Raw genomic sequence first — 288,358 nt, 5'->3', positions numbered from 1 at the left:
TGAGCCTGACTCAACCAGTCAGGATGAAGTCTAGAATTTCTCCACAATCTCTACCCATCTTCACTCCATTACTATGTTAGGGGCCTGCCCCTGGTCCCCTCCTGCTCTGAAGTTCTGTGAAGATGAGAGAAAATTCATACTTGAGTGTGCCCTTCATTTATTTTCCATCTCTACTCTTCAGTTACTTCGATTGTAAGGGAAGAATAAGAGGCTTTATATTTTTCTTTCAATGTAACAATGAATTTTTACTGAGAATCAACTGCCCACAGTTGAGGTAGTATTTCAGCACTCAGATTAGTTCAGTGTTGGGTGAAGCATGTCATGAAATTCTTGGAGGGCCCACAAACTCACCCTTTTTTATGAAGATGCTGTAAAATGGCCTATCAAACATCACCTACAGTACTCCAAGTTCAAAACAGTCTTTGAAGAAGCTTAGGATCTGAGCTCTAGTTTTAAAAACTGGAAGAAACAATTCTGTGGAACTTATGCAGCAGATATCTGAGCCATAAATCCTGTGTATTATGTTTGGTTCCTTCCTTAGTAATAGTACACTCCCTCCTCCAACCTAAGTATCAGTAATAGAAGCTCTATAATATTTAAAAGAGAAATGAAAAATCAATATCAACTGGAAAAGTCATGTAGTAGTAAAATAGCAGGTTTTCAAATAAGACATTGTTCAGCCATTTTGCAGCCTCTGAATCATCCAATATCCTTTTATTCACTCGGCCTATGCAGCCAAAGGGTGTTGACAACACATTAAGCCCTTTGGAGAGGGGTCTTAGACCTGTGGTCACTTGGAAGGGATGAAGCTAACAATGCAGGTGTATGGAACCTGCAAAGTTCTGTTTTGTCCTTGGCAGCTTCTACCTTTCAAGAAGGAAGATTGTTCATATTAACTTTCCCTGTAAAAAGGTGTAGAAGAAATTGGGCACCCTTCCAATCCTCAATTGAATTACTGGCGAACTCTGATTAATTATTCTTAGGAATCCTGGTTAAAAATCCAACATAAAAATGCTGCTTCAGCAAGTGTAATTGGCAAAAATAATCAATTTAATGTATCTGTCACAGGTTTGTTAAGGATGTTCCGGTGCACTATAAACACCAGATAGATTTCTCCTTTCAAACCTGTAAATTATCTCTGCTCCTCCACAATTACTGGAAGACATTCTCCCCTTTGGCCCAGGTATATTCAGGGTTGCCTATCACCAATCTTGCATTTCCAAGTAGATCTGAAAACCATCAAAGCACACTGTGTTTATCCTTAAATATGCTTCCTTCCCCTGGATTATCACTTTTCTGTTTTGATGAGCTAGAAAGGACCACATCAAAAAATGTTAGTCTCTAAATGGTCCATGTACTAACATTTCTCACCTTTATGCCAATAGCATTTTTAAAAATCACTATTTTTTGAAAATTTGAAACATATCACATATACAGAGTAGCATATATAACAATTCATATATGCACAAGCTCTACACAAGTTAAAAATTAAAACATCAATGTACTTCAGAAACTCCTCTCTGATCAGGTGCCACATTTTACTGTTCCAGAGAAAACCATGGTACTGATTTTTCTGATTGTTTTCTTCCTTCTTTTTGTGCATATGTATCTATACTAGAGTCTGAAGATGTGTCCCTCCAAAACTCGTGCTGAAGCCAAACCCCCACAGCCTGTATTAAGAGATGAGCCCTATAGGAGGTGATTGGGTCACCAGGGCTCTGCTCTCATGAATGAGATCTGTTCCCTCATAAAAGGGGTGTCAGAGAACTCCCCAGCCCTTCTGCCATGTGGGAATACAGGTAGAAACCACCAGGTAAGAGGCAGAGAATGAGCCCTTATCTGAAGGGCTCAGAGAGTGAGATGCTAAATCTGTTGTTACCTTGATAGAGGATTCTGTAGATGCCAAAATTTCTAATAATAAACCCTCTTACTTATATTACATATTACACAGTATAAGGTATTTTGTTACAGCAGCAAGAATGGAATAAGTCTCTAAACAACTTAGCTTTGCGTTAACTGTTTTCATTATTTACACAAATGAAAATATGTATATTTTCTTTTTTTTGTTTTTTTTTGTTTTGTTTTATTTTATTTTTTTTTACATTTTTTTAACTTTTATTTAATGAATATAAATTTCCAAGTACTGCTTATGGATTACAATGGCTTCCCCTCCATATCGTCTCTCCCACCCGCATCCCTCCCCTTTCCCACTCCCTCTCCCCTTCCATTCACATCAAGATTCATTTTCGATTCTCTTTATATACAGAAGATCAGTTTAGCATACATTAAGTAAAGATTTCAACAGTTTGCTCCCACACAAACATAAAGTGAAAAATAATAGATGATTTTTTCAATGATGATGAAATCAGATCAGACCTAAAGTCATGTTTAATCCCAGTGAGAGTCAAGTTGGGAATTGATAATTTCTTCTTCTTTTTTTTTTTTTTTTTACAGAAGATCAGTTTAGTATACATTAAGTAAAGATTTCAACAGTTTGCACCCCCATAGAAACACAAAGCAAAATATACTGTTTGAGTACTCATTATAGCATTAAGTCTCAATGCACAGCACATTAAGGATAGAGATCCTACATGAGGAGTAAGTGCACAGTGACTCCTGTTGTTGACTTTACAGATTGACACTCCTGTTTATGGCCTCAGTAATCTCCCTATGCACCAGTCATGAGTTTCCAAGGCTATGGAAGCCTTTTGAGTTCACCGACTCTTATCTTGTTTAGACAAGGTCATATTCAAAGTGGAGGTTCTCTCCTCCCTTCAGAGAAAGGTACCTCTTTGATGACCTGTTCTTTCCACTGGGATCTCACTCACAGAGATCTTTCATTTAGGGTGTTTTTTTTTTTTTTTTTTTTTTTTTTTGCCAGAGTGTCTTGGCTTTCCATGCCTGAAATACTCTCATGGGCTTTTCAGCCAGATCCGAATGCCTTTAGGGCTGATTCTGAGGCCAGAGTGCTGTTTAGGACATCTGCCATTCTATGAGTCTGCTGAGTATCTCGCTTCCCATGTTGGATCACTCTTCCCTTTATTTATTCTATCAGTTAGTATTAGCAGGTACTAGACTTGTTTATGTGCTTCCTTTGACTCTTAGTCCTTTCATTATGATCAATTGTGAACTGAAATTGATCACTTGGAATAGTGAGATGGCATTGGTACATGCCACCTTGATGGGATTAAATTGGAGTCCCCTGGTATGTTTCTAACTCTACCATTTGGGGCAAGTCAGCTTGAGCATGTCCCAATATGTATATTTTCTATTAGGATGTTCAATATTATGTCTCAAAATCTTTCAGTTGATGCATGAAGCTAGAATTCATTTATGGTCATTCATTGTGCACTATCCCATCATATAAGTTAACCATAAAGTATGTATTAATTGATGGGTATTTAGGTTGCCTCTAACTTGGGCTATGACTAGTAGTCCTGTTATGAATATTTTTGTTTAGAATTCTTATTCCTGGGACCAGCACTGTGACATGGAATGTTAAGCCTTTGCCTGTGGTGTCAGCATAACATATGGGCACCAGTTAGAGTCCTGGATGCTCCACTTCTGATCCAGCTCCCTGCTAATGTGCCTGGGAAAGCAGCAGAAGATGCCTAAGTGCTTGCACCCTCTGCACCCAGGTGGGAGACCTAGAAGAAGCTCCTGGCTCCTGCCAGCCATTGCAGCCATTTGGGGAGTGAACCAGAAGAAAGGTCTCTCTCTCTCTCTCTCTCTCTCTCTCTCTCTCTCTTCCCCGCCCCCTCCTGTTTCTCTGCCTTTCAAATAAATGAATAAATCGTTAAAAAAAAATCTTTGCCCCCCATTGCAAGTTTTTCTAGGGTATACCATTAATAGTAGACTTGCCAAACCAGAATATATATATGTTTGCTTTATTAGATAACGCCAAACTATTTTCCAAAGCGCTTACATAAGTTGTATTCCCACCAGCAGTGTGGGAGAATTTGACTGCCTTCCATCTTGCCAACACTTTGCAGAAAAGTCCAGGCCTCATAATTCTTGCCAACAATCCCCCTCAAAAATGGCCCTGAGGGCATTACTGCTAATTTCTCAAAGCCAGCATGTGAGGTAAGATTTATTTATCCTCCTCAATACGGAAGCCAACCTTTATTTCCTTTCCATAAAGATTTGAGTATGGAGGAAGCCTGTAGGAAGCCAGCTCCCAACCTCATCTTGAATCTCCATCTTGGCCTCTCAGCTTCCAAGTCCAAGGCACTCACCGAGAGACCTTCCCAGTCTCCAAATACACATCCCAAGGCTTCACAGTGCAAAGATTATGAGACAGCTTATTTTTTTAAAAAGCAAAGTTTTTCAAACTATCCTTTCTATCTTCCAACCAAAATATTTGCTTACCTTGTTTTTTTTTCTAAAAATCTTCATCTCTGCCCAACTTTAAACCTTATCAGTAGGACAATAGTGGAAATAATGAGCATATGGAGATAAAGAGAAAAAAAAACTACATAAAAATTCAACAATTATATTTGCCACATGAAAGCATCTATAATTTTTCAGCTTTATGTTAAGTTTATGTTTAAGGTTATGTTTATGTTTAAGGTATTGAGGATCTTCCTGCTCTGTAAGTTTACCAAAGGGGCTTTAGGGAGCAAATAATACATGAAAGAATTGTACTGGAACAGTGAATGGAAGATTCATTCATTCATTCATTCTCTCTCTCTCTCTTCCTTTCAAATAAATAGGAATCTTACTAAAAGATTAATAAATGAATTATCTATATTCAGCCCACTGAGTGATTGTTTGAGCTGGTCATGTTCTTTCTCTAGTTCAGCGTATGTCTCAGCTAAGTCCCCTAGCCACAGTCACTCACTAATAAATGCGAATGTGCACTCACTAATAAATGCAATTGCTGGTGCCTGGTCATGCTTTCACCCTCTTTGACTGTTACTTTCATATCCCTGTCCTGAATGCTGAAGATGTGATTGACAACCTAATCTAACATGGGCTTTCTATAATTAGTCCTGAAAGCATTTGCTATAGCTCAGTTATGCAGTTGCCAGCATAACCACAGAAACAGGTAGCTTAAGAAAGCATGATTATTGTTGATTTCTTTACCTGACCACTGGTCCCTGCATAGCAACTTTGAGATGGGAAAGGGTTGTAGCAGGTACTCTACACTGGCTCCCAGCAGCCATTGTGTCTTCTTCCTCTTGACAGATCTTCATATTAAAGGGGTTCTTAAATGCATGTAGGAGAATCAGTAATTTCTTTTACCTTCATGACAACTCAGAGTGGCCTGATGACGCCATTCTGGCCAATAAAGCATGAAATGACTGCTGGCCATCTCTGGAGATGGTTTTTCTCTCTGAAGAAAGATGTAAATGTAAGAGATGACTCTTCCTTGCCTCCTCTTCCTTCTTGCTTTTAGACTTTACCCTGTGAGGCTACCATGCTTATAGCAACTGTAGCCAAATATGAAGGTGTGGGGAGCAACTCGGACTAGACTAAGTTACTGGAATTAAGACTTATTCTATGCATCTGCTCTCCCACAATATGGCGCTGAGAAGGGAGAAACAGCTTCTACACAGCTGCCTCCAGTTCAACCAATAAACTGTAGGACCTACTCCTGATTGGAGGAGAGCAGCGTACTCGGCGTGTGGGTAGCAGAGTTGGGATTGGTGGAAGAGGACTATAAAGGAGGAGAGAGACAACATGCACCAGGAACATCTAAGGGGAACATCTATCTGAAGGAACACCTGTGCAGCCCCCGAGAGAGCCGGCCGGCGGTGTGCCGCTCCCCCGCGGAAGTGGGGAAAGTGGCTAGGGGGAACCGCCCTTCCACGGAGGTGGAAGGGTCGGTAGCCAACCCGGGAAGAACCAGCAGTAAACCCGGGGAGGGCCGAGCAGACAAAAGAACAGCGCAGGGTCCTGTGTCGTTCCTCCACGAAGAGGGGGAGCGACATGAAGGTACTTGAAAGTGTTCCTGGAAAAGCAGAATTAAGGGATAAGCTTATTTTGATGGAAAATTTTTGAACTCTGGATCCTGTGTTGTAGTGTGGTGTGTGAAACCACTGCCTGCATCTCATGCCAGCATCTCAAGCCAGCATCTCATGTAAGCACCAGTTTGAATCCCAGCTGGTTAACTTCCAGTCCAGCTCTGTGCTAATGTGCCTGGGAAGCCTCAGATTCTCTGTGTGCTTGGGCCCCTGCGACCCACTTGGGAGACCCTGACCATTGCAGCCATTTGGGGTAAGAATCATCAGATGAAAGATCTCTCTCTCTCCCTGTCTCTGTAACCATGCCTTTCAAAGCAAATAAATCTTAAAAGAAAAAGAAAAACATTTTGAAATCCAAGTGCTGAGTTATTTCTTTTAATCTACATTTCCCATAAAATTTTTGAAGAGCTTTTGTTTGCATGGATTTCAATTATTTGCACCAAAACTAAACTTTTTAGTTCTATTTTCCACAATCTTACTAAAGTTATGTCGTGACACAGAAGGAAAGTTTTCATTGAAATCTTAAAGATAATACTATGGATGAGAGGAAGGGAATCCAATGATGTTACCGAGTAGTTGAGTGAAACCACTGACTCCCAGATATTTTTACTTACATATTTTTTCTTTTGTAAAAAAATATCATGTATTTATTTTTTTTAAAGACACAGAAAAAGAGAGAGAGAAATAAACAGTTTCCATGTGCTGGTTCATTCCCCAGATGCCTACAACAGCTGGGGCTGAGCCAGGCCAAAGCAGAGTTGGGAACCCAACCTGGTTCTCCCAGATGGATGGCAGGGACAGTACTTGAGCTATCCCCTACTGCTTCCAGTAGTCTGGATTTAGGATACAGATCTTGGACTTGAACCCAAGTACTCTAACATGGGATGCAGGCACCCAAGCAGTATCTTAACTGCTATCCCAAATGCCTGTCCCCTCAAGATATTTTATGCAAGATTAATAATTCATATTTTGTGCTTAATATAATTATATATAATTAAAACATCTTACATCAAGATTATAAAACTAGCTATGTTATTTATACAGCCTAAATCATACTTTCTCATGTAACGGTCCAAGATGACACTCTATCACACTGCTCGGAGGATGTGGAGCATTCCAGACCTAGCTTCATGGGTAATGAAAGGAAAACTTCTCTGAGACCTGGATGATTAAGTCTTCTGCCTCCTCCTGGCATGGATCTTAGGGAAACTGCTGAAGTATACGAATCCTCATCCGTATCTCTAACACTCCTCAGTGCCTTCTCCCTAGCTGAGTTACCCAGCAAAAGATCAGGCACATCTTGAACACACACCCCCCCCCCCAGAATATAAAGACATAAGAAAGAAGTTTAGCTTTGATGAATTTATCTAGAATTTTAAAGTCAAAACACGTAAAAATAAGTTATTTTAATATTATATATACACAAGTGCTGTGATTTATGTTAAAATATTGCTTTGAATTTGAGTAAGGGTAGCAGAGAGTTCTAGGGCATATTCTCATCTGGCTCTGCTCTCCTTCCTGTATCTATTAGCAAACTGTACTTCACAGGCTATCACGGTAGTCAAGGTGGTTGACCAAGCTCAGTCAATGAAATATGAGTGAAAATATGCAGAATTTCAGAATTGGATGTGGACTAGCAACTATTAGAATTTCCTGAGCTCTTTTCTGTTCGAAATAAGAGCAACTGTAGATTCCTATCCCTACTGCACTAATGTGTTTTCTTCAGTTCATGCCATGTCTAGACATGATGGAGAAGACTATCCAGGTCACCTATAAGCCTTGAACTATGCAAAGTAAAGTTCCTCAGTTGCATTTTGAAATGATTTCTTAAGGAAGTGATTGGAGAAAGATCCCTACTTATTAGGCATAAGACCTGCTGATTGCCCAGAGACAATTCCTTAGGCACTCCATAAGACTCACTCCCCCTGGCAAATCTGACCAAACCCATGAGCTCTACTTTCCTTACTGATCATCAATATCTTCTTCCTATCAGCAACTCTGTGGTCTTAGAGTTTCTGTGTTGAAGAACTCACATTAAGCATTAACATAGCAATAGCAGACTCAGAAGTTTTTAAGGATGACAGTGCATTTTACGTTTTTTGCTTACTTGAGCCCCTGGTCTCAGAATCAGTATGCAATTACATCTGGATTTCAAACATTTTTGCACCAAGATAAACTTATTTTTGATCCTGTTTTCAAGAACATCTTGACGTCCTTTTGTATAAATCAGTGCCTGCAGGAATGATATTGCTGAGGCTCTTATATGACAATGGATTTATTGAGAATAACTCATGCTCTGTAATGAAATCTATTTAGAGGTTAAAAGGATCTGTGTCTCAAAAAATTTATAAAGAAAATACAGGTGTATCTGATCTTTGTCTCTCCTTTTTATCTCAAGTGGATCAGTGATCACCTCTATCCAGAACTAAGCACGTGCTGCAGATGCTTGACCCTTATTCTGCACCACATGTGTGTCCCTTGGTGTGGCACCACATGCAGTTTTCTGATCTGCACCTAATCTTACCTCCAGCTCCATGTTATTTACACATATACACTTTTCCCAATTATTTACTATTATATATTCACATGAGAGAAAACTCCATTTCAAATGCCATTAAAAATTAAGGGCACTTATTATCTTCATAAGCACAAAGAGGATCCCAGGGATGTTTTGCCCAGTGGTTTGACAAATTCTCCAGGAACCCAGATTATTGTTCTTGACTTCGCTTTCCCACCTTCTGCATTTACTCCTTCACATACTTGGTCCTTTCGTGGTCACCAGACAGCTCTGGCCCTCCCAGAAGTCACTTTCAAATGGGACAATGCCAAGCCAAGGCAGGAAGAGGAAGCTCATTGCTGCTATTTCTCAGAAGCCCAAAGGCTTCCCCCCTTCAGGTCTCTTTAGCTAGAATCATCATGCATCTGCTCAAAAGCTGAAATTGGCAATGAAAAGAACTTAGAATGGCAGTTCTCAACCTGTGGTGGATAGGTGACTGCAGGATCCCTAGGCCCTTTCACCGTATCCATGACATCAAGCCCAAATTTTCTTAATAATGCTGAAGTGTTATTTGCCCTTTTCAGCACGCTGTCATTCCTACAGGTGGCATGAAAACAATGGAGGATGATTGCAGCACTATAACCCCAATCAAAGCGGAGGCAGATGCACCACACTGTGGCAGGAGTCATTACATTCTCCACTGCCAAGCATTTGTCCTGAAAATACCATTTCACAAGAATGTTTTTGACAAAGCCATAAAAGTTAGTAATTCAAGGCCAGCATCGTGCACAGTGAGTTAAGCCTCTGCCTACTATGAGCACCAGTTAGAGTCCCTACTACTCCACTTCTGATCCAACTTCCTGCTAAAGCATGTGGGAAAGCAGTGGAAGATGGCCATATTACTTGGGTCCCTGCTACCCATGGGGGAGATTGGAATGGAGTTCCAGGATCATGGTTTGGGCCTGGGTGAGGCCCAGCCCCAGCCATTATGCCCATTTTTTGGAGTAAACCAGTAGATGGAAGGTCTACCTTTCTCACTTTCTTGCTCTCTCTTTCTCCCTCCCTCCTTCTTGCTCTTGCTCTCTTTCTCCCTTTCTCCAACTCTGCTTTTCGAACAAATAAGTCTTAAAGTGAAAAATTTATTTATTTGAAAGGCAGAGGGAGAGAGAGAGGCAAATTGAAGAAATCTTCCTTCTGGGTCTCCCATGTGGGTGGAAGGTGCTCGAGCATTTGAGCCATCTTCTGCTGCTTTCCCAGGCTCAATAGCAGGGCATCGGATCAGAAGTTGATCAGCTGGGACACAATTCAGCACCCATATGGGATGACAGCATAGCAGGTGGTGCCACAAAGCTGGTCTCAAAATAAGGAAATCATTTTTAAAAGTTAATAATTTAAGCCGGCGCCACGGCTCACTAGGCTAATCCTCCGCCTAGCGGCGCCGACACACCAGGTTCTAGTCCCGGTCGGGGCGCCGGATTCCGTCCCGGTTGCCCCTCTTCCAGGCCAGCTCTCTGCTGTGGCCAGGGAGTGCAGAGGAGGATGGCCCAAGTACTTGGACCCTGCACCCCATGGGAGACCAGGAGAAGCACCTGGCTCCTGCCTTCAGATCAGCGCGGTGTGCCGGCCATGGTGGCCATTGGAGGGTGAACCAACGGCAAAAGGAAGACCTTTCTCTCTGTCCCTCTCTCTCTCACTGTCCACTCTGTCAAAAAAAAAAAAAGTTAATAATTTAATCTTGATCCTTGATTCATGATATTTTTAATATTATGAGTAGTGGAATTAGGAACACGAAGCATTTGTGGTGCATAAAAAATACTACGGTGGTGTCTGAAAGACATGATGTGGGCAATTGAAATGCAAATTGAACTACCCTTTTCCATGAATTTTTTCCCCTTGAACAACAAAAGATTCATGAACAAAATATGGTTATTCAGACATGGGTATTTAGTAAACATTTTCTGAGGAAAGAGAGAAAAAGAAACATGGAGAAAAATGGGAAAGGGAAGCAACCAAAGCTACTATATTTGTTGTCAACAGAAAATTTTGAGCTTTCAGAGGAAAATTAGGATTCAGATTTATCTCTATCACCATGAGAGTGACATGTTCCAAATATATAAATAGTTTTTTTGAGATTATTGGTGATATTAATGAAAGCGATTTTTTAATATTAACATTTGAGGAAGAATTACATAACTCTGTGAACTAACATTCCTCTAACAACTGATGCATGATGTTTTAAAGTTGTATATGGTTACGAGACCCATTTAACGTGTAAGGGAGGCCAGTGGATTTTAATGTGACCTATAAGAAGTCTATTAATATTTTAGCTTAATCAACTAACCTTTGGAGAAACTACTACTTGTCAAGTTTTAGTGTAATGTCAGAGAAATATCTACAATTATTTCAGATTGCAAAATCAGCTGCTAGGTGGTCCTAAGTAAATAATGATATTTAGAAAGTAACATAGGAGAGGTATAGACAATTGCTGTTTCTTTTGGAACTTGAACTAAAGAGAAACTGTAGCATACATCCAGGGAGAAGGAATGCTCTTTTTTTTGGAAGCTTAGCTAAAAGGAAATTTCTGGCTGCTTCCAAGATACAGCCCATTTAATAGAGTGCCGGCATATACTGTAGTGCTGATCACAGAATCAATAACATTCTCAAGACTGCATGCTTGCCTGAGAAAGACTGAGGAACAGAATCTGGGGTAAGGGAAAGACATTATGCTGCTTGAATTTGCCCATGAGTTGTCAATATCAATGTAAAGTCTCTCCCACCTGTTATTTGATACACTTATTATGTGATTCCATTAATTAATTTGTCTACCATAATATCGTTCTGATAGCTCTTTTATGTTTCAAATAGTCCCAAGAGTTTCCTTGGAAGTCACTGGAGAGTGGTACATCAGCCAGCAATATTCTGTGAAATTGATTATCTGAGGAAACTCATTACAAATCTCATGGATGAATAAACTAAAATTTAGTAACATAACAACAATTAGACCTTGATATTTGTGTATGATTTAACTCGTTGTAATCCTCATACCATCTAACATAACACCTGGCATTACCTTGTGTTATCATAAAAATAAACCTATGAACTACTGATTTATCTTTCAATATATGGGGAAATTTAAACTCTTGCAGTTTCAGACAGCATGCCCCAAATCCATGAAGAAGTAGGAGCAGAAACATCATTTACGCTCAGATATTTCAGTATTTTTTTTTAAGTTTTACTCAGTTATTTTCATTTTATTTAAAAGGAAGAGGGAAAAGGAGGGGGGATTGATTTTCTATCTGCTGGTTCACTACCCAAATGTTCACAATGTCCACAGTTTGGCCAAGCCAAAGCCAGGAGCCCAGAATTCACTAAGGGCCTCCCACATGTGTGTCAGGGACCCAAGTGCTTGAGCCATCACCTGTTGCCTCCAAAGATTTGTATTACTAGGAAACTGGAATCAGAAGCAGAGACTCAAACCCAGGCACTCAATATGGGATGAGGATGTCCCAAGTGGCATCTTAACCACCGTGCCAAATAACCACCCCTAAATTCTACTTTTACACTCTTTTCATGACTTTGAAGCTGCCTGCTATTTGCAGACTTGCTTTGTTGTATCTGAAAATAAGAATATAGCTTCCAAAAATGTCTGGACACTTCATGACACTCATTTTGTAACACTGAGATGCTCCCTCTACATGCACACACACTCCCTGTGTCCATGATGCCTGTCTGCTAGCACTTCCTCTGCCTTGTAGTGCTGGTGTTGGGTAACACGCTCTATCTGCAGGTAAACTCCCTGAGATAGAATGGCATTAGCCTCAATCATCTTCATTTTCTCCATAGAACCCAGCTCAATCCCAGTGCATGAGAGGGACTTAATAAATACTTAATAAATACTCTGGTTGATTGAATGCTCATACTGATCTCCGAGTGCTAAACTTTCAGCCACAAGAAATCATTTATTCTATGGAATTTCCTGTTTCAGTTGAACCCAGGATTTGATCCTAAAAAAGAAGCCTGAATTCAGTCAAATTAGCATTGAGTTAGCATTACTGGTCCATGGAACCATTGAGGCCATCTGTACAATCGGCAATGAGATGCACATCCTAAGGATCCCCCTTCAGCAAAGGACTTGATGCTCCATGTCAAGTGCTCTCAAGTCATCCTTAGCTTCACTTCTTCCAGGGACACACACTGTGACTGATCTATACGAGGGTGGGGGTTATGAAGTCCTGGCCATCTCACTTCAACTCAGGACAATCCTGAGGTGCCAGTCTGCCTCCAGAGTTCCCTACGAGATGGCCTAGGATGTCACTGGACCAGCATGACAGCTCAGCCTCTCACTCCACCCATTCCTGTTTTCTCTTCTCCCTTCCGCAGGTGTGGATCCTCCTAACTACCCACCTCAGTTGTACCCTGTACGTGAGTTCCATCTCAGAGGATGCTTCCTGAGTTACTCAATCTGTGATCCCATCAGTCCTTCTCGGATTTGAAACAAATTTTCCTGACGTTCTAGGGGTGGGTGTTTATTGCAGTGGTTAAGAAAATTCATAGGATTCCCCTATCCTTTTTGAAGGGCCTGAGTTCAAGTCCTCAAATGGCTTCTGCCAATGCACACCTGGGAGACAGCAGGTCATGATGTACATGGATGGGTACTTGGCACCCACATATGAGATATGGATTGAGCTCCTGGCTCCTGCTCGGGCCTGGCCTGGCCTCCTCAGCTGTTGTAATTTGGGGAGTAAACCAGTGGATGGAAGATTTCAATATTTCTCTTTCTCCTAGTTTCTCTCATTCTCATTCTCCTTCTCTCTCCCTCTCTGCCAAAGAAATAAAATATAAAAATAAAAATTTAAAGACTATTCCTTATTTCTGTATTCACTCTGGCTTCCTTCTTTTTGTACAATGAAAACAGCTTTTCTCCAATTATGTATATGATACACACTCAATGCAAAATATTTTAACAAAACAAAAATAAACAGAAGTCATCTGAGTTTTATCGTATGTATATCTTTATGTTACGCCTTTATCTTATACATCTCTTTCCATATAACATATTTTCATAAAAATTTGGAATATAAATGTAGGGGTTTTTGGGGAGAAGCTTTGAAAAAGTACATGAAAATGTATGTTATGAAAACTTATACGTGATTTAAAATATTTTGAAAAAAAATTATTGGGACTGGTATTGTGGCACAGTGGGTTAAGTGCCTGCCTGTGATGCCAGCATCTCATATGAGTTCCATTTCAAGTCCTAGCTGCTTCCCTTCCAATCCAGCTCCCTGCTAATGCACCTAGAAAGCAGTGAAAGATGATCCAAGGGCTCAAGCATCTGCTACTCACATAGGACACCCAGATGGAGTTTCAGGCTCCTGGCTTTGGCCTGGCCCAGCTCTGGTCATTGCAGACATGTGGGGAGAAAACCAGCAAGTGGAAGATCTTTCTGTCTCTCTAACTTTGCATTTCAAATAAAAAAGTAAATAAACCTTTAAAAATAAAATAATCTTTCAGTTAAATTTTCCACAAACTTTTTAAAGTACTCTCAATTTTATTCACACTTTTGGTTTTGTCAAATTTTCTCTTCCCATTTTTTCTCTTTTTCTACAACCTCTAGACACATCATAGGTAAATAACTATGCAGTTGGCCTTCTTTTAGCAACTTATCCATAACCATATAAAGATTGAGTACCCCTTATCAGAAATGCTTGGAATATGAAGTGGTCAGATGTTGAAATTTTTGGATTCTGGACTATTTGCATATGCATAAGGTATCTTGGGGATAGAACCCAAGTCTAAAAATGCAATTTATTTATGTTTCATTCATATCTTAAACATAGAGTTGAAGGTATTAAGGTAATTTTATCCAATGAATGCACCTAGGTTTTGATTGTAACCTGTCACCTGAGGTCAAGTATGGAACTTTCCACTTGTATTAGTGCTCATAAAGTTTTGGCTTTTGGACCATTTCTGATTTGACTTTTAGACTAGGTTCAACTTATACTTATTCACATATACAAATGTGCATGAGTACTAGAACTATTTTGGATGCCCTTTGTTCTCTAAAAGTGGAATCATTTTTTTCCTGTATCTGGTTGCTTTTACTTTGCATATTACAGAAAATTCTCCAAGTAGACTGGTATGGATTCAACTTGTTAGTGTATACTTCACCAAATACATGTACTATAAATTGTCGAAATATTTGGAACCTCTATTTTTTTATCAATATTTGCATTGTTTCTAGACTTTCACCATGCCAGTGCTGGGAAACAGTGCTCTTTCACTTCCATTTCTAAGAGACAGATTCCCAAGAATGGCACATGGAACTGCTGTGGTAAAATGTCTGTGTGTGTGAGTGTGTATAATGCATTCTCACACACACCAAAAGAGACAATATTTCTTCCAAAAAAGGATGTTAACCATCCATATACACTTAACTAATACATAAGTATACCCCTTTTCTTGCAAACCCATGAGTAGGTATTATCATTTTCTGTAGAATTTGTCGATTTGATAATCATAACATGACATCTTAATGTATATTTCCAGAGCTACTAAAGAAATAGAGAAAATTCTCATGTATTTACTGGCTGTTGGATTTTTGGATTTTGATCCTTTCCACATTTTCTGGATTTGACCAGGATCCCTACTTAGAAATTATTCATTACTAGCCTTCTTGTTATTTTAAAATCCAAGTTGGAGGACATTCACAAACTACACGTGACTAGTGTGGAGATCAGGGAGGTGGGAGTTGAGGATGGTGTTCTAAGAGCAGAAATTAGAGGGCAAATTAGAGGCAACAAGTAGAGATAGAAATGATTCCTCTGTGAGCTCCTCCTTTGCTCTAGGTGTTTCACCTACATGCACTTACCATTTTGTAATCTCACCTCTGAGAAGTTGCTACGATTATTCCTATTTTTAAATGAAAAGAAACTGAGGCTCAGAGTTCCTCGGAAGCCTCTCAAGGTCATTCAGCTCCTGATTTACAACTGGACCTTTGTGTGCCAGCTTCCATGTTCTGCCACCACTGCACTTGGCTTTCCAGCACACTTGCCATGTTATAGGCATGTGTTAGCACACACCCCACATAATCTCCGGGAGCTCGTTATGTTCCCTAAACAGGGCTTAGGAGAATGGCTCCCAGGTACATGAGAGTGCTAACCGCCAAGGCAAAAGGGATAGTCTGGTGTGTCAATAGATTGGAGGGATATAGCAAATGATTTATCTGCCTATTGCATTAGGGTGCCAGGACTTCAGGTACCTCATTATTGAATGGTCTTTTCTCAGGAAACTATTATATCACCAAAGCTCTTCTTTAAAGAGCAAAAGCATAGGTGTTGGTGTTTTAAAAATTTATTTTTTAGGCTCACTCTATTTTAGTCTTGGATATATCATCCTTCAATTTTGTGCTACCTTGTGATCACTTATTCAAATCTCACAATAGCCATACTGACTGTAATAATAATAATAGCAATAATTACTATAATAGCAGAGTTAACTTTAATTCTATTCATACCAGATTTTACTAGTAGCAATTGTTATTATAGCAGTGCGTCTGTGTGCAAAGGCAATTTTCCATAAGCTTTTACAAGCACCATTTCATTGAAATGTTAGCATAGAGGCTCATGCATTAATCATACCAAATACAAGATAAAGGCAGAGATGTGAAGTATTTAAATTATCCTGTATACTGTCTACCTGAGACTTACACCCCCTACTCCAAGCTTTATGTCCCCCACTGTGCGTCACTGATTGCTGATCTCACGAATGGCTGGTGAGACTTGCCAAGTAGAAAGTAGAAGGAGGTGATGACACTTGAGAAGCCTTGCTACAAGTAGTTTGTTTGCATATCTTATCTCAGAAAACTTCATGTTCTGTTCCTCAATGTCTGTACCATGGGAAAGCTGAGAACTGAAACGTGCTTGGCTCCAACTCCAAGCACTTGCATTAGGAAATGATTGTCTGGCTACTCCAAGTCCATCTTCCACTGGGCATTGCTTCTATTGAGGACCCAGATGCATTGTACAGGAGTTGATTAGGTTTCCACATGGGAAACAGGCTACAGGGAAAAATGACTTTTTGGAGCTCTGATTTTTTTCTCTAGCTGAACTGTGGCACACTGAAAAGAGGATGCACATTTTAGAAAGAACTATTTTTTTAAAGCTCATATATTTCTCCACTGCAATGCAGTTGTAGGTCTTTACATTCTGCTCCCAGGCATTAAGATAGAAAATCAGTGTTGTTAGCAGAAAACTTAGTTTTGTAATTCTTTCATTAGTGTGCTTTTCTAAACTGGGGAGGGCATGGGACAGCATTCTGGGGCTTCTTTTTTAGCCTGACCAGACTGTGTCTATGCACCATTTTGCCCACAGATGGACCGCTCGCCTTGGGAGACAGTGGGAACTAGGAGAGGATTCTTGGGAACTAGGAGAGGATTCTTGGCTGGGGATTATTCTGGCTCCTCTAGTGATTTGCTTTCCAGTTTTCACAAATTGGCTTAATTTTTCTTGAAGCAGAAAGTCATGAATACATTGTAAAATGCTGATAATTTTCAGAAACACCTGCTTAGCTCCTCCATTGATGTAGCAGCTCCACCTTACTTCTTCTATATTTTGTGCCCGGACCCTGGTTACTGATGATGTCCCTTCCAAATCCCTCTCATACAGTAACACTCCTCTCTGCCTCAGCTGGGAGTTCACTCTGCATCTCATGTCTACTAGAGTGTCAGCCTTCAGGGTCTGGCCCTCAGCACATGATAGGAGCAAGTCTGACCCAAACCCTTGCCCTCACTTGCCACTAGCTACCTAGAAATCCCCTTAGGCTCATGGATATCTTGGATGCTTCAGCACTCCTTAAAATACAGACATGAAAAATAGCAGGTGACATCATCAATATGCAGACACAGTTGGTATCTTACTGCAGAGTGGAAGTCTGTCCAGGAACGTTGTTACTAGAAAAACAGTGCCGAGTAGATCTCCCCACCTTGGCACTGTCTGAGCACTGCCACAGTGCTCACTACAACTGCCTGTTTTCCTATTCATAAAGGGGAACACCCGCATCTGACCAGTTGCAGAACTTCCGAGCAATGATGTTCTTGGGTGCCAGGTACTATACAGGCTGAGTCCCAACATATTTCCTAAATCCTGTTTCTCTTTTGAAACCTGTTTCTACCCTGTGTCTTCAAGGATGGGACCCAGATTTCAAAAAGGAAGATTCTGCCTGGGATACAAGATTCCCCATTTTCAGGGAAATTCAAGACACACAAGAGGCTGGGAGTGCAGCTCCGCTGACTCACAGGTGATGCCCACTGCTCTAAGCCACCCACACTATCAAGCAGCTCTATTACTTGGGCCAAACCACGTTTGCCTCTTCAAGAACAGGGACAAACAACCTGCTCTGCCAGATTGTGTTGAGGATGAACTGTGATACTGCTAGGCACTGAGGATGGCCAAAGTGACCTATAAAGGCTTTATAAACAGTAAAACTGTGGTATTGCCATTGTCCTTGTTCTTAGTAATAATTATTTAGTATATTCCTAAATGTACATTTTGATGAGTTGCCCAACGTAATTAATTTCAGAACTATTTGTGAGTGATTATTTGCACTTGTAGAAAGAAATATCTGAAGCATAAAACGGGAATTCTCAGCCAAGTTATATTGAGGGGTTTACTTAACAGAAATTACTGTGTGTGTGTGTGTGTGTGTGTATAACATTGAGTAGATAGCATATAGACATTAGGTTCCTGTTCAGTCTCAGTCTAAAATACCCATTCCCCTCATACCAAATCCTTCTCCTTTCCTTAAATACCTGTTTTGATTTTGTAAAGGGAGCCTTTGCTTCCATCTTTAGCTAAGGATTTTCTACAAAGCTATTAACCACACTGAATTTTAGAAGCAGATGGAAATTAATTCTCTTTCAGCTGGGCCTCTTTCAACATGTTACTTCTCCTGCTGAGCCCACTTCTCCTGCACTCCGGCACCTGCGCCACCATCCATGGTGCAGCCACTTTACTGCCTCCTCCTGTGAGAGTGCTGGCTGCTAGTGCTCATCCACTCCACCTGCCTCGCAAGGCCTGCACATTTTCCAGAGAAAGGGAAATTAGTCCCTTTTTGGATCTTTGCACTTATTTTCCATTTTTTTTTTGCATTACATATTCTGCTTCAATAAAGAATCACTTTCTGTCTCTCGCTGGTCTGAAGTAGCCCTCATGATCCACTGAATCTCCACCCGCTTTAATGTAATTATGTTGCAGAAAAAAACAGTGGGAAGCTTACAGAGTAGGACCTAGAGCTGGAAAAATTTCATGCTGCTTCCTAAAGTTCATGGGTTAATCCCCAAAAGTTCTGTCTGAAGAATCTGACTCATGAGCTATGTGATCCACATAAGCAGAAACATTTCCTAAGAGAAATGATCATACCACAGTTTTATTTTTCCCTGAGACACAAAGCATGAGAAATAATGTAATTTAATACAATGTAATGCAAAGAATAGACCATTACTCACACGAAACAGCACATTGCTTAGCAGCTGACAAGAATTACTAGGGAACTTCCTGCAAAAGCAATCTACATGAGCAATAACTAAAGAACATAGCTCTCTCTCCTTCTCTTACCAGATGGCCAATATACACCATTTCAGCTACATAGGAAAAGTCAGAATCATGGGAGATCATTTAAAACAACCCTTCACCAGTGCTTCTCAGACTTCAGCCTGCATAAAAATTGCTTGTTACAAATTCAGTTTCCTTGTCTCAGAGCTCCTGGGCAAATGGAAGTTCAGAAAGATGTGCACTCCTGGACTGCTGGTGCCACTGCTCCTTAGTCCACACTTTAAGCAACATAACTTCAACATTGCAGATGAAAAAATGGAAATGCAAAAATATAAATCAGGGAGTTTAAGGTCAACACTTATCAGGAGACCCAGGATAAGGATAACAACAACAACATGTTAGACAAATCACCTCCCTTCCATGAGAAAAAGATTTGCACCATTTACCTCTTAGTTTCTTGTTACCTGTCTTCATCATGCAGACATCCACAGAAGATTTGTTGAGCACCTACTGTGGATAGCACAGAAAGAGAGGAATACTTAAAGGGAGAGATCTGGTTTCTTCCCTTATGGACTTTACAGTACAGCAGAGAAACTCTTTACGAGAATATGGAAAAAGGTAGGGGGAAAAAAGGATGAAAGAAATAATTTGGTTCAAGCAAAATGGATCCTTATGGATCCATTTAATAGTCTAAGAGTTAATTTTAAAGAATGAGAGGCTGTGATTCAAATGATCATTTTTCCAACTCTATGCTTTTATTTCACAAATAGTCTGAGTTTTCATTATAGGTCAAGCATTATGCTGGACATTGTGAATACAGTAGAAAATACAAAAAAAAAAAAAAAAACAAGGTCTCTGTCTTCTTGGATGGTACTTTCTAGTGGGATGACAAGCACAATTACCAATTAAATCACATACCTAAGCAGTAAAATTACATACCAAAAAAGTACTCCAAGGGTAATAAATACAACAATGCACTAGAGTAAGAGGAGGAAGTGGTAGAGTGTGGTTTCAACATGATGCACAGAGAAATACACTTTGGGGAGATGACATTATAGCAGCCACCTAAATACTACCTGGGAACCATGTACAAAGACAGTCAAAGAGATCCCTGGAAAAGAGAACAGAGCGTACAAAGGCCCAGAAACAGGTGTGAGCTTGTCCTGTTAAAGGAACAGAAGGAAGATCAATTTGACATTTGGTAGAAGCATACATTACACATTTATAAAATGTATACTATGCTCTAGGACATTGCAAATATATAAAAATAAATAAATATAAAAGTTATGAACTAATAGTGATAAAGAGAAGGCAACAATAGGCCAGAAATGGCACAAGTCTGGAAGATGGAAATCCCTCAGCTAGTAGTGTAGAGAGAGTAGGAGTTGAAAATAGAGTGAAACGATGTGAAGGCTCAGATATAGTCAGGAGCCAGAGACTATGGAATCTTGTAGACTATAATAAAGAATCTGAATTCCATATCATGTACCATGGTAGGGAGAATAAAAATTTATTTTTATTTTATTTGAAAGGCAGAGAGAGAGAGAGAGGTGCAGACACATAGAGAGATCTCCCATTCTCTGATTCACTCCTCAAATGTGCTCAACAGCCAGGGCTGAGCCAGGCCAACACTGGGAGCCCAAGACTCAATCTGTGTCTCCCTTGTGTGTGCCAGGGACACAGTACTTGAACCATCAACTGCATCATTGCCCCCTCCCCAAGGTGAACATTATCAGGAAGCTAGAATTGGGAACAGAATTGAGACTTAAATTCTGACACTCCAATATGGGACACAGTTGTCTGAAGCAGCATCAAATACCTGTCTCCTAATTTGCTTTTTTTAAATTCATTTGATAATGTGTGAAGAATAAATTGAAGGAGAGAATCGAAATGAGGAAAACAACATAAGAGACTACAAGTGTGGTCAAGAATACCAGTATTTATGGGGGCCAGCGCTGTGGCATAGCAGGTAAAGCCGCCGCCGGCAGTGCCAGCATCCCATATGGGTGCCGGTTCGAGTCTTGGCTGCTCCATTTCCCATCCAGCTCCCTGCTATGGTCTGGGAAAGCCATGGAAGACGGCCCAAGTCCTTGGGTCCCTGAACCCAAGTGGGAGACCTGGAAGAAGCTCCTGGCTCCTGACTCTGGATCAGCAGAACTCTGGCCATTGCATCAAACTGGGGAGTAAACCAGTTGATGGAAGACCTCTCTCTCTCTCTCTCTCTCTCTCTCTGCCTCTCCTCCCTCTGTGTAACTCTGACTTTCAAATAAATAAATAAATCTTTTTAAAAATTAAAGAATACCAGTATGTAGAGTTCCACCTGGAAGAAAGGCTGTTAAATATAAACAAGAGAGATTTGGGTGTCCATTAGGGACATCTACTGTCATTGTAAGTCGGTCTGATTCCACGTGCACGCCTTCCTGGCTACAGAAGCTAGCACAGAATGCTTGGCTCAGCCTTGCCAGCCAGGCAGGCCAGGGCCCTGTCCACTTCAAGGCCCAACGGGCCTGCCTTGTCCAACTGTCCTTTCCATATCCTGCAACATACTTATGCTCCTTTTAGTCCCTTCTCAGTTCTCACCCCGATTCTCTCTAGCTACATTTGAGACCTTTTGCAGATGTTCTTCCTTCATTAAATGATTTCTCTCAGTCAGCCACAACCATTCCCTCCTTGGAGACACATTTCAATTCACATAGTTGCGCCCAGTGTGACTGCCGTTTGTTCTTACAGTTTTCCTTACCCGTTAGGCTGGGAGCTGCTTCAAGAGGGGATGAAGTCTCACTTTTCATTACCCCTAATGCTTTGCACAGGAACTCAGAATGAAGCCGGAGAAATTTTAGAATCTGACCAGACACACTCCAGAGCCCCCCGCCCACACTCAGCCACCTCCAGTACACACACCCTATTGCTTTACAGTTCTATAGGAAAGGTTGTGCAGGGTTCTGGGCCACGGCTTCATCCTTGCTCCACTCTATTTCTGTATGCTCTTTAGCTTCTTGTTTGCCCAGCAAGTAACTCTTCATATTTCAAGTCTTATCCCAGACTTGACCACTTTATCAAGTATTTCATATATTCTTCCCTTTGCCTCTCTTCAGGGACAACTAAGAGATTCCTGTTAGAGATGAACTTCCACACTGTATAAACTCAAATATAACATTCTACACACATTTATAAAATGTACCATATACTGTAGGACATTGCAAATACATGACAGTAAATAAACATAAAAGTTATGAACTGACAATGATAAAGAGAAGATAGCAATAGGCCAGAAATGACACCTGTCTGGAAGATGGAAGTCTCTGAGTTAGTCATGTAGAGAGAGCAGGGTCCCCAGATGACTGGATTTCAGACTGTAATGCCATACTGATGCTGACCAGTTTAAATGGTCTGCATCCACACAGCCATAAACATCACCCCCACCTTTGTATAGGTGCTTCACTCTTAAATACACACATATACACAGACCTGATACTTGTGAAAAGCCTCAGAAAGAAAGGAAATTCAGAAACCATAGCGACAGACAGCAGGGGAAATAACTCCAAAACTATAATTATTTTCTCCAGAGAAAAAAGGAAAATGCTATAAAAAGTAACAATCATACAGTTTCAAAAAGAGCCCTTCAAATATAAAAACACGTGACCATAGGAAAACACACACACACACACACACACACACACACACTGGAAGATGGAACTGAGGATCTCAAAGATCTCGCTCAAAAATAGAAAAAATGGCAAAGAGATGAGAAATAATGTTTTTGTAAAGATAAGAAAGGACAATTGCATAAGTTCAAATTCTGAAGTCTTGGAAAAAATGTAGAGACTAATACCGAGGAAATAAAAAAAATTCTCAGAATATATGATATAAATTGAAGACTTACTTTAGTGATTGAAAAACCTTTACAAAAAGAATTTAGGGTTTAAGGGAAGATGTGTAAAGGTCCCAAATTGGAGACAGATTCAGATCACTTAAAAATAATCAAAAATAAGCACACTTCCAGATGCCTCGCCAGGATTATGTGAAGCGCAAGGAGCATGGAGTCCCACCTGCAGACTGCCAGGAAAATTATGTTTAGCCTGGAATCCCACATCCACTAAAGCCATCATTGAGGCTTAAAAGTAGAATAAGAGGGTTACTTGTGATTATAAAGAAAACTGAAAGTATATCACTGTATGAATTAAAAGAGAAATAAGAAGGAAGAAGGCAGGTTGGAGTGAAGGAGGAAGGGAGTGGTGAAAGCATCATTCTGCTCTTAAACTGTATACATGAAATACAAAAGGGGCCAGCGCTGTGGCACAGTGAGCAGGTTAATCCTCTGCCTGCAGCACCGGCATCCCATATGGGTGCCCGTTCTAGTCGCGGCTGCTCCTCTTCCAATCCAGCTCTCTGCTATGGCCTGGGAAAGCAGTAGAAGATGGCCCAGGCACTTGCAGAAGAAGCTCCTGGCTCCTGGCTTCAGATTGGCCCAGCTTAGGCGATTGCAGCCATTTGGCAGAGTGAACCAGCGGATGGAAGATCTGTCTCTCCCTCTTTCTGTCTGTAACTCTATTTTCAAATAAATAAACAAAATCTTAAAAAATACAAAAAAAGTTATTGCAACAATGAAAGGAAAGGAAGGAAAGAAGAAGGGGGTTAGAGGGAGTAAGGGAGGCAAATATGGTTATCTTAGAATTGTATCTATGAAATACATAAAATCTGTTATCTTTACATTAATAATTTTAAATGAATTGCCAAAGAACCATCCTTGGTTAATCTTATGAGTATAAAGTTAACTGAAAATAGATTTTTGTAAAAAGTAAGACTGGGAATAGGAGAGGGAGGAGGAAAAAGGGTAGGAATGCAGTGGGAAGGAGGGAAGAATCACTGTGTCCCTAAATTTGTATATATGAAATACATGACATTTGTATACTTTAAATAAATTTTTTTTAACTTTTATTTAATGAATATAAATTTCCAAAGTACGGCTTATGGATTACAATGGCTTGCCCCCCATAACGTCCCTCCCACCCGCAACCCTCCCCTTTCCCACTCCTTCTCCCCTTCCATTCACATCAAGATTCATTTTCGATTCTCTTTATATACAGAAGATCAGTTTAGCATACATTAAGTAAAGATTTCAACAGTTTGCTCCCACACAGAAACATAAAGTGAAAAATAATAGATGATTTTTTAAATGATGATGAAATCAGATCAGACCTATTGTCATGTTTAATCCCAGTGAGAGTCAAGTTGGGAATTGCTAATTTCTTCTTTTTTTTTTTTAACAGAAGATCAGTTTAGTATACATTAAGTAAAGATTTCAATAGTTTGCACCCACATAGAAACACAAAGTGAAATATACTGTCTGAGTACTCGTTATAGCATTAAATCTCAATGCACAGCACATTAAGGACAGAGATCCTACACGAGGAGTAAGTGCACAGTGACTCCTGTTGTTGACTTTACAGATTGACACTCCTGTCTATGGCATCAGTAATGTCCCTATGCTCCAGTCATGAGTTTCCAAGGCTATGGAAGCCCCTTGAGTTCTCCGACTCTTATCTTGTTTAGACAAGGTCATAGTCAAAGTGGAGGTTCTCTCCTCCCTTCAGAGAAAGGTAAAATGCAGAAGAAGGGTGTGTCCAGGCATGACAGTTTGCAAAACCACCAGAGACTTGTTCTTCTGGAGCAAGGGTATTGCATCAGGAAGGGACACAACCCAGGTGAGAAAGAAAGAAAGGAGAGAGGTGGTCGTCGGCACTGTGACATAGCTGGTAAATCCACTGCTTGTAGTGCTGGCATCCCATATGGGCACCCATTTGAATTCCAGCTGTTCCACTTCTGATCCAGCTCTCTGCTAATGTACCTGGGAAAGCACCGGAGGATGGCCTAAGTGCCTGGGCCCCTGCCCCCACCTGGGAGACCCAGCAAAAGCTCCTGGGTTTGGATCAGCCAAGCTCCAGCCACTGCAGCCATTTGGGGAATGAATTAATCGATTCTCTCTCTCTTCCATTCTCTAACTGGGCCTTTCAAATAAATAAACCTATTTAAAGAACAGGGGTGGGGGTAAGAGCGGTGAAATATTTGCCTAGAAAGATTATAGAGAAGCCCATGGATGAAAACTGTGCAGCTGACCTTGAAATCTAATATTTCAGATTGTATAGAAAAATAGATCGCTGTCAAAATGGAAAAAAATGTACAAAGGAAATGGAGTGTTTGACCACAGTGAGACATTTCCAGATTATCTCATCCACTCTTGATGAATTCATCCTTTATGTTATATTAAAGAAATTTGCATTTCTCCTGAGTTTAGAACTAGCTAATAGAACCAACAAGTGGTGGCTTAACTCACTGTGCCACAACACCAGGCCAGCATTTTGGTTTTGAACCTAACAAGAGGACACAAAAAAGTTGATTCCTGATTCTACTCAGGCAGATTTGGACTGAATGAAGTCATTTTGGGGTCATGATTTTTTTTCCCATGAAAACAGAAAGTTGTTCTTTCAGTTCAGCTGCTTTCTTAGAACTGCAGTGTGTTTCTGTGTATTTCTAATTCTAACTAGGCCCTTTCTGACCTGGCTGAATGTGCAACTCAACTGTATTACCCAAGAATCACAACCACTGCTCAGCTGGCTCCAGCCAGAGCAAACCCAGGCCTCAACCTTGTGAGTGATAAGAATGTATAGATTTCTTTGAGATCCTCATTCAGAAATAGTATATTCTGTAATAAGAAAAATGTAGACTGTATCATCTGTGTGCAGAGTGGAAGGGATAACATTGGAAATGCAATGGATTGGAGCCACTGAAATGCAAAGGATCAATGATGTAGATATACCTGCTGCATCACTCATGGAGTGAGTGGAATTTGAGAAGATATCTGGATATTTTGATCATATTTAGTTCTACTAACTTACATGAAGCAAATGCTTCAAGACAAAACTGAAAGCTGAGTCCCCTTGCCAGCAGCAGACTCTTGCGAAAAGACAGGTGACAAAGTAGTGACAAAGGGGGATAGTAGTGACGTGGTAGAAGGGCAAGAACTCTGGTGAGTCAAACCAGCCAGCACTTGAGATTCCTCTATGAAACAATTGGGGGAAATCTCAGCAAAATAACTAAATATGGTTTTACCTTTTTTTGTAACTAAAAAAAAAACTGAGTTTTGAAACTATTAGAGGAAGTATTTTTACCTCTCTTATAGTACAAAAAGGAAAACATTAGTTTCCTGAGGGAAAAATCAATGCATTTGAACCAAGCCAGAAATCCAGATTCAGACTCAAGTTGCCTCATTTTTTTCTTTTTTTTTCTCTTTTTTTTAACTTTTATTTAATGAATACAAATTTCCAAAGTACAGCTTATGGATTACAATGGCTTGCCCCCCATAACGGCCCTCCCACCCGCAACTCTCCCCTTTCCCACTCCCTCTCCCCTTCCATTCACATCAAGATTCATTTTTGATTCTCTTTATATACAGAAGATCAGTTTAGCATACATTAAGTAAAGATTTCAACAGTTTATTCCCACACAGAAACATAAAGTGAAAAATACTGTTTGAGTACTAGTTATAGCATTAAATCTCAATGTACATACAGCACACTAAGGACAGAGATCCTACATGAGGAGTAAGTGCACAGTGACTTCTGTTGTTGACTTAACAAATTGACACTCTTGTTTATGGCATCAGTAATCAACCTAGGCTCTTGTCATGAGCTGCCAAGGCTATGGAAGCCTTTTGAGTTTACCGACTCTGGTCATATTTAGACAAGGCCATGGTCAAAGTGGAAGTTCTCTCCTCCCTTCAGAGAAGGGTACCTCCTTCTTTGACGACCCATTCTTTCCACTGGGATCTCACTCGCGGAGATCTTTCATTTAGGTCATTTTTTTTTTTTTTTGCCAGAGTGTCTTCTTGGCTTTCCACGCCTGAAATACTCTCATGGGCATTTCAGCCAGATCCGCATGCCTTAAGGGCTGATTCTGAGGCCAGAGTGCTGTTTAGGACATCTGCCATGCTATGGGTCTGCTGTGTATCTCACTTCCCATGTTGGATCATTCTCTCCCTTTTTGATTCTATCAGCTAGTATTTGCAGACACCATTCTTGTTTATGTGATCCCTTTGGTTCTTAGTCCTTTCATTATGATCAATTGTGAACTGAAATTGATCACTGGGACTAGTGAGATGGCATTGGTACATGCCACCTTGATGGGATTGAATTGGAATCCCCTGGTATGTTTCTAACTCTACCATTTGAGGTAAGTCAGCTTGAGCATGTCCCGAATTGCACATCTCTTCCCTCTCTTATTCCCACTCTTATATTTAACAGTGGTCACTTTTCAGTTAAGTTTCAGCACTTAAGAAGAATTGTGTATTGATTGCAGTATTCAACCAAAAGTATTAAGTAGAACAAACAAACAAAAAAATACTAAGAGGGATAACATATTAAGCTGCTCATCAACAGTCAGGGTGAGGGCTGATCAAGTCACCGTTTCTCATAGTGTTCATTTCACTTTAACAGGTTTCCTTTTTGGTGCTCTGTTAGTTGTCACCTATCAAGGAGAACAAGTGGTAACAATGTAATACTTTATCCATTTTAGTATTTTTTTTTGTTCTAGTACCATTGGTTGAACTCTGTAATTAATACACAATTATTCTTAGGTATTTAAATTTTAACTGAAAAGTTATCCCTGTTAGGAATTTGGAAAACATTATGCTGAGTGAAATAAGCCAATCCCAAAGATGCCTCATTTTTTTCTACTACAAGCAGTAAATGATCATTTATCCACTGCATTCTTTTCACTTTCTCTAATGAACTTGCCTGGACCAAAATAAAGAAATTCTTAGTATTTCCCTTCTCAGTTTCACGTGAATAAGTTCTCCCTCTCCCTGGCTCTCTCTCTCCCTCCGTGTGTGTGTGTGTGTGTGTGTGTGTCTCCATCCAAAAGAGCTTGTGTGACAAACAGCCTTCCAGCAACTTCCAAAGGGATCATCAAAGAATGAATAGAAAAAATATCTCCCTAGGTGAGGTTAAATAAATAAGAGCAGTTTAACAAGGAGAAATGAAGGAATGCTCTGGTCATTGGAAGAAATTTCATGTCAGTCTTTTCCAGTAGTCAGCCTTACACTTGGCGTGGGTAAGATTCATCTTTTCACAAGATAAAAAGGCAGAACACAAACATCATTGAAACAACGAACTTCATACACAGGTTAGCATTGTCCTAATTTCTTTAAATTTGAGAATGTGCAAGCTCTTATCACATTCGGTTTTTGGGGATTCATTAATACCTGAATGAACTGCAAATATAATCTACTTGGTTTGGGTTCACACACACACACACACGCACACACTTCTTTCTTTCTACATACTGTTCAATATAGTCTTCATATTAGACATTAAAAATAGGCTAGGCACACTTTAGCTACATAAACATTTTCTTAGCATTTCCCATGTTTTATCTATATAAATATATATTCAGCAGTCCTCAGGCATATCTCAAAGAAAACTCATTTTTAATTCCTGAGTAACGATATATCATTTTCTTCCAAACTTTCAGAAATATAGCTCCTTTTTCAAAGAAGCAAACCTGAATATTGAGTCATCTATGAAATGGGTCTTACAAGTAAGGAAATGCCTTTCTGCCTAAATTTTTTTGCTAACTTTCTCATTTCTCTGTATTACAGACCGATGTTCATTACAGATTTGATGAAATTCTATCTGGGATAAGGGAATATGTTCTCATTTCCACACTGCTTCTGGACCAATGTTGAGAAACACTGGTTTTGTAGTATACCTGGGTAAGTAAAATTTATCTATAATTCTGCTCATAATCATTTTAAATTTGGCTTTTCCTTCATAATTATGAGTTTGTGTTCTATATTTCTTATTTCACATTTGGTTGTAAAAACTGTAGCATTTGCCCAAAGGAAAAAAAAACTGTAAATGTTACTTGGTGAAGCACAAGTTAAGATGGTATATTTGCTTGCAGGCATATGGACACAGTCTTGACGATAATAGTTGTAAAATCCATTTGGACATAGCATAGTGTTTGACTACAGGGACTTTTTTTATTCCTTATAAAGTCTCTGCAACTGCCACAATAATATTTAACGATAAACAAATCCCCAAGAGAAAGCATTGTATATTTTCTCTGCTTCACTGTATTGGATAGCTAAGATGGCAGTTGTGAGCCTATTAAAATGGAAATGACACAACAAATCAACCATTTTTTTTCTTTTCAGTTCAGCTTCCTATTACTTTCGTTTAGAATCTCAGCTAATTACAATGCAGATACACATACATAATGTGTGGATGCTTGGGCCTGAACCCAATTACCTAGCTCTGCTACCTATCTACCTAAAACATCCACCTGATCTTGACTCCACATTTCCAAGAACAGAGTGGAGATAAAATGTTTGTATATAGCCAGCTCCGGTTTATATGTCCACTTAAAATTTCATCATCTTGCCCCCACATTAAATTAGAGAAACTTACCTTAAAAGTGAAACTCTGATGGATATTGAAAAAGGAGCCACAGTGTCACTGACACAAGATATAACCAAACTGATTGTGGTATCAGGTGGTCATACATGTGTTATCGGTCAAGACATACTTGAATAGCTAATCAGAGAAAAAAAGTAGAGTGGAAAGCCCACATTAATTACCAAGCACCAACAGAGGTGGTATCTGCTATAATAACCTGTAATTGCTCTCCATTGACCTTGGTGTCAAGGTGTTAGCTGGCATAATGGGGTATAGTTGAGCTGCAGACAATGGTGGGTTCTGTACAACTAATGAAGCCTGCTGCAGAGGCAGGTGAATCCCAAGTGTCTCCCAGACAGGAGACACATGTTGACTCTCTTCATGCATTGCTGATTGACCCTCTATAGAGCTTTGCTAGGAAGCAGCTCATTCCAGGGCTGCTGAGCATAAGCCTTTCAAAGACCATATTCATAACTGTGCTATCCTATCTGATAGGGTAGAGAAGCCAACTAAATTGGCCCCAACCACTTCCTAGTCTTGCTGCATCTCTAAAAGTACACATATGAATAAACAGGATTTTCCTACCAGAAAGTTTCAAAAACTGCATACCAAAAATGAAGCAACCAACATTTAATTTGAGATGCATGATGGGATTAAAAGGAAAACAATTGTAGGGAAGAGCCAGAGTCCATATTTTAATTTCACTTACATTCTTAATCAAAAGCTTATTAAGCTTTTGATTTTGTATGAATTTGAAGGCAAAAAAAGGCATCTTTGTTATTTCTCATAATGAATGTGATTCAGAGCATGCAAGCCATTTTTATCAAACCTAAATGAGCATTGGCTTTTACTGTACCTCTTATACAGAGTACACTTTTACTACTTCTTTCCTAAGGCTTTTTTTTTTTTTTTTTGACAGGCAGAGTTAGACAGTGAGAGAGAGAGAGACAGAGAGAGAAAGGTCTTCCTTTTTCCATTGGTTAACCCTCCAAGTGGGCACTACAGTCGGCGGGTTACAGTTGGTGCGTTGCGGCCGGCGCGCTGCACTGATCCAAAGCCAGGAGCCAGGTGCCTCCTCCTGGTCTCCCATGGGGTGCAGGGCCCAAGGACCTGGGCCATCCTCCACTGCACTGCTGGGCCACAGCAGAGAGCTGGACTGGAAGAGGAGCAACCGGGACAGAATCCGGCGCCCCAATCGGGACTAGAACCCAGTGTGCCGGCGCCGCAGGCAGATGATTAGCCTAGTGAGCCGTGGCACCAGCCCTAAGGCTTTTAATCATTATGAAGCACACCTTTTCCCTGTTCTTCCTCCCACTCTCCTTTGCCTGCTCTCTCCCTCTGATTGTTTTTAATAGAGGGAGAAAGTTGCAACTCTGATGGAGATAATAAAGTCATGAAATCTATGTAATTCCTAAGTCACAAGTTGTAAAAGCTTAAATTATATCTAATTAAAAATTTTCCAGTCAATTAAGGTATGACAACTGTGTATGCTCCATGAACATGAAAAATAATTATTTTGAGACATCTGTATAAAAATAAGCAGTCATGTGAAATGCTGAGGTGAGAGGGCACACATCTTGGGCCTTTCAAGAACACATATATTGTTACAATCCTCTAGCACAATTTACTCGAATGAAACATGGCCCTAAATGGCCTTTTCATAGAATGTTACCTATACCATGGTACTGACTGAACTGGGTCTCATGACTGGACCCTCCAACTGGCCAAAGCAAATACTTGGCTTTGTCAAGGTTAATAATAGAGAATTTATTGTGGTCAATTTTTAAATGTTCCCAAACTAGAGAAACTTGCTCATGGAGGGGAGAAAGAGGGCTGTGTACGGAGGACTTTATTGACAATGCATGACAAGGTAGGGCTCCCTAAACCCCTCCCTTTCCTCAGAGTTTCTGGCATGGAAACTGTGGGAGTAGGAAAGATTCTCAGTGTATTGGGGACTGCATGGCAGCAGGGGATCCCCAGAAGCTGGGGGTATATCTTTTTTTTTTTCAGGCAGAGTTAGATAGTGAGAGAGAGAGACAGAGAGAAAGGTCTTCCTTCCATTGGTTCACCCCCTAGATGGCTGCTACGGTGGGCGCACTGTGCCGATCTGAAGGCAGGAGCCAGGTGCTTCTCCTGGTCTCCCATGCGGGTGCAGGGCTCAAGCACTTGGGCCATCTTCCACTGCCCTCTCAGGCCACAGCAGAGAGCTGGACAGGAAGAGGAGCCCCTGGGACAGAACCAGTGCCCCAACCAGAACTAGAACCTGGGGTGCCAGCGCCACAGGTGGAGGATTAGCCTAGTGAGCCGCAGCACTGGCCAAGGGGGGATATATGTCTTGCTGGTCAGCAATACCTCCTGCATCATTATTGCTTAGCTTCCCTATCCAAGGTCATTCATGACAAATTTGGCATCTTAGACAGACTCAAGACCAGAGTCCAAAACATTATTTCTACCCAAAAGACTGTGTATTTCCCCAATACCCTCTGTCGTGTGAAATGGTGACGTGACAGGTATGGGGTTACCCAGAATAACATCTCTGCATCTACTGGTACTGCCGAGGCCATGGTAAGGTTGTCCCTGAGCTGCATGTGAAGCACATTGGTGCAACCTATGAATCTACACACAATGTGTTGGTAATGAATCTGGCTATCAGAGAGAGCTGATAACCTAAAAGGCATCCTGGGCTACAGTTAGGACCAGTTTGTCTCCTACAACTTGAAATGTTTCCTCTACTCTTCTGCTTATGATTCTAGGGCTAGCATTGCCCTCAACAACCACTTTGCCAGATTCACGGGTGTAACAATTGACCTGGTTACAGCAACAGAGTAGTGGGCCTTGTGGTCCACGTGGCCCCCAAAGGACTAAAAACCTTCCTGGACCAGCAGCCCCAGCAAGATAAACTCAGAATTCACACCAACCACTTAACATAATATCTGCTATCTCCAAGTAATGATGAATTTCTCACCTAAAATACTAATAGATGAATTGTATAGTTCTGTTATACAGGAAAAGGAAGAGATAGGGAAAGGCAGGTCATTAAAATGTTGTGACTATCTTCTGTGTGTCAAATATTGCAGAAAGATTTTCAAATATGTGATCTCATGTATTCCTTACAATTCCACCACAAGGCAGGAGCCATAATCCCAGTTGTACAGATGAGAGAACTGAGACTTCGGGAGACAAATCATTCATCCCAAATAATACTTTGTTCAAAAATATACAATTAATGAGTTAGGCCTGAAATTTTAATTCTATGTGTTTTGTTCCAAAGCCTTTGTCTCTCCTCCTGCTTCTAACTTCTTCTGTGTCACTTACTCTTGCTGTTGATTAATTTGTAAACTGCAGCTTGTCAGTACACAGCCAAGAGGAACAGATTTGACTATGTTCCTACGAAGAATAATGAGATACAGGCAAAAGCTTGGTAGAAATCCCTCAAGTCACAGCATATTAACAAAAAATTGTACATGAAATGATCATCACAATGACAAATTTTCCTTTTGGACCACCTATTACACTGCATATATCTCAGACTATAAATCAAAGAAATGAGTCATTCAAAGTAGATTGAAAACATGTCCTTGCAAAAATTAAAAAAAAAAAAGAAAGGAAAGAGCAGGATTGAAGGAGGGAGCTGAGGAGGAAGGGAAGTATAGTTATCTTCTTGGAACAACATCTCTGAAATACATGAAATATGTTTATATATTAATAAAAATAAGCAACAAGTGAAATAACTTTCACATAGTGTTGACACTATGAAGGGGTCTGTGTTGGCTACATATAAGATGTCTGTTCTCATTGGTGAAATGGCTAATAGATCATCTAAGTAAGGATTTGACAAAGCAAAAAAAAATCAGATCAGAATATATCTACATAGCTTTTAATTCTAGGTAAGCAATAGACTGCACATCATTCAGGGTGGCTTACACAGGGCATTGTAAAAATTTTCCTATAAAGGACCAGACAGCAAATATTATAGGTTCTGTGGGTCATAGGGTCCCTATTGCAACTTATCAGAGCTCTATCACTGTAGGGTGAGAGCAGACACATATGGTACATGAATAAATGAGATGGCTGAATTCCAAAATAATTTTCCTTGCAAAACATAGGCAGTAGGCCAGAATAGATTCCTGGCTTTTGTCCTAGGTTATTTTTTTGCCTAGAGTGGAAGAGGAGGTTTGCTTGAATTAACGGAATATTTTTGGACAACAGATTATTGATGAAGAGGGAAGTAGACACAGGGGGTAGGAAGGAGACCAGAGTCCTGTTGTGATACTCAAGTCAACAGGAAGGTACCTCTCTTTAGAGAAGCAAAAGGGAACAATATAAATCTCGAAACAAATAAATCTGATTCAAGAAGGTGACTCCTTTAAGGTCAGGAATTCTTTCTGTCCATTAACAGCAGTGTAGGTTGAAAATTATGGTAGAGGAATATAAAGGCTTGATCTAATTCTGACATTCTATGACCCTGTGTTTTAGGTCATCTTGGTTCTTGTTCTTAAGGTATAGCTAATACAACACTACCAGCAGTATGAGTTTGAAATGACATTATCTTTGAGGGTGTTTTCAAGAAATCACTAGATTTCCCAAAGAGAAACCCAGTTGGTTTTGATTTAACATGGTGTTACTATTTCTCTCTGTACAACAAACTGATTGCCCATATTTGTTCAATTTGTCTTAATTTTCAAAGTCACAAAATCCAATAAACTTATTCTCATGTGTCCGGTTGAACTTGTTACATCTCATATTTGGCCCATTCTGGATTTTATCTTTGTCTGTTTGGATGCTATAACAAAATATCATAGACTGAGGGTCTTCACAAGAAGTTTGCTTCGTCAGTTTTGGAGACTAGAAATCCAAGATGAAGTTCCAGCTTGGTTGGGTTCTGGTGAGGGCTCTCTTTGTGGCTTATAGAAGGTCATCTTCTCTCTATGTCCTCACATGGCAGGAGAGAGAGGAACTGTAAATTCTCTCTGGTGTCTTTCCTAGGATGGCAGTAATTCCATCATGAGCTCATTGAAACCTAATTACCTCCCCAAGTGGCGCATCTCCACATTCCATCACATTAGGGGTTAGGGTTTCAATATATGAAGTTTCAGGGCACAAAATTCAGATAGCAGATCATAAAGCAGTTACAAGGAAAAGGATTGAGGGTGAAAAAAAAGATGATTTCCTACAAATGGTATTGCTATTTGCTTTACTGCCAAAATATTTTAGAAACCAGCAAACAAAAATTATATTTTACATGTCTCTACTTAGTTTGCCACACTGTAAATAAATTTTGTCATCTTTGTTACTTTTATCAGACACTTTTTTATGGTGAACTGATTTTTTTAAACATTTTATTTATTTAGAGAGGTAGAGTTATAGACAGAGAGATGTAGAGACAGACAGAAAGGTCTTCCATCCAGTGATTCACTCCCTAAATGGCCACAATGTCCAGAGCTGAGCCAATTTGAAACCAGGAGTTTTTCCAGGTCTCCCACGTGGGTGCAGGAGCCCAACCATTTGGGCCACCTTCTACTGGCTTCCCAGGCCATAGCGGAGAGCTGGATTGGAAGAGGAGCAGCCGGGATATGAACCAGCGCCCATGTGGGATGCCAGCACTGCAGGTTGAGTGAGGCCTAGTCTACTACACCACTGTGCCAGCCCCAAACTGATATTTTTGAAGACTTATTTATTTGAAAGGCAGAGTTACAGAGAAATACAAACAAACGGTTAGGTCTTCCATCTGCTGGTTCACTCCCCAAATGTCCACAAAAGCTGGGGCTGGGCCAGGAGCCAGGAGCTTCTTCTAGGTCTCCCAGTTGGGTGCAGAGACCCAAGAACTTAAGCCATCTTCTGGTGCTTTTCGAGGTACATTATCAGGGAGATCATCAGAAGTGGAGTAGCCGGGACTTGAACTGGCACCTATATGAGATGCTGGTGCTGCAAGAGGTGGCTTAAATTGCTATGCCACAATGCTGGACCCAGGCAAAATGACTTTAGATACCATTGTTTGGAAGATGAAAATACAAATTAGATGTTGGAAATTCGTCTGTGCTTGAAATAAATACAATGGGAAGCATTATCTTTAATTTAAAATTTTATTATTGACAAATCATAATTTTCTATTTACTGAGTATGTGATGTTTTTTATATATGCAAAATGGAATAATTATTATGGATATGTTAATTAGCCTGACATAATATTCAATTTTATATGGTTCATTAAATATAAGATTTAATAAAGCAATATTTCCTCCAAGTATTCAGAGTCAAGTACTGGTTGTAATGGATTGCGTCAAGCAACAAGTATCTTGATTATAAAGGGGCTCACAGAAGTTGCCCTTAAATATTACTGGAAATCGAGTTACCTCTGTAAGACTGGTAGAAGGACTGACTGCAGGTTTTTATATGAGGGATACACTGCCCGGGTAGTAACTGAGTTTGGGTTTTCATCAGAAGTGGAAATTGTCCTGCTGATAAGTTTTTATCCTGAGCAAATGCCTTGTTCCAGTTTCTAGCACAACACTGAGTACCAAAAAGGCTTTCAGTATAGGCTTTCAATTGGTTTATTGAGAGGAAGCCTTCTCTGATCTGAGACTCCGGACCACTTGGGAAGATAATACACAGAAACACTGGAGGGGGTTGTTAGAGCAATTACCTTTTGTGAGTAGAGTAAGCTTGTTCCTTCAAGGATAGTTCTAGCTTTTCATAGTGAGATGGGCCATTTTTAACTACATTTTGTTATAGGCAGCTGTGGTATTTTTCACAACAGCTCCCTTTATTTTTCAGTCCTTTTATATAAACAACAAGGAAAGTTTTCTTCTTCTGCATTTATAACTCTCATACATTATGTGTTGTCACTGCAATTATTTCAAGAGGGTGCATGGTCTTGCATTTACCCCATTTTATCACCCACCTGAGGACACCTTGTTTTTTATTAGTGGCGGCAAACTTGATGCCATTATGTGTAATTTCTTCCAGATGAGCTGTAACACTTAACTTTCTGCTTCAAAGTACTGAATTATGCTTAAAGCAAGCCTGCATTGTATAGGGAGATTTCCCAGAAGAGAGAATGCAACTCTAATTAAACACATCACTTCCCCATCAGTGTTTTCTCTATGCCCCAATCATTCTTTAAAAGGTTAGGCAGGTGTCTGATCAGGCCTGGAAATAATTTTTATTTTTTGTGTATACATTAACAAAGACAGTAGCTTACTGAGACATAATAGCCATGAGTGAACTAATAATAATTTATAGAATAACTATTATTTTATTTTATTTTTTAAAGAAACAATTTTTAATTTGTTTTTATATTTTCAATTAACATGTAATACTTGCACATTTTTAAGAGGGACAATGCAACTTTTCAATACATATACAAAGTTTAACCAACCAGATTAGATAACCAGCCTTTCCACTGTCTTATCTCTTCTTTGTGTTTGAAATCTACCAGTTAAACTGAGTGAACAGTGATTATTTTAAAGTTGCAATTTGAGGCTTTTTGCTTCTCTGTACTTCACTGAACACCATGATCCTGAGTTTCTCTCACATGTTAAATGAAGAAATATGAATTTAAGAGGTTATTTAAGTTAAATGCCTACTGGTGTCAAGGTATTAGACAAGATACTTTATTTTCAGTCTTCAGTCCTTTTCAAGTCCAAGAAGGAAAGCATTACAGATATGCAATCTCTTATCCAAACCTTTGGAGAAAGATGTGTTGCAGAATTCAGAACTGCCTGGATTTTAAAAGATAGCAAGATGTATATGCTGCATTTCTGTAACCAAATGGGATCTTAGAATATTTTGGAGGCAAATAAAGTAATGTTTGCAGTGAAATGTGAGTCATCACATGAAGTAGGATTTTAAAAATAAGTAAAGCAAACAAGAAGGGTTTCATACCAGGTTTGGTCATCAGATGAAATTGCCATATATTTCAGAAAAAAAAAAAACTCACAGAAGTTCAGAGGCTTTTACATTTTGTGCATATAAATTGGAAATTTGGTGCTTGTGAACTGGAAATTTAAGAGCTTTAGGCAACTTAGTTACAGAGAGATTAAATAAGTTGTTCAAAGGTATATAGTTAAAATATACCAAGATTAGGTTCAAACCTAGGACTACCTCCCTCCAAAATCTATGTTTTAATAGATGAAAAGGATAAGACATGTCAAAAGGTAGCCTCAGAGAAGTTAAAGCAGAAAAAAAGAGGGTCGATGGGAGGAAGACGATAGTAAAATGACTGTTGGGTGGAGAAAGAGAGCTGTAGCGTGGCTTTCCCAAAGACCGGCAGAAGCAGTGAAAACAGTCATCAGAGAGAGTGAACAGGCCGGGTGCCAACGATCCATGTGATCACATGGAAGTGACTGGACTGTGAGTGTTCTGTACAAGCAACAGCATGAGGCTCTGGGGCTGAGATAAACCTGCTCATGGTTCCCGAATTATCTCCAAACGACATACTCTGGGCTATTTATTAAAATATATTTAAGCACTGCTTACCATATTCCAAGAACTTGAGATGAAATTATTAAAAAATATGAGCGTATCTCTGTACTTTTGGCCCCATGCTTACCAGCTACAGACCTCGCCAAAATTATTCAACTGCTCTCTACAGCAATCAATTCATTTGTAAAATAAGAATGACATCTACTTCATGGACATGATATGGAGAGAATTAAATTATATTGTACTAGAATATGCAAAGAAGTTAATGCCTAGCACAAAATAAGTGATACAATATTAGTCAATATTATTACAGCTACTTTATTTTCCTGAGACCATCAGCTTCTCTCAAGTAAAATTATCCACAATCTGGGAGTATTTGAAGATAGCAAATTAGATTACAAGGTACCAAGTTCTGGTCAAATATAATTGCTATTCAATCAGCAATCCCAGTGAATTGGCTTTATTTATGGTTACAATCCTAACTTGCTGTGCTACCTTGCATAACTCATTTGAAAGCATCTGCTTCCCCTCTGTAAATTGACTTCTGCTCTTTAACTCAAAGGTATTAGAGGAGGCTTTGGGGATAAATGAAGGAGAAATCATTGCTCCAGTTAATGGTCTGCTCCTGAACATGCGTTTAGGGGTTTCTAGACAATTCTCTTAAACTTGTTGATCTGAAGATAGAAAAGGCACACACTGAAAGAAAGCAAGTTTCTCTTACATACTTACACTTGAATGAGTCACATCTGTATGGGTGGGCCAGGTAAGCCAAGGGAGATTCTGAACAAACATTGCTTTTAATAACACTGCTATAATACTCATTCAAAAGTGTGTGCTCATTTGAATACAACTACTATTTTCTCTCAAGTCAGAAAGTGAAGAGCCAATAAGAGAATGGATCTATTTTAGTTGATTTTACACCACAGATTGATAATCCAAAGGATAATCATTTGTTTCGGGCAACTGACAACAGCTTGGGAATCATCAATAATGTATTATTGGCAATCGCTTCCACTGCAAACCAACTGTTGTGCTTTGCCCAATTATGGGACAATGTCATTCAGGGGAAAGAGTCCAGGCCCAGGATAATCCAATGCCTTGGGTACACAATTAGAAAAGAAGCTAATAGGAGATAATTAACTGCAAGTATGGTGTTTACTTATGTATTTTCTCTAAAGGAGATGTGGAGAATCCCTATCTAAACCATAAGCAGAAAGCTGTTCACATGGATTCAAGAAAGAAATATATTTTAAAAGTTTGTATGATTAGATTATGGTACTCTACTATCTATGTGATGTAGTTTCTAAAGTGTTATAGCAGTAATCAAGGGGCACAAATCATTCTCTTTTCTTTGCAAGAGAAAACGAAAATCATGAGATAGTAGCTTAGTGAGTAGACCTAATGATGTAGGCAGGCAGGTAGATTTGTGAGCTGGAAGACCATGCCCTCACCACAGTCCCTGTGTGATCTCATGCCCCTACCTGACCCCACCTGCATGCCTACCTGCCAATCAGGCTATGTAACCACTCCTCTTGGAAGTGGATAAAAGGCGGATCCTCCCTTTTTTCCCCATTATTGCCCTTTCTGTCCATACCTTGGGGCGCTTGGCATTTGGACTGCCCACTCCCTGCTTTCCTGTTTTCCTGTCTGCATGCTTGCTGCATGTGGCTGGCTCCTGGCCTGTTCTCTGCATGGTATGGACCATAACTTAGATTCCAGACTTTTCTTTCTCTTTCGATAAAGCCCTCACTCTTCTATGCATTTCTCTCACTGAATAAAACTTAAAACTGACCATGTTGTCTGGTCTATTTGAGCCAGTATTTAGAATTCTTCTCTGAATACATGACAAGAACCCATGCATCTGATTAGTTTTGGGAAATATTAATAAGAAGACTGGTTTCCCCTCTACACAGAAAAAGTCTCTGTATTTGATAATCTCTTCCACTTGAAGCAAATTGAAGACAGAGACTTTGCCACATTCACAATTTAATTCTCAGAGAGTAGAACAGGGCTGGCCACATGCTAGAGATTTTCTACAGAGTGGTGACCAGATGAATAAATCAAGCTATTTGGATTAAATAAACCAAAGGATTGTAGATTTTTTAGTTGATTGTAACAATGCCCATGCCAATGCAACAAAAACATAGTATATATAGCTTAGGAATTAATTTCAGGTTATCTCCCTCTGAGCAATAGCAATTTCTTCTTAAAAGCAGACATTTTGCATAAATATAATAACCAGGAGCCCATTTTCTTTTATTTTCAATATGAAATGTTTTGTGTTGCATGTCAACTCAAACTACTAAGGGGTCAGGCTTGTGGCACAGAAGGTCAACCTGCTGCTTAGAATGCTTGCATCCTTAATGGAGTGCTGGCTCAAATTCTAACTATTGTACTTCTGATCAAGCTACTTACTAATGCATCTGGGAAGCAGCAGAGGATGGTGCCATGGATGAAAAAGCAGGGGAGAAAATTTTGCTCTGGTTCTTTTCTCACATGAAGGAGGAATTTCCATGAGGACAAGGCAGAGAGAAAGCACTTAAAAGTATTTAAAGGCAGGATTTGTTTAAATCAGAAAGCTCCTGGCCCAGTAGCCAGGAGGGGGCTCCAAGACAGACAGAGCCAAAAAAATCTGGTGGTAGTGGTTTTTTAAGCACAATTTTGGAGAAAAAAAAAAAAAACACCTTGACAATCAGATTGACATTTAGTTACAAAGCGGAACAGAACCCATCAAAGGACCTGATTTGCAATGGTTTTGCCCTTTTTGCTCAGGATGGGACAGGAGAGCCTTCAGAAGGGTAGGATACCTAATTTGTTTTACAGCAAACTGGGAGCTCAGTGGGATGGAGACCCTACTCCCTTGCTATTCTCATGATAAGATGGAAGATGCGAAAGGAAATTGGGCAGGCACTTTTGATCTTGCTAAAGATAGCTTTTAAGGGAAGAAAGCATTTTGCACCCTTAATTTCCACTGGGACCACCCTGACTGCCTCTTAACCAGTCCTCTGACTCCTCACAATGGCACAAGTGCTTGATTTCCTACCACCCAGGTGGGAGACCAAGATGGAGTTCCTGGTTCCTGTCTCAGCCCTGGCTGTTGCAGCCATCTAGGGGAGTGAACCAACAGGTGGATGATTTTGTCTCTCCCTTTTCTCTCCTCTCTCTCACCATTTCAAATAAGTAAATCTTTTTTAAAAAACTAAAAAAAAAATGTTCAGAGCAGTTGTAGCCATCTAAAGAGCTGGCAGCTCTAGGTCACCATGTTCTAATCAATACAGAGTTTAAGGAAAGCTATGGATACAACCTCAGTGACAGTAAAAATGCTTTGGCAGCTCAGTGGTGGGTTTGTTGGTGAGAATGAACAGAATAAGAAATGGAAATCTCATTAAGCTTGAAATTATTTTTAGCCAGAGAACATTGTCATTAGACTGTCAGAAAACCAAATGGAAGGAAATTGTGATGAACAGTAAATATGTTAGAAAAAATGGTCAAATGGGATCATAGTTCAAAGAATTGCCTACTATTTCCACCAAATCATAGCATGGTTGCCCAGCAACCACTCCATATGGGAGTCACACAACATGATGGCACATTAGATCCTGATCTCAGAAGTGGATGGACAATCCAAAACCATTAAGTCTCACAGTGCAACTTGTATTAGTTCTATCAACTTATTAAACCGTGAATAAGCTTCGTCCTCTGCTTATAGAAAGGGTGAGTTCTGTCAAAAGGACAAAGGATCGCCATGGATGCCCTGAGATGACTTGGATATCTTTCAGGTTGCAGGATTCAGGATGTATACGGATTCAATTACCTGTGCTGTCTCAGATCCTCCCCATTGCATTAGTTGGTTTATCAGTTGTGGGAGGTAATAACGCCTAGGCTGGCCCAGCAGAAACATAAAGAAGAGGTCTATCTTCTGTGCCATTCTTCTGACCTTCTACCTTTAGTACCCACTCCAAAATAAAAAGGAAACTAACTGTAAAGCTAGCATATTCAATAACAGGAGAAATAAACACCCTAATAAAAATGGACAAAAAATACATCAACTAACCCATATGCAAAGGAACAAACAAATGAACAAATGAATTAATAAAATCAAACTAGCATTTTTTAAGGAGTACTGTATGCCAAACAATCTTACACAGACTTGGGTTAATATCCTGATTGCTCCCATGATTTAATTTATGACATAGGTATATTACTATTATCTTTGTTTTTTAAGGAAGAAAATTAAACAAGGAGGTTTAATTAATTTGCCACAGGCCATGTATCTGGTAAATGCTAAAATCTAGGTTCAAACCTGGTTGCCTGACTCCAAAGACCAGTTGTAGCTGCTGAGCTACACAGTCTTCTAAGAAGAAACCAAAGAATCAATATGTATTCGGGGCCTGTGCTGTGGAATAGCAGGTAAAGCTACCGCCTGCAGTGCTGGCATCCCATATGGGAGCCAGTTTGAGACCAGGCTGCTCCACTTCCGATCCAGCTCTCTGCTATGGCCTGGTAAAGCAGTAGAAGATGGCCCAAGTCCTTGAGCTCCTGCACCCACGTGGGAGACCTGGAAAAAGCTCCTGGCTCCTGGCTTCACATCGGCACAGCACTGGCCATTGCGGCCAATTGGGGAGTGAACCAGTGAATTGAAGACCTCTCTCTCTGCCTCTCCTTCTCTCTCTGTGTAACTCTTTCAAATAAATAAATATTTAAAAAAAAATAAGTATACCAAAAACTGCTCTTATTGCTAGTGATAAAAAAATTACAAATCAACTCAAACATATGTCAATCTTTTACCAATGCAGCTAGGATTTCAAACATTGATAAAATTAAGTGTAGACAGTGTAGTACAGCATTTAATAGAAGGAGAAGCTGTTTTATCCCCATGTTTTGTTTAGTTGTTAACACGGTGGAATGATAAAAATTAGGATTTTCTATTTTCAGCTAATATGCAGTTTTGTAACGTTTTATATTTTATTTAGTGACTGAATTTTGTCTACTTAAACTATAAAAACTTGAGCTCATAAAAAATTCAGATACTATAAAGTGAAACTGACACTCAAAAACTATTGTTGGAAATATGAATTTTATAAGATTTTTTAGAATTAAACAGGTATTATTCATTAGAAGCCTTTGAAAACCATGAACTCTTGACCTACTCTAAAAAAATCCCAACCTTAAAGAATCAGAGACAATCATAATCATTAAATATTCACTAAAACATCATTTAGATTTTAAGATATTAAAAATTAATCCAAAATTAGCGGACTATTATGTAGATATTAAAGACTATCTAAAATTGATAGTGGCACATAAAAATCTAGGCGAACACAAAGTGGAATTCCATAGTATAAGGCTGTAGGTAGTGAATGACCCCAATTTTATATATCCACAAAGGGAGAGAAAAGGAGGTGGGGGAACAGAGAGAGAAAGAAAAGGAGAGGAAGAAAAAGAAGACTTCAATAAATTTGCTAAGCATTAGTAGCACTTCGTTTAGATAATGCTTATATCTTTTTATTCTACACTGTTTATTTCTCAAATTTTTATGAGCATTTATTCTTGTGAAAGTATTAAAAAATAACTATAATCCAATGTTATCCAGTGGCTCAGTATGTCTACTGTACCCATTTAATGTTTTCATTTAAATATATGTCTTAGAGCAAAGGAAAAAAGTATTGTGCATATTTCAATTTAAAAAATTCTCAGATTAACACTTTACACAGTTCTTTCATGGGAAATCCAAGACTGATTTGGTTCCGAGACAACCTTTGAGAAAAGCCTAAAATGAAATGTGAAGGAGTGGACTTCACTGTTCAGGGCATGAGGACAGGCTTACTTTCTCTATACCCAGCGCTGAACTAGCCAGATGAGACATTTACCAGGCCAGGATCACATGGTGATTACTAATAGAGGCAAGGCCCAGCCCTAGGACCAAGATCCTTAAATTCTAAATCTGGCAGCGTTTCCATTAGAGTATCAGAATACTCATGTAGTCATTCTGTGAGGGACACAGCAGGAAGATGAAGAATTTCCATTTTGCTGAGCTCCCGCTGGAGGAAGCTGTAGAAAAGGCTTTCAAGTAGATAGACCTGGGATAGTAATATGCTTATTATGTGACCTTTGCAAGGCACCTAAATTGTCTAAGTCTTAGTCTTCTCATCTATGAAACAAGAATAGTAATTCTCACATCTGTAAAGCCATGATCAAATACGAGATCCCTAATATGAGCTGTGCCTGGCACATATTGCTGGGTCTCCAAACTGCATTTTCCCTGCACTGGTACATGAGCCCCTGGCTTGGTTTAAGCCTACCAGTACTCCTTATGTATTCAGGAGAGTACAGAGTTAAGCACCATCATGCAAAGAGGCAAAATAGAACACAATAGGTATAAATCTTAAAAATGCCCACTTTCCCCACACGCCATCTAATAACTCTATACATTTGCTGGGAAGAGTATTCAGGCTAATACAGCCCATCAAATCTCTTTTGATGCTAAAAATAAGAAGCTGCTTGGATAATGTAGCATTCAGGCATACGCTGAGCTTAGAGACATGTTGACTAAGTACAATGCAATTGTGTCTGCACGTGACCAAGGCCTTCTTAAATATTCCATTCTTATGATTTTCTTTTTAAGCATGGAAAAATCTGGCTTGAAGATATGCAACAGGAAAATGCACATGCATTTTATCTTGTCGCTCAGAGGGTTTTATCCTAAGTTTAAAAGCTTTTGGCTAAAGTGCAAAAACACTAGAGACCCATTTTGAATAGCAAGAGAAATTGAAAGTATTTCAACTCATCTGTAGTTCCAGAGATTGGCAGGAGATTTCTTTTTTAATTGATTTTTCAAATGCATATAACTCATCAAGCTTACAGATTTTAACATTTCCAATAAAGTATGAGCAAACCTTTTCAAAGTGAGACTTTTGAAAAACCTTAGTCATTTAGATTCTTAACCTGGAAGATGGGGCTCTGGAGGCACTGACTGCACTCTTAACGGAAAGAAGGTCCCCAGGTGAATGTTAGACATGGGGCCAGTTTTCAACCACTTATATGAATGGAGAGAAAGGGCCTCATTTGAACAAACCCTTGACACAAAACAATTGCCCCGAGTTCTAAAATTGGGCACTTTAGGTTTCCTCCTTTCTCCCCACAACTTCTAGCCTTGTAGCGAAAATGATTGAGTTTCTGATGTCCAATAGCTACAGGGCAGGACCCAGACTGATCTATATGTCAAAAGGATGAATCCTTTAATAGCTAGACTGCCACATATCAGAGAACCTGTGGTCAGAATGGTTGGGTAAAGCCCACTGTTGCCCCACCATGGTTCATTCAAACTAAAAAAGTTCCTATACTATAAATTAAGTGTAAAGAAATCCAACAAAACTCTTATTTTATATTCCTCTATTACTTTTTTCCTTTCATGAAAGCTATATAATATTCAATAAGGAATAAATATTTTCTATTTATTTTGGGGTGGCTCTTGCTTTACTGTGCCCTGAGCATAAATTTAATCTACATTTTAGATCATAAAGCATTTGATAACAGCGACAATTTTAAAAAACGCTGGTAGTTATTTAGAACACTAAGCTGTTTATACACTAAGGTAATGAATTCTTATAATTTGTGGACAACTGGTTGTTATTTTTCTTGTTATTATTCTTTGTCTACATCTCAGTTATAGCACTGGGTAACTTTTCTGTGAAATATTAACTATTATATAGAAAACAGAAAACATTGTCTTAACTTTCCATTATAACAAAATATCTAAACTGGGTGATTTATAACAAACAGGAATTTATTGGCTCACATTGTGGAGTCTGGGAAGTCCATTATCAAAGTGCTAGAATCTGGCAGGAGCATTCTTGTGTTGTCATCTCCTGGCAGAGTGGTCAAGAGAGAATAAAAGCAAGCTGAACTTCCCCTTTTATCATGCCAGTCTCAGCTACGAGGTTGGATCCCTCATAGCCTAATCACCCCCCAAGTGTCCTCCCTAATCATACCATTGCAATATCAATTAAACTTCAACATGTATTTTGGAGGGAACATTCAAACCACAGCAAATATTTCACAAATTATGGGTCTTGAAGCATATTCCTTGTCTGTATTCCCTGAAGCCCAACATGCAGTTTCTTCCTTGCAGGTTTTCTGCCTACAATAATGCCTGATATATATAATGGACATTCAATGTCTCATAAATGACCTTACAAGTTCAGGGCCATGCTGGCGCCATGGCTCAATAGGCTAATCCTCTGCCTGGCGGCGCCAGCATACCAGGTTCTAGTCCCGGTTGGGGCACCGGATTCTGTCCTGATTGCCCCTCTTCCAGGCCAGCTCTCTGTTGTGGCCCGGGAGTGCAGTGGAGGATGGCCCAAGTGCTTGGGCCCTGCACTCCATGGGAGACCAGGAGAAGCACCTGGCTCCTGCCTTCGGATCAGCACAGTGCACCAGCCGCAGCGCGCCAGCAGTGGCGGCCATTGGAGGGTGAACCAATGGCAAAGGAAGACCTTTCTCTCTGTCTCTCTCTCTCACTGTCCACTCTGCCTGTCAAAAATAAATAAATAAATAAAAACAAAAAATAAATAAATAAATAAATAAATAAAAGCAAGTTCAGGGCCAGTGCTGTGGCGCAGCGGGTTAACGCCCTGGCCTGAAACGCCAACATCCCATATGGCACCAGTTCAAGACCTGGCTGCTAAACTTCCAATTCAGCTCTCTGCTATGGCCTAGGAAAGCAGTAGAAGATGGCCCAAGTCCTTGGGCCCTGCACCTGCGTGGAAGACCTGGAGGAAGCGCCTGGCTTCAAATTGGTACAGCTCTGGCCATTGCAGATTGGGGAGTGAACCATTGGATGGATGGAAGACCTCTCTCTCTCTCTCTCTGTAACTCTTTCAAATGCTCCCATAGCCTAGGTAGCTCATGTCAAGAGCCTCAGGTGATCACTAACATCATACATACAAGTATTAATTGTAAAATTAACACCAGAAGTCACTGTGCACTAACTTCCCATGTGGGACCTCTGTCCTCAAAGAGTTGTATTATGAGAGTTAATACTAAAATTTGTTCTCAAAGATTTATTTCATTTTATTGTATTCGGTGGAGGATATTCTTATAAGTTTCAGACAAGCCTAAGTCCCAACTCCATTGCCTGTTTTCCTAGATGCTGTTGTACCTGAGCAAGTGCAAACAGAGGAGCACCACACATTCATAAAACTTGACAGTCCTTTATTGCCAGCAGTGGAGAGCAGGCTCATGCCCTAAAGAACTCTTAACCCTGAAGCCCAAATCAACAGGATTTATAAAGGCAAAAACTACAAAAAAAGGGAGGGGGAATACATGGTTTCTAGGAGCAGGAGGAATATACATTACTAGGGTCAAGCTGACCTAAAGCCTGTGAAAAATTAATATCAATTATAATCTTAACAATGCCAGTTATAATTTTGACATTAATGCAGGTATTGGCCTATATCATATGTGAGACACAGAAAATTATAATTTTATTATTAACCTGGGTGTAGTCTATCTGTTTTTAAGCTTGAGCAATCATGCTAAGGGATTTCTATGCTTTGCCAGGTGTGATGCAGGTTGCTAAGTGTGATGTAGTGGACTGCTATTGTCTGAGTGTTTTAGCTGATAGTTTTAGACCAGAGTCTCAGAGTCTCAGGTGTGGCAGAGATTCTTTCTCAAGATGGAGTCTCAGGTGCTCCAAAATGGAGTCCCTACTGTCAAAGTGTTAGTTCAATGCTTCTTCGATTAATGATAAAACTTATTCTCAAAGACACAAAAGTATATTATCACAAAAAATAAAGAAAAATAAGAAAGGAAGCAGGAAGAAGGATGAGAGTGAGGGAGGGAGGGAGGGATGATGGGGTGGGAAGTGTCATTATGTACTTAAAACTATGTATGTTAAATGAAACTTGTTCCATTTAGATGAATAAAAAATTTAAATAAAAAAGAAAGCTCTGATAAGGCATAGGCATTTGGTGAAGTGGTTAAGACACCAGTTAGGATACCCATATTTCATATCTGAGTATCTGAGGTGGGGTCTTGGCACTACTCCCGATTCCAGCTTCCTGATAATGCATACCGTAAGCAGCAGATGATGGCTCAAATGCTTGGGTCCAGCCTTCCATGTTAGAAAACCTGACTGAGTTCAAAGCTCCTGGCTTTGGCCTGGCCCTGGTCTGACCCAACTCTCACTGTTGGCTGTTGTGGGAATTTGGGTGGTAAATCAGTGGAAGGTCTCTTTCTTTCTCTCTGTCTCTCCTCTCCCTCCTTTTCTCCTTCCTTCCCTACAGTAAATGAAATGAACTTGTTAGAAAAGTTTAATAAATAATTCTTGAGCTTTAACAGCTAACAGCAACATTGCAACCTAATGTACGCTGAATTATGTGTTTAAGGAGTTGGTGGTAAGATGAGTTGGAAATTTGGATAATAACTGATTTTGAGGCCAAGATCTAATACTTCCTTGTTCATTCAGGATCTTTTAGGAGTAATGCCCGTAAGTCTCAGTTTTCCTTCAGTAATTTAGAAAGTATAATTTAAATCACGGGATTTAAAGAGATTACATAGTTCTAAAGTATTATGTCCAATGAATGTATAATATTGCAAAATAATGAATGAATAGCTCTGATTAATGTCCTTCAAGACACTTTTTACATGTGATATTCTGTCTGGCCTGTCTCCATGTTACACCAATTCTATTCCCCAATCCTGCCTTCAGGAAAGTATCTGGATTAAAACCAGGCGGGTTCAAGATATTTGCATCACAACAGTGGTCATACATTTCAAGACAATTCTAGATGACATCACTGACCCCTAGTTCTGGGATATAACTGACCATTTCTCTGGGTGATAGACTTTCAGACTAAAGATTTTTAGTTGAGTAATATTGATAGAATATTTCTAAACTTCCAATTGGTTTTTGAATATAAAGTCATCAAAAGTCACAGAAAAAAAAGGTGGTAACAGCACAATCTTAAATTCTCAGACGGAAAATTTGGTCTCAAATTATTTTAAGGGCTTATGTCCTGTCATGTATGTACCCCCCCTTTTTTTCCAGAAACCTTTTATTTCATAAATACAACTTTAGGCACGTGGTGATTCTTCCAACCCTACCTGCCCTCCCAACCTTCCTCCTCCCTCTCCTATTCCCATTCTTATTTTTTGCCAAGATCTATTTTCAATTAACTTTGTACTTTGGATTTACAAAGGCTCTGAAGTCAAATAGAGAGGGTCTGATTTCTTTTGAAATTTTTCTCAATAGTAGTTGTGATGTTAGATTCATTATTAATCTTTAAGAGATAGTGGAGAAAAGGGACATTTCCAGGTGGATAGTGATTTTAAAAGAAAACTAATTTTAAAGGTAAAAAAGGGAGAAGGTGGAGCATATTATAGATTTTGTGAGCTTATAGTTGAACCATAGTAGAATCCTGGCGTTGCTTATGTATTCAGTGGTTTAGAGGCTTAAGAAAGTAATCCTATGTTACTAAAAGTAAGCCCCATTGTGAACATGGAAACGTTTTCAGACTTATTTTTATATGTCTGCTAGAATGAGCAATAATGCTTTCTGTGTATTTAACATTTGATGATTTTAAAGATATTTTCATGTTATTTCCTGAATTCTCACAACAGCTCCATGAACCAGGGATAGGTCTTTGCTCCAGTTTCACACAGGAGGAAACAGACAAAATGTGGTCAAGGTGTGCAAAGGAGCAAATCTAGTGAATGGAAGAACCACAAAGTTACCCAGGATTTGTGATTGTTGATCTAGGATCCTGGCCACAACATGTGCATTTCCTTTTGGGTGGTCAAATTTACAGACATGAAGATATTATAAGGAACATTTATTTTGCAATTGTTTACACCGTTTAACAATGTAATAATTCATTCGACTAGTAAAATATTTCCCTTCAGCAGAAGGGCCAAACTAAGAAGGTTGAGGTATGGGATGGTAATTCTTATACTGGCAACCACTGGGGTCCCTATACCTTTAAATCTTAAATTAGAAATTTCTTTAATTCTTCAATTAACAAAAAGCTTGGATTTATCTGGACAATTGCTACATATTGTAAATTGCTTAATTTTAAGCTATTGTTAAGTGAATTAGCACTGGAATGACTTTAAATAATCATTGATAATTTATATATAAATAATAAGTCTGTTTTCTGCATTTTTTTTCTTTTCTGGTTTTTATTGTGTTAGACTTCATGATTTTAAAGACTGACCTTTACATTCTGGCACATTTTTATGCATCTAATCATGATGCCATAATAGACTATGATCCACTCAAATCACCTATGCCTCTTTGGTGATTATATCACTGCATACTTCAAGAAACCCTTGATGCAAAGCTATCATTTTCTTGATTGCCAGAACTCTTTTTTCTCAAAGCAGTTAACCAATAAGCATGGGAAAAAATCTCTAATTTTTAGAATCTGAAAATTCAGTTACATAGAATTCCTTTTCTGTTATCTTCTACCCAGTCTCAGGCATCCACTACCATGACTCTTCCTCCTTGACACACACATTTACATGTGGATGTACAGGCTCCCGTGTGAGCACACATACACATGCACATACATAGAGCATACCACAACATTTTGGGAAGAAGATTTCTCTAATAACACAGCTAAATTCATAGACGATTTGGTCCTGGAAATTTAAATTAGGCTGAACCCCAGACCAAAAGCCAGTGAAAAACTGGTATTATTTCTGGCTGTTCCACTCCAGTGAGTTTTCTTGGATTTTCCTTTTTTTCTCCCTCCTCACAATATCCCACTATAACACAGGCTCTGAATGCTTCTAGCTTGTTCCCTTATGATAAGAAGTCCGCTTGCTTATTTCAGGATTCCAGTACTCCCTAGGACATGGCTGTTGTTCATCCTCCAACCTTTTCATGTCTAACTACACTGATACCATCAACACTGCCTTTCCAACACCACCACCTCAGAACCTGTGCCTGGCTCACCTCTTTGAAAAGATAAAAGAAGATCAAATGAAGAAGGTGTAGTGATACTCAGAACTGTATTATTTTAAACTCTTTATCTCCAAGGCATACCACAATTCCCACCCCCAGAGGGGTAATACTCCTGTCAGTCTTTAATGATCTGTCATGAGTTCTTGGTTATCATTGTAGAAATTCATCTGGGACAAAGTTTGACACAGGCATTATATTTTTATCATTTTTCAGGTTCTAATTTCCCCTGAGAATGCAAATAAGAAAAGTAGTTACTGTTCAGCTAATACGTCGATTTAATAGGCAGTAAAACACAGTAGTGTCATTTGTATGAGTCAAAAATACTCATTAAAATCGTTATAAGCAATGTTAGTTATAATAATTGGCTAACAAAAAATGAGAATGTTTGAAAAATGATGTTAGAGTGCTATGAAGGAAAAGCTCCCATTTTGGGGACATGTAGAAAGAATATAGGCTTAATTATGAAAAAAGAAGAATATGTTCATATGACACAGCTATTTCACCCACAAGTATAGCTAAAATAGAAGATTATTTAAGTTATCAAAAGAAGATAGCCTGGACCACAAGACCCACATTGACAGATCTGCCATGGGACCACAATTCAAGCACTAAGGCTAATAGATGTGACTTTAGCAAGCTTAACTATTTAAATTAGGTTAGGCCTGAGTTTTGGTAATTAATATTTTAAATTGAGTTAATTTATGAGGTATTGTCTTAAACACAGAGCAACTTCATCGGACTGAAATCTATTGTCTACCCTTAGGAAGATTGAGAATAAAAAGAGGTGAGATACACTGTACTTGAGCACCATCCTTGATAAATCCCTGAAGAAGGCTTAGAGAAAAAAAAATAAGAAATAAGGATTAAGAGCTGTGCTTCCTGAAAGATGGAGTAGCCATATTTTGATGCTTATTGAAATAAGCCAGTCCCCAAAGGACAAGTATCCTGATACGTGGTAGTTAATATAAAATACAAAACAAAGCATAAGAATGAAACTGACCTCCTATGATTTGATTATTGTTTACAGCCCTTGTCTATATCCCTGTGGAATGGTGGTCTTTCTACTTTTTACTTGTTGAGCATTATGGTTAGTGCTGATTATAAAGTAAATTGAAATTATGCTATTATAAAAATTAAAGAAAAAAAAGGAAGGAAGGGGGGACTGAAGGAGGGAAGGACAGGGAAAGTATGGTTATCTTAGAATTGTATTTGTGAAATACGTGAAACCTGTTCTCTTTATATGAATAAAAATTATAAAAGATATTCTTCAAATTAAGTATACATGGTTCTTAATTTATGATTATTCAACTTACAATTTTCAACTTTACGAAGAGATGTGAAAGTCATACACATTAAATAGAAACTGGATTCCAAATCTTGAATGTCAATCTTTTGCTGAGCTAGTTGTAGGCAATGCAATACTTTCTTGCAACGCTGGGCAGCGGCAGAAAGCTGTAGCTTCCCAGCCAGTCATGTGATCAGAAGGATAACAATAGTAACTCTACACTGTACTGTGTTGCTTAGTTATTATGTTCCGTAGGTCAGATGTATGCAAAGCATTTTCAGGTTACAATATTTTAACCTCATTGTCAATCAACATGTAACAACTGTACAGCTTAACATTTACTGACCTCCTTCCTAACACAAACATTAAGAAGCCTCTAAAAGATAGAGTGAAGGTATATTGGCAAGAAATCTAAGAAATGAGTTTCGGTTTCATGGGTACTATGTTTCTTTGATTTTTAGTGTTCCTTTGAGGTCTTACATCACTTTAAATTTTAAGAAGCAGTCACCCCCTCCAATCTCTACTGACTGGAGTCAAAAGAGGCTTTCTCAGACATTTGCTATAGACATGCCTGTCCCTCAACTCCTGTTCCTTCTTTGGGGACGGAAAGTTGGGGGTAGGGGAAGCATTCTGAATATTATAAACCTCCTCTCAATTGTGCAAAGCCATGTTGAGTACTAAAGTCTCCTATTTGTTTTCTATAAGGTGATGCCCCAAAATGTTTGAGTTTGTATTCCTTCTCCCTCTGCTTTCCATGGAATCCAGTTGACTGTCAGTGAGATGCTAGCACTGGCCATCTGCAGGATCATGTTCACGGGGTCAGGAGGAGCAATGAGATGAGGCTGATGGGGAATTTCATGTGCCTAAGGGCCAGTTGAGAAAGGGCATTCATAGAAAGACATCTCAAATGGCTTGTTGGTGGGCTTACTTATATAATCCATGAAGTAGTTACTAAGGACCAAGACTTCATTTCCCTGTCCCTGCCTTTTCCAACCACCTCAGTATTCTGGGTGGGGTCAGAAAGAGTGGACCATTGTAGCAACGTCTTACGTGGCCTGGATACCTGGAGCTCATGCCCCATGCTCTCACTTTCCTCATGGGAGAAATCATCAACCAAGGGATCTTTCTTGGCACTAAGGTTTATGACCTTAGAGAATGAGTACTATGGGTAAAGTGAAACTCTCCTTTTCCTTTTCAGTGCATCTGTTCTCAGATTTTTTTGGGGGGGTGGGAGGCTTCAATGTTGTGCTGTAACTTCTATGCTAGACTTCTGAACTCCTACAATGCTACTCTCTTCCATGAGTGATGGTAAAAATCAAGACTTTTGCAGAGGAAGAGGGGATGGTACAAAGGTCCTATTCCATCATCTTACTGATGTTACTGCCTGCTAATTGCTGTATTTGAAAATGCTTGACTTTATTATGATTAATGATATTTAGAGCTGTCATTTATTTTCTCTGTCATCTCTATTCTATAGTTCTCTGTTTATCTGCTTTCTTGCGGTTTGATCAATTTTAGGTATTCATTAGATTCAAGTTTTTTTTAATCTACTTATTTGTGTAGCTGTTTTGTGGTTGTATTAAGTTGCATATACATTACATACAACAGTCTATTGTGTCAACATTTTTATCAGTTTGAGTGAAATATATTATTTCCACCATTTACAATCTTTTAAAAGATTTATTTATTTATTTATTTGAAAGGCAGAGTTACAGAGAGGAAGAGGCAGAGGCAGAGAGAGACACACACACACTCAGAGAGACAAACAGGAATCTTCCATCTCTGGTTCACTCTCGAAATGGCTGCAATGGCCAGGGCTGAGCCAAGAGCTTCATCCAGGTCTCTCACATGGGTGCAGATAACTAAGTACTTGAGCCACCTTCTGCTGCTTTCCCAGGCACATTAGCAGAGAGTTGGATCAAAGGGGAGCTGCCAGGACTTGAACTGGCACCCATATGGGATACAGTGCTTCAGGCAACATCTATACCTGCTATGCCACAATGCAAGCCCCTCCCCGATTTGCAACTTTTTATCCTTAAGAGTTATACAATAACTAACTTAAATATTTTTTTCTACATACATTGAGAACAACAGCAGGAGAGAATGGGATGATATATTCGAAGTGCTGAAAGGGAAAAAAGACTCTCAAACAGGAACACACTACCAAGCAAAGTTGTCTTTCATAAATGAAGGCAAAATGAAGACTTCTTGGATAAGAAGAAAATGGGAGTTCAATACCACTAGACTTGACTTACAAGAATTTTAAAGGGAGCTCTTTAAGCTGAAATGAAAAGATGTTAATTGCTGCACAAAAGAATAAAACTCACTGGTAAAGTTAAGAATATATCCAAATTCACAACACTCCAAATACTGTAAAAGAATTGTTTGAATCATGTCTAACTATGTTTAAAGTTCAAAAGGGGCCAGATTCATGACACAGAGTTTTCAGCTACCTCCTGGGATGTGTGCATCCCACATTGCAGTGCCAATTAGTCATGGCTACTCTGCTTTCAATCCAACTGCCTGCTATTGTGTTTGGAAATGAAGTACTTGGGCCCCTACCACCCAAATGGAAGATCTGGATGTAGTTTTCATCCATCATACTCCCTATCTACCTCTCTCTCTCTCCCCATCCCACCTGCTTGTCTCCCTCCCTTTCCCTTTGTTCCTCTGCCTCTCAAAAAGTAAGCATCATGTCACTTTCCTAATAGAAGCTAAAGAATCATTTCATATTGTTAATGGCTATGTTTGATTCCTAATAAATACTATCACTGATAAGTTTTAAATGATATTATTCAACATAATTCATATGAACAGATTAAAGAAAAATAATCACATGGTCACAATAATTTATGTATCACGGCTGTAGTCATGCACCACATAACAATGCTTTGGTCAATGACAGGTTACATACCCAAGATAGTCCTCTGAGATTATATTGCCTGCTGACTTCAACATTGCAGCCACACTGATTTGCCTAAGAATGTATTGCCTAATGACATCAGACTCTTCTCGTTTTGTCTAAGTGCACTATATGATTGCACAACAACCAAAAAAATCACCAAATGATGCATTTCTCAGACTATATCCCTGTCCTTAAGTGATGTTATCATATTTGACAAAATTCATGGCATATGCATGATAAAACCATAAAAATTCTCAGAAACTTAAGAATAAAAGGGAATATTATCAATTCAATAAATAGTATCTACAAGGAACCTTCAGCTAACATCAACACTGATGGTAGCAGAATTCTTTCCCTTAAGACAGAATAAATAAGGCAAGGATGTCTACTCTCACCAATGCTTGTGAACCTATTAGTATAAGTTCCAGCAAGGCAAACAGGAAAATCAGGCCCCTAAAAGCGAAAATAAAAGCATGCAGTTCAGAAAGGAGGAAACAAAATGGTCCTTTGTTTATAGATGGTATAATTGTTAATGTAGAAAATTCCAAAGACTATACAAAAAGGAAAAAGTGCCAGAGCTAATAAATGGGTTCAACAAAATCACAAGATATAATGTCAACATACAAAAATCAGTTATATTTCTGTATAAGAGCAATGATCGTATGAAAATGAGACACATTCAATACCACTTATAATCACACCAAATTTAAGCAATTCAGTTTAAAGCTAACAAAACACATACTAGGGCTGGCACTGTTGCTTAGTAGGTTAAGCTTCTGCCTACAGTGCCAGCATTCCACATGGGCGCCAGCTTGTATGCCAGCTGCTCCTCTTCCAATCTAGCTCTCTTCCATGGCCTGGGAAAGCAGCAAAGGACGGCCCAAGTGCTTGGGTCCATGCACCCACATGGGAGACCCCAAAGAAGCTCCTGGCTCCTGGCTTTGGATCCACTCAGTTCTGGCCATTGCAGCCATTCGGGAAGTGAACCAGCAGATGGAAGATCACTCTCCCTATCTCTGTACCTCGACCATTCAAATAAATAAAACACACACACACACACACACACATACTAGATTTTTTTCCTGAGAACTACAAATGCTTCTGAAGGAAATCAATGATCTAAATAAGGGACCAGCATTGTGGCATGGAAGGGTAAAACCAGTGCCTGCAATTCTGGCATCCCATATGGGTGCCAGTTCATTTCCTGGCTGCTCCATTTCCAATCCAGCTCCGTGCTAATGGCCTGGAAAAAGCAGCAGAAGATGGTGCAAGTGATTGAGTCACTGCCACCCATATAGGAGACCTTGATGAAGCTCCTGGCTTTGGCCTGGACAGCCCTGGCCATTGTGGCCATCTGAGGAGTAAACCAGTAGATGGGAGGTATCTCTTTCTCTGACTCTCCCTTTCTCTGTAACTTTGACTTTCAAATAAATCTTTAGAAATTATCTAAATATATACACAATGTTTATGCATGAGAAGACTGAATTTATTAAACATGTTGGTTCTCCCCTAATTGATACTCAGGTTTAACACAATCCATAGCAAAATCCCAGTAAGGTTTTTCTTGATGCAGACATAAACAATTCTAAACTTATATGGGAAGTAAAACAGACAACTTCAAACAATTTGGAAAAGAAGGATGCAACTTGAGGGATCAATTTACCCTAATTCAAGACTTATTATATGGCTTCAGCTTTCGAGATTGTGTGGTCTTGGTGAAAGGACTGACATATAGGCCAATTGAAATGAACAGAGACTCCAGAAATAGCACCACATATGTACTACTTACTGCTCAGAGCACAAAAGTAATTCAATGGAAGAAACAAGCTAAGCTTTCTGTTTGGTAGGCCAGATAGGTTCTTCTGCAGGAACTTAGCGCTGCCATTATACTGCAGCTACCACCATCAGTAATGTATAAAAAGATGAGCATGGCTGGGTTGCAACCAAGCTACTTACAGAACAGATGCAGATGGGCTCTGGCCATAGCCTGTGGTTTGGTGACAGCTGCTATGAAAAGCTCCAAATAAAGCATTATTTTTTGTGTTAGAACCTTCGGCTCACAGATAGCAGAGCAGCAGAAGAAACTGGACTTAGGAGACCTGGCTTCTGGTTATGTCAATGATACCAATGACTGTGTTGTTTTAGAAAAATCTCCTTACTCCCATAGACTTCCTGATTGTGAAAAGAAAGGATAAACATCAAGATATCTTCCAAGATCTGAAGTGATTAAGTATTTTTTTCTCACATTGTGAAACCTGAAAACAATTTTATAATCACAAACCATTAAGGTTTCCATTCAGCATATAGATCATTGGCATGGATCACTGGCCAACAAAAATGAGTGTTACGTCTTTATTAGAAAGCAAAAATATATGCTGAAATAAAGAACTGATAGGACTTTGATGCACAAATTTATTTTTGGCATTTCATATTTTATCAAGCTTGCCTATCAGTTTCCCAAAAAGTACCCAAGTTCTTTAACATGCAATTCTTTAGTTCTAATTTTCTTGACATTTCATTTAAATATATATTTAATACATATATACATATAAATATGTATACACATACACACATATATAATTACTGTGGCATGATGTTTTAAAGTTATCTTACCTAATATAAAATATTATTTTGGAAAAGGAGTTCAAATATATCACTGAAAGTGAACACAGAAATTGTTAAGAAGTAAAATGAGCTACCATCAACTATACATTGTAATAGAGATATTATTAGTGGTCGTTACAATGCTTAAGGAGAGAGGAGCTAATAAAACACATGAATATAAATGTTTGAGGTTTTAATACATATTTAATCATCTTCTTAAAGACAAACAAAAGAAAAATGTTAAATAATGAGCATTCTATCGCTGGAAAAATTTGATAAATATCTGATGAATGCCAAACATGTTATTAAGAAAATGTACACATTACATGAGTTTGAATTTATAAACCCCAAAGATAATTTTCAGTTTCATAAGTTTATAAAGTCAATAAAACTGTGAATTCTACTTTTTTAAAGTGCTAACTGAAGCATTTTTAAATGTTCTTTGCAGGCCAATTACAGTAGGAAAGACTCAACAGATGCTAAGGCATTAATGAGAAAAATAAAAAGATACAGGCCTTGTAAAAGACTGAGAAAACATTTTTACAGATTTTCTCAGTGAGGAAACAAGAAGGTCCAGAGTCCTGACTCACTTCCATCACACAGCTGGCTATGGGCAGAACTTGAACTAAAGCATATACTTGTCAGTTTTTAACTTACTCACTCTGCCACTTTGAGTTTACATCGAGAGGAATAACATAAGCACAATAAAAAAGCAGATAGACAAGGTCTAAAGGTTGTACCATAAGCTGAAAGTCAGGGCTTTCTTCAAGCCATGTACACAACTAGTCAAAGCATGTTGCCTGCGAGAGGTAAAAAGAAGGGAGGTAATGAAAGAAAATGCAAACATTATTTTTTTTCTTTTTTTTTTTACCTTTTATTTAATGAATATAAATTTCCAAAGTACGGCTTATGGATTACAATGGCTTCCCCCCGATAACGTCCCTCCCACCCGCAACCCTCCCCTTTCCCACTCCCTCTCCCCTTCCATTCACATCAAGATTCATTTTCGATTATCTTAATATACAGAAGATCAGCTTAGTATACATTAAGTAAGGATTTCAACAGTTTGCTCCCACACAGAAACATAAAGTGAAAAATAATAGATGATTTTTTTTAAATGATGATGAAATCAGATCAGACCTATTGTCATGTTTAATCCCAGTGAGAGTCAAGTTGGGAATTGATAATTTCAGAAAATGCAAACATTATTAAGCAACAGGAATATGAAGGTACATCAATGAGTTTGTGGAAAAATGGAATTAAAGTATATGTTCATTTCGCCAGGAAAAAAAAATCAATGCATAGTGAGTCTTCAAAAGATTCATTGACAATGTGTATCATGAAAAAGACTATGCAGGGATTTCAAAAATTTTTTCATCAAAATAAACTTATCTTTTCATTTAATTTTTTTTATTTTTATTTTTTATTTTTTGACAGGCAGAGTGGACAGTGAGAGAGAGAGACAGAGAGAAAGGTTTTCCTTTGCCGTTGGTTCACCCTCCAATGGCCGCCACGGCCGCCACGGCCGGTGCGCTGCGGCCGGCGCACCGCGCTGATCCGATGGCAGGAGCCAGGATCCAGGAGCCAGGTGCTTTTCCTGGTCTCCCATGGGGTGCAGGGCCCAAGTACCTGGGCCATCCTCCACTGCATTCCCTGGCCACAGCAGAGAGCTGGCCTGGAAGAGGGGCAACCGGGACAGAATCCGACGCCCCAACCGGGACTAGAACCTGGTGTGCCGGCGCCGCTAGGCAGAGGATTAGCCTAGTGAGCCGCGGCGCCGGCCTCATTTAATTTTCTATGAACTTTTTGAGGTACCCATGCATCTGACATTAAGCCTTTTAAACAACAACAAAAACTAACAGTGCAGAAGGAAAGGACCATTCTATCTAGTCTCTTGACTTGGAGGAAAAGAATAGTGTTAAGAAGGGTCCTGTATTTCATTTTTTATTTAGCAGACATTAGCTGGAGTTTGCTGATGAACCTTGGGAACACAGAGGTAAGCATGAAAACATGGCTGCAGTCCTTTAGGGTAGTTCACAAAGGAGATCAACTTTTCATGTAGTTCGATTTTAGAGAAAGCAGAGGTCTTCAAGAAAAACACACATCATTGAAGAATAGCAAATAAATAAATAAATAACCTTGCAGAAGACAACTGTGTTCATCTGAGGCAAAGGGATGAGATAGAATAAGCCATGCAAAGCGGGAGGAAAGAGTTTTCTAGCTAAGGATACCCTGCTCTGATACTGTCTCTTCTAACTTCTCTGAAGACTGGTGCATCTTCAATCTTCTCAATTTTCATCATCATATTTGGTGATTTTATCTTAATCACTGGCCCATATCCAGGCCCTGTCTCACCACTGAGCTGGAAGCCATTGTGTTTGATCACGTGTTTCCAGTCTCTACTTGTAGCTTAGGAGTCATTTCAAAAACGATGGTTTGGTGAACCAGCCCTCCAATCTTCTGTTGCCTCCGTTGAGTATACAAGCTGTCTTGGCACCCACTAGTGTTAGCAAGTGAAGCCAAAGTGGTAAGGAGAGAAGGGGGAGCCATTTAAGCTAAGACACAAAGGCTTAGTATTTAGCTGTGTGTTAAAGAAGAAAAACAGTATTCAAAACAAATGAAGCTCTTCCCTATTTAGTGTTTTGGGCTCTTAACAATTATCACTGAGAAACAGGTGATTTTTACTCCATTCTTTATACTTTCTTAACCCAATTCTTAAAAAAATAACTATATACACACTTGGTATTAGGGTAATCATTAAAAAGAAGTATTTGCCAACCTGGATCACTGGAAGAATGGGAGTGATATTAGGGAAGGCTATGGTGTAGACATTAGTTTTCCGAGGCTAGAGTTGGTTTCACATCACTCTTCCACTTTGTCTCACTGGATACATGTAGCCAATGAAATCTTGCAATAATTTGAATGAGTCATTATGGAAGCAAAGGACAAGAAACTAATTTGCTCCCTTTTTTGAAATCTTAAGAAAATGATTTTGCCCTTCAGGCAAAATAACCCATTTTTTAACCTAACCACATCCTTCACTGGCAGCTTTTTGTTGCAAATCCAAAATGCAGTAATAAAAACAGTGAATAGTTCAACTCTCAGACTAATTTACAATGACGGTTTTTCTGATACAAGGGAAATGAAGAAGCAAGTAGAATCTTTGAACAGCAAATTCCCAATTATGTTGTTTACTTGTATTAATTAAACAGGTGCCAGGTAGTTCTCATAGTAGCACCTCTGAGGCCACTGTTGTGCATAATTACTTACAGTTGTGAAGTGTTAGCTGTTCTCAGTGAAAGCACCAATACAAGCCCTGATTGAGAATCTAGTAGGCACACAGTACAATTCTACTTGGACTCCCTGAGGAGTTACTAGTTTTGAGGCACCTATTCTATTTCGCGAAGTTTTGCTTGTTAAGAAAAAGTCTATTCTGGAAGACATCAAACATTCTACTGGCAAAATTATTTTCTTTTGAAAGTCTTAGTCCATTGTTCCACTACCATTCTGTATCATTCCCTTCAAAATAATACTGACGTCATGTGTATAAAAGAAATGGCCCAAGCTCATGGCGTAAACTATTCTAAGTTTGTGATTCAAAATCTGCAGCTTTTTTTTAACTTTTATTTAATGAATATAAATTTCCAAAGTACGGCTTATGGATTACAATGGCTTCCCCCCCCATAACGTCCCTCCCACCCGCAACCCTCCCCTTTCCCACTCCCTCTCCCCTTCCATTCACATCAAGATTCATTTTCGATTCTCTTTATATACAGAAGATCAGTTTAGCATACATTAAGTAAAGATTTCAACAGTTTGCTCCCACACAGAAACATAAAGTGAAAAATAATAGATGCTTTTTTTAACTTTTATTTAATGAATATAAATTTCCAAAGTACCGCTTATGGATTACAGTGGCTTCCCCCGCATACCGTCCCTCCCACCCACAACCCTCCCCTTTCCCACTCCCTCTCCCCTTCCATTCACATCAAGATTCATTTTCGATTATCTTAATATACAGAGAAAGGTACCTCCTTCTTTAAAGACCTGTTCTTTCCACTGGGATCTCACTCACAGAGATCTTTCATTTAGGTGTTTGTTTTTTTTGTTTTTTTGTTTTTTTGTTTTTTTGTTTTTTCCAGATTGTCTTGGCTTTCCATGCCTGAAATACTCTCATGGGCTTTTCAGCCAGATCGGAATGCCTTTAAGGCTGATTCTGAGGCCAGAGTGCTGTTTAGGGCATCTGCCATTCTATGAGTCTGCTGAGTATCTCGCTTCCCATGTTGGATCACTCTCCCCTTTATTTATTCTATCTGTTAGTATTAGCAGGTACTAGACTTGTTTATGTGCTCCCTTTGACTCTTAGTCCTTTCATTATGATCAATTGTGAACTGAAATTGATCACTTGGAATAGTGAGATGGCATTGGTACATGCCACCTTGATGGGATTGAATTGGAGTCCCCTGGTTTGTTTCTAACTCTACCATTTGGGGCAAGTCAGCTTGAGCATGTCCCAAATTGTACATCTCTTCCCTCTCTTATTCCCACTCTTATGTTTAACAGGGATCACATTTCAGTTAAATTTCAACACTTAAGAATAACTGTGTATTAATTACATAATTAAACCAGTCATATTAAGTAGAACAGACTAAAAAACTACTAAGAGGGATAATGTATTAAGTTGTATTTGACAATATTTCATTTCTGAGCCCCAGAATCTAATCAAGTTCTTGTCTTGGGTATCATGTGGATACCTCAAAATCAACATATGTAACAGAGAATTTATTATCTTCAATATAACCATTCTTCACTTTGATTCTCTTATTTGAATAAGTCTTTTCCTTATATTTCATATTCAGTTTTACTATCTATCTATATCTAGAACCCTTCCTGCCACCCATTGCCAATTCAATTGCCCCAGTCCAGTCTCTCATCATATCTCATCTGAATAATTTATAATAGTTTCATTAATAGTTGCTTTTTTTTAACTCAAGACCCTTTCTCCATCAGATATCACAGGATTTATGTTTGTAACTCATAGATCTAAGCACATTACTAGCATTCTCATAGTTCTTTAATGGCTCCTCATTCTTGCAGACAAGGTCTAAACTCCTTTGCTGGCTTACACAACCCTTTCTAATCTGGCTTCCCGATTCTTTTCTTACCAGCTAAAATCTCTAATACTTCCATGAAGACTTATTTTCAAATGCCTCCACTCGTTCACATCTCTATGTCCATGCACATTTGGGTTGACATTTATATAACATCATAATCCCTGCCTGTCCATACATAAAATATGGATAAATGAATATATGAAAATATATATGAGGTTTACTTGAAACATTAAGGGGTTATTTTTTACTTCAAAAGCTTTCCAACATCACCACCCATTCATTATTACAGTAGACCAAGTTGCTTTGGAAATTTGATGTTTGACTAATGCTTCCATGTGGGGTTCCTTAAAGGCAGTTTTATGAGATTTTCTATAGAAAGACACAAGGGTAAATGAAGAATATATACAGATAAGCAAAGATAGGCTTAATTTATTTATTTTTTAATTCAATTTATTTGTTTTAATTCATTTATTTATTTGACTTCCTAAACTTTACAATTTCTAAGATGTCACATGTAGATTTTGACACTGTTCATGTTGGAAGAGGCTTCAGATAAACAGTCTGGTGCTTCTAGATGTGGCATGTGAGAGCAACATCCAGGTTTCTTCCAATGCTTCAACTCAAGCAGCAATCTTTTATTTGCTTCATTTATTTGATAATGGAGCTGCATGCAAAATTGCATTTGGTAAAAATATTTTTAAGTCTAAAATAGTAGGATCTACTCTAATTCCTTTGATTTATAGATGAAGAATATCAGGCTCTGAAAGATTAAATAATTCTTTGTAGTTAGCTATCTAGAACCTTCCTAGATCTTCCAGTGCCCATTGAAAGTTAAAGGGGTATACCTAGGTGTGGGTTTTAGAGCTCAATTACCTGAATTCAAACTCTATGACTGACACTTGATTTGGGAAATATAGATCCCTTTTGGCCATCAGTCCCCTTCTCAAAAATGGTTTTTGTATTGGTACATGCCTATTTATTGTGAGAAGAAAATGGATTACATAGGAAATGTCCAGCACATAGTAAACCCTAAAAAATATTACCTACTGTTAGTGTTTCCATAAAACCCTTTTCTAGTTTATTAAACTCAAAAACTTCAGGATTAAGCAGTATGTTAGCTTCCTATCTCTGCCATAACAAATTACTACAAACTCAGTGGTTTAAAACTGGACAAATTCATCATCTTAAAGTTCTCACTGGATTATAAATTCAAGGTGCTTGAAGGCATGCTTTCCTTCGTGAAGAGCCAGGGGAGCCCAGACGTAATTTTTTCCTTAACGTTCCCAGGACTTGCATTCCTTAGCTTGAGGCCCCTTCCTCCATCTTCACAGCCAGCAGGGCAGCACTATTCAACCTTTCTCTCACGGACTCGCCTACTATTCTTTTTTTCCATTCTTATAAATAAGTTTTATCAAAGCATAACTTACAATTACAAATTTATATGTAAAATTTGGTGAGTTTTGACAAATGTGTATCATCACATAACCACCATTCCTGTAATCATGATATAGTGCATTTTCATCAGTTAAAGTTCCCTTTTTTGCTATTTTCAAATTCTCTGTTCTTTATTTTTTATTTCCACTATATATTGACAAATCATACTTGTATATATTTATGGGGAATGGTTAAATCAGGCTAAGTAGCACTACCATCTCTTCAAATATTAAACATTTCTGTATTGAGACTTTGAAATTTACTCAGTGATACTAAAATGCACCATACTCAGTTATTAGCTATATTTTTACACTGTAAAATTGATCTAAAAATCAAATAATTCACCTATCTAACTGAAGTTTTGTACCCTTTAACTAACTTCTCTTCATTCCCCTCACCTCAGCCCCTGGTAACCACCTTCTATGCTTCTATGAGTTCAATTGTTTCGCTACACACATAAGTGAGAACATGAGGTATTTATTTTTTTGTGCCTCAGCTTATTTTTCCAGTTCCACCCATGTCACAGTGACAGCATTTCTTCTTTTTAGAAGATTTACTAGAAAGGCAGAGTAACAAAGAGGAAGAAGGAGGTGGGAAACAGAGAGAGAGAACTTCTATCCACTGATTCATTCCCTAAATGGCTGCAATGGCTGGCCTGGGCCAAGCTGAAAGCAGGATTCAGGATCTCCATCTGGGTCTCCCAACATGGATGGAGGGGCCCTAAGTCTTGGGTCATTTACTGTTGCTTTCCCAGGAGCATTAGCAGGAAGCTAGATCAGAAATGGAGCAGCCAAAACTTGAACTGCACTTATTTGATATGCTGGCATTGCAGGTGGCAGCTTAACCTGTTACACCACAACACCAGTCACCCAGAATTTCTTCCTTTTTAAAGCTGAGTCCATTGGGTATATAAACCACATTTTCTTTAGACACCCATCCTTTAGTGCGCACTGAAGTTGATTGCATTTCTTGGTGATTGTGAAAAGTCCAACAATGAACAAGGGAGCAGAGATTTGTCTTTGACATACTGATTTCAATTAAATACCCATAAGTGGGATAACTGGATCACAAGGCAAGTCTGTTATTCATTTTTTTGAGAAACCTTCATACTGCTGCCCACAATGGCTGTAATAATTTACATTCACACCAACAGTGTGTAAGAGTTCCCATTTCTCCACATCTTCACCAATATTTGTTATATTTTTGTCTTTTTCATTGTAGTCATTCTCATAGGCATTAGGTAATATCTCAGTGTAGTTTCAATATTTAGTGTTGTTAGTCCTTTCTCATGTACCTTAGCCATTCATATTTCTTCTTTTGAGACAGATCTATTTAGGTCCCTTGTACATTTCTTAATTGGATTGTTTGTTTTCTTTCCATAGAGTTGAGTTCCTTACATATTCTGGATATTAACTCCTTGCTAGGGACTGAAAATATTTTCTCCGAATCTGAAGGCAGATCTCTTTTCTACTCTGTTAGTTGTTTTCTGTGTTGTGTTCCACTTTTTTTTTTTTTTTACCTCTTTTACTTGTATGGACTCTTCTGTTTACATTGGGCTCAGAAAATTCAAGATAATCTCCCTATGCCTAGATCCTTGATTTAAGCACATATGCAAGACTTTTTGCATCCAAGGTAATATACTCACATGGACATATCTGGGGAACCTCTGTTCTAGTATTTTGAATATAAGAGTTTCTGTAAAAGGAGGAAATATTTTATACTACATATACCTTACTGAAAGACAATCATAGTTTTAAAAATTACTAGGTTAACCAAACCAAGGCACTCAGACCTGACTTAACTGAAACATCTGGTTAGGAATCTGCCCCTTGGCAATCCATTGTTTGATCAGATCAGGGCTATATGAGAGAAAACAAAGAAGAAAGAGGGTGATTTTCTGATTGTGTGGCATGTAAGCACCCTAGATAATTCAAGATCTTTTTCTAACAGTGAAACAAAATGACAAATGTTCATCCAAATCCATGCAGTCTGCTTCCTACACACTTGTCACGGGCATGGGAAATGCCCCAGTTTTTCTCTCCCTCTGTTGACTGTTTTAAATTAAACTCATTAGCAGCCAACAACAACAGGAGTTGCGCCAACAGGTGCTTCATCCTACACTCCTATTTCACGTCTCTTTTTTAGTCATTACACCTGGTTGCTCTGGAGATCCTCCAGAGAAGGCATCTGTTATCACCATCTCCCTTGAAATGCAGGCCCATGGTTGTTGATCTGCAATTATGGAAGAAAATTCAAACTTCCCTGTCTCTGTTGTCTCATGGCTTTACCACCATATGCCAAATCAAATTACATCTCACAATTGGCAGTTGAAAGAAATGAAGAAATAGTCAGCAGGGAAGTGAAATAGCAAACTTGCCTACTTATCTCCTTGACGTAGTCTGATTTTGACTGTTGCCAACATGGAAAGCAGGTATTTTTAAAGGCTCTTGGAGGCCTCTTCTGAGCTCATGCCTTAGGCACCAAAATGTAGATCCATGTACCTAAGCCAGAGTGAGAAGCATGCAACAGAGCGCCCTTGAGGTTCTGAGAATGAACTAAGCTTGGGAAGAAATAACAAGTAGAGGAGAAAGAGGTGAAAATGGAAAGTAAAGTTATCATCTGTCCATAGGTATGATAAGATGGGTGTGCAGGAAAATAACTAGTGGTGTTTGTTAAGTCTTAGACCTAAGAAGGAAAAGATGAATGTTAGCCCATTTCCAGCTAGTAACTAGATGAAACAGTGCTAATGGTACAAGAGTCTGGCTTGTAGAAGCCATTTCTTCACTAAACTTTAGTTTCTGAGTTCTAATTATCCAATAACTGGAAGGAAACAATGATTTCCATATGCCACACTTTTTAAAAAAAAAAAAAAGATACACAGGTAACGATCGAAGTCTCCCTCCACTGACTCAGATCTTGTATCACTCCAGCATCATCAGTGTGATCCTAAGATCCAACGGGATATGTTCTGGCACAAATGAGGGCTAGGCAGGTTTTGTTTGTTTTTTACCTTCAACACACACATTTTCTATGGCTGTTGTAACAAATTACCACAAACGTAGTACTTACAGCAAGACAAACTCATGATCTCACAGTTCTGGAGGTCGGAAATCTGTCCTGAGTTTTATGGGGATAAAACCACAGTGGCGAGATGCCTTCAGTCCTCCTGGAGGCTCGAGAAGAGAATCTTTCCTTATCTTACCATCTTCTACAGGCCATCACACCTTACATCCTGGTTAGCTCCATCTTTAACGTGTGGGGGAGGCTGAATCCAGAGAGGCCTAGAGGAACTTCCTAAGCCTGCCTCAGTTTGAAAACCTGTCTTTAAGTTTCAAATCCCTGGCAGTAAACAACCCAGCCCCAGGCGCTCTTTGCCTAAAGATCACTGAGGTGGTATAATAGGATTGGCTAAAACCCTTTTTCGTCACATCACCCCACCCCTTGCCCACATCCGCTCTGTACCGCAGCTTGATAAACACCTCCCTTTTACAATAAAGTGAGATCCTGCTTCAACTCCCCACCGCATCTGATTGTCCCCCGAGGTTCAAGGAGGCTGAGTGGCGGGTGGTGCACTTCCCTTTCTCAGCCAAGGCAAGCTGAGGGCAGCCTGCCTAATTCCCTGGCAGTGAGGAGGAAGAGTCACCGCACAAAGCACATCAGTCCAACCCCTGCTTCTGTTATTCTATCTCCTTTTTCTGATATACACCCTCTCGCATCCTCTTTCCTAAGGACCTTTTAATCACATTAGTGCCCACTTGGGTAATCTAGGCTAGCCTTCCCATCTCAACACCCTTGATGAAACCATCTCTACAAAGTCCCCATGCTGGATAACACAACGAGTTCCCTGGTTCTGGGAATTAAGACAGGAACTTTCTCAGCTGACCATTATTCTGTCCAGTACAGATACAATTTTCAATCAAGACTTTATGCTAGAATTTACAAATTCAAAGACCTACCAAAAAGCAGGCAGCTAATATAAATGAGTGTAACAGACCCAGGAATTGTGGACATAGATGTGAGTAGCATCCTGAAGCATTCAAAAACTTAAAACCATATGTAATTACTGCGTGGGTGAAACAAAAGATGTCTGTCTGCTTGCCTATTGGAAAGCTTCGTTCTATACCTAACTTTTGCTGTGTGTGAGCCTCTGCTGTCACGATAAAGGAAGAGACTGTTAAATGGCTACATGCACGCTGCAGTCAATTACACATTGACTTGAATGCATGCAAGGCTAACATACAAGAATACACTAAAAAGAAGGGTGGGATTCAGAGGCTGTGTTACCTGAGACAACCATCGAGGACTATCTGGAAGAAATGGGGCAGGAAGGAAACTAACCATCTTAGGAAATACAGGATAAATTAATAAAACATGGTGAGCCTGTTCTTAGCAGGCCCAGAGTTATCTGAACTAAAGACAGTCATTGACCACTAATGTTTGAAAGTAGTGACAGCAGCTTCCTATCAAGAGTTCCAAGGACTTAGGCAAAAAGAGTAACAATGTCACATTTCTGTTGGACTTCATGTTAAAGGGTTTCTTCCAGCCACTGAGGTTTGGGATGTGTTGTAAGAGAAAGGAATTTGACCCAACTTGTAAACACATGTATTTGGCTTTGGTAAGAACAAATTCATCATTATTTAAGGTGTCCTAGGTTAGTAGACATATTCTGAAGCCTGCTTCGGGAATCAGAAAATCCATCTAAGTTTTATAAAGATTTAGAATGAGGGCCTTGAAGAAATGATTTTAGGAAACCCAGTGTCCATGTCGACATACACAGTATGATAAACATGTGGCAGACAGAAACAAAAGAATTATGAATATTGTTAGTGGGGAAGTCAACTGTGGCATGCATACAGGGAGCATCAGAGTTCAAGGAACATTCTAAAGAGGAGAGGGATGTGCGCTTTCAAAACCAAAGTCAACAAACAAGTCCATGGGATGGATGGGGTAAGGAAAGGGAGAGCTCCATGCTGAGTAGGAGGCAGAAGTTGAGAGGAAGGAAATTTATTTACAACAAATCTAACAGGACCCCGCGTGTGTGTGTGTGTGTGTGCGCGCGCACACACATGCACATTTTATGGAGAGAATAAAGAGACAGGAACTGCTTTATTGAATGTACTCAAAAGGGATGAAAATATAAATTAGCTTTGTTTTGTTATTCTGTGCCAATGCCCTCCAGCAACGTTGTCAATCATATTCTTGCTTCTGGATGAGATCCCAAAGGCATGAATTAGCTTTACCCAGCACCCTCACATGAACAGTCTCTTTTGGTACTGCATGCCCAATTCAGTCCAGACACTTTGATAGCAAAGCCTTATTCTCTTGTATAAGTTAAACCTTATTCTCTGCCACCCAAGGTCTGGCTTTGTTTTGGAGATCTGCAGTAGGGATGATCAGCCTTTGAACTTCACTCTTGCTATCTCCCTATTCTTCTCCCTAAGCTGCATCTGGTTTTGCCAGAACTTAAGAGGATGGTAGAGAAGAGAGATGAGGCAGTCAAGTGTGGACTGATTTGGTTGCCCCTGACGTTGGTGGCCATTGAGAGAGCCCTCTCTTCCACTTCTCTCTCCCCTCTCCATAGAGTATGTGTGCTGAGGTCTTCAGAAACACCTGCTAATGTTGATCTCTCACCTTCTGCCCCCTTTTCAGAGAAGATTCTGCCCCCTGATCCTCTCTCATCACTGTGGACACTCCCCTCAATCTCAAAATCCAGGGACCCACCCCTCACAACTTCCTCAGGGAATGTGCATGCCATCTCAGAAGATCCCTTGGAACAGAATCTTTCAAGATGGCCCAAGTTCAGCTCCTTCATCAGTTTACATTTGGTACATGTCTGGAAGAGCAGGCAATTTTGAATATGACCTTGTGTCTTGGATCTCCTACCACAACTGCTCCCACTTTCCTTTAGCGTGTTTAGGTATAGATGAGGTTCCTAAGTATCAGTGAGCAGGTGCCAAGCTTTACAAGTGCTTTCCGAAAGCATTTCACAGTACTCATGACGTCAGAATTAAACATTTTCTACTCTGCTCTTCCACACTCTCCTGTAGTCATCCATAATCTTAGCACTCTCAGCTCAGACGATATGACAGCTACTACTGCTATCAATGTTGGATACTCTCCTAGAACTCTCTGATGATGAGAAAAGCCATATTTAATGCCCTGCTACAGAAATAGACACAGAAAGATGAACACATAGATACAGATAATAGAAACAGATAAATAGATTCTCTAGATAGATAGATAGATAGATAGATAGATAGATAGATATACAGGTACATAGATACATATTTTTCCATTCTGGTGTGGCAAGGTGGAAATAAGAAACTAGAGCCCTAGAATTCAAGGAAGAGAGGGGGAAAGTAGAACTCTCTGAGAGCTGATTAATAAGAGGAGAGGCAAGAAACTTCTATAACTGGATAACTGATACTTTAAAATATTAGTTGTTTCTGGATATGGGCAGAAATTCCATTATTCTAAAATCTTCATGACAATCCATCACCATGTTAGTACTGAGTTATTATAGCATTGCTTTGGATAAGGAATACGAGTTTTCATTTCCATGGTGGAAAGACGGGATGAGACAAAGTAGAAACAGGTGAGCTGTAGATGTTTAAATTGATTTCTGGTGTTTCTATTCTGTACTATTGGTCTATCCACCTGTTTTTGTACCAGTACCAGGCTGTTTTGATTATAACTGCCCTGTAGTATGTCCTGAAATCTGGTATTGTGATGCCTCCAGCTCTGTTTTTGTTGTACAAGATTGCTTTAGCTATTTGAGGTTTCCTGTGCTTCCATATGAATTTCAGCATCATTTTTTCCAGATCTAAGAATAATGTCTTTGGTATTTTGTTTGGTATCACATTGAATCTGTAAATTGCTTCTGGAAGAATGGACATTTTGATGATATTGATTCTTCCAATCCATGAACATGGCAGATTTTTCCATGTTTTTGTATCTTCTATTTCTTTCTTCAAAATTTTGTAATTCTCATTGTAGAGATCTTTGACATCTTTGGTTAAGGTATTTGATTGCTATTGTATCTATTGTGAGTGGGATTGCTCTTAGAAGTTCTTTCCCAGCCGTGGCATTGCCTGTGTATACAAAGGCTGTTGATTTTTGTGCACTGATTTTATGTCTTGCTACTTTACAAACTTCCATGAGTTCCAATAATCTTAGTGGAGTTCTTTGGATCTCCTCAATAAAGAATCATATCATCTGCAAATAGGGATAGTTTGACTTCTTCCTTCTCAATTTATATCTCTTTGATTTCTTTTGCTGAATTATCTCATGATTTTCAAACAAGACAGACAAATATATAAATTTGTGGAAGAGTTGTCAAGCTTCTAAATATTTCACAATTATTAAAAAGTGGAAGTATGACAACACAGAAATATTTAAAGACTTAAATACACGGAATAATCCAAGCATAAACTACCTACTAGTGTAATTTGCCTATTTAATTAATAGTGGCAGAAGCCTGAGGAATAGATTGGGCAATTTTCCCTCCTAAATCTTTTGAATCTTTGGGATTTTATTGCTTCATTCATTCCCTGACCCAACTTCCATTGCTCCAAGTTGCCTCACTTAGAGCCCATGGTTTCAATTTCACTTTTTATAATCAGACAGAAGTAGATATAAATAAAATGACTTACTTTCCCAATAACATGAAAGACTCTTTCAGAGATCTTTCTTCAAGGTGAAGGACATTGTGCAGAGCCACATTAGGTAGGTCCTTGTCATGATTTCCTGCATTACCATGTTTGGGCAGGCTTTGCAAGATTTGATCCTTGTGGGCCAAGATCTCATTTTTTTTTTTTAAATTTCAGAACTTTGCCAATTGACTCACAAGTGTGTTGTTCAGGTTTACCAAACACTGATTTGTAAACTAGAAAATCAGTTTGTTGATTGACAGTGATTCAGATTCAGCTACCATTTGCTTTGAGCATACTATGTATCAAACATTGAACTTGAGTCTTTCTCACCAACAATCTCATTTAATCCTTCTGTCAGTAGCCAGTGGATGTCCCCAAAGGAAAGCCTTTTCAAGAAAATGACTGTAGTTTAAACAATTTCCTAGAAACAGAAAGAGAAAGAAAATTGGGTGATCTGTGGAGATAAACGTATAATACAATCCTCAGTCCAGACCTACACCTGCTGATGAAACCAGTCCTAATGAGAAAATTCAGCCTCTTCATCATGGGTGTGCTAGACCCTCATTGGCCAAAGGCTTCTCCTACTCTCTTCATTTTTGCATGCTGACACTTTCTGCCCCTCCCTAACATCTTATTCCTTCACTTAAAGCCAGACTGCCTCTGGAGAAAGGATCCAAATGCAGCATGCTTTCCTTAACAAAGCAGAACATTCTCCATCTCTGAAAGAAACACAAAGTCTTTCTGGAATCTGATTAATATCACTTTCTACAGTAGCAGACTTGACAGTTTGCTTCCAAAGGAGATCTCTGGAGCCTTTCCTCTCCGATGCTGAGAGTGAAGTAGAAGACAACACATGTCCTCTTTGCAGCTCCAGGTGAGGCACTTATGCAAGGGCATGTACTAGGTGGGTATATAAAGATTAATAAGGTACATCACCCTCCAAGAACTTGTTGCCCACTGGGGAATACAAACATGTAAGGAAACAATTTCAGTCACTTAGCTAAAGGTTAATTGAAGTTTAAATATGGTACCATGAGAGAATTGAGGTTTGGGAAATTGTGTCTTTATGGCAATAGAAAGTATCCCAACTATAGTGATATTTAAGCAGTTTCAAATTGAGAGCAGATGTTACTACACAAGAACAAAGGGGGCAGCAGAAGGGGAAGCTATTGAAGAATGTTTAAGGAGGGCAGAATGATCAAAAGCATAAAAATGTGCAGGAATTTTAAGAAGGTTTGAGATTCTTGGTATGCCTAAAGCAGTAAGTAGAAATGAGGCTGCAAATCAGGCAGGTTCAAATCAAAACTGACTCCCATTGGTAAGGTTAGAAGTTTCAATTATATTCAGCAGTCAATAGGTATGTAATTTAAGCAATGTAATATCATTAATATATTAGAGTTTTTAAAAGATGGGGTATTAGCTTTTGCTATTACAAGAGAATACCTAGACAAGCTACTTTTAAAAGACAGATTAATTTTGGCTTATGGTTTTGGAGTTTCATAGTCCAAAATCAAGTAGGTCCCAATGAGGGCAATGATTGGCAATCAGAGTTCTTGTGGAGTAAGGATCACGTGGCAAGCCAGATAGCAGAGGGAGAGGCTAGGCCCCTCTCAGGCTTTTATAACCAACTTTCTTGTAAGATCACTTTCCAAGGCAGACCTCCAGTGACCTAAGGGTCTTTCATTAGCTCCATCTCCTAAACACCATAATTGGATTAAACTTCCACCCTCCGATTCCACTAACCTAGGACTTGAGAGTTTAAAGTCTTGCATGAGCTCAAGAGTTAAATCATTTTCTGCTATAACAGATGGATCTGATAGTACTATGACTTATTTGTTGGAGTTATTTTGTTCTGTAACTGCTAAATAAAATTAATATGTAGATGAAACTATTATTTTAGGAAAGTATATTCTATATAAATGTTTTAAAACTATTATTTTGAAAATATTATAATTTTAATTTTATACATTTTTTTTACTTGACAGGTAGAGTTATAGACAGTGAGAGACAGAGAAAGGTCTTCCTTCAGTTGGTTCACTCCCCTAATGGCTGCTACGGGTGGCTCTGCTCCGATCCAAAGCCAGGAGCTGGTTACTTCCTCCTGGTGTCCCATGCGGGTGCAGGGACCCAAGCACCTAGGCCATCCTCCGCTGCCCTCCTTGGCCACAGCAGAGAGCTGGACTGGAAGAGGAGCAACTGGGACTAGTACCCGGCACCCCAAATAAGACTAGAACCCGGGGTGCCGGTGCTGCAGGTGGAGGATTAGCCAAGTGAGCCAAGATGCCCTGGCCATCTTCTTCTCTTATACATAGTCTTTTCTGATATACCAATAGCTTGCTAAATAGTATGTACCTTGGTTATAATGGAAAGAGGGCTGAACCTTAAAACAGAAATTGGCAATGAGTCCCTATTCTTTTTGTTAGCTGTGTATCCTTGGGCAAGCCACTTTTCTTCTGTAAGTCTCAAATGTCTTATCAGCAAAAGGGAGATACTGATACCTTCTGATTTGTTAAAAAACAAGCCGCCTTGGACCTAAAAGGACTTCATAAAAGTATAGAAATGTGTGTATATGGGGCCAGTGCTCTGTGGCGTAGTGGGTAAAGCCACCACCTGCAGGGCCAGCATCCCATGTGGGTGCTGGTTCGAGACCACTTCTGATTCAGCTCTCTGTTATGGCCTGGGAAAGCAGTGGAAGATGGGCCTAAGTCCTTTGGTTCCTGCACCCACATGGGAGACCCTGAGGAAGCTCCTGAATCTTGGTTTCAGATCGGTACAACTCCGGCTATTGTGCCCAATTGGGGAGTGAACCAGGGGATGGAAGACCTCTCTCTCTCTCTGCCTCTCCTTCTCTCTGTGTGGCTCTTTCAAATAAATAAATGAATCTTTTTAAAAAAGCATGTCGGTGTAATATTTTATATATATTATATACACATATACTAAATATATATATATGTACCCATATTAAATGTACATACAAACATTTTTTTCCTTCTTCCTTCAGGATTGACAACCAGGGTTTCCAGCTCATTATATCTAGTGGGATGTGTTCACAATCCCTCAGTCAACTTAGATGACTGCCTTTCTTTTCTAGATGAAAACCACTGATGTTCAGAGAGTGATAATTAGTGGTGGAACTAGAACTGAAGTCTAGATTCCTGGGACTGTGTACTTTTCTAATTCGCAAAGAGTTTCCTAGGATGGCTTCATAACAAGCTGAACCTACATTCAAAACGAAGACTTATATGACAATGTGTATGTATGGAAAGCAATTCTGATCAGGTTCTTTGGTACAAAGGGGATTGGTTTGTTGTTTAAAAAAAAGAGAAAATGTGATGGTTAGGAGAGAGTAAAACATATTCCCACTTCTCCCTCAAAGAAATTAGATCTCGTCCTTATCACAAACTATACTCTAAACTGTAAGATTATTCCTGGTGCCATTTACAGGTTAAATATTGATTGTTTGAAATGGAAGAAGCCATTTAATTGAATGATAATTCAGTTAAACAGAAATATGTGGATTCTGGTGCTGTCTCATATGAACTTGGTGATGGAACTGTCAGTGGCAAGACTAGCTAAATTTGACAAATATAAGACATAAAAACAACTTCTCAAAGAAGTAAACAGAGTCCCATTTATTAAGAATAGATTTTTGCATTTTCTCATTAACATTTCAAGACTAAAGTGAATAGAATAAATGTATTTAAATAGATCATTCAGGTGGAAAGGGGAAATTTATCTGTTAAAAGTATAATTAAAATTCAGACTAAGAAGTATCATTTCAGAAAAAGTGGGGTACAGGTCATCAAACTGATCTCTTGCTTAAAATACCAGAGGTACTGAAAACTACTGAGCTGTAATTTTAAAAATCTCCTCAAGAGAACAGAAGAATCAAACCCAGTGTGATATTAGTAGTTCCAACTCTAAGGAAAAACGTGAAATCTTAAAAGAAAGCATAGCACTGAAACTGCTTTTGCTCCTATGGCATGTTCCAAACCAGGCAAAATTTAAACTCCAAATTTGACAGATTTTTGTAGTAAAAAGAAAGATGCCAAAGCCTAAAACTCTCCCATGATTAAAAAGACCAGAGGGGGAACCTCCTCAAGTGAGGATGGGACCACAGAAGACAAAAATGAACTGGAATTAACCATATGTCCCCACCATAGTTAAGCCCACTCTGAAGAAGGCAGGCATACAGGTTAAAATTGATTGGATTTGTGAACTGGAAGACCACGCCTTCGCCACGCCCCTGTGTGACCTCCTGCCCCTATCAGATGCCTTTGCCTCACCCCTGTGTGGTCTCGTTCACCCACCTGGCCACCTACCAGCCAATCAGGTTAATTAACCACTCCCCTTTGGAAGTGGGTTAAAAGCCAGACAAGGTGGGGCCTGGCCTGGCTCTTCTTCCCTGGCCTCTTGTCAGGAAAGGGCTTATTGTAGCCCCACACCTCCAGGGTGCATGGCCTTTGGGCCATGTGCTCTAGGCTTCCTGGCCCAGATACAGGCCTAGTTGCTCTTCCACGTGGCCCATTCCTGGTGCTTGGTATGAACCCCTATTTACCTCTCTCTCTCTCTTAAATAAAGCTCTCACTCTCCTATGCATCTTTCTCACTAAAAAAATGCTTAAAACGTACCATGCTACCTTGTTTATCTGTGCTGGTATTTAGAATTCTTTTCTAAATATTAGGCAAGAACCCTCTTGGGCTTATTAATATCGGGGATTTAGTAATAAGCCCGTGGTGAAATCGTAAGGCACCCCAAATTCCAGTAGCACATGTGGCACCCTTGATAGCATTCCTAGGCAACTTTAAGGGGCCACATTGCAGTGTAAATTTCAGGGAGTCTTCTCCGATTTCAGCAACCCAAAGGGGATTTCAGGGGAACTTTCACTGCATACAGGAATAAAAACAGATGAAAAAAATGCTGAAAAATAAATAGGCATAAGTCACTTGGTAGGTATATTTTCATATGTAAATCATAAAAAGTTGGACATCAAGTGCAAAAAAAAAACCTCACATTAAAGAGACCCCAGAATAGGATTTGTCCTAAAGATCTGACAGAATGAAAACAAAGCCTTTCTGGAGAAATGAGTCTTCATATCAAGCCTCTGTGTTTCATGACAAATATTGTCAAAGACAAAAAGTAAACTAAAACTGACCACCCATGAAAATGTGCACATGAAGCAAGCATCAACAGAAACAAGAGACAACAGGAACAGATCCACAATGACGCGTGGCGCTGGAATTAAAATACTTGGTTATAAATCAACTATGCTTAAAATGATGCAGAAGTACACACTTGATGATATGTACACAATTATAATCTATAAAAAGTGATGTAGTAGACTTGAGAAAGAGCCAACCAGAGTGTCTAGGCTTTATAAATAAAATAACTAAAATTGAAAACTCGAGGTAGGATTTGACAGCAGATCAGACAGAATTTAAGAGAGGACCAAGGAAGAGGAATTGAGAATAAATAAAAATAATGGAAGTCAGAGACACATGAAATTGGAAAAAAATGACAGCAAGTTTAAGACTCTTTGAAAACTGACTTGGAAGGTGTAATGTAGGTTTAATCAGAGTTCCAAAATGTAAGCAAAGAGTAAACAGGACAAAAGCAATCTTTGAAGAAACAAATGTTGAGAATTCTCCAGCACTGATGAGGAATCCAAACTACAGAATCAAGAAGCCCAAAAAATCCAGAGCAAGACATATTTAAAACCCACCACATTACGCTAGACCCTTTATGATGAAACTGCAGAGACCTAATAAGAAACCAAAAACGTGAAAAAACCAGACTAGATCACTTTGAAAGAGGTATTAGTTAGTTCACAGTCTAACTTCCCAACAGCAACAACAGAAATCAGAAGACAGTTGAGTAATAGTTAAATTGGCTGGAAGTAAATAGGCAACAACCTAAAATTCTAAGCCCATGAACAAATATCTTTTAGGATTGACAAGAAAACAAAGACATTTCTTCAGATGAACAAAATAACTGTTCAGTCCCTCACCAAAAGTAAACATAAAATATGCAAATCAAGTGGAACGGAAGTGATCCCAGATGCAAGGTTTGAGATGCAAGAAGACTTGAAGAGCAAATACAACATCAAATGGTAATTATGCAAACTTGTCATTCCCCTTCTCTATCTTCCATTGTTGCTGTTAAGAAATCTCTACTCCTTTGAAGTCAACCATCTTTGTTCTCTGGATAATTTCAAGACTTCCTTTTGGCTCTGTTGTTCTCCAGTTTCATTATGATGCTAGTGAATGTGGATTCCTATTTTTTCTATTTGCTGCACATCTGGCTTCTTGAATTTGCAGATTAGTGTGTTTCAGCAGTTTTGGAGGAGTTTCAGCTATTATCTTCTTGAAATTTTCCTCTGAATGTATTCATAACACATTAGTGCATGTTGCATAAGAAAATGTACACATATCCAGAATATAAGAAGAACTATAAAAACTATTTAAGAAACCAACCCAATTAAAAATAAGCAAGTGATTGGAGCAGACACTTCAGTGACTAAGATGTGCAAATATCCAATATTTATGTGAAAAATCTCTAGCCATCAGGGAAATTAAAACTCAATTGAATACCACTACTCATGTATCAAAATGACTAAAACTAAAAGACCAAACAGACCATAAAGTTGGTGAGGAGACAGAGGAACTAAAACCCATATAGTCAGTTGGAAGGGATATAAAATATTTTTAAAATTTTTATTTATCTATTTCATTTTATTTGAAAGACAGAGATCTTCTACATGCTAATTTACTCCCCAAATGCCAGCAACAGCTAGGCTGAAGCCGGGGCCAGAAACTTCATGAGGGTCTCTCCTGTGGGTAGCAGAGACCCTGTACTTGAGCCAAATACCTTTTGCCTCCCAGGGTACTCATTAGCAGGAAGCTGGATCAGAAGCATAGTAAATAGAACTCAAACCAGTACCCTGATATGCAGGTGTCCCAAGTGATAACTTACCCGCTGTGCCAAATGTTCACAAAGGAATATAAAATATTAATGTTTTGGAAAACAATGTGACAGTTTCTTTGAAATTAATATAAAACTGCCATATAATACACTCTTTCACAATTATCCAAAAGAAATTAAGGCATATGTCTATATGTCGCTCCCCCTCTTCGCAGAGGAACGACACAGGACCCTGCGCTGTTCTTTTGTCTGCTCGGCCCTCCCCGAGTTTGCTGCTGGTTCTTCCCGGGTTGGCTGCCGTCCCTCCACCTCCGTGGAGGGGCGGGCCCCCCTGCCACTTTCCCCACTTCCGCGGGGGAGCGGCACACCACCGGCCGGCTCTCTCGGGGGCTGCACAGGTGTTCCTTCAGAAAGATGTTCCTTGGTGCATGTTGTCTCTCTCCTCCTTTATAGTCCTCTTCCACCAATCCCAACTCTGCTACCCACACGCCGAGTATGCTGCTCTCCTCCAATCAGGAGCGGGATCAGCTCCTGCAACTTGTTGGTTGAACTGGAGGCAGCTGTGTAGAAGCTGTTTACTCCTCTCCCAGCGCCATATTGTGGGAGAGCAGGTGCATAGAATAAGTCTTAATTCCAGTAACTTAGTCTAGTCTGAGTTGCTCCCTACATCTATACAAATATGTTTGTGATTATTCATATCAGCTTTATTTATAAAAGTGAAAAACTTGGAACAGTTCAAATATCTACACATAGGTAAATAAATAAACAAATTACAGTATGTCAATACAATATTACTTTGTAATAAAATAATAAAGTACTTATACATGTAACAATATAGATGCATTTTAAAATTATGGGGAATAAATCAGATGAGGAGTCCATAGTGTGTGACTCCATTTTTATAGTTTTATAATATGCAAATTAATCAATATTAACTGAAATGAGACAAATAGTCACCTAGAAAAAGAGTGGAGGGAGAAATAGATGGCAAAGTACACTAGGAAACTTTTTGGGGAGATGGCAATGTTTAGATATTTTGATTGTGGTGATAGTTTCATGTGTGAAAATTAATTAATGATACACTTCAACATATGGGATTTTTGTATATCAATTAATTAGGAATTTTAAAAATAACAAAAAGAAAAAGGAGATTTAGAAGTTGAATGGGGTTGGAGGAAAGACAAGATATGGAATTATCTGGTCATACCAGGTTATCCAACAATAGAATGTGAAAGAACAAAGAGAACGAGAGCCTTTCAGTTGGTTAGGAGTTATTTTCAAAAGACTGAACTGAATGACATCTCAATTCTTTCTGGCTCTGATTTAGAACCTATGATCACTATCACTGCAGAGGCTGACACATTCCCAACATTCTGCATACCAGAAGAGATTTCCCATGAGTAGTCATTTTTCAAAACACCAGCTGCCTTAACAGTCTATTACTTGTATTCAATCACACTGACATAAAATTAGTATTCCTTCTGTTCTACTTAATTTCACATGAATTCTTCACTCTTTGAAGCAAAAACAATGATTTAATTGTCCTAGTCATCTACAATTATTTTAGTAAATTTAGATTCTTTTTAATGCTTACTGATGTTATTCAAAAAAAAAAGGAAATGAGATATTTGGTCATGCAAGTGGATCAGTAAATTGGAAAGGCCACTTGTACATTAAAGTGCAATTAATATGTCATTTATTTTCCCTTTTTAATAGGAAGAATAAAAGCACAATGAAAAGTAGTTGTAGTGCTTCCTTTGAGTTTTACATTTTGGTAAAGTTAATAATTAGAATTCTTTTTTTTAAAGTTTTTAAAATTTATTTGAAAGGCAGATTTACAGAGAGGCAGAGGCAAAGAGAGAGAAAGGTCTTCCATCCACTTTTTCACTCCACAGATGGCTGCAACAGCTGGAGCTGTGCTGATCTGAAGCCAGGATCTTCCTCTGGGTCTCCCTCATGGGTGCAGGAGCTCAAGCACTTGGGCCATCATCTACTGCTTTCCCAGGCCATAGCAGAGAGCTGGATTGGAAGTAGAGCAGCCAGGACTCAAACTGGCGCCCATATGAGATACCAACATTGCAGAAGGCAGCTTTATCTGCTATGCCACAGTGCCAGCCCCAATAATTATAATTCAATATTTAAGCTTTAAATTCAATAGACATTAATTTTTTTCATGAAATCTATACTAAAATCATTTAGCCTTTGTTTAAATCTTGGTATTATAATGTAGTGGTACTATATTACTCTGTATATTTTTAAAAGAATATCAGAGCCGGCTTATAGCATAGCAGGTAAAGCTGCCACCTGTGATGCCAACATCTCATACAGGAACCAGTTTGTGTTTCTGGCTGCTCCGCTTCCAATCTGTCTCTCTGCTAATGGTCTGGGGAAAGCAGCAGAAGACGGCCAAGCTCTTGGGCCCTGCCACCAGCATGGAAGACCAGGAAGAAGCTCCTGTTTCCAGGTCCAGCCTTGGCCATTGCAGCCATCTGGGGAGTGAACCAGCAGATGGAAGATTTCTCTCTCTCTCACTCGCGCCCCCCCGCCTTGTCTCTATCCCTCTCTAACTCCAACTTTCAAATAAATATTTAAAAAAAAAATTACAATGTTGTATATGAGCTTACTCCACAAAGTCTACGGAAAATAAGTATTATTTGCAACAAAATTATGGATAGAGTTGGAGATCATTATGCTAAGTGAAATAAACCAGATACAGAAAGACAAATACCACATTTTCTATAATTTTATCTAAATAGTAAAAAAGTAGAGATGCCATATTATTTATTATAAAGATTTTTATAAATATTGTCTTGACTGAACTATAACACTTGCATAATGCTATTTCCTTCTTTCCTCATTATCTTTCATGAATTCTATCATTTAATATTATATCTACCTTTGCTTTCAAAATTAGTATGTGTACATATATATAAGAATATTCACATATGAAATGAACACACAAAATATTAAAACTTACTAAATTTATTGTTCTCATTTAACTCTTACTTTTCTGTATTTGAAATATTTTAAAATAAAATATAAAATGTATATTATAAAAAATTGAACAGATTTCAAAAACCTTTGCACCAAAATAAACATATTTTAATTCCATTTTTCCCATGGACTTTTTGAAGTACTCTTCTACAGATTACATAATCATGTATCTTTTCAATAGTGGGGAAAAAACTGTAAATACATGCACTACTAATTTGAATGCAAACAAAAAATTCCAATGCTTTATTCTCTTATTATATTTTGTTCCTTTAATTAAATTTTAGATCATCTTATTTTGTTCTGTTCCTCTTAACCTTTTTCCCTTAGATTCATTCTTTTCTGTGTGTTGTATTTCTGGTAGTTCCTTCTCACCTATCTTCCACTCTACCAATCTTTTTTAGATTGTATCTAATTTACTGCTGAACCTACACATTGAATTCTCATGCTGGCTAATACAATTTTCATTTGTGAAAGTTCGAGTTGGTTGTTTGAAATTGATTTGATTTTTATTGTTTCCTTTTCCCTGTAGGTGTTTTTCAGAACTTTAATTTAAGCACTGGAACATCAGTGTGTTTAATAGGTGTCTAGTAATTTGAATATCTGAATATTTATAGATTTGTACATTTTTGTTTTTTCTGCTTGTACCTTCTTTTCTGCTTGACTATCTTTGATCAGTGCCACTCAGTGTTCTTGAAACAAATCTTTGTTCTACATCAGTAATTTGAAGCCTAGAGTGGACTTGCATTACATCACAGAAGATTTGCAGATGTGCCCGACTGTAGAAACACTATCAGTGTGTAATCACAATAAACTAAAGTTATAGCTTGAGGATTTACAAACTAATCAGGCAGCGTGGATCTGGCTTGAAAAATCTATGGCAAAGCAGCTCTGTAGCCACAGGGTTTTAAGAATTGTCCGCCTTTCTCTTCCTAATTGCAAGGGACACCTTAGGACTCGGAGTTCAGCAGAAGCCAGGCATACTTCCAACTCAATCATTCTGTGTGTAGCTACTTGACAGCTCCCGTTTAATGGGTAGTCTTTTATTAGACTACACATCTGGGTTCTGGAGTTTGATTCCTGTTCCCTTTCTCTTTTGAGGCTATCTTCATAAAAATTTTCGCTTGCAAATTTCCTCTAGACAAAAGTAACTTTGATGGGCAGATTGCCTTTCTGGGTTTTTACTATTCCTACATTTTAACCAGGGAGATTTTTTGCTTTTTATCACCATTTTGGCGATATTTTAATAATGTTAATTTTTTCCAGCAATTATTCTTTGTGATGTGTGTGACTTGCGCATAATGGCTGGGAATGGGGAGAGCTAACTAGCCTGAAAACCTACCCCATTACTACAGGAAATCAAGGTCTGCAATTTGAACAAATTTCATACTGTGAAATATACACACCCACACCCCACCCACACAGTTAGTTGGTGTATTAATAAAATCACCTGTGTGATACGTTACCTGACCCATCTTGAAGTCTGCTATAAATATTAACAAAACCATGTTCAATCTGCTATTTTTTCTCAAGCATACACATACTGAGAATGAGACCATGTGAAAGTAACATCCAAATACATTCTCTTTTTAAGGTCATCAGCAAATCCTGTCCCCATAGCAACACAGGTACTTCTCTAGACTCCTTCCTCCATGCTTCCTCTTTTGTCTGGCCATGAATTTTGGAAAGCAATGCCTTAGGCATTAATTTTGCAAATAAATCAATTGCTTCATTGTTACCCCAACTTTCACTGTCTTTTCTAAAAATGTCTAAAACAAACCGATAAATAGGAAAATAAAACATTGTTGCAGAACTAGTTATTTGCAAGAAAATAAAATTGGCTGCTTCTAACATGTCAACAATATAATGTACAAATAACCATGTTTCTAAATTTAATTGTTAGCTTTTATAAAATGATGGAAACTTTTTACTGGTAGTAACAACAGTATGATCTGTTATTTATTCTTCCTGAGTCAAATTAAAGGCTGAACACAAATCAGTCTCTTCTGGCTAATAGTCACATTGTATAACAAAGATTAACAATGCCTAGAATTCAGTATTACAAACATGCTCATCCCCAATCACAACATGTTTCTTGTTTTCCCTTCTTGCTAGTCTCTTAAATCCTCCCTCTTTAACCTATGGCTATGAAAAATATTAAAAGCGGGTAACAAATTTTCAAATCATTCTATTTTGTTCCATTGCAGTCATGTATTTTAATACACCCTACACTTCTCCAAATAGACCTGATGAAACTCAAAATGAATAGTCTGCAGGAAAAAAATATATCTAGAACTCAGTAGTGTACACATGCAAAAGCAGGAGAGATTGGGGTTCAAATTCCAATTAACCATAGGAGTTTGGGCAAGTTGCTGGAAATTGTAAGCACTTGGTCAGGAAAACAGCAATTGTATTAAGTAATTCAAAATTAATGAATGTTAATACAGAGATTGGAGAGTTATGAAACAATTAGGATAATTGATAAAGCGGGGTTCAGAGAAGCCACTGCTAGTGGTCACAAAGTCAGGAAGAATAGGAACCACGGGAAATTGTCACTTAAGAGCACAGGTTACCACGAGGAATCTCTCCTCAAAGCTCTCATCTGTCACCCCTAGCAGCTCGTGTGCCCCCGCCACTGAATCAGGAGCAATAGTGGTTTCTTTATTCTTGCAAATGCCCTTGTTGACCGAATATAACACTGTACCTCATGGGTAGGAATTCTGGAGAACATAATACCCAGACTTGCCATCCCTAAAATATGGTGAAGGTGGGTGGAGGTGGGTGTTAATGTTAAAATGCCGTTAGAAATTGTGGTATAATCTATTTGCCTCAGTGTTCTCAAATCTAAGAAAAATACCACCAAGGGTAAATCAAATTTGCAGACTGAGCACTTGCTCCAATGTCAACTTCTGCATTAAGCCATCAAATCCCTTAAAGTGAGAGAGATGGTACATATATGTAAATAGGCACCCACATCTACTCAGATATAAATGATTTAAATAAAGCATAACAGGACAGGAACACAGACACTGTAAAGAATCCATAAAGATTAAAGCACGTGGGAACAAACTGTTGACAGATGTGACAAACACAGCTCAAAAACATTCAGGACAGTATCACTATAAAATCTGGAAAAGTCTTCAATTGGATTGAAGTAAAAGCAAAAAGATAATCAAAAACTCATCATGCTTTCTCTTTTGTCTGGCCATGAATTTTTGAAAGCAATGCCTTAGGCATTAATTTTGCAATTAAATCAATTGCTTCATTGTTATCCCAATTTTCAAGTTTTTTCTAAAAATGTCTAAAACACACTGATAAACAGAAAAATAAAACATTGTTGCAGAACTAGTGGCACAGTTGGTTAAGCAGCCACCACCTGCCCCTCTGGCATCACCGGCTGCTCCATTTTGGATCCAGTTCCCTGCCAATATGCCCCCAACAACTTGAGCCCCTTCCACCTCTGTGGGAGACCCAAGTTGAGCTCCTGGCTCCTGGCTTCAGCCTGGCCCAGCCCTGGCTGCAGAGGCCATCTGGGGAGTGAATGAGCAGATAGACGCACTTGCTCTCTGTCTGCTCCTCCCTCTCTCCCTCTACCTCTCTATCTCTGTTGCTCAGCCTTCCAAATATATAACTAAATAATTTTTAAAAGAAAATGATTAGGGTAATTAAAGAACTGAATTCAGAAATATAATCCCAGAGTTCTTCACCCTTGTAATGTGTGAGAGACTGAAAGCTTTTCATGTATTTTTATTGGAGATATGGTGTTGGTATTTTATTATCACTTTTAAAATAGTCTGTGTAGTTTAATTAATTTTACTTTATTTTTGGCATTGCTATCTAAATTTTTCAAGTAAGCATCTGGTAATAGAATGCTTAAAATTATGAATTTAAAATACACCGTATTGCCTTTTAGAGTGATTATACAATTAAAATCTTCTTTTATCAATCATAAAACTATTTAAAAGCTAAAGAATGGAGGAAGATCCAAGATGGCTGAATAGGGTGTAGTCACACTAACTTCATCTGCTCTGGGATACAGAGAGAACAAAGGAAGGACCAATGCGAATTTTCAGTGAAGAAGTGAGAATAGAAACTGTGCAGATGTCCTGGGACAAGAGGAGAGAAGGCAGACACCACCGTAGCCAGCCACATGGGGCAGCCATCAGACCACCACCAGGTGGAGGAAACAGGCACAGCCCTCTGCTCGTGGTTTTAGCTGAGGGAACTCCACAGTTACCCATCAACTTCTACCTCATCCTGGGGGGCTGACTGGGGTCTGAGCTCCTGCTGGGCTTGGGGTAGGGAAGCCACCTTGCTTCCTTCCTTCCCCCACTCGCGCAGAGCACCATACTCAGCAGGGAAAGTCAGGCAGTGCGCCCCCATTCCACTCCTACAGCATCAGCATCGGCATCAGCATCGGCGTCAGGGGGAGACGCCATCTTCTTAAAAAAAAAAACGAGAGGAGGCTGTGGCAGCCAGTGTCACTGGTGACATCGCTCGAGGGAGAACCTTGCAGACCACAGGGACTTTGAGTTCGGCCTGGAGCGCTCGTGGGTACCAGGGTGCTCACCTAACCCTGTGAAGGGAGAACACACTGCTGGCTTCCCCTCCCCCTGACCACAAGGACTACCTTTATGTAGAAGGAAGGAAGCGCCAATGTGGCAAGTCAGTACAGGCTTCTGTGGCCAGCACATTTGTGGCTAGGGCATTTCATCTGAGGGATAAATCCCATAGCCCCCCATGATTTTGAGTCTTGCCTGGAGGGATGGCAGAGGACAGGGCACCCACTTGGGCCTGTGAGGCACTCCCCTCCCCTCACTGTATTACAGGCACCCAAACTCAAACTGCAAAGGCAGAACACCGACAGGCATCCAGCTCTGAGAACATCGCGCTCTCTCTGTGGACAGAGCAGCCTCACCAAACTGAGAGTGGACCCCCTCCTCCCTGAAACTGTGGGAACCCTGTGTACTATGACTGTGGGAATTCTGTGACCTCATGCTAGGGCCTGGAATGTGGCTGGGTCTCTGGACAATTGCTGTGTCTGGCTTCAGAGGTCTAGAGTTCCCTGAGTGCCTGGGGTGGGTCATTGCACAGGGTTCTGTGCTCATACTGAGGATCACAAAGATCCTTTGTGTGGTTTATGTGCTTGCACGGTGAGGTGTATAGCCCTGTGGGCTAACCCTGGGTATTGATCACCTTCTCAGAGAGGAGGTAAGGCAATGATCACACCAGCCAACATGATCATACCTTCCACCTGCTGACAACAGAGATCAACTAGGCCCAACATGGGTGTGACTCTGGACTTTTGCCCCAGCTGCAGCACTGGCCAGAGTTCCTTGGCCCCACCCAGCACACATCTCTGGATATCCACCGAAGGAGCAGTCACTCCACGAAGCCACAGAGGCTTTTTTTTTTTTTTTTTTTCAGGCAGAGTGGATAGTGAGAGAGACAGAGAGAAAGGTCTTCCTTTTGCTGTTGGTTCACCCTCCAATGGCCGCCACTGCTGGCGCGCTGCAGCCGGTGCACCACGCTGATCCGAAGGCAGGAGCCAGGTGCTTCTCCTGGTCTCCCATGGGGTGCAGAGCCCAAGCACTTGGGCCATCCTCCACTGCCTTCCCGGGCCACAGCAGAGAGCTGGCCTGGAAGAGGGGCAACCGGGACAGAATCTGGTGCCCCAACTGGGACTAGAACCCGGTGTGCCGGCGCCACTAGGTGGAGGATTAGCCTATTGAGCAGCGGCACCGGCCCACAGAGGCATATTTCAAAGCCATCAGAGGAGAAAAGCAACAAGTGTTTCCAGGAAATGCCAAAAATAAATGTAGAAATACAAGAAACATCAACAAGGAAGACAATGACAACCCCAAAGGACATTTGAAAATGAAAAGATGAAAAAACATATTTATGCTAATAGAAAGCAAAAGAGACCAGGAGTAGTCATCCTAATTTCAGAAAAAATAGACTTTAACACAAAAACTGTTATAAGAGACAAAGAAAGTCATTATGTAATGATTAAAAGATTAATTACACAGGAAGATGTGACTATAGTAAAGGTATATACACCCAATGTCAGTGTTCCTGGCTATTTAAAACAAATATTTATAGATCTATAGGGAGACATAGACTCCAATATAATCAAAATGGGAGACTTCAACACCTCACCTTCATCAATGGGAAAATCAATTAGATAAAAACATCAACAAAGAAAAAAACAGATAATCTACACTATGGACCAAACGGATCTAATTGATATCTATAGAACATTACATCCTATGGCTGCAGAATACACATTCTTTTCTCTAGGACAGACCATATGCTAGGCTATAAAGCAAGTCTCAACAAATTAAAAAAAATAATTGAGGCACCGGGTTCTTGTCCTGGTTGCTCCTCTTCCAGAAATTGAAATTACCTTTGAGGGGCCGGCACTGTGGTACAGCTGGTTAATGCCCTGGCCTGGGGCGCTGGCATCCCATATGGGCACCAACTCGAGACCCGGCTATTCCACTTCCAATCCAGCTCTCTGCTGTGGCTTGGGAGGGCAGTGGAGGATGGCCCAAGTGCTTGGGCCCCTGCACCCGCATGGGAGACCAGTTTAGAAGTACCTGGCCATAGCAGCCATTTGGGAAGTGAACCAACGGAAGGAAGACCTTTCTCTCTGTCTCTCTCACTGACTACAACTCTACCTGACCACAATAGAATGAAGCTGTAAATTAACAACTTTAAAAAAAACTCTAGAAAATAAGCAAAATCATGGAGATTGAACATGCTCCAAAATGAACAGTGGATTGTAAAAGAAATCAAAAGGGAAAAGAAAAAATTCCTGGAAATGAATGAAGATGACAATACAGCATATCAACACTCATGGGATACAGCATAAGCAGTGTTGAGAGGGATGTTTATAGCAATTAGAGCCATCAGGCAAGAAAAAGAAATTAAAAGAATACACATTGGAAAGGAGAAAGTCAAATTATCCCTGTTTGCAGATATTATGATTCTATGTACAGGGAAACCAAGTGACTCCACTAAAAGACTGCCAGAACTAATGAGAGAGTTTGCTAAAGTTGTAGGATATAAAATCAACACACACACACAAAATAAATAGCCTTTACACACACAGTCAATAACATCACAGAAAGAATTGTTAAGATCAGGACCATTCACAATAGCTACAAATAAATTTAGATACCTTAAAATAAATTTAACTAAGAATGTGAAAGATCTCTACAATGAAAATGACAAAATATTAAACAAAGAAATATAAGAAGACACAAAAATTGGAAAAAATATTCTATGTTCATGGATTGAAATAATTAATACCCTCAAATATCCATACTACCCAAAACAATTTACAGTTTCAATATAATCCCAATCAAAATATCCAGTACATTCTTCTCATATCTAGAAAAATAAGATGCTAAAATTCATAAGGAAATAGAGGAAACTCAGAGTAGCTAAAGCAATCTTAAACCACAAGAACAAAGATTGAGGTACCACAATAAAAGACTTCAATACATACTACAGGGCAATTATAATCAAAACAGCCTGGTACTAGCACAGAAATAGACATGTAGACCAATGAAACAGAATAGAAACTCCAGAAATTAATCCATACATCTACAATGAACCAATCTTTGACAAATGAGCTAAAATCAATCCCTAGAGAAAGGACAGTCTCTTCAACAAATAGTGCTGGGAAATTTGGATCTATGCATAGAAATGGCCCCTACCGGGTCCGGCAAGATGGCGGAATAGGAAGGGAGCACACTGATAGTCTGGGGAGAGATAGTTTAATAAAAGTGGAGATACTGCAGGTTCAAGGAAGAGTAGGGGAGGAAACAGCAGAAGAAACTCTTCCGGAACGCGTGACTCACAGCGGACCTGCGTGGAGAGCGTGGGAGCCCACAGTTCGGGACATCAGCGGCAGACTCAACACACCAGCGCTGGAACGCGAGGTGAGCAGAACCTCAATAGCCCGAGACACCGGCAGGCAAGCGGAGAGAGGAGACTAGAGGGAACGACCCCCGGGGGGGGAAGTTCACAAGGCTAACTGGAAGAGAGAGAGAGAGAGAAAAAAGGGTGACTAGTACGGACACGGGTTTCTCTCTCTCCGCTCACCTCTCAAGGGCGAGCAAGACAAAGAGCAGGCGCCATCTTGGACATACGTCATAAGCAGAGCGACCTCAGGTCTGCACTGGCCCTGAGCCTAGCAGAAAAACCTGACTCTGGGCGGGGCGAATTAACAGGAGATTAGGAGCTAGTAAATTTGTGGTGCTACTGAACTGAGACTGTGAAAAAAGAGACAGTGGGGGAGAGAACTCACGGAATTCACGTGAGCACTCTCCAGAGACGCTACAATTCCGTAACTTTGGCAACCCAGTGGGAGGCTGAAGGAGAATTTGAGCCCACTCTGAGGGCCGAACAGATTCCCTGTGGGGATCTTGGGAAAGAGCTTCCGATCTCTGGCTCCTGTGGGTATATCATTTGCCTGCTAACTACCTCCAACTTCGTTCAGCTGCGTGGAATTACTTCCCTTTTGAATCAAAAAAAAAAAGAGAGAGAGAGAGAGAGATCTACCATGCCTAACCTGGGAGTGTCACCTTTGGCACACCAAACAGAGCTCTCAGGCCACACCCATCTCAAGCCCTAAGGCTCCATCAAAAACAGATAGTCCACTTAATCTAGAGTCATAGTATAACAAGAAAAAGCACCACAGTGAAGAAACCAAATATCTCCAATATGCCAAATAACAAACGCAAAAACCGAGGTAATAAAAACAAGGAAGTCACCATGACGCCCTCAAATGAAAAAGACACCCCAATTCAAGATTATGAAGATGATGACATAGAAGAAATGCAAGAAGCAGATCTCAAAAAATTGATAAGAACATTAAGAAGTTCTCAAAAACAAATTCTGGAACTACACAAATCCTTACTGGACAAGATAGAAAATCTCTCTCGTGAAAATGAAATATTAAGGAGGAATCAAAATGAAACGAAACAACTAGTACAACAGGAAACTGGGATAGTGACTGAAGTGAAGAATTCAATAGATCAAATGAAAAACACAATAGAGAGCCTTACAAACAGAATGGGTGAAGCAGAAGAGAGAATATCGGACTTAGAAGACAGAGAACAGGAAAGGATACAGTCAGACCAAAGAAAAGAAGAGGAAATTAGAAATCTGAAACATATTGTCGGGAATCTTCAGGATACTATTAAAAAACCCAACATTCGGGTTCTAGGAGTTCCTGAAGGCATGGAGAGGGAGAAAGGATTAGAAGGCCTTTTTAGTGAGATATTAGCAGAAAATTTCCCAGGTTTGGAGAAGGACAGAGAAATCCTAGTACAGGAAGCCCACAGAACCCCTAATAAACACGACCAAAAGAGATCCTCACCACGACACGTTGTAATTAAACTCTCCACAGTGAAACATAAAGAAAAGATCCTAAAATGTGCAAGAGAGAAACGTCAGATTACTCTCAGAGGATCTCCAATCAGACTCACAGCTGACTTCTCATCAGAAACTCTAAAAGCTAGGAGGGAATGGCGAGATATAGCCCAGGTACTAAGAGAGAACAACTGCCAGCCCAGAATATTATATCCCGCAAAGCTATCATTTGTGAATGAAGGTGAAATAAAGACTTTTCATTGCAAACAGAAATTGAAAGAATTTGTTGCCACTCGTCCAGCCCTGCAAAAGATGCTTAAAGATGTGTTACACACAGAAACACAGAAACACGGTCATCAATATGAAAGAAGGTAAAGGAAGGAAACCAAGGAAGGAAACCTCACAGCAAAAGATCACAGGGAATTCAAAGCATATATTAGAACTTATCTTTGGCAAATGGCAGGGCAAAGTTACCACTTATCATTAGTCACTTTGAACGTGAATGGCCTGAACTGTCCAGTTAAAAGACACCGATTGGCTGATTGGGTTAAGGAACAAAACCCATCTATTTGCTGCTTACAAGAAACACATCTTTCCAACAAAGATCCATACAGACTGAAAGTGAAAGGCTGGAAAAAGATATACCATGCCAACAGAAATGAAAAAAGAGCGGGTGTAGCCATCTTAATATCGGACAACATAAACTTTACCACAAAAACTGTTAAGAGAGACAAAGAGGGACACTATATCATGATTAAGGGATCAATTCAACAGGAAGATATAACAATTATCAATGTATATGCACCTAACTACAGGGCACCAGTTTATCTAAAAGATTTATTAACGGACTTAAAGGGAGACTTAGACCCCAATACAGTAGTACTGGGGGACTTCAATACTCCACTCTCAGAAATAGACAGATCATCCGGTCAGAAGATCAACAAGGATACAGTAGATTTAAACGACACTATAGCCCAAATGGATCTAACAGATATATACAGAACTTTCAATCCTACAGCTAAAGATTTTACATTCTTCTCAGCAGTACATGGAAGCTTCTCTAGGATTGACCACATACTAGGCCATAAAGCAAGCCTCAGCAAATTCAAAAGAATTAGAATCATACCATGCAGCTTCTCAGACCATAAAGGAATGAAGTTGGAAATTACCAACTCAGGAATCCCTAGAGCATACGCAAACACATGGAGATTGAACAACATGCTCCTGAATGAACAATGGGTCATAGAAGAAATCAAAAGAGAAATCAAAAACTTTCTGGAAGTAAATGAGGATAACAGCACAACATACCAAAACTTATGGGACACAGCAAAAGCAGTGTTAAGAGGAAAGTTTATATCAATAGGTGCCTACATCAAGAAATTGGAAAGGCACCAAATAGATGAGCTTTCAATTCACCTCAAGGATCTAGAAAACATACAGCAAATCAGACCCAAATCTAGCAGGAGAAGAGAAATAATTAAAATCAGAGAAGAAATTAACAGGATTGAATCAATAAAAACATTACAAAAAATCAGCCAAACGAAGAGCTGGTTTTTTGAAAAAATAAACAAAATTGACACCCCATTGGCCCAACTAACTAAAAAAAGAAGAGAAAAGACCCAAATCAATAAAATCAGAGATGAAAAAGGAAATGTAACAACAGACACCACAGAAATAAAAAGAATCATCAGAAATTACTACAAGGACTTGTATGCCAGCAAACAGGGAAACCTATCAGAAATGGATAGATTCCTGGACACATGCAACCTGCCTAAATTGAACCAGGAAGACATCGAAAACCTAAACAGACCCATAACTGAGACAGAAATTGAAACAGTAATAAAGGCCCTCCCAACAAAGAAAAGCCCAGGACCAGATGGATTCACTGCTGAATTCTACCAGACGTTTAAAGAAGAACTAACTCCAATTCTTCTCAAACTATTCAGAACAATCGAAGAAGAGGGAGTCCTCCCAAATTCTTTCTATGAAGCCAGCATCACTTTAATTCCTAAGCCGGAAAAAGATGCAGAACTGAAAGAGAATTACAGACCAATATCCCTGATGAACATAGATGCAAAAATCCTCAATAAAATTCTCGCCAATAGAATGCAACAACACATCAGAAAGATCATCCACCCAGACCAAGTGGGATTTATCCCTGGTATGCAGGGATGGTTTAATGTGCGCAAGACAATCAATGTGATACACCACATTAACAGACTGCAGAAGAAAAACCATATGATTATCTCAATAGATGCCGAGAAAGCATTTGATAAAATACAACACCCGTTCATGATGAAAACTCTAAGCAAACTGGGTTTGGAAGGAACATTCCTCAATACAATCAAAGCAATCTATGAAAAACCCACAGCCAACATCCTATTGAATGGGGAAAAGTTGGAAGCATTTCCACTGAGATCTGGAACCAGACAGGGATGCCCACTCTCACCACTGCTATTCAATATAGTTCTGGAGGTTCTAGCCAGAGCTATTAGGCAAGAAAAAGAAATTAAAGGGATACAAATTGGGAAGGAAGAACTCAAACTATCCCTCTTTGCAGATGACATGATTCTGTATTTAGGGGACCCAAAGAACTCTACTAAGAGACTATTGGAACTCATAGAAGAGTTTGGCAAAGTAGCAGGGTATAAAATCAATGCACAAAAATCAACAGCCTTTGTATACACAGACAATGCCATGGCTGAGGAAGAACTTCTAAGATCAATCCCATTCACAATAGCTACAAAAACAATCAAATACCTTGGAATAAACTTAACCAAAGACGTTAAAGATCTCTACGATGAAAATTACAAAACCTTAAAGAAAGAAATAGAAGAGGATACCAAGAAATGGAAAAATCTTCCATGCTCATGGATTGGAAGAATCAATATCATCAAAATGTCCATTCTCCCAAAAGCAATTTACAGATTCAATGCAATACCAATCAAGATACCGAAGACCTTCTTCTCAGATCTGGAAAAATTGGTGCTGAAATTTATATGGAGGCACAAGAGACCTCGAATAGCTAAAGCAATCTTGTACAACAAAAACAAAGCCGGAGGCATCACAATACCAGATTTCAGGACATACTACAGGGCAGTTGTAATTAAAACAACATGGTACTGGTACAGAGGCCGGCGCCGCGGCTCACTAGGCTAATCCTCCGCCTAGCGGCGCCGGCACACCGGGTTCTAGTCCCGGTTGGGGCGCCGGATTCTGTCCCGGTTGCCCCTCTTCCAGGCCAGCCCTCTGCTGTGGCCAGGGAGTGCAGTGGAGGATGGCCCAGGTGCTTGGGCCCTGCACCCCATGGGAGACCAGGAAAAGCACCTGGCTCCTGGCTCCTGCCATCGGATCAGCGCGCTGCACCGGCCGCAGCGCGCCGGCCGCGGCGGCCATTGGAGGGTGAACCAACGGCAAAGGAAGACCTTTCTCTCTGTCTCTCTCTCTCACTGTCCACTCTGCCTGTCAAAATAAAATAAAATAAAAAAAAAAAAGAAAAAAAAAAAACAACATGGTACTGGTACAGAAACAGATGGATAGACCAATGGAACAGAATTGAAACACCAGAAATCAACCCAAACATCTACAGCCAACTTATATTTGATCAAGGATCTAAAACTAATTCCTGGAGCAAGGACAGTCTATTCAATAAATGGTGCTGGGAAAATTGGATTTCCACGTGCAGAATCATGAAGCAAGACCCCTACCTTACACCTTACACAAAAATCCACTCCACATGGATTAAAGACCTAAATCTACGACCTGACACCATCAAGTTACTAGAGAACATTGGAGAAACCCTTCAAGATATTGGCACAGGCAAAGAATTTCTGGAAAAGACCCGGGAGGCACAGGCAGTCAAAGCCAAAATCAACTATTGGGATTGCATCAAATTGAGAAGTTTCTGTACTGCAAAAGAAACAGTCAGGAGAGTGAAAAGACAACCGACAGAATGGGAAAAAATATTTGCAAACTATGCAACAGATAAAGGGTTAATAACCAGAATCTACAAAGAGATCAAGAAACTCCACAAAAACAAAACCAACAACCCACTTAAGAGATGGGCCAAGGACCTCAATAGACATTTTTCAAAAGAGGAAATCCAAATGGCCAACAGGCACATGAAAAAATGTTCAAGGTCATTGGCAATCAGGGAAATGCAAATCAAAACCACAATGAGGTTTCACCTCACCCCGGTTAGAATGGCTCACATGCAGAAATCTACCAACAACAGATGCTGGCGAGGATGTGGGGAAAAAGGGACACTAACCCACTGTTGGTGGGAATGCAAACTGGTCAAGCCACTATGGAAGTCAGTCTGGAGATTCCTCAGAAACCTGAAGATAACCCTACCGTTCGACCCAGCCATCCCACTCCTTGGAATTTACCCAAAGGAATTTAAATTGGCAAATAAAAAAGAGGTCTGCACCCTAATGTTTATTGCAGCTCAATTCACAATTGCTAAGACCTGGAACCAACCTAAATGCCCATCAACGATAGACTGGATAAAGAAATTATGGGATATGTACTCTTTAGAATACTATACCGCAGTAAGAAACAACGAAATCCAGTCATTTGCAACAAAATGGAGGAATCTGGAACACATCATGCTGAGTGAAGTAAGCCAGTCCCAAAGGGACAAATACCATATGTTCTCCCTGATCGGTGACGACTGACTGAACACCAAGAGGGAAACCTGTTGGAGTGAGGTGGACACTATGGGAAACGGTGGCTTGATCAGCATAGCCCTGACTGTTAATGAACAACTAAATACATTATCCCTCTTAGTAGTTTTTTTATCTGTTCTACTTAATATGACTGGTTTAGATCTGTAATTGATGCACAGTTATTCTGAAGTGGTGAAAATTAACTGAAATGTGATCCCTGTTGAACATGGTGGTGGGAATGGGAGAGGGAAGAGATGTATAATTTGGGACATGCTCAGGCTGACTTGCCCCAAGTGGTGGAGTTGGAAGCATACCAGGGGATTCCAATTCAATCCCATCGAGGTGGCATGTACCAATGCCATCACACTGTTCCAGGTGATCAGTTTCAGTTCACAGTTGGTCATGGTGAAGGGACTGGGAGTCAAAGGGAGCACATAGACAAGTCTAGTACCTGCTAACGCTAACTGATGGAGTAAATAAAGGGGAGAGTGATCCAACATGGGAAGTGAGATACTCAGCAGACTCATAGAATGGCAGATGTCCTAAATAGCACTCTGGCCTCAGAATCAGCCCTAAAGGCATTCGGAGCTGCTGAAAAGCTCATGAGAGTATTTCAGGCATGGAAAGCCAAGACACTCTGGCAAAAGATCTCTGCGAGTGAGATCCCAGTGGAAAGAACAGGCCATCGAAGAAGGAGGTACCTTTCTCTGAAGGGAGGAGAGAACCTCCACTTTGACTATGACCTTGTCTAAACAAGATAAGAGTCGGAGAACTCAGAGGGCTTCCATAGCCTTGGAAACTCATGACTGGAGCATAGGGAGATTACTGATGCCATAGACAGGAGTGTCAATTGGTAAAGTCAACAACAGGAGTCACTGTGCACTTACTCCTCATGTAGGATCTCTATCCTTAATGTGCTGTACATTGAGATTTAATGCTATAACGAGTACTCAAACAATATATTTCACTTTGTGTTTCTATGGGGGTGCAAACTGTTGAAATCCTTACTTAATGCATACTAAACTGATCCTCTGTAAAAAAAAAAAAAAAAAAAAAAAAAAAGAAATTATCAATTCCCAACTTGACTCTCACTGGGATTAAACATGACAATAGGTCTGATCTGATTTCATCATCATTTAAAAAAATCATCTATTATTTCTCACTTTATGTTTCTGTGTGGGAGCAAACTGTTGAAATCCATACTTAATGTATACTAAGCTGATCTTCTGTATATTAAGATAATCGAAAATGAATCTTGATGTGAATGGAAGGGGAGAGGGAGTGGGAAAGGGGAGGGTTGTGGGTGGGAGGGACGGTATGGGGGGAAAGCCATTGTAATCCATAAGTCGTACTTTGGAAATTTATATGCATTAAATAAAAGTTTAAAAAAAAAAAAAAAAAGAAATGGCCCCTACCTTACACCTTATACCAGAAGTTAACTCAAAATGAATCAAGGATCTAAATTTATGACCTGATATCATCAAATTACTAGAGGAAAACATCAGGGAAACTCTTCAAGATGTTGGTATAGGCAAAGACTTTTGGAAAAGACCCCAGAAGCACAGTCAATAAAACCAGAAATTGACAAATGGATTACATCAAGTTAAAAGGCTTCTGCACTGCAAAGGGAACACTGAACAATTGAGGAGGTAACTGAAAAATGGGAGAAAATATTTGCAAACTATGCAACTGATAAGGATTAATATCTAGTAACTATAAAGAGCTCAAGAAAACTCAACAACAGTAAAACAATCTAGTTAAGATATGGGCAAAGGACATGAGTAGACATTTTTCAAATGGGAAGTATCATGATGATCTTAAATCTGTCTATATGAAATACATGAAATTTGTTTAGCTTTTAAAATGTTTTATTTATATAAGGTAATCAAGAGCCGGCGCCATGGCTCACTTGGCTAATCCACTGCCTGCGGTGCAGGCACCCCGGGTTCTAGTCTCAGTTGGGGTGCCGGGTTCTGTCCCAGTTGCTCCTCTTCCAGTCCAGCTCTCTGCTGTGGCCTGGGAAGGCAGTGGAGGATGGCCCAAGTGCTTGGGCCCTGTACCCGCATGGGAGACCAGGAGAAGCACCTGGCTCCTGGCTTCAGATCAGCACAGTGTGCCGGCTATAGCGGCCATTTGGGGGGTGAACCAACGGAAAAGGAAGACCTTTCTCTCTGTTTTTCTCTCTCTCTCTCTCTCACTCTCTCTCTCTCTGTCTAACTCTGCCTGTCAAAAAAAAGCTAATCAAGGTAAAGTTTAATGTTTAAATGAAAGGACAGTATCATTTATATATTTGAGGGGACCCCAAAAAGCTTATAAATAAATGGAATTAATTTAAAAGGTTTTTGGCGCAAAAGATTTTTCAATTTATGCATAGCTTTTTCATAGTATGTTTTTTTTTTAAAGATTTATTTACTTATTTGAAAGGGCAGAGTTACAGAGAGGCAGATACACACACACACACACACACACACACACACACAGGGGGTGGGTCTTCCATCCGCTGATTCCCAGGTGGCTGCAACGGCCGGAGCTGCGCCAACCTGAAACCAAGAGCCAGGGACTTCTTCCCAGTCTCCCATGTGGGTGCAGAGACCAAGGACTTGGGCCATCTTCCACTGCTTTCGCAGGTCATAGCAGAGAGCTGAACTGGAAGAGCAGCTGGCACATGAACCGGCACCCACATGGGATGCTGGCACTGCAGGCTGCAGCTTTACCTGCTACACTACAGTGCCAGCCCCATAATATGCAAATATGCATTTTCCTGAATTCTTCCATGATTTCACATGAGCATGTGTATTTCTGATACAAATTTGTGATTTTAAAAAAAATTCAAGTTATTGCCCATGTATAATATTAAAATCAATAAGTTTAATGACAAGTTTAGATCATATAAGATACATATATACTTTAGAATTTGACTTGTTCTTAGCCTTATTTCAAAATTATCTACTATGATAGTTATACACTGTTTTCTTGAATTTAGACAGAGAGGGGAAAATAAAAGAGAAGGCCTCAGGGCATGGTCAAAAAGACAAAAGTTCTGCTTCCTGGAATTGTGGTGGTTAAGCCAAGTCCTTGTAGATAGAAGCACGTGCCAACAAGGATTAAAATATGAAAGTATTTTCACCAGGGGAAAGCCTATCAGAGAAAATGGGAAGGGATCAGAAGAGGCTAGCAAAAGCAACAAACCACAGAGCAAGTCTGGCACCACGTGAACAGGTGGAAATACCGTCAAGTGCCATGCATCTAAGAGAGCTGACAAGGCCACAGGAGACCAACAAGCCTAAAAGCCAGCCCGTGTCCCTTGGGAAAGTGGATGCTTTGGTATCACTGCCCACCTCATTGGTTGTCTGGGAGCCACTCATGAGAAGCAAAGGGCAAATACTGCAATAGAATCCAATGTAGCAGCAGCTGCTCCTTGGTCAGCAAAAGCTCCCAGTAGCCTGAGGTTCACCTCATGTATTCTTAAGCCACCCCACAGCCAAATTCCCTTCTGAAGAGACTTCTTTTTATGGAATTCTGTGGAACCTTTCTTCACATAGTGACCTACTCTGCAGGACAGGAGGTGATTCTGAAGCACTTGGATTTTACATCAAAGAATGAACTCTCCCCATCATTATAGTTCAAGCTTCTGGTTTACATAAGCATTTCTCCCAAGGTTCAAAGAAATTGTCTAAAGAAAGTCTTATGTGGAATAAAAAAGAAACCTGTACCTCTTTCCATCAAAAGTAGATACGTGAGTGAAATAATAAGTTAAACTGTGCTCCCCTAAAATTACTGGAATCCTAACTGCCAGTAGCTCCGAATTTGACAGCACTTGCAAATAGGATTTTACATAGGGAATCTGATTAAGATGAAGTCATCATGGTCAGAATTAATCTAATGTCGCTGAAGTCCTAATAAAAAGGAGAAATTGGGACACAGGGATACGCATGCAATGATGATGTGAAGAGACACAGGGAGAAGCAAGAGGGTTGCAGTGATGCAGCCACAAGCCAAGCATCATTAGCAGACCACCAGAAGCCAGGAGAGAGGCACGGGCCAGATCCCACTTCACACGCCCCAGATAGAACCAACTCTTCTGACAGCTTCATTGCACACCTGTAGCCCCTCAACTTGTGAGACAATAGAGTTTTCTTGCCCTAAAGTCAAGTTAAGGCACTTTGTTACAGCAGCTCTAGCAAACTAATAAAGGGAAACTTCTCCAGGTAAATACAAAACAGAAGAGTAAAATGCCATAAGCAAACTCACAGTGGAAGCACAGAAAGCAGCCTCTGAATAACGCTTCCAAAAACGTAGTTCACACTCCCATTAACACACTGAAAGAACCACCGCATTGCCAGTGAACCACCTGGAAATTCAAGTCCTTGCTCAAGAAAGATGAGCAACATATTCACTTACTTAACACATTAAGCTTACTAAACCATGGTTGATAAATTAGATACTTATAAAATAAAATTAGAGCATGTGAGGATATACTAAGTTCTATATTGGACAGTTTCCTACATTATTGATAAGTTTGTATAGGCAGATTTTTACATTCTTGGAATTTATAGGGAGAAGTATGTTGTTAGCTCATCATGTATCATCCTGTATTAAGTTGGATATGGTTTTCAATTGTTTCTTTTCTTGCACTGATGATTAAATTTGGAGTTAACTCTTCTAATTTTTGAAATTACTGGTCACTGTTTTTTTTTAATATTAGCTTTCCTCCAAATCTTATATTCACTAGCTTCTTTTTCTGCTGGTCTTTGTCAATAGGCTTAAGGGCCTGGGTCTCATCTAAATGTGCCATTGTTTTTTAAATCTGATAACCAATCCCATAGCCCTACCTCTGTCCTTCTCTAGTTCTTTTCTTTTGGTTAATGAGGAAAAATTTTATTACTGTGTGTCTATTTTTGACATGTGAGTGGGTAGTTGACCTCATCTTATAAAAAATATTTGTCTTGTGTTTAATAAATATTTGTTGAGCACTTTTGGGTCAAGAGACTGTGTTGATATTTTGTAATTCAAAAATCTTGGTTAACCCAACAACCAATGGTGAGGATACTACTATTATCTTACTTAACTATCTTACTACTATTATCTTACTGAAATTCAGAAACTTTCAAGAAGTTATCTGATGTCACATTGTTAGAAATGATGATGACATGATCATTGATAAGCTTTCAAAGTTCATTAGCTGTCTCAGTGTTTCTCAAACTGGGCATCCACATATCTCTGGGCCAATTGTCTTTTCTCAAGGACATGCAAGTCTGGGCATTTTTTTATAAAGGAACATTCTGAAGAATGGCAAGATGAGCACCTTCCATCTGACTACTGACAGGTGATGCCAGTGTTCATATTTGCATTAGTATTTACAATCAAGCATGCACCCAGTAAAGGCCAAATGAGGTTGAGCCTTATAGGTGGAAGAGAGTTTATAGCAGTTTGACCAGAAAAAAAAAAACTGGGAGGGCTGAATCACCCCAGGACATGTGTTGGCAGAGCCATGTCAGCTATAAAGAACTTGCATAGTAGCTGTATCTCATGAAAGTTATCTTTAGCTTCTAAAAATCTGTAATTCTAATGGATTGCCATGCCATTCAGTGTTCAAACAGGAAATATACAGCACAATCAAGAAGAGCATGAGAAAAAAATAAAAAGAAGAGCATGAGAGAATTTAACAAAAGTGGGGGTAAAGTTAAGGAAACTCAAGGGGAGTTGGATAGTACCCCCAAGAAATGGAGTAGTGAGAAGTTTGAAGGGGTTGAGGAGGGAGCTATTATTGCAACTTGGAGAGAGTAAGTCAAAAATGCATATCTGGGGGGCTGGTGCTGTGGCTCAGCGGGTTAACGTCCTGGCCTGAAGCGCTGGCATTCTATATGGGCGCCAGTTCAAGTCCAGGCTGCTCCTCTTCCAATCTAGCTCTCTGCTATGTCCTGGGAAAGCAGTGGAAGATGGCCCTATTCCTTGGGCCCCTGCACCCACATGGGAGACCTGGAAGAAGCTTCTGGCTCCTGGCTTCAGATCGACACAGCTCCAGCCATTGCAGCACTCTGGGGAGTGAACCATCGGATGGAAGACTTCTTTCTCTCTCTCTCTGCCTCTCCTCTCTCTGTGTAACTCTTACTTTCAAATAAATAAATAAATAAATATTTTTAAAAAATGAATATCTGCAAAGAGAGTGAGTAAACGATAAATATCTTGTCCTTACATCATCCCTATGGACCATCAATCTCTTGTTAGTGATCCCCAGCCCTTGAACCTAACCAGAAGTCTAAGGATGAACTTCCCTTCATGTGAGTCATACAGGTACACAGATAGCCTTCGTGGAACACACAGATAGGGGAAGGAATATTGAAAAGTGGATCTCATAGGGTGAATGAAGACATCCAGCCTACTTGTAAAACCCATTGATATATTTCCTTGTGCTAATAGTACCATGTATAACGCTTTATTTTCTGCAAAGTATAAATACCTATTAATCATTATTTAGTGAAAACAGGATCTTAGGCAGCTATTTCTTCCCAAAATTTGCAAAGGGGTAAGATAAAACAACTCTACATTGTTTCCTATTGAAACAAAGAATTTGATACTTTGTGTCTCACATTTGCAAGTAACATTCTCATTTTCCTGAATTTCCATTTTTAAATTTTTTTTATTTTCATTCTAGTGGAAAGGCGAAGAGACACACAAAGATAGAGACAAAGAGATAGATACAGTCCAACAACTGGTTCACTCTCCAAATGCCCACTGGCTGGGCCAGTCCAAAGGCAGGATTCTAGAACTCCAGGTCTGAGGCTGGCTTGGAAGTAGAAGTGATTGAAACCAGGCATTCCAATGTCTGATGCAGTCCTTCCAAGAAGTATCTTAACTACTGAATGAAACTCTCATCACTTCAATTTATTTTTATTGGGAAATTAAGAAATTGAGTCAAAGTTAGAAAGGAAGCATTTATACGTACAAGTGTATTTTTCTGGTTGATATTTCAAGGAAGTTAGTAACTTTGTAGAGTTTTACACATATTACATCATGCTAGGAATGTTGAATCCTGTTTAGAAGAATACTGGCAAAAGAGTGACCAGGTGATAAAGGATCTCAAAACTAAGCTATAAAAACAATACAGAGTATTGTTGCATCCCTAGTGATTTAACATCTGCAAAATATTTAGAGAAGATTGATTTTGGAAAAGTCTTTGTTACAAGAAAAATCTGAAGTTTTATGGGTATGACATTATACTAGTCCCAAGTAGCTCCAGGTGGCAATATTAGGATAAACAGGTACAAATGATTGGAAAAAGATCTGACTCAACACAGAGAAACTCAAGATGTCCGTGGTAGAAAGCCCTGTTCCTGAAAGAGGAGGCAGAATAGGAGGGGGAATCTCAAGGAAGTGGAAATGTCCCCTCAATGAAGACACAGTGAGATTGAACAATCTCTAAGTTTCTGTGGTGTATGACTGGATGACCCAAGAGCATACTGAAACTTAGGATAAATCAGAATGGTTCACACTAAGTAAGGAAGAAATTAAGGGGTTTAAGATTTTAAAAGAAACAGAATTGGGAGAGCACCAACCACGAGTGTCTGTGGTGCAGAAAAAAGAAAGGGGTAGAAATGTCCAGAGAGAGAGTGAAGTCAAAAATGTATCCTGAGAAACAGGGAAAATGTAGAGAGAAAATATATACACTTTGTTGGAGCTTCTTTTTCTGAAGATGGACCCACAATATTTATTTATAGCTTTCACTTACTTTGTCAATCACCTTTTATAGTTTTTGATATCAGATAAACCTCAGAGAAAATACAATAGTTTTCCTCTATGTTTCATGCAAAAACACTTGAAACAGCATTCACAAGGGGAAAGAAAACAGGAATAATGCTTTTATCAGTTTCTCATGAATACATGAAAAATTTCCAAGACCTAACCAATGAAGTTAGCATGATTTTCAGTAGAACATGTGATTTATTCAGCATCTCACTCCCTGTCCAACTGTGAAACAGCTGTTACAATAGAACATCTTCAAAACAACCGAAACCTCTCTGTGCTTCAGTAAATTTTTGTGGTATTTTGAATTATGACGACTTTGGACGTTGTTGGCCAGCAGTGAATAATTTTGTTATACATATTGGGACAATATTTAGAATCAAATGAATCAAAAATCTTGAAACATTAAATAACATAGAATTTGAGTAAATTTACATTCTGTAGAAAAAATACTTATCTATTTATTTTTTATCTGGAAAAGCAAAACAGAGACAGGGCTCTTCCCTCCTTTGGTTTTCTCACCAAAAGACTGCAACAGCTTGGGCTGGGAGAAGCTAAAGCCAGGAGCTGGAAGTCAATTCCGGTCTCACATGTGGTAGCAGGGACCCAGGTACTTGAGCCATCTCCTACTGCATGTCAGGGTGTACATTGGCATGAAGTTAGAGGCTGGAGTGAAGCCAGGACTCAAACCCAGGCACTCTGGGATGTGGGCATCTCAAGTGGCATCTTCACTCTGCAGTAATGCTTGGCCCTAATATTAGAAATTATAAAATGTATTTTTAAATAAAGAGCATTAAAGTTGGTTCCTTGTTGTACTCTCATCTTTAAGAATTTGGCCTGAGGTGGTGGCATTTCTTCTCTGGCCCATGAGAAGAAAGTGTCCTCAACAAAAAACTAAAGGACAGGGCTGGCGCTGTGGTGCAGTGGGCTGAGCCTCTGCCTGAGATGTCAGCATCCAATATGGGCACCCGTTTGTGTCCTGCCTGCTCCTTTTCCCATCCAGCTCTCTCCTAATGGCCTGGGAAAGCAGTAGAAGATGGTCCAAGTGCTTGGGTCCCTGTACCTGCATGGGAGACCTGGAAGAAGCTCCTGGCTTCTGGCTTCAGATTGGTTCATCTCTGGCCATTGCAGCCATTTGGGAAGTGAACTAGCAGATGGAAGACCTTTCTCTCTTTTCTCTCTCTCTCTCTCTAACTCTGCCTCTCAAATACAAACTTTTCTAAAGGGGGGGGGGGGCACCATTGTGGTGTAGCAGGTCAAGCAGATGCCTGCAGTCCCAGCATCTCATATGGCTGCCTGTTCAAGTCCCAGCTGATCCACATCTAATCTAGCTACCTGCTAATGCATCTGGGAAAGCATTGAAAGGTGGTCCAAGAGCCACTGCATCCACATGGGAGACCCGGAAGATGCTCCTGGCTGTTGGTTTTGGATCAGCTCAGTTCTAGACATTGTGGCCACTTGGGGAGTGAACCAGTGGATGGAAGATTCTCCCTCTCTCTTCCTCTCTCTCTCTCTTTATCTCTCTCTCCCCCCTCTAATAAATAAATCAAATCTTTTTTTAAAAAAAAGAGTCTTTATCAGTCCTTGGAATGCACTAAAGAAAATAGTAGGACAAAGAAGATGAAGGCAAGCACAAAACAGTTCTGTAACTTTTCAGCAACAAAGACCAGTAGAAAAGTTAATTGAAAAATACAATAGCTGCTTCCTCCTAAATGGGGAGAATCCAGCATACCCAGCCTGTTTTACTTCACAAGTAAGACCAGCAAGGTCAAACAACTTGAATAAATACAGAAATTAATGCAAATTCCTGTAGGAGGAACTATATATAAAGATGAAGTGGACATGATCCTACTTCTCAAGGGATGGGGGGTCTCAGGGCAGAAAAGTGACACTTCTCACACAAGGATGCTATGAGAGGCAGACACAGTACATATGAAACTCAGTGAAATGAGTGGAGTTCATTACAGGAGAATCAAGAAATGAAGTAGCATTCACCCTGAGCCTTGAGTGAAGGGCAGAATTACAGCTGATAGAAACACTGGAAAGAGACAAAGAGAGATGAAAAGATGCAGATACAAGATCTGGTAATGCCTAGTAGACCAGCTAGACCAGCTCAGCACCCCTGGGAATCTCCTACCACCACCATACATACTCCAATTCTATTATTCCTCTACAGATATTCCAATAACATTGTCTGGATTTAAATTAATTTGCCTCCGAAGAAGACACCAGTAAGTTCCTTAGGCCAGCTGACTCAGTAGAAACTTACTCTACCACTGAGTGTGTAAGATCACCAGGAGTTAATTAAGTACTAGGGTCTGACTTGCCAAGATGTTATTTACATGTGTTTCAGGGATCAGGGCACAGAAGGAAGGGCCACAATCTTGCTGGGAATGAAAGCTGAGCAAATAATTAAATAAACTAAAATGACTCTGAGTGGGAAAATTTAGAGTGGCAGAACAAAGAGGTTCACTGAAACAAAAGCAACTATGTCATTGACACAATGGGGGAAAAAGACAAATACATCATCTGTCTCCTTCCATACAAACTTTTCAGGCTCTTGCCAATGCACCTGAATGCACTCATTTAATCAAGCAGGATATGCCAAGTGGTAGCAATCAGTCAAAGAGTTTGGCTATGACAAGTCTCTGGCCTTCAAGGCCAGACTTCAACTTGGACTGTTTTGTTCCCTCAAACAAAATAAGCTCTCTGAACCACCTGCCTGTTGGAGGGGATTGGCAGCACAGATTTCAACAACTTAGACCTTGGCTCTAGCCCCATAGCTAATACAGATGTGCTTGTAATGCATTCTTCATTAGTCTACAGATAGACCAATTCATCTAGAAAAAGAAATCTGCTGATCCAGTCCTAAGAGGACAAGAAATTTAAGGTGGTTTTCCCAAGAATTAGTCAATACTGAACAGAGCAAGTCACATAATCAGAACCCTTCTGTAGGTTTCACCAGGCTGAAGGGACATGGCTACCTGCTGGTATGTGAGTGACCTACAGGCACGGTTAATTATTGAATTCCCACAGTGCTCCAGGAACCATTCTTCATTTATATCATATATCATTCAACCCTCCTAAAATCCTTATGTGGTTCTGTTGATATTCAATAGATGACAAAATTGAGTCAAGGGGGTTTTGCAACCTAGGAAGTAATACATCTGCTAAATTGGAGCTTACAAACTAGTATGAGAAAACAGATAACCAATACACAATGATAGATGTTAAAGAGATAATAAAACATAGAACAGGTAGTAATAAGTGCTAAGAAGAAAATGAAGAAAGAGGTTTTAGAACAGGTGTGTTTGTTTTTTCATGGTATTAACTATTAAGATAACACATGAGTAGTAGACACGGGAATGAGCCTTGCAGATTTCTTGGGAAATATCATTATAGACCAAAGCAATGGCCAATACAGAAGCTTTGAGAAGAGAAGATGGTTGGTGTGCTGAGCAAATAAACTAATATAGCTAGATCCCAGTGAGCAAGGGAGAGGAGCCAAGGGAAATCTAGAGTTAAAACAGGGTTCAGTTAGTTCAGAACCTTGGAAATCACAAGCAAAACTTTGTACTCTACGTTGCATAATTAGAGAGCCCAATGGATGCTTTTCAGTAGCAGATTCTGGTTGATTCTGGATGTTATGTTAGGGACAGATAACAGTGAAAAAACAAGAGCAGGGGGGAAGCTGTTGTACTCTAGGGAGAAATGATGGCAGCTGCTATGGTATCAAGGCCTGCATCCCTCTAGAATTCACAGGCTGAAATTCTCATCTCCAAAGCAAAGCCTTTGGGAGGAGGTTAGGTCATGAGGATGGAACCCTCATGAATGGGATTAAAGCCCTTGTAAAAGAGGCCAAACACAGTTTGTTTTCTCCTTCTACCACACCAAGACTCAAAGAAGGTGCCATGTATCAAGAAAAGATACACACACATTTTCATTAAGAACTGATATGCAACATTGTTCTTTCTCTGAATTTGGACAAGGTGAGGGCCATGAGGAAGAATTGGTGGAGGAGACCGAAAGGGAGCAATTGATAAGTTCAGAGAACTAAGAGTGTGTCTTAAAAGCCAATGGGGACAGGTTTTTAGAAAGGAGAGAGTGGGGGCCAGCAATGTGGCACAGTGGGTTAAAGCCCCAGCCTGCAACACCGGCATCCCATATGGGCACTGGTTCGAGTCCTGGCTGCTCCTCTTCTAATCCAGCTCTCTGCTATGGCCTGGGAAAGCAGTGGAAGATGGCCCAACTCCTTGGGCCCTGCACCCACGTGGGAGACCTGGAAGAGCTCCTGGCTCATGGCTTCAGATCAGCCCAGCTCTGGCTGTTGTGGTCACTTGGGGAGTGAACCAGTGGATGGAAGACCTCTCTCTCTCTCTCTCTCTCTCTCTCTCTCTCTTCTCTCTCTCTGGCTCTACTTTACTCTGTAGTGCCTCTGTCTTTCAAATTAATAAGTCTTTAAATGATTGTGGCATATTATACTCCCACTAAATGATTGTGCCATATAATACTCCCACCAGCAGTCTTTCAGTGATTTCTCATAACTCTTTGCAAAAAAATAAATAAAATATCCTCCCTTTCAGGCATCCATGCATATGGACCCTGAAAAATGGCCACACATGTCCTTCACCTAAAACACAAGCTTTGGCTTCAAGTAAGGTCTTATTCTCCTCCTGTTCTTCAGCTATTAGTTACCTGCACCCAATTACTTCCTAGTGGCAATGAAATCTAAGCCAGGTATCTTACCGGAGTAGGCCTTTTTCTGCCTGCTGATTAATTTTATGTTTCACAATAAACTGCTTCATTATGAGATTATCCATATTAAAAAGTTACTGCTGCATCTTTCCGTCTTGCTTGGTTAGATGTGGTTATATCAGCACAATCATAAACATTTATTTCAAATGAGACTATATTTAATTTTTAGTTTTTCATGGCAAGCAATAATTCTTGATAGTCCTAGCAAGTCACATTCTCAAGGCCAATTGGAATCCCTTACTGCATGTTAGTCTGTTAGATGCCTGATTCTTTTCATAGCAGTCATCCTTCCATAACAGCAAGTAGAATGTGTTGATTTTTTAAAATGTTTTGCTTTCCCATTTCTCTCAAAACTTTATGCCTGGTGGGGTTATTTTCTCCTGCTCACCCAGTGGAGAATGAATAACTAAGATTAGATTACAATCGCTTAGCCCCAACTTCTTCTGCAAAAGAAGAAACTGGGACCCAAATTTTGTAGACTTAAGAGCTTAACTCCGGCCAGCGCCATGGCTCACTAGGCTAATCCTCCACCTTGCAGCGCCGGCACACCGGGTTCTAGTCCCGGTCGGGGCGCCGGATTCTGTCCCGGTTGCCCCTCTTCCAGGCCAGCTCTCTGCTGTGGCCTGGGAGTGCAGTGGAGGATGGCCCAAGTGCTTGGGCCCTGCACCCCATGGGAGACTAGGATAAGTACCTGGCTCCTGCCATCAGATCAGCGTGGTGTGCCCGTTGCGGCTGCCATTGGAGGGTGAACCAATGGGAAAAGGAAGACCTTTCTCTCTCTCTCTCTCTCTCTGTCCACTCTGCCTGAAAAAAAAAAAAAAAGAGCTTAACTCGACACTCAAACTGCCTGAATTAGAAATCTGCCTCCCTCTTCTTTGAGTGACCTGAATCAATTTACCCAGTCATCAATTGGACACAGAAATGCTGCTGAGCTTGCAGAGTTGCAAAATAATAAAATGACAAATGAAAGCCCTCTGTATGGTGCTTGGAACATAATAAGTCCTAAATGAACATGATCTACTTTTTTTATAGATTTATTTTTTTTATTTCAAAGAGTTACAGAGATAGGTCGAGACACAGAGAGAGGTCTTCTATTTGCTGGTTCACTCCTCAGATGGCCTCAATGGCCAGAGCTCTGCCAATCCAAAGCCAGGAGCTTCTTCCAGGTCTCCCACATGGGTGCAGGGGCCCAAGGACTTGGGCCATCTTTTACTGCTTTCCCAGGACATAGCAGAGAGCTGGATTGGAACTGGAGCAGCTGAGACCAGAACCGGCACCCATATGGGATGCCGGCACTTCAGGCCAGGGCTTTAGCCCGCTGTGCCACAGCGCCGGCCCCATATGATCTACTCTTAAGTAGCCTACGTAAAAGCAGACACAGTTTAAAAGACTTTCCTTTGCTGCTCTTTTCTCTGGACAGGGACATCTTTTCCATCTGACACAATAGCAGTTTGTGCCATATTGGTTAAATCACGTAAGAAGGTGAAAGTGGGGGCCAGCGCCGCAGCTCAATAGGCTAATCCTCCACTTGTGGTGCCGGCACACCTGGTTCCAGTCCCAGTTGCCCCTCTTCCAGTCCAGCTCTCTGCTGTGGCCCAGGAGTGCAGTAGAGGATGGCCCAAGTCCTTGGGCCCTGCACCCGCATGGGAGACCAGGATAAGTACCTGGCTTCTGGCTTCAGATCAACGCGATGCGCCGGCCGCAGCGCACTGGCCCCAGCAGCCATTGTAGGGTGAACCAACAGAAAAGGAAGACCTTTCTCTCTGTTTCTCTCTGTGTCCACTCAGCCTGTCAAAAAAAAAAAAAAAATAGAAGGTGAAAGTGGGAATGAGAATGTGTGCACACCCGCTCCATCCGGTGGGGCATTTCTTGCACTCCCAGGTCTTCGACTCCTATAGCAGCTGTGGTAGAACTTTAACAGGGCAAGGAGTGCAGCTGCTTGGAAGGCAGTAGCTGATCCTGCTTGCAGTATTCTTCCTGGATGTAGGGGACATTGGCAACACAGCAGCCATGTCACTGGGAAAAGGGCAGGGTGAAGAATGAGAGCTTACAACCTCATAATTTTTCTTTATCCCTTTGTATATATTTGAAAGGCTGAACAACACATAGACAGACATGCCTTTCATCTGCTAATTCACTCTCAAATGCCTACAAATGCCAGGGCTGAACCAAACTGAAGCCAAGAGTCCAGACCTCAATCCAGGTCTCCCACATGATGGCAGGGATGCAAGTACTTGAGCCACCATCTTCTGCCTCCCAGGATGCATTAGCAAGAAGCTGGATCAGAAGCGGAGGCTGGACTTGGTCTGAGGCTCTCCGATATGGGGTGTGAACCACACATCTGTCCTGACTCAACTTTTCTAATGGGGTCAGCAGCCTCACGTGCTGGCCACTTTGTAACACATCTTCCTTTGGGAATTCTTCCCCACAGAGATCCTCAGACTCACTTTCGCAGAGCTGTGTACTGTTCTTAACTATTTTAAACCCATGCAAAGTACATCCTTTGGGTATGCCAGCCAGATTTGCAAAACTTTACTGTAAATGCTCGTTTCAGCCTCGTGTTATGTAATTTATTTTTGGTTACTTGGTTTTTCACTTTTTATTTGGAAAACAGAAAGACCAGAACAAGGGAAATGGTTTAGAAGAGAGTTTTCCACATAAATATAGAAGGCAAAATACATTTTATGTCTCCCATTATCACTGCATGGGTCAGGCCTCCTTGGAAACAGATGTTCCAGATTTAACTTTGACGGACTCCTATTTGGAGGTAGAAAAAGCAAAGTTGTGCAGTTCCAAAGCTTGCTTCCCTCCGAAGGTCTGCAGAGCCCTGCCTTAGCATAGAGACACTTCTGAGAATTCCTGCAGGAAAAATGCACTTCAACATTTTTTCTTCTCTTTAGAATCTTTAGTAGGCTTGAAAAAATCAATTTGGGATTTACATAACAATTGAGATGATAACATACAGAGTTCCAATTACCGCATATCCAGTTTCCCCCTTTTGGCCATCTGTTGGTAAGGACAAAGGCTGCCCCTTGACCAAGCTTCAGTAGTCAGACTCTGTCAGTCCTCTTCTCAATTAACCTTTGACCTCAGTGTCTATTCTCGTCTGGTCTTCATCTGCCAGTCTCAGCCAAGAGCTCTGTTAAGTCATTTGAAAGAGAGTTCTCTACCCTTGTTATATGATTCACTTCAGTGTTTGTATCCCATACCTCCACCCCTGGGCATCTGATCACCTTGGCCTTTATCAAGTACCATACCAGGTCAGGTCAGCAAGAAACTCCCAGTGTAGGCATTTCACAAAGTGGCTAAGATGCTGGTTGGGGCATTCACATTCCACACTTCCAAGTTCTAGTCCCAGCACAGCTTCCAATTCCAGCTTCTTTATTTTTATTATTTTTTTTTTTATTTTTTGACAGGCAGAGTGGACAGTGAGAGAGAGAGAGAGGGAGAGAGAGAGAGATAAAGGTCTTCCTTTTGCCGTTGCTTCACCCTCCAATGGCCGCTGCAGCTGGTGCACTGAGGCCAGCGCATCACGCTGATCCGAAGCCAGAAGCCAGGTGCTTATCCTGTTCATGAACACTGTGGGAGGCAGAAAGTGGTAACTCATGTACTGGGTCCTTACCATACCACCTGTGTAGGAGACTCAAATTGAGTTCTGGGTTCCTGGCATTTGCCTAGCCCAGCCCTGGCTGTTGTGAGCATTTAGGGAGGGAACCACAACATCTTGTGTGTTTCAAATACATTTAAAATGTTTTTAAAGGAATAACCCCTTGCCTCTGATGTTTTGTCTGAGTAAATTTCTTTCCACTAACTCCATTCTGATCCCTGGCTATAAATCTCCTCAGAATTGAGCCAGTGCTATATTTGAGGTCTCTCTTCCCCTATTGTGATGGTTACTGCTTTACTGCTCAGTTCTGGTTTGTCTTCATAGGAGGCACATGCTTTACAACTAATGAATCACTGTTAGTACCTTGTTATTAACTATAGTCCGTACTTGATTCCGATACCCTTTATTTCTACCTAACATCCTTTTTTGTGCTTCAGGCTTCAGGTTTCCATGAAGTTTACTAGATTCCATTGTCACGTCTCAATAGGCTGTTTTAATATGGTGGTTTCTCACATTTTGTTTCATTGGGCTTTTCCCAACGTGAGAGTTTCTCACATGTGGCTTTTGATTGCATGACAATTCTGAGAAATACATCAGGAATTTTGTAGGGAGCCCTCCTTTTGCTGAATTTTCCTGATCTTGTTCTCCTGATTACATTGGGACTATGTATTTGGGGAAGGAGGGTACCCAAGTCAAATGTTTTTCATCACAGCCCATCAGTGGCTCACACACTCTACATCACTCACCAGCACTGATGGTAACTCTCATTGCTTGGACTGAGCTAATGTTTGTCCGGTTTCTCCATTGTAAATTCATTCCTTTTTTCCCTTTTCCAGATTCTATGGAAGGAATTCACTATGCAAAAGAGTACAAATTATGCACCACCTCCTTAAGGGAAGAAGATCTACATGAATCACTCCTAATTCTTCAAGGGGGATTTGTCTATTCTCTATTTATTCTATAATTTACTCATTTTAATATAGACTCACTCACAGTATTTATTGCCTATGTTAGGTTATAATCATTTTTTCTTGCTTAAAATTTTATAGTGTTAGCCATTGGAAGCTCTTTCACCTGTCACCTGTATCTTCTTCACATTCCTCCACCCAAGGGGATTCTTCTTTTGTTGTTAGGTTTAGTGGAATTTCCTTACTTTCTGGCAGCACAAGATAGTCCAGGCTCATCCTGTATAATTCCTGCCCCACTCTTAGCCATTTCTCTAAGGAAACTTGATTCCTTTATTGAACAACTGTATTACAAACAATATCTGAGACACACAGACCAATGAAAATAAATGCATACATATACAATCAGCTGGTCTTCAACAGGGTGCCAACAATAGACATTGGGGAAAGTGCAGTCTCTTTGGCAACTAATTGTGTGTGTGTGTATATATATATATATATATTTGATATCCATGTACAAAATAAAATTAGACCCTTATCATTCACTATAGAAAAGCTAAACTCAAATGGATTATGGATTAAAAACTTAAATATAAAAATTATAAAGATAAAAGTCTTGGAGGAAAACATAGGGGAACAGTTTCATAATAATGATTCTGGCAATGATCTGGATATCACACCAAAAACATAAACAACAAAGGTAAAAATAGAAAAGTGCATCGCCTCAAAAGAAAATTCACTACACAGCATAAGAAACAACCAGCAAAGTGAAAAGGCAGCCTCTGGAAGGGGTGAAGATATTTGCAAATCGCATATCTAGTAAAGGGTTAATATTCACAGTATATAAAGCACTTCTAGGGAAGATGGTGGTTTAACAGCAGGAGGTTCCAATTCGTGCAGGGAAAAATGAATTAGTTAGCTGAGAGGATACAAGCCTGTGGCGGAATCACGGGAAGTTAGCACAGAGCGGCACAGGAGTCCACGAGAGACTGCTCAGGTCCACACGGGGGAGCAAATAGGAAGGAGAGGTGGAGAATGTGCAGCAAAGGAGTGACTCGGGGACCAGATGAGGAGACGGGCGCTGCCCCCAGCAAATCAGGTGAGAGACAGTGAGTCTGCAGGGCTGTGAACAGTGGCGCGTGTGGAAACTTGGAGAACTGCTCTGCATTTGAAACTCCAACAGGATGAAGGAGTAATTGTAGAGGAACCAGCAGACAGGTTGGGCACGCCACAGTCCTTCTATGTCTCAACCCCTCCCCCAAGCTGGACCTACAGCCTGTGGGGAGAAGCCATATTGATTGTTTACATTTTTGAGTGTAAACAGGGGACCACTGCACCTGCCTCCTGCAAACATACCCTTCAATGTGGGGGCAACCTCACAAAACGCCCCACCCAGGAACAAGGATCACAACATTTCAGAGTGGTTTCCTCCCCACCCAGGAACAAGGATCACAACATTTCAGAGTGATTTCATCCCCACCATGCAAGCTGTACAACAAGGAGTAGTCCTAAACTAAAGTAGTGAAAACCCGAGCTCATCTCACACACCACTGAGAAGTGTGCCCAGCCACAGTAGGCAGGGCTTAGTGCACCAAAGCCCTGATACCCACTTCCATCACGATCCAGAAGTAAACAGAGCTCCAGGAGGCAGGGCTGTGTTCTTCCACATGCAACACACAGACACATAGCAGCTCATAGCAGAGGGAAATCATTTTAAAAATAAGATCAACCAGAAAACAACTAGAAATGCCAAAGAACAAAGGAAAAATCCTGAATAAGAATAAGGAAGACTTTATGAATAGCCAGAGGACCAATACAATTTCTCAGTAATGGAGGCTGAAGAAGGATAGAGGACATGCCAGAAAAGGAATTCAGAAATTAATAGATTACTTGGAAGCAATCAGAAACAAATTCACGATCTAAATGAAAAGCACTAATAATAAATTGGGATTTTAAAGAGAAATCAGAATGAAATACTGGAAATGAATAATTCAATAGATCAAGTAAAAATGCAGTGGAATCTCTTAGCAATAGAATAGATGAAACAGAAGAAAGAATATCAGAACTAGAAGACAAACTTCCAGAAATAATACAGACAGACCAAATACAAGAAAGAAGAAATTACAAAATTAAAAATTACAGTTGGAGAGTTATAAGATTCTGTCAAATAACCAAAATTACAAATTCTAGGAATTCTGGAAGGTGTGGAAAGAAAGAAGGTATTAGAAGGCCTTCTTAACAAAGTAACAAAGGAGAATTTTCACAATTTGAAGAAAGAGACATCCAAGTACAAGAAATACACAAAACTCCCAATATACAGGACCAGAAAGAACTTCAACACAACACATTGTAGCAAAACTCAGCTCAATGAAATGTACATGAGAGAAACAACAAATCACATTCAGAGGAAACTCAATTAGACTCACCCGGGCTTCTCATGGCAAACCCTACTGGCAATGAGACAATAGTGAGACAGATTACAAATCCTAAGAAAAAACTGTCAAACCAGATTACTGTACCCTGCAAAATGCTCATTTATGGACAAGGGAAAAATAAAGATCTTCTACAACAAACAGAAATTGAAAGAATTTGTAACTACATGCCCAGCCTTACATAAGATGCTTAAGGATGATGCTGCACACAGACACAGACACAGGAACATCGCTACAAAAAATTAATGCAGAAAAAGACTCAACAAAGGTACAAATGAAATCCAAAATACATAAATAGGACTATTTAAGGAAACATGGCAGCGTAAAAGACGGTACTTAACAATAGTCACAATGAATGTAAATTATCTCAACTCTTCAGTTAAAAGACATAGACTAGCTGAATTGATTAAAACGTAAACTCATCTATTTGCTGCTTACAAGAAACACACCTTACCAACAAAGACACATGCAGACTGAAAGTGAAATGATGGAAAAGATAATCCATGATGACAGAAACCAAAAAAGAGCTATTTTGGACATCCTAGTATCAGACAAAACAAACTTTAACACAAAAACTATTAAAAGAGAAAAAGAATGACACTATATAACGATTAAAAGATCAATTCAACAGGAAGGTGTGACTATTATAAATGTATATGCACTTAATTACAGGGAACCGGATTATTTAAAAGAATTGTTTATGGATTTAAAGGGATATATAGACTCATACAATAGTAATGGGAGACTTCAATACATCATTTACAGCAATAGACAGATAAAACAATAAAGCTAATAGATACCATAGACCAAAAAAACCTAGAAGATACCTACAGAGCCTTTCACCCCAGAACCACAGAGTACACATTATTTTCCTCCAGTGCATCATTCTTTCTCTAGGATTGACCATATGCTAGGTCGTAAAGTGAGTCTCAGCAAATTCAAAAAAAAAAATCAAAATCATACCATGCAGCTTCTCAGAACACAATGCAATGTAGCTGGAAATTAACAACTCAAGAATCTCTACATCATATGGAAACACATTGAGAATGATCAACAAATTTCTGAATGAACAATGGATCATAGAAGAAATCAAAAAGAGAAATCAAAAAATTTCTGGAAACAAATGAAGGTATCCAACATATCAAAATTTGTGGAATATAGTAAAAGCAGTGTTAAGAAGAATGTTTATGGCAATTGGTGTCTACATCAAGAAACTGTAAAGGCACCAAATCAATGAACTATCTGTGTACCTGAAGGATCTAGAAAAACAAACCAAACTCTAAATTAGAAGAAATAATTAAAATTAAAGAAGAAATGTACAAAATTGAAACAAAAAATACAAATATCAGCAAAATGAAGAGCTGATTTTTTGAAAAAATAAACAAAATTGACATACCATTGGTACAACTAACTAGAAAAAGGAAAGAAAAGACACAAATCAACAAAATTAGAGATGAAAATAGAAATGTAACAATAGACACCTAGAAATAAAAAGAACTATCTGAAAGCACTATATAGAGCTGTATGCCAACAAACTGGGAAACCTAGAAGAAATGAATAGGTTCCTGGACACATACAAGCTACCTAAATTGACCCATGAAGACATAGAAAACCTAAACAAACCCATAAACAAAACAGAAATTCAATCAGTAATAAAGACCCTTCCAAGAAAGAAAAGTCCAGGACTGGATGGCTTCAATCTTGAATTCTACCAGACATTTAAAGGAGAACTAACCCAAATTCCTTTCAAATTATTCAAAAATAATTGAAAGGGAGAGAATCCTCCCAAATTCTTTCTATGAAGCCAGCATTACCTTAATTCCTAAACCCAGAAAAAACAAAACAGAGGAAGAGCACTACAGATCAATTTACCTGATGAACATAGACACAAAAATTCTTAACAAAATTCTGGCCAATCAAATCCAACAACACATCAGAAAGATCATTCACCCAGATCAAGTAGGATTTATCCCTGGTATGCAGGGATAGTTCAACATTCAAAAATCAATGTGATACATCACATTAACAAATTGATGAACAAAAGCCCTGATTATCTCAATAGATGCAGAGAAAGCATTTGACAAAATACAACACACTTTCATGATGAAAACTCTAAGCAAATTGGGTTTATAAAGAATATTCCTCAACACAATCAAGGCAATTTAAGACAAACACATGGCCAGCATCATATTGAATGGGAAAAAGTTGGAAGCATTCCCACTGAGATCCAGTACCAGACAGGGATGCCCACTCTCAGCATTGCTATTCAATATGGCCCTGGAAGTTTTAGCCAGAGGCATTATGCAAGAAAAATAAATCAAAGAGGGGCCGGCACTGTGGCTCACTTGGTTAATCCTCTGCCTACAGCACCAGCATCCCATATGGGCACCAGGTTCTAGTCCCGGTTGCTCCTCTTCCAGTCCAGCTCTCTGCTGTGGCACGGGAAGGCAGTGGAGGATGGTCCAAGTGCTTGGGCCCTGCACCCGCATGGGAGACCAGGAGGAAGCATCTGGATTCTGGCTTCAGATCAGCGTAGTTCTTGCTGTAGCAGCCATTTGGGGAGTGAACCAAGAGAAGGAAGACTTTCTCTCTGTCTCTCTCTCTCTCACTGTCTAACTCTGTCAAATAAATAAAAAAGAAAAGAAAAATAAATCAAAGGGATACAAATTGGGAAGGAAGAAGTCAAATTATCCCTATTTACAGATGGCATGATTCTATATATAGGGAATCCAAAAGACTCCACTAAGAAGGAATATATAGAGTTTAGTAAAGTAGCAGGATATAAAGTCAATTGCACAAAAATCAACAGCTTTGTATACAGAGACAATGCCATGGGTGACCTAGAACTTCTGAGATCAATCCAATTCACAATAGCTACAAAAAAAAAATCAAATACCTTAGAATAAATTTAACCAAGGATTAAGTCAAGGATCTCTACAATGAGAATTATTGAACATTAAAGAAAGAAATAGAACAAGACACAAAAAATGGAAAAATTTTCCATGTTCATGGAATGGAAGAATCATTATCATCAAAATGTCCATTCTTCCAAAAGAAAATGTACAGATTCAATGTAATACCAATCAAAATACCAAAAGGACAAATATCATATGTTCTCCCTGATCTGTGATACCTAATAGGGCACCTAAAATGAAATCTGTAGAAATGAAATTGACACTTTGAGAAGCAATGACTTGAACAGCCCTTGTCTTGACTGTCGAGAAACGGGTTTTTTTTTTTTCCTCTTCTCCATACTATTTGTTGAACTCTTTACTTAATATAGAATTAATCATCATGCATAAAGTCAACTGAAAATAGATCTCAGTAAAAAGTAAGAGTGGGAATTAGAGAGAAAGGAGGAAGTTTGTACCTATAAAGCTATATAGTTCTTCAGACATTCCTATAGACTTACTTCTAAGAGTACAGTTTAAAAATTTGCCATGGGACCCCAATTCCCATTAGGCTGGGTGGTAAAAATGCCATCTTAAGTGTTAAAGTGACCATAGTAAGTGTTAGTGATCATATAGATAGGAATAAGTATTAATGGAATCATATAAATAAGATAAAATGTCTGGTAATAATAATAGATAGAATTAAAAAGGAGAGAAAATTTCAACATGGGAAGCAGTCCACATAGCAGACTCATAGAATGACAACCACTTTAAATAGCACTCTGACCTCAGAATCAGCCCCTAAGGCATTCTGGTCTGGCTGAAAAGCAGCAAAAATGTCCTAAATGGCAAAAAAAAAAAAAAAAAAAAAAAAAAAAAAAAAAAAAAGTCCTAAAAGGCAAAAAAAAAAAGTCCTATATGAAGGATTTCTGTGAGAGAGATCCCAGTGGAAAGAAGTGGCCACCAGAGAAGGATGTACTTTTCTGGCGTTTGTGGATTCAAAAGGCTGCCATAGCCTTGGCAGCTCATGTCAAGAGCCTTGGGTGATCACTGATGTCACAGATAAAAGTGTTAATTGTTAACAACAGGAATCACTGTGCACTAACTTCCCATGCAGGACCTCTGTCCTCAATAAGTTGTACTATGAGAATTAACTGCAAAATTTGTTCTCAAACAGTACTTTTTACATCATGTGTGTGTATGTGTGTAAACTGTTGAAATCATTACTTAGTATAGAGTTGGTTTTCTGTAAATAAAGTTAATTAAAAATGAATCTTAAAGAAGAATGGGATGGGGAGAAGGAATATGGGTATGGGGGGAAAACCACTATATCCCTAAAGTTGTACCTATAAAAATTGTATTCACTAAATAAAAGTTTAAAAAAAAAACTTCTATACCTCAACAAAAGAATATATAATAGGCTGATTTAAAAATCAGGAAAGCACAAAATAAAAACTGCTAACTAAAAATTGGCAAAGAGGAGCAGATGTTTAGCTTAGCAATTAAGATACCCACATCCCATATCAGAGTCCTTGTATTCAATTCTAGGCCTCAGCTCCTGACTCTTAACTTTCAGCTAATACAGATCCTGGAAGGCAGTGGTGATGGTTCAGGTGATAGGCTTCCTGTCATCAAGACAGGAGACCTGGACCATCTCCTGACCATTGCAGGCATTTGAGGAGTACACCAGCTGATGAGTGTCCTTTGCACCTCTCTCGATTGTATAATTTTTTTTATTCTGAAAAGGACTTGAATAGACTTTTCTTTAAAGAAAATGTACAGATGGCCAATATAGAAAAATATGCTTGCAAGATCAATAATTACAAGGAAAACATAAATCAAAGCCACAACGAGATATCTATGTTAGATGGCTATTATATATTTTGTAAAAGACAAGTGTTGCTGAGGTTATAGAGAAAAAGGAACTGTTGCATACTGGTCGGAATGTATAATGGTGGAGCCACTACAGAAAACACCATGAAGATTCTGCAAAAGATTAGAAAAAAAAAATCACATGATCCAAAAATCTCACTGGTGAATTTATATCCAAGAGAGGTAAAATTAGTTTGTTAAAGAGCAATGTGAAATTCCATATTGATTTCAGCACTATTCATATAGCCAAGACATGAAAACAATTTAACATCCATTGACAAGAGAATGAATTAAAAAGAAGGAAATCCTACTATAAGTGACACCACAGGTGAAACTGGAGAGTGCTATACAAAGTGAAATAAGCCAGTCACAGGACATACACTGAATAATTCCAGTTATGGGAAATATTAAAATAGTCAAAATCACAAAAACAGACAGTACGATGGTAGTTGCCAGGGACTGGCGGAAGGAGGAAAAGAGGAATTGCTGTTCTACAGAACTAAACTTGTGGTCATACAAGATGATTAAGTTCTACAGTTTTGCTGAACAATGCTGCACCTCCGTTTAACAATATTGTATCACATACTAGGTGCACTTATTGCTGCTGCAGCGTCATTGTTTCTAGGACCACTCACCTAACAAAGCAAGTAAATATGAGGCTACTTCAAAGCATTCATGGAAAAATGGCATCCAAAGGAGCTGATTTATGTGCAGAAAACGTTTTGAAATGAATGCACAGTTTTTTCACAATAAATATTTCTGTGAACTATTTGAAAACCTTTCATATGTGTATGTACACTAACTTCTGTGCATATATTTATATCTATATAGACAAGGTAAAACTTCTATGTTCAATTAACTATTTCATACTGATGTCTCTAATCCATTAATGCATAGATCACTCTAAATTTCTCCTCTGACCTTTAAACTCCTACTCCAACAGTGAGAAACTTGTCATTATTCACCACCTGTATTAGTTTCCTATGGCTACTATAGCAAACCTGCTTCTTTTAACAAAAGAAACTTACTCTCTCAAAGCCCATGATGCAAAAGTCCAAATTCAGTTTCACTGGCCCAAAATCAAGGCATCAGCCTTGCCATATTCACTTTGCAAGCTCCAGGGAAGAAACTGTTCCTTGTCTTTTTCAGTTTCTGGAGGCTGACAGGATTCCTTGGCTTTTGGTCACATTCCCTTCTGCCTCTCTAAAGATCTGGCAACGATTACACTGGCTTTCCCTGGATAATCCCCCCACAGCAACATTTAACTTAATCACATCTGCAAAGAGTATTTGCAAACCCTGTAACATTCATAGGTTTTACAAATGAATACCTGGTATATTAGTTGGCCATTATTCTACCTATTATACTATTTGTTTACTTGTTCAGTTCTGGCATACATGTATCAAAAATAAGCAGACGGATGCTGAAGCAGCAATGGCAAGTTTATTCAGTAACAACACTGCAACAGGGCAATGAGACCAGTGTGCACTCAACTTCGAGTGGTGCAGAAGAGACTGTGCACTTTAAAGTGAAAGTGATAGAGGAGGAGAAGTGATGAGGACTCCAGCAGAGTTTGGGAAACAGGAATTCCTAAAAGACAGAAAGGGAGGTTGGTCAATGGGAATAATCCATCAGTTTGCTACCTGCCTTCCCCTGAGACCAGCAGACAGAGGTCCTCTCTTCAAGTGTTGCATGGAGCAAACAATAACTTCTTTTGACAGCTCCGATCCTTCCCAGACAATAACGTAAAAGGCTGGAGTCATCATTCTTGAACATGGCCTTGAGCTTTTTGAAACTCTGCTAGCATTTATTCCAATCTCCTAATGCAGCAGAATGGATAAAATAACTTGTGCCAAGAGTTTGAGACTTTTATTATTAGGCCATGGTTGAGGCCCACTTGAGAAGAGGGCTCACAGGAGTTTGACTAAAACTTCTCTGAAGAAGGAGACAGTCTTTGTCAGCTGTACCAGTATTAAAAAATATTAATCTGGACCCTCGTAGGAAACAACCTGATTAACTCAATTACAGCACGTATGCTTCCAACATCACTTCTGTCAGCTCTTTGCTCTCACCACCTTCAGGGAGGTTGTGTCATGTATTTGTTCATTTCTCTTGCCACAGTCTGAAGTCCTCTCTGGGATCCTCAATCTCCTAAATTATTTCTTTAGCTGAATACAGTAAGGTTCACTCTTTACGCTATAAGTTCTATGGGTTTTTACAAATGTACACTGTGATATGTCTACCATTACAGTAGATTACAGAATAGTTCCACCACTGTAAACATGAACCTATGCTTCACTTACTAACCCCCCCCCTCTTTCTCCCACTGATACCCTGGCAACCAACTGGTATTACTGTCTCTATAGTTTTGGAGAATATCATGTAATTGGAATGATACACTATATAGCCTTTTTCAGATTGGTTACTTTCACTTAGAAATATGGATCTAAAGTCTACCTAAGTCTATGATAGCTAGATAAACCATTTACTTTTTAATCACTCAGTTATATTTGGTTATATGGATTGCTAAGTTTTCTCCATTCATCTAATGAAAGATATCTGGATTGGTTCCAAATTTTGGTGACCATAAATAAAGCTGTTACAAGCATTAACACGTCAGTTTTTGTGTGGATTTACATTTTCAAAGCAGGTAATTGACTGCTGAATTGCTTGATAAAACTACATTTTACTTAGTGAGAAACTACCAAATTATCTTCCAAAGTGGTGCCACCAACGGAGAGTTTCTGCTCGTCTGCATACACCGGCAGTTGTATTCTAGCCCTTCTAACAGGTGTGAGTGGTCACACCAGCAGTACTATATACCTGTGACTGCAGCTTGAAATTCCAAGTAAATAATGCTGACCATCTTGTCGCCCACCATCCTTGTATCTCCAGGCAGGTGGCAGATTTTTTTTTTTTTTACCATTTTTTTTTAACTTTTATTTAATGAATATAAATTTCCAAAGTACGATTTATGGATTACAATGGCTTCCCCCCCATACCATCCCTCCCACCCACTACCCTCCCCTTTCCCACTCCCTCTCGCCTTCCATTCACATCAAGATTCATTTTAGATTATCTTAATATACAGAAGATCAGCTTAGTATACATTAAGTAAGGATTTCAACAGTTTGCTCCCACACAGAAACATAAAGTGAAAAATAATAGATGATTTTTTTAAATGATGATGAAATCAGAACAGACCTATTGTCATGTTTAATCCCAGTGAGAGTCAAGTTGGGAGTTGATAATTTCTTTTTTTTTTTTTTTTTACAGAGGATCAGTTTAGTATGCATTAAGTAAAGATTTCAACAGTTTGCACCCCCATAGAAACACAAAGTGAAATATATTGTTTGAGTACTTGTTATAGCATTAAATCTCAATGCACAGCACATTAAGGACAGAGATCCTACATGAGGAGTAAGTGCACAGGATCACATTTCAGTTAATTTTCAACACTTAAGAATAACCGTGTATTAATTACAGAATTAAACCAGTCATATTAAGTAGAACAGACAAAAAAACTACTAAGAGGGATAATGTATTAAGTTGTTCATTAACAGTCAGGGCTATGCTGATCAAGTCACCGTTTCCCATAGTGTCCATTCCACTTCAACAGGTTTCCTTTTTGGTGTTCAGTCAGTTGTCACCGATCAGGGAGAACATATGGTATTTGTCCCTTTGGGACTGGCTTATTTCACTCAGCATGATGTGTTCCAGATTCCTCCATTTTGTTGCAAATGACTGGATTTCATTGTTTCTTACTGCGGTATAGTATTCTAAAGAGTACATATCCCATAATTTCTTTATCCAGTCTACCGTTGATGGGCATTTAGGTCGGTTCCAGGTCTTAGCTAATGTGAATTGAGCTGCAATAAACATTAGGGTGCAGACCGCTTTTTTGTTTGCCAATTTAAATTCCTTTGGGTAAATTCCAAGGAGTGGGATGGCTGGGTCGAACGGTAGGGTTATCCTCAGGTTTCTGAGGGATCTCCAGACTGACTTCCATAGTGGCTTGACCAGTTTGCATTCCCACCAACAGTGGGTTAGTGTCCCTTTTTCCCCACATCCTTAAACAGCTCGTTTTCTTTATTTTGAATTTCAAGATTTCTTAGTATGTTTTATTTGAAATTTATGTGCAAGTATCCTTTTATAATCCATAACTCGTGGTTTATTTTCCTATCACAGACTCTCATAGAAGATTTCATTTTATGAATTCCAATATCTGTTTTCTGTTTTCTGTGTCATGCTTTTGGTGCTATCTAAATACTCATAGCCTAAGATCACTAGATTAGTGTCTCTAAAAACTCATATCTAAGATAACTAGATGATTCTTATGTTATCTTCTAAAGGTTTTATAATTTTGCAATTAATTTTAGGTATTTGATAACAATTTTTTCAAGGCTCAAGGCTTATGTTCAAATTCAGCTTTTTTGCAGGTGGATTACCAGTTGCTCCAATGCCACTTGATGAAAAGCCCAGCCTTTCTCTGCAGAATTGCCTTTGTTTCTTTGTCTAATATCAGTTCAATATAATTTGTGGATCTGTTTCTATACTATTGATTCATGTGCCTATCCTTTTCTTAATACCACACTATCATGATTACTGTAGCTTGGGAGTAAGTTTTGAAATCAGGTAATATTAGTCCTCTAAATTTATTTTTCTTCTTCATTACTGTGTTAATATTCTGGATCATTTTCCCTTTCTATATAAAATTTTTTTAAATATTTATTTATTTGAAGGCAGAGTTACACAGAGGCAGAGAGAGAGAGAGGGAGGGAGGGAGGGAGGGAGGGAGGGAGGGAGGGAGGGAGAGAGAGGTTTTCTATCCGCTGGCTCACTCCCAAGATGGCCATAACAGCTGGAGCTGTACCAATCTGAAGCCAAGAGCCAGGAACTTCTTCCGGGTCTCCCACATAGGTACAAGGGCCCAAGGACTTGGGAAATCCTTGTGCTGCTTTGCCAGACTATAGCAGAGAGCTGGATGGGAAGTGGAGCATTTGGGACTCAAACCCGTGCCCATATGGGATGCCAGCACTGCAGGTGGCAGCTTTTACCCACTACACTACAGTGCTGGCCCCTTTATATAAACTTTTGAATCAATTTGACAATACTTATAAAATCCTTGCTGGGATTTTGACTGCAATTGAAGTAAATTTGTAGGTCAAGTTGGGAAATATTGATATCCTAGTGCTGTCTTTTTTTTAAGATTTATTTATTTCTTTGAAAGTCAGAAAGAGAGAGAGAGAGAATCTTTCATCTATTGGTTCACTCCCCAGATGGCTGCAGTGGCCAGGGATGGACCAGGCTGAAGCCGGAGCCAGGAACCCCATCCAGATCTCCACATGGGTGCAAGGTCCTAAGTATCTGGGCCATCTTCCTCTGCCTTCCCAAGTGCATTAGCAAGGAGCTGGATAGGAAATGTAGCAGCCAGGACTAGAACTTGGGTCCATATGGGATGCCGGTGCTGCAGATGGTAGCTTAATCTGCTGTACCACAGTGCCAGCCATGGTATCATAGAATCTAGCTAATTAATTTAAAACATTAATGTTTTAAACTTCATCAGTAGAGCCGGCGCCGTGGCTCAATAGGCTAATCCTCCACCTTGCGGCGCCGGCACACCGGGTTCGAGTCCCGGTTGGGGCGCCGGATTCTGTCCCGGTTGCCTCTCTTCCAGGCCAGCTCTCTGCTATGGCCAGGGAGTGCAGTGGAGGATGGCCCAGGTGCTTGGGCCCTGCACCCCATGGGAGACCAGGAAAAGCACCTGGCTCCTGGCTCCTGCCAGGATCAGCGCGGTGCACCAGCTGCAGCGGCGGCCATTGGAGGGTGAACCAACGGCAAAAAAGGAAGACCTTTCTCTCTCTGTCTCTCTCTCTCACTGTCCACTCTGCCTGTCAAAAAAAAAAAAAAAAAAAAAAAAAAAAAAAAAAAAAACTTCATCAGTAATAATTTTCTGAATATTTACCTTGCACATATTTTGTTTGATTTATACCTGTTTCTTTTGTTCTTTTATTGTAAATAATATTTAACATTTTCCCTCCCAACTGCTCATCACTAGTATTTAAGAAAGCAATTGACTTCTGCATATTAACCTTATCACCTGGGACCTCATTACTCTTATTCACATTTTCCAGATTTTTGTTGGTTGAGTTCTCTGCATAAGCAATCATGCAATTTGTAATCACACAGAATTTTATTTCCCAGTAAAATTCTTACTTTACTTCCTTCCTAGTCTATGTATTCTCATTTTCTTTCATTATCTTAGTACTAGCGAACACTTTGAGCAAAATGTTAAATAAGAATGGTGAGGCATGTGTTGTTCCCATTTCTAGGCTGGAAGCATCCAGTTTCTTAGCATTAAATATAATGTTAGCTGTAGGTATTCTGTAGATCTTCTTCACTTTTTAAATTCTGTTTTCCAAACTTACTTGACCATGAAACCTTTCCAAGTACAACCATTAATACTTCACTGGAACAATGGTGTTCCATGGAACGCAGGAAAAACATCACGATAATCATTCAAGAGCAACAGGCCAAATTTGCCCTTGAGGAGAGGTGAGAATATTTTAGAGAGAGAACAAACACAGGAGTGATGCCAATACTTACTTATCAAAACAAGTGCCCAGATATCTGAGGTCTCGCACCCAGAGTTTCTACCATCAAGTCCACCAGATTCATTAATGCATCCATTCTTAAAATACTGTTTTGTGTAGTCAGCATTAGCATGAGTTAAGGAGATATAAAGATAAATAAGGTCTGACTCATGCAATGGAGGAATCCACGAGCTTGTGGAGAAAAAGAAATTAATTCATCCCTAAGCAGCTTTCCCCTGGTATGGAAAAAAAAAATGCACCTAAAAATGTCCCCTCAGGCAGGCTGCAAAGAGCACTATGAGTCTAGTTCCAGAAACGGGTTTCTTTTTTTTTAAACTGAGGAGTTTTTGATCATGAAAGGCTTAGACATACAAAATTATTTTAAATAATAAAGTATCCATTATCTACCACCTACTTAAGCAATAAAATGTGGTTGGTACTCTTAAAGCCCATGTGTACTCCCACAACTGAAATCAAGTCCTTCTCCCTCACTGCTGGTAACTTTCACAGCAAATTAGGTATTTAAATTTTCCATGAATGTCTCCACACTGCACTACATGACTATGCATTCCTAAATAATGCTTACTATTTTGGAACATTTGGGGATTTTATATAAATTGTAATGGACACAAGTCCCTACAATTTCCTTTCTTCACTCTTTCTTATACATGTGAGCCACAGCTACATTAGACAACCTGGCTCTAATCCATTTTCACCACATAGCAATGGTGTATGGTACAAATACAGCACAATATATGGATTTATTTTCCCCTAGATTACATATAGGTTGTTTCCAATTTATTGATATTTCCCAAATACTCCCATGTGTATTATTACAGGGGTCTCCTGGTCAGTTGTGCCAGAGTTTCACTCAGGTATGCACCTCAGGGAAGTGTTGCCAGGAAAGGGACATGCAACATCATCTCTCCTGGATTTTGGACAAACTGCTCCCTAGAGGGATTACTTTTTTATTTCTTGTAAGCATCAGATAAGAGTCTGTTTTCATACTTTGGCCAACATGTTGGCAATTCAGTTACTGCAAATGTTGTGTTCCTAATTATCAGAGAAGTTAAGAAGCTTTTTGTGTATGTGAACCAGGTGGTCAGGAAACCAGTCACTGTCATGTACAAAAGAGGGGGTTTGATGTAGGAAATGAAACTCAGATAAATCCGAGTGTTGCTAAGGGAGTGGAGGTCTTAAAAGAAGGAACTGAAGCACTAGCACAGATGAAAAGCCAGAAAAGCTTAAATCGCCCATGTATCTATTTACCAAGGTTAGAATGTAATGAAGGAGTGTGTGGAAAGGTTAAATGCCTGAGTGCCCCCAACCCTGTTTGTCTACCATGACCTACAGAGAGTAATTCCTGCTTTACTTCCATCTCCCCATCTCCTATGTATCTCTCTCGTTAAAAGGAGATTCGGGGAAGAACAGTCTCCAGCATTAGACAGGGGGACTGATTTGGGGGACAACAGACAATTCAGCAAAAACACATGACTGATCTTTTCAGAGAAGTGACTTACCAGATTCACTTAACAATATGTGCTCAGTTTCAAAGTGAGCTGTTATTAATAACAGGAATAAACATGTAAGGTGCATAGGAACAAACCCAATAATGAATGCCTTAAGCCTTTCAGAGGAAAGGTCCTAGAGAATACTGAAGGACATTGAAGACAATTCAGACAAAGTGAGTGATACCTGATGTTTATGCATGGGATAGTTAATACAGAATAGACTTCAATTCTCTTTCAAATCAATACGTAAATTCAGCACACTAGCAATAGAACATATACACTATGGGATTAAATAAACTCATTTTACAGTGCATGTGTAATATGTATATAGAAGCAAAACTGAAGCACAGCTAAGTCAACTTTGAAAAAGAAAGAAGACTAGCAATATTAACACATATTGCTAGGCCATGTGTTAAAAGAAATTTAAATTGTTAAAAAGATACAATATTGATAAAAACGGAAAATAGATTTAGACTAGATTAATGAAACACCATTTAAGAAATAGACCCCTGCACATGCAGAAAATTTTATACAACGAAGATAATCCCACAAATCAATGAGGAAGGTTGGCATTGTTTAGTTGATATTATGAAAAACTAGTTCACCATATGGAGGAAAATGGAGTTGAGATTTTACTTTTTGATCACATGCCAACTGAACACTGATTAGATATCCAAATTTAAAGATTAGACCATAATTGTACAAAAGAAAATGTGACAGAATATATATATTTTACCAAGTTTATAGGGAAGTCACTGGAAATAATTTTTCAAAAGACTGTAAGGGGGTAAAATAGATGAGTAAAATAAAATCATGGATTTCCTAAAGGACTCTAAAATAAGAGCATACAGAAAGACTGGCAGCAGATATTTGCAACCTTAAAAAATGATTAGCAAACAATGCTTAGAATTTAAAAAAAAAAAAAGTCTTGACAATGAAAAAAAAAGAAGTACATTAGAAATTTAGAGGAAGCCCACCTGACTAACAATAACAATGCCAGGTAAGATACTCCAATTCAAATTACAATTACTAGTAAAGTGCTAATTAAAACAACAATGAAAAATCAATGTATACCCATCAGGATGACAAAACTTAGAAAGACGATTAATATCTAATGTCGGGGAACTATGGATCTGAACACTGGTGTGCTGCGTACTGGAACTACAAAGAGCTGATCCAGCCAGGCTGAAATGTAGAACAGCAGTGTTCGGGAAAGTTACACATTTGTGTATTTTATGACTAGGTCATCCCACATTCTTGAATTTCTCTCAGAAATTCAGAAAGGTATGCATCCAAGAATGCTCACAGTGGCATTGTTTATAATGATAGCAAAAAGAGATTTGCTCAATGTCTATTTCTAGAATGAAAAATTAAATGGGGCAGTTGTATAGCATAGAATGCTATGCAGCTCAAAGAAACAACAAACCAGATGCACATATAAATGATGTTAATAGATTTTAAAAACATTGTCAAAACTGACTAAACTGTTAAAGTTGGATTTACAGTATAATACTATCTATGTAAATTAAAAACAAACACAAAGCAAAATAATATATTTTCCAAGGGTATATACACAGTCATGCATCTCTTAACGACAGGGATGTATTTTGAGAAATGTGCTGGTAGGCAATTTTTCCCTTGTGCAGACACAGAATGTACTTACATAATCCTAGAAGGTGTAAGTTTATCACTCCACATGGCTTCTGGATGCAACCAGGAGACAAGGAAAACACAAGATGTATGAGGCCGCTGCTATCAAAGAAAAACAAAGCATTTTTTCTAAGTAGGAGTACTCTCAAACAATAAAAAAAAGTATGGCAAATATACATGAACCAATAGCAATCATTTATCACTATCAAATATTATGTACTGTACATAATTGCATGTGCTATATTTTTATACAACCAGCAGTGAAGGTTTGTTTATATAACCATAAACAAATGAGTAATACAGTATGACAGCAACAATGTCACTGGATGATAGGCATTTTTCAGCTCCCTTTTAATCTTTGAGAACCACCATTGTGTATGAGCCCACCATTCATCAAGACGTTGTCATGTAGAACATGAGTGTATTCAAGAAAATATAACTATGTGTATGCCTCAGAATATAAACAAACCCATTACAAAGGAGGAATAAAAAGCTGTAAAGCCTTCACTAATCAGTTAAGATAATTGGATACATACTGAAGATGATGATGAGCTACACTCTGTCTCATTTCCAATAGTTAAAAGAGCAGAAAATGTTAATAAAAAAACATGCATACACAATTCTTAATCCTGAGGCATTCTGGCACATACCACACAATGACAGAAATAGTTTTGGTGCAAAGTTAAAGACTAGGACTTAGTAATCTAATTTCATTTGGTAACTTTTCTCCTATGTAGGTATGCTTTATCTACAGCAAACCAAGATTTACAGAAATTGCCTATATTTAAGTTTTTAGGATGTTCTAATCTGGTCACAGTTCTTCGCAGCATGACAGAAGCAAAGATCCATTTGCTAACCCAACTTTATTGAATGATACCATTAGCAAAAGTGGTCTCCTGTGGGGTATACAATGATAGCCATCTCATAAGGATGAGGTTACCTAATAAGACATAAATGATGGGTACATTTTTATTCTGATATTTGGTCACATTCTGACAGTATTTTTAACCTCTCACAGCCTTGGTTGACAATGGATGTCTGCTAAAGATCTGAAGGCTGAAATTAGTCTTCTGTACCATAAAGAAAGTCATCCCCCACTTCTCCCTAGCAACCCCTCTTCGCGTAACTGGTAGGGGACTCATAGGCAAAAAATGGCAGAAATTTGTGGTAGATGTCCCTTCAAAGTTAAATTAGCTTTAACATTTTTCTGTTGAATTACGAGGCCCTCTTTAAGCAAATAATTGCCACACAAACTAAAAGGAATGAATACTGGTCAACCAAAGAAAAAGAGAATCGTGAAAATCCCATTTTATCAACAGCTGACCAGAAAACACTGGGAAGAAGTATGTTTAGCTCTGGAAGTCAGTGTTTAATAAGAATGTTAACTGATTCCTGGGCAAAGTAGAATGGACATTGAGCATGAAAAGCACATTTAAACAGGAGCTCAGGACGTAGGTGCCAGAAAAAAAGAAGTGTAGGATCTGGAGACTCATACTTTGGGTTCTGTTTCTATCAGGATCTCAAAAGACCTTCCCTGCTTATAAGTCTGACATTTTTTCAAAAAGAGGGAGTTTGGTTTAGGCATTGTGGTAGACTGCAGAGAAAATTTATGTATCTATTTAGATGGTACACTAAGTGATACTTCATGGACCCCTCTTGCCCTGACTTTCAACGCCACTGTGAATAGGTTTTCAATGTACAAGGGGAATGAAGGTGCTCTTGTTAGTAAAAGCCACATGAATGGAATTTTCAAATCAACTCTTTTGCATGTGGTTCCAGATGGAATGAAATAAAAAGGAGTTTTCACCACCATTTGGAACTGTTCAATTGCTAGCTCAACTCTGTCGGACATATAGTACTGAGACTTAATATCTGCAAAACTCCAAGAACACAACCTCAGAACAAGTCACCTTTCTTATTACAGGGTCTGCTGATGAAGGTTCCAACCACAAGTCTTATTTTCAAAATGGTGGCTGAAGTTAGAATAACATACAGTGAATTTCTGAAGTTGTCTGCTTTGCCTTTTTTCTCAAAACAGAGGCTGCATTGCGTTGAGATTGGAGCCTTAGTGCTTTGTACCAAAATCATGAACGCTACTGTAAGCCTAACGGAAAGGCCCTCAGACTTTTAGCTGGCTTATTCATGCCAAATAAACATGAAATGGCAAATGTGAGATTTATGTTGATGACCAAACCACAGAGACAAAAGGGACCCTGATCCCAGATCTTCTCAAGAGGCGGCTGCTCTGGAAAGCAAGGACTCTGTGCTCTTGAGTCCCAGACGCTCCAGGGGTACTTTTCAAACTAGGAGATGGAGCAGAGCTCAGGTGCCGTTCGCTTAAAGCAACGGGTGGGACTCAAGTGGCTGTGCTGAAAGGTTGTGCCAACTGCACCACTGCACAGCAGTGCCAAGCTTTTGACCTGGCTCCTCTGAAAATATATTTCCTTCACTCTCAAGGCTGAATGTATTCAGTTTGTCAGCTTTTACTGGCTACCAACCAAGGAAGCAGCTGCTAGCTTCTTTATATGTGCCAGGCATAACATTCAGGAAAGGTGGTCTCCATCATTTTGCTAATGGTACATCTCTTATTTCTAAAATAAGTCAATATTTTAAAACACGGAAACAGGTAGACCTTTGTTTATCCTTTCATCTGTAGGAAGCAGAGCAAATGGAACAGAGAATTTGCCATTCAGATATTCCTCAAGCCAGAAAATCTTTATTTTCTGTTTTCTTCCCTGCATTAATAGAATGGTGGTTTCTTTCAGAGAGGGCAGTGCCCCCAGGGAACATTTTACAAAATTGTAGGGGAATTTTTTTTTCATATGATAAAGGAACCATAGCAGTGTTTACTAGTTGGGGTATTTGATGAGTTGGATTGTCTCACATCAAGTATTAGATCTCCTTAAACTTTTTAAAGATTTATGTATTTATATGAAAGGCAGAGTGACAGAGAGGGAGAGAGCTCTTCCATCCACTTGTTCACTCCCCAAATGTCTGCAATGGCCAGGGTTCACTCTATGCTGGTCTCCAACATGGTTGCAGGGGTACAAGTACTTGGGCCATTTTCTTCTGCTTTCTCAGGTTCATTAGGAGGGTGCTGGATTCAGAGAACAGCAGCTACGACTGCAACTCAAGTGCTCCAGTATGGGACTGGGAGTCACAAGCAGCTGCGATATCCACTTACCACAATGCTGAGCCAAAGCTGCTCAACTTCTCAATTTATTGTATAGGGCTTTCTTGCAGGTGAAAAATGTTAATAACCCAAGCCAAGAACAAAGCTGTTTTCACAAAAACACAAAGTATATTTTGCATAATTTATTTTATCTTGACTATCTAGAAATTTAACTACCATGGAAACAAACAAAAACAAAAAAAGGAGTCCCTTGTTTTAAAAGCACTACAATGCACCAGCGCAGTGGTGTAGCAGGTAAAGCCGCCACCTGAAATGCTGGTATCCCATATGAGCGCTGGTTTGAGTCCTGGCTGCTCCACTTCTGATCCAGCTCTCTACTATGGCCTAGGAAAGCAGTAGAAGATGGCCCAAGTCCTTGGGCCCCTGCTCCCTCATAGGAAACCCAGAAGCTCCTGGCTTCAGATTGGCACAGCTCTAGCCATTGCGGCCAACTGGGGAGTGAACCAGCAGATGGAAGACCTCTTTCTCTTTGTGTAACTCTGACCTTCAAATAAATAGATCTTTTAAAAAAACAAAAAAGCATTACAGCGACTGATTTCTATTTCATAAAATCATAATCACAGAATTAACTGTCTTCCTGGTGTCATTCTGAATGTTACCACCTGTCCCATGAGAATGATTCTCTGTTAGCTTTTGACCACTTCATTTAGGCACTGTAACACATACTTTACTTGAAACTATTTTATTCTCCTCAAGTTATAATTAAGGTATTGTTTCCAGATACAGATATTGTAGATAATGTGTCCGAGTTTGTGGTTTGCCTTTTTTTTTTTTTTTTTTTTTTTGACAAACAGAGTGAGACAGTGAGAGAGAGAGACAGAGAGAAAGGTCTTCCTTCCGTTGGTTCACTCCCCAAATGGCCACTACAACCAGAGCTGCGCTGATCCGAAGCCAGGAGCCAGGTGCTTCCTCCTGGTCTCCTATGCGGGTGCAGGGCGCAAGCACTTGGACCATCCTCCACTGCCCTCCCAGGCCACAGTGGACTGGAAGAGGAGCAACTGGGACAGAATCTGGCACCCCAACTGGGACTAGAACCTGGAGTACTGGCGCCACAGGTGGAGGATTAACCAAGTGAGCCAAGGCGCCAGCCGCCTTTTTATTTTCTTAACAGCCCCATTTGAAGAAAGGTGATTTAAATCTTAATAGGCCCAACTTACATCTCTCATTCTTGATGTTCTCCGTATCCTGTGACAAAACATGCCTACAAAAGGATGGAGCTGGATGTTTGGCATAGCAGTTAAGGCACTGCTTGAGACAGCTGTGTCCCATATCCAGCTACTTGGGTTCAGGTCTTGGCTCCAATTTCAGTTATAGCCTCCCACTAATGTACACCCTGACAGGCAGCAAAGACGGTGACCTAGCAGTAACAGTGCCAGTTAGGATGCCTGCTTCCCTTATCAGAGTGCCTGGGTTGAGCCCAACTCTGCTCTAAGACGCAGAAGATGATGACGACTCAAGTACTTGGGTCACTGACACTCTCTTGGGAGACCCAGTTTGAATTCCAGGCTCTTGGTTTCAACCTGACCTAGCACAGTTGTTGTAGCCCTTTGTGGCATAAACCAGCAGATGGAAGAGTTCACTTCTGGATTTTTTTTGTGTTATGGGATTGGTTAATTTCCTCTAGATGAAATTTATTGGCATAAGTATATTAATAATTCTTGTTTAAAATCTGTGAAATCAAGAGTAATGTTTCTCTTTGAAAACTGATATTGTTCATCATTTTTTAATCAAATTTTGTATTAATTATATATTAATTTTTATCTCTTCCAAAAGTTCATGAAAAGGTCTGGCCCCCAAAATTTTAAATCCATGCCTTTGAAGGGTTTTTTAGAGGCCATGAGAAATATACTTTATGGAAAAAAACACACAAATTTTATTTTCAAAGGAATTGATTAATACACTGGAATTTCAGGGTCACAGCAAATGCATAATTACTATTACACAATTCTCAAATTCTCAGGTCAACTTGATATTTATACAATAAGACATACCCAATGTAGTTCATAGATACAATTGTAAAAATGTAATTTTTTCCTTCCAATTTTTGAGATAATATTTTTTGATTGGCATTATAGACAAAGATGTAATGTTCCACTAAATAAAGAGTTCAACACATAAAAAGTAAAAAGACCATAATTCAGCAGGAATAGCAAGGGCTATAAACAATAATCAAATGAAAATACAACCATTTCACTCACATATAGGAAATTTTAAGATAATCACTGATCATTAAAACTATAGTGGTATTGGCCAGTGTCATGGCTCAATAGGCTAATCCTCCGCCTGTGCCACTGGCACACTGCGTTCTAGTCCCAGTCAGGGCAGCAGATTCTGTCCCGGTTGCCCCTCTTCCAGGCCAGCTCTCTGCTCTGGCCCGGGAGTGCAGTGGAGGATGGCCCAAGTCCTTGAGCCCTGCACCCGCTTGGGAGTCCAGGAGAAGCACCTGGCTCCTGGCTTTGTATCAGCGTGATGCACCGGCCACAGCGCGCCGGCCGCGGTGGCCATTGGAGGGTGAACCAATGGTAAAGGAAGACCTTTCTTTCTCTCTCTCACTGTCCACTCTGCCTGTCAAAAAACAAAACAAAACAAAAAACTATAGTGGTATATCATTCTTAACCATTGGTTTCACAAAGATGTAAAACAGTTTGACAAAAATGTATTTTCAGCAATACTGATATAGACATTTCTTCTTTTTTTGTATTTTGGATTTTTTCAAGTTTAGCTCTCATATAAAAGGGAGAACATGCAGTATTTGTCTTCCTGTGTTTGGCTTTTTTCACTCAACATGATGTCTTCAAGTTGTATCTGTTTTGATGCAAATGGCATGATTCAATTCTTTTGTTGTAGTTGAATAGTATTTCAGTGGGGGGGGGGGGCTGTGTATCTCATATTTCCTGTATTCATTCATCTGATGATGGACACTTTGATTCCATATTTGGCTATTGTGAATAGTGCTGCTGTAAACATGGTGCTGCAGGTATTCATAAGGCGTGTCCATATATTTTGAGTGTATACCCAGTAGTGAGATTGCTGGATCATATGACAAATGTAGCTGTAGTTTTTAAGGAAATTTCCATGCAGTTTTCCACAGTGGCTGCACTAACTTATATTCACACCAACACTACATAAGAGTTCCCCTTTTTCCACATCCTCGCCAGCATTTGTTACTCTGTCTCTTGGATAACAGCTATTCTAACAGGGCAGAGGTGGTATCTCATTGTGGTTTTGATTTGCATTTCCCTAATGGTTACTGATGTTTCATTTGTTTGTTGACCATGTTTATTTTGTCTTTTGAGAATTATCTATTTAGGTCCTTTGACCATTTTTTAACTGAATTGCCGAGATTTTCAAAACGTCTTATAACATTCTTTATATACATGGGTACTGGCAATAAATTATCTCAATCATCATTTATGCAACATTTTCTTCTTTTACCTTCATTTTTGAAATGTATTTTTGCTGGAATTAAATTTCTAAGTGAAATTTTCTCTTCTCAGTACTTCAAAGATGTCATTTTGTTATCTTCTGTAATCTATTTCCTTTGAGAAATCAGCTATCATTTATTTCTCATCTATAATTTTTCTACTTTTCTGTGGTCCTTTTTATTCCTTTTGAGTGAGTTTTCAGCAGTTTGACCAGCATAGATATGGTTTTTTTTTTTCATCTTAAGCCTTTGTGGAACATATTAAACTATCTGAACGAAAAATTTGATTTGTAAATTGACTATAGTTTAACTTATTAATTTCAGCAACTTTTAAGTCCCTTGATGAAAAATTTTAATTTAGGTTTTCTATTCATTTTGTTCCATTAAAGTAGAATGGCCTGTTGGGTCAACAGTTTTTTCAATGTTTTTTTTAAATATGTGATATTTTTGTTGTTCCTTTTTTTATTTTACTGGTGGTGATGAAGTTCTTTCACATTCTTCTGAATCTTAACCAGAAGTCGCATTCTACACAAAACTCTTACATTATGTTTTAGATGTATATTATGCATGAACTTCAAGATCATAAAGAAGTTAGCAAAATTTGTCATAAAAGAGGCTTTGGTATTGGAAAATTTAAGGAACCCTAAATTGGGAAGACATGATTTCATAAACATTTTCTGTTCATTTTCATATCTATAATAAAGAAATAATATGAGCCACTTTGTAATTCATGAAATCTAACCTTACTTCATAAACACCAGGCAATTTTTAAATTTTTTATTCCAGGACCTCCTGTCTTGAAGATTCTGATTCATTTAGTCAGTGGTGGGACTCCAAGATACATTGTTTAACTGATTCTGATGTACATTCAGAGCTGGAACCCCTTTCATGGAGATTCCTGAGGCTCAAAAATATAGTGTGTACAAAATTGCTTCATAAACTATATTTTTGTATAGTTTTACCTATATCATTCTTTTAAGTTTTTATTTAAATCACTATTATTATGTCAAATTACCACTATTCATCAGTCTTCCAACTCTAATATTCCTTATGGGATGTTTAGTAAATTTTGGCTAACAATACATGTTGTAAAGAAATTGAGGAGAAATTAGACAATTATTAAGACTTGATAGATGAGTTTGATACCAGGATCAAAGAAGTTATGGCTTTGCTTTAGAAAAAGTTTATCCTTTTCCTAAAGGCAAACAAATTGATCTCAAGACATAGGACAATAGCCATGCCACAGGCAAAGTGTCTATCAATGTAGTAATTGTTGGTTCTTCTTTAGGGAAAAGATTGACACTAAAATGTGACTAAGAGAAGAGACAGAGCCGGTGCCGCGGCTCACTAGGCTAATCCTCTGCCTTGCGGCGCCGGCACAGCAGGTTCTAGTCCCGGTTGGGGCGCCGGATTCTGTCCCAGGTGCTCTTCTTCCAGGCCAGCTCTCTGCTGTGGCCAGGGAGTGCAGTGGAGGATGGCCCAAGTCTTGGGCCCTGCACCCCATGGGAGACCAGGATAAATACCTGGCTCCTGCCATCGGATCAGTGCAGTGCGCCAGCCGCAGCGGCCATTGGAGGGTGAACCAACGGCAAAGGAAGACCTTTCTCTCTGTCTCTCTCTCTCACTGTCCACTCTGCCTGTCATAAATAAAAAAAAAAAAAAAGAGAAGAGACAGAGGATGAATTACATCATCTGACAGGGAAAATGCATTAGACATAGTCATAATTTGTGAATATTTCAGGAATCTCCCCATACAATGTAATATGCAGCAAATAGAAAAATTTCCTGATTCTCTGTACCTTACCTATGCAAAAGACCTTTCTTCTGTTTAATACTTTATTCCCCCTGAATCCCTTATTTTTCACAGCTCTCATTATATTTGAATTTTACATTTGTACATGCAGCTTCAGATTTATGTTGCTCTAAGAATAAATTTATTGAGGTAAGAAACTTCTAATTCTGTACGCACTACAAGATCTGTGACACACTAGGGGCTCAATAAATGTCCACTGAAATGATGAGTGAATGGACCATTATCCAGAATGATTGGAATATATAATATATTGAATAGAATTTTTATATCTTTATGAACTGTTAACTTGTAAAACCAACCACTTAGATCAATTATGTGGATATTTGAGTACAGACGATAATTCTTGGGAAATCTGTCATTAAGTCTGCTTGTATCTCCTATTATCATGGTAACTTTCTATGTCTTCTTTTGATGTCATGGAAGTCTTTGGGAAGAGACTAAGTACATCCTGAGGACCATAGTTCTGGACTCAAGATTCCTAGATTCACATCTCGATTACTGGTTACCTATGTTATCTTGAACATATGTAATTGGGATAATAATTACACACTACACATTCACCAGGATAATCATCAAACCTACCTTGTATGGTCATCGGGAGGAATAAAGGATTTGTACTTAGAACTATTTACAGAAAACCTCTAATTGAATGCATTATAAACATCTCAAATTTGAAAGATATTAATTTTCCTCATCTGTGGGAGATACATTCCAAGGCCTGCAGTTGTCTGAAATCAAGATAGTACCAAACTCTATATATGCTATTGTTCTATACATCCCTTTGATGAAATTTATAAATTAGTAGGATAATTAGTTTTAAAAATAGGAAATTTATAAACATTTATATCTGTGTTCAGCATTCCAACCTGGTGGCTAGCCTGCTGGTGCTCAATATCTAAGTAGTTCAAGTTATAAAATTATTATTACTGCCCGTATTTTTCCTTTGTCATAGAGCTAACTCCTGTATAAAATGAATTTTACTGGATCTTGAGATTTTAGGCAGCAAGATCATCCAGAGCCCATAGACAAACAATAATTTCACAGCCTCTCCCATAAGAGCTCTTTAAAAGCATACTGTTTTGTGAGTTTTGAAAAGCAGGTTATAAATGTCTTTCCTGTTCCACAAACAGTGAATGCTACACAGTAGTACAACACCAAAACTTACCTGAATTTCAGTAGCACATTCATTTACTAACTAGTTTCTATATAATTCTAAGTCATATTACATAATGCAGGCTTCTAGCAGTATTATTTCTCCCATAAAAATGATAGCTTCTTCTATGAAAATAGTTGGAAGAATAATTCTTGCATGTTACTAACGGAGTCCACTTTACATATTAAAAAGAAAATCAAGAGTTTTAAGTTATGCCTGGAGATTCCAAAATGGATAAAATACAGTTATCAATTTCTAAGAATGCAAATCTAGTTCACGGACATTGGTATATAAAAAGCAAATAATAAAAAAACAAGTGCTATAATTCAAGGGCAAAGCTCAAGGTCCGTGGTCACATAGATCAAGGTAGATCAAGGAGTGAACGCAGCTTTATCACTTATTACTGAAGGACCTTAAGCAAGTTACTTAACCTCTACCAGGCTTTAGTTTTCTCATTTACGAACCAGAATTCTTCCCTCCTGAGGTGCTGGGAGGATTAAAGGGGATAACACATGGAGAGGGCTCAGCACATCTCCAGGTGCTTGCACACATTATTATATAGGATGCAAATAAATATTAATAGAAATACAGGCAGTGTGCCATGAAAGAAATTTTTTCTGCTCATTAGACCTCTGCCCTGGGCTACATGAGCCCTTTACAAAAGGGGCACAGATCAAGTGTGTTTACTGAGATATATTTAAGGCATTTTCAGAGCAATACTCATGAGGCCATTACTATTCCAGATCAACATGCAGTGACTATGTAAGAGGTGGCCATTGCTCTGAAGCTGCTATTGCTATGAGGAACTGAAGAGAAGGACCTATCTGTTATGTGCATTGTCAAAAAAAACTGTCTAATAAAAGTAAATCACAGAGAAACCCAATTTACCTCACAGTGAAAATTGGCTTTAAATAACCCTGACGTATGCCCTGGAGAAACATGTTCTGTCAAAATTAAATGGTGTCTTCTAGGAAGAGCCTCATCTGGAAGTCAGCACAAATCTCAAGGGCTGTGTTACACTCCTCTCATCCTGAACTATGATGCGAATTTTTAAAACATAAACTTTATTTTAGAACACTTTCAAATCTTAAACAGAATTGCAAACAGAAAATTCTCATATACTCTATATCAAATTTCCCTGATTATTTACATCTGATAATAATAATGCAATGTTGATAGCCACTCTGAAAAAAACAGAATAGCTCTTCACCCAAAATTTAGTTTAGGTACCCAGGCCAATGATGCCATACATACACAGCAAGAGGTTGTCAAAATGCTTATTACTTGTATAAGTAGATTTTTTAAGTGCAACACAGGCTTCCCAAGGCAGTTCCAAATGGTTCGAGTGGATCAAGAAAGAAGACTGATGGTAAGTTTTAATTATGGTTGCCAGGTACAGACAGGAGCTTATGTGGTTTAAGTCTTCCAGTGATATTAGAGGAGAAGGCACCCTAGCTTTCTTGTTACCTTGCCCAGATTCAGACAAGGAGACCCACACACTGATGAGCTTGTCCAACCCTAATCACTTCCCAAAGCCTTATCTCTAAGTTCCATAAGAAGATGCGTAGATAAGGCTTACACATTGTCCTATATATATCAACATATAGAATCATATTCTTTATTATATATGGTATTTGTATAAATTTTGATGAGCCAATATTAACATATTTTTACCAACTAAAATGAGCATTTTGTTCCAATGTCCTTAGTTTTACCTAATATTCTTTCTCTGTCAAAGGAGTCCATAAAATTATGCCTAGTTGTCAAGTTTTCTTAGGCCCCTCCAGCTTATAACAGTGTCTCACACTTTGTTTTTTATCATCTTAATGATTTTAAAAAATATCAGTCATGAATGTCATCAAATGTCCCACACGTGGCATTTTTCTGGTATTTTTCTCATGATTAGATTGGAATTTAGACTTTGGAGAAGAAAAATCACAAATTCAACATTTTCATGACATGATTTCTCACAAATGATGTTAACCTGGACCACCTTGCCAAAGCAGTGCTTGTTATATTTCTCCTCTGTAAAGTGACTCCATTGTCCCCCTTCCTCTTTGGGAGGAAGCCACTATGTGTAGTGCATTTTTTTTATTATTATTTTAGTGAATATAAATTTCCAAAGTACAGTTTATGGATTACAATGGCTCCCCCCCCCCATAATTTCCCTCCCACTCGCACCCCTCCCATCTCCTGCTCCCTCTCCCATTCCATTCACATCAAGATTCATTTTCAATTCTCTTTATATACAGAAGATCGATTTAGTATATATTAAGTAAAGATTTCATCAGTTTGCACCCACACAGAAACACAAAGTGTAAAATACTGTTTCAGTACTAGCTATAGCATTACTTCACATTTGACAACACATTAAGGACAGATCCCACATGAGAAGTAAGTACACAGTGACTCCTGTTGTTGACTTAACAATTTGACACTCTTGTTTATGGAGTCAGTAATCTCCCTAGGCTCTAGTCATGAGTTGCCAAGGCTATGAAAGCCTTTTGAGTCGCCGACTTTGATCTTATTCTGACAGGGTCATAGTCAAAGTGGAAGTTCTCTCCTCCCTTCAGAGAAAGGTACCTCCTTCTTTGATGACCCGTTCTTTCCACTGGGATCTCACTCACAGAGATCTTTCATTTAGGTCCTTTTTTTTTCCCCAGAGTGTCTTGGCTTTCCATGTCTAAAATACTCTCATGGGCTCTTCAGCCAGATCTGAATGCCTTAAGGGCTGATTCTGAGGCCAGAGTGCTATTTAGGACATCTGCCATTCTATGAGTCTGCTGTGTATCCCACTTCCCATGATGGATCATTCTCTCCCTTTTTGATTCTATCAGTTAGTATTAGCAGACACTAGTCTTGTTTGATCCCTTTGACTCTTAGACCTATCAGTGTGATCAATTGTGAACTGAAATCGATCACTTGGACTAGTGAGATGGCATTGGTACATGCAACTTGATGGGATTGTATTGGAATCCCCTGGCACGTTTCTAACTCCACCATTTGGGGCAAGTCTGATTGAGCATGTCCCAAATTATGCACCCTCCATAAGGATAGAGGATCTGGAACTTTTCCATGGGAGATTTCTCTATTCTCCCCAGTTTGTGTTTTCAATTAGTTGTTTACTATTATCAGTAAATACTTACTTCCTAAATGCTTACCACTATTAGGAGTCATTAATATTTATTTTATATTGTGGATTATAAACTAGTATCAAATTGCTCAAATTGTTTCAGCTTTCACCATCCGGAGCTCTTTCAGTTGGTACCTCGATCTCTTCAAACTACTCTCATCATTATGGCATTTTACTTTGAGTACTTTCTTCATTCCTGGCACTATAAGAAGCTCCTGGATCATCTTGTGTATTTTCTCCAAAGGTTCTTGGGGAATGGAATAGAAACTGAGAGTTGAACATTAGGTGTATTCTTTAGTTCTTGATTCACTGCTTCTAGGTCCCCTCAGGTAATAGAGCACAAGGGTATAGTATAAATACTTTATTCCCAAGACTTTATAAGAGGCAGAAGCAACACAGAGGAGCAGGAGCTGAGTGAAAACATTCATGGCTCTAGCACAGTACTTTTTTCAACCTCAGTCCTATTAGCAGTTTGGGCTGGATAAGTCATTACTGTAAGGACTAGAATTGTGCATTGTAGGATATCTAGCAGCATCCTTGAACTCTACCCAGTAGGGGCAAATAGCACACTCTTTCTCCCAGTTGTGAGAATCAAACACATCTCCAGCTCTTGTCAGATGTTCTCTGGGTGACAAATTTAGCCCCAGTTGTGCATTACTCCTTTAGTCTAAAGTCTGAAGAAAGCCCTTGGTTTGTAGATACTTCATGGAGAATAAAAGACAGCTTTCTTTTTTATAGTAATTTTCAAATTAGATCTGAAACAGATCTCTAGTAGGTCGACAGCCAAAGCCAACCACATCAAAAGATTCTCTCTCCTCTTTTGTTACATGCCTATTTTAAAATTTTATCTTCAATTACTTAGCAAATTCCTTTTTATCTCTAGATTATATTTTCACTGTTAAAATGTGATTTTATGTGCCTTTTTTGAATAATTATATTTGCTAATCAAACACTGATAACCACATTCTGTTGAGTGAACCACAGCTTTCCTAGCAAAGCGTAGGAGGGAAAGTGGTCAATTATGTATGAAGGACATTTTTTCATATAAATTTTACTTATATTGTACGTAAATGTGTCCACTAAAACATTTTGCATTTTGTTTTCCACATGCATTTGGTTATCAGTCAACTCAGACTTCTTGCCATTTCCTGAACACAGACAGCACTTCATTCTGTTTCCTCTATGTGGAATGTCCCTGTCACTTTGTGTGACTTATGAACTAAATCCTTTAAGACTCTGTTCAAGTTTTACCATTTTAGAAAGTATTCTGAAAATCTGCTCCCCAAAAAGAATCAATCATCCCCTGTTACGGACTGAATTACGTTCCCTCCAAATTCATATGTGAAGTCTTAACTCCTATTGTGACTACAAAGAGATAATTATGGCTAAATGAGGGCCTAAGAGTGGAGCTCTAATCCAATGGCTGGCCCTTTTAGGGAAAAAGATGCCAGAGACATGCCTGCACAACAGAAACAGCATGTGAGGACCCAGAAAGGAGGGGGCCATTCGTGAGCCAACACCTTCATTTCAGACTCCTGATCTCCAGAACTGTGCAAAATCATCTTCTGCTATTCAAGCCACCCAGTCTGGGATATTTTGTTATGGCTGCTCTACCAGGCTAGTATATTGTCCTTAATGTTTTTTGTAGTTCCATAAGAGTATTCAGCCTGTGTAGCAGGCTGATCTGCATAGGTAGGCTGCTGAGTTGCCTAAAGACAGAGACTTCATAGCTTTACATGTGTTTGGCGATCATTTGATTTCCTCTATTGCACAGTTGACTGGAAAATAGCATCACAGGGCTTGTCTATCACCCACAAAGCCTAAAATAACAATCAATTAGAAATGATTAGTTCAAATTATTTATTTCCTGATTGTTTGTAAAAACAAAAGCCTCAAGATTCTCAGAACAAAAATAACTGCCCTATTTTCTTGTTAAAACAGAGTTACAGTAACTAGCACTGAGCATTCTCACGTGTCAGACACTGACTGCTATGCTCGGCTATTGGCAAGGACATCTTAAACTGATCTTGCATCCAAGAACAACACCTTTTATCTTGCTATTCAGTAGCTTCCCACTGTTCGCCCCAAAAAATACTTAAGGGGAGATTTTTAAGACAACTGGGATCACAATTTTATCACTTGAAGTCTGAAGTACAGAAGCAAATGGGCTTTCCAAACGGTGAGACCTCAAAATACTGGACTATCAGTTAATACACATTTCAGGCTATAGACAGGAAAAGCCACCCTAAGCAGAGCTGCAGACTTTTTATCTGTGCTTGCTAGCAGGCTCATAGTTAGCTTATCTCTAGCATTTGCTTAAAAATAGCAAGTAACACTTGGTACCTACCAATAGTCTGCCTTTTTCTAATTTATTCTCCATAGCTTTAGCCTCTGTATGTAGGTGCACACCCGTTCTCAAAGATTTGCAGTATTAGTGTTACCAAATATTTGGTATTGCATCTTTGCAGCCTGCAATATCTGCCTGACCACTAAGCCAAAGCAGCTCCCCCTTTTAAGTAATATATCTGATTTAGCATAGAAAAAAGAAACCACACTAGGGATTTTAGATCAGAAGTGATCTGACAAAGGTGTCCTAAACCAAACAATTATGTGACCTAGAGTAGCACTTTCAAGAACTCAGCTGCGTTGGAGAGGGACTTGATTAAAGCAATGTCAAAGTGGCAGTGATAATCACGTCTTTAGTCTACTTACTAGGGCAGTCTGAGAGGCAAAAACCAAAGTGCTGACTCCCCTGGCTGTTCCATTTCACCCCAGAAAGGCACCCTGATGGAGGGTCAATGGATCAGTTTAGACATAGAAGCCATTTAACTTTTGAGGATACCCCCAAATAAAAGTCTGTTAAAATTTTACAGACCCTGGAGCTGGAAGTTGCAGTGGAAGTGGGGGGGCGGGGACTGTGAGTAAAAAAGCAGTGAGTACTGAGAGTTAGCTCAAGTGTCGTCAAGGTTTCCCTAGCACTCCCCTCACACCAGCCCTGACTCCAACACAAGGAAACTCAGCAAGAAGGCCCCCAGGTAAGGATACTGCAGAATGAACGCACTTGGGCAAGACATGCAGATATGCTTAAAAGCAGGAGGGCCATCCAGTCCTGGACTGCATTCCCCCCGAAGTCTCTTATCTAGTCTGAAAAAAGGCAGCTTTCCCTGTGGGGTCTTGCAGGTGACTTGTGATGAGGCCTGAGAAACCACACCTAACAATTTCAGCCAGGAGAGAACTGGTCAGCAGCACCTATGCAGGGCCTGTGAGAATGATTCTCAGAATAACACAAACTGACCCATGGGGAAACTACCACGGCCTAGGCTACCGTGCTTAAGAAGGAATCTTCCAATGCATCTGATAGTTACACCCAGTTCCCAGTGCACTTGGGGGTGCAGCTATCACCACTGCTTTCCCTCTCATAAGCACAACTGTCTCCAGACACTCAGGAAGCTGGAGAATGCTCCCTGGACCATATCATTTCTCCACGGCCTTGCTTCCCACCAATAGCCCGTGAAAGGAAGATGAAAATGGAGTCTGAACAAGACATTCAATAGGTCCTCCTGTAGATCTTAAATGCTGTAAAATTTAATGAGAATCAGTATTAGTCTTTGAAGGATAGAAAATCTCAGGGAAAAACTTCTCTCACTGAGGAAATTGAAAACACAGGTTTAGTCAAAAAATGTATCACTCAAATATGCATGTTATCAGTGGAATATGTGATCTGCCACCTACAGATGAATTCTCTCATTTCTCATCCAAGATTATTTATAGTTTCAAATTCTTCTTCCACTATTATGCAGAAAAGCTTCCAAACTTGACACCAGGAAAATAAAGACGTTTTCATATACCAGAAATATTCCTTTTAATAAAATCAGATTCATAAATGGGATTTTCTCCTTAAGGTAGCACTGTGATTACACACATAACTTTAAGAAAAACTAAGTAACTGAGGACCAGTTTCTGCTACAATAATTATGGGAAACAAAGACTTCTGGCTCAATGAACTCTTCCGAAATGTACTAATAAAATCTGAGGAGTGTTATTTGCCATGCAACAGAAATATTGACTTAAGGCAAATACCAGCTTACAAAAAAAAAAAAAAAAATCAGCAACAGTTCCCACCTTCATTATCCCAGCTTCACCCTCAGTACTTGCTTAACCTTTTATGCCTTTGCTAAACTCCTCATTAGTAAAAAAGGAGACCTGCCTACTAAGCACAACAGTAAGCCTTTAATGGACTTTAAAGATCACTTATGACTCAAAGCACTGAAATGCAAATTATTATTTGAATAGTTGAGAGCACTAATTGAGCACTTTTAATGGAATTCAATTGTCAAGATAAACAATGTTTTCCACAAGAATTTGAATTTTAATAAATATTAAAATCAAGTTAAACAAGAGAAAAAAGGGAGAAAGTATTTTGGTAACATAACTTTTGGTTCACCAAATTAATTTCATGACAAAGTTTTAAAAAGTTGCTTGATTGGCTTTAAAACTAACTTTTGGAATTCTCTTTACTCAAGGAAGTTTTTTTCTGGAAACTCTCTTCTGTTGCCTTTTATATACATCACCTTTATATACATATATATGGGTGTGTATATATGTGTGTGGGTGTGTGTGTGTATATATATATGGCTATGTGTGTGTGTGTGTGCGTGTGTGTATATATATATATATATATATATATGGCTTTGTTTGGTTTCTCTGTTGCTTGAGAAAGACTTGAAGGGAGTCACGGAAGGTAAATATTTTTAGGTGAGCACATTTTAGTCTGATATAAAATTGGATACTGGATAGTTTATATTATCCGCCATAGATGTTTAATCAGAAGCACAAGTCTACCAAATGAAATCCACATATTATCTCTAAGATGATGTTCTCCCACTTCATCTACCTGATGCCTAAAGAACCTTCACCTATAAACCAGATTACACTTTCTGTGAGAAGCTTCCTGGATGTACCAAACCAAGGTCAAAGTCTCTATCTACATACTTTTTTAACTTTTATTTAATGAATATAAATTTCCAAAGTACAGTTTATGGATTACAATGGCTTCCCCCCCATAACGTCCCTCCTACCCGCAACCCTCCCCTTTCCCACTCCCTCTCCCCTTCCTTTACATCAAGATTCATTTTCGATTCTCTTTATATACAGAAGATCAGTTTAGCATACATTAAGTAAAGATTTCAACAGTTTGCTCCCACACAGAAACATAAAGTGAAAAATACTGTTTGAGTACTAGTTATAGCATTAAATCTCAATGTACAGCACACTAAGGACAGAGATCCTACATGAGGAGTAAGTGCACAGTGACTCCTGTTGTTGACTTAACAAATTGACACTCTTGTTTATGGCATCAATAATCACCCTAGGCTCTTGTCATGAGCTGCCAAGGCTATGGAAGCCCCCTGAATTCACTGACTCTGATCATATTTAGACAAGGCCATGGTCAAAGTGGAAGTTTTCTCTTCCCTTCAGAGAAAGATACCTCCTTCTTTGATGACCCATTCTTTCCACTGGGATCTCACTCGTGGAGATCTTTCATTTAGTTTTGTGGGTTTTTTTTGTTTGTTTGGTTTTTTTTTTTTTTTTTTGCCAGAGTGTCTTGGCTTTCCATGCCTGAAATACTCTCATGGGCTTTTCAGCCGGATCCGCATGCCTTAAGGGCTGATTCTGAGGCCAGAGTGCTGTTTAGGACATCTGCCATTCTATGGGTCTGCTGTGTATTGCACTTCCCATGTTGGGTTGTTCTCTCCCTTTTTTATTCTATCAGCTAGTATTTGCAGACACCATTCTTGTTTATGTGATCCCTTTGGTTCTTAGTCCTATCATTATGATCAATTGTGAACAGAAATTGGTCACTGGGACTAGTGAGATGGCATTGGTACATGCCACCTTGATGGGATTGAATTGGAATCCCCTGGTATGTTTCTAACTCTACCGTTTGAGGTAAGTCAGCTTGAGCATGTCCCGAATTGCACATCTCTTCCCTCTATCTACATACTTCTTAAAACTCTGTCCTACTTCCATAACATTTCGTTCATATTTTGCACCTAACATCTTGTCACCTCCACTAGGTTGTGTATTCATTGTTAAGTATCACTATTGCACTGTTTAGTACAGAATAAAAACAATCAGAGGTGCATGTGTTTCCCAGTAGTTAAGATACTGCTCTGGACACCTATAACCCATATCAGAATGCCTTGTTCAAGTTCTGGTTCTCCTGTTCCAACCCAGTTTCCTGCTAATGCATACCCTGGGAAATAGCAGATGATAGTTCAAGTACTTGGGTCCCTTGCCACCCGTGTGGATGGATAGAATCCTCTGCTCCTAGATTCAGTAAATAGAATATAACACACATTCACTCTCTTGTGCTTGCTCTTGCTCACTCTGTTTTGCTCTTTCTTTCTCCCTCTCCATTGTTCTCTCCCCTCCTACCTCCACTTCTCAAATAAAATGAAAACAATTTTAAGACAATCAATGACTATTTAATGGATGGATAAATGAGCCAACCCAAAGTTAACCATTGGTTCACTTACTGGCTATGTTGGCTTCCATTTGAAAATCTCTAGTCCTTGGCATCAATTTGGCTGATTTTGACAGTTGGTGAATCCCAAGATACCCAAGATACACAGATGTCAGTTTTGCAAGAGTCTTGGACCACACAGAGTCAGGGCTTCTTTTGGTCAAGTTAGTTCTAGATTAGGAACACCTTTTAGTGGACACTCATCAGTTGCCTCTTCAATACACATTATCCCTTCCCTTCTTTTTAAGTACTTCAAATTCCAAACCATTCAGGATAGGAAATTTGCACCTAACACCCAACTCCAATTCTACCTATGACTTTGCCACTACCAGTCTTCCTTGGTCAGAGTGAATGACTCAAGGATGGATATATAATCTAAGAACAGTAAGGTGCCTGGAGACTTAATATTGGACATGCTTTAGCTATTGACAAAATGAATGATTTTACTTCAGTGTGAATGAAAAAGCATGCACCCCCAGGAACTGCTAGGGACCCATCTTGAGTTTAGAGAATCTTCCTTAGAATGGAACCAGTAACAAGGAAGCAGTGTCAAATATAGGAAGGATAAGTTCTTACTAATATGATTTGAATTTTTCATAAAGATTCCCTTGAAACTAGAATTGTCTCTGCATCGCTTTATGAACCTTCTCACACATGAACCTGAATGTATTATCTTCCTAAGACTCCCAAAACAGTCTTTCCAAACCTCTCTTAAAAGCAGGCAACATGCTGCGTTGAAATAATTGGTTTATATGCATATTTCCCTCTACTGTGAAACCTTGGAGCATCAGACTTGCCTTGCTATGTAGGGTGGTACACAGCACATATTTAGTGCCCTCTAAACCTTTGTAAAAAAGACAAACGAGTGACTAAGAGTTGAAATTGAGTTAAACCATATTCCCCAATTTTTTCATTTATTTCAGATAAATTTAAGGAATTATGTTCCTGTTTCGTCCATATATATTTCAAAGAAAATTAAGATATTAAAATTTTGTAAGCTTTATTTCTTTAAAGCGTTTACTAAGAAACTAGGTATAGAATACGTACTTATTAAAGAAGGACTCCCACATTGGATAGCCTACCATAGCTATAGGGAAGTAAATATATAGACTAAAATTCCTTAGACCAACTAAATCATTTCATATTTGTTAAGAAACCTCGGCTTACTTTAGATTAAGAAGATTTTATCACCTTTTCTCTCGAGACAATGCCTTCTATGAGCATTCCCTATGGTAATGCATAACTGGAAAATTAATAAGCACATTTAAATGCAACATTATGCTATAAAGATGTTGGCAATGCCCTAGGGTTGACTGTTTATGCTATTAGATATTTCTAAAAGTTTACTTTTCCTGTGCTAAAGGATTTTCAGTAATTCCCTTCTTGGGTAAAATTAGGGCATCAGCAGACAAGTAAACACTTAATACAAGCAGCGAGTTCCCATTTTTTTAGCGTAATATGCACCTAGAAACAATGTTAGAAGGCAAAAGGATTAAAAATAGATTTTTTGCTTTCATATAATTTTTGTTAAGTTTAAAGCTGCAGATACCCACTCACATAAACAAATGACATTTATAACACTAATTAGGTATTGATTATGGTTCACTTCTGAAGCCAAGAGAATAAAACTAGATCACCTAATACGGACTATGCCTCTGAAAAACGCAAATGAAAGTCTATTTCAAAGTAGACTCATGGCACTCTTGTGTAATCAAAGCCTATGGAGAACAGAACTACTTGCTAAAATTATGCTTTTCTCATTTATCCAGATTCAACCTTAGAATCTTTCTTAGTACTGAACTCAGGAGAATCCACCTGGAAATCTTGCCAACAGTACTACCATAGACTTAGGGAGATTTTAGGCCTACAACCAGAGAATCATTCCCTCCCAGTGTCAGCATCTTAACTTGGACCTATAACTTTGAGAAAAACAATCAACACTTTAATCCTAATTCAACAAAGCTAGGTTTAAAAACAACAGCAGACATTAACAGAAGCTATCTTAAAACTGATGACTTGTATTACACTGCTAGAAGCTCCATACCCATGCCAACATGGATATTTTAATAAAAACTAAACTATCATATGGATATGGCATGGCAAATTTTCAGTAAAATTCATTTCCTGTAGCATGTATTTTCTGACTTACTGTGTGGTTAGTTCACCAGTAGATTCTTTAAGAACTTTGTGAAAATCTAATCCTCAAACCTGCGGAGCTGGCACCCTGGGTTCTAGTCCCATTTGGGGAGCCGGATTCTGTCGCTGTTGCTCCTCTTCCAGTCCAGCTCTCTGCTGTGGCCCAGGAAGGCAGTGGAGGATGGCCCAGGTCCTTGTGCCCTGCATCCGCATGGGAGACCAGGAGGAAGCACCTGGTTCCTGGCTTCAGATCGGTGCAGCACGTTGGCTGTAACAGCCATTTGGGGGGTGAACCAACGGAAAAGGAAAACCTTTCTCTCTCTCTCTCTCTCACTGTCTAACTCTGCCCATCACAAAAAAAAAAAAAAAAAAAAAGAAACACCACTTTATACTGTATTAGGGGCCCAAAAGATGTTATGTACAAAATTCTGCTTCCCAGTAAGGGTTGAGTAGCTTGTATTGGACTAAGTTTACCATAGCTTATAATTATAAATCAGGGCAAGTATTAAAATAAAGCAGCTATTTAAATAAATGATTAGGTCAAATGCAGGCAAAAAATGGAGATGTCAACTACAGTAAGTATTTAAGTTTATAGCTTTTCACCAATAAACATTTCCACATTAGTAGGGATCTAGAACTCAGTCAGAAAGCTAAAGTCACAATACCTTTTAAGATAAGAGATGAATTTCAGGGCTTAAAAATCTGTGGAAATTGAGGATTGAGTCTCCACTGGAGAAATCCACGTAAGTTATTTATTAATTATCTCACACACACACACACACACACACACACCCTCTAGCGCTACCACCACAATTCTTGGCTACCTCCTTGACAGCCCATGTGTGAGGGATCCCAGGAAGCCTGGTAGAGAGCCACAGATGGAGATTAAAGAACTTGGGCAGAGATTTCAGATCCTATCTCCCACAGAGATTGCAGAGTATGAGTTTGAGTCCAACCAAGTTAACAGCCAAACGGAACACTCCTCAGAAGATAACAATCAAACTTTCTACAATATAATCACTTGAAATTATTAAACAGATTTTTTTTTTAAGAAAAAATCAGGCAGGAGAAACTAACCTCTAGATAATTCAGAAGTTGGAACTCACAGACAAGGACTTTAAAGTATTTGTTATACATGGGAAGTGAGATACTCAGCAGACTCATAGAATGGCAGATGTCCTAAATAGCACTCTGGCCTCAGAATCAGCCCTAAAGGCATTCGGATCTGGCTGAAAAGCCCATGAGAGTATTTCAAGCATGGAAAGCCAAGACACTCTGGCAAAAGATCTCTGCAAGTGAGATCCCAGTGGAAAGAATAGGTCATCAAAGAAGGAGGTACCTTTCTCTGAAGGGAGGAGAGAACCTCCACTTTGACTATGACCTTGTCTAAACAAGATAAGAGTCGGAGAACTCAGAGGGCTTCCATAGCCTTGGAAACTCATGACTGGAGCATAGGGAGATTACTGATGCCATAGACAGGAGTGTCAATTGGTAAAGTCAACAACAGGAGTCACAGTGCACTTACTCCTCATGTAGGATCTCTGTCCTTAATGTGCTGTGCATTGAGATTTAATGCTATAACGAGTACTCAAACAATATATTTCACTTTGTGTTTCTATGGGGGTGCAAACTGTTGAAATCCTTACTTAATGTATACTAAACTGATCCTCTGTAAAAAAAAAAAAAAAAAAGAAAAAGAAATTATCAACTCCCAACTTGACTCTCACTGGGATTAAACATGACAATAGGTCTGTTCTGATTTCATCATCATTTAAAAAAAATCATCTATTATTTTTCACTTTATGTTTCTGTGTGGGAGCAAACTGTTGAAATCCTTACTTAATGTATACTAAGCTGATCTTCTGTATATTGAGATAATCGAAAATGAATCTTGATGTGAATGGAAGGGGAGAGGGAGTGGGAAAGGGGAGGGTTGTGGGTGGGAGGGACGGTATCGGGGGGGAAGCCATTGTAATCCATAAGTCGTACTTTGGAAATTTATATTCATTAAATAAAAGTTTAAAAAAAAAAGATTTAAAAAAAAAAGTATTTGTTATAAATATATTCAAGAGTTGGAAGGAAACTGATCATAGAAATAAAGAGATATGGAACATCAACAGAAGAATTAAAACTAGTGAATACCAAATCTAAATTTTTGGACTAAAAAGTACAACATATGAAATGAAAAATTCACCAGGTGAATTTAATAGATTGGAGATTTCTGAAAAATATGAAGAATGGCCAAGAATTTCCCCCAAAGTGGTAAAAATAAATTAAATTTTAGATCTTTCATGTTTAGGGTACCAAAATGGAAATAAATTCAAAGAAAACCTCACTTAAGTACAACAGAGTCAAATTAGGGAAAATAAAGGATAAAGAGGAAATTTCAGAGAATCCAAAAAATACATTATATAGAAGAAATGCAAATGTCAGTGATGGCTAATATCACATTCAAAATTATGGAATCCAAAAGGCAATGGAAAGAAAATAGTCCTATCAGCACAGGATTCCTCTAGACAGAGAGGAAATACTATTTTTAAAAAAAGGAAAGAAAGACAACAGAAAAAACTAATAGAGCAGATTATATTGAATTAAATAAATGAAGTCATTCAGCCAAAAGAAATCACAATGTATGGATTCCTACAGATCTGCAAGAATAAAGAGCACCAGAGCTTCAAATAAATGAGTAAATACAAATACACATTTCTGCATTGGACTGAATATTTAAAAAAAGCATTATGTACTATAGCACAGTGGGCTGAGCTTCCAACTGCAGTGCCAGCATCCCTTATGGGTACTGGTTTGAGTCCCAGCTGCTCCTCTTCAATCCCGGTGGAGACCCAGAAAAAGCTCTTGGCTTTGGATCAGCCCAGCTCCGGCCGTTGCAGCCATTTGGGAAATGAACCAATGGAAGGAAGACCTTCTTCTCTGTGTCTCCCTGTCTCTAACTCTACCTCTCAATAAATAAAAATCTTTTTAAAAAATTATGAATTGTATTTGAAGTATATTATATATTTAATTATAAAGTTTATTATATATAATGTGTTAAAATTATATATATGATTCTAAGGTTTGTTATTTATATAGATTATATACACCGCAGCAATAGGACAAAGGATAGAGCAGGAAATTAAATGACACTTTACAGTCTAGATGTTTGTACACTCTATAGAGAAGTGATACGATGTTAACTCCATACAAACTGCAATGAATTTTGGACACATATTATAACCATTGATCAACCAATAAAAGTAAACCCAAACAGGTGTAACTTAAAATAAGTATTGAGGTTTAAGTTTTATCCCTCCAAAATATGTATTTGAAGTGCTAATCCTCAGTACTTCAAAATGTTCTGGGTTGACAAAAGTATTCTGTATCTCAATAGGTACTATGGTGAATGTTGGTGTCTATCCCCCCAAATTCTTAATTTATAATTTAATCCCCAATGTAATACATTCAAAAGTTAATTAAGCTTGAGTACAATGTATTAAGAGGTAGGCGCTTTGCAAGTGATAAGGTAATGACGGCTCCACTCTTATGAATGCATGTTGAAGGTCCGTGGGTCCTTTCCAGCATATGAGGACATAGGAAGAGGAACCAACCACAAAGAAAGAGCGAGGCTTCATTAGATACTGGTTCTGCTAGCACCTTCATGGCAGACTTCCAAGTTTCTAAAACTGTGAGATATAAACTATTATTTTTAAATTATCCACTCTAAAGTATTTTGTTCAAACAATCTGAATGGACTAAGACAGCTGGGTGATGTTTACAGTGTTGTATGTATCTGCAGAAACTCATTGAATTTTACACTTAAGATTTGTGCATTTCCACTATAAATTTAAATAACACTAAAAGCTAAAGCAATGTTGCAAATAAAAGACAGCCTCATAGAAAAGTTTACATGTGCCACAGACATAAAAATAAAACCTAGCAATACCAGAAACAGTAACAAAAAATTCTACCTATAACTAAATCAAATCCCTGCCTCTCATAAGGCAGACTATGTGCCAGTGAATTTCTAATTCTGCTGCATGGAATACTAGGTGGTCTGAGCAACAGTAAGACTGTGTACTAATATATACAATGGGCTTGCCCTGAGTCAAAGAATCAAAATAAGCTGATAGAATTTCTCAAGTGTAGTTTTTACCTCAATATATTTTAAATATCTATGTGCATGCTTTTAATAGCTTGCTCAAAAGTACTACCAAATATCACAATGAAACTAAACTCAAATATTAATGGCAGCATAAATTTCTTAGTTCTATGCCTTAGGTTTTTGGCTATTTGTGTGTGATAATGAGCTATATATTCATATTGCAAATCAAAGTTATAACTATTCTGTTATGATAGAATGAAACAGTGATATTTCCTGGTGTTAACAGAGTGCATCCAAAATTCCACATTGTTAGAACATGACAACTTTGAGATCCACTGTCATTGTAACTCAAGAAAGCAAAAGCATAATGCCTACTGATTTTATTTTTTTAATGACTTATTTTATTTATTAGAAAGACAGAATTACAGACAGAAGTACAGACAGACAGACAGGTTTTCCATTCACTGGTTCACTCCCCAAAGGGCCACAACGGGCAGAGCTACGTCAATCCAAAGCCAGGAGCCAGGAGCTTCTTCCAGGTCTCTCACATCGGTGCAGGGGCCCAAGGACTTGGGCCATCTTCCACTGCTATCCCAGGCCATAACAGAGAGCTGGATCGGAAGAGGAGCAGCCGGGACTAGAACCAGAACCCATATGGAATGCTGGCGCTTCAGACCAGGGCTTTAACCCACTGTGCCACAGCGTCAGCCCCATGCCTACTGATTTTATAGAAAAGAAGTATCTTGAAGAAATCAGGACATTAGCTGAGGCTTAAAGGTGGAATTGTAATAGATGACAAAAGACTAGGCAATTTCTATTTGAAACTGTGTAGCATTGAGGTTAAGAGGACAGGCATAAATGTGAGGTTGACACTAACTCAAGACCTGGCATTGGTACATAAAAGCTATGTGACGGAGCATACTCATTAACTTCAGAAGTTTTACCTTCCTCATACATAAAAAGGGAAATTATACCTATTTTCAGGGTTATTTGGGAAAATAATGTGTATGTATATAATGCCTGGCAAATAAATGAATGAAAATCACTTATTAAGAAGTATGAACCTAACAAAAGATATTATAAATAAGTAAAGCATTGAGGAATCCTTTGAGAGACCAAATTGGTTCTTCCAAAGATGTTTTTCTGAAAATGAGCGAGATAAGGCAATTCTTATATATTCATAATTCATAAAAGGCATTGGAATTTATATATATTATATTCATAATTTTATATTATATATTTTATATATAAACATATAGATATATAGACTATATTTTATAATTTTATATTTATATATTATATGTTCATAATTCTTATATATTCATAATTCATAAAAGGCATTGGAATTTATATATATATGCGGAGAGAGAGAGGAGTAATTCATAAAAGGCATTGGAACTTAAGGTGAAAAATTGTATCTAGATATATAAGTGCCTAAAAATAAGACTGAATGTGGGGAGCAACTGGGAGCAACTCGGACTAGACTAAGTTACTGGAATTAAGACTTATTCTATGCATCTGCTCTCCCACAATATGGCGCTGAGAAGGGAGAAGCAGCTTCTACGCAGCTGCCTCCAGTTCAACCAATAAACTGTAGGACCTGCTCCTGATTGGAGGAGAGCGGCGTACTCGGTGTGTGGGTAGCAGAGTTGGGATTGGTGGAAGAGGACTATAAAGGTGGAGAGAGACAACATGCACCAGGAACATCTAAGGGGAACATCTATCTGAAGGAACACCTGTGCAGCCCCCGAGAGAGCCGGCCGGCCGGCGGTGTGCCGCTCCCCTGCGGAAGTGGGGAAAGTGGCCAGGGGGAACCGCCCTTCCACGGAGGTGGAAGGGACGGTAGCCAACCCGGGAAGAACCAGCAGCAAACCCGGGGAGGGCCGAGCAGACGAAAGAACAGCGCAGGGTCCTGTGTCGTTCCTCCACGAAGAGGGGGAGCGACATAATGGTGCCGTGACTCGGATATGAAGCCTAGGCAGGGTTTAGTGTCATTCCTCCACGAAGAGGGGGAACGACAACTGATATCATTTGTAACTAAAGATCTTGTACTATTTTAATTAGAGAAGCATGTACATATTGAACATCCCTTGTACAAAAATTCAAAATGCTCCATTATCAGAAACCTTTGGAACATTGACATTGGATCATAAGTAGAAAATCTCACACAAGACCTCTTGCGACAGGTTGCTGTCAAAATGAAGATGCACTAAAGGTACTGTATAAATAAACTTTAAGCTAAGTGTATAAAGTCTATGTGAAACAATAAATGAATTTTGTGTTTCAATTTAGGCCCCATCTCCTCATTATATAAATGCAAAGATTCCAAAATCTGAAAAAATCCAAAACACTTCAGGTCCCAAGCATTTTGAATAAGGCATACTCGATCAAAGAAGCTCTAGATATTCACAGATGTGCAGTTCGTTGTACTTAAGATATTCAAAGAAACAATTTATTCCAATTATATCTTGCTAATTAGCCAACAAAAATGACTAATTTTCCAACCTGGGTTTCTCAAGGGAGATCTACCTTGGCTGCAAATTGTAAATTTGCTTTATTATTCCATTGACTGTATGCTCCTGGACTTCATTGTTAAAGGTGTTTGCTTGCAAAGACACTGCAGCCTGAGAAAAATCCAGAGATGGTAGCCTCATATATTTGCACACATTATCTATTATCACAAGAAATAGCATCTGCTTCAGTTATGCTAATGAAATAATTCTGTAACTCATAATGGAGCCTGGTATACTATTTCCTGCATAATGAAATGAAAGCATAGCAAACACATCTACACCCAAAATGTCTCACTTATGAAAAAGAGCAGCTAACTAGCTTGTCCAATGATACCGGCACTATCATTCTGTCTTGGTCTCACCATTTTTTAATATTTTCAGGCTAGGAAAATGATTCAAATGCTACCCAGGAAACAGTCATTAGGATATTGTCATACATAATACATCTTGAATTGGTAAAAATGACCAAAAATGTATTTTTCATTAATTGGATGACCTGTTTCTACATGACCAAACTGCTGCTTCACCTGGTTTTCTGCGTATCAGATGGTCATCTGCATGCTGCTTCCCTCTCCCTGTCCGCCATGGCCATCTGACCACTGAAAATGCTTGCAGCCACTCTCTGCCTGAGGAAATAGGTCAGAACTGTTTCAATGGACCAGCCCTCTCTCAAGGCTGCAGTTAAAATGCTATATATTACATATGGTATTATGTATCTTTTCTGTGAATTTTGGCAAACAGAGATCCAAAATCACAACCACAGCTACCACCATAGATTTTGCATTCCTATGCCAGTTAAGGGCCATTGGGAATAGCATGAAAGATAATACACCTAAATGAGTTCTCTCTTTCTCAGCAAGAGCTATTCTGCCTCTCAGGTAATAGAGCCTCTAGGCCAGTTTTAGTTTAATTCAGTTCAATTACTGAGTCCCCAGCTCCAGGGAGATCTCTGGCTGGCATCAATAACAGGTTTTCTCAGGTCATCTCACATCCAGAGTCCCTACTCTTTGTTCACAATTACATGAGAATTGTTGTATGAAATCATCAACAGCCTTGAGAAAAAAAAAAAAAAAGAGGTATATGCTTGAGACTGGAGAATAATGACCCTTAGAGAGAAGAGAACCAGATGAGGTCATTACTGCCTCAGGTTCTAACTAAACTCTGTTACAGTGCAAGGAGTTCTTCCCAATTTGGGTGCCTGCCTACCTTGGCAAGGTCGTCTTTCTGATTCTCTTTTGATCACATGCAGTTCAAGTGAACAGCTTTGGCTTCTTCTATACCACCCTCTCTCTCATTCTGCACCTGCGTTCACACTACTCTAAGAGCGCTGTCTCCCATGCATGCTCACACAGTCCTCACATATACACCCCCTCACTCCCTATTTCCCCAAACCAGCTCTTACCAATCCTTCAGATCGCAGCTCAGTCATGTTTAGTCAAAGAACCCTTCCTTGGTATACCCAGATTCCTTATAAGTGACATTCTTAGAGGCTACTACAACAAGCTCCGATCCTCCGAGAATTAATAAATTATGCCCTAGGAAGAAAAACTGAGAATGCAGAAATACACATATCTAAGTATGAGATAGGACCAGTTTATAATATTAAAACAGTTTATAGTAATATAATCAATACAGGCTGAATCCATTCCATTAGGTATGATCTACAGAATTTAAAAATCCTGATACACCAAAATACAGTTTCCTGGATTCTCCCTTAAGCATCAGAATATCTGGCAATACTAGGCTTCTGTTTCAACATGACAGCTATGGGCTGGGGCCGGGCCTGGGGTACAGTTAACCCCTCTGAGAGGACCAATGGGCTCCAGTTCACCACTCACTAGCTACTTGCTGCCTGGCACACTTATTTACATTGCCTGCTAGACCCCCATAAGCATGTGAGTGCACAGCCTTAAACAGACCAAGACTGGGATATCACCATGTTTGTGCTGTTAGCATGAGACCAAAGACGAGACAAAGAACACTGATCTAAGATTTTAAAGGTAGAAGCATGGCAAGTATTTCCAACCAGGTTAAGCTGCCATTTTGGACACCAGCATCCCACATCAGAGTGCCTGGTTCAAGTCCCTACTACTCTGTGCTTCCTGCTAACATATTTGGGAGGCAGCAGATGATGGTGTATGTACTTAAATTCCTGCCACACATGTGGGAGAGCTGGATGGAGTTCCTGGGTCCTGGCTTCAGCCTGGCTCACCCTAGCTGTTGTGGATATTTGGAGAGTAAACCACCAAATGGAAGATTCTGTAGGTCACTATGCCTTTCAAATCAACCAATCTTTTTTAAAAATAGAAAAGGTATGGGGATAGACACACACACACACACAGAGTTTTTCTATTTTAGCAGCTTTAGTACAAGTTAGTTTGCATATGACTTTGTCATGATTGGTTAAGAGACTGATTAATTCATTAAATAAAAACTTCCTGTATATTTAGTAGTAGATATGGGATAACACACTAAATTGAAACTCTGCATGTCTAGGTAGCCTGGTACCTGTAAACCAGTGCTAAATCCTTCATGCAAGGATGGTCATCAATTCAATACCCTGCACTGCCCTCCCAACTTAGTAGGTGATTAATTACCATCAGGCACGAGCCCTGGGCAAAAGCCCAAATGAATGGTCTATAAAGAAGCAACTCCTACACTGAACATAGACTGTTCCTTTCCAAAGCCAGGGGATTCTCTAGGGAATGATCTCATCTCTAAAGACCAATAAAAATGTATTATTATTTCTAGGAGATGCAAAGTTTTACTTTAGTATTATGGGGAAATAGTGATACTTTAGACCATAAAATGGCCATAAAATAGGGACACTTGAGACCATTTTATGCTTGGGGGGAGAAAACTTTTTAAACATGTCCTGTCATCCAAAAAATAAATAGCTTCATAAAACTGCCCTAGAGGGAATGAAAAGGCTGTAATTTTAAGAAGAGAATCTTCCGAGACAGTAAATGCCCCACAAAATGTAGTTTTTGACCATAATACTCTGTTCTTCATGGTACTTACAGAACCCCTAAAACGTCCTTCTCCACACAAGGGAAGCTGTTCCATACAGGTGAACCAGGGCTACTACATTGTATTAATTTCCTATTGCTGCTCTAACAAACATCAACTCATGGTTTAAAACACCACAAATGTATCACCTTACAGTTCTGGAAGTCGGAAATTCTGAATCAAGGGGCGGCAGGGCTGTGCTCTTTCTGATGATCCAGAGGAAATTCCATCCTCCATTCCAGGTTCTGGGGACCACTGATCTCCCTTAGCTAATGGCTTCTTCCTCCATCTTCCAATCCAGCAGTGTAGTGTTTATGTCATTCCTATTTCTTACCACAAAGAAATACCTAATAACCAGCTACGGATGAAGGGGTTCACAATCCAAGATCAGGTGGCCCTGAGAGCTCGGCATCTTGCTGGTAGAGTCCTGAGGCAGTGCAGAGCAAAAAGGAAGATACAGTTCTGGCGATGCCTCTTATTCTAAATGGACCATGATTGATCACAGGTGCCCATCCCAATAACCCTAACCAGTCACTTCTCAACGGTCCAACCTCCACCCACAAATAATTGGGTTAAGTTTCCACTCTCTTAGTACCACTAACAAAAGAACTTTGAGAAGGAAGCTTTTATAATACATGGACCTTCAGGGGACACCCACACTGCTACTACCTCTACCATTCTCACTCTACCTTCTAGTGTTTCTGATGGACCTTTTTGATTGTGTTGGGCCCACCCACGTAATCCAGGATTATCTCCATCTCAAGGTTCCTAATTTAGTCTCATTTTAAAGGATGCTTTTGCCTTGTAAGATAACATTATACATAGCTTCTAGGGATCAGAACATGGACATCTTTGGAGAGCTATTATGCTGCATACCAGACACATTGGTGTGAGTTGACAGATACAAATTCTAGTAGCAAGGAAGGTAGTGAGAGTAAACAAAGTAAGTTTCAGCACTTCTCATGGTTGCTTGAGACAAAACTAAATCATGTAAGAAGGGACACTCTATTTTGCTATAGTTTCCTATCTTTTATATACTAATGTATATTTGCAATAACTGCTCTTAGAAACATCTCTTTGACCCTTGCAGATATGAATGAGATAAAATGAAAAGAATGGATATTTACTGAATATTTTCCTAAGATTTTTGATCAATATGATCTCATTAAATTATTTAGTATGGGGGCCCAGGCACTCAGTCTAGCAGTTAAGATTCTGCCTGGGATGCCCAAAACCCGTATCAGAGCGCCGAGATTTAAGTCCCTACTCTGATCCTGTTCCAAGCTTCCTGCTAATGCAGACCCCAGAAGGCAGCAAGTGATAGCTCAAGTAGATGGATTTCTGCCACCCATAGGGGAGATCTGGGTTGAGTTCCAAGCTCTTTACTGGTATAGCCCCAGTCATTCCATTGTGATTATTTGGGGGAGTGAACCAGAGAATGAAAGTTTTCTCTCTAAATACTCTTTGTGTGTGTGTGTGTGTGTCTATCTTTATACCTCTCAAAAAATGTAACAGTAAACATTTAAGTATTTTAGGTAAATGTAAAACATGGAGACTTTGCCCAAGAAAAGGCAATGATTATAGTTAATACGCTGTTTGTAGAATAAGACTAAGACCTCACAGTTCCTGATGAGAGAAGGAGACCTACAATTGTCCTTATTTTTCAGATGAGAAACTGAGGCACAGAAGTGACCTAACACGATTTTTTGAAAATTTATTTAAAAGGCAGAGTTACAGAGAGAGGAGAAAAGACGAAGTGTGAGAGAAATATCTTTCATCTGCTGGTTCATTCCCCAAATGGCTGCAGTGGCTGGGCCTGGACCCAGGCCAAGGCTAGGAACAGCAGCATCTTCTGGGTCTCCCACATTGGTGCAGAGGTCCAACGACTTGGGCCATCTTCCTCTGCTTTCCCAGAGGCATCAGCAGAATTGGATCCGAAACAGGATCTTGAACCAACTCCAATGTGGGATGCCAGCATCACAGGCAGAGGCTTAACCTGCTATGCCACAACACCAGCCCCAATCTAACGGTTTTAAACCTAGTAAGTGATAAGTCAACTACACAAGCCCAGGTGTTTTGCACTCAGAACCCCAAATTAAAAAGATCTAAATGTTTCTTTTATTTGTTTTCAATTTCAGGGAATTATTCTAGATAAGGTATATATCACTAAAATTTCTTTATGTAGATCAATGAGGTATACAGACTTGTACTAACTTTCTTCTTACCAACCCAGAAATACCCAAACAAGCATCATATTCTAAAATTTTACCAGCTCTAATTTGGAACTGATAGTTTGTCACACACAGCTAAAACAGCAATATGCTTGCTATTGAACAGAGGAAGAAGGCATTATCTTAGAGACAACTTCTGCGCCTCTTTCTCCCTCCTCCCTCCCTCCCTCCTTTTCGCCCTCCCTCCCTCTCTCTCTCTCTCTCACACACACACACGCACACACACACATGCACACGCAATCTTGACTGGACCTGAACTTTCCCTTCTCTCATCAGGGACTACAAGGTTAGGTCTCACTCAACCACGTTAAATACAACTCACCCTATTAAATACAATCACTATCTTTTCTTGGACAACAACTTCATGCTTTTATATTACTTACAACATTTAAGTATTTAATGGGACTTTGTGGGTCAAAAAGTTCAGTGAATGTTCAGTAAATGTTGATCAATTCTTTTCATCTTATGAAATCAAACAGAAAGCTGTTTCTAAGAACATTTATGAAACATTTCTGGAAAGAAAAAGAAATATGTTCCACTAAAACATTTGCTTCAAGTATCTCCCTCTTGCCTCAAGGGTCCATGACCCAGATACTCTATGTCTTCCTGAAGATGCAGGTAAAACTTCACAAGATTAAATGGGTGACAAAAGTTAGATGAGGAAGTATCAAGACAGCCAGCAGGCTCCTCCACTTGCTTATCAAAAGACTCCACCCATCAATTCACTGTCTGATACTCTACATCCAAACAATCCTTGTCTCTTTAATTTTGAAATAATAAAGATTTGTTATGCTTCCAATAGGGAGGGTGCTCCAGGAACCTTTTTGTGGTTGGTTATCAATAGCCCCATACTAATAATACCAAGGGGAAAATCAAGAGTCCCAAATTTCAGTAGCATACAACTTATATTATTTAACAAAGTAAAAGGTCATAAAACATTTCTTACATTACATGCAATGTTTGAAGGTGGAAGATGTTCAATGAGCTCTCTTGATTGACCCTTGCATTTTCTTATTGAGGAAATGAAATGAAATGAGTTTCAAAGACAAAGAATGAAAATTTGCAAGAACATCATTAGAACAGGCAGTGTCTGTGCTGGTTAGGAGTCAGGTACCTGACCTCAGATTGTTCACACTTTCATGACAATTTCACAACAGCAGTAATTACAGCTACTGTTTGTGTGTGTGTGTGTGTGTGTGTGTGTGGTTTTCTATGTGCTAGCTATTTCATGTGCATTAGGTCATTTATATTCACCAAACCCTTTGGAGGTGAGATTTTACCAGCAACCCCTACCTCTCAGGTGGAAGAACTGCAACCCAGAATGTTCAAGTAACTTCACTCAGGATGCCTGTGTAGCAGATGGCAAAACTGGGTTTAGAAAAAACCTGGCCAGGTAAGGTAGGTTCCTAACTACTGTGTTGTTCATGAACACAAGGAGATGCTCATGCCTTCATACTCGCACGTACAGAAATCATTAGTAACAAGTCACTCCGGGGTACTTGTTTTATTTTCAAATTTAGCTCCCTCACAACATCCAGCTTCCATCCCACTTTTAATCCTTGTCTAATAATTTTACCTAACCCTGAGAAACAATCCCTTTCAATAGCTAGAATTACTGCCTTTTTAATTAGCATAGGTAGCAAATCAAATTGTAATACTAGTTTGCAACAGATACATTGTCTTTGCATGGATGTATTTTCATTGTCATTTAGATTTTTTTACTATGTGAAAATTTTTCAGTTAATACTTTTATTTCAATCTTTAGAATTGTAAAGCCCATGTCACTAGGATAAGCAGCTGGAAGTTTTACAACTGATTCACTACTATACAGGGGAGAAACTCAAATTATTTGAGAGTAGATCCCAAATGACAAAACAATTCTCTAGGACAAAATTTCATTGTGATCCTAAAAGAACTGCACACCTTCACATGCATTTGGAGTCACATTTGTTGGAATAAGAAAACCACCATGAGAGAGGCACTTAGTAAAATCATTTATTTTCATTCTTCAAACAGTATAACCAGGTAACTATTGTTATCTATATTTCCAAAGTATTTGAAAGACAAGAGCTCAGAGGGATAAAATAATTTGCTAATTTAGTAAACAGTGAAAACATATTTGAATCCTGGTTTACTCTATCCAAACCCTCAATTGCTCTTACACACCACAGCCAGGAGCAAGTACACTTGAATATGGGTGTTGCAGTTCATGGCTCTTCAAAGGACACTAAACACAGACAGATCACCTCTGCATAAATGCCACGACATCCACATCAATTCTGGAGAAGCTGTTTAACACCAGAAAGCGTACTAAGTGAGGAAGAAGCAAAAGACATCATGAAGAGAACGCCCAGAAACCCCGAATGGAAAGCAACTTCACCTACACACCTCAGACCTTGAAGGCTAACGGCATCTTTAATCTCAAAAGCACTTGCAAAAGATTATTGTTCTGACCAGCATTTCAGTTTTCAAGTGGACTGCGAAATCCTCAGGTATACTTCAGTGATGATCCTGACAAGAAGTTTTGTCTGGACCAAGGGCTCCTGGCCATGCCACTGTTCTTTGGACACCATAGAGTAGAAAGGAGACCTGGACCCACTCCATTGCTGAAAGGCACTCTTACAGGATGGCTTTAGTTTGCATCTTTAAGGACTGTGTGAATTGTCTGTTGTAAACTTTCGAAGCAACTCATTCTTTAAGCTTAATGAAATAAATCCACTCTTTTCTTCATGGCAAAGAAATTCCCAAATAACAAATTACTCTTTTCAAAGACCATAGAGTGGCAGGCACTGCGGCACAAGGAATTATGCTGCCTAGAAAGCCTGCATCTCATACTTGAGTGTCACTTCCAGTCCTAGCAACTCTGCTTCTAATCCAGCTTCCTCCTAATGCATCCATGAGGCCACCCCCTGGGGGAAACCAGTATGGAGTTCCTGGCTTCAACTGGCCCAGTCCTGGCTGTTTCAGGCATGTGGAGAGTTAACCAGTAGGCAAAATATCTTTCCTCTCTCTCCCTCTACTCTACCACTCTGTCTCTTAAATAAATCTTTTTTTAAGGAATCATACAAACAAGACTAGTGTCTGTGAATACTAGCTGATAGAATAAAAGAGGGAGAGAACAACCCAACATGGGAAGTGCAATACACAGCAGACTCATAGAATGGCAGATGTCCTAAACAGCACTCTGGCCTTAGAATCAGCCCTTAAGGCATTCAGATCTGTCTGAAGAGCCCATGAGAGTATTTTAGGCATGGAAAACCAAGACACTCTGGCAAAAAAAAAAAAAACAAAAAAAAAACAAAAAAAAAAAAAAAAACAACAACAACAACAACAAAACCTAAATGAAAAGATCTCTGCGAGTGAGATCCCAGTAGAAAGAACGGGCCATCAAAGAAGGAGCCTCTCTCTGAAGGGAGGAGAGAACTTCCACTTTGACTGTGACCTTGTCTAAATAAGATCAAAGTCAGCGAACTCAAGAGGCTTCCATAGCCTTGGCAACTCATGACTAGAGCCTAGGGTGATTACTGACGCCATAAACAGAAGTGTCAATTGTTAAATCAGTAACAGGAGTCACTGTGCACTTACTCCCCATGTAGGATCTCTGTCCTTAATGTGTTGTATAATGTGAATTAATGCTATAACTAGCACTCAAACAGTACTTTACACTTTGTTTCTGTGTGGGTGCAAACTGTTGAAATCTTTACTTAATGTATACTAAATTGATCTTCTGTATATAAAGACAATTGAAAATGAATCTTGATGTGAATGGAATAGGAGAGGGAGTGGGAGATGGGAGGGTTGCGGGTGGGAGGGAGGTTATGGGAGGGGAAAAAGCCAATGTAATCTAAAATCTGTACTTTGGAAATTTATATTTATTAAATAAAAGTAAAAAAAAAAAAAAGCTAATAGGAGACACCACCAATATAGAAGGTATTCTTTCCTAAAGGTTAAGATGCCAGTTGGAATGCCCAAGCCCCGTATTGGAGTGCCCGGATACAACACCCAGCTCCAATCCTGACTCCAGCTTCCTGATAATGCAGATCCTGGGAGGCAGCAGTGGTGGCCCAAGGGCTTGGGTTCCCAACACTCATGTGGGAGGCCTGGGTCGAGTTCCTAGCACCCTATTTGGCCTTAACTGGTGGCAGTTGCAAACACTGAGGGAATGAACTAGAGGATGAAATTCTGTTTCTCCTGTTCCCAGGTAATATTTTTTTAAAGATATGAATGTAAATATATTTGGAAAATATATTTAAGTAATTTAACTCATGATGTGCTTTAACATCAAGATTTTGCCCATGAAGTATATATATATATATATATATATATATATCTGTTTATCAACATGTAAATCAGCTATAATTATCATTGCAGCTACCTATCTCCATTGCTATCTCTCTATCCATTTCTATCTGAATCTATCTCCATTTCCTATAACCTTGAAAAGGACCCTCTTGAAGGTAAACACATCTTGCTCACAGTGAGAAGGTAAGTGGTATGACGAGAGGACAACTTCTCTTGCTAACTCCAGGCATTAGCCTGAGCCTCCTTAGCCAGGTACCTGTGTGCTCTCAGCCTCCAGGCACCCCTCAATTTGGAATGAACACACAGGAGATTCACCTGTATACTCTGGGGTGAAGCCTGTACCTCCTACCACATGTAGCTCTAGCTGTGTTTCTCTGAAATTGCCCCTCAGCACACTTCTCCAGCTCTGGGCTCCTGAATCTCCAGGTAAGCAATTTTAAAATAACTTATCAGTTATTGAAGTATACACACATATATATATGTCTCAACAAGTCTATTCTAGGAAGTTTTGCTAAGAAAATATTTAATGATGAATATATTCAAACAGTTAAAAGATCTGCTCAGAGGGCAATGTTTAATAACCACCCAAGGAGATTTTTAATTTAATCACTCAGGGAGGGTTTGAATATGCCCCTGACATGGCAGTGAAAACTACATTTTCAAGGAGTATAATTAACCCCATTCTTGTGACTATACACAGATGCACACATGCAGGCATATACCAAGGCACATTGTAGGAATATAGATGTTTTCCACCATTTTTGTTATGTGTTTTTCCAGTTCTTCTACAATAAACTTTTGTAATAAGTAACTTTTCAGTTTATATCTAAAAGAAGAAAGGGCATCAGCGCGGTGTGCCGGCCGCAGCGCGCCGGCCGCAGCGGCCATTGGAGGGTGAACCAACGGCAAAGGAAGACCTTTCTCTCTGTCTCTCTCTCCTCACTGTCCACTCTGCCTGTCAAAAAAAAAAAAAAAAAAAAAAAAAAAAAAAAAAAAAAAAAGAAGAAAGGGCAACGAAAAAAAGAATGGAAATAAGATACAAGAGAGGGCCAGCACCGTGGCTCACTTGGTTAATCCTCTGCCTGCGGTGCCCCCATCCCGTATGGGCACCAGGTTCTAGTCCCGGCTGCTCTTCTTCCTGTCCATCTCTCTGCTGTGGCCCGGAAGGGCAGCAGAGGGTGGCCCAGGTACTTGGGCCCCTGCACCCATGTGGCAGACCAGGAGGAAGCACCTAGCTCCTGGCTTTGGATCAGCGCAGCGCCGGCTGTGGCGGCCATTTGGGGAGTGAACCAACGGAAGGAAGACCTTTCTCTCTCTCTCACTGTCTGTAACTCTGCCTGTCGAATAAATAAATAAAATCTTTTAAAAAAAAGATACAAGAAATATTTTACTTCCTCCATGCCATTCTCAAATGTTGCCTAATTAATGCCCTCTGTTTAAAATTGCAACCCCTTATATTTGACACCCTGTGATATGAACAGCCCTTGTGTTGACTGGTGAGGAACAATGGTTTTGTTCATTTGTTTTGTCTTCATACTATTTGTTGAACTCTCTACTTAGTGTAGGCTTAATCCTATGGGTATAAAGTTAACTGAAAATAGATCTTTGTAAAAAATAAAAAGGCAAATGGGAAAAGGAAGAGGAAGAAGGGTGAGAGTTCCGGCAGGAGGGAGGCAGGGTGGGAAGAATCACTATGTTCCTAAATTTGTATATACGAAATGCATGAAGTTTACATTCGTTAAATATTTTTTTTAAAAAATCACAACCTTAGGGGCAGGCAATCAGCCTAGCAGGAAGGCACCAATGAAGCCTCCCTCAGCGAAGCCCTGGGGTCCAGTTCTCAGTTACAGCTCCTGACTCCCAATTCCTGTTTGTGTGGATCCTGAAAGGCAGTCCTGGTTGAGTGGTTGAGTTCTGCCACCCACGCTGCAGCCCTGGATTGGTTCCTGCTGTCAGCCACTGCAGCCATTAGGAGTGAACCAGTGGATAGGAGCAGTCTACGTGTCTCTGTGTCCACCTCTCTCTTCTCCTCTCATAAATAAATTGGAACCCCCACCCTTTTCATTTCTATCTCCCTCCCTACTGTATTTCCCTAGCACTTCCTGCCCTCTATCATTTCACATATTTCCTATGATTTACTTTGTCTTATCTTCTTATAAATTGTCAACTCCTCGAGGGCAGGTAATTGGTTTTTGCTCACTGCTGCATCTGCAGTGGTTCTTAGCTCAGTAACTAGCCCAGCATGGCTGATGCTCGACAAAGATCTGTTAAAGGATCTTAGAGGAAAGCTCACCAGCCCTGGGTTAAGAAGACTACAGCCTCTTATGAGGAAGACTTACTAGCTCCAAACACACACAGAAAACATGAGGACATGCAAAGTTTAGCTGCCTGGCCTTTTCAGTTATGCTGTGCATATGCATTGAAATATCGCCCTGTACCCCATAAAAGCATTCAAACATTACATGTGAATCAAAACTATTGTCACACGTGATTTAATTAAAAATACTGAAACGACTAAAGAATGAGGGACAGAAAGAAGTCTGAGGACAAAAAGCAGAACCAGCCCTGTGATCGAGGACACTGAAGTCTGAAGTAAATGACAAGGACATAAAAGGCCCTCCAGTTGCTCTCTGTGGGGCCCAGCCTGCGTGGCCCTGTGATTGCTTCTAAGAGGACTCAGAATGGCTCCAGTGATTGAGTCCCTAATGCCACAGGCATCTGCAACACCCCGTGCCACCTTGCAGAAACATCATGATTCACAGTCATCAATTACTGCTCAGTTAGCAGGGCAGACCTCTGAGTACAGGCATCACGCTCTGCTCACTGTTGGAGTCCCAATGCCTATCTTAGCACTGAGTCCTTAACAGGTGCTTTATTAATTAATAGCCATGATTAACTGCAAGTCAAGGCACAGAGAAAAACTGCAAATCAGATTATTTATCCACACTGAAACCTTAAAAATTAGAGAATTTAAAAATCAAAAAGGATGGAAAGCAATTGTCTGAACTGACAAAAGTGGAGCAACTCTCCAGCAAATCATTCACTGACATTTTGTTGTTGATTTCAAGCTAAATCCTATACTGAAATACTGAACAGGGACTTTGCGACTGCTTCAAAAAATAAACCTTGATAAACAGAGGCCACGATGGGTTCACCTAGAAATAGTCTTGTGGGCCGGTGCCATGGCTCAATAGGCTAATCCTCCGCCTTGCAGCGCTGGCACACCGGGTTCTAGTCCCGGTCGGGCCACCGGATTCTGTCCCGGTTGCCCCTCTTCCAGGCCAGCTCTCTGCTGTGGCCCGGGAAGTGCAGTGGAGGATGGCCCAAGCATCCCGCATGGGAGACCAGGAGAAGCACCTGGATCTTGGCTTCAGACTGGCGCAGCGCTGGCCATGGTGGCCATTTGGGGAGTGAACCAACAGAAGGAAGACCTTTCTCTGTCTCTCTCACTGTCTTAACTCTGCCTGTCAAATAAAAAAAAAAAAAGCACCATATAACTGTTATGTTAAAGGACTTGAAATTGCCTTTACATAAACTATTTGGCAACATAAAGCTTTATCTATTCATTTTACCTCAAGAAGACCAAGGTGAAGGAAATTTTCAGAGATCTGAAAAATTATTTGCAGAGTTATGACTTTAAGATGTTGACAGTTGAATGTTCTTTCACAATCAGATTTTTACTTCCACAGAAGATGCCAGAAGGTATTTGTATGTAATACTGACAACAAAAGGCATTAGACATTCGTGTGCATTCACACAAATTCACTGCCTCCAACTCTGATATATAAGGATGCTCTGTGAACTGGTCCACACACACACACACACGCACTCACATATATGCAGAAAATTCACAAAATGGTACAGGAAGCTGTGCATGAACTCTCTCTCCCATGTATACTCAGGTAGAAAAGCACTCAAGCGGGAGTGAGGAGGCTTGGATTTTTGTCTTGGTTCTGCCACTTGGTTCTGTATACTTGTGTGCAAATCATTTCTCTCCCTGGACTCTAGTTTCTTCATAAAACAAAAAGGATTATTTCAGAGGGAATTAACTGGTTACAAAATCGTTGGGGCTGGCACCGCGGCTCACTAGGCTAATCCTCCGCCTTGCAGCGCCGGCACACCGGGTTCTAGTCCCAGTTGGGGCACCGGATTCTGTCCCGGTTGCCCCTCTTCCAGGCCAGCTCTCTGCTGTGGCCCGGGAAGTGCAGTGGAGGATGGCCCAAGTGCTTGGGCCCTGCACCCCATGGGAGACCAGGAGAAGCACCTGGCTCTTGCCATCGGATCAGTGCGGTGCGCCGGCCGCAGCATGCTGGCCGCGGCGGCCATTGGAGGGTAAACCAACGGCAAAAGGAAGACCTTTACTCTCTCTCTCTCTCATTGTCCACTCTGCCTGTCAAAAAAAAAAAAAAAAAAATCGTTGGAAGGGCCAGCGGAGCAGGCTGTAGGCCAGTCTCTCGGAATGTCTCCAGAACAATACAGAGCTGGCCTCCTGTAGAAGACACTACCGATCAGGCCACCACTGTAGTTATGGGAGTGGAGCTATCCAAACCCGGTGAGGAAGCCTATGAACATAGCAAACTGGAAAGCAGACTTTCAAATCAGCAATCCACAGAGAAGAGTCAGGTCAATAAACTGCAGGACAGCCACTAATTATAGGGCTCCCAGAGATTGAAAAGTGAACCCTGTTGGAAACATCACACCCTTGCTGGCTAACACTGGCAACCTGGAGCTGCAGGCAAGAGGCTGCTGCCCCCTTACCCCTTCAAAACTCCTGCAAATGCATGTAATCAGTAACACTTAGATCATATCAGACCTCTAGTTGCAAGAAACCTCGGGAATGTAGTTTTTAGACCAGATCCGAACTGGAGAATCAATGCTGAGAAATAGCACCCAGAAATACCATCCTCTGGAAACGGAACAGAGTGTGTTAGAAGCTCATGAGCTCCCACCACTGGGGATGTGGGGCAGAAACCAGGTAACCTGTTGTCAGGAGAGACGATGTTGACCAGTCATTTGCAGATCCTGCTGCTTATTTCAATCTAACGAACCTATTCCTAAGATTCTGGTTTGGTGGGTATGTATCATGTCCCAGGAATTTGTATTTTTAAAACTCCCTCAAATGATATGAGACATGGCTATATTTAGGAACCACTTGGTCATAATGTTCAAGATTGCCTTTAGCTGTTTACTTAAGACTCCTAAATTCTATGCCTTGAGGACTACACAATCACATATGCCACATGCATTTCTGGTATAAAAGGCAGAATGTAATCTGCAGTTGAACACAAATCTTTGCGAAATCAGAGTATAAATTGGTGCAATTTTCTGTTTAATTACTTTGAAAGGAATCTGTTTAACAACTATCCTGAAGTAAAGGAAATTAGTTCCAAGTATATTCTAGCTGAAAGCATTCTTTCACATGAAGAATTAATGACAACATTATCCTGAGATATTTGTTTATTCCTGGAGAGGAATCCCAATGAAAACAATGGAGACAAGTACATGTGAAAGGCATTTTAAAGTTTTATTTGTAAACTTAACTCATCTTGAAGATGTCCAATTTATCTTCTATACAAATATCTAATCAAATATTCTGATATGCTTATCATGGAAGGCTTGGTAAATGGATTTTTTATTCTGTTCAGCCAAACAAACAGTTTTTTATTATTTGTGTTATAGTCAATTACTCAAAAAGATTATTATGTCCAATTTATTCCTACAATCCAGATTTGTTACACTATGGTAAATGTTAAGATTTTTGCTGGGAATCTGCGTCTTGATATAGAAGATATATAAATAGCTTGTAGGCCCTGGTTACAGACCAAAAAGATTTGTTTTAGGAGGAAAATGAGTTGGTCCCATACTAAGGATTTTTTGGAGGTACCTAGAAATGGAAACTTTGTGGCCTTAAGAGCAAATTCATATTTAGTCTGGGTGGGATACTTGACAGATAAAGGACTACCACTGCATTTTTATAATGTTATTCACTTTTTTCCTAGCAATGTGTACATCAAGGCCAAGGTTTATATTCTGAAAGCAAACTCCAATTCAGATCAAAACAAAAGGCTTGGTTCACTCATTTTTGGTGATAGACATTATAAAGTTGTGTACTCAAATTTATAACCACATCTGAGTCTATGTCAAATTTTTCATATCAAATTTCATGTCTCATTGATCGAGGGTGAAAAAATAAGATTGGAAGAAAAGAGTTTTTCAAAGTAGGAGGCAGAATAATAGCTCTGAAATATGCCCACGCTCTAATCCCTGGAATGAATGAATGAATGAATGCATCTGACACAGCGACGAGCTTGTGGAGATGGGATTAAGGTTATGGACCTGCAAAGGGGAAATCATCCTAAATTATACCGTGGGCTCAATCTCTTTAAATGAGCTTTGAAGACCCTCTAACTTCCCCCGACTGCACTGATTACAGATGAGACGTGTTCAATCTGCCATCTCTTGCTTTGAACAAGGAAGGGAATCATAATGCAAGGAACACAGGCTGCCCCCTGCAAATGTAAAAGGCAAGGAAACAGGTTCTCTCCTAGACTCTCAGGCAAGGACACAGAAAGACAACATCTTGATTTTAACTCAACGAGAACTGTGTTTAACTACTGGGGTACAGAACAAGAAAATTTATTTTGAGCTAATAAATTTATTATAATTTGTTACAGCATTCAAAGTAAACTAAAATATCCAATGTCTTTCTGTCAATGTTTGTTCCTGGTCTCACAGAGTAACAGAGGCTGGTAAATTCCCAATAGTCAAGAAAAGAGTTTAGCCTTTTAAAGGAATGTGGATGGAGCAAGAAGGATAGAAGTTGAAGTTGAAGGAATGACCCAGCCAGTAGGTAGCAATATGACCATGAGTAAAATCCCTCAATTTTTCTAAGGCTTAATTTCATTTTGTATATACTGAATATAATAGACTTTATCTTGCAGAAGTTGAAAGTATCAGATTTTAAAAGGGATATAAACTCACTATATATATTATCACAAATACTGCTTATTACTTCTATTACCGAGGAAATATCAGGATATTTAAGTTAGTGAAAATGTGATTAACAGAAATTTTGGTATAAAAAACTTGAAATTCATGCATAGTTTTCATAGAACACATTTGAAGACCCTTCATATGCATGGATTTCAACATTTTTAGATCAGAGTAATCTTGATTTTTAATTCCATTTTACATAAATTTTTTAAATGTGCTCACATAGATTTCCATTATAAAATTGTCATATTTATGGCAGGAACCATTCATTGTTTCCCAATATTCATTCTTCCTTTTTATTCCTTTGGAAGAATCACCTTTGTTTTATCTGAGAATGTGACAAACCATTCACAGACTCCATGTTCCCTTGTCATCAGGGTTGGCTGTGGGACAAAGCACAAACCAGTTGGGCAGCAGTGGTGACTGAAGTGTGTAAATTCCAGACGGCACCCTTCGAAAGAGGTGGCTGCCCTTTACTTCTTCCTTTTCTGTTCCCTGTTCCCGTGAGCTAGCTGTGGTGGTAGAGTTGGCACTCAACACACCTGAGAGCATCATGCTGAGAGGCTGGATCAACAAGACAGCCACATCTATTTGTTCACATCTATCTATGGGTAATTGTGACATAAACCATGCCACCTTCTAGAACCAACATATTTACTATTAGCAGTTTATTTGCAAAGTTGATTTGCCCCTATCCTGGAAAACTGGAGATCAGCAAAAGAGAGGAGATCTGCGTCCTTGGACAACCTCTTGGAGCAGATGTATTCTTGCCTTCTGACAACCTATTACCCTAGACTTTTTTGCAAGCCAGAAATCAACTTGCTACACTTACTCTGTGCAAGAGAGAACGTGGTCAGAGCCTTCAGCAGAGGCCTCCTCCCAGCTCATCAAACCTGTCAGCTGGGATCGCTCCGAGAAAACACCAAGAGTGCATGCAGCATGTGGGGCTCAAGGAGCAAATAAGATTGAATTAGTGAGTGAGTAAGCTTGAACCCTGAGTTGAATCCAGCTTCATAATGTATGGGCTATGTGGTCTTGGGCAAGTCACTTGAGATGTGAGAACCCATTTCCTCTAGAGACACCAATTGTCAATGATGTTGAGGGGATGAAAGGAGCTAGCCCAACTATAAATAAACAAACTTTCTGTATTGTTTAATGCACTATTATCTTGTCTATTACAATGGGCAAAATAAGGTAGAAATGGTAATGGGAACAATGATTATGGTATCAGCTAACACTTTTAGGGTGCTTACTGTGGTCTAGGACTCTTTCATGGATAGGTAAGATTTTTTAAGGTATAGACACATCTACCAAATATACACATAAATCTAATGTTCATGATAATATTGCAAGTGCTATTCTTTTAAAATTGTATATATTTTGATTAATATAAAAAGAACAGGTTTAATGTAGTTGATAGATATAATTCTAAAAATATAATGGTACTTGCCTCTCTCCCTCTCCCTTTTTCCCATCCCTCCTTTTTCATTTTTCAGATAGCATATTTTTAACTTACAGTCAAAGGCTTAGTGCTCTACTAAAAAGAATTTAGCAAGTGAAAAAAAATACATAGGCAAGGGCTCTAAATAATAGTCAAATGAAGAGATGTCAATTTTAGTCAATCATAGTAAGTTTTAAAATAATCACAGATGATTAAAGCTATACTAGTACATCATTCGTAACCATTTGCTTTACAAAGACCTAAAACAAAGTTTGACAGAACTGTTTTTGCAGCAATACTGATACACATGGGCATTTCATTCCTTTTTTGGTTTATTTTTTTTCTTTAATTTTAGCTCTTACACACAAAGGAGAGCATTTTGTATTTGTCTTTCTGTGTCTGGCTTATTTCACTCAATATGATGACCTCCTGTTGCAACCACTTCAATGCAAATGGTAGAATTTTATTCTTTTATATAACTGAATAATATTCCACGCATTTTATGATGGACACATTGGTTCCATATTTGGGCTACTGTGCTCTAAGAATGATGCTATTTGCTTATTTCCATATGACAGATGAGGAATTGAGGATCAGTGATCAAATAATTTTCCAAAGTGACACCAAATACGAGAGCGCCAAAATTTAATCAGTTGGCATCAACATCTCTACTTTAACCATATATTACATTGCCTCTTAGGGGATCACACAAGAGTCAGCTCTCCTGAACTTTAACAGGAGATCAAATAGAAAAAAAAATACTCTTAAATATCAGCAAATGATAGATTAGGGTGAGAATGCAAGTAGCAGCTTGTTTTCTCTTACATAAAATGTTCTTTTTATTGAATACCTAATCCTATATCTTAGAAATCTTCAAGTTAAATTTTTAAATATAGCAGTCCTCTTTAATTAAGGTAATGAGCTCATCTATTTGGGAATCAAGACAAAATGCCAAGTAGGTAAAAGTTCAAGCTGGTAAAATGAAAGCACAAGAATTCGTGATAAAAGGCAGATAGATGTAGGGACAAGGAATGAGAAATGTGAACTCACTGCAGCCTCAGTAGAGAATGGGCAGAACCTATGACATGTGTTATTTTGCTTAACCTTCATAGCCACCTGCAAAACTTTAAGGTTGGAATTTAAGAACCAGGAACACTGAGCTAGTACTTCAAGGTCAAGAACTAGTCAATAAAATCCAAGTCTTTGTTACACCAAAACAACCTTCTTTATAATCAGAGTATCCCAAACTGAATAAAAAATCAAAATCCCAATCACCCCCGTGATTCCAGGCAAGGCAAAGTTTAAGAATCGCTGGGAGCTTACATAGAGATTTTGAAACTGATTAGGCAAATGTTTCAGAAGGCCATGATATACAAGACTGCTCAAGATCAATCAAATGTCTACAGAGAAGGAAGAATGAAAATGTTGATGCAGAGGGGAAGGTCAGGGCCTCCTAACAGATACCAACTGGATCATGAAAAAGGTCCACTGGGCATGGAAAAAAACAAAAACAAAAACATTGGTGTATCTGTTTCCCACTCCAAAAGCGATTACTTGCAGTAAAGTGTTTACTATTGATTTTTTTTTTTTTCTGTTTAAGTCTTCTGAAAAGACTGTATAATTGAATGCATTAACGTTTTTTTTTTTTTTTAATCTTTTATTTAATGAATATAAATTTCCAAAGTACGTCTCATGGGTTACAATGGCTTTCCCCCCCATACCGTCCCTCCCACCCACCACCCTCCCCTTTCCCACTCCCTCTCCCCTTCCATTCACATCAAGATTCATTTTCGATTATCTTAGTATACAGAAGATCAGCTTAGTATACCTTAAGTAAGGATTTCAACAGTTTGTTCCCACACAGAAACATAAAGTGAAAAATAATAGATGATTTTTTTTTAAATGATGATGAAATCAGATCAGACCTATTGTCATGTTTAATCCCAGTGAGTTTACTATTGATTTTTCTGAGCCTGATGTCCTCCTAGAGATGAAGACTATTGATAGGGTAAGCCCCATTACAACTGTTAGGTTAAATACAGGGAATGGAGGTTGTCTCGGTCAATTAGCTCACGATACAATGTTATTCCCTAGTTTTCACATGGCCTAGAATGAAAGAGAAAATATTGTTATCTTTCAAAAAGGAATATGAGTCATGGGCTCCAATTTGGAAAGGTCTTTTGGAAATCATCTATTTTATAGATGAGAAACTGAATTATTCAAGGAAGACATGGGTGACATTATATTATCTTGGTCTTAAGGCATGAAATATTACCAAACACATTTCAAACCTCATGACACAGTTGGATCTGTCTGGAGCTGATTTTGTTCAAGCCATGAATCATTCAAGAGGAAACATTAATGTATAAAATGCGCAAAATAGTCATCTTCCCCATAAGTGAACATAGTGTATATTCTTGGTACCTACTTGATGTAGTCAAAAAATACAAAGAGCAATAGACAGATATGAGGCAGAAATTTATTAAGATGAGTCTAGGAAAAATTATCTATAACCTGATCATGAGGAGCTTTGTAGACTATGACCTAGAGGTTGGATAATTTTTCCCCTAAGTACAGTTCAAGTTACTGGAAGGGTTTGGCAGGAGTATGGCATGGCTTTCACTAGTTTACCCATTCATTTGTTTTTTATGAAGCATAATTCTAAGTCCTGAGCAAACAAGGAGATACAGTGTCAGCCCACAAAAATCCTCACAGTCTACTCCTCTGGGAGTAGACAGAGCTATCAAATGTAATTACAATTGCAATACAAAGTAATAAGTTAAGAGTAGCAAAGTAACAACAAAACTCAGACAGAACCAAGTCTACAGGGAGAGAATGGTACAATATGTTGTTCTTTAGTCAAAGAAATCCTTAGAGTTTTCAAAATGATTCCACGTACAAACCCTCCTTTGATCCTCACAGGAAAACTGGGACACATAGATCTATCTTCCCCACTTATGAAACCAATAGTTGAATGGTTGAGCTCAAGACTGCACATCAACATTCGTGGAGAATTGTAACCTTGATCCCAGACTGACAATAAGCTGTTGTTTCCAGTTGTACATTGAGAATTACTGCAATTCGTTATGGAAACTCAATAGAAAAGAATTCCTTAATTTTTTTAAGATATCTAATATAGGCTGAAACAGAATGACAACTTCATAAGGATTTTATTTATTTATTTGAGAGGTAGAGTTATAGACAGTGAGAGGGAGAGACAGAGAGGTTTTCCCTCCATTGGTGCACTGCCCAGATGACTACAATGGCCGGAGCTGCACTGATCCAATGCCAGGTACTTCTCCTGGTCTCCCATGTTGTTGCAGGGCCCAAGCACTTGGGCCATCCTCCACTGCTCTCCCAGGCCACAGCAGAGAGCTGGACTGGAAGAGGGGCAGCTAGGACTAGAACCAGCACCCATATAGGATGCCAGCACCACTGGCAGGGATTAACTTCCTGCGCCACGGAGCTGGCCCCAGAATGATGACTTTTTTTAGTTCAAATTTCTCCTCAATGAAATTCATATACAAATAAATTAGTAAGGATAAAACTAATTTTTTCTCAGTGTTATTGTTTTAAGGATGAAATAAGTAAACACTCTCCTTTGGCTGGTGCTGCGGCTTACTAGGCTAATCCTCAGCCTGTGGCACCAGCACCCCAGGTTCTATCTAGTCCCTGTTGGGGCGCCGGATTCTGTCCCGGCTGCTCCTCTTCCAGTCCAGCTCTCTCCTGTGGCCTGGGAAGGCAGTGGAAGATGGCCCAAGTGCTTGGGCCCTGCACCCACATGGGAGACCAGGAGAAGCACCTGGCTCCTGGCTTTGGATCGGCACAGTGTGCTGGCAGTAGCGGCCATTTGGGGAGTGAACCAGTGGAAAGAAGACCTTTCTCTCTGTCTAACTCTGCCTATCAAAAAGAAAAAAAGAAAGAAAGAAAGAAAAGAAAAGAAAAGAAAAGAAAAGACAAGACAAGACAAGACAAGACAAGACTCTCCTTAGAGTAATGATGAAATTCCAGGAAGTGCAGAGTCTTTAAGAATCCCAGCCACCATCCTAAGATAATTCCAATGGATTGCTTCTCTTGGGGCTGCAGTTGGAAAATGAATACTTAGAAGGAGCTAACAAGACCCGGGTTCCAGACATAAAGACTTGTGTAGCACCTTCCCCACTGAATGCCTCATGACAGCCTGGGCCACAGCAGAAGAGCGATGTGGGGCAATGGACAAGAGTTTCCTAGAGAGAGCTATCCTACAAGAGATAAGGCCTTCAAAGAGGAAGAACAGAGTGAGCCAACATGAAACTCCTCAGAGGACTCTGGTTTCTGTGGCCTTCAGAGCAACTGGATAGAAAAACAAGTTGAGTTCTATATTCCCATAAAGTTGAGAAAATGTATGCTTTTACAGCTGATGAGAAAGGCAACAAAGGACATGTTTCAGAAGCCCCGAGAAGAGACTGGCAGAGTAGCTGCAAGCACAGCCAGCCGAGTCCAGTGTGCAGCCAGCACGGAGATGCAGACCACGGACCCAGCAAACACAGTCAGCGTCATTGACGGATACTCACCTTAGCCGTGGTGAGTTACACAAAGGAAACTGACATAGCTAGGGGACCCAGCCAGAGAGAAGAGTATAGACACAATCCCGAACAAGAAACTACTGAGGAAAATACGACTGAAGGAAGAGATGGAAGACAATTGCTTGAAAAATTTCAAATAAAATTAAGAAGTAAAATAGAATCACAGGACAAATAGAACTTTTTGAGCCTATAAAACTTGATTTTAATCAGATAATAAAAAGTTTAATAGATGAACAAATTGGTGCATGGCATTTTCAGATTATAGTGACAAATCAACATTTATCATCTCATTTATGTAAAATAATGAAGCAATAGAAAGGAGCTAAGAAAAAATCTCTTAATCAAAGTATTAATGATGGTTACCACATGACAACCTGAAAAAGAAATTATGCTTCCATTAATTGCTTGCATGTCACTTTAATGTAACAATTAACAAAATCAGAAATTCTATACAAGGACTTCAAAAAGTTTGGGGGAGAAATGGAAAATGGAATTAAGAGATAAGTTTATCAGGCTGGTGTTTTTGCGCCCTGAGTTACTGGCATTCTGTATTGTTCAAGTCTTGGATGATCCACCTCCAACCCAACTCCCTCCTAATGCTCTTGGAATAGCAGTGGAAGATGGCACAGTACTTAGTCCCCTGTTACCCACATTGGAGATCCACATGGAGCTGTTAGTGTGTGGCTTCTTCCTGGCCCAGCCCTGGCTATTATGGCCATTTGGGGGAGTAAATCAGCACATGGGAGCACTCTTTCCCTCTACCTTTAAAATACACACTAATTTTTAAAAAGATTTATTTATTTGAAAGTCAGAGTTACACAGAGAGAGAAGGAGAGGCAGAAAGAGAAAGAGAGAGAGATCTTCCATCTACTGGTTCACCCCCCAATTGACTGCAATGGCCAGAGCTGTGCCGATCCAAAGCCAGGAGCCAGGAGCCAGGAGCCTCCTCTGGGTCTCCCACATGCGTGCAGGGGCCCAAAGACCTAGGCCATCTTCCACTGACTTCCCAGGCCATAGCAGAGAGCTAGATTGGAAGTGGAGCAGCCAGGACCCAAACTGGCACCCATATGGGATGCTGGCACTGCAGGTGGCAGCCTTACCCATTACGCCACAGCAATGGCCTCAATACAACTTTAAAAAAAAGTTTTAATGAAAAAAAAAATTGAAAATCCTGTATAGTTTTTCATAATATAGTGTTTCCATGAACTTTTTAAAGTCCCTGAACCTAATAAAAATTCTCTTTTCAATGAATAAATCTCCATTATTATTACAAGTGTTATTATAGTTCACAGAAGACATGAAGACATATAAGATCATTGGCAGCTAAGTTAAGAGACCCCAACCATAAAATTAATCTTTTTATCAAAAAAGTCAGATCTTCTACCATGCATGATGAGTGGCTGAACACAGAATCTGTGGTAGCAACAGATAAAGTAGTATTGATACAATTTGTTTGTTTGTTTGTTTTTTGACAGGCAGAGTGGACAGTGAGAGAGAGAGACAGAGAGAAAGGTCTTCCTTTGCCGTTGGTTCACCCTCCAATGGCCGCCACAGCCGGCACATCGCGCTGATCCGATGGCAGGAGCCAGGTGCTTCTCCTGGTCTCCCATGCGGGTGCAGGGCCCAAGCACTTGGGCCATCCTCCTCTGCACTCCCAGGCCATAGCAGAGAGCTGGCCTGGAAGAGGGGCAACCGGGACAGAATCTGGTGCCCCGACCGGGACTAGAACCCAGTATGCTGGCGCCGCTAGGCGGAGGATTAGCCTGTTGAGCCGCGGCGCCTGCCAGTAGTATTGATACAATTTGATCTTACCCTGGACCATTTATCTCAATCCTGAAGTGCTGAATACTTAGCATGAACATGTTTCCATGATTCACAGAAGTTTTGTACATTTGTTTTTTCAGTCCTATTAAAGGAGAAACCACTGTGTTTTTGTTGTGTGTTAAAAATAAGAATCATTATACAAATCATCAAAAGAATTAAATATTATTTCTTCCATAAGAGACTAAAGTTTATAACCTTTGAATGTTTACGACAGAATGTTTAATGACTGGACCAGAGTTCCACATAACCAATCAGACATTAGCAATGTACTCCTTATGTGCCGCTCATGCATGGAGGTGCTTGTTTATGCCGGCTCTCAGAGCTGTAAAACCACACTGTAGTAGGGCTTAATGAGGCACTTTATAAGCAACAGAAATCAATCGAAAAAGTGAATTGCCAGTAATTACTGTGACTAATACTAATTAAAAATTCCTCTAAATGGAAACATGACAAGGGCATAAAATGTAAATCAGATCATGCAAAAAGCCTAACTCAGGCAGTCTGAGAAGATGGCAAATTGCCTCAGGTCAGCTGTTGGCAAAGGGATCATTAGTTCTCAAGTTGTCTCTGCCTTAACTCAACAACCAGAGAATACCTAAGTTACTGAAGCACCAAGCAAATATCAACATCCACAACTGGAGAGAGAGAAAGAGAAGCAAAGTCCATTAGAAGAGAAATGCCCTTAACTTCTATGCAGTCAAGATATATTTATAGAGCTAACATTATGCAAATAAATCAAGATGATATTAATGAAGATAGCATTTAAAATTGGAACCAAGATGCTAAATACTGTACATATTCAATAAGGGCCCTTATGTAAGGGTTGACCTAGAATAGCAGAGCTTGGGACAGAGAATGACGTGTTTTTGCTATTATTTTTTAACCTAGCATGACTTTCTACCTTATTATTAAAATTCTCCAATTGGCTGTGAGGAATATCTTCCTTATAACCTGGGTGGAGTTGACCTTGCCTGCTTCCTGTCTACAGTGATGGCCGTTAGTCCCGCGGTGGACAGAAAGAACACTTCATTCATCTGAATGCAGCAATGAGGTCACAGGGGCCATCAGACCATCTCTAAGGCTTGACATGTGGATAGCTGGAGGGAGCCAAGGGCTCTAAGTACCATCTTCATCTTGAGTTCTGCTCACTATCATTCCTGCCACCCAGGGCCACAGGGGAGGGAAGGAAAGCTCACAGAAATGGAGGCCAAACTAAGAAAAAGGGTCAAGATATGAAAGAGGAAGCAGAGAGAAAAAGAACAGAGAGGGGAAGCAGGGAAGCAAGAAGGAAGTGAAGGGAACATGGAAGGAGCAAGGACCGTTCCCCAACCTGTGTACTCAGGGACTGTCCAACTGCATGAGCTAAAACAGTTCCCTTTTCAACCTGATCTAGTCCAGGTTCCCTTATTTTATTTAAACCTAAGTGACATGGCATGAGGTCCAAACTTGAGCCCTGAATTATACAGCAGAATCTGAAAAAGCAATAGGAAAAAAGAAAAACTCACCACATCAGAAATGAGAAAATCCATTTCCCACACTGCTCTGGTTACATCCATTGATTCAAGGAGTGACTGTAAGTTAGTCTCACATTAGGAATGCATAGAACTACAGTGTATTTTATTTAGATGGCTAGCTCTTACTGCTTATTTAAGTGTACTTGATATAACATGGAATGTTGGATAAGCTCTGCAGCTTTTCTCATAAGATTACTTTAGGATTAGATTAAGTCTCCAATATGCTTTGCTGATAATTCAAAAACAGATCAACCCCCGGGGCAGCAAGGGTTGGAACACACACAGGATTCCTAATCATGTGTGGCCTTAGCCCTTCTAAGACATCTAGTTGCTTTTTCATTACAGCCAGCATCTCCCCAACTGTAAGGCATTCAATTCTTGCTAACCCATCTTTCACTTTGGGCTTATTTTGCTTTCCAGAGAGGACTAAAGTACCAAATGTCTATGGGTTTTTGTTTCATAGAATTATACCAGGCTTTCTTTGTTCTTAAAATTCTGCATCATCAAGCTATGACTCCTCTGAACATCAACATTAGAGACATTCTCCACGTCACTGATTAATGTTTCAGCCTTCCAATTCCCAGGGCCTTGGAAAGTCCATTTACCCTCACCCATGTCATGACTGATTTAATACCCTTTTAATAAGGAGTATGGTCTGAAGGTGAAGATCACAAATCAATTTCTACAAAATATTAATTCTAAAATGAAGTCTCAATGTTCCTCTAATGCTCCTCTATCATTTAGTCATGTAGTTTTAAAGTTTCAAATTAAGAAAGAAATTGCTTCAGATATTTTTTTAAGATGGGCATCTGAAATGCAAACACTTCAAATAATGGTTTCAATTGAGCCTTTGGTTCCAAAAGAAAGCAGACTAATTTTAAAACGCTGCATGTAAAAGATCTTTAGGGGTTTTTTTCCTCTCTTGAAGTCCCCTCCATGCCGCTCTGGCTGGGGGCCTTTGACTCTAATAAATCTATGTAAATCTCTCTGCTGTTTGGAAATTCGTCTTCCATGTGAGACAAAGAACCAAGGTAACAATTTCTCTGCCACCATTTTCCCGTAACAAGTTGGTGCCGTGACTTGGATTGCAACTCCAGTGTGATGCGGATCCAGCGTCACATATTCCCGCTGGACCGGTGAGCATGTGGACTGCTGTCGCTCTTTTCGGAGAGTCTTGCTCTCCTTCATAGTAACTCGCACTTTTCTCAAAACACTGGGTCCCTATCAGCCAGTTAAAAGCAATTAGCATGGCTGCTGGTCTTAAGACTCAGGGGCGAGGCTTGCTGACTAAAGCCAGATCAATGCCCCGGAGCTGGGACTCTATCCTGACACCTGCCCTCCCGCTTGCGTGGATCAGCCCTTCACGTGGACTGGAAAAAGACCTTAGACAACTGATAAATTCCGGCTAGGGCTACACTCCAGCGTGTTCAGAAGGTCTCCTGCGGGGCATCAGGCTCCCACTGCTGGAGTGGTGCTGGGCCAAGAACGCACTTTCCTAGCAGGGAGCCTGTCCTTTTGGAGCCCTCATGAGCTGGAAAGCCAAACTGCACTCTTCTCAGCTCAGCTCCGGGAGTGCTGGTCGGGCCCTACTCAGCTTCCTTTCACAGGGATCGGCCTGACACGTGGGACTGGGAGAAAGGGTTGGAGTAACCTTGAAATTCAGGCCAGGGCCACTCCCTGGCATTTTTCAAGGACTCCCTGACTGGACACCAGATCCCAATGGCCCGTTAGGGTGTCAGCTGAAAACTGCATTCTGTTCTTCCTTGCCGGAGATGAATCTGTTGGTGAGACTGGGCGCAGCCTGAAGTGAGGCTGTGGGCTCCCAGCTCCATGCCTCAGTGAGTTTTTCCCTTACTCCAGTTCTCGACACATCTCCATCGCTCTCTCTCCCTCCCTCTTTCTCTGCTTCTGTAAATGCTTTCTATACCTCGTCAAGTCTCCACAATTCCTACAAACTCGATTTCCTGGTCTCATTAGTGGGTATTTCCTAGATAATTAGCTCGTTAGTTCTGGGTTAAAGTCTAACTATCTCATTTGCAGACAGGCAGTCCCTCGATCTCGACCCCACTAGATGCAGTCCCCACGTGGCATAGACGAGTCTCAGCTCTCAGCACGTCTCTGGTAACCCTCAACTTTCTTGAGTCCACTCTTTTGGGTCCCCACTGTCTGCTTTGTGACTTCACCTGTGTCGTCACCAGCACAAGTGGTAGCCAGGGCTGGCACTCTAGCTTACAGACACCTCTGCTAAGGCTCTCACCGTGAAAGCTCATTGTTGAGATCAGGCCTGTTAGACAAGACTCAAGGAGAGGCATAGAACTATTTTTCCTTCTGTATAAAAACAAAGCAACAGTATATATTTGACCAGGCCGAGGCCCAGTCTAGCACACCACCAGTAAGGGAAGTGATCACTCCCTGTGTGTGCCATTCTGACAAATATATATCCTAGGCTATAGCCTGTAGGCGTGGAAGGCTGAGCAAGTGTGGGAGACACATGCTAATCCCACCCTCACCTTCCTCCCTTCCCTGTGGGCTTCAGTGCACGTCTAGACACCACAGACAGTGAGACAATCTTGAGAGATTTCTCAAACTCAGGAGACCATGGGACCTGAAGTACGCTTCTGTTTTTATGTTCTCATTCCAGCCAGGAGGCAAACCATCTACTTTTATTTCTTTGGCCCGTGAGCTTACAGAAAAATGCCTCGGCATTTTCTGCACCACTACTTGGCCTGCTTATAAGCTAGAGGATGGAGAAGTTTGCTTAAGCGAGTTATAAAAAGTGCCAGCCCCACTACTCTGACTTCCCATCTCAGAACTCTGTCTCGTAACAGACCTCTTCCCTCTGTTACCCTGCAAGTGCTCCGGTATGCATTAAATTGTTTTCCTGAGTGTCAGAGTCCTTGGGTCTGTTCAGTGAGCCACCAGGGTTCTTCTGTTATTGCTTGTGACTGTTGAGGTTTTAATCTCAGAGTTTGTTTTTTTTTTTTTTAAATCAGGTGACAATTGCTCCCACTGTTTTAATTTTGCCTTGGGGTTTCTAAGCAAGAATCTAGGCCCAATAACTTCAGATGCTATTAAATACATGTAGATTAATCCACAGGATGACTTCTTGAGACACCTTCTGACCTGACTCCCCATCCCTGAGACTGGTTTAACTGCCAGCCTCAGTGTTAGACACTTCTGGTATTGGCTTTTGGTTTTGCAGTATAAGGTTACTGTTTCTTCACAGGGCTTCCAGTTTTTCTCTCTAGCCTAGGGGGCAGGAGCCTCCTTGTAGTAACTACCCTCTATTCTATCACCTATCATATTCTCTTTAGGAATCTCTGGAGGGGTGCCCACCTGCTCTGATGGATGCCCTCTCCCATTACAACCTAACAAGGGTGAGCAAGCTCCAGTGGACTTCCTGTCTGGCACATGGTTTCTTAGCTTACAGTAACCCTTGAGACCCATCTCACAGCTGCTAAGCCTTCAGTTTCAGAGGCAGTGCCACATAGCTGACTGTTGACCAGGCATTAATGGCCTAAGGTATTTTTTCTTTGAGTAAGAGAAAAACTAGACTCAAATTTAATTAGAATCTAAAATGATATCTTTGGTAAATAGAATTTAATTCAACTGTAACTGAATACTGGGTTTAAATAAATTTCTCTTGAATCTAGAAAGATCACTGCTTTTAAAAATATTGCTTTGTAACTTGCGAAACTTGTTTTACAACTTGGTTTAATGGGTTCCTGATAGCAATGGGTAATCAATGCCTGTTACAGCCCCCACCCCAGCCCCCGCCGATGCATTTTGCAATCTCTGGTTTAATGTCACTGATTTATACCTAGAGTTTTATAAAACAGTAGAATTTGATATAAATTTAACTTTGACCTTAATTCAGATAGAGGTATGAAATAATATCAGCATCTTCAGTCATTTAGGGGTAATCACTAAATGTAAATTGGGTAAAGCAAATGATAAAAATGTGTCCAAATGTAAACTTAGTTTTTCCACAGAATACAAGGTGCTAAGATTAAATATTTGGGTTTGCTAACATGTTTTCATAAGTTGTCCATATGAAAAATTATTCACTTGGAGTTAACTAAGCTTGAAATTCGATGTGTTATCTTATTTAGAAAATGTTGTCTTAATTTGGAGAATTTAAAGGGACATTTTGAGAAGTGAATCAAAGAAATAAGCAGAAAGCAAAAGCTGTTAGTCTATGTGACATAGCACTAAAATCTGATCCTCTGTTAAACCAATGAGGTTTTTGTAATGCATATGTTGGTAAATATTCTGAAATAGTGTTAAAAATTTGTTTAAAAACTGCGACATCTTTTAGTTTTGTTTAATTGGTAACTTTGCTCAGTTTTCTAGCCACCTGCAGTAAGCTATTTTCTCTTCCCTAGTTCTGACTCTTAAAATTATTCCAAGTTATGGAATAATTCCTTGTGCTAATTTGTTTTTATTATAATTCTTGAGATTACCAAAGAGATTTTGTGTTCTGTTGAAGTTATCTATTGTGTTCTCTTAATGTCTCTGTTAAGATCTAATTGTTTAAAATCAGCTGAACTTCTTATTAAAAGCCATGGGTTGTTGAATATGTGCCTATCTTAAAGCACTGGAGTATCCGTTTGTATCAATGATCAAATCTGGTCTATACCATGTCATAATGTTAAGGGATCCTATTTCAACAAGGTATTTTGAGCATTCTTGGCATCCTTGACAAGCATTAAAAAAAAATCAAATTCCCAATATCTTGGATTTCATATTTCCAGTTGGGCCCCTGGAAATATCAAAGGATCTCTCATCTTGTAAAGATAAATTAATAAAGCTATTTGGATTATATTAGAAGTATTCAAGATGTGAAGCAGTGCAAAATTTTGTTATGTTAATGTAAAATGGTATTGATACAGTCTATAATGATCTTGTGTTGTTACCAGACATCATGATTATCTTCATGAAAGAAGCCGAGAGGCCCAATAGGGTTAAACGCTTTATACAACTCTACAGGTGCTTTCAAAAATACTGAGTGGAATAAGCAAGTGCTTTCTGTTAGTTAATGAGTATAATTTTAGGGGCCGGCGCTGTGACACAGTGGGTTAATGCCCTGGCCTGAGGCGCTGGCATCCCATATGGGTGCCAGTTCGAGTCCCAGCTGCTCTACTTCTGATCTAGCTCTCTGCTATGGCCTGGGAAAGCAGTAGAAGATGGCCCAAGTCCTTGGGACCCTGCACCCGCATGGGAGATCCAGAAGAAGCTCCTGGCTCCTGGCTTCAGATTGGCGCAGCTCCAGCCATTGCAGCCAGTTGGGGAGTGAACCAGCAGATGAAAGACCTCTCTCTCTCTCTCTCTCTCTCTCTCTGCCTCTCTTCTGTGTAACCCTGACTTTCAAATAAATAAATAAATAAATAAATCTTTAAAAAATGAGTATTAGTTTTAAATATGGCTATTTAAATCCTTTGTCATCCACAGATTTGTATTCTCCAAATCCTAAAAATCAATTTACTGCTCATGAAGTAAGAACATTGTTGGTTCTGTATTTAAATGTGTCCTTTCAGGTTCCAAAGGACCTCCTTTTCCTTGACCCCTATTGTGTTCAATACTCTGGGACAGCTCTGTAAGCAGATAAAGCCAATAATGTGCTACAGGTTCCACCTTAGAAAAAGTATGGTTAATTCAGATTACTAAGAGCAGAAAGTAATTCTAAGTGGTTGATGTTAATAAAAAGACAGCTAAATATTTTAAGAAACTATTACTGAAGCTGCATTATTCTATCTTGTATGTTATGTTACACATGTGCACATATTGTATGTCTACATGGGAAAATTTATTCGGAGCTCTGTTTTAACTGGCTTATAGATAATATTGCTCATAAACTTAAACTGCTATGTTAATCAAAGATCCTTTTTATGGTTCATGTGACCTAAATTTCTGTACCAGATTTTTTAAATTTGTTGACACGTTTGTACAAGGGATTGCTGGTCAAACAAGTTATACTGTGTTATTTAAGTAATGTTTCCAAATACGTGTACTCTTGCCTTGAAAATTATAGAAGGCATTGGACCTTCTGGTAAATGTTTCCATAAGTTATTTAACAGTTAAAATTGTTTGCTAAGTCTTCATTTGACATTGTTATTGTCAGTAAGCGCTCTGGGAAGCCTGACTTGTTCCCTCATTTCTCTATTTTCTTCAAGATGGGAAACTAATTCTATTCTGAAGGACTCTCTAGGATATACAATTTGATCTTCAGACCTTATAAAAGAGATTGCTAACACTTTTCTGCATAGCTAAAATGAGAGCTTAAATTATGATTCCACAGCTCGATTTACTTTGCCATAGGCACAGTAAACGGGCAAAACCTTTTTTTCTAAAGCCTAAAAAAAGGAGAGGGTTTTAGTAATGACTTAAAATTTTATCAATAAAGTGGTCATCATTTTAACATAGCTTTCCCTCATGGGCATTGTCTACCTCAAAGAAAAACCACTTTCAGAACATGCCTAAGACTACAGATTTCTAGTTTAGTCCAAAGATTAGGGACAGAGCATCCCCTTCACTTGCATTCTCTTAAAAGATTTCCTCTGGTCTGTTTTAATACAAACCAGAGGGAAGAGGAAGCTAGGCTGCAGAAGCAATGTAAAGGTGGGTGGCAGGCCAATTAACGGCTGCTTTGCACAGTGATCTGCCCTCAAAGAGACCCAACAGCCAGTCCATTGCGTTGGTTCTCAATGTGGAAAGCCAGGGCCTCAGCAGAAGGCAGCTTATGAAGAGCCCTGGCAGCTCTGCCAGCCAAGAGTTGGGTCACTGAAAATGGACCTACCCTGGAGTTGGAGGGCTCCAGGTCAGAGCCACGGAGCCAAGTATGTTCAACAACACTGAAGGAAGAACTGTCCATTAACTAAAAATGTTTTCCTTTTAGAAATGCAACCTGTGTTCTCTTCAAGCCAGCTCTCCTCCCAGGCCAGCTCGGTAATGAAAGTCAACAGGATACCTCCCTTATGATGTACCCCATGTAAACAGGTAAATCTGAGCCTCATACTGGCACGGCCTTAAAGCCCATCTGATTATTTTCAAGCCCTTTCTGTCAGTTTTTACTTGCCTCTCAGAAGCAGCCAATCCAGTGACTGATACCACGTAGATGGCAAATACCATGCGAAAAGTTTCCTAATATCATAGCAAATCAGAAAAATAATCATGAAAATCGGGGCCAGCACTGTGGCATGGCAGGTAAAGCCACCACCTGCAGTACCGGCATCCCATATGGGTGCTGGTTTGAGTCCCGGCTGTTCCTCGTCCAATCCAGCTCTCTTCCATGGCCTGGGATAGCAGTGGAAGATGGCCCAGGTCCTTGAGCCCCTGCATCTGCATGGGAATCCCTGAGGAAGCTCCTGGCTTCAGATCAGCCTGCTCCGGCCCTGGCCGTTGTGGCCATCTGGGGAGAGAACCGGCAGATGGAAGATTCCCCCCCCCCCGCCCCGCTTCCTCTCTGTAACTCTGCCTTTCAAATAAACCTTTAAAACAATAAAAATCAGAGTGATACTATTTCATCCCCTCGTACCCCAGAAATTTTAAAGTCCAACTGTAACAAAAATTGGCAAAATGTGGAGCAAAGGGGAACGTTCTTTTGCACTGCTGCTGGGTGGGTAAATTGATGCGATCAGTCTAGGGAATTGAAGTTGCAGACACATACACTATGACTCAGATAATGTACTCCTACATAAAAATCCTAGAGAATTTCACCCACCTGTAGTGTAGAAAATGTGTACAAAAATATTCATAGAAGTATTTTTGCAACAAAAGAAACCTCTAAAATGCTAATATAAAAATAGGAAAATTGGTAATAAAATAGAGTATATTCATTAAAAGAATTTCTACATATCAAACAATAGGTAAACAAGAACTATGTATGTCAGCATTGGTGAGTCTGACATGTTGAACAAAATATGTAGATTGAATAATATTTGAGACTCTTCATTTGAAATTTAAAAACTAGTCAAGTAGGATAATACATTGCTTTCTGATGTATACATAAGTATTCAGTATAAATAAATGTATGACAAAGAAACTCTAAATCAAGTTTATGGTTACTTTTGGGTAGCAGACAGGCAAGACCATCAGGGGATGATAGAATGGTAATTGAGTTGCCAACATTTTATTTTTGAGTAATAGGTATATTAATACTTGTTATATTTTTCTTCAGACTTTCATGTCTTAAAAATAATAAATTTGATAGTTTAAAAGATGTAAGCAAGCCACGGCAGAGACAATGACTGACGATGGTGATGATACTACAGGGACAGAATCACATCTACCTGGGTGCTTACACACATCCAGAGACCAGATTCAGAAGGTTACCAAGAAATACAAAGGTTTTGGTCAACATGGATGCCAACACAGTAGAGGGATGACCACTTACCACTTACTAGGTCTCCTCCTTCACTGGCATTTCTCTAACAGCACTTGCAACAGAGTCAGTTCTCCCTCCTTGGAGGATAGCACTCCCATCAGACTTCATCCCCTACCTGGCTCCAATCATCTTTAGGTTAAAGTCTTATTCAGAAGACTCTAGAAAGATGACTATATTTCTTTTTTAAAAAGGGGTTTATTTTATCTATTTGAAAGACAAAGTTACAGATAGAGGTAGAGACAGAGAGAGAGGTCTTCCATCCGATGGTTCACTCCCCAGATGGCCGCAATGACTGAAGCTGTGCTGATCCGAAGCCAGGAGCTTCTTCTGGGTCTCCCACGTGGGTGCAGGGGCCCAAGGACTTGGGCCATCTTCCACTGCTTTCCCAGGTCATAGCAGAGAGCTGGACTGGAAGAGGGGCAGCCAGGACTCAAACCAGCGCCCACATGGGATGCCAGCACTTCAGGCCAGGGCTTTAATCTGCTGTGCCACAGCGCCGGCCCCAAAAGATGACTATATTTCTATAGGATTCCTATACAGAGGATTCTAAAAGGCCATGAACTACAGAAATAGGTTTTATAAGAACTCACTTTCAGCTAGGCATTGGTGACATTAAAGGCTGGTATATACTCACAATTAAACTGTATCAGTCTCTTATTGGACATAAATAATTTCACAGAACATCAATATCAGATAGGCTCAATTTATTGTAGGGTTCAAATGAGCCTAACAAGGCTACTTCATACTTTCATTGAGCACAAACACAAGGTCACCACACAACCACAAAATGACAAACAGCCCCTTTCCTGGCTAATACGAGAATGAGTGACTGCTGCCTATTACAGCTCTATCCTTGCTTTATCTGTTCTTCCTAGGGTAACACTGAGATACCCAGTCATGGACTTGCTCTACTTTTGGCATCATCCAATATAGAGCAAACATCTACTTCTTCAGACCCTCCTACCACCACTCAACCCAAGTCTAAACTCTTACCAGGTTCTTCCTATCACCCTTTTACTGAGAGATTCATAGTTCCTTGTGAATGTGTTGTCCCTCTGCAAAAATGAACCCAACTAATTCAACTAGTGATACGTCCCTGTTGATATGTGACTCGAGGGCATTGACACTTGAAACGCTACGTATAAAGGAAGCCAATTACTACTGACCTGTTAGAGTGAAAGCACAATTCTCACATCATTAAAATACTTCTACAATGGCTACTGTGGTATGGAAAAGTTAAAGCAAGCTAAAAGACAGAATGCTACTCCATCTTCAAATTCTAAGTGCTCATCTCGAATTTCACTTAATTTTCTTCTCTTCAATCACGACCCTAAATATACCACTGCAGAACACTGCAGGACTTGTTTCTTGGCAAGTTGTTGAGAATGGTGCAACTTATACAGTCACATAGCTAGAAAGCAGAATACAAACCAGCATTCAAACCCAATGCTCTCTCTAGAGCTCACACTTCATCACTACAACATCTTAAAGATTAGTGGTTGTGATGTATAAAACAGGAGAGTCCAACTAGAAAACAGTATGTGTAAAACCACAGAAGACATTTGCCATGTCCAAATTCGTTGCATGGTAAGTGTTAGAATGGCCAAAAATAAGGCTGTTGTAGGGAAATATTGAGAGTAACAGTATCTGTAAGAAGAATGCTGTAGAAGGTTTGGGATGGTTAGCTGTGGTAGGTTTATCATTTGAGGCTGTATTATTTAGCTCAAAGGACTTTCAAGCTATGAGTGGAGGGAAGCGTAGGAGGAAAATAGGGTCATGTTTTTATTTTATTTGAGACAGACAGGGAGAGAGACAGATTTTGATCTGCTTCTTCCCTCCCCAAATGCCCACAGTAGCTGGGTGGGACTGGCACAGGCTGAAGCCCAAAGCCAGGAATTCAATACCTGTCTCCCAAGTGGGTTGCAGGGATTCAAGATATTTAGCCATTACCTCCTACCTCCAAGGGTGCACATTAACAAGTAGTCTAAATTGGGAACATAGCCACGACTCTAACCCAGGTACTACAATGTGAAATGTGGGTATCCCAAGTGACATCTTAACTGCAAGGCCAGATGCCACCCTCAATGGTCATGTTTTTAAATGGTAACCATGAGAAGAGTGAAAAATGGATTAAAAAGGGAAAATAATTGATAGCATAAGGAAAATCCATTTTATGAAACATTTTTCTGTATTTGTCTCTCATATCCAGGTGAACTGCCTTTGTTATTATCCCAGAATCCATGGGTTTCCAACAACCGTAGCAAGCTTTTCATAGCTCAGGGAGTATTAATGCAGCTCAGTTAAATTACGACTTCTAATTAGGGTTTAATTAGAAACAGAAAGCAGCTTGGTTATACTATGGCTTCCTATAGCTGGTTACAATGCTTCATCTGCATCTTTGTTAAATATTTTTTAAATGCTCTATGTGCTGAATTAGAAAGGATAGTAATTCTGAATATATTCTACAAAACCTATCGGCTCCTGAATCACTGCTAGGAAATAGCAGAAAGAACTATCAGAGGAGGATCCGTGAATGTGTATTCATGCTTTCCTTCCCAACCCTATTTAAATTCTACCCTCAAAGGAACACAGCAATGGGTAACAAATGTAAGCTTCCATGTCAACAATGATCTAAGAAGAGAGGCTGAAAATGTGATTTTTGTGAAGGCATATCTAATTTCAGCTGGGAAAATAAGGAAGGATTTTGGTAAATTTATTATGGGAGGATTTAATAATGGCATATATATCTCCAGTAGTGATAGAACACATTGAAGCAATCTCTTCAATTAGGAAACATACACAAAAAAGGAGACATCAACTTGCACCAATGAAATACAAAGATCATTAAGAACTGTTATGAGCAAATGATAGGTCAACAAACTGGGAAACCTAAAAGAAACGGCATAGGGATGGATGTAGTACAGTGGGTTAAGCTGCTGCTTGGATACCCACATCCCGTATCTAAGTACTTGGGTTCTAGTCTCACCTCTGCTTCAAACCCAACCTCCTGCTTGTGTGCATCCTGAGAAGAAGTTGATGATGTATCAAGAACTTGAGTCTATGCCACTCATCTGGGAGACCAAGACAGAGTTCCTGGCTCCAGGATATGTCCTGGCCCAGCCCTGGTTGTTGGAGGCATTTTGGGAGTAAACCAGTGATGGAAGTTCTCTCTCCTCAATTTCTGTTTCTCACAAAAATAAAAATAAGTAAGATTTTTAGAAAGTAAGGAAATGGATACATTTCTGGAAATATATCATCTACAAAGGAAATCCGAAGCAAATAATAGGAATATTTACAGAAAAAATGGCAGGGCCAAGTCATTACTTATCAATAGTAACCTTCAATGTCAATGGTCTGAATTCTCCAATCATAAAAAACAGAATGACTGAATGTGTTGGGGTCTTAAGCCTGAGGCTAGCCCCTGACCAGCAGGGGCAGTACAGGCACTCCCCGACAAGGCGAATGGGAGAGGTAAGATCGACAGGTGATGAACACACCACAAGTACCCATGAGTTCTGTAGAAGCAGGAACCACTTTATTGAGGAAGTGTGCAGGCTTATAAAGCTTACAAAAGACATGCGCAGTAAGGGAGCTAATCAGTGAAAAGGTCATGCAGGCATGGGTGGACCATGCACAGGGGCATCTTAAGCAAATTATAGGGATCATGCACTGTCCACGTGTCCGGAACCAAAATGGACCTATCCCTGCTGGTGGTCTGATCTTACATAGCTTAACCTCAGCAGCCACAGACATGCCCCTCGAACATCTGCCAGGTGCCATATTGTAATGGAGGCTTTAGGCAATGTCCAACATGAATGGATTAAAAAACAAGACACATCTATTTGTTACCTACAAGAAACAGACCTCACCAACATAGGTACATGCAGACTGAAAATGAAAAGGATAGAAAAAGATATGCCATGCTAATGAAAACAAAAATGAGCAGATATAAACATCCTAATAGCAGACAAAATAAACTTCAACACAAAGAGTGTTAAGGGACAAAGAAGGACATTATGTTAATTATTACAAGGGACCAATTCAACACAAGGATGTGACTATAATAAATATATATGCACCAAATGGCAGGGTGCCTGGCTATTTAAAACAAATGTTGGGGCTGGTGCTGTGGCATAGTAGCTTAGGCATCTGCCTGCAGTGCCAGCATCCCATAAGGGTGCTGGTTCAAGTTTGAGCTGCTCAACTTCTGATCCAGCCCCTTCTGTTGGCCTGGGAAGTCAATGGAGGATGGCCCAAGCACCTGGGCCACTGCACCCACATGGGAGATCCAAAAGAAGCTCCAGGCTCCTGGCTTTAGATCAAAAGGCTATCATTTCAAAGAGGCAAAACATCAATACTCATAAATGAAAATTTGGTATGTATACCCAATGAAATATTATGCAACAAGGGTAAAAGAATGAAATCCTGTCATTGGCAGTAACATAACTAGAGGAACTTATACTGAAAGAAACTGGCCAGGGAAAGGCAATGGCCATATGTTCCCACTCATACTTGGTATCTAAAAAATGTGATTTTCACAAGTAGAGAGAATAGTGGTCACTAAATCTAGGAAGGGGAGATGGATAAAAAGTAGTGGGAGATTGGATACCTATTAAATAGTAAAAATTGTTAGTATCCTACAGCACAGAAGTTTAAGTACTTCACAACATTTATATGAAGAACTAGAAGAAGTGAGTCCAAAGGTTCCCAGCATAAACTTCAATATCCAAGAAATATTTGAAGTTCCTTCATACATTTATAAATCATACTGTACCTAAGTATAATCATCTCCTAAATATGTGCAATCAGAAGTTACAATTCTACCTTGTGAATGATTTATATGGCCCAAAATAATATCAAAATCTTCATTTTCTGATTTTCTTTATAAATCGCTATTCTTAGTGAGCTAACAACTGGAAAATCTAAAAGAAATGAATAGATTTCTGGATGCAATCTGTCAAAATCGAGTCTTGCAGACATAGAAAACCTAAATAGACCAATAACCAAGACAGAGATTAAATCAGTAACCAAGACCACCCAAAGAGGCGCTCAGGGCTGGATGGCTTCACTTCTGTATTCTAGCAAACTTTTAAAGTAGTAAGACAGAAAATTATAGAACAATATCCCTGATGAATACAGGTGCAAAAATCCTCAGCAAAATACTAGTCAATCGAATCCACCAACACATTAGAAAGATCATTCACCTAAAGCAGGATTTATCCTTGGTATCCAGGGATGGTACAACATTTGCAAATCAATAAATGTGGTAAGTCATAATATCTTTTCATGATGAAAACCTTAAGCAAATTGGGTATAGAAGGAACATTTCTCAATACAATCAAGGCAATGTATGACAAACCCACAACCAGCATTATACTGAATGGGGAAAAGCTGGAAGCATTTCCATTAAGATCCACAGATAGACAAGGACCCCCACTTTCACCATTGCTATTCAACATAGTTTTGGAAATTTTAACCAGAGCCATTAGGCAAGACAAAGAAACCAAAAGGATACCAATTGAAAAGGAGGATGTCAAATTATCCCTGTTTGCAAATGGTTAGTGGTGCATTAAGCCCATGATTACAGAGTGGCCTGAAATTATGTTTTTGTAAAAACTGAAGAAAGAAAAGAAAGGAAAAAGGGGGATTGAGGGAGGGAAGAAGAGAGGGAGGGAAGTATCATTATCTTCTCAGAATTGTAACTGCAAGGTACATGAAATCTGTTCTCTTTATATTAAAAATTGTTTAAAAATAAGTCTTTAGGGTAACCACATCACTCACAGCATGAAAAGAAAACCAGTAAATGGGAAGGACTTTTTAACCTCTAAAATAGGTTTTTAAACTAGTGAGAGGAGCAATAGTTCTGAAAGCTTAAAGTTTTCAATTGCAAGAGATAGGCTTTGCTTAAGTAGTAAAGGCTTTGAGAATCAAAAGTGTAACTCTAAAACAGGTGGGCATAACAAAAGATTGGAACATCAGTGGCAGACATAGGCTTCCTTAAGGGAGGGTGGACCTGGGCTGGTACAAATGAGGTAAACTTGGAAGAGTGGTAGGACCAAGAAGAGAGTGGCCTCATGAAGAGCAGCAGATTTGGCAGCCTATAAAGAAACGTATTAATTCCTTAAGAAGTTTATAGGGGTAGCTATGGCAGCACATCATATTGAGCTGCTGCTTGGGATCCCCACATCCCTTATCACAGTGCCAGTTCAAGTCCGGACTCCTCCACTTCTGATGCAGATTCCTGTTACTGCACCCGGGAGGCAGCAGATGATGACTCAAATACTTGTGTCCGTGCTACCCAGGCTTGAGTCCTGGATGGAGTTCCAGGTTCGTGGCTTTGGCCTGGTTCAGCCCAGATATTGTAGGCATTTGGGGAGTGAACCAGAAGATCCAAGATCTCTGCCTCTCCTTTTATGTCACTTTGCCTTCCAAATAGACAAAAATAAACTTTGTATATAAATTTAAGCTTATAAAATTTGGTCTTGTTATTTTATATGCTCAAAAATATGTTGCATGCTATGCTAATGAAAATAAAATATACCAAATTTGTTTTAATAGAGCATTCCAGAGTCACCATGAAGTACGAAGACCTAGAAGAGAAGAGCCTAATGCTGTACTCTGGATTCAGCCAGAGTCACCTGAACAGTCGAGTCAGGCAAAACAGAGGCCCAGAGCCTCCCTCTGGCTTTTTCCTTCTTACATGGTTCCCCTTTCTCAAGCTGATGCCATAATGAGTTTTTTTTAAATTTTTTTTTAATTTTTTTGACAGGCAGAGTGGACAGTGAGAGAGAGAGAGACAGAGAGAAAGGTCTTCCTTTGCCATTGGTTCACCCTCCAATGGCCGCCGTGGCCGGAGTACTGTGCTGAGCCGATGGCAGGAGCCAGGTACTTCTCCTGGTCTCCCACGGGGTGCAGGGCCCAAGTACTTCGGCCATCCTCCACTGCACTCCCTGGCCACAGCAGAGAGCTGGCCTGGAAGAGGGGCAACCGGGACAGAATCCGGTGCCCTGACTGGGACTAGAACCCGGTGTGCCAGCGCTGCAAGGCGGAGGAATAGCCTAGTGAGCCGCGGCGCCGGCCCATAATGAGCTTTTGAAGGAAGAGCATCTGGATAGAGAAAGAGTTAAGAACAATAAAGAAAGAAGTGAACTGCTCATTCCCAGAAAACCGCTGAGACTGCTCCAAGATCATCCTGGACACAAGGCTGCCAATAATTACTCTCTCCAGCCTGGTCACAACCAAGAGAAATTAACCGGTGGTTTTGAATTCTTGTATTCTCTGCCAGCTGTTGGCTTTTCTGCTTGGAAATAAATTATAGAACTGAGATTATACATTATAACTGAACATCACCATGATTTTATGTTTTAAAATGGACATCTAGGGGCCAACGCTGTGGCGCAGTGGGTTAACACCCTGGCCTGAAGCACCGGCATCCCATATGGGTTCAAGACCCGGTTGTTCCATTTCCAATCCAGCTCTCTGCTATGGTCTGGGAAAGCAGTGGAAGATGGTCCAAGTCCTTGGGTCCCTGCACCCACGTGGGAGACCCAGAAGAAGCTCCTGGCTTCGGATCGGCACAGCTCCAGCCGATGCAGCCAATTGGGGAGTGAACCATTGGATGGAAGACCTCTCTCTCTTTCTCTCTCTCTCTCTCTCTCTCTATGCCTCTCCTCTCTGTGTAACTCTTTTAAATAAATAATCTTTTTTTAAAAAATGGATAACTAAGTACACACCAAAAGAAATGAGATAACCTTTGAAATTCAATAAATCATGGCTTTATGAAACTTAACTCTATTAAAGCTCTTTCCCACCCTTTGTCTCTCATTACTAAGAAAGCCATCATATCTTCTGCAGGGAAATTTAGAAATTTTAGGAAATTCTCTAAAGAAATACAGCAATGGAGATGTGAGAAAGAGAAGAGAGACAAAAGGTCAAGCTGATCCCAATACTGTTGCATATGAAACTCATTCAGTCCAGCAGGAAGCCCCAGACCTGAATGCCCCCTCCAATTTTATTGAACAGGCTTGGGGCTGGACCTTTGTGTCCTGCCTCCATCAGTCATTCACCACACACAACTTCCTGGAACAGATATAATCTTGTGTGATGCAGCTCTCCGAAGCTGAGGGTAATTTCATAAAGGGTAGCCTTTGAACCACTGGATGCCAGTATTTCTAGCACTGAGGAATTAGGATGGCAGCCCTGATGAGAGGAACCAGTAAAGGACTACAGTATAGCAGTTTGCACATGAAGTAGCATCAGTCTAACATTAGAAACTACCATCCAGGCAATCCTTCAGTTCTCCGTTTTGCAAATGGTTAATAAACCCAGGCTAGGTCTCCTATCATTTCTCCTCCAGCCTACCAGATTTCAGCTACAACTGCAGTGCTGGACTTGAACTACTTGAAAATCTAGGTATGCCTGGAACCTGATGGATGACTACATTGAGAGAAAATGCTGCATCAATTTGGATAGTAAACAAGCCTTGAGATCATGAAAAGAAATTAGAAAAAAAAAAAAAGGTATACGTTTTTGCTTCCAAATTTACTGTTCCCTAGAATGTAATCTGCAAATAAATGCCATCAACCTATGATGATGACAACTTCCACACAAAGCATCAACACTGAGTTGCTGACTAGTGGCCCTCTGACCCCAAGAAGCAGGACTATTGAATTCAGTAGAGGTGGTGCGTGCTAATGGGCACACCAGTCTTGCATTCTTTTGTCAATGTCAATCAATCTGTAATCTTCCAGTGGTTAATATGGTAGGGGCTTTCTTCAACTTCAAATTATGTGAATGTGAAATTATCTTCGGAGAACTAAAGAGATTAAATTATATATATGTGTTTGTGTGTGTGTGTTTGTGTGTGTGTGTGTGTGTGTGTATTTTTTTTTCTGGGGCCGATGCTGTGGCACAGTAGGTTAAGCCTCTGCCTGAGGTACAAGCATCCCATATGGGCACCAGTTCTAGTCCCAGCCACTCCACTTCTGATCCAGCTCTCTGCTGTGGCCTGGGAAAGCGGTAGAAGATGGCCCAGGTGCTTGGGCCCCTGCACCCACATGGGAGACCCTGAAGAAACTCTTGGCTTCGGATCATCCCAGCTCCAGCCATTGTGGCCAATTGGGAGTGAACCAGTGGGTGCAAGACTTCTATCTCTGCCTCTACCTTTCTGTAACTCTACCTTTCAGGTAAATAAAGTCTTTAAGAATATATATTGTTATATATAAAATTTAAAGTACATTTTTATATATAAAATAAATATTTAAACAAAGTATTAATCTTTAAGTTTTTCTTCATCTGCTTTTCTTAACTTTAAAGGACCTCTGAGGTCTTCTACTAAGGAAATGTGATTTTGAAGTTCAGAAACTGTTTCCATTTCACTTTTCCCTTGGTTCAATTTTTTAAAAATTTAGTACTGTTTTTAAAAAACAGCTGATATAGACTGGTGCCATTTTTGTTAAGTTACTTAGTGGCATTAATCTAGTCATCTCCTTTGCTCTCTGAATACAACCAGAAAAAAAAATATCTAGAGAAACATTCAGCAGTTGTTAATGATGGATACTTCTGTGTTGGAATTTAACATAATTTTTCTTTCCTTCATGAATTTTTCTCCATTACTTTCATTTTTTATAGTAAGCATCTATCATTTTTACAAAGCAGTAAGATAAACGAGTAACATTAAAACTTTAGGTAAAAATAGAGAAAGAACATAGAGCTCCTTCAAACCTTTTTTCAGAACAAGTGGTTCATGCCTTTATTCCCAATTTAATCACTTCAGCCTCACAGTGATAAAGTGAAAACCATACAGAGGTAGCCCTGCCTTTCATACAAGAAAGAATTAGGAAATTGAAATCCTTGGAAGCACTACCCTATGAATTAGGATTCCTTTCACTTCCATTTCTTAGTTTGTATTCTTCTTTTATATACTAACTCAAAATAAGCCATCTGCTAGTAACATAATATATATATTTGGGAAATTTATTTAATCTAAATGAGTCCCCTACTGGGGTCACATATGAAGCTGCAGATGAACAAGTCACAACTAAGGTGGAACACTCTTTAATATATTGGATAAAGGTTGCAGAGTTTCCTTCATGTTTCTTTCTCTGCTTTCAGATTTCTAATTTGTTTTATTACAATGGGAAAAATTGATTATAGAAATTATAGAGGCCGGCGCCGTGGCTCAACAGGCTAATCCTCCACCTTGCGGCACCGGCACACCTGGTTCTAGTCCCGGTTGGGGCGCTGGATTCTGTCCCGGTTGCCCCTCTTCCAGGCCAGCTCTCTGCTGTGGCCAGGGAGTGCAGTGGAGGATGGCCGAAGTACTTGGGCCCTGCACCCCATGGGAGACCAGGAGAAGCACTTGGCTCCTGCCATTGGATCAGCGCGGTGTGCCGGCCGCGGCGGCCATTGGAGGGTGAACCAACGGCAAAAGGAAGACCTCTCTGTCTCTCTCTCTCACTGTCCACTCTGACTGTAAAAAAAAAAAGAAAAGAAAGAAAAAAGAAAAAGAAAAAAGAAAAAAGAAAGAAATTATAGAAAGCAAGGAAAACTATGAACAAAGAGGAAACAGATCATAATTTCATTTCCCAGAGGCAAATACCATTCATAATTTAGTTGAATTACATCATTTTTTCCTAAACATTTTAACCGATACATGGGATCAAGCTGTTTAAGAAAAACTCCTTTCTCTAACATATTGAAGTTTCTTATGAACAGGACTCATTATACATGTAACACATAATCAGAAATTAGAAAATACAAAATAAAATCCATCATTCCACTCCCTAGATATAAACATTTCAGATACACATGCATGTCTCCAAAATGTTTTAAAAGAGTTGCATGTATCTTATAAAACCTTCTGAATAGTTTTTTTCTCTAACAGAAATTCATGAATACCCAGACACCTATACTTATTATTAAACAACCAAAATTAAAAATATTTTAAGGTATATTGTTTATTATACTGAATACTTGTTGCCCAACTCTTTCTTCAGGAGAAATATTTAGAGATAAAATGTTATTACAATATGACTCAGCAATTTAAGTTATTTTGAAAACTTGTGGCAAAAGGGGTGGTTTCCATTATCACCTGTTTAAATAAATTTACAGTTATTTCTTCTGGTACAATTGATTTTCCAAACATTTCAAAGTTAACATAATAAGCGACAGCAAAACCTTTCTTCTAATTCTGATTTAAATGAGAATAAATCTAGTCTTTCCACCATTAAGCCTGTTAGTTTAAGGTTATTTTCTTGTCTTAAATTTCATTCTAAGCCTACTTTATAGAATGTACTTAATTTTTATATGTAATTTTAATTGGTATATAATAATTATACATTTTTATGGAGTACAGTGTGATGTTTTGATGTGTATGTATATATTGCATAATGATCAGTAATCAGCATACCCATCACTTCAAACATTTACTATTGTTTATGGTAAGGACATTCAGAATACTTTATTACAGCTTTTTTCAAATGTGGAAAACATTGTTAACTGGAGTTACCCTACTGAGAAAACACCAAATATTATTCCTAACTACAATACTGTACCCACTGACGACCATCTCCCCTTTCCCTCTCTCCTATAACCCCCATTCAACAGCACTTTTAAAAGATCATTCACCATCATCAAGTAGGATTCACCCCAGGAACACAAGGATGGTTCAACATACTCAAGGCAATAAACGTGATACAACAAGGACAAAAACTGAATGATCATTTCAATGAACATAAAACAAGCGTTTGATAAAAATACCCTTTAATGATGAAAACTTTAAACAAATTAGGTACACAAAAAACATAAATCAACGTAACAAAGGTCACTATGACAAATCCACAGGTAACATACTGAATGGGAAAGAAGATGAAAGCTTTCTAAGATCTGGAACAAGGCAAAGATGCCACTTTGACCACTTCTATTCAACACAGTATTACAAGTTCTAGCCAGAGCAACGAGGCCAAGGAAATCAAGAAATGACATCCATACTGGAAAGGACAAAGTCAAATTACCCCTGTTTGCGAGTGACATGTTATATATGTAGAAAACTCTAAAGATTCCATCCAAAACTATGATAACTAATAAATTCAGTAAAGTTATAGGATACAACATCAATATATACATATCACTATAGTAAAGGCATGCTAAGAATGAACTTTGTGGAAAAGAAATCAAGAAAACAAGTCCATTCATAATAGCTAAAAAGAAAAACTAGTAGTAAATTTAATGAAGAAAAATCTCTACAATGAAAACTATAGAGAAGGAAAAAAGTAGGTATCATAAAAAATAGATATCCAATGATCATCTCCTACACTCAGGACCAAAACAAGTAACTACACTTGATGATGTAGTTAATGATGAATGTCTAAGAAGAACATTAGAATTCAGCCAAAGACAGGAACCCTGCATGGCACAGCAACTTAGATGGCAGGATGGAGAGGGAAGCAAAGAACTCTGCATGTGACCCTGGCTCCTCAGCTCAGATTGGCCTGGAAGAAAGAGGGACTGCCTATTGCAAGGAAGAGGTAAGCACTAACTCCTAGTAGCATCAAGGACATCTACAGATCTAAGCAGGACAGTCTCACAGTCCACACAGTCCCCAAGTCCAGTTTACCTAGCTGCCTGGAGTCCTTGTGGCCTCCATAAAAGGAATTCACATTGTACTCTCTGTGCCACTCCCTGTGACCCAAGCTGATGTGGATTGGTGCCATCTGATATCAGAGTCACTGCTAAAGGACACCCTGTCTTAGGGGCCAGTAGCCACTGCATCTCCCCATCTGAGGCCCCACTGACATTCTACCATTCTAACAAGGCTGCAATGTCATGACTTCAGTTAGACCCAGTACCTCAACTGTTACTCCAGCATCCAAGCCCCTGTGGTACCCTGTACTTTACATACTGTAGAGTGCAGCCTCCAGAATGAAGGTATGGATATCCATACCCTCCAGTCCCCGAGGACCAGTCCAGCAATTGCCACCTAGGACCCGAGGACCATTCACCCAGGAAGCCCCCACCCCCAGCACTGGTGACCCCACTGTGCTTGGTGCATATCACCCAAGACTACTGGGTGGCCTACCTGGTAGTCCACACTGCTAACAAGACAGCACAATTGCCTCCATGAACGTGTACAGTCCAGCATATTGAGGCACTCACAGATACCACGGACACTGATTACAGCTGAAGATATTGCACAGTCTACACTCCAGAGTCTACCCAGAACAAAAGCCAAAGAAGATACTCATCAGTCAACACCCCACAACTTATCTACCAGACAAAGTCTTTCCATACAAAAGCTATTCCATAAAATTGGAAGAGGCAACTGTTCTATCAGATATGTAGATATCAACATAGGGCCACAAAAGAAAAAGAAAACATGACCCCTTCAAGCTAACTATTAATAATCTAGTAATAGACCCCAACGACATGTAAGTTTATGAAATGAAAAGTAAACAAAATAAACATCTGTAGGAAAATCAGCTAGACAAGGGAGTACAGGTAAAAAGTCAGTTAAATCAGGAACACAATCCATCATCGGTATGAAAAATTCAACAAGGGTATTCATATCATTAAAATAGAATCTAACACATCTTGTAACTAAAGAATTCAATCAATGAGACAATAAAATCGAGAAGTTCAACAACCTACAAGATCCAGAATTTATGAAATTGAAGATATATTTTTAAATAATTGTCCGACCAGAAAAAAAAAAAAGAATGAGGGAAGTTTACACAACTTACAGTATAGGATTAAGCAAATGAACATTTGCACTCTGGCCTTTCCAGAAAAAAGAGATGGGCAAAGGCAAAGAAAACATGCTTGACTAAATCAAAGTGAAAAACTTCCCAGGTGTTGGGGAAGGCATGCAATGGATATCAGGTCCCAAGAAACTCAAAGATTCCCAGACAGGCTCAACTCAAAAATGTTTTCTTCAAGACACATTATAGTCAAAATGTCAAAATTCAATGACAAAAAGAACTGTAAAAATAGCAAGAGAAAACTATGAGGTTACATACAAGGCAATCTCCATCATACTAAGAGCAGATATGTAAACAGAAACATTATTTCAGCAGCAAATAGGATGATACACTCAAAGTATTGAAAGAAGCAGTCACATGGGGAAGGGTGCTGTGGCGCAGCGGGTTCAAGCCCTGGCCTGAAGTGCTGGCATCCCATATGGGCACCGGTTCTAATCCCAGCTGCTCCTATTCCAATCCAGCTCTCTACTATTGCCTAGGAAAGCAGTAGAAAACGGGCCAAGTCCTTGGGTCCCTGCACTTGTGTGGGAGACCCAGAAGAAGCTCCTGGCTCCTGGCTTCAGATTGGCGCAGCTCTGGCCATTGTGGCCATCTGGAGAGTGAACCAGCAGATGGACGCCTCTGCCTCTACCTCTAATAAATAAAATAAATCTTTAAAAAAGCAGTCACAGAAGAATATTTAACCAGCAACACTAACATTCAGAGAGGAGGATGAAATACCGTATTCCCAAGCAAAAACAGAAGAAATTTATTTCCTCTATACTGACCTTAAAAAGCAATACTTCAGGGATGGCACTGGAGTAGTGGGTAAAGCCACCACCTGCAGTGCTGGCATTGCCTATGGGTGCCTGTTCAAGTCTCAGCTGCTCCACTTCCTATCCAGCTCTCTGTTTTGGCTTGGGAAAGCAGAAGATGGCCCAAGTCCTTGGGCCCCTGCACCTGCGTGGGAGAACCAGAAGAAGCTCCTGGCTCCTGGCTTTGGATAGGCCCGGCTCCAGCCATTGCAACCATCTAAGGAGTAACCAGCAGATGGAAGACCTCTCTCTCTCTCTCTACCTCTGCCTCTCTGAAACTCTGCTTTTCAAATACATAAGTCAATCTTAAAAATGCTTCAGGGAGTCCAACATCTGGAAGTAATAGCACAGTAACTATTTTCAGGAAACACATGAAAGTATCCGTCTCACTGGTACAGCAGACACAAATAAGAGAAAGGACTCCAGTCTTAACACTACAGAAAACCACTAAAGCAAAGATTAACAACAACAAGAAAGAAAGAAAGGGTATATAAAATAACTGGAAGACAACAAAATGACAGAGTAGGATCTTAGCTATCATTCATACTTCAAATGAAGACAGATTAAATTCCTTGTTTACAGGATGAATGGATCTTTAAAAAATAAAAAACAATCAAGACCTCACTATATGTCACCATACTGCTGTCATCTAAGCTTCTTTAAACCAGATGTTTTCAAGTTTATAAAATATCCCTTTGGCATTTATCAAGATAATGTTTTTCTCCTCTGTTACTAACAACTATATTTAAATTTTTTCCTGATATTGAGTCTCTACAATATTGGAATGCTCCTTGGCAATGAGATGTATGAACCTGTTTAATCTCTTCCATTTTACTACTTTCAAAAATACCAACTAAGTATAAATTGGGCCTCCTTTATTTACCTTTTATATCTATTTTTTGTAATATCTTTAATATTTAATTTAATTTTATGATTTTCCCAAGTCACCCACTCCAATTTTGCCAACTTATTACTTGTTCTACTTCCTGGTGCCTTCATTCTTCAATGTTTCATTCTGCTACTAATTTTGAGATTTTCCAACTTGCTTTCAGATTTCCCTGTTACCACATCATCTTCTCCCAGGGCTTTTCTTATTTCTAGAAATATTGAATTGTCTGTAATTTCTATGAGAATGTGGAAAACTGTTGAACTGAACCCTTCTTATGCTTCTTTGGGGCAATTCATTTAACAATGTATATTGTTCATTTCCTTTTAAGATGTTTACTTCTCTGTTAACAGTCCATCTGCCAAATTCCAGACAAAGAACTACAGTGAGGGTGGACATTATGGAACAATGGGTTAAGCTGTTGCTCGGGGTGCCTGCATCCTTTTTCAGAATGCCTGGCTTGAGCCCCAGCTACTCAGCACTTCTGGCCCAGCATCTTAATACATCTGGGAGGCAGTAGATGATGGCCCAAGGACTTGGGTTCCTGCCACCCATGTGGGAGACCCAGAGGGAGTTTGTCTCCTGGTTTGAGCCTGTTTCTCCCTCTCTATGTCACTTTGCCTCTCAAACAAATAAATCCTTATAAAGGCAATAATAGTTCCTTTGAATGCTGTAATGAAAATTGAGTTAATGTTTAACCAAGAACAGTTTTTTCCACATGCTAATTTAATAAAGATGAACAATTTTATTGGTTATTAATTGCCCTGTGGACTTCCTGTTAAAGTGTGCGGTCTTCCTTCCTTCCCTTGGGTCACTATACCTTACTCCAAGCACCTTCTTTGATTAGGTCATAGACTACAGAAATGACAAAGTGACTTCTTTAACTTTCTGTGTACTTTAGGGAAGTCTGTGCAGGGACATCCTGTGTCTCTCCTGACTGCTCCATTCCTCTAGCTGCAGTCACAAGGTCAATGGGGTCTGTTTCAGCACTATAGTGCTTATTTTAAAAGGAACCTTTTCCCTTAATGTGGTCAAGAGCACCACTTAGCTCTCAGTAAGCTCTCTCAGAAGAGGCAGCACGTTTGCTCAGAGTGCTGCACAGCCAAAGCATTGCCTCTTAGCTAATAGATGGTGGATTATGGATTACCTCCTTTTTTCCTTGATGCTCTAATAGGTTTCAAGAAAAGGAATAAATATGCCTGGACTTGGACAATTTTAACCAGAAATATTGAATAATTTCAATATATGAGTAGTTTGAAAAAACTCATGTGTAAAATGGTCCAGGCTAAAGATTAATCAGTGATAAATATTTAATAAAATATAAAATCCAGTATAGTCATTGGATTATATACATTTCTACTTCATGAAATTTTATTAGTTGGTATTTTCTAAATAACCTATTTTGGCAAGACTTACCATTTTATTAGCATTCTGTTTTCTAAATTGATTTAAAATTCCTAGTTATATATTCTTCATTTTCATTACAAATATTTTGGTTACTTTTTGGCCTTTTTTTTTAAATATGTATTTATTTGAAAGTCAGGAGTTACAGAAAGAGAAGGAGAGAAAAGGAAAGAGGGAGAGAGAGGCAGAGAGAGATACAGAGAAAAAGCTCTTCCATCTGCTTCAGTCCCCAGGTGGCTGCAGTGGCCAGCGCTGGACTAGACAGAAGCCAGGAGCCCTGAGCTTCTCCCATGTCTCCCATGTGGGTGGCAGGGACCCAAGCACTTGGGCCATCCTCCACTTTTCCCAGGCCATTGGCAGGGATCTAGATTGGAAGCAGAGCAGCTAGGACAGGAACTTGTGCCCACATGGGATGCCAGCACCATAGGCAGCAGTTTTTACCTGCTACATCACCATGTAGGCCCCCTTACTGGTCTTTTCACAAAGCCCATTCATGTCTTGACTTTACTTCTATCATTGTTGATTCCAGTTCCTATTTTCCTTAGCCTGATTTTTAATTTTTCTAAAATAGAATTGAATATAATGTGGTTCGTTATTTTTCTGATTAATAAAACCATCTTCAGCTAATCAGTTTGATCTGAATATAGCTTGGTGACATTGTGTTGTTAACCTTGATTGCCTAAGTGCTCAATGACTAAGCATATTTAACTTATTTTTTCTTATAGGTAACATCCATTTTGAAACAGTATATATTATTTAAATTATATAAAATGTCATTTTTCTTAATAGAAAAACTATGTGTATATTACACAACTTGAAAATTTCATAAAAGCTAAACGGATACTTTCTGCTTCAGTCTTCTAAAATCTAGAATACATTTTCATTCATTTTTTCCCCAGTTTCTTGTGGGTTTAAGTTGAACTATTTTTATTTTTCTAACACTGTAATATGTTTCTATTAATTGTCATATAAAAATAGTACATATATTTAACATCAGTAACTTGTAATACTTATGGTGTCTGATGACAGACATAGCCAAGCATGTACTAATGTTAATACTTTCATTTGTTCATTGCCCTAAGATACTGTTGGGTTTCATTTTATTGGAGGGGCTCTCCTCTGTCATCTTCTCAAATCATCCCCATTTTACTTGTAAGTTAGTAAAAGTATATGTGACACCATGTATAATTATATGGGCAAAGAATTTATGTACTTCATAAAATTCCTGTGCAAAAGATGGTGAAATGATTTTAACGTTCAGAAAGCAGACAAGAATCCACTGGCAATATTCAATATCAACTTGGGGGTTATGATAAGGAAACTGAATCTTCCAGGAACAGCACTAAGAACTGTGTACATGCTTGTCAATAATCAAATGACTTTGGGGATAACCCAAAACAGACACTCAAACTGCTTCATCTTCCTCACAACAGTAGCTGTAGGTTCACTTTGACTTTATGCAAATCGTCCTACATTTAACGCTAATATAAAAACATAAAACCTAGGTCAGGCAGTGTGTTAAACTCCATACAGGTAAAATCTCCTTTAATTTTCAAGATAGCACTATAATTATAGTTTTGTTAGGATGATACACTGAATTACTACTCAGATTACAAATGTTTAGAAATTTTGCATAAAACAAAAGCATTTTAAAATACATCTATACTGAGGGATTTAGAAGCAGCAAATGCCCCAGGCATCTGAAACTAAAGGAATGTAAAACACACACACAAAAAATGAACTTCAATGGCCAGAGTTAGTGTGAATAGGTGCAAAGGTGGTACAGAACCCAGGAGATTCAAGTCTCTAGTTGCTATGGTCTTGGGTCTTAATGTCTATCTAGAAAGAAATTACCCATGTAAGTTTAGGGATTCTAATGTAAATCCCAATATAAAGCCACGACCCTTTAAATACTATATCCTCAGAAAACAAGGAGCTAGAAAAGATCTTCCTGCTTTCTTCAGGAAATAGTAAAAAATATTTTATCTTTCTTTGATTCTGGGGAAGAAAATAAAAATTCTAACCTTATATAATCTGAGGTTTGGAGTCTAATTTATAATATTCATAAATGATAGTAATCCAAGCTGATATCACTAAAGTATAAAACAGAAGAAAACGAAAAAGTGATCTGAACCAGTTTTATATATATGTCCCATAAAGTAGAAAGATGACACATAAGAAGTTCCCAAAAGTTACAAAATGTGCCAGAAAATAAGCAAAGGCAACAAGATTAGTAGAGTGCCAAAAAAAAAAAAAAAAAAAAAAAAAAAAAAAAAAAAAAGGCAAGTATGAGTAATAAGAAACTTAGAAAATAGAAAATATGTTAAATGCCTGAAGAGGTAAAAGATGGGAAATGAAAGAAAAAGGAAGCCACGAAAATTTATAGGAAATCCAGGGGGAAAAGAGAACTTCTGGAAACAAATTTTTGATTATTTTAAAATCCAATGAATTGGCCAGTGCCGCAGCTCACTAGGCTAATCCTCTGCCTTGCGGCGCCGGCACACCCAGTTCTAGTCCCGGTCGGGGCGCCGGATTCTGTCCCGGTTGCCCCTCTTCCAGGCCAGCTCTCTGCTGTGGCCTGGGAAGGCAGTGGAGGATGGCCCAAGTGCTTGGGTCCTGCACCCCATGGGAGACCAGGAGAAGCACCTGGCTCCTGCCATCGGATCAGCGCGGTGCGCCGGCTGCAGCACACCGGCCGCAGCGGCCATTGGAGGGTGAACCAACGGCAGAGGAAGACCTTTCTCTCTGTCTCTCTCTCTCACTGTCCACTCTGCCTGTCAAAAAAAAAATAAAATAAATAAATAAATAAAATCCAATGAATTAAAAAAAATTCAATGTTGTTAATGGAAGAATCAATTCCCATAGACAGAGTGAAGGAAATGATGCAGCATGTCAGACTGGATGATAGAGTACAGGAAATGGAAGAGAGGTTACCAGATATGAACAAAAGAAGGCCCAAAATGTGCTTATTTGGACTACTAGGAAGTAAGAATGGAGAAGAGCAATTTTCAAAGATGCAATGGATTAATAAAATATGTGACGTATCAGATCATGTAAGCACCACAAGTCCTGAGCAAAATAAAATATCTACAGGTATACTCATCATAAAGAAACAGCAGATTACCAAAGACATTGGAAATAAAGGTAGAAAAAGTTTATGAATCAACGGAATAATTAAAGTTACAGTAGAGTTGTTACTAGAAAAACATCAGGAAAGAGATGGGCAAACTGAGGCACAGAAAGATCACACATACTCCCCAAGGACAGGTAAGCAGTAAACAGCAGAGTCAGAATTGACAGTTTTGCTGACTACGAAGGCCACGTTCAACACTATAGCACCACTTGCTGGACAACATCAAGGCTCACCTTTAGAGAAGCCCACATTCTTTAAAGATTTGTTTATTTGAAAAGCACAGAGACAGATGAGAGGGAGGGTGAGAGAGAAACAGAAACAGAAAATCTTCAATCTGTTAGTTCACTCCCAATCCCCAAGTGGCTCCAACAAGCAGGGCTGGGCCAGGTCAAAGGCAAGAGCTAGGAACTCCATCTTGGCCTTCCGCATGGGTGGCAGGGACCCAAGTACATGGGTCTTCATGCACTGCTATTCCAGGTGCATTAGCAGGAAACTGGATCATGAGTGGAGGACCCAGGACTGGAACCACACCCCCCAGTCTGGGACATGTGCGTCCCGGGCAGCAGCTGAACACACTGTACCACAACACCCACCTAGAAACAGCCCACAGTCTAACACTACAGGAGTCCGTCTCATCTTTATCAAAAGAAAATAAGTTTCATTACTCTCAAAAGTTCAAGAACTGAAATTGTAAGGAAAACCATATGTCTGGCTTTTATCAAATCTGAAACCAAGGTAACACTACTGTTGGTAAAAATTCAAAAGTAGGATCTAGAGGGCAACTAGTAAACATCTGTATACATAGGATGCTTCCACATGGGGTCTAACTAGACTAGACTTAGGCATGCCTGAAGGTTAAATGCTCCTGATAATGTCATCCAAAAATGGAAGAAGGTGGGTGAGTTTTAATGGATAAAAATATTTTCAATTTTTAATTAGGCATGCCATATGTAGAAAATGGAGAAATCTTAATCAAAGGATCTCAATTTCCCACATCATCTCTAAAGCATATGATCTTGAATATAAATGAGCTGGGCAACAGATCTTTCATTTGGTGAATGTTACACATATTTGAAATCCCAATAATAGAAGTAATTATTCTTAAATGGTACAGATTTTCTTTCACAGCATGTTAACTAAGTCTAAAAATAATTCCCAAAGTAAGAGACCAATGACAATATGAGCTGACATAAATATTTGACCTCATATAGTGAATAGTTTGAAGGACAAAACTTTATAAAGTTTAAAAACTGTAAACAGCAATACATTTTTAAATATTTCTACATGTACCTGTATCAACTAGAATGGATGATACAAAATACTGAGTCCTAGAAAACTGCTGATATGAAACTAGTATTTTATTTCCTTCATTAGCAATAGTATTATGTTGGTAACCAAAGAAAAGTCAAAGACTGCAATAGGTTCAACAGTCTAGAAATAAACTAAAATTATCTCCAGCTCAAAGTACAAACTCAACCTCTGCTCAAAGAGAGGACTACTGGAGGGTTGAGTAACATACCTGGAGCTTAAATGACCAAGTTTCTGAGAAGCATCCGTATAGCAAAGGGAACCATCAGAGCAAAGAGACAACTGACAGAAAGGGAGAAAATATTTGGCAACTACGCATTTAATAAAGGAATAATATCTAGAATACATATGGAGCTTAAGACATTCAACATCAATAAGGCAATATGGTTAAGAAATGGGCTAAGGATTTGGATAGAGATGTTCCAAAAAAAAAAAAAATGTACAACTGACCAACAAACACATGAGAAAAAGCTTAGTGACACTGCTCACCAGCAAAATGCAAATAAAAGCCACGATGAGCTTTCATCTCACTCCAGTTAGAATGACTGTTATCAAAACATAACAAATTCCAGCAAACATGTAGAGGAAAAATACACTGTTGCTGGGAATGAAAATTCATATAGCCATTATGGGAAACAAATGGGAAATTCTTTTAAAAAAAAAGGCACCTAGTAGGTCTACTGTAAGATCCAGCTATCCCACTTCTGGGAACATATCCAAAGGAAATGAAGTTAATCTATGAAAGAGATACCTGCATTCTCATGTTTATCACAGAACTACTCATAATAGTGAAGACATGAAATCAGCCCAGATATCCATCATTGGATGAATGAGGAAAATGTGGTATATATACACAAACAGAATATTACTCAACCATGAAAAGAAATTTGGACAGTTGTAACAAGATGGATGAAAATGGGCATTATACTAAATGAAAATGAAATAAACCAGAAAGACAAATATGTTTTCTCTCATATATGGAAGTATAGATAGAAATGTAGATGCCTTATTATTTGGTAGATATTCATAGTCAGCATTGTACTATACCCCTTACATATTATTCCTTTGTTTCCTCATTATATGATCTTTTGTTATACACCCCATGTTATGTGATCTTAATATGTATCTACCTCTTCTTTTTGAAAAATGGCATGTTGGGGCCAGTGTAGTGGCAAAGCAGGTAAAGCCACTGCCCATGACACTGCCAAACCATACAGGTGATAGCTCGTTCCTATCCGGCTCCCTGCTAATGCCCTGCAAACAGCAGAAGATGGCCTGTGCCACCCACATGGGAAACCACAAGAAGCCTCCAGCTCTTGGCTTCCGCCTGGCCTAGTGCTGGCCATCGCAGCCATTCGGGGAATGAACCAGCAGATGGAAGCTCTCAGTATGTCTCTGACTCTTTCTCTGTAAATCTGACTTTCAAAAATAAGTATTTTGTTTAAAATGGCATGTATAGGTCTATTGCATATATTACATATGAAGTGAATATGACAAAATGTTAAAATTGTCTATGCTGATTAAACTCTTATACTTCTTTGTTTTACTTGAAATATTTTAAAAATAAAAAGCAAAATAATTTTAACAAAAACAGTTTATATCTTTCCTACCTTATCCTGGGATAAGCCTCCATTCTTCTACGTGGCTACAAGAGAACACTTCCAGGTTTATTTGATTAAATTGGCTATGTGGTGGTTATTGTATACCTGGAATCATTTTTATCTTCAGTTAAATTGTGCCATCATCTAAATCTGGAATGCCATCAAGTGAAAGTGACATAAGGTGCTCTCTGGGAACTTGGGTTTTGGTGCTATCATGAAAAGCAGGTACTCACACATACCTGAGGAATTCCCTTCAAGGCAATCACGGGAATTGATTTCTTCTGATCCAGATTTCTCCTGCTCCCACTCACTGGAGTGTACTTTAAAGAAAACTCAACCCTTAAAGCCAGAGGGGATGTGTCATACCCCTCAAGTTCATGACAGTTCTTATGTCATTGCATACAGCTCTGTAACTGGAAGCTTTCAAAATGGCTTAAGTAAATGGCAATGCATCAGAATGGAGCGTCAATCTATTCTACTCCACTCCTTGACTTGGGCTGATGACACACAGCCTTCAAGGATAAGAGCGCAAAGGTAGCCCAGTTCAGACTTGAGTAGTCCTCATCTTATCCTAACAGGGTAATGACGTGATCCATCGGGGCACATCAAGACAAATCCTGACACCCATTTCCAATCAGAGTCCCACTCTTCACCTATTGGGAAACGTGTAGGTAGGAGATGAGGGCAGACAGAACTTTGTCCTTTATGTCAGTCCCAGCACCCACAACAGATCTCGTCTCCAGAAGCTTCCATTCATTCAATACGGAGTTACTGAGCACTTGCTGCAGTCACTTGCAATACTAATAGGTCCGGTTTATGAGTGTTCCCTGTGAACTCGGGCACTTCACTTAAGGCTATAATGTCACCTAACATTCCTAGCATACACATGCTTTCCATTTTACATCAAAATAACTCAGGCACAGAGTTAAACAACATGACCAGGATTCAATCTGAAGCCTGATCTGACTCCTCAATGCTTACCACTATTCTAAGCATGTAAGAAAAAAATTAAGACAGAGTCTCTGTCCTCAAAGAGTTTATATCCCAATAAGGGATGATACACATGTATACAACTCACAAAAAAATTAGTTGACCTGAGTTCCAAAGAAAGTCCACACAAACTGTTCTTCTTCAAAATATGAGTCTTTCACGTCAATGTCAGCTGAGGACACTTGATTATGTGGTAGCACGTTTGTGCTGTGCATGAGGCAGGGATGTTGTTCAGGGACGTGCAGTAGTTCTACGTGGGAACCTGAGCCTTGACAGCATCTGCAGTCTCGGGGCTGGCATGGCCATGTCTTCACCTGTACTATAAAGGAGCGACCCTGAGAACACCATGAAGCAGTGAACAGGGCACTGCAGGACATAAGCAAACCTAACTCACCTCAGTCTGAGATGAGCTATGACTGAAAATGCTGTTCCCTAGCAGGTTAGAACTGTGTGAGGAATCCCACAGAGCAAAGTTAACAGAGCCCTCTATTGGTCCCGAGGCCTAAGCTGCCCGAGTTAAGGGATTTTAAAGGGATCACATCAGAAAGACCTTGACATGTGCTCTCATCTGGCTTTACTGGGTCAGTGGTCAATGAAAGTTCAGAGATCTGATCATTGTAGCTACAGGACAAAAGAACAGCCCAAAGTCCCCATCCCAACTTGGCATGCAGTCCGAGTCACCGAGATCAACACATGCTTCTTCCACCCTCACCTCTAGACTGAAGGATTATTCACTTATGGAACTTTCAATAGAGGGACCCGTTAGCCAGAGAGAGAAAGGGCAAGGGCAAGAAGCTAGCAAACTATCAACAAACACAAACCCCCAAATGGAGGGACTCTTACAGCTCAGATGCACTGCCATCAGTCTTCTGACTCAAGTTAGAATCTCTCACTGACATCTCAGTTCTCTTCGAGCACCCCTTCCCTCTGTTTTAGCAATTATTTCATCCCATCATGTAATACAGCCCCTCCAGTTGGACTGGGACCTCCGTGAGGACAGTGAATGGATGAGGTCTATCTTAATAACCACAGCTTCCCATGCACAGGAGGCAGCAGCACACAACCGAGGACGTGACATCAGAGTTGTACCTACCTGGAGGGGACCTCCAACAGGCCAAGAATCATGTGGCCCAGGACAGAGAAGGTGTAAATCTGAGGAGTGCACCCCCTGAGGCTTACAGTTCACAGTGTCATGGCCACCAGCTGCAAGGGTGGAGATGAGACGGTGTTAACCTTAACACCCACACCTAGTTTACACACAAATCCTATCTGAACCACGGCTTACTACTCAAGTGCACCATCATGGCTCAGCTGGTCTGTGGCAATCTGCTAGCCAACATGCCTGCCTCTTCAGCCTCCTATTATAATTTAACAGCCAGAGGGGCTGGCATTGTGGCAAAACAAGTTAAGCTGCTGCTTGTGGTGCTGGCATACTATATGGGTGCTGGTTCGAGTCCCAGATTCAGCTTCTGATTCAGCTCCCAGCTGATCTGCTTGGGAAAGCAGTGAAAGATGTCCCAAGTACTTAGGGCCCTGCACCCACATGGTAGACCTAAATGAAGCTCCTGGCTTTGGCCTAGCCCAGCCCTGGTCTTTGTGGCCATTTGGGGAGAGAACCAGCAGAGGGAAGAGCCATCTCTCTCTCCCTGTCTCTCCTCTGTGTGTGTGTGTGTGTGTGTGTGTAACTCTGCCTTTCAAATAAATCTTAAAAATATATAAACAGCCAGAGAGAACCTTACAAAACTAATTTATCACATCCCAGTTTAAAACCCTCCAATGGATTTCAGGAACGCTTAAAACCCAGTGTCCCTACCATAGTCTAAAAAGTCTTACGCCAGTTTCGCCCAGATGCTACCCAATTTCATTTCCTACTCTTTCCTCTCCCCACCCCCCGCAACCAGCCAGAATGGCCTTCCTGCGGCACCTTGATCACATCCTGAGCATTTCTACCTCAGGGCCTTTGTATCACTTGTTGCCTCCAACATTCTCACTTCAAATCCTGAAGACTCATTGATCGCATTATTCAGGTTGAGCCTCAAATGCCACCCCTTCTAAGATGCCTCTGTTCCCCATCCAAAATAGTAAAAAATAGTAACCTTATCATTCAATCAATCTTATACCTTGCTTTGATAGTCTCAAAACTATCATCATTATCTGACTTGAAGTTACTTATTTAATAATTGCCCATTTTCTATGCTAGAAAAAGCTTCACAAGACCAGGGACACTATCTTTTGTTCATTGATTTATGCCCAGTGATCAATTCAAGATTTGCAACTTAAGCATACATGCAGTAAAATTTTGTTAAAAGATTTGGCATAAGCATAGCGTATTGAATGGCTCAAAAGACCATAGGCTCCAGGAGCTGACAACCTCAGGCGCAGCTTTCCATCTAAAAGTGAACAAAACCTGAAAAAGGATCTCAGGTGAATGCCCAGGGGAACCCCATTATCTGCTTCACAAAGGAACAGGACACCCCAAGAGCAGGTTGAGCGTGTGTCTGGCAAATGTGACTTAAGGACTGAGCAGAGGCATTAACCTGGGGACGCTTGGGCTTTAGACCTGAGCAGCCGGTCCCTGGTTGTGGGACTCAAACATGTCAGCCAGCCCCTTTCTTCCACTTTACAAGCAGAACAAAGGGAAACAGACACCTTGCAGGATTGTGTGAGACAATTTTAATCTGAGGCAGGCATGTCTCTAAGCAGATCAAGGGAGCCAGGCGGTTAACACCTTCTGTTGGCTCAAGAGTTACCCAATGCTCTCAGCACTTCAGATTTCTAAAGTCCGTGAGATAGTGAAAAGCAAGTATGGAAGTAAATCTAAAGAACTGGGCTTTGTTTTACAAGTTGTCAGACCTAACATAAGCTGCTGGGTACACTTTGTGAATTCACTGATTGCAACTTTTGCCTCTAATCACGAAAAAATCACCTTTCAATCTCTGATGCTGTGTGTTATAAAAACAGAGGGGCCAGTGCTGTGGCATAGTGGGTAAAGCCACCACCCAAAGCACCAGCATCCCAAATGGGCACCAGTTCTAGTCCCGGCTGCTCCACTTCCAATCCAGCTCTCTGCTGTGCTCTGGGAAAGCAGAAGATGGCCCAAGTCCTTGGGCCCCTGAACCCCCATGGGAGACCCGGAAGAAGCTCCTGCCTTTGGATCAGTGTAGCTCTGTGGGGAGCAAACCGGACTAGACTGAGTTACTGGAATTAAGACTTATTCTATGCATCTGCTCTCCCACAATATGGCGCTGGGAGAGAAGTAAACAGCTTCCGCACAGCTGCCTCCAGTTCAACCAATAAACTGTAGCACTTGCTCCTGATTGGAGAGCAGCGTACTCGGCGTGTGGGCAGCCGAGTTAGGATTGGCGGAGGAGGACTATAAAGGAGGAGAGAGACGGCATGCACCGGGAACATCTAAGGGGAACATCTAAGGGGAACACCTGTGCAGCCCCCGAGACGAGCCGGCCGGCGGTGTGCCGCTCCCCTGCGGAAGTGGGGAATGTGGCCAGGGGGAACTGCCCTTCCACGGAGGTGGAAGGGATAGTAGCCAACCCGGGAAGAACCAGCAGCAAACCCGGGGAGGGCCGAGCAGACGAAAGAACAGCGCAGGGTCCTGTGTCGTTCCTCCACGAAGAGGGGGAGCGACATAATGGTGCCGTGACTCGGATATGAAGCCTAGGCAGGGCTTAGTGTCGTTCCCCCATGAAGACGGGGAGCGACATAGCTCCAGCTGTTGCAACCATCTGGGGAGTCAACCAGTGGATCGAAGACCTCTCTCTCTCTCTGCCTCAACCTCTCTGTAAATATGCCTTTCAAATAAATAAAATAAATTTTAAAAACAAAGCTGGAGGCATCACAATACCAGATTTCAGGACATACTACAGGGCAGTTGTAATCAAAACAGCATGGTATTGGTACAGAAACAGATGGATAGACCAATGGAATAGAATTGAAACACCAGAAATCAATCCAAACAGCTACAGCCAACTCATATTTGATCAAGGATCTAAAACTAATTCCTGGAGCAAGGACAGTCTATTCAATAAATGGTGCTGGGAAAATTGGATTTCCACGTGCAGAATCATGAAGCAAGACCCCTACCTTACACCTTACACAAAAATCCACTCAACATGGATTAAAGACCTAAATCTACGACCTGACACCATCAAGTTACTAGAGAACATTGGAGAAACCCTTCAAGATATTGGCACAGGCAAAGAATTTCTGGAAAAGACCCGGGAGGCACAGGCAGTCAAAGCCAAAATCAACTATTGGGATTGCATCAAATTGAGAAGTTTCTGTACTGCAAAAGAAACAGTGAGGAGAGTGAAGAGACAACCGACAGAATGGGAAAAAATATTTGCAAACTATGCAACAGATAAAGGGTTAATAACCAGAATCTACAAAGAGATCAAGAAACTCCACAAAAACAAAACCAACAACCCACTTAAGAGATGGGCCAAGGACCTCAATAGACATTTTTCAAAAGAGGAAACCCAAATGGCCAACAGGCACATGAAAAAATGTTCAAGGTCATTAGCAATCAGGGAAATGCAAATCAAAACCACAATGAGGTTTCACCTCACCCCGGTTAGAATGGCTCACATGCAGAAATCTAACAACAACAGATGCTGGCGAGGATGTGGGGACAAAGGGACACTAACCCACTGTTGGTGGGAATGCAAACTGGTCAAGCCACTATGGAAGTCAGTCTGGAGATTCCTCAGAAACCTGAAGATAACCCTACCGTTCGACCCAGCCATCCCACTCCTTGGAATTTACCCAAAGGAATTTAAATTGGCAAACAAAAAAGAGGTCTGCACCCTAATGTTTATTGCAGCTCAATTCACAATAGCTAAGACCTGGAACCAACCTAAATGCCCATCAACGATAGACTGGATAAAGAAATTATGGGATATGTACTCTTTAGAATACTATACCGCAGTAAGAAACAAAGAAATCCAGTCATTTGCAACAAAATGGAGGAATCTGGAACACATCATGCTGAGTGAAATAAGCCAGTCCCAAAGGGACAAATACCATATGTTCTCCCTGATCGGTGATGACTGACTGAACACCAAGAGGGAAACCTGTTGGAGTGAGGTGGACACTGTGGGAAACGGTGGCTTGATCAGCATAGCCCTGACTGTTAATGAACAACTTAATACATTATCCCTCTTAGTAGTTTTTTTATCTGTTCTACTTAATATGACTGGTTTAGTTCTGTAATTGATGCACAGTTATTCTTAAGTGTTGAAAATTAACTGAAATGTGATCCCTGTTGAACATGGGAGTGGGAATGGGAGAGGGAAGAGATGTATAATTTGGGACATGCTCAGGCTGACTTGCCCCAAGTAGTGGAGTTGGAAGCATACCAGGGGATTCCAATTCAATCTCATCGAGGTGGCATGTACCAATGCCATCTCACTGTTCCAGGTGATCAGTTTCAGTTCACAGTTGATCATGGTGGAGGGACTGGGAGTCAAAGGGAGCACATAGACAAGTCTAGTACCTGCTAACGCTAACCAATGGAGTAAATAAAGGGGAGAGTGATCCAACATGGGAAGTGAGATACTCAGCAGACTCATAGAATGGCAGATGTCCTAAATAGCACTCTGGCCTCAGAATCAGCCCTAAAGGCATTCAGAGCTGGCTGAAAAGCTCATGAGAGTATTTCAGGCTTGGAAAGCCAAGACACTCTGGCAAAAGATCTCTGCGAGTGAGATCCCAGTGGAAAGAACAGGTCATCAAAGAAGGAGGTACCTTTCTCTGAAGGGAGGAGAGAACCCCCACTTTGACTATGACCTTGTCTAAACAAGATAAGAGTCGGAGAACTCAGAGGGCTTCCATAGCCTTGGAAACTCATGACTGGAGCATAGGGAGATTACTGATGCCATAGACAGGAGTGTCAATTGGTAAAGTCAACAACAGGAGTCTCTGTGCACTTACTCCTCATGTAGGATCTCTATCCTTATTGTGCTGTACATTGAGATTTAATGCTATAACGAGTACTCAAACAATATATTTCACTTTGTGTTTCTATGGGGGTACAAACTGTTGAAATCCTTACTTAATGCATACTAAACTGATCTTCTGTTAAAAAAAAAAAAAGAAATTATCAATTTCCAACTTGACTCTCACTGGGATTAAACATGACAATAGGTCTGCTCTGATTTCATCATCATTTAAAAAAAATCATCTATTATTTTTCACTTTTTGTTTCTGTGTGGGAGCAAACTGTTGAAATCCATACTTGATGTATACTAAGCTGATCTTCTGTATATTAAGATAATCGAAAATGAATCTTGATGTGAATGGAAGGGGAGAGGGAGTGGGAAAGGGGAGGGTTGAGGGTGGGAAGGACGGTATGGGGGGGAAGCCATTGTAATGCATAAGTCGTACTTTGGAAATTTATATTCATTAAATAAAAGTTTAAAAAAAAAAAAAGAAAAAAGAAAAGAAAAAAAAAGAGAGGCAACAGGAGCGCCAGGATTTCCTAATTCTATTTTTTCTGGACATCGCCCATAATGTAGGTCTAAGGAAAGGAGACAAAAATGCATGGCAAGTGAGGCTACCATGGCCTCCCATGCCAGGCAAAGACATTACAGGTTCATGGGGCAGGCACAGTTAACAGACAGTGAAGCCGAAGATCAACACCAATTTCTCATCACCCTAAGGATTAAGGAGGGTGAACAGCAAACTTCCCATGAAGAATCTCACAGCAGCCGTGCTGTCTGCTCAATACAAGGCCAAGAGAAATCACTCCCTCTTCCCTTGTCCCCACGCCCTGGCATGAGCTCCTCAGACATTGGCTATTCGGAAACTTTTTCAATGTATTCCACGGCACAACTGGCTAGTGAGATACTTGTCTGTTTCTTTAGTCTTCACTTTGAAAGTGTTAATGAAGATGTTCTACTTTACGTTCTTTCCTTTTCCTAAAGGAAAGTACAACCCAATTCCATTAGAGTCAAAAGATTCTTCACCCGTCAAGCTGCCTGTTCACGGGACAAAGCTATTACCTTATTTTATAGATGAAGGGATGGGTTCAGGGAGGTTAAGTGACTTGCTGTATGTCACACAGAGAAGCGACAAAGCTGAGCCCGAAAGCCAGGTCTTCTGAATTTGGGATCAGAACATTTTCCATTCTGCCCATGAGACTTCCTGAGCAACTAAGATGGCTTCAATTCAGAACAATCCATTTCATTGTTGGCAGCTTATCTCACTAAATACTGGGGTAGAGACAAATAACATTTTTGCAAAAGATGTCATATTCTCACCAAGAAAAATCAGTGCACACTGATCCCAGACTCCCCCTATAGAAAAGTTTGACTTTTGTCTTGTTATTATTGTTGTTGCCACAAGAAATTTACTGTATTTACACAAAGAATGAAGGGACCCAGAAAGGGCAAGGAATCAGCGAGCAAGGGGAAAGGTGACTGCAAATGGGGAGGACAGAAGAGCAGAGAGGAAAGGCACACTTCTCTTTTGGGGTGAAAATCTGTCCTCCACATGGTGGAAATGGTATCCTAGATACCAAGAGCTTCCATAAACATTGTTAGGAGCAGAGAACCTGTGCTAGAGGGCCTGCACTGTGTCTTTGTATCCAGCTTATCTAGGCTCCCTATGGCTCAGCTTCCCCTCCCTGCCCTGCACAAGGTGGTGATCACAGCATCTCGGAGTTTGCCAGCGCATGTGTGAGAGTTGCGTGAAGTCCTGAGCACAGCTTCTGAGTCGCTCACACACTAAGGTAGCCTTAATCATCACCATCCCCAGTGTGCACTAGCAAGGAGTCGTACAGCCGGACTCTTCTCTCTTCCACGCCTCATCTTAATCTGAGCCTGTGCCAATCACTTTCAGCACTCCAGGAAACCAAGGCGGCAGCAGCTCTACCTATTTCCTCAAGTCCTTAAAAGGATCAATGGGACAAAAGTGTACAAAGCGTTCTGTAAATAGTCAATCACCAGCTCTTTAATCATAGTTTCTTTCATATTCTAAGTGCATATTGAAATGCGGGCTGAGCAAGTGAGGATTTTAGGGAGTAGCCTGCTGGAATCACTTTTAGCTCTGAGCTGGATGAAATGTGCTTATGTTTATGTAGGAAGGAGCATTGCAGTGCTCAGATTTTATTACACATTTACTTTTAAATTTTAATTTAGAGAGACAGAGAAACAGAGATCCAGACGTGGAGACAGAGTGAACAAGGAAGCTCCCATCTGCTGGTTCACTCTCTAAACATCCACAATGGCCAGGGCCAGGGCCAGGGCCCAGAGCCAGGAATGCAATGCCAGTCTCTTATGTAACAGCTGTAACCCAGTTACTTCAGCCATCACTGCAGCCTCCCAGGAAGGTAGAGTCAGGACCTAGCGCTAGGAATCGAACCCAGGTCCTCTAATGTGAGATACAGGCTCCCTCATCAACATCTTACCTTCCAGGCCCCATGCCCACCCCTATTATGCCTTTATTTATTTGTCAGAGTTAATGAGCACTTGGTATGTGCAAGGCACTTGGGTTACAACAGGAATATACAGTGGACCAGACAGGTCGAGACACTGCAGACCAAGTACTTGTATAAACTCTTGGAAGCTGTATGCAAGAAGCCATCACGCACTACCAAGGGACCCAAGCTCAACTGGAAGAGGAAGGAAAGGATACCCGTAGAATGACACTCGAGAGGGCCCAAGTGCAAAGGAGCATTAAAGAGGCAAAAGGGAGTACCAGCATCGGGAGAATGGTACCAAGGCCCTGAGCCTGTCCCTGCCCAGGGCAGCCTAAACACCATCTGTTTCTGCTCGTCCATCAGCTCATCTCACCCACCTTTGAAAAGAGCTAAAGAATAAACGCAAAATGTTCCAGGGAGAAAAGGAGACCAGTGTGAAGAGGGTCTGGAAGGGAAGGCAGGAGGAATTCAATGTTAAACCCGGAGGGCAGGTCAGAGTCAAGTCTAACAGGCCATATCACTGGTTTTGATCTTCACTATAAAAGAAATATTAAGGGCTGGTATCATGGTGCAGTGGGTAAAGTCTCTGCCTGCAACTCTGGCATCCTACATTGGCATAGGTTCGAGTCCCAGCTGCTACACTTCAGATCCAGCTCCCTGATAACATGTATGGGAAAGCAGAAGGGTGCTTGGGCCTCTTCCATCCATGTAGGAAACCCGGATGGAGTTCCAGGCTGCTGGTTTTGGCCTAGCCTAGCCCAACCCATTGCAACTATTTCGGAAGTGTACCAGCAGATGGACGATCTGTTTCTCTCTGTGTGTCTTTTTCTGTAACTCTGCCTTTCAGATAAATGAAATCTTTTTTAAAAATCAATTTTTAAAAACCACAGATGCAAACTAAGTTTAGCATTTCATTAAAAGATTGCTCACAGACAAAATGAGAAGAATGGATGGGAGAGGCACCTGTAGGTGCCGGAAAAGTCATAAGAGAGTGAGTTGCTGTCCCAGTCCAGGTGGATTATAAGGCAAGGTCAAGAGAAGCTGGTATGGGCTGATGTGGTATTGCAGATAAAGCAGCCACCTACGATGCCAGCATCCCATATGGGTGCCAGTTTGCATCCCAGCTGCTCCACTTCTGATCCAGTTCCCTGGTAGTGGTCTGAGAAAAGCAAGAGAGGATGGCCCAACTGTCTGGGCTCCTGGCCGTGACAGAGACCTAGATGAAGCTCCTGGCTTCAGCGGGACCAGCCCTGGCTGTTGTGGCCATCTGGGGAGTGAACAGGTAGAAAGCCGATTTCTCTCTGCCTCTCCCTCTCTGTAATTCTGACTTTCAGATAAATAAATCCTTAAAAAAAAAAGGACAGAGAGAGAGAGAACCTGGTAGCAATGAGGACAGGGAGAAGTAGAATATTGAAGAGATGCGTAAGAGGCTACAGCTATAGAATTCAGGGCTGGACAAGCTATGGGCTGGGAGAGGTGAGAAGCCAAAGTGAGCTCCTGCATTTTTGCTTGGACAGACTGATGAGACGATGCAGGAACAGTCAGTCTGATGCTGAGAACACACAGGCCAGGTGAGGAATCATTGATTCTGAGGCATACAAGCCGAAGTATCCGGGCAGCAGTAGAAAAAGGCAGGTCCGTACTACAGAGAATGGGGACCAAAGCAAAGCTGTATCTGCTTTAGGCTAAACCACACAGAATCCAGGAAAACTGTTCTCTCTGATGAGGAAGAAGACACGGCTAACAGGAAATGAGCTTCTCGACTGCTGGTAAGTCAGACATGCCCAAGATCAGCTCACTCCTCCCCTGTTCACAAGTCCTCACTGCTTAGAGGCAGCGCCCTCCCCACTGCTGCGCTCACAGCCACACCTGGCTGTCTGCAGAGCTCTCCTGATACACAGCGTATTTCCTTATCAGGATGACTCAAGAAGCGACACTTGACAGACAGCAGGAAGAACAGGCATTAACACAGTGAAGCTTTCTAATTTGCTCAAAGATTGTAGGTTTTTACTTCCGAGCAAAACTGGCTGAATTTAGAATTCCCCAGCATTTGTGGCATTGGGAAAGCCTCTGACCACAGTCCTGTCCCAGACCTCTCCCTGCCCAGGCCAGCCTATGGCACCAGCTCACCCCCTGCATCTCCCTTGGAAAAGGACTCATGACGCTGCAGAGGGCTAGTTTGCCCACAGGAAGCATGGGGAAGCTTAGACAAAGGATTTGTGGTCAAAGCTCTCCTTGTCCTTAACGCTGCAAGCAAATACTCCTATATTGTCATCCTTTGCCTTTACCACTTTTGTGTTCTTGAAAAAAATTACCTAACTTCCGTGCCTGGAGTTTCCTTAACCATTAAGTGGGATCGTATTGCTTGCCTCCTAGGAGTGTCATGAGGTTTAAACAAAATAACCTGTTTATCCTGCACAATTAATCCATAAAAAGGAAGTGCATTCTTCTCTCCATTCCATAAAGTTTTTCCATGACCTATATGATTTAGCATCACTTGCAAGGTTTATATAAAATCAGATTCTTGGACTCTCCTTCACCAACACAGTCCAGATTTGTACAGTGCCAAACGGACTCTAACTTACTTCCCCTCAGTTCCCAGAGCCATTTCCGTCTGTATCTTGATAATGCTTGAAACATCCGAAGATAGTTTTGGCCCTCGATCAATTTCTACTGCACGTTAGATTCACCAGGGGAAGGGAACATCCCTACCCAGACTCCTAAATCAGAAGCCATGAGCAAGGGATGCAGGCATCAGTATTTTAATTACCAGGTGACTGCAGTACAGCCACACATGAAAACTAATGTTTTTTTGTTTGTTTTGTTTTATTTGGTAAGCTACCAGAAAAGTATATTATTTCTTTAAAATTCCACTAATATCTAGCTACCTGCCCTCATTTCTCCCTAGCCATCAGCCTACCTCCTCCCATCTTGGACACCTGTCTCCTCTTTGGTGTTAATACTTTTTCTACATAGAACCACTCATCACCCCTTCATGAGAGAGCTACCCAGTATTTACCTATAAACATCACTTCTCTACTGACATCCTACTTAGAAACCCAGAGTGCACAAAGGCCACGGGAGATAGGGCTGGAAGGGAGAGAGCACTGAGGCCACAGCCACAGTAGAAACCGAGTCTCTCCTACAGGCATAGCAGTGGATATGGTGGCAGTCCAAGAGTGGTTAAAGGCAGCTGCTTCCCTGTGGGTTGGCATCTGTGTAAAGGGATTGCCTATACATGCACAGTGGCTTCGATGTAACCTATCAAACTAACTTTGAGCAGTCTGGTTAATTAAACTGTTCAGTTGCAATCTCAAAGGATTTTTTAAAGGTCAACAGGAGCTGGTATTGTGGTATTGAGAATTCAGCCACCAGCTTTGACACTGGCATCCCATATGGGCACTGGTTCAAGTACGGGCTGCTCCACTTCTGATCCAATTCCCTCTGAATGCACCCAAGAAGCAGCACAAGATGGCCCAAATACTTGCAACCCTGCGACCTACGTGGGAGACATGGATGAAACTCCTGGCTTCGGCCTGGCCCAGCCACTGCTGTTGCAGCCATTGGGGAGTGAACTAGTGAATGGAAAAATCTCTCTTCCTCTTTCTCCCACTCCCTCCCTGAATCTCCCCTCTCTGTCTTTCAAATAAAACAAATATTGGGGCCGGTGCTGTGGCACAGTGGGTTAAAGCCCCAGCCCGTAGCACCAGCATCCCATATGGGCACTGGTTCAAGTCCCAGCTGCTCCTCTTCTGATCCAGCTCTCTGCTATGACCTGGGAAAGCAATAGAAGATGGTCTAAGTCCTTGGGCTCCTGTGGGAGACCCAACAGAAGCTCCGGGCTTTGGAGCAGCTCAGCTCTGGCCATTGCAGTCATGTGGGGAGTGAACCAGCAGAATGGAAGACCTCTCTTTCTCTGTCTCAATTCTATTGAGTGGCAAATTCCCTGGAGTGAGGTTAGAGATAAGAGTAAAAGTCTAACAAGTAAAACTTGTTATAATCAAGTTTGTAAATTCCTTTCTCATGTATCAGTTTTGATGGGAATGGGAGCACAGACCTCCAAGAAATTGGGAAAAGAGGTGTAAATGGAGTGAGATATGATAGGTGACCAAGGAAGCACAAAGTGGTATTTTGGAAAGGTGAACTGTTTTGTTTTATACGTTACCTTAGGAAAAGTATGTTATACTTTCCTTTGCCCCACATCAAACGGGCAGACTAGCTCACCATAACGACAGAGAGGAATCAGGGATTCCTGGGAGGAAGGAGACTGGACACATCTGGAAACTCTTCCTTACACCTGCCTATTGGACACTTTCACCTCCTGTTGCCTTCCAGAGCTCTTCTTCCCTCGAGAGTCATCCTGCCCAACTGGAGGTCCTGTTTGGTGTGACATCACACAGCTCTGGTCCATCTTCCCTGCTTGTGAGGCCAAACTGTGTTGCAACAATTCCCTTCAATTTCTGACCCACGCAGCCCAAAATATGTACCCAGTATTGGGCTCCAAAAATTTCCTAACTCAGAGTAACTGCAAAATCATGTCCCCCAACTTGCTTAGGCATAAGGGAACTGACACATGCACTTTGCTCCTCAGGGAATTAACATCTGCTCCTCCCCTTCCCTGATGACATAGACAAGAAAGCATACATGGCTAGCAAGCATGAGCCTCCAAAGAAAGTCTTGACAGCACTAGCTGAGTTGAAATAAGATCTTGATTGCAGTTTATGTATTAATATTTATTGTACGATGTTCTATTCTTAGAACAAATCCACTCCTCTTCAAGTAGGTAGAGAAGTCTAGTCCAGATTGTTTAGGAGAAAAAATAAAGTGGACGTTATATCTGGGTCTTTATTCCTGGAGGGCCAACTATTAGGGAGCTATGTACCCCGGTAAATAGGTAACAAATTGCAGTAGCCATTTATTTTCTCATTCTCTTCAGTTCAGCAGGAGAAGCCCAGGGGTCCCCAACACTAAGAAAGAGAATGGATAAAACTGGCCTGGGTAAATTTTAGTATGAGGAGAGGAACAGAGAGAGCCCTGGGGTAGGCATGAATGATGCCTCTCAGAATTTAATATGTGATACCCCGCAGGACCTAAATGAAGCACAAAGATTCAAAAATAAATTGTTTTAAAGCTACTTCAGAAATATAGAGGTTATAAGAACATTTTGATTAAGATTCACCTGCCCAGATGCAGCAAAGCAATGTTATTCTTATGCCTGCTGCAGTCTTTGAAGCTGTCTCTTTTTATTCACACAACAATGAATCAGTGAAGGCAATACACTTATTTTTCAAAAACCTTTTGACATGGTTTAACTTCTGGAGATAATAGCCAAAGCAAATGTCATAGGATAAAGGATAAGGTAAAGTTTTATGTAGAAAAGTCCTGGGGCCACAAGATTAAAGAGTCCCAGCTAACTCCCAGCATTCCTGTCGCGTGGATGACTGAGCCCATTTCTAATGAGGCCAGGAAGACGACTGTGCGCTTGTCCTTTAAGGAGCAATTACTAACTCCAGGCAGATATCTTTAATTCCACCCAAACTGTCTTCAAATGTGTTTGTTTATAGAGAGTAGAGCAAGATGAAAAGGGGGTGAGCGGCAGCAGTTTAAGACCACGTCATCACCTAAACTGGTACATGAATCCCTGACAAACGTCCGCCAAGTTGTCACCCCAAATTTTTCACATTAACCATCCACAGCCTGACGATCCTACCTGTGAATCTCTAGGACAGTCTCATTCAAAGGCTCCGGTAGAATCGGGTGACAAGTAAGGACAGCTGCAGCTTGAACAGCACAGCAGCTGTTCAAGGTTCCCCTCCTTCCCTGTTCTCCCTCTGTCCAGGTCTCTATCCACCACCTGACATTATACCTCTACGGGGAGATGCCCAGTCCTTGTGGAGACCCAATTTGCTCTCCCTGTGAATGCCCATGCATGGGGATGAACTTCTAGGAGTCGTTTATCTGAACCAGATCTGCAACCCTTTGTGACTGCCCAGAAGTTAGATTCCTGACCAAATGTACACAAGTCACAGAACCATTCGAAGCAATTTGGAAGGGCAAGTCAAGGACAAATGGGTAGTCTCTGACTGCAAGTATCAAAAACTAGGTCACCAAGGGACAACCATGCTCCTACATGTTGGGTAGGATGTAGACAAAGTCAGAAACCAGAGAGAGAAGGGTGAAGTATTTACAAAGGAACAGATACGAGAATGGCTCCACTGAATGATGATCCTTCTATTCTCTGGCCATGGCTATCCATAACACACCCCTGTATCTGTGTCTCAGTTTCTGCTCTGTTCAGAACACCTAGAATAGAATTGTCTCCTTCAGACAGACTCCCCTGGAATGAATGCACTCCCTTCTCCCCTCCTCCCTGCTCCCTTGCTCACTAGGGATACTTTGGTCACCCAGTTCTGTCCAGTTTCCTGGATCCACACCTCTCACCTTCTCAAAATGCTGGCTTGCAGTGCCTCTTCGTTAAAGAGATTGAGCTCAAAATGGAAGCAATATTTTTATCCCCAGGTTTCCAGGGAGCCTTGAGGGCTCAGTTATTGGTGAGATGAGCCAAAGAATAAGGGAAATGGTTGAGGTGCCTTTAAGCATAGCGTGGTTTATCTACCCATCCTGGGGCTGCAAGGATGAACTTCCATGAGAGGATCTGGAAGCCATGTCAATTACGAGGTCCAAACAGGCAACATACAGAAACCGAATGATGCCTCCCCTGCATCCTCCAATGGCCTATGTTCTGGAAAACGTGGATGCTTTCTCCCAAATTCTCAAGGCCCCACTCCCACCTCTACAGAAGTCTGAGGTGTCATGACATGACTTAAGATTCTTCTAATTCCTCAGTAAAAATGGATTATCACCATGAATTCCTAGGAAACTATGAACTATCACAAATCTTCAAGCTCTGGGCCATAAACAAGTCTACTCATTGCTATAAATTAAGATTTTTAGGTATTGGTAGGTAGCCCAGGAGAATATGTTCTAGAAATATGAAGAATTCCAAACTCTAATTCCAGGAGTCTCCAGGCCCCCATCATTTCATGTATTGGAGAAATATTTATTGAGCATCTACTACGTCCCAGTCCCTATCATGTTACACTGACTTAATGAGCAGAGTTGTTCAGAAGTGACCTCTCCACTTACTACTTGAATTATTTATTCAGTGGAAGGTTAAGCTTGTGAGTATAAAGTGAACTTAAAGTATGTCATGATAGAAATTGAAAAATAAGGAAAGAGAGGGAGCAAGGGAGGAAGGGTAGCATGGAAAGCATCATAACGCTCTTAAAACTGTATATGAAATGCCCTCACTGTGGTGGGTGCCAGTTTGAGGCCTGGCTGTTTTACTTCCAAAGCAGTTTTCAGCTAGTGTGTCCCAGAAAGCAATGAAAGGTGTCCCAAGCCTTAGGTGTCTATACCCATGTGAGAGACCTAGATGGAGTTCCTGGCTTTGGCCCAATTTCAAAAGATAAAACAGCAGATGGGGGGCCTGCACTGTAGTGTAGCAGGTTAAAGCTGCCACCTGCAGCACAGGCATCCCATATGAGTGCTGCTTCCTGTCCTGGCTGCCTTACTTCCCATCCAGTTCACTGCTATTGCCTGAGAAAGCATAGAAGATGGCTTAAGTGTTTGGGAGACCTGGAAAAAGCTCCTGGCACCTGTCTTCAGATCGGCTCAGCTTCAGCTGTTGCAGCAGCCATTTCGGGAGCGAACCAGCGGATGGCAGACCTCCGGCCTCTCTCCTCCTCTCTCCCCCCTCTCTCCCATGTGTGTGTGTCTGCCTCTCTGTAACTTTTCCCTTCAAATAGTAATTTTTAAAATATGTAGATTTGTCTAGATACAAGATGACTGAATAGGGAAAATATGTGCTGAATCCAAAAACAGGAAGATTACAGAAGAAAAGAGTAAAAGCACAGAGGACAGTTGGAGAGTAGTTCTCAGTAAAAATTCTACAACATCAGAGGCTCCATGGAGCAGCAGGCACAGTTCAACTGGCAACAGCGGAGCAGGACACCACTAGTGACTCCTGCGGCTGGTGCTGGAGGGCATGCTGTCCTCCTGGAGCAAGGCACCCGCCAACGCCACCTGAGTAACCCAAGTCAAGGATGCTGTGGTTTGCATCCAACTGGGGGATCTTTTAAATTTTTATTTAATGAATGCATTTTTACATAGATAGAACTTTAGGGATATAGTGGTTCTTTCACCCCATCCCACCTCCCTCTCCCTCTCCCATCTCCGTCTTCATTATGGTTCATTTTTAGTAGACTTTATATACAAAGGACCAACTCTATGCTAATAATAGACTTCAATTTGCACCCACGCCCACACACAACATATAGAGTACAGTCCAGGGAAAGAATTTGCAGTCGATTCTCATTACAATCCAATAAGGAGAGAGGTCCTACATGGGGATCAAGTGCACAGTGACTACTGTTCCAACTGGGGGATTTTATCAGAGGGATCAAAATGTGGTCCCCACTGACTCAGTTTGGTCTAGAGGGTTGGTGGCATGCAGGGTGCCCATTTAGTCCCATAAAGCACTCCACCCTCATTGTATTAAGGAGTCCACACTTGGTTTGTGAAGGCAGAGCACCAACTAACGACCAAGTAGGCAGCTGGCTCTGGGAATGCCACAGCTCTTTCAATGGGTGAGAGGTTGGTGGGGCTGACAGCAACTTTGGGAGACCCCACCCTGTGACTGGGAATTCTGTGAAAGGCTATGGCGGTGTCTTTAGGCAATCACTGAGTCTGGATTCAGAGGCTCAGGGTTGCACACCCACACTGAGGAGCACACAGATGCTTTGCACAGTTCATGCACCTGTGTGGGTGAGGTGCCTAAGCACACTGGAATCACCCTGGGTGGTTCATTCACCTTGGCAGTGAGGTGTTGATGCTGTGATCAAGCCAGCAGATTTGATCATATCTTCCCTGCTGCTGAAGACAGAGGAGATCTACCATGCCCAGCTCGGGTGTCACCCTGGACTCCTGCTCCACCATTAGGCACTGGTCAGAGCTCTCTGGTCCCACCTAGCATATACCTGTGGATATCCATTGAAGGAGCACACATCCCACTAAGCAACAGAGGCAAATTTCCAAGATAAAAGACCTCGTAGGAAACCAACATGTGTTTCCACAAATGCCTAAAAGTAAACATAGAATTACAAGACATATGAATTAGGAAGAAAATATGAGTCCACAGAGGAACATAGCACTTCATAATTAGAATGTGAAGGCAAAGAGGTTGATGAAATGCCTGAGAAGGATTTCAAAAGCAAAAATCACAAGATTATTCAAAAACAGAGAACAAAATACATGAGTTTAAGAAATCCACAGATAACATGGATGAAAAATACTGCCAGGAGATAGAGATACTGAGAGAAATCAAATATTAGAAATAAAAGATTCAATAGGTCAAGTGAAAATACAGTAAAAAGCCTTAACAACAGATTCAGTGAGGCAGAAGTAAGAATATCCAAGCTAGAAGACAAATCTTTGGAAATGTATCAGACAAAAGAAAAAAAAAAAGAGACAAACAGAAAATAATATTCAAGATTTATGGGATACTATCAAACAACCAAACATTACATGTCTCAGGAGTTCCTGAAAATATAGAAAAAATGGATTAGGACACCTACTATTCAGTGAAATAGAAAACTTCCCTAATTTGAAGAATGATAGGAACATCCAATTACAGGAATCACTTAGAATCCCTAATAGAGATGATCAGAAAAGATCTTCACCATGGCACATTATAGTTTTATTTTAGAAAATAAAACTTAAAGATTCTAAAATATGCACAAGAGAAATGCCAGATTAATCCCAAAGGATCTTCAATTAGATCAGCAGATTTCCATCAGAAACCCTATAGGCCTGGAGAGAATGGAGAGACCTAGTCCAAATCTTAAAAGAAAAAATTGTCAACCCAAAATACTGTACCCAGCAAAGCTCTTCTCTATAAATGAGGTTGAAATAAAGACCTTTGTCACCTCTCCCAGCCTTAAAAGTGATAATTAAATGTGCTACACACAAAAGTGTAAGATGACAACACATCAAAAGTAATGGGATTTAAAAAAAGCAGCATTAAGAGGAATATTTATAGCAATTAGTGCCTACATAAAGAAATTGGAAAAGTATCAAATAAATGATCCAACAACACATCGAGGAACTTCAAAAACAAAAACAAGCAAAGTCCAAAATTAGCAGGAGCAAAGAAGTAACTAAAATTAAAGAAATATACAAAACTGAAACCATAAAAATCATAAAATATCAGTGAAATGGAGAGCTTGTTATTTGAAAAAATAGAATTGATACATCATTGGCTCAATTAACTAAAAAGAGGAGAAAACACAAATAAAATCAGATTAAAAGGGAGCTGTTATAGCAGATCAAACAGAAATTAAAAAAAAAGAATCATTAGAAATTACTACAAAGAGCTACATGCCTTCAAAGTGGAAAATCTAGAAATTAGATTCCTGGACACATATAACCTACCAAAACTGAGTCATGAAGATGTAGAAAATCTAAACAAATCAATAACCAAGATGGAGATTGAATCAATAATAAAGATTGTCCTAACAAAGCCCAGGGCAGGATAGATTTACTGCTGTATTCTACCAAACTTGTAAAGAAGGATTAATTCCAACTCTTTTCAAACTATTCAAAACAATTCAAAGTGAGTGAGTCTTCCCAAACTCCTTCTATGAGACTAGTATAACCTTAATTCCAAACTCAGAAAAAGATACAACAAAAAGAGAACTATAGACCAATATCCCCGATGAACATAGAAGCAAAAATCCTTCACAAACATATTAGTACATCAAATCCAATACCACAATATAAAGATCATTCACCTGGACCAAGTGGGATTTATCCCTGGGATGCAGGAATGAGTCAACATACACAAATCAATGTGATACATCACATTAACAAACTCAAGAATAAAAACCTTCTGATTATATCAATAGATGCAGAGAAAGCTTTTGATAAAATACAACATGTTTTCATTATAAAAACCTTAAGTAAATTGGGTATAGAAAGAACATTCCTCAACATGATCAAGGCAATATGACAAACCCACAACCATTATCATATTGAATGGGGAAAAGTTGGAAGCATTTCCAACAAGATACAAATAAGGAAGCCCACGTTCAACATTGCTATGCAGCATACTTCTGAAAAATTTAGCCAGGGCCATTAGGTAAGAGAAAGAAATATAAGGGATACAAAAGGGAAAGCAGGAAGAAAAATTATCCCTGTTTACAGATGATATGATCATATATATAGGGAAACCAAAAGATTCCATTCAGAGACTAATGGAACTCATTAAAGAGTTTGATAAAATTGCAGGATATAAGTCAAAACACCAAAGTCAATAGCCTTTGTATATACACACAAAAATAATGCCCTAGCTGACAAAGAACTTCTAAGACCCATTCCATTCATAGCTACAAAAAATTTTAAATACCTTGGAATAAATTTAACCAAGGAGGTTAAAGAATGAAAATTATAAAACATTAGAGAAAAAAAATAGAAGAGATACACACACAAAAAATTAAGATTATACCATGTGTGTGAATTGAAAGAATTAATATCAAAATGTCCTTACTACCCAAAGCAATTTACAAATTCAATGTGATCCAAATAAAAATACCAAAGACAAGGCCAGCACTGTGGCATGGCGGATAAAGCTGCCACCTGCAGCACCAGCATCACATCTAGGCACTCATTCAGGTCCTGGCTGCGTGACTTCCAATCCAGATCTCTGTAATATGCCTGGGAAGGCAGCAGATGGCCCAAATACTTGTGTCCCTGTACCCACATGTGAGACCTAGAAGAAGCTCCTGGCTCCTAGCGTCAGATTGGCTGAACTCCAGCTGTAGTGGCCATTTAGGGAATGAATCTGTAGATGGAAGATCTCTGTATCTATAATTCTGCCTTTCACATAGTTGAGCAAATCTATAAAAAACATCAAGGACATTCTTCTCAGATTTAGAAAAATAATGCTAACAATCATACGGAAACACAAGAAACCAGGAATAGCTACAGCAGTATTTTTAAATATTTTTATTATTTATTATTTGAAACATAGAGAGAGGCAGAGAGAGAGAGAGAGAGAGAGAGAGATCTTCCATCCACTGGTTCAAACTCCCCATATGGCTGCAATGGCCATAGCTGGGCCAGTCTGAAGCCAGGAGCATCTTACAGCTCTCCTGCATGGGTAGCAGGGGCCTAAGCACTTGGGCTGTCTTCCCCTGCTTTTCCCTGGCAGGCACATTAGCAGGAGGCTGGATTGAAAGTGGAGCAGTCAGGAATCAAACCAGATCCCCTATGTTTTAACAGTGCCACAGGCAGCAGCATTACCCGCCTGGCCCCACTAAAGCAATCTTATATCAAATAAATAAAAATTTTAAAAAAATTAAAAGAATCAATACCTAAGATCTGCAAAGAGCTCAAGAAACTTAACAGAAAAACAGTTAAGAAATGGGCAAGAAGAGGACATGAATGGGCACTTTTCAAAGGAGGAAATAAAAATGGCCAATAGACACATGAAAAAAAAAATGTTTGGATCATCATCCTTCAGGGAAATTCAAATAGAAACCTCAAAGAGGTTTCACCTCAATCCAGTTATTTCTGTCATCCAAAAAAAAAAAAATAAAAAATAAAAAATAAATAAATGCTTATGAGGATATAAGGGAAAAGGGAGCCCAAAACACTGTTGGGGGAATGTAGACTAGTATAATCATTATGGAAGACAGTGTGGAAATTCCTCAGATAATTGAAAATGGTCTACCCTGTAACCCTGCCATCCTACTCCTGGGAATTTACCCAAACAAAAATCAAAGCAGTATATGAAATAGTTATTTGTACCCTCTTGTTTATCACAGCTCAATTCACAATAGCTAAGATATGGGATTAACCAAGATGTCTACCAACTAATGGCTGGATAAAGAAAAATGTGGAATGTATATGCTATGAAAAATATTCAGCCACAGTAAAGAATGAAATAATATCTTTTGAAACAAAATGGATGCAACTGGAAGCCATTATGCTTAAAAAATAATCCAGTCCCAACACCACAAAAATTGTATGTTTTCTCTTATTTGTAGCAGTTAATATAGAATACAAAAATGTGTAAGAACGAAATGGGTATCTTGTGATTTGATTTTTAGTCCTTGCTTATACTCCTGTGGAACTGTGGTTTTTATACTTTTTACTTGAATAGTAAGGTTAGTTGTGATATTTATTTTATTTGTTGAATATTAAGGTACAGTAAGTCTGCAATTAAAGAGTGGACTGAAATTAAATTTTTGTATAAATCAAAGAAAAAAAAAGAAAAAGAATGAGAGGGGTTGAGGGAGGGAAGGAAGTATGACTATCTTCTTAGGATTATACCCATGAAACACATGAAATCTATTGTCGTTTACCAATAAAATGTTTAAAATATATTGTGTGTATATATGTAGAGAGAGAAGAATATATATATATTCCTCTCCTGTCACGATGTTTGCACACTAACTTGCAACAAGGACGGTGATGATAGTGATGCTGGTGATTATTCCTATTAATCACTAATATTTGTTAATCTCCTATTTCCAGAATATAGATGAAGTATATATATACACATAAATATGACTTAACCTTCACAAGCATATATACCTGTCACAAAACCAGAATTAGGGATACAGGAGATCATCTCTTGGGGAAAAAAAGTTATGAAAAGTCATTTTCTTTCCCATATATTTGTCATAGTGTCATGATGAATTGTGTGCCAAAACATGTTTGCATTACAAAGTCATTGTTTTAGAAATAAATACAGGAATGTTTGGGCATGTCCTTGGACTGGGTTTGCAAATACATGGTTCACAAAGCAAACACATTGATTCCAAGCATTTTCAACAAAGAAATTTAAAATCTGGCAACTGATAAGATCCTTTTTGATGAAATAACTGGAACTCTTAAGGAGAGGTTCTTACAGTCCTCAAGTCTGGAAGGCAGAGCTCAAGCGGTAGTGCTTTCTTCCCTATAAGGAGTATGTAGCAGAAAGGGCTACTTCTTTAGAAACCGCAAGTCTTGGTCCAGCCCAGTGTATTTTCCACATGAAAGCCAGGGCATTTTTTTTCTGAAGTGGAAATATAATCCCTTCCCAATTATCTTTTTAAATTTCTCTATAAAAATAAAATCATCTACCACCCCCTCCCAGGTTCCAGTACCTCCTCATTCCCCAGGCACTGAACTAGAAAGGCAGTTTGAACCACTGAGGGGCACTCTTCTCAAACCACCCCCAAGGCTTTTCTGATGCCCATGCAGCCCCTTCAAACTTCACTGACCACCTCAGCTGCCCTGCTGGACTGATGGTAGAATCCTCTTGGCTCACTTTGCTCTCTTTATCCATGGACTTGTCTCATGCCTTGTTTTTCTACCATAGTTCTGCACCTGCCACATGTTGGTTAACATCCACCTGACTGAGTTAACCTCTAGTGCTTCTTCATGAATACTGGCCTTACCTTTCTGCCCAGTTTACCCAGAAGGGCCAACAGAACACCTGTGAATAATTTATTCCTTGATTTAGTTCAGACTTGAGCTTTAGGAAAACATCTTCAGCATTATCAGTGCAAAAAATCACCTTACTTTTGAGGATAAATGTGATATGATCTACACAGAAGTTGCCAGATCAGTAATGAACAAAAAGTACACCCACATCCAACTTCTTCTAGTTTAATACTTTCTCTTACCTGCATGAAAGAAAATCTTAACCTCTCTCCATCCTACCATTGTCATCATTTAAGCTCTTGAGCCTTTAAAGAAAAAAAAATTACTTCCACATAAATCACTTAATTGCCTTTAATGAATCTGATTATGTCTTAAGAACAGGCGGCAATTCAATGTTTGTCTCTTTTTAATTCAGGAATGGCTAAAGCTTAGAGAGTTGTGAAAAAGTAAAAGGAGGGGCTGGTGTTGTGGCACAGTGGGTTAAGCCACCATCTGCAATGCTGGCATTCTATGTGGGCACTGGTTAGAGTTCCAGATATTCCACTCCTAATCCACATCCTTGCTAATGTGGCTGGGAAAGCAGCAGAAGATCGCCCAAGTCCTTGGGACCCTGCAACCATGTACAAGACCTAGAATGAGTTCTAGACTCCTGGCTTTGGCATAGCCTAACCCTAGCCATTGGGACCATTTGGGGAGTGAACCTGCACATAGAGTGCTGATGGAAGCACACTTTGTCTAATACTTTAAAAAAAAGGCAATAAAATAAAATGAAACGAAGATAACATTTTATAACTTCTTTTGGATATAAGGGCACCTCACTAAGTATGTTATAAAGTGTAACTCCTAAGTCCAAACTACTTTTATATAACTCAAATATTCCTTCAATAAGAGTGTGAAACACTCTGGTTCTCAACGCTGAAATTTCCTTTAACAAAGTGTTCTGCAGTAATGTACCTGAGTGTGTGTATATATGCCTTATTTACCTTGCTGGATACATTTGTAGGTGTTAAGCATTTATCAAATGTTTTGCTGATTGTAAAAATACAAAAATGTAGAGGTGAATATAAATCAGAGTTATATGGCTTAAAAAGTATCAATTTCAAATAAAAACTACCTTCCATCCCACAAGATACGCACTGGTAACAGTATACTGAATTAAATCTTAATTTGCACACTGGCCCCCTTAAACCTCTTACTCTAACAGAAATCTTGTTTTCTCTCTGCCTTACCTGGCTCATACTTTGCTAGTGTGCTTCTGCCTGTAGAGGTTATCTGCCATTTGTGTCTAACACCACCGTTTTCCTTGGTTAGCATTCGTTCTCATGTGAACCATGCATTCTTGGTTGGGGCTGCCAATCACAGAATGCCATTCCCCTAACAAAAAAAAAAAAAAATGGCCCAAGCTGGTTGGGCTTTCTGGGCCTATCACTGTGGACAGGAGAGTGGTGGCTATAATTGGCCAAAACTATGTTATGGTATAGATACCCACAAGAAAATTCCTGCCCTCAGGTCCCCATTTCTTCAAATAGGGAGTAACTTATTCATTAGACCAGCCTCGCTCTCAATAAAAACCAAACTTAAACTACCTCGAACCTACTGGAAAGAACAAGCAAAGATGCTCAGACTATGGATACAGGAACTATGTTTATTTTGGTATAGAAAATATTGAAAAATCATGCACAGTTTTATAATTTGTACATTCCATAAACCTTTGGAAGATTTCATGTATTATTTAGGTATTCCTATGTTCCCGTAACCTAGGAAATGTTCAGTCAACAGTAGCTGTTAGGAAGATTCCGTAAATAAATTCCTGAGCACTTTGCACAGATGGTAAAGTCACACTCAGAATTCCCCCAGTCCCACAGCAGAGTGCCTGGTTTGAGTGCCAGCTAAGACATGCTTCCAACCCAGCTCCCTGCTAATGCACCTGAGAGGTACCCATTGGTGACCCAAGTGCTTGGGTTCCTGCCAACATATGAAACCCCCAAATGGAGTTCCTGTTTCCTGAATTCAACTTGGACTATCCCAGTCCAGCTGTTGTAGCAGTTGAAGAGTGACCTAGGGATAGAAGCTCTATGTCTCTTTTCTCACTCTGTGGCTCAAGTACATAAATCTTTCTAAAATAAGAAAATTACTAGACACATACACCTAAAAGAGACAAGAGGTTCAATAGATGTTAGTTAGCCATTTCTCCATAGTCTCTTTTCTGTCTGTGCTCTGGCTACTTCTCCCTCTTTAAATTCTGACTTCCTATGATTTCTACATTTAGTTTGCATAAAACTTCTTTCAAGGACACCTTGATTCACCCTGTGGGACTAGAGCAGGGTTTGATTCACAGCCCCCAGTCCAAGGAATAGACCTGTTGTTGTTATAAGCCCTATCACCAGTGTACTCTACTAGCAAGGTGTGAGGAAGGGCCCATCCACACCACACAATTTCTGGAGTTACAGCAATTTGTGTCACAAGCCCCAGAATCACTCAGGCATGCCATGGGGCAAGCAGACAGCTTGCTTTGTCTCCTTCAGCACTAATAAAAAAAGACCTGGCCATCGCAGTCCCCAGTGTGACTGACATTTAACTCCTGTGGACTGAAGATACACACCCTAGAAACCCCCATTTAGCTCAAAGTCACACTTCTAACCCTATGAACTATAGGGGCCTAGACCACTAAATTAAAACAAAATTACTCAGAGGTTACACTTCTGGACTCACCTAGAACCAAAGCCAAAGTAACAGCTCAAGCAATGCCCTGCATTCCACCTAGACCAAGAATTCTTTCCCAAGCAAATCGACTTCATGTAGAGCAGACTATTTTACCTGATGCATAGATACCACTGTGGGAACACAGGAAACATGAAGCAAGATAGCAGGACACCTCCAAAAGAACACAACAGTTCTCCACAATTAGTTTCTGATCTGAAGATGTATGACATGCCAGAAATGGAATCCAAAATGATTGCAAGGAAATTCAATGTGATATGAGAAAATGCAGAAAACAGTGAATGATTAAAGACATAGAAATCATTAAGAACCAAGTAGCATGAATAAAAACCATATAGTCATCAACAGATGCAGAAAAAGAATTTAAGATTTAATAGTCTTTCGTGATAAAAATAAAACCCTCCACACATTAGGAAGAATTTACTCAAGATTATAATGACTAAATATGACAAGCAAATAGCCAATATCAACAGGATGGAGAAAATCGAAAGCATTTCCCCTTTAGACCTGGAACATAAGGATATCCACTTTCACTACTCATTCAATATAGTACTAGAAGTTTAACAAGAATATTTATGGAGGAGAAAGAAATAAATGGCATGTTTGGAAAAATACCCATGTTTTCAGGTGATGTGATGCCATACATGGAAAAACCTACACACACCACCAAAAGCTGTTGGAACTGATAAGCCAATTCAGTAAAGTTACAAGTTAAAAAATAAGCACAAAAAAAGCAGTTATATATGTTAATGATGAAATCACTGAAAGAGAAATCAAGAAAGAAACTCCATTCACAATAGCCACAAAAATAATCAAATATTGAGGCCGGCACCTGTGACACCAGCATCCCATATAGGCACTGGTTCAAATCCTAGCTGCTCCACTTCCATTCCAGCTCCCTTATAGTATGCCTGGGAGAGCAACAGAAGTTAACTCAAGTGCTTGGGCCCTGAACCCACATAGGAGATCTGGAAGTCCTGGCTCCTGGCTTCTGCCTGGCCCAGCCCCAGCCATTGTGGCAATTTGGGGAGTAAACCAGAGAATAGAAGATCAGTCTCTGTCTTTCCCTCTAATTCTTCCTTTCAAATAAAAAAGGGGGAGGAGATATGTCTCTCCCCCTCTCCCTGTGTGTGTGTGTGTATGTGTGTGACGTTGCCCTTAAAAAAAAAAATCAAATATTTAGGAATAAGTTTAACCAAAGAAGTGAAAGATCTGCATAGTGAAATTTTTTAAAAAATTACTGATTGAAGAAATCATGAAAGGCACTGGAAATGGATTGAAAGAATCCATATCATTTAAATGTCTATGCTATCTAAAGCAATCTACAGATTCCATGCAATCCTTATTAAAATACAAATGACATTCTTTACAGAATTAGAAAAAGAATCCAGAAGTCATATGGAACCACGAAATACCTAGAATAGCAAAACAACCCCGAGTTTAAATTAAAAAAAAAAAAAAAGCAAAGCAAGCTGCAGGCACCACAATACTTGACTTTAAAGCATACTCCAAGGGTATAGTAATTAAAACATGATACTGGCATAAAAACTAACACATAGAACAATGAACAGAATAGAGATTCCAGAAATGAATCCACAATACACACAGCCAACTAATTTGACAAAATGTCCAGACCACACATTGGAGTAAGAATAATCTCTCCCATGAATTATGCTGACAAAACTGTATGTATATATGTAGAAAACTGAAATTAGATCCATACCTCTCAGTATATACAATCAACTGCAGATGGGTCAAAGACTTAAATTTAAGATGTGAGACTCTGATATTGCTGGAAAAAAGTGTAGAAGTGTAGGTGATAACTTCTTGGATAAGACCCCCAAAGCACAGGCAACAAGAGCCAAACTAAACAAAGGGGATTATATCAAACTCAAACTCTACACAGCAAGCTGAACAATCAGTAGAGGGAAGAGACATCCAACAGAATGGGAAAAATATCCGAGTTACCCATCTCACTCATCTCATAAAAGGATTAATATCCAGAATATATCAAGCAACTGAAAAAACTCAACAAAATCCAGTTGAGAAATGGGCAAAGGGCCTCAGTAGACAGCTCTCCAAAAAATATTAATGGCCAACAAATATGTGAAAAAATCTCAACATCACTAGCCATAAGGGAAATGTAAATTAAAACCACAGGGAGCTATCAACTCATCCCTTCAGAGACATAGCACACTGTATCAATTTTTTTAAAAAAATATATTATTCAGCTCTAAAAAAGAATGAAATTCTATCACTTGCATCAAAATGAATTCAGGAGGACATCATGTTGAGTGAAATAATCCAGCCACAGAAAGACAAACACCAGGGCCAGCACTGTGGCACAGTGTTAAGCTTCCAACCTGCAAAGCCATCAATGCATATGGGCAACGGTACAAGTTCCAGCTACTCTACTTCTGATCCAACTCCCTGCTAATGCACTTGGGAAAACAGCAGAAGATGGCCCAACTGTTAATATTCATGGGCCATATGTGCTTTATATATATAGCCTTATGTCAACTCAAATGAAATACATGATGTGATGCATCATCATTATTTATATATGGTGATAGATACTGTGGTTCATAGAATTAACTTTCTCAAGAAAGCTAGTAGCCAAAAGGTGGTTGACCCAGAACTCAGACACAGGTGTATCTAATTCTAGCTGAGTTCTTTTTTGCCATATTACAACTGCCCCCTATATTGCAAAGATATGACTCAAGGAAAAGACTTTTTCTACCTTGCTCCCCAACTTGGGTATGGAGAGGAAACCTCACCTCATCGCTACCAGTTTCCCTTCCTTTGCGCCTGAGATATTACACAGCCTGAAATTAGAAGTCAAAAGCAGCTCTTCCTTGTCTTCTTCCCTTGTTCCCTCATTGACAGTTTAATATCATGCTATCAGTAAGTCACAAAATAGATTCCTGCAATCAACAATGGAACATCTATTTTTAATCAGAGGAACAAGGTTAAGATATTTTAGCCTCCAAGAATGCTTTTTAGTATAGATGTCAAAGAATCCTATATAAAATAAACTGATAAAATGACATTGCTGCTCATATTTATGTTTTATTCAAAATAATCTGGCCACATATTTCCAATGATGCAGAAGTTAAGAAATTAAGTGAAATAGTTGATTTTATTCTTCAGTCTGGCAGAGAAGCTTTATAATATGTCTATGAAAAAGTCAATTCCTGGACATCATGTAGGATAATATCTCAATCTAGAGAGGCAATGATTATATCATACTCTGAGTTGGACAGTCCACACGGATAAGGCATCCTGGATTCACATGTCACAAGTTACATAGAAAAAAATTTTAAAAGTCAATATTGGAGCACTGAAGATGCTAAGTTTGTCTATAAATCATATTGCTGGTAATAAAAGGGAAACAAGAAAAAGAAGCCTCAGAAGTAGCATGTCGCCAATCCCTCAGTCACTGATGGATCATCATCAGGCATGAGATGAGAGACCAGGCATACACTGTTACTCAAAGAGTAGAGCTAAGAACATAGAGACAAAGGCTCAAGGCAAGCTGAACTCACAGAACTGTCATTTCAGAATAAGAATTCCTCCTGCAGCTTGAGGAAGAATTCTAACTATTGGATCCAATCAAAAGGTAAGCAACTGCCTGCTAAGCAGTGAGCTCCCAAATCGCCAGGACTTCCTAGAAGAGATTCGTTGGACCAGTGGTCCTAAGGTCCCTTCCAACTCACGTAGTTTGCATTCCTTGGGTCAACCCTGGACCCACTTTACTACCTTCTGTCCCGTGCAGCCTCTCTAATGCCCACAAAAGTGACACAGGCTGGTCAAGTGATCAGCGGACAACCAGTTGAGGCAGAGCCTCTCCATACACTTTAGTGGATCTTGACAAAAGTTCTCAGGTTCTTTGTGCTTCCCAAATGCTGTTACCAAGGTAACTGCATGCTTGTCACTGTGAACGCAGAAAGTCCCTACGTGAAGTTTTGTAGGCCACTTTGTTCCAAGAACAAAATGATTTTCATGATCAGAGCTGAGAGCTTATTTTAGATTGAGTGAGACAGCAGCTAAGTGGTTCCTCTCAAGATAAAAAAAAAAAAATGTAACAGTTTGTGTGTATATGAGAAAAAGAGAAAAGATTGAGGGCCAAGAGGGCAAGAGGGAGAAGGAGAATCCATGTGTACAAAAATCTCCAATCTATAGTTCTGCCACTAGAAATTTATTCCACCAGCCATGCTAATGTTTCTATTACCATGAATAAGGCCACTGCTAAGAATAACAAAGTCCCAAACACCAATGAGTGAATTTGTCATCTTTCTCATGTGAGGAAAGTCAAAACTGGGTAATGGTTAACTAAGGATTTTGAAGCAAGACTGCCAGGTTTCAAAGCTGGACTCTGCCACTTACTGGCTATATCTCTGCATGTGGCAAGCTGCCAGACCTCCTTGCCATTAGGATCATCATCTGTAAGGTAAAAATAATAGCTATTTCTGGGTAAGCAGATGAGTTAACACATACACTCACAAGACAAGTGTATCTAGCAACGAGGCACTATATGTATATTAGGTGTTGATATGGTGAAAATGGTGCTGATATTAATAACAAAGGCAAGGAAGCAATGAAGAGATAGCAGAGGCCCTAGTAATTTTTTTATAGAAGGCTTTTATCTAATATAAATTTCCAAAGTACAACTTTTAGATCATAGCGGTTCTCCCTCCCCATACCTGCTCTCCCACCCCCAGACTGCTTCCTGCTTCTTCTCCCATCCCATTCACATCAAGATTCATTTTCAATTATCTTTATATACAGAAGATCAACTTAATATATACTAAAGATTTCGAAGTTTGCACCCACACAGACACACAAAGTATAGAGTACTGTTTGAGTAGCAGTTTTACTGTTAATAGTACAACACATTAGGGACAGAGATCCTACATGGGGATTAAGTGCACAGTGACTCCTGTTGTTGATTTAACAACTGACACTCTTATTTATGATGTCCATGATCACCCAAGGCTCTTGTCATGAGCTGCCAAGGCTATGGAAGCCTCTTGAGTTCACAAACTCCAACCTTATTTAGACAAGGCCATAAAGTGGAAGTTCTCTCCTCCCTTCGGAGAAGGGTACCTCCTTCTTTGATGGCCCCTTCTTTCCACCGGGATCTCACTCAGAGAACTTTCATGTAGGTCAACACAGTGTCTTGGCTTTCCATGCCTGAAATGAGGCCCTAGTAATTCTGCCTGGGTATATAGGCAAGGACGTCAAGGAAGAAGGCACTGGCATTACTGAGCACCTGTGAGCTTGGTGATAATCCATTAGAGATACCAGGGCCTTAATCACCAAGAGGCAATTATCTAGAGGGGACAGAAATTTTGCATTGCAGACTCTTGGGCAATTTCTGAGCCTTCTGACAACACATGATGTCAGCCTCTCACGAAAATACTCCATTTCTCCCAGTTTTCCTGTGTACATTCATTGCCTGGTGCCTCCAAAGGATGTGGCCTGGGCATCTTGTTTCTTGGGGCAAATCCAATTAGACAAATGTAAGCAATTTACTCTGCTCCTACCTGCACACAGCAACGATAGTCAGCCAATGGAGAGTCACTTATCACGGGTAATTCTGATAGAGAAGGAATGCAGAGCACAGGCTGTTCACATTGCTCAGCCCTACAGCAACTTGGCTTTTCAAACCCAGTTGCTTAAGAAAACACCCTTTGGGTTGGGACTGCTCATTCTGGTCTTCCTTCTCCTCCACACAAGGGCCACCGAATCACCCAGTGTTGGGGTCTTAGCATCTCTCTTCTCTCTCCAAGCTTGAGGACAAGCACGGTTCCCAGCTGTCGTAGAAATCCGCACCATGAGTCCGTAGCCTTTCCCCACCAAAGAGGGCAGACACACCCAACACTGCAGCCTCAAGGACCCTGCTCAACGGTACAGCAGCCTTTCAGGGGGCTGCTCCCTTGAGTCCAACAAGGGAACATGAGGAAAATGAACTTGACATTGAGATTTCACCTTGCCAGCGAATGATCCTTCAGGCTTCTCATAGGGGAATAATGCTCTCCTACTTTTCCCCCAATTCTAACTTGTATATACTTCTGTTAACAGACCCGCAGCCTTTTGTCCATTAGGAATATTATTCATCTCTTTATAAGACAATGAACCTTGAGGGAGAAAGAACAGGCAATTTGTCTTATTTGTCTACTGTCCAAAGTATTTACCTCAGTGACACATTACAGGTCCTCAACAAATATTACTTGGACTAAATATAGGTCTGTGTTTATTTGAGAAAGATAACCACTGGTTTATAAAAGTTAACACCTGTACAAAAAAAAAAAAAAAAAAACACAACTTTCTGGGTTTTCATAGACAAGGGGAAATTAAGCATGTAAAATCCGAAGTAAACATGTATTCCCTCTCTTCTTGCCGTCAGTCGGCGACTGTATAGCAACACCTACTGGGGCCAAGTATTATGGGACTCTACCTCCACCTCTTTTCTTAGAGTCTCTCACCGCTCCCAGCCACTGTGAGGATGAGGGAGCTGGGGCTGCACAGGCATCACCTGGAAAAAGCTGGAACAACAATGCTCCAGCCCATCCCCCAGGAAGGACTGTGATTCTCACTTTCAGGCAATCCTGCTGGGGAGAAACTCGCCTGCCAGGGACACCAAAGAAAGGGCTGCTTGGAGTGATTCACGGAAAGGCTCTCAAACTCGGCTGTGCTTTTAAAAATCACCCCGGGGGAGCTTTAGAAAACTGCTTATGCCTGGCTTCCAATTAAGTCAGAACATCTGGGGGTGGAGCCAGGGAATTCATAATTTTTTAAAGCTCCCAAGGTGATTCTAATATGTAGCCAGGGCTGAGAATCCGTGCTTTGCACAAGCCTGCCTTTCAGCACGCAAGCTAGGCTCATGGTTACAATCACTCAGCTGCTCACCTGCCTGCACTAATGTGCGCGGTACAATGCTTTGTCGCCGGGACCAGAAGACAGCAAGGGTCTAAGAGTGCAGTTGATGAGCACCTGGTTCTATTCATTTGTCCAGTCGGTCAGCGGAAACACTGCCTCGTGCAGACATTAATAATCAGCTTTGGCTTGTGACTCAGTGGCTCATGCATCATGGTCTCCTCTTGCTGGAACTATTCCCTCTGGTCTTCAGTCTCACTGCTCTTGTTTCTCCTCAAGAAGAGAAAAAGCTTACCTGCTGTTGCTGGGACCTTGAAGGCGCCTTTTACACTGGGAGGCAGTCACACCCAGAGCCTTTCTGGGCCCCCACCAGCCATTGCTGAGATCAATTCGCAAAGTCTCAGAACTTGCCCAAGTATAGAGCTGAGGGGTTTGGGAATAACCAGGAGGTGCAACAACTCGAGTTTGAATCCCAACTTCGCCGTGTATGACCTTGTCTGACTTTGGGCAATTTATTTAACCTCTCTGCCATTTAATTTTCCTCTCATTAAGCAGATGATGAATATGCTTATTGTTTAGCATAACCAGTACTGTTGCTAACAACAACAAAGCATGTGATGGTTCAACTGCAGCAAGACCCAGGTCTGTTTATCCTGAATCAGTGCTGCTCCATAATCCCATGAGAACTGCGGCAACATCAAGAAGTGACATAATCAGAATTTCACACACCGTATCTATTGACTCCTATAGTGCAGCGTTTTTTAAATGCCTTTCTTTTTGGTCATTTTTCTAGGATGCATGTGGACCTTTCTGTCTACAATCATGAATAACGACAGGTTAGGATGGGTTAGTAAATGGTTTGCTTCTGTCTCACATGAGATAAAACATAAAAACGCTTTTGAAATTAGGCAGTGATCTCCAACGGTTCAGCTGGCAGTTAATGTAACTCCATCTCCCATCATCACACAGTATTTTTTTTTTTGCAATGAAAACTCTCTAGTCACCCAATTTTCAAAGACTAACTCATGCAATATGCTATCTTTTGCTTGGAGATTAATATAATCATATGGAATAAGCACCTCCAGGCCGGCGCCATGGCTCACTTGGTTAATCCTCCACCTGCAGAACCGGCATCCCATATGGGTGCCAGGCTCTGTCCCAGTCACTCCTCTTCCAGTCCAGCTCTCTGCTGTGGCCTGGAAGTGCAGTGGAGGATGGCCCAAGTGCTTGGGCCCTGCACCCGCATGGGAGTCCAGGAAGAAGCACTTGGTTCCTGGCTTCGGATCGCGCCGGCCATGACAGCTATTTGGGGGGTGAACCAACGGAAGGAGGACCTTTCTCTCTCTCTGTCTATAACTGTCAAATAATAAATAAAAAATAACCACCTGCAACACAGCAAGCGCACCTCAGCACATCGCACAGCGGTTTTGTCACATATAAACCCGAGCTGGATCCACATTTCATTCCTGGGAGGATCCTGGGCTTTTAACAGAAAAGAAGTACTCACATTCCCTCTCTCTGTACTCTTATGATGATTTCTTGCAGGTGATTGACAATAAAGATTTCTCAGTATGAAAATTTTAAGGGCTTACCCATGACGGTGCGTCAGATGTGACCAGGCTGGGACCATAATGAACAAACCTCAGGTCATGCTCAGCCCTACTGCAGTCTTAAGCAACCATAATGGACGCCACTTACTGAGTAATGGTGATTACCATGTAGTGGGAACTACTGTAAGCACTCTGCCCGCATTACTTCATATCATCTTCGTAAAGCCTCTATCATCCCCATTTCACATATAGGGAACCCAAAGCTTCAGAAAGTTAAATTCATATCTAAAGTCACAAATCCAGAAGTGGCAGAACTAGGATTTGCACATGCAAAGCACACGGCTAATTACAAATGCTGCGGAGAAAGGGCCAGGCCAATGCCATGCCCTGTTCCAGAGCCCAAACACAAGGTCAGCTCACGCCCTGGCTCATTTCCTTCTAAACACTCACCAGGCCGATGATGCTGATACTTTGAGGGGTTCACAGGACTACTGCCTCCTGGCAGCTCTCCAGGAGGATCTGCTCCTCTGCAATGTCTGCTGCTACAGGCCTCCTGGATGTGACTCCTCCCTCAAACCCCTCCAACTTCACCCCTACTACCAGCTTGGATCCACCTGACCCCACTTTTTAAGGACCCTTGTGAGCACATTGGATCCACTGGGATAGTCTGGGATATTCTCCCCAGGTCAAGATCTTTAACTCAATATACAAATAAAAAGTCTCTTTGGCCATGCAAAGTAACATATTTACAATTTCTGGCATCAAGACATGGGCATCTTTGGAGGCTATTAATTTATCTATCACAGTTACTGACATTTACATTTATAAGAGAAAAATTGCAAATGGATTATCATAGAAAGGAATGTGATCTTTATTGTCATCTCCTGCATGTGATTTCTAATTTGACTGCGTTTTCTTAGGGCTTTTTTTCATGACTAAAAACTACTTGCTTTCTTCTGGCTGGAAACTTTTGGAACAGGTGCACGCAGTGACCAGTGTTGCTTGGGTTACAGAGCAGCTTGGGTGAGCAGCTGTGCGGGCAACACAGTGGTGGATATTTCTTCCAAATGTTCAGAGAAGAAAGTGTCTAGTAAGAAGCAGTCTCAAGTAGACTGAGAAAGATGATGAAGATCATGAAATGTGGAGGCTAAGTTAGGTCAGTGCCCTTACTATTAGCTGTCCACTAAAAACAAGTGAGCAGTCAAAAAGAGGATTTGAGGAGAAATTGTAGCTTCTTGAATGATAACTGAACCAGTAAATCACATTCTGACTGGCAGAATATACAAGAAACGTGGTTCTGTATTCTTGTGAGCTTTCTTTTCTAACCACGAAAAACAAGAAAACAAAAAGTTACAAAGACAAAAGGAAAGAAGAAAAACTTTCGTGAAGAATGAGTGGGGTCTACCCATGCAGAAATGCATTTGCTTTTGCTTTAAGTTCCCCTTAAGTTTGTAATTGGGAACGTCCACTCACTCAGTGCTTTGGGGAGGGATGTACTTTTATCTCCTAACCCGAAAAGAAAAGAACCCTACAGTGAATGCTACCGGGATAGAACTATGCATTCTGAAGGTTCATGTTCCTTTGTCTAAGAGAATAAAGTGAAATTCAAAATATATTTGAAAAGAGATTAACATAGTTCTAACACTAGGAACCCCATTTTATCTAAATATTTCTATTTGTTCACACTTTCATCCAATAACATTTAAATGTGAATATTCATCTCCTTGAAGAGTATTAACTAATACATAATGTTATTTTATTTAGAGCTGTAAGTTTATTTTAAAATATAATCACACATAAACTATATGATTTGAAAAAACTAGCAGTACCTAATAAAATTGTTATCACCATATTAAAATTCTTGAGTATCAATCTTAACTGAAAAATACACAGAGACAATAGCTTTAGGCTAGTAATCCTAAAACTCAAGTAATTACTTCTCCAACTTTAATGCACACACACACATAAGTGTGTATGCAAACATTAATGTACATACCAAACGCCTAGCAATCATGTTAAATACAGATTCCGAATCAGTTGGTACGGACTAGGAATGGCTCACTATTCTTGCATTTCTTACAAACTCCTAAGTGATGTCAGGGCCACTATTCTTGCCCTCTAGCATCTCACAGAGACCTACATAAAATTGCTACCTAGGCCTTCCCACAGATCTTTGATTTTAACAAATCCCATCATATTTATTTTATTTTATTTTATTTTATTTTATTTTATTTTTGACAGGCGGAGTGGACAGTGAGAGAGAGAGACAGAGAGAAACGTCTTCCTTTGCCGCTGGTTCATCCTCCAATGGCCGCCGCAGCCGGTGCACTGCGACCGGCACACCGTGCTGATCCGATGGCAGGAGCCAGGAGCCAGGTGCTTCTCCTGGTCCCATGGGGTGCAGGGCCCAAGCACTTGGGCCATCCTCCACTGCACTCCCGGGCCACAACAGAGAGCTGGCCTAGAAGAGGGGCAACCGGGACAGAATCCGGCGCCCCGACCGGGACTAGAACCCGGTGTGCCGGCGCCGCAAGGAGGAGGATTAGCCTAGTGAGCCGCGGTGCCAGCCACCATCATATTTATTCTATACAAACAGCCTTACACTGATTCAATGAACTGAGTAGGCACAATTTAGTTACAACTCTAATGCCTGCTGTAAGCATATGGTTAAATAAATGCTTAAATTGGATTTATTTTTTAAAAAGGCCTAAGCTGCCTGGACTTCAACCAAGTTTCAGACCAGCTTTTATCACATGATTTTTAACCCACTAATGCCCCTTTCTTGTAGCAGACAAAGTACCTCTGAGCCTAGAGTTGACAGTCTGAACCTTTTGGAGGCCATGACTTCTATGAGAATTTTTTTTTTGCTTTCAAACTTTTATTTAATGAATATAAATTTCCAAAGTACAGCTTATGGATTACAATGGCTTCCCCCCCATAACGTCCCTCCCACCCACAACCCTCCCCTTTCCCACTCCCTCTCCCCTTCCATTCACATCAAGATTCATTTTCGTTTCTCTTTATATACAGATCAATTTAGCATACATTAAGTAAAGATTTCAACAGTTTGCTTCTATGACTTCTATGAGAATTTTGTGTAAATTATGGACTATCTACCAATAGGACAATCTACAAACACACATGCACATATTTTGTAAATAAGTTCCAAAAATTACAAATTCATGCCTATCCAAGCATGCCTGAAATATTCATAAGCCTCTAGCTAAGAAACCATGGTCTAGGTACTATGCCTTGCAAATACCATCTGTTCCCGTGATATAAAACACACTACTGTAGTTTAACATCTTGTTTGGTACCATTTAGACTCCAGTAAACCATCTCCAGGATGTGTGCCTGAAAATGGCACAGTGTCTCTGGCCCAGGGCCTCTCCCCAGCCACAGACAGGTGCTTCCATGGGACTGGCCTCAGCATCTGATTTCAGATTGTCTCTAATTCTTAGCCTGGTTTGGCTTGCTCCTTGATTGAGCTTCCAAAAAAGTCCTCCTCCAATGGCAGTGCTCCCTTCAGAGGCCACGCTTCTGATTTTCAAGGCTTCTTTTCTAATCTCCCAACTTTGACACTGCTTCTTTTAATCAGAAGTTGTTACTTAGAAGACTCTTTAATTACTTACTATTTTACTTTTCTTTTCCATGAATACTCTTAATACACCAAGAAAGCCCTTATGCCTCTTACCCTCAAAGTTTTACCAGCCTAAGAAACCCTCTGCTTAAAGGGACTTTGATTTTCACCCTCTTTGAAAAATAAATTTCTAAAATTGAAAAGTATTTTCAATGGAGCACACCAGTAACTCCAAAAATATACAAAAAAAAAGACTTTTAAAATTAAAATGAAGATATGGAGTCTACTTGGATCGTTAATGTGCCCCCCACCCCAACACACACACATACATAAACAATTTATGGAGTGGGCATTATGTGCTTATTAAGCTTAATTATTTTATGAGCAATTCATGTGAATTCTCTTAGTAATTTGTGTTTCATTATATTTCTTACACTCCAGTGGGCAAAAATGGAGGGTTATAGAATTGATGATTATTAATGAATTGCAATATATGGCATTATATATTAAAGATTTTTATTGTAATTTCTCCTCACTTAAGAGTACAAAAATGGTAACTATGTAGAAATAATAGATGTGCTAATGATCTGGAATGTAATGGTCATTTCACAAGTTATAGCAAAACATCTAGTGGTTCAACTTAAATATATACCATACATCAAAGTTCAAATTGTTGCAAAATAAAAAGATATGGTAGTTTTCTGCTTATAAAGAAAAACCAGTAAATATTTTCAAACATTAGCTTTACCTTCACTTTAAAATGTGTTACCTTGTAACAGTGAAAAACAAAAGATGAGGGATTTGCAGATTTACCCAAATAAACACTTCATGCTGCATTATCTTCATAGACATTATTTAAACAGCTATTCAGTGCCACACTTCCTGTTCTATGTGATGAAGAGAGATTTCACAATTCAATAAATGGTTAGTTCATTTTCATATTAAACATTCTTCTTTATAAATAGCATTGGTGTTGGGGTGGGGGGGACCCAGACAGGGTCCCCATAAAATCAATTGGAAATGGTGGGAAGCTGCTGGCACTCTGAGAGTAATTTTAGTTCAACAGAAAATTAATCCAAAATTATACAAAATCAAGCCAAATTACACAAAATCCAACCTACAAAAGTAAACATAAAAGGTAACACAGTGTCAAAAAATATGCAGGTGAAGGTCATGCATATTCACACCTTATGAGGTTTTACCCAGTGGATTTTGATTATTCGTCTCTATTACTATATGAATGACTCAAACTAACTTAGGCTATGAGTCAAGCTAACTTACTGTGAGTAAGTTTACTCATAGACAAGTGAATGATTCTCCCATTCCCTTGTGTTAGCTGTCCTTGCTGATTTAACAAATCTTCACAAATTAAATCCTTTAACACAAGTTTATTTACTTCCAGTTCTGGAACTCAGAAATAAAAACCAAGACTAAAACCAAAGTGCTAGTAGCAGGGCTGGTTTCTCCTGGAGACTTCAGGTATAGAAACCCATTCTTTGCCTCTTGAAGCTTTGATTGGCTGCCAGCATCCCCTAGTTTGTGACCGCAGCACTCCAACCTTTGCTTCTGTTGTCATGTCACCTTATTCTGATTTGATCTTCTGTCCCCTCTTATAAGGATCCCTGTGATTGCATTAGGCTCACTTGGATTCACTTGGGATTAAAACCTCCCTATGTCAAGACTTTATTATAGCTGAAAAGTTCCTTTCAATATACAAGATGACACAGGTCTGTTATATGAGGATGTGGACATGTTTCAGGTGAATTATTCAGCCTACCACTTCACGGTTATTGATAAATTTTCCAATTATATTTTGATTTCCCCTGTAGACTTTAATATAAAGAAATAAGGAGGTATCCAGGGTGGCTTAAGTTTTTCAATTCCTATATAGTTTATTTCCTCAAAATAAATGAATAAAATAATAGTCTGATCTTAAATATCACGCTTAGAGTTTAGAAATCTGTCCTTTAGCAATAGATCCACTTTCAGGGTACCCTTGTTATCAAGATTCTGAAGGCTGCAGAACTGGGTAAGGTAAATCTGCAACTCCAAAAACAATGCCTTTGATGTGCTGCATTAATTAATAACTCCAGAATCTCAGGGGCTTACAACAATAAATATTACACACAACTGTGTATCAGTGTTGACTCTGTTCCTGCTCTTTCCTTGCTAGGTTCTAGGCTGAAGGGATAGACTTTATTTGGGACATGTGATTCCTGGGGCAAAGAAAAGGACACAGAGTAGTTAGTCAGAATACATAATTCCACTTGAAAAAGGAGTGATATCTGCTCATGTCCTATTGGTCAAAGCAAGTCATATGACCAAGTAACTTCATCAATGTGGGGGAGGTATATATTTTCAAAAGAAGATATGGCAAATCACTTCACAAAGGACATGGGTATATAACTATCTTTCACAGAGAAAGAAGCAAATATTTTGAAAAATAATACAATCTACTACAGATATCTAAATAGCCAATATAGAAATAATTGGCATTATAGACCAATAACTTCATTCATCCTAAAATATCTGTAGACTAAAAGGAGTGATAATCATAAAACAAAATGAGGGAGAATAAATATTAGTACTTTGGAAGTAATAAAAGTAAAAATCTATATTAACTTCATTAAGTCTAAAATGCATACTGTAATTTCTAGGGTAATCTCTAAAAGATATAACTGTAGGAGTGGGCATTTGGTTCAACAAGAAAGAAAGTAGTTGGGCCCACACATCCCATAAAAGAGTGCCTGCCTTTAAGTTGGCTTCAGTCCTGAACTGAGCGCTGATGCAAACTCTGGGCAGCAGCAGGTGATGGTTCAAGTGGCTGAGACCTGGATTGTATTCATAGCTCCTGACTTCAGCCTTCCAGCCCCTGCAGGCATTTGAGGAGTGAACCAGTGGAAAGGAATGCACTCTCTCTCCACCTCTCAAAATAAAAAAAATAATAATAATAAAAGAGGAAAAACCTCAGAGCTAACAAATAAAATAATAGAATGTAATTCAACCATGTCAATAATCACATTAACTATTGTGGCCTAAATAAAACACTCCTATTAAAAGACACAAATTGATGGAGTGGATTTTTTAAAAATAGGACCTTACTATGTGCTGCCAAAACAGAGACACTTTCTATATAAAAGCAAAGAAAGGTGGAAGGGAAGTGGGACAGGGTGTATGCACCAGGCAAGTGTTAAGCATAAAAACGCTGGAATGCCTTGTGCTAACAAAAGAAAAGTCTTCAAATGTCAGAAGAAATAAACTTCAAGACATAGAATATTACGAGAGACTAAGAAGTGTATTTTGTGGTGATAAAAGCTAATCTATTAAGAAGACATAGCAAATTTAAGATTTATATTCATCCAATAACAGAACCTCAAATCACATTAATTAAAAACTAAAGGATGAAAGGACAGATATACCACTGTATAATTACAATGGGAAGCTGTAATCTACATTTTTCAATAATTGATAAACTAAACACAAAATAATCAGAAAGGACATGAGAATCTGAATAATACCTTCAAACATCAATCTAATTAACATTCACAGAATGAAGCATCCAACAAATGCAGAATACACATTTTTTTTTTCAAACTCACATGGTACATTCACCAAGATAGACCAAATATTGAATCATGAAACAAGACACAACATGGGGCACGCATTTGACACAGCAGTTAAGACCCTGCTTGGGCCATCCATATCCCGTGTTGGAGTGTCTGAATTCAAGTCTGGGTTCCACTTTTGATTCCAGCTTCCTACTAACGTGGGAGGTAGCCAGTGATGACTTATGTACTTGGGGTCCTATCATGCATATGGGAGACCCAAACTGAGTCCCAGATTCTTGGCTTCAGATTGACACAGCCCTAGGTTTGCAGGCATTTGTGGAGTAAACCAGACTATGGAGAATCTCAGTCTGTCATTCCCTGTCTCTGTCTCTCCTCTGCCTTTCAAGTAAATGAAATAAATAAATTAAAATTAAGAATTATCCAAGCTATTAATAAACTCTGTATTTTAAAACACAAACTATACAAAGAGAATCCTCTGACCCAATATAATTAAACTAAAATTAATAAAAAATAATATACCTAGGAAAAATATAAATAGGCATAATTTGGATAATACATTTATAAATAACTTGGTAAAAGGAAAAATCATGAAAGAAATTAGAGAAATATTTTAATAGAATGGCAACAAAACATACAGCTACATTAGTCAGGGTTCTCCAGAGAAACAGAACCAGAAGGATATATGTTGAGAAACAGAGACAGACAGAAAGACATAGAGAGAGGAGGGAAAGGAAAGGAAAGATTTTAAGGAATGGCTCACACCGTTGGGAGAGCTACAAGCCTAAAATTTATAGGTCAGGCTAGTGAGCTGGAGACTCAGGGTACAAGCTGTTACTGCATTTTGAGTCTGAAATTCACAGGGCAAGGCATGAGGCTGGAAACAGATTCTGCTGCAGTCTTGGTGCAGATTTCTTTTTTCTGCGGGAAACCTCAGTTTTTACTCGTAATGACTTTCGATTGAATGGATAAAGCTCAGCTGCATTACAGAGAGATTTACACATTTCAAATATACTCATTGTACGTGTTAATTCCACACAAAAATTGCTTCACAGAAGCATCTAGACTAGTGTTTGGCCAAACAACTAGGCACCAAAGCCTGTTAAAATTAGCCATCACAGCGTATCAAAATTTGGGAGACAATTCTAAAGTCCTTAGTGGGGGAATTTATAACTTCAAATGCCTATATTAGAAAAGAAGAAAGATCTAAAATCAATAAAAATACTGTTCTGCTTTAAAAATAAGGTATGAAAAAGGCAAAGTAACTTCAATCTAGGAAGAAGGGGGAAAAAAGAAGCAGAATTTAACGAAGTAAAAAATGGACAAATAACAGAGAAAATATACAATCCAAATACTATCTCAGAATATCAATAAAACTGAGAATGTCCAACTTAACTGGTCAAGAAATAGAAGACAGAGAATACAGATAATCATCAGTAGGAATGAAAAGAGAGTTCTCACCACAGACACGAAAAGGAAACAAATAGAATATTGCAAACAATTTTATACTAACAACTCAAAAACTTAATGGAAATGGATCATTTCTTGAAAAGCACAATTTATCAGGATTGATAAAGAAGAAACAGAAAGCATGAGTAATTGGATGTATGCTTTAAAATATAAATTTATTTTCAAAAACATCTCTCAAAAGAAAACTCCAAGCTCTGAGTGCCTGTCTATAATAATGAATCATATCCAGGAAGAAACAGCAGCAATACTACCCAATTTTTTTTCAAAACATAAGGCAGGGGGCATTACTGCTGTATTCATTTTCTCAGGCCAGCATAACCCTAATACCAAAATACGACAATTATATTAGCAACAAATAAAATTACAGACGAATATTCCTCAAGTAAATATATCTTTAAGAAATACAATGAAATCAAATTCAATGATATTTTAAAAGAATAAAGGGTCATAAACAAATCAAACACAGCAGAAATACAAAGTTACCTTTTTTTAACTTTTATTTAATAAATATAAATTTCCAAAGTACAGCTTTTGGATTACAGTGGCTTTTTTCCCCCATAACTTCCCTCCCTCCTACAACCCTCCCATCTCCCGCTCCCTCTCCCATCCCATTCACATCAAGATTCATTTTCAATTATTTTTATATACAGAAGCTCGATTTAGTATATATTAAGTAAAGATTTCATCAGTTTGCACCCACACAGAACATAAAGTGTCAAATACTGTTTCAGTACTAGTTATAGCATTAATTCACATTGGACAACACATTAAGGACAGAGATCCTACATGAGGAATAAGTACACAGTGACTCCTGTTGTTGACTTAACAATTTGACACTCTTGTTTATGGCATCAGTAATCACCCTAGGCTCTAGTCATGAGTTGCCAAGGCTATGGAAGCCTTTTGAGTTCACCGACTTTGATCTTATTTAGACAAGGATAGTCAAAGTGGAAGTTCTCTCCTCCCTTCAGAGAAAGGTACCTCCTTCTTTGATGGCCCATTCTTTCTACTGGGATCTCACTCACAGAGATCTTTCATTTGGGACATGCTCAATCGGACTTGCCCCAAATGGTGGAGTTAGAAATGTGCCAGGGGATTCCAATACAATCCCATCAAGGTGGCATGTACCAATGCCATCTCACTAGTCCCAGTGATCAATTTCAGTTCACAATTGATCATAATAATAGGTCTAAGAGTCAAAGGGATAACACAAACAATACTAGTGTCTGCTAATACTAACTGATAGAATAAAAAAGGGAGAGAATGATCCAACACGGGAAGCGGGATACACAGCAGACTCATAGAATGGCAGATGTCCCCAACAACACTCTGGCCTCAGAATCAGGCTCTAAGGCATTTGGATCTGGCTGAAGAGCCCATGAGAGTATTTTAGGCATGGAAAGCCAAGACACTCTGGCAAAAAAAAAAAAAAAAAAAAAAAACCTAGCTTTACATTTTAAAATCAATTAGTGAAATTCACTATATTTTTAAAAAAGCAGAAAAAACATTTAGTCATTTTCACATATGCAGACAAAATTGAAAATATGTAACACTATTTATGATATTTTAAAAATTCTAAACAAGGAATTTTAGCTGAACACCCTCAAAGCAATCAAGAACACTTCATCATCTGGGGCTGGTGCTGTGGCATAGTAGGTAAAGCCACCGCCTGCAGTGCCAGAATCCCATATGGGCACTGGTTCAAGTCCTGCTGTTCCATTTCCAATCCAGCTCTCTGCTAGGGCCTGGGAAAGCAGTAGAAGATGGCTCAAGTCCTTGAGCCCCTGAACCACGTGGAAGACCCGGAAGAAGAGCCTGACTCCTGGCTCCTGGCTATGGATTGGCACAGCTCCGGCTGTTGCAGCCATCTGGGGGGTGAACTAGCAGATGGAAAACCCCTCTCTACCTCTCTCTCTCTCTCTCTCTCTCTCTCTCTCCATCTGCCTCTCTGTAACTCTGCCTTTCAAATAAATAAATAAATCTTAAAAAAAAAAAACTGCACCTATGAAAAACCTGAAACCAATGTCTTATTTATCAATGAATGCGTGCTTATTTCACCTAGACATCAAAAATAAAGGGAGGATGCTTGCTTTTACCACTTTTCTATATTATTCTAGCAGTATTAGCAATTGCAATAAGATAAGAAATATTGAGAAAACAGCATTAAATGTTAGGAAGGAAAATAGAACCATTTCTATTTGTAAAATATGATTTTTTTACATAGAAAAATCCCCAATCATTTACAAAACAATTATTAGAGCCACTAAAATCATTTATCAAGAATTCAGGACACAAGGTTACTATTTTAAATCTATTATAATCTCATCACTAGCAACAAACAATTACAAAGTAAAATTTTCAAAATTCTGTTTACAGTGCTATCAAAAAATGTAAAATATCTAGGACTAAAATATAACAAGTGACATCCAATATCTTGACCCCTGAAACTATGAAATTGTGAGAGACATTAAAGAAAACATAAATTAATGGAAAGATATAGCATGCTCATACTTAGGAGACTCATATTGTGAAGCTGATAACTCATAAAATTGAAGTATAGACTTCATTTTTAATATAATCTGAGTTAAAATTCCATGAGATTTTGGTAGACATTGGAAGACTTATTCTAAGATTTATTTGGAACTCCAAAGGTCCTTGACTATCAAAAATAATTTTAAAAGAAAAGACAAAAGTTAGAGAGCTTGTTCTGATCTCAGAACTTATTTAAAGCTATTATGATCAAAATGAGTTCATATTGATGAAAAGATAGACATAGTAATCAATGAAACACAACAGAGTCTGGAAGTGGAGCTACACATGCTGGACCAATTTATTTTTGACAAATTTCTAAGGCAGTTTTAAAGAAAAAACTAGCAAACTAGTAAACGGATATCCATGCAGGAAAAAAAAGAAGAAAATTTATCTTTATCTTACATCATAAAAAAATTTACTCAAAATGAATCATAGATGTAAATGTGAAACTAAAACTCCAATACTGTTAAAAAAAAAAAAAAAGAGAGAGAGAGAAAGAGAGTATCTTTGTGACCTTGAAGTAGGCAAAGCTTTCCAATATAGAAAACACAAATAATGAAACACAAAAAATTAAGATTGATGAATTTAGAAAAGGAAAAACCTTTCCTCACTAGTAATAAAATTTTAAAAGCAAGCTGTTCACTGAGCGAAACTCTCAAAATACAAATCAAAGGGTATGTATCCATAAAACAGAGAATTATCACAGCTCAATAATGAAAGTGACCTAATAAGAAAATAGATAATGTGCTTAAATACTTTTTTACCAAGAAAGGTAGACAAATGACAAATGCACACATAATGAGATGCTCAAAATCATTAGCCATTGGAAAAATGCAATTTACACCACAATTTTTACACACATATGGGAATGGGTAAAATTAGAATGATTGGCCATACCAAATATTGATGTGTAGCAACAAAAGTCTCATAGGTTTTTCTTAGGGATGTAAAACAGTATAATCACTTTGAGAAACAGTTCTATCATTTCTTTAGAATATTGCAACTATAAATACCATAAAACCCAGTCATTCTACTTACAGGAATTAATCATATATATGTATATTCTTACACAAACTTGCCCACAAAATGTTCACAATAGCTTAGTTATAATTGACAAAGACTCAAAACAATGTAGATATCCATCAAGAGATGAAGGGAACACAAATCCTGAATTACTCATAAAATGGAATGTTAGCAGCAGTGGAAAAGGAAACAACTATTGAAAGATGCTTCAGTTTGGCTAATCTCAAAAACATTATTCTGAATGAAAGAGGCCAAACCAAAAATGTTTTAAAGGATATATATATATACATATATATATATGACTTCATCTATTTAAAGCAAAAAAAAATATACTGTTAGAAAACATTATTGTGGTTACTTTTGAGAAGTGGTAGTAATTTCGAAGACAGGGACTTCTGTGGTATTTTGTTTTTATTGATAGAGGTATTGCTTATATGGTTGTGTTCATATAAAGAAAATTTATCATGCTAAATATTAATGATATATATACCTGTCATGGTATTATAGTTCAATGAATTCAATTAATTTAAAATACATAAATAAATAAAAGCACATGGCTACAAATTGCATTTTCTACTCCTATAAAAATTAATAGAATTATTTGTATTTGTCATGTCCTGGTGACCTTGTTACATGGCATCAAAATCATGCTTCCTGCTCCTGAACTCTAGAGCTAATAGAGTCCTCCTCATCATTGCCTAACCCCAGCACCTAAAACCCCACCAGAAGCAGACCCAAGAACACTGTAGACCTCTTGGCTGCCATCTGTTGAGAACGAGCTACTCTTAAGTTTCTTCGTTCACACACATTCACATACCCCACCATCACAACACAACTACCACCTCTACTACTGATAAGGAAAAGAGTAAAAACTACATTGTGGCTATCAAAATTCGTATTTTTGCCATATGTTCTTCCATGTTACTCTCCTCTGATAATTATGAAAGACTGTTTTGTCATTATTTTGGGCAGCAATTGCATTTTTGAACAATCCTAACTGACAAATGCATTTGCAAATGTAGGCCATGTCCAGATGGTCACAATTCTATAACAAGTCTATAATAGGCAAATCACTGTATTCCAAATCCAAAACAAATGTTCTCCTCTCCAGGTTAAGTTATGATGGGCCCAGAATCTCTGTTAAAAATTTTATCTTAATTCCAGCAATCCTTTGGGGCGGAAAGAGACGAAGGGGAAAATCTGGTGGCCTGTATGTATGAGTCACCGTTAACCTGCGGGAGAACCTGAATTCTCTTCAGGGGAGACAGACATTTCTCTAGAGAACACAACAGAAACCACTGACAGACACCAATGCAGCTAAAGTTATAAAAACCAACATTAAAAATGACCCCATGGAGCAGATATGCAGCAATGGGTTAAACCATGCCTTGGAATCTCCACATCCCATACAAGAGTGCTTCCAACGTCTGCTTCCAACCCCAGATTCCTGGAAAGAATCAAATGATGGCTCAATACAAGGAGCCCCACCATCTGTGTGGGAGAACCAAGCTGAATACTGAGCTCCTGGCTTCAATCGCATCCAACCTTGGCTGTTGCAAGCACTTGGGGAACAAAACAGCAGGTAAAAGATTCTCTCCCTCCCCCTCTCTCTCTCCCTTCTCCTCTCCCTCCTCTTCTCCCTCTCCCTCCTCTTCTCCCTCTCCCTCCCCCTCCCCCTCTCCCTCCTCCTCTCCCTCCTCCTCTCCCTCCTCCTCTCCTTCTCCCTCTCCCTTTCCCTCTCCCTCCTTTTTCCCACTGCTGTGTGTATGTTGCTCTGCTTTTCAAGTAGATGAAAATAAAAAACCTTGAAAAGATCCCATTTATGTTCTTATTGTATCCATGCTCCTTAAAAAATATAACTTTGCAGCATATCTCATCAAGATGATGAGTTTCTTTTTCCACCCCCTTGAATCTAGCCCAGCTTTGTTATTTGCTTAAATAACAGAATATGTAGAAAGTGATACTGTGCCATTATGAGCCTAGTTTTCAAGGGACATTGTGTGTATCTTCTCTCTCCCTCAGAACCCTGCCTCCACCTTATATACAAACCCCAGCTAGCCTTCAGGAAGACAGTTCAAGTGTATCATTCAAGACCATCCTATATCAGCCTACAGTCAATTATATGCATACATGTAAGTGATTCCTGTCCAAATTAGAACAGTTGCTTATCAAACCCAGAGCTGATCACAAAATAAGCCCACATGACACCAGAACTGCCTAGCTGACCCATAGTCTTATGAACTAAATACATATGTATTTGTAGGTCATTAAGATTCCAGATCATTCATTATACAAATAGGCATACACTATTGAAACAGAAATAGTTAAAGGTATGCACATTGCCTTCATCAGAAGTCTAGATGTCTGTAAAGAATATCTGACCTGATTCCCCATGTTATGAATACAAATAAGAAGAAAACATACAGGACATGAAGCAAGAGCCGGAAGTGGCAGCTCTCTTCTTTACTAGATATGGCTATTACTACATCAACATTTGTTTTAATAATTCTTTCATAAAAACCATATAAGTATTAACATCTAACATGTAAGTAGTTAATATAGGCAAAGAATTATGGAAAACATTTATATCAATCTTTTTTATATAATGCAAGGAAATGAAGAATTGTTCAGAATCACACACGGTACCTGTCAATGAATGACTCTTCTGACACACGTAGCCATGCCCTGCAGTAACATCGTATTCCACTGATTCACCATTGTGAGGCATGGAGCTGCAGCTGACATGGGGCTGAAATGCCAGGCAGTACCCTAAGCAAATAATAACAGAGGTCCAAATTACCTTGAAAATGCCTTTGTCCATAAATTGCAATGCCAGCTGCAGGAAGTCTACTGGAACCAGTTTTTCATCCAATATTGAACAGAACTGGGGCAGGAGAGAAGTCAGTGGAAATATGTGGACTGTCTTAGGGTCCATGTCGAGTCCCAAATAAATTTTAAAGGAATGTGAAATGCATGACCAGCTCCCAAGACGAGATGCTCACAGCATGAGAGCATAAACAAAACCTGAAACCACTGAATGGTCAGCCTGTTTGCCTTTCCCACCTCATATTCCCTTTGACCCCTAAGCCAGAATGACAAATGGAGTCACCTGCAGTATTAAAATTCTGTCCCTTCTCCTGCCTCCTTCCATCGCCAACTGTTTAAACACATTCACAGACAATAAATGGGCTCCGGGGGCAAGTCCACCATAATGTTTCAGGAAAGCATACTATTCCATTGCTTCCAGACCAGATCAAGGAAGTTGGAGCCATGTGGGCTCCTGGAGAGTGTGCTAAGATCTGGCGCTAACCTCATAGGGGTCCTAGCGTTATGGGGCCCTACTCTGTGTCAGACTCCACTTGACATCTCTGGAGCTCCATTGCCCTCACATAGAAAATGGTTTTTGACTGAGAAATGTGCCCTAATCTCCCATATGAAAAGATGTTGCTTCCAGGAAATAATAAAAAGGTGAAAGAGGAGCCGAGTAGATGCTGGGCTCTTGTTCCTCTCTGAGCAATGGCCTGCCTGGAGCCCCTCTGGGTGCTTCCTGAGACCCAGAGTCCCAGTGCCTGCCCTCAGCTGCACCCTGCATTCACGTTTCCAAGATATCACAACCCTGTGCTCCAATCTCAGATCCTTGCCTTGTTGCCAGCATCAACCTCCATCACTTATTGCTGATTGCATTTCCTCCATGTGTTCCTTCCACAGAACTCATAGTACATATCCCATGGTGTTTTTCTGAATATGTAAAATTACAAATAGTAAGTCGAGATATTTCAGACCCCTTATTACCATCTGAACTCTCAGTGGGTAACAGAAGCAGAAAATGACCAACTTATGCAAAAATACATACAGACAAACTATAACGACACTGTAAAAAACTGAAGGGAGCACAAGCCAGCCTTGGGAACATTGGGCCCTGGGCTAGATTCGGGCATCCCCACAGGAAGGCAAGCATCACTGAAGGGGCCTCGGCCTTACCTACCTTCTGTAGTTAGGAGGGAAGTTGCTGGGAGAACCCAGTTGGCCTACCCTGAACCACATCCACCTGTGACCAGAGGTCAGCAGCCCTGTAACCGGATGCTTCATTCAAGCTTCATGGAGTAAAGAAGAGGGGAGCTTCCTAAAGCCAGGAGGTACTGCTGCTAGAACAAGAGGCGAGATGCTAGGCAGACAGAACCCAGGTCCCACACCTAGCCCTGCAGTAATCAACAATGTTAGAGTCATATGAAAATTTTAAAAACGGATAACTTTAATAAAAATTGCCCAATCAATGGTAATAACCCTTAGTTATATATTCTTGACCCATCTCTCCATGCCTACCTGCCTGCCTGCTGGGCCTTTTGTGGTTCTGGTCCTGGCTTTCCATTGAGAGTCTTGTCAAGCTTAATTATCTGTTGGGGCAAAATGCTTTATGCAGGTGCACTGGGCCAAAAAATACCGTGAACCCAGTGGATAGGCCTACGTGCCCTAAATACAAGATTCTTGGTTTTTCTCACTTATAGAATCACATGACCTCCACATAACTGATGACTTAATAAATGCTAGAACTATGACCTTCACCCAGAGACAACACAAAGAAACTCAGAAACCAGAACAGTAACCTAGCCTCACCCTCCAAGAACTCCCTCACTCTGTGAGTTCACGCATGCATTTGAGCAGCTGTCCCAGTCTAGGGCTGATCTCAGACCACTGTGCCATCAGGTCAGACGGGAACATCAACACTGTATTTAGCCAAGAGTGAAATAGAAGAAGAGAGAAGCAAAGTCCAAACAGACCAAGTAGAACAGTTCAGTCTATCCTTCTGTTTGTAATTTTTCTTAGCAAAACAAGGGGATGCCGCTTAGTGTGTATATTTAGACTCAAAAGCCCAGATCCAAGAGAATTTTCTGGATGCTGCCTTATGATTCATTTATTAGCACCATACTCTAACCAACTGAGCTACTCAGGATTCATTTAACCTCTCCATGTCCTCTTCCTATGCAACACAACACAGCTGGATAAAAATTCACACCTGCAGTCCACAAATGAGAAAATAGAATTCAGTCCAATTCAGGTCCAGTTTCACATAACCACAAGACATCAGGATTCCTGGTTTCTATGCTAACTACCAACTGCTGGCTAACTCGGGAGGAGTTGCTTCCTTTCTGTGGGTCTCTGATTTCTCATTCCTTGGATAAGGATGTTGAAAAGCAGGTTTTCTAATGCCTCTGCCTCCCAGTTTGGATGTTCAATGAAGTTAGCTCAGAGAGACTCTTAGGAAGAAATGCTCCCAGTGTCCAGGGGACCAAAGGTTCTCCCGGGGCTAAAACAAGGGTAAATGAGGGGGCACTATTTTCCCAGCTCAATTCAGCTGTCAGTCAGGAACTGAAAAGGGCACCTGCTGACCTTATTCATGAATATCATTCTTTCAGGGCACTGGCTCTGTAGGATGTGGAATGATGACAAAAGTCAGAGTTCAGTAAACCTTTTTCTATAAAGGACTGGATAATAAATATTTGATACTATGCTGGCTTATACTCTGTCACAACTATATAACACTGCCTTTGGTGTGTGAAAACAAAAATAATACTCAAACGGATGAGTTTTTTTGTATTGCATTTAAAATAAAATGATGTAGATTGGCCTCATGGGCTGTCATTGGCTGGCTCCTGATATAAGTGATGGTCTCTGTGGTAAGAAACATGCAACTTTACCACCTACATGTCACAGAGGGACATGAGGCCTGGTGGAGTTTATTATTTTTTTCTTTTCTTTCTTTCTTTTTTTTTTTTTTTTTTTTGACAGGCAGAGTGGACAGTGAGAGAGAGAGAGAGAGAGAGAGAGAGAGAAAGGTCTTCCTTTTTGCCGTTGGTTTACCCTCCAATGGTCGCCGCAGCCGGCGCCCAAAGGCCCGCGCACCGCGCTGATCCGAAGCCAGGAGCCAGCTGCTTCTCCTGGTCTCCCATGGGGTGCAGAGCCCAAGCACTTGAGCCATCCTCCACTGCACTCCCGGGCCACAGCAGAGAGCTGGCCTGGAAGAGGGGCAACCGGGATAGAATCTGGCACCCCGACCGGGACTAGAACCCAGTGTGCCGGCGCCGCAAGGCGGAGGATTAGCCTAGTGAGCCGCGGCGCCAGCCCTGGTGGAGTTTATTATTATCAAGGGAGCCTGGAGAATGTTCCAAAACCATAAAATAATTTGGAATAATAATAACAATGTGAAGATCACTGAACTAGGATGCAGAAGATGTGAGTTGAAGCCAAGTTCTAGTGTTTAACTTAGTTGGCTAAGCACTTAACATGTGTAACTCTAAGTTTCCTCATCTCCAAATTAAAAATAAAAATAAAAATGTCACACAAGTGTACCTAAAAAGAATAAGATACTAGTCATTAACATTTGAGTATTTTCATAAAATATAAAATACTATTTTCATCATCTCCATCATTTATCATCACATTAATTCTCAAAAAAAAAAAAGCCCTTAGGATCTGTCTGAACTGTAGATAATAGTATCTCATTCATAGCATTCTAGCATGTAGACATCATTGTACCATCTTATGCATAAGACACTGAAGGTCATGTGAAAACTAAAAGCAAAATTGAAAGACAGTGCTACATTAAGATAAGGTGCCATAATCATTCAAGAAAAGGAAAACAAATGGGATTTGCTGCTCTGACTTCCCTGCCCGTCTGTCCCCAGGCAAACTTTTAGGAGGACCTGTTCCTGAACACATGTTTCTCTCTCTCCCTCTCTCTCTTGATTTCTCTCTGTGTGTCTCTTGATCTCTCTCCCTCATTTTTTCTCTTGATCTTACTCTTATGTTCTCCTTCTCTCTCTTTCTCCTTCATCCCTTCCCTGCAGTCTGTCAGGTTTCCCCCAATAAGCACTTTAAAAAAAAAAAAAGATAAAGAAAACAGTATTTCCCGAGACTACACTCCTACATGATATTTAAAATCAAATTCAACATGTATGTTCTAAAACCCACTCACTGTGTACAATCAACAGGCATCCCTTTAAGGAGCTTCTCTTCTGCATTAGGGCCCTTATGACATAGTAATGACATACTCTGACCAACTAATGAGCCTGGAAAAGCAGCAGAAAATGGCCTAGGTCCTTGGGCCCCTGCACCCATAAAGGAGACCTGGAAGAACCTCCTTGCTCCTGGCTTCAGCCTGACCTAGCTCTGGTCATTCCAGCCATTATGGGAGTGAACCCGCAGATCAAAGATTTCTCTCTCCATCTCTCCTCTCTCTCTTTCTGTAACTCTGCTTTTCAAATAAATAAATAAATCTTTTCAAAAAATTAATAAAACTAAATAATAGAGGGAAAAGCAAAGTAAATAAACAATTAGAGTCTCAGAGATACACAGGGCTATAACAAAAAACCACATTTATGTCATTGAAGCCCAGGAAAGTGGAGAAAGAAGAGAGGCCAAAGTACTATTCAAAAATGAAAAAATCATAGCTGAAAATTCCCCAACTTTGCCAAAAGACACAATGTACATATAAAAGAAACTAAGAGAAACCCAAACAGATTAAAACCCAAGGAAATCTTCAGGGCACATCATGCTTAAGCTTCTGGAAATTAAAGATAAAGAAAGAACCTTGAAAGCAGCCAGAGAGAAATGATGTATTACCTAAGGGGGTAAACAACTTGAATGTGTCAGACTTCTCATCAGAACCTATAAAGACCAGAGGCAAGTGACACATCATTTTTTAAGTGCTCAAAGACAAGAATCAGAGTTTTATTTCTAACCAAAATACTCTTCAAGGATTAAGAAGAAATTAAGATATTCTCAGATGGAGGGTAACAAAAAAAATTTGTCATCGCAAATCTACTAAATAAGAACAATCAAAGGAAATTCTAAACCCAACCAAAAAAAAAGATACAAGAAGGACTCTTAGAATGTCAGGAAGGAAGCAACCACACAGAAAGATCAGAAATATAGGTTAATACAATTTTTTTAAGTTTTCTGTTACATTTGATGGGTGAAACACAAATTATGACAATATATGATATGGTTTTCAAAAGATGAGGATCTTCAAAAAATTCATAGAAAATGCTGGTTATGGAAAAGTTATGCATTGATATCAATTTTTTTGTACCAAAACATTTTTTTTCTTTTTTTTTATTTTTTATTTTTATTTTTTGACAGGCAGAGTGGACAGTGAGAGAGAGAGACAGAGAGAAAGGTCTTCCTTTTGCCGTTGGTTCACCCTCCAATGGCCGCTGCGGCCGGCGCGCTGCGGCCTGCGCATCGCGCTGATCCAATGGCAGGAGCCAGGAGCCAGGAGCCAGGTGCTTTTTCCTGGTCTCCCATGGGGTGCAGGGCCCAAGCACTTGGGCCATCCTCCACTGCACTCCCTGGCCACAGCAGAGGGCTGGCCTGGAATGGGGCAACCGGGAGAGAATCCGGCGCCCCGACCGGGACTAGAACCCGGTGTGCCGGCGCCGCTAGGCGGAGGATTAGCCTACTGAGCCACGGCGCCGGCCTGTACCAAAACATTTAAAATTCCATTTTACATGAACTTTTTGAATTACTTCCATACATAGAGGAGATACTTAGGGCACCTATAATGAAGGAGAGTGAAAGAAATAAGATTTCTACACTTCACTCAAACTGGCAAATATTGGCATCAGTAGACAGTAATAAGTTGTGTACGTAAAATATAAAACAGAGCAAAAACAACTCTAAAAAAAGAAACACTTAAAAGCACTGTAAATAAATAAAATTGAATTCAAGTAACTCATAGGAAGGCAAGAAAATAACAGAAAATGAGAAACAGAGAACAGACAACAAAAATTTCTCAATTATAGGGTCTCTAAGCATATTAGGTACATGGTGGCTAAAGCCCAAATCCTGCAGCCAAGTGGCCTGTATTAAATACCTGGCTCCAACCCATTGGACAAATTACCTAATATTCCCGTGCCTCACTTACTGCAGTGGTAAACTGGAGACAATATCCACTTGACAAAATTGTGATGATGTTTAAATAAGTGCTTGTACACTAATAACCATGCATGGCATGCAATTAATAACATACACATATTTTCCAGCTAAGCAAGAGAGTTGACTTTCCAATTCAGGACAGAAAGTGTTCAGTTGTTCCTCTTTCCCTCTTCAATCACATTGTAACAGACATCCTTTTACCTTATGCTTATTCCATATTTCTGATCATTTTACAGTGGATGAATCTGCTGAAATTCGTTCTGATGTTTATATGCAGCTGCACTCCTTTTCCTAAACAGGTTAAGCTGTACAGAATTCTATCAGAGGTGTATTTTTTTTCCACAGATATTGAAGAACTGGAATAGCTGGAGAGTTTATCAAATTTGTTTTGTTTACCCATAGACGTCTTTATGGAGCATTATTTAAAGAGACATTAATTGTTCATGACTTCATACATCATTATAAACTCAAGGCAAGGTACATAAGTTAACAGCATAGACTCTGAAAATAGATAACCTAGGTTCAAATTGCAACTCTATCCTCCATTAACTGTGAAACTTTGGACATAATGTTTATTATTTGTCTTATTATTTATATAAACTGAGCAAATTTCATGTATTTGATATATACAATTTAAGATAATAATGATACTTCCTACCCTACCCTGGCTCCCTCCCTCACTTCCACTCTCCCTCCTCCTTGCTTTCTTTCTTTTAATTTTCACAATGACATACTTTCAATTAACTTTAAATCACAACTTTAACCCTCCACTAAATAAATAATTCAACAAGTAGCAAATAGGAGAACCAATGTTCCTAAAGAACATAGACAAGAGCTTTAAACAATAATCAAATCTCAAATGTCAATTTTATTCATATACATTACATAATCTCTCCATGCTTCGATATATCCATCTGTAGAAAGTTTTCATCTCACAGGAATATTTGAAGGATGAAGTGAGTTAAAGCCCCTAAAGCGATCAGAAGAATGTCTACTAAGCAAACTAGAAAGACTAAGTGAAGTTTCCCTGGATGATGGTCTAAATTCCTACCAAAAGCAGATAAGAAAATGAGTATCAACCTCAATGTGAAATAGTGAGAAAGAAGAGAAAATCTTTCCCTCTCTTATTTTTTAGCAGTGTTAGCTGCCAAGAGTGTTGTAACAAACCAATCAATTCTGTCTCACCACTGTCTGTAGATTGCTGACCATTGCCTTCCCAATAAAAAGGACGAACAAAAATTCACAGTAATGTTGCATAAAGAAGCTTTTCATCTGAGCTGATTCTAGCTGCATGTGCATGTAGGAGCTTAGCACATTGACTTGATGACAATCAGACTGGCCTGTCCCATAAGGGCAACTGAGAGGCCCAACGCATGGTTTGAAATCTCTGTAATTATTAGTTAAAAGGAACTCAATGATCGAAGAGGTTTATTCTTGGATTCCTTGTGGTTATAATCAAAATACTACATCATGCTTTAGGAGATATTGTTTGTTGTGTTTTTAAATGGAGTTTAAAATAAACTGTTCAGATCTCCCTAAAATGCTGGGCTTAGAATGGATTCTATTTTGGGGTATTATTACTCAGGATATAAACAAACTGTACCAAGATAAACTGTATGAGATTCCGTAATTTCTTCTCACTAAAGATCAGCAGCTGGTTGCTGCAAAAACCTCAGCTTCCTCTCTATCTTTAGTTTCTGCTTTTCCTCATTTAGAGTAGCTGATTTCACTCTGGACTCCAGATATGCAGCAGACTATGAATTCATGCCTTCATCTATCTATTTTATCCAACCTTACAGGAGGATATTCAAGATCCAAAGGAACTATTCCAGAATAGTCAGATTTCATGCACCATGAAACAATAGGAAAGATGTTTGGGGTTGATATGTCTTTCCTCAACTCATATATCATTAGTACAATAACAGTATGTCTGCAATTTCCTACCACTCTTCTAATATTAAATATTCTGGCCTATTCTTAATGTAAACTATCAAATTACCCTGGAAATTCTAAGAGCTATTCATTCTCATTACATCTCCCAATCATTCTATGAACTTGAAGAACCATATGTCCTATTTTAAGATATGAAAAATATTGTTTAGACAAGGTCATAGTCAAAGTGGAGGTTCTCTCCTCCCTTCAGAGAAAGGTACCTCCTTCTTTGAAGGCCTGTTCTTTCCACTGGGATCTCACTCACAGAGATCTTTTGCCAGAGTGTCTTGGCTTTCCATTCCTGAAATACTCTCATGGGCTTTTCAGCCAGATCCGAGTGCCTTTAGGGCTGATTCTGAGGCCAGAGTGCTGTTTAGGACATCTGCCATTCTATGAGTCTGCTGAGTATCTCACTTCCCATGTTGGATCACTCTCCCCTTTATTTATTCTATCGGTTAGTGTTAGCAGGTACTAGACTTGTTTATGTGCTCCCTTTGACTCTTAGTCCTTTCATTATGATCAATTGTGAACTGAAATTGATCACTTGGACTAGTGAGATGGCATTGGTACATGCCACCTTGATGGGATTGAATTGGAATCCCCTGGTATGTTTCTAACTCTACCATTTGGGGCAAGTCAGCTTGAGCATGTCCCAAATTATACATCTCTTCCCTCTCTTATTCCCACTCTTATGTTTAACAGGGATCACATTTCAGTTAATTTTCAACACTTAAGAATAACTGTGTATTAATTACAGAATTAAACCAGTCATATTAAGTAGAACAGACAAAAAAACTACTAAGAGGGATAATGTATTAAGTTGTTCATTAACAGTCAGGGCTATGCTGATCAAGTCACCGTTTCCCATAGTGTCCATTTCACTTCAACAGGTTTCCTTTTTGGTGTTTAGTCAGTTGTCACCGATCAGGGAGAACATATGGTATTTGTTTGTGAGAGTATTTCAGGCATGGAAAGCCAAGACACTCTGGCAAAAGATCTCTGTGAGTGAGATCCCAGTGGAAAGAACAGGCCTTCAAAGAAGGAGGTACCTTTCTCTGAAGGGAGGAGAGAACCTCCACTTTGACTATGACCTTGTCTAAACAAGATAAGAGTCGGAGAACTCAGAGGGCTTCCATAGCCTTGGAAACTCATGACTGGAGCATAGGGAGATTACTGATGCCATACACAGGAGTGTCAATTGGTAAAGTCAACAACAGGAGTCACTGTGCACTTACTCCTCATGTAGGATCTCTGTCCTTAATGTGCTGTACATTGAGATCTAATGCTATAACGAGTACTCAAACAATATATTTCACTTTGTGTTTCTATGGGGGTGCAAACTGTTGAAATCTTTACTTAATGCATACTAAACTGATCTTCTGTAAAAAAAAAAAAAAAAAAGAAAAGAAATTATCAATTCCCAACTTGACTCTCACTGGGATTAAACATGACAATAGGTCTGATCTGATTTCATCATCATTTAAAAAAAATCATCTATTATTTTTCACTTTATGTTTCTGTGTGGGAGCAAACTGTTGAAATCCTTACTTAACGTATACTAAGCTGATCTTCTGTATATTAAGATAATCGAAAATGAATCTTGATGTGAATGGAAGGGGAGAGGGAGTGGGAAAGGCGAGGGTTGTGGGTGGGAGGGACGGTATGGGGGGGAAGCCATTGTAATCCATAAGTCGTACTTTGGAAATTTATATTCATTAAATAAAAGTTAAAAAAAAAGATATGAAAAATATTAGGACCATGAGCCTACACAACTCCTCTTGTACATAGCTACAAGTGTGTACTATCATTCCCTTGTCTCTAAGTTCCAGGTTGGTCTCCATAACTTGGGGAACTTGATCAGTGTTCCAAAGAAAGAAGGGAGGTCTCTTAAGATTTCTTAAGAATATTTAAGTCATTGATATGTTTATGCTAGGATTTGTTGGTCAAACAAATTACACTTGTGTTAGATATTTAAGTGATGTTTCCAAATACATGTACTCTTGTCTTGAATTTATAGAAGGCACTGGATATTTTGGTAAATGTTTTCATAAGTTGTTATTTAACAGTTAAAATTATTTGCTAAGTTTTCACTCGATATTAAGCTACTAAGAGTAAGCAATCTGGGAGGACTGACTTGTTCCCTTTTTTCTCCTCTACTCTCCTCAAGATGTGAAACTGACTATTCTAAAGGATTCTCCAGGATGTACAGTTTGATCTTCAGACCTTATAAAAAAGATGGCTAACATTTTTCTGTAATAATAGCCTGGCCACATAGAAGACCAAACAGCACAGCCACAATGAGAGTTTAAGTTATGATTTCATAGCTAGATTTACTTTGCCATGGGCACAGTAAACAAGCAAAACTTCCATTTTCAAATCAAACTAAGGGAGAGATAAAAAGTTTTACTGGGGCCGGCGCTGTGGCTCACTTGTTAATCCTCCGCCTGTGGCGCCAGCATCCCATATGGGTGCCAGGTTCTAGTCCCAATTGCTCCTCTTCCAGTCCAGCTCTCTGCTGTGGCCCGAGAAGGCAGTGGAGGATGGCCCAAGTGCTTGGGCCCCCGCACCCACGTGGGAGACCAGGAATAAGCACTTGGCTCCTGGCTTCGGATCAGCGCAGCGCAGGCTGTAGCGGCCATTTGGGGAGTGAACCAACAGAAGGAAGACCTTTCTCTCTCTCTCTCTCTCTCTCTCTCTCTCTCTCTCACTGTCTATAGCACTACCTGTCAAATAATAAAAAAAAAAGCTTTACTAATAACTTCAAAATATATAGACAGTTTGCATAAGGTGGTCATCATGTTTGATCTTAAAGTGAGTACATAGTTTTCCTGAGGGGCACTGTCTATCTCACAGAAAAACCACTATCAGAACATGCCTGTGACTATACATTTCTAGCTCAGGCCACCAAAGATTCAGAATGGGACTGAGCGCGCCCCTTGGCTGACAGTAAAGGCTGCCTCCATGGTCTAATTTACCAGAAACTAGGAGGAAGAGGAACAATCTAGGCAGCAGGAGCAATGTAAGGATAGGTGGCACACAAATTTATAACCGCTATACCTAGTTATCATCCACCAAGGAGACCCAACAGGCCAGTCTACCCCAAATGGTATTGGTTTTTCAGTGTGGAAACCCAGGACCTCAGATGGACACAGAAGTCAGCTTCTGAAGAGCCCTAGCAGTTCTGCCAGCCAAGAGCTGAATCAATGGAAACAGTACTGCCCTAGAGTCAAAGGACTCCCAGGTAAGAGCCACAAGACTTTCTTGGCTCTAAGCTAAAAAACCAGCCCAGCTTCCAAAGTAGTCACCACTGTTGAGGAATGGCCAAGTAGGGTCAGTAACATTACAGGCAGAGCTGTAAACTTCCTTTTAGAGATGCTACCTGCCTGCAAGGCCAGCTCTCCTCCCAAGCCAGCTAGGTAATGGAAGTCAACAGGGTTCCTTTCCTAAGGAGGTTTACACTTCCCTTGTGATGGCTCTTCCAGACCTCATGTGAAGAGATAGATAGGTCTGAGCCTCATACCTGGCCAGGCCTTAATGCCCACCTAATTGCTATCAATCCTCTCCTATTTGCCTCTCGATCAGAAAACTTCCTAGTGGTTTGAACAGCACTTTCTTTGGTCCTCTAATAATGACTTTGTCCTTTGTTTTAGACCCTGTGAATTTAATCTGCTTCTTAGATTCATTTTCTCCAGACTTGAAACAGTGAAATTCTAGATGGCCATGCACATGAAACCTCAGAAGGAAGCAGTTTCTGCAAGTTGGCACTGCATCCCCCTCAAGAGGCCACCCCCTACTGGAACATTGTCTTGACTACCCTGCCCCTACTCAGCTTGAAGAAGCCAGAATGGTCATTGTCCCATACCCCTTAACAGAAGCTAGGGTCCATTTCTCATGAGGAGGGAATGTGAGGAGTCAGACGGGTTAACAGGCAGTCAGGATGGTCCCAGTGGAAACTGAGGGTCCAAAATGCTTGCTTCCCTCAAAAGTTATCTTTTGCAAGGTCAAAAGTGCCTGCCCCAATCCTGGAGAGCTTCCAATCTCATCACAAGCATAGCAAGGGAATGGTGATTCCATCCTCTTGAGCTCACAGTTTATTGTGAAAACAAGTTACCTATCCCACCTTCTTGCCATATAACTAATGACTGTGAGGTTTTTTATTTTTCACTTTTTTCAAAATTGTGCTTAAAATCCCCACTACCATCAGCCCCTTCAGGTTTTGCCTCTTTAGGAGCCTCCCTCCTGGCCACCCCACCAGGTCTCTGACTTAAATAAATCTTGCTTTTCTCTCTGCAAAAAAAAAAAAAAAAAAAAAAAAAAAAAGAAATTCTATTCCAGTGTGCCTTGGAAGACTCACACATATAAAGGAGAATTTGGTGCAAATGAGAATTGGCCAAGAGAATCTCCAGCTGTGGATAATTTGTTTATTGCGATCTGTTCTTATTGGGATTAAATTCAGGGCAGCAAGACCAAGGCAATTGAAATAGAAGATCAAATACATACTACAGATTCTATAGCTTTAACAGCATGGGCTCTGGGCTCCACATGGATTTGAAATTTATCTCCACCACTTATTAGTAGGATTATCTTAGATAACATCAAACCCTCTTCAGTGATAATAGTGTCATACTCAGAGTGTTAAGATGAGTATTACTAGAGCCAAAACACCTAGAATAGTGTTTCTAAAACAGTTATTTCCTATTTTGGTATTCCATTATTAAGGTGGTTGTTAGCATCCTTATGCCATATTGAGAGAAATTTACAATGGATACTTAGAAAACAACAACTACTAAAATGTACTAAGTGCCTACCATCCATCCAGTCCCATGCTAGGCATTCAGTATTCAATGATATAAAAACATGCAGGAAAACTGAGAAGAGACAAATCACCTATGCATAACTCCAAATAATTTATGTAAATAGACTGTCTTCAATACATGAGGGTCTCAGCTCTGCTTCTGATTCTAGCTTCTTGCTGATGCACACTGGAAGACAGAAGGCAATGTGGCTCAAGTGATGGTGTCCCTGCCATCCTCATGGGAGACTCAGACCCAGTTCCTGGCCCTCAGCTTTGGCCTGGCCCAACCCCAGCTGTTGTGAGCATTGGAGAGTGAATCAGTGAATGGAAGATCCTCTCTCTTTCTCTCTCCTTCCTCCCTCCCTCTCTGCATTCAAATACATAAAATTAGCATTTTTAAGATAAAGAAATTAATTGGGAGGTAGGGAAGGATGGCCTCCTCACAGAAGGAATGCCTAGGCAAGATTTATAAACTCCTGAGCTATGTGCTGGTGTCAGGGAAATAAGCGTTAGGGAAAAAGAGAGGCAAGACAGGAGACTGAAGAAGAACAAGTAATGAGATCCGAAAGGACCTGGTGGTAGCTGGATTAAGAATTGGATCTCTGTTGATCAGAGGCAGTGCAGCCCTGCAAAGCCATTTATAAAAGAGGGATCTGGTAGAGCAAAGCAGCAGGAAAAGCTGCTAACAGGCATCCCATTTCTTTTCAATTGAAATGCCTGTCATTCCTCCCCTGCTGGAAACAACAGCTGGAACATACTGGATCTGACCTACTTTTAATTCTATTTGACTGCTAATGCCATTGGGTTCAATATATTGATGGCTAATAGGCTCTTTCTAGAAAAAGATTTATGACTAGAGCCAAAGAACTTAACATTATTAGTCAGAAGACATCTCTTGCAATAGACAGAACAAATAGCAGGAGAGCTTGGTCCTTGGGGCTTGGCTTGGATGTCAGCTCCTGGCTGGTCTCCGCCTGTGTGCAATCCATGTGAATTGGTGCCAAGTCAGTGAGGACAGGGAGGTGGCACACACTGGGCTGGGGGAAGGGGGGAAAATGCACTTTTACAATAAGCTAGAATTGCGGGAAATGCCCTGAGGCTCCGGCTGCAAATGAAACACAGGCCAGCAGCCCAGAAAGGCTATTACAATAAAGATATGAATCTCCATCATGCAGAGATAAAAGCATACTGTCACATTAAGGACAGCAGTGTGTGTCACAGGTTTAATGGCACAGATTTAAATACCAATTTATGAAGGGCAGAATTTGTCCAACCAAAATTTTTGATTATCACCAGATGAAAACAGGAAGGAATATAGATGTCCACAACGGCTGAGACAAGTCCCATCCAACCCACAACAGTCTTGCATTCTACACATTTACCCCTAATTATTTCCTTGTGATACAATGCACACAGCATAAAATGTACTATCTTAAATACTTTTAGGTATTTGATTCATGGCAGTAAGTGCATTCAAATTCTTGTCCAACCATTGCCACTATTCATGTCCAGACTCATTTTAGCTAACAAAACCTAACCCTACACCAGTTAAACAATTTGCTCCACTCCCCACCTCCCAGTTCATGGCAACCACCATTCTAGTTTCTGCCTTTATCATTTTGACTACTTTACGTGATTTTGATACTTTACATAAGTGGCAGCATACCATATTTGTCTTTTTACAACTGGCTTACTTCACTTAGCATAATGTACTAAAGTTTTCTCTATCTTGTAGTTCATGTCAGAGTTTCCTACTCTGTTTAAGTCTGAATGATATTCCACTGTCTGTGTATACCATAGTTTGTTTTTTCCATTCATCTTTCATGAACAATAGGTTGCTTTCATTTTAGCTACTGTGAATAATATAGTTATGAAAATGGATGTATAAATATCTCTGCAGGATAATGCTTTCCATTCTTTTGAGCAAATACCCAGAAGTAGAATTGTTGGATCACACAGTAATTATATTTTTAATTTTCAAAGAAACTTCTCTACCATTTTCCAAAGCTGGATGTGCCATTTTGCATTCTTATCAACAATGCACAAGGGTTCCAATTTCCCCATATCCTCTCCAGTTCTTCACATTTTCTGGGTGAGTTTTTAAGTGGTAGCCACCCTAATGGACATCAGCAAGCATCTCATCACAGATTTTTGCTTACAATTTCCTAATCATTGCTGATGGTGAACATTTTTTCATATACTATTTGGCATTTGTACATCTTCTTCGTAGATATGTCTATTCAAGTTCTTCACTCATTGAATTGTTTGATTTTTGTCATTGAGTTTCAGAAGTTCTCTATTTCTGGATATTAATCTCTTCTCAAACACATGGTTTGTAAATACATTCTCTCCTTCTGGGGGTTGCCTTTTTACTTTGTTGATAGTATTCTTTGATGCATCACATTTTTTTAATTTTCATAATTTGATTTATAACTCAAAGAGTTTTTTTTGAAATGTCCAAGAGATTTTCACCATTTAGGATAATATCAGGACTTATCTAATAGCAACAGTGCTGGCAACTTTGGACTTTGTGGATCTGTGCTTGGAGTCTCTGCAATCACAGATGTTAGTTATATGAATATAAATGCAAGCATCTGGCCCCTACACTAGGTCTTCTGCTGTAGTCATATTTGAAAACTCATTTTGAAACATACCCCATTTTATTTTAAATTACTTTCTTCTTATTCTCCTTTATAACTAAGATTTTATAGTAATGTTTTCATTGTGCCAGTAGGTATTTCATTTCAGGATAGTAAAAAGAACCTTACATAATTCTTGGTATAATTAGGTGTAAGGCCTGAAAGCATTGTGCATCACTGTATATTAAATACAAGGTGATTAAGAAATTCGGAGGTAAGCCTCTCTCATCTCTCATCTGCTTGCCTTCTCACTATCAGGAAGGAAATAAATGGCTCCCATGGACCCTATTGTTCCAGGGAACTTCTTGATCCACACTGCAAGGGAAGGTGCTTGAGAAAGTCCTTAGGGATGGGGAAATGTGCAGCCACTCTGAGGCTCAATTAAATGTGGGAAACTCTCCTCCAGAAACAAAGCCCCGAACACGCTTCACATTTGGCAAGGGAAGTCCAGTCCCCCTGGGGCTCGGAAACCAATCCAGGAACAGGCTCCCGCGTTAACAGAGATGGAAGGAAGCTTCATTAAGTTGTTTCCTGTGAGTGGGCAGGGTGACAGCTTAACAGGTTTTCTGTCATTGGGCATCAGCAACTGGACTGGAATCTTTAAATAAGTTTCCCTTGCCCTGGTAAGGTTTTGTATGGCTTTCTTGCCTCACTTCTGTGAGGCTTCCGTGAGGACGGTGACATCAATAAAGACAAGTGTGCTCGGTTTGATGCAAGTTGATACACAGTGAAAGAAGAGACCTGGTGAGTTCTCAGATCCATTGCCAATTCCTCCTCACTAAACAACGTGATGACAGCCTTTACCCAGTGTCCCAGGGGATTAGCTACCACCCAGACAGGGCCTCTGTGCACATTCTGCATTGTTCTTGACCAACACAGCCTCACTTAGGTGTCTGGTTCTTGCATCCGGGTAAGTTCTCAGAAAAGAGGACCTGGACAGCCACTCAAATCAATGATATCCACCATACCTCAACCCCAAGGAAGTACAAGAAGAAGGTTCCTCAGTATTTGATGCTTGGTTTTTTTATTTTTTTTTTTAATTTATTTGACAGAGTTAGACAGTGAGAGAGAGAGAGACAGAGAAAAGTCTTCCTTCCGTTGGTTCACTCCCCAAATGGCCGCTACGGCCGGTGCTGTGTCAATCCAAAGCCAGGAGCCAGGTGCTTCCTCCTGGTCTCCCACGTGGGTACAGGGGCCCAAGCACTTGGGCCATCCTCCACTGCACTCCCAAGCCACAGCAGAGAGAAGGACTGGAAGAGGAGCAACCAGGACTAGAACCGGGTGCCAATATAGGATGCCGGCACCACAGGCGGAGGATTAACCAAGTGATGCCTGTTTTAGAAGATTCAAAACAATAACATTGGATGAGGATCAGAGTTACTGATATAATTTCTCATGGCATTCATTATTTTACTAAGTTGCCGTCCACAATATCATGTTTCACCAACTCCCAGGAGTTTCTCTGGCTCAGATTCTCATTTCTTTGTATTTTCTTCAGAGAAAACCATTAAATGGTCAGTGCTTACACTAGGTAAGAAAACCCATGTAGTAGCTAGCAGTGGCTTACTGAAGCCAGACTGAAGAAAACCTTTCCGTGGCATGCTGTCCCCAGAATCCTCATAGTTCACGGTTCCTGTCAGTACCAGAGGTAGAAAGAGCTTCGATATGATCACTTCTTGAAGGATTTGGAACATTTGTGACAGTTTCAGAGAAATTTCCCCCCACAATAGTATAAGTAACAGCAAAAATAAAATCATCACACACAATAAATGACATTTATTGGATTCCAACTACATTTCAGAGCCTGTGCTAAGGCTGCCTGGCCTATGACATCGCATTGACTCTTCACAATAACTCAGTAATGAAAGTATCATCCTCAGTTTCCAGACAAGCAAGTTGAACTTTGAGTATGTCATCAGCTGTACGTAATTTCACAATGTAAGATAATTTAGTCTCAGGTTTAAATGATATGATTTGGTATAACTACTTCAAAGACTCAATTCAAACTTCAAACTCCCTCTTGGAGCAAACTCCCTCTCTTGCCTCCTTTCCTCACTTTCAAAGTTTTCTCCCACTCCTTCTTTCTTTTCAGGATATTAAACGAGTAGAGGGGAAGTTTCACACACATTGTCTCTTTTTGGGAGAGCTGGGCCACCTGGTTTACCTGCTCCGTACCCTGCATTTCAACAGTGCAGATACAATTGGAATAGACAGGTTTTTGGACACCCTCTACTTGTGTCTGCAGAGTTTTGGCTAATACTGGGGTTTCAGGATGTTATGGTGGCCCCAAAGATTCTGAGTATAGTGGTCAAAAGATTTTAAGAAATAGATGCCTGAGAAAGCATGAGAGAGCATGATGTTAACAACCATCTACAGATACATCATTCAACATAGCTTGTCTCCAGACAAGACTACTCCATAAGCATCTGGCATTTATTGCCAACCACTGCTTCATGTCTCCCCCATGGTGCCTGAAAGGTATCCCAAATGGCATGTGTATTCTACTGCACTCATAGTCTTAACCCCCTATAAATCCAGCCTCCTTTCAGTGTTCCTTAAATCAGTAAGTAGATCCACCATCTACCCAGATGTTCAAGTGAGAAATTTAGAGTTCATCTACAAAAGCTCCTGTCCCTCAGCCTCTCTATAAAGACAATCATCAAGATAAGGCTAATAGTTGGCCGGCGCCGCGGCTCACTAGGCTAATCCTCCGCCTTGCGGCGCCGGCACACCGGGTTCTAGTCCTGGTCGGGGCGCCGGATTCTGTCCCGGTTGCCCCTCTTCCAGGCCAGCCCTCTGCTGTGGCCAGGGAGTGCAGTGGAGGATGGCCCAGGTGCTTGGGCCCTGCACCCCATGGGAGACCAGGAAAAGCTCCTGGCTCCTGGCTCCTGCCATCGGATCAGCGCGGTGTGCCGGCCGCAGCGCGCTGGCCGCGGCGGCCATTGGAGGGTGAACCAACGGCAAAAGGAAGACCTTTCTCTCTGTCTCTCTCTCTCACTGTCCACTCTGCCTGTCAAAAAAAAAAAAAAAAAAAAAAAGATAAGGCTAATAGTTGTGCCCATGGACACTACTCTATTGACAAAGAGATCACTAATCTCATATTAGATCAGATTTGCAAACTGCCTACCAGTGCAGATACCTATGGGGCGTCTCCATTTTCTAAAGTTTTGGTGAGCAAGCTGGTTCCAGGTTCACCTCCCTGTCAATGGAACATCTTTCTGTTGATAATGGCAAGAAATCCAAGTTGGAGCTTTCCATTTAACCAGTCACACAGATTTCCACAGCTGTATTTGAGCCCTTACAATGCCATCCTCACCACCCGTACCATCCTGGAGGATACTGATTGTGTCTTCATAGTAGACATGAGACCATCTATGACATTTGTCATAGAAGCCTCTAAAGTGAGTACCCAACTTACACTAACCTTAACTGTCTTACTATCCACATCTGTCCTCCATCACTACTTCTCTCAGATTCAATGGAGCTCTGAATGTTGATCTGACAGAATTACAGAGCAGTCTGGTGGTACCTTCTCCCCACGTTCACTTACCTCTAGTCATATATGCTGCCAACATCTCTGCTGAGAAAACCTACTACAAACAGCTTTCTGTAGCACAGATTACCAGTCACTGCTTTGAGTTAGCCAACTAGATGGTGAAGTACTAACCCCAAAGTAAATTTATGTCTTACTGCATGCTTTACCATGGTCTTGTGGTTTCCAAAAATGTCAGGGCTGCCATTGCCACCACCAACATCATGAACAGTATCCAGTTAATGAATTTGCACTCCACAGGTTTCAGGATTGGCATTAATTACCAGATTCCCACCAAGGTACTGAGTGGAGAACTGGTGAGTGAGCTATGTGCATACTGAAATATCAGGAACAAATTGTAAAGAAAAGCCTAATAGATAACAAAAGTTATGATAGCAAAAATTAAGAATTGTGAGTGAAGAAAAATGGAAGCATTCCAAATGTTTGATGATACAAAGGGAGGAAAGAAACATGGAAGGAATTAAAGTACTTTTAATTGTCTCATCCTGCAGAGCAAGGAGGATGAGAGAACTGGAACATCAAATTGATTATATCCTGAGTTAGGGAAATGGGTTGGGTTTATTAATCTGTTTTGAAAACAGCGTGATGGAAGAAAACAATTCATGAAAGGGAAACTATACAAGTACTTGGAAAATAACAGGAAGAAGAAACAGACCAAGTTAATAACAGAAACAAGAAAAAAGAGTAGTTAATGCAAAGATTAAAGAAATAAAGTCATTATATTGAATATGAACATAAAATTCTGCTATTAAAGCAAAGAGGCTGTAATATTATGTTTATAGAAAATGTTTATAGTCTTGTTTGTAGAAAACATTTATGGTGAAGTAACAAAGTTGGAAATCTAAGGAACAGTAAGAAGTAATCAGGAAAATGCCAATGAAAGAAAACAAAAATGTTGTTATTCATAACAGAAAAGGTGTAATTCAAGACTAAAACATTGGATAAGACTGAAAGAATCATTAAGCAATGATTAAAAAGCACAATTTAGGAGTTTAGGTAAATCATTATAAACCATATTGACTAAAAACCTGGCAAATAAATATGTTTAGCAAAAATGCTTAGATTTACAGGACAAGTTTGCAGAAATACAACTCTACTAGAAACAATACAGCTTTCTCAGAATGCAGTAGTCAAAATAAGCAAGAATTGTAATAATACAGCAAATAAACTTGATCCAATATACGCAGTTGTGTGCATTTTGAGAGATGATTTTGTATACATTTTCCTTTCTTCCTACTCAAGGCTATCCCCTTGATGACGATGCTAACTCATTGATGACATGAAGTTAGCCATGTAGGAGTATTTATAACAAGGAAATTGGCAAGTGATACAAATGTTAAAAATCACCATACCCAGAGAGCTAGTTGTTAAATGTCAGCACACCACTGGACCTAGAATAAAAATTGATAATCTTCAAATGAAGAATATAGTTTATAGATCCATGGAACAGTTTGAAAATAATCTTGTCGTTGTTTCAAAGCCTTATTAGATTTTTCAAAATAGAGAACTTTTTCAATATATCTTTCTGATCACATACAAATAAAATCTAAAATTGATAATGTCAAAGTGACAATAATTACTGAGAAACTTAGAACCATATTTCTAGTAAGTTTTAGATTAAAAGAATACAGAGAGGGTGATATAAAAATAATTTAGAGGGGGCCGGCGCTGTGGCGCAGTGGGTTAAAGCCCTGGCCTGCAGCATCAGCATACCATATGGACACTGGTTCTAGTCCCAGCTGCCCCTCTTTCGATCCAGCTCTCTGCTATGGTCTGGGATAGCAATAGAAGATGACTCAAGTCCTTGGGCCCCTGCACCCACGTGGGAGACCCGGAAGAAGCTCTTGGCTCCTGACTTCGGATCAGCGCAGTTCTGGCCGTTGCAGCCATCTGGGGAGTGAACCAGTGGATGGAAGACCTCTCTTTCTATCTCTCCCTCTCTCTCTGTTAATCTGTCTTTCAAATAAATAAAATAAATCTTTGAAAAAAAAAGAATCATTTAGAAAACAATGAAAGAGATAACCACTTGTTCAGAATGCATGGGATAAACAAGGAAATTCATGGGGTAAACTAAGAAAAATGTATAGCTTTAAATGCCTATAGGATTAAAGAAGAGATAGGAAGAATAATGTCAAGGTCTTAAATACTAATCTTAAAAAATGGAAATATTATTCTTCTTGGGAGAGGTGGGGACATGAGCTAGATGGCAGACTAGGAGGTACCCAGCTTTAGTCTCCCCTCACAGAAAGTCTAGCTAGCAACTATTCAGACAAGAATACAAGAATATCTTTGTGAAAATTGTGGGACCCAGAGATGATATCATAGTTATAAAATATGTCATTTAAGTTTCTCAGTAACCACAAAGGAAAAACCTACAGTGCATACACAAAATATCAAGAGAAAGGAATTAAACCATAGCACCACAAAAGCCATCAGTTACAAAGGAAGACAGTAAAAGAAGAAGAGAGGAAAAATGAGACTACAAAACTGTCTGGACACAATTACCAAAATGGAAATACTAACTACTGTCATACCAGTAATTGCTTTAAATATGAGTGGATTAAATTCCCAATCAAAGTCTTAGTGGGTAAATAAATGAAAAAACAATATCCAACCATATGCTGTCTAGACAAAAGTCACGTGAGTTTTAAAAACACACATATGCTCAAAGTGAAGAAATGAAAAAAATGTATTCCATACAAATGGTAACCATAAGAAAGTTGGTATATTTATATAAAATAAAATAGACTAAGCAAAAAATAGACAAAAAAAAAAGGGTTCAAGATACAAGAATGGCCATTATATAATGATAAAGGGGTTAATCCATTAAGAAGATTATAGTAATTATAATTGCTGATTTGTCAACCATTGGGGAATCTAAATATTTAAAGCAAATACTAAGAAAGTGGGAAGTGTAAAATGAACACTGTTGGAGAATTTAACAACAGAAAGATCATTCAGGCAGAAAATCAATAAGGAAACCTTGGAAAGGAAGAAAAATAAAATATTCCCCTTGATGTAACTTCCATATGGACAGAGGTGTTTATGATTAAATAGCATATAATTAGTATCCAGTCTAGTAAATGACATAAATCAGGCACTTTGTAAACATCTATTTAATGCACAATAGGCCAATTCTCCCCATGAAAACAAATACTACAACTAAAAACAAATTTTAACAAATGGAATCTGATAATCATCAAAATGTTTATATCATGTCAACAAATGCTGAAGAGACACACAATATCCTGATATCATATGGTGTTTTAATTAAAAATAACATATAAATAGAATGATATATAATAGCAATGGTCTTTATTATTATTATAGTCTAGCAAATTTATTAAGATCAAAAAATTAAAACAATGTGTGTAAATATTGAAAAAGAGAAAAGAAAATTCTGCCTTATTACAGACATATGTTCCTATACCAGAAAACAAATTTCCATAGGAAACATTAAGTGATAAAAATTAAAATGCACTAAAGTGGATACAATATCTCATTTTCTAAGCACTGACCAAAAATTCAAATATTCAAGATAGAGAAATACATATTTAAACAATGTAAAGATGTCAATATTTTAGATAGTCATGTAGCAAGGAGCTGAATCAAGAGAATTCCAGAATGAGAATCCAGGTAAGATCCAAACACAGTAATTTGACAGATATAGACACTGGTGTGTATGCAAAATTATATATATATATATATATATACACACATCCACAAAACATACATAAAGTTAAAATAATTGACTTTAATACTAATAAAACATTGTTTTAAAGACTTATTTATTTCCAAAGGACTATGTTGATACATAGCCAAGCACAAAATGAAATCACTAAAAGGTCATCCTTGCAGACTCCTATTCCAGGCAGGTGATTAGCATGAGAGGCAAGAATTGCAAGGCCATCTGCTCCCAAAGTATCCACTGCAGTGCCCCTGGCCTAGCTATGAAACGACATTTTTCAGCAACGTGCTATTGGGAGCACCCTCCAACTATTAGATGGTGTATGAGCCACAGAGAAAACTGACACACCAGCTACACATCTCTCCAGCTGTGGGCCCTATTAGAGGACTGGTTTCACTGTTGCTTAGTCAAATAACTTCATGATTATGATATCTAAATGTTTATTTTCCCTAAGCTCCTTCTAATCTCACAACATGTATATGAAACTAGGAATCATTGAGACTATGTTGAGTCTTGTTTAAGTAGCATCCCTTCTCCCCCATTCGTTGACAATGGCATTCTTACAGAAGAAGCTATGGAACTCACTCAGATGGGCACTCTGGAGCTACAACCCATGGTTGAATGAATATAGTCAGGAAAAGAAACAGAAGTCACTCAGATGCATCAAATGATCCTAGAA

The 288,358-nt window shown here is 39.7% G+C and overlaps 1 long non-coding RNA gene across 1 annotated transcript; it reads right to left on the bottom strand.

The window, feature by feature from the left end:
* Positions 1-67,665: 67,665 nt before the first annotated feature.
* On the bottom strand, positions 67,666-267,889 carry LOC127484148 (uncharacterized). The gene is made up of 4 exons (XR_007910914.2): positions 266,462-267,889; positions 264,785-264,907; positions 129,785-129,873; positions 67,666-72,270 (listed from the first exon to the last, which is right to left on the bottom strand). It is a non-coding gene; the product is annotated as an uncharacterized lncRNA (long non-coding RNA).
* Between the last annotated feature and the right edge of the window lie 20,469 nt (positions 267,890-288,358).

This window comes from Oryctolagus cuniculus, chromosome 15 (genome assembly GCF_964237555.1).
Source record: "Oryctolagus cuniculus chromosome 15, mOryCun1.1, whole genome shotgun sequence".
Taxonomy (NCBI): Eukaryota; Metazoa; Chordata; class Mammalia; order Lagomorpha; family Leporidae; genus Oryctolagus; species Oryctolagus cuniculus.
The sequence above is the reverse complement of the archived record's forward strand: the minus strand, read 5'-3'. Positions and strand labels throughout refer to the sequence as shown.